This window comes from Carettochelys insculpta, chromosome 1 (assembly GCF_033958435.1).
Source record: "Carettochelys insculpta isolate YL-2023 chromosome 1, ASM3395843v1, whole genome shotgun sequence".
Lineage (NCBI taxonomy): Eukaryota > Metazoa > Chordata > Testudines > Carettochelyidae > Carettochelys > Carettochelys insculpta.
The window spans coordinates 258836294-259124651 of record NC_134137.1 but is presented as its reverse complement, the minus strand read 5'-3'; the positions used below and the strand labels follow the sequence as shown (position 1 = coordinate 259124651).

The following is a 288358-nucleotide window of genomic DNA, read 5'->3' as shown; positions in this document are numbered from 1 at the left end:
AGCTATGTGCACCTTGAAAGCTGCAAAGATCCACAAGTAGGAATTGGTATTGTGAGGAAAGGTGGCCCAAGGGCCAATAGGTTTTTGTAATCTTGAAGTCAGAAAATAGCGAACTATAACTGTAAGTTCATGAGTACTGTCGAAAACAACAGAATAAATACACACAGCATGCACCTGATGCTAATGTGGCTTGCACAGACTTACACTCATGTAACTATATTGGTTTCAGTAGAATCATTTCTGATGTAAATGAAATCAGAATCAGATGAGGTATGTTTTAACCAAAACAAATTACTCTAGTATCTAAAGCCTTTCTGGGCATGTCTACACGGCCCCAGAGCATAGTGCTGTGGCCAGCAGTGATATGCTAATGAGGTTTCTAGAAATTGCAAATGGTTTAGGCACACAAGATTTCGCTCTTGGCAGAGGGGAGTAAAGAGGCCACGTGGACATGCCACCACTGACTAAATCCCCCTCTCTCATCAGTCCCTTATCCCTGAAAAAAATATGCTAATTAGCCATGCAAGCATGCAAATGGAGAAACATTTGTGTTATGCTTCGGGGCCATGTAGACATGGCCTCTACGTAAATTCTAGGGCTACATCTACACTAGAGAGTTTTATAGACAAAACCGAGGTTTTGTAGACCAAACTTGTGGAGCACCTACACACACAATGGGTGCATCTACACTTGGAACTAACTTTTAAGTTAACTTTGAAGTTAGGCACTACTTTGAAGTAGCCAGCAGAGAGTCTATACACATTTTCCCTTACTTCACAGTTAACGTTGAAGTAGGAAACCCAACTTCAAAGTCCTTACTCCATTCCCAGTGCCTGACTTCTAAGTTTAACTTTGAAATATGGTTTGTGTCGACTCTCAACTTTGAAGTTGCTTACTTTGAAGTTGTACTTTGAAGTAAGCAACTTCGAAGTTATTTTTGTAGTGTAGACACAGCCCATGCTTTTTGTTGATAGAAACTGTCAACAAAAAAAGCAGTGTAGGCATTCCTGGGGTGAGGAGGGAGAGCAGGGGACCTTTTGTCAACAGAGTGGATCAAAAGATCGATCTGCTTTTATGTGTAGATGTTATCTTTTGACAGAAGTTTTGTAGGAACAGCTACCCCGACAGTAACTTCTGTAGATAGATGCTTCTAGTGTAGATGTAGCCCAGGAGACTTAGATTTCAAAGGAAGTCATGTGGTTCTCTTTTGCAATATTTCCTGTTTCAGGTACAGTTTTTTGACTACATTTTTAACCCGTTGGTGGCTGTTCACAAAGACTTGTGTCAGTCTAAACTTTACTGTGACAAAACCACACAAGACATATGCATTTATCCTTTGAATAAGTATGTACCATTCCTTGTAGCAGAGAGATCACTTAGCTTTTCAATCTTTTCTTAATCTGTCTTTTTTTGAAGACCCAGTGTTGGAATTACACACATTTGGTGAGAGATGATGGCAACCAAGAAGTCACTGTGTTAGAGGGAGAGAGGAAGATTGTGCTTGGTGATGCCAAAGATTTTTATTTTAGTTGGCACCCTCTGAAATAACAAACTGCTACAATACTCTGATTGTCCACAAAGCATCTGTACTGTAGTAGGATAGAACCACAAACCATCACATATGGCAACCTGTTATCTCAAAACCTCACCACCTGTCACTGTGACTATTGAGAAAGATCGCATATAGTTCATGAAATACTTCAATGTGCAGTGGGTTCAACAGCCAGTGTGGGCCCCAGGGCAAGTTGGGAAGGGGGCTGTCTCCATGACCATGGAAGGGGTGGGCCCCAGGGCACTCAGCCCCTACTACCACCCAGACAATGGCACTGGGCCCCCAGGTTTCCCCTTCCCTCAGTGGTTTTCAGAATGGCGTTGCTGCCATAGTTCAAAGAGGCCCAGAGCTCAGGCGGTGGCCATTGCTCTAGGCCCATATGCAACTGTTTCTCTTTCTGCCCGCTGTCAGTGGGCCTGCCTATGTGTGTCCAGCTGGGATACACACATGCTGTGTAATTGTTGTGTTAGATGGCTTAGCAGTATAGTATTTGCCATTTCTCATTTTCAAAGTGAATTCCTGCCACCAGTGAGCACAGTAAAAGTAAATGGGAAATAAATTGCCTGTAATGTGGGGCCAGATTCTGATACTTTTACTCACAAAGTGTAGGATCTTACTTGTAAACCCACTGAAATCTTGGAGACTACTTGAGAAATAGGGTACAATTCAGTGTAACTATGGGTATCAGAATTTGGCTCTTAAGGGCTACGTCTACACGTGCCCCAAACTTCGAAATGGCCATGCAAATGGCCATTTCAAAGTTTACTAATGAAGCGCTGAAATGCATATTCAGCGCTTCATTAGCATGCGGGCGGCAGCGGTGCCTCAAAATTGACGTGCCTTGCTGCCGCGCGGCGCGTCCAGACGGGGCTCCTTTTCGAAAGGATGCCACCTTCTTCGAAGTCCCCTTATTCCCATGAGCTCATGGGAATAAGGGGACTTCGAAGTAGGCAGGGTCCTTTCGAAAAGGAGCCCCGTCTGGACGCGCCACACGGCGGCAAGGCGCGTCAATTTCGAGGCGCCGCTGCCGCCCGCATGCTAATGAAGCGCTGAATATGCATTTCAGCGCTTCATAAGTAAACTTCGAAATGGCCATTTGCATGGCCATTTTGAAGTTTGGGGCACGTGTAGATGTAGCCCTTAAGAGCCAAATTCTGATACCCATAAATTCTGAGCTCATGGGAATAAGGGGACTTCGAAGAAGGTGGTGTCCTTTTGAAAAGGAGCCCCGTCTGGACGCGCCGCGCGGTGGCAAGGCGCATCAATTTCGAAGCGCCGCTGCTGCCAGCATGCTAATGAAGCACTGAATATGCATTTCAGTGCTTCATTAGTAAACTTCGAAATAGCCATTTGCATGGCCATTTCGAAGTTTGGGGCACGTGTAGACACGGCCAAGATGTGATTGTGCTCCAGTCTTTCCCTGTTTTGGAGGGATAGGCTAGTATTCCTTTAAATTGTTTGTTAACCATCTAGTAGTATTTCCTGTGTTTTTAGAGGCCTCCACAGACCAGTCAGATCAGTTGTGTGTTACGTAGCCCAGGCCTGGTAAGCTGGTGTATAATAAGTAAACATGGTTATCTGGGACTCAGCTGTGTCCGCGGTTTCTCATGTTGTTTTTTTGAATAAAAATTAAAAGTTCTGTTTTCCAACTGAGTTCAGTGGGAGCTAAATACTAGCTGTAATGAGCTCTATGCTGACATGGCTTTAGGCTCAAACATGGCTATATGACACATACACATTCTGTCTCTTTATCCACAGGGGTGTGAGCACCAGATGTCCCAGGCAATGTTCATAAAGATGCATCTTCTGCTACAGATATGGAAAGTCACTTGGAAACCAATGACCCCATATCAAAATAGATGCTCAATTGCTGGGACACATGCGCACAGGTAAACGGATGGTTAGTGGTCAAGAAATTAAAGAATATTCTCCCAGGGTTATTGGAAGAAATATTGAGTCAGGATGATTTAAAGCGTTTCCTGCCCCAAGAGCATAAGGTTGGGGAATAATTTATAGTATTCTAACTGGAAGGGAGAAATACCATGAATCTCAGCTTCCCTATCTTCTTCATGGCCACAATTTATTACAACCACAAGCCTAAATTTATGCTCCTAAATCCATATTTGGGCATCAAAATTGCAAGTAACTTGATCTTCAGAACTGCTAAGTACTTTGAATTTAGTGGGAATTGCAAATGCTTTGGACCTTTTGAAAATCAGTCCACTTACAGTAGGCTCCTAAATCCCATCTTTAGGCACCTAAACTTTTGGCATTTATACTTGAAAATTTGGACTTTTTTCTACATCAGTAAATATTTCTTCTTTCATATCATGCTCCAGATCTTGCTTCCTTCATCTGGAATAACTTTGCATTGTCAGACTTCCACTATCAAATGAATGGCCCCAAGGGGAGGATATCAATGAACATTTGTTTCACCAGTACCACCACCTACAGCATCAACTCTGTCAGGTTGTTTTAACTGGAAAATGCTTTGAATGCCCTGTGGGCTCTCTCACTGAATAGCAATTTAGTAGGCATCACATGCCAGCTGTGAGACTGCAGTCACTTCACTGTGTGTGAATGTGGAGTGACAGTGAAGATATAGACTGGTCTGACAATGGATTCTAATTTATGGAGTAAAAAGCATGTGTAAAAACTATTAATAATGCATGCGACTGCCATGATTTCAACTTCCAAATTGCTGTATGATGATCATTTTGGATTTTCCAAGTAACTACAAATGTTAGTATCAGAGGGGTAGCCGTGTCAGTCTGGATCTGTAACAGCAACGAAGGGTCCTGTGGCACCTTATAGACTAACAGAAAAGTTTTGAGCAAGAGCTTTCGTGAGCACAGACTCACTTCATCAGATGCTGGTCTTGGAAATCTGCAGGGCCAGGTATAAATAAAACAGAGCAAGGGTGGGGATAACAAGGTTAGCTCAGTCAGCAAGGGTGAGGCTTACTACCAGCAGTTGATCTGGAGGTGTGAACACCAAGGGAGCGGAAGCTGCTTCAGTATTTAGCCAGCCATTCACAGTCTTTGTTTAAGCCAGAGCTGAGGGCGTCGAATTTGCAGATGAATTGTAGCTCAGAAATTTCTCTTTGGAGTCTGGTCCTGACATTTCTCTGCTGTAGGATAGCTACTTTTAAGTCTGCTACTGTGTGGCCTGGGAGATTGAAGTGCTCTCCTACGGGTTTTTGTATATTGCCATTCCTGATGTCTGATTTGTGTGCATTTATTCTTTTACGTAGAGACTGTCCAGTTTGTCCGACGTATATAGCAAAAGGGCATTGCTGGCACATGATGGCATAAATTATATTGGTAGATGTGCAGCTGAATGAACCCACGATGGTGTGGCTGATCTGCTTAGGTCCTGTAATGGTGCTGCTGGTGTGGATATGTGGGCAGAGCTGGCAACGAGGTTAACTCTAACCTGAGTTAGAGTGACTGTGGTGCGGTGTATAGTTGCTGGTTAGGATTTTCTTCAGGTTGGCAGGTTGTCTGTGGGCAAGGACTGGTCTGCCTCCCAAGGCCTGTGAAAGTGGGGGATCATTGTCCAGGATGGGTTGTAAATCCCTGATGATGCGCTGTAGAGATTTTAGCTGAGGAGTGTAGGTGATGGCTAGTGGTGTTCTGTTGGTTTCTCTCTTGGGCTTGTCCTGTAGTAAGAGGCTTCGTGGCACACATCTGGCTCTGTTGATCTGTTTTTTCTCTTCCTCAGGTGGGTTTTGCAGTTTCAAGAATGCTTGGTAGAGATCCTGTAGGTGTTTGTCTTTGTCGGAGGGGTTGGAGAAAATATGGTTATATCTTAGTGCTTGGCTGTAGACAACGGATCACGTGGTATGTCTGGGATGGAAGCTGGAGGCATGAAGGTAGGCGTAGCGGTCAGTGGGTTTATGGTACAGGGTGGTATTGATGTGGCCATCGTGTATTTGCACTGTGGTGTCCAGGAAGTGGATCTCCTGTGTGGACTGTTCCAGGCTGAGGTTGATGTTGGGGTGAAAGTTGTTGAAGTCCCAGTGGAATTCCTCCAGAGTCTCCTTCCCATGGGTCCAGATGATGAAGATGTCATCAATGTAGCGTAAGTAGAGATGGGGTGTTAGTGGACGAGAGCTAAGGAAGCGTTGTTCCAGGTCAGCCATGAAAATATTGGCATATTGAGGGGCCATGCGGGTACCCATAGCTGTACCGCTGACTTGAAGGTATATATCTTTGCCAGATCTGAAATAGTTGTGTGTGAGGATAAAGTTACAGAACTCAGCCATCAGATGTGCTGTAGCATCATCAGGGATACTGTTCCGGACAGCATTTATTCCATCTTTGTGTGGGATGTTGGTATAGCGAGCCTCTACATCCATGGTGGCTAGGATAGTGTTTTCTGGTAGGTCATCAATGTATTGCAGTTTTCTCATCAAGTCAGTGGTGTCTCAGAGATAGCTGGGAGTGCTGGTGGCATAGGGTCTGAGGAGAGAGTCCACATAACCAGACAGTCCTTCAGTGAGAGTGCCAATGCCCGAGATGATGGGGTGTCCAGGATTTCCAGGTTTGTGGATCTTGGGTAGTAGGTAGAATAGCCCTGGACGGGGTTCTAGAGGTGTGTTGGTATAAATTTGTTCTTGTGCTTGTGTAGGGAGTGTCCTGAGCAGATGGTGCAGTTTCTTAGTGTATTCCTCGGTGGGATCTGAGGAAAGTAGCCTGTAAAATTTGGTATTGGAGAGCTGTCTGGAAGCCACCTTCTGGTAGTCAGACCTGTTCATGATGTTAGTGTATCTCTATATCCTCACCATCGGCTTTTAAATAATGAGACAATATCTTCCATCATAAACTTCTTCTCTTTGTGATGGTGACTGTGTTAACACTGCAAATATTTTCAATATTTACTTCTTGACAGGCTAACTGCCAGATCTCTTACAGGAATAATTTAGGAATTTAAACAACTTTTTGTGATTATCCAAGTGCTAATGCTGTCCTCAGCACTATACAAGACACATATCTTTTCTGCTGAAATTACTGTTGATGATCCTGATGCTGCAGCCATGTATGTGACTAGTCCTGTGTGTTTGATGGTATCATTTAAGTCCATAAAATTACTCATGCATAGATATTTGCAGTATCAGGGCCAAGGTAAAGAACTCACTGAAGCATTGAGAATTGTTGTGACTTACAATGGCCTATCTTACCACAGAGCTAGTGTTTTGCCTTATATGAGTTTGGTTTTCAGAAGAGATTTAAGGTTGGTGGCATCTTAGAATCCTTAGGCTGGAAGAGACCTCAGGAGGTCATTGAGTCCAGCCCCCTCCCTAAAGCAGGATCAACCCTAACTAAATCATCCCAGCCAGGACTTTGTCAAGCTGGGACTTAAAAACTTTTAGGGATGGAGATTCCACCACCTCTCTCGGTAACGCATTCTAGCGCTTCACCGCTGTCCTGGTGAAATAGTTTTTCTTAAAATCCAACATAAACATCCCCCACTTGCTTTTATATTATTAACGGACTATATCTTAATGATGTAACAGCAGTATGTTTTAAATACAAACCTTACTTGAAAATTCTCTAACACTGTGAATATTGGTAAAACCTCCTATTTAAACATTTAAAAAGGGTCTGGACAACAAATACCAATTAATCAGCAAACCACCACAGGAGTGAGAGAGTCTTTTGGGAGCTTCCAAAAGAACACTAACCTCCTGATTTCTTGTGCTGAAGCATAACTGAAAGATTGTCCCCCTTTCACTTACAAGACATACATTAATGGGTCTGTGATTCCCTTGCTATAATTCATTATGGGCAAATAGAAGAACCTCCACTGAATGTTACTTTTCTGGTGGTGCCAGGTAAAACCCTGCATCATGAATACATCAACACCCTATATCATGTAAACTCTTTGCTTTATTGGTGTGATGTTTTCAAGTTCAGCAGGGGAAGCACAATGTTCAAGTTGGTTCTCAGCAATGTTGCTGTGTCAGACGGGCAAATCGTGTCCATTCTCATATTACTAAGTCCTCCACGTGCATGCTGAACATTCAGTATTGATGACAATCTACCACCACCTACTGGGATTGAGACCCCTGGACTGCCTCACCGCTCAAGAAAAAGGTTTTGGAGTCCTTGTGAGTAGTTCTCTGAAAACATCTACTGAATGTGCAGCTACTGTCAAATGTGAACAGAATGTTGTGACTCATTAAGAAAAGGATAGATAATAAGACAGAAAATGTCCCATTGCCTCTACAGAAATCCTTAGTACACCCACATCTTGAATACTGCATGTAGATGTGGTCCGCTTGCTCAGAAAAGACATATTGGAAAAGATTCAGAAAAGGGCAACAAAATATTTAGGAGATATAAAGAGAGAATAATAAGATTGGGACTGTTCAGTTTGGAAAAAGATGACCAAGTGGGGATATGATAGAGGTCTATAAAATCACAAGTGGTGTTGAGAAAGTGTTATTTACTCTTTATAACACAAGAACTAGGGGTCACCAAACAAAATGAATAGGGAGCAGTTTTCAAATAAACAAAATTAAGTATTTCTCACATAACACACAGTCAGCCTAATTCCTAGCCAGAGTATGTTGCGAAGATCAAGACTATAACAGGGTTCAGCAGAGAAATAAAAACATTCATGGAGGTTAGATCCATCCATGGCTATTAGCCAGCGTGGATAGGAATGGTGTCTCTAGCTTCTACTTCCTAGAGGCTGGAAATGGGTGTCAGGGGATGGATCACTTGATGATGACCTGTTCTGTTCACTCCCTCTGGGGCATCTGGCACTGGTCACTAACAGAAGGCAGGATTCTGGGCTAGATGGGCCTTTGGTCTGACCCAGTATGTTCATGCTTACAATAAGGATAAAGAGCTGCTCAACACTTAGCAAGAGGCAAAGGTAAGTTCCCTATTTCAGGTTCCCTGAAAAGCTGGGGTATTCTTGGCTTACTTGTTGTAGCAGACTTTGCTTCTAAACTCGGTGGAAGGCTTTCAACTTATTTCAGTGGGGATTGGGCCAGGACCATACAGAGTAGCCTAAACAAAGTTCTGAGATGGAAACACCACAGGGAACCTCTGCACAAGCTGTGCTTGATAAACCGATTGGCTTATTATTCACACTTGTGCTCTTTTTCCAGTATTATGGAACTATGTACCTATTCTGGTGCAAATCCAGAAATGGATGTAGTTAATCTGGATTCACACCAGAGCGATTCTAATGTAAATCCACAAATATTTTTTCTTTGAAATAACAACACAAGAACTTGGCCCAGTCTCCATGTTTTTTCTGTCCTTGCTTGTTTAGAGCCTTGAATCTTGATCATAACAAATCCCAACATAAGCAGCAGATGAACCAAAGCCCTGTAATAAAACAGGCTGTCTTCTGATGGAATAATATAAGGTGCTGCAAATAAGTCAAAGCTGAAAGTACAATACAGACTTCTGGAGAAGGAAGCATCTGACTATAAAATCAATATGAAAGAGAAGGAGGCTGTGAGCAGAAGCCAAACCCACTGACTTCCAATGATGAAAACCACAGTGCCAATCCAAGTCAACGCAATAAAGAGTTGCCCAGGACAGAGGAAGTCTTTGGCATATAAGAATGCAAAATTCCTCGCAGATTTTCCCCACTTTCTTTATATAGTTGAGGTTAAAAACATTCAGTATACTTTTGAGCGACATATGAAAGAATCTGTGCAAAATATGATGAATATTGATTGTTTTCCCACTTTAAACAGCATGATGCACTATAGAGGAACAGGAGATGCTTGAGAAGTTTATAAGCAGCCAATATTTACTTTTTATATTTTATCAGAAATACTTGCTCAAATGACCTTTCTTTGTACTTAGCATCATCGTTATTGGAAAAGATCCAGTTAGAGAATAAAGTCCATTTTATGTCAAAAGCAGAGAATGGCCTCCCCTAGAACAAGGATCAATTATTAAATTGATTCTTAAGTGAAAAACTCTTATTTTGAGTGGCCTTGCTTTGCGAACCTGCACCAACCTATCAATGAGGTAGCTTCTCACCCTATGGCATGGTGCCATGTTTGTTTTCAAAAAAGGGACTGGAGCTGGTATAAGAGACAGTCATCCTTCATCAGGGCTCCCAAGCCTTGGAAACTCATGGCTTGATTGGTTCTTGACAGTCCAGATTTGTTAGTCTTCAGGATCTGCTCACTCACTCTCTCTCTCTCTCTCTCTCTCTCTCTTTCTCACCTGTGAGGAGATGGGCAGAGGGTAGAGCTGGGCAGTGGTGGTGTGAGTCTGGTGAAGATTGTGTGGAGAGCTGTGGCACTCTGTACCTCACAGGGGCACTCTGGAACTCTCATCTTCACCACTGTCCTGTAATTATGGTGTGTTTAGGACAAAGCACGAGTTGTGAGGTGTCGTTTTAAAAGTCTTGATCTGTTGAAGATTTACATCCTGTTGGATGGTAGGTGCTGTCATCGCATGTGAAGTTATGAAATATTGCTGCATGTGTTACTGAAATATGGTTACTGAAACAAACTTTCCAGTTGTAACAAAGGACCAGTCAGATGTGTACTGCTGGCTCGTGAAAGGGAATCCACTCTCCCAGTGGCCTCCCAGAGATGTCTCTGAGAGATCATGTATGCAATGGAGAATGATTGACCATTGTGGGCTGCCTGATTCCCATGTCACAGCAAAGACGTTTCCAGCAAGCCAGAAGAAAATATAAAAGAGGGGAAGCGACATCATCAACTGGCCTCTTTCCCCACCTCTTCCCAACACTGGAAAGACAAAATCTCTGAACTGTGGAAGAATAGTCCCAGGTTAGAAGCTGTCCCAGCCAGTGTCTGAAGGAACTGAAATGGGCTTGCACCATTTTTTCAGGGTGAGAAACTGCTTGATTCAAATCCTGTTTAGTTTATAGAACTTGGGCCACAAAATTATTGAAGTCACCACCTTTGATGTCTGTCTGCTACTTATCACATACAGTTTGCCTTTCTATAGTTAATATATTTATTTTGTGTTGTACCTTGATCAGTGTGTTTTGGTTGAGGTTCTTGGCAGGAAATCTCAGCTCAGTTTACAAAGGCCAGTGTGCATCCACTCCATGCCTACAGAATGGTGAAATATTGAATAACTTGAACCGCACAAGGGAACCTTGAGTTGTGTTAGATGATTCAGTGCTGGAATGTAGGGCTGGGGCCTCTCTGTGGTTCATGAGTGACTGGGAGACCATTCATGTAACTCAGCTGGGTGTGCCTCTTCCTCTGGATGTTTACGTCCGGTTTCTGTTGGAGGTTTGTAACATGACCTCAGCACCACAGTATGAAAGCCAGACCAAATTAATAAGATAGAGGGTTCAATGGGCCCACAGTTGAGGTTGTGGCCCAGGAATCCTGTCACAGCAGCTTAATCAGTTTTCTTATTATTAGATTTAAATGTGGGGTAATTTATGTGTCTGTCTGTTGCACATCTCATTTCAAGGTTGCAAAACCTTTTCCCAGTGTTTGGCATACCAGCTCTTTTATTACACCATCGTAAAAATTCATGAAAGATACATTTTCTCTGTTCTTTCCTTATAATTTCAGTGAAAGCTAATCCGTATTTTGGAGCTCAGCAGGATGCACGTTGTTCCCTTGAGAAGTCCTGTTTTACTGTAACACAGGAATGAGGCATTGCAAATCACCATTATTGTATATAGCCATTCTGTGATGTGATATTTATTCTGACAACCAGATTGGTTAGTCTGCTGCCAGGTCCTCCACAGACAGGAGTAAATCTGAGGACAACATAATTCAAGGGAATTAAATAAATCATTGATGTCTGAGCCCCTGTGAAGGTTACTGTTCTACCTGCTTCAAAGTAAAAGCTTATGCGGGCAAGAACAGAACTATTTAGATGAACTGCTGTTAGGAATTTTCTCTTACTGAACAATCAAACATCAGTGTCATAAATAAGGTTAATTCTTTGGTTTCTCCAGAGTTTATGGAGTGAAAGAAGATGATTTTTTCAGAGAAGTTCAGGTAATGTTACCAACTGCATCTGACTTTTTAATTTCTATCAGAAGCTACGCACGTCAGAGGATAAGTAGGGCAGAAGGACTGCATGGCCTTGGAAAGCAGGGTGAATAATACATTAGCATTTTGAGCTCTCTCGCTTCACCAATTATGTTTAGTTCGAGAGCTGACTAGGGAGGCAATCCTGAGCACAGTACCATGAATACCCCCATTCCCAATCCAATTCTTTTTTCTTTCAGAGGAACTATCCTTTTTGATTCTTGGTGTGCTTGAACCCCCGTGGGTAATTCTGATGCAGGTTTATCTAAATAAATCAGAAATATAGTTCACGTTGATTAAGTCCCTGTGGGCATCCTTGCTGTGCAGTTATACCCATAGCAAAACTGTCTCCTTTATGTGTTAGCACTTTTCCTGTAATTTTATGTTGAGTGTTTTGCATTCAGTCTTTGAATGTTCTCCCACATAAAAAGGAAAGGAGAAAAAAAATACAGATGGTTGGTTACATTTATGCACCTAATTATGAGAGAGGAACAGACAGATGAGCTTTTTTTTGGTAACAGAAGCTACTGAATTATTTTCATCAATAATGGCTTTATTTAGTGAAACTACAAACAAAGAATATTGTAATAAAAAGGTGAATGTTTTATCCTCTGCTCTTGTAGTGTGTGTGTGAATATTTACTTCACTGTTGGTAGATTGACTTGGCATATCCTTCATAATTTTCATCCAGTTTACTTTTAAGTACTAAGTAAAAGGTTTATATCATGAACTTTATTCCACAGAACGTTCCTAGTAGTGCATAATTCTGACTTAAAACATTCATTAACAACAACCCTTTCATTTAAAAGGCATCTTCCATCACAGGAACCTAAAGCGTTACTATTTATATTGCAAAGGCTGACTTGCATTATATACATGAAAGGGGGCCAAGTCTTATTAGCTCTATTTTGTAAATGAGGGACTAAATAGCTTGCTCAAGCTCACACAGCAAGTTAATAGGCAAAGCCAGAAGTAGTCCCATATTCTCAGTTTCTGAATGATAGTCTTCTGATCTTCTCTGACGACTAGACCATTCTCTATTATTCTACACTGACAGAAAGAAAGATGAGGATGCGGTGGACAGTATAATATTTTAGGACCTAAGTCAGCAAAACTCTTATTCGGGATTACTTTAAAGCATGTGCCAACATCTATTAGGTTTTGCCTTCATCAATTACCTTTCTAACAAGGTTACTGTGAATGTAAAGCTTGACCCTGTGTGGCCCTCAAAGTACCATAAGATGGGAACTGCAGACTAGCTTTGCTCTGACTTAGTGAAAAGAAAATATAACCTTCACGACCCATTTAAGGCCAGCATTTTCCAAAAATGCTTAGTGATTCTGGGTGTCTTGATTTTTGGAGTTTCTAACTTGAGACACCTTAAAATCCTGATTGTCAGTGGGCAGGTGCGTGTTAAGAAATCGCTAGTTAATCTTGAAAATGTAGGCCTGCGGATAAAGCAGATCCAACAAAGTTTATGCTGTGATAGTGTTTTCTATCAACAGATTTTAAAACAAAGAAGGCCAGGCTCATTATTCCCGCTTTACAGTAGGAAAACTGTTGCATGGAGTTGAAATCACTTGCCCAAAGTCACCCAGACATGGTGGTATAATCCTGGTCTTGTCAGTCGCAGCCCAGTGCCCTATCCCATGATAAATGGTTTTATTTCTTTTATTTTAGTTTGTGTTCAAAACTTTCTGTAATTCATGTATTAAACAATTGGAGAGTATTATAGGCCACATGAAGGTCAGAAACACTGCAGATATTCAGCACTAAGACTAGAAAGAATAGATAGTCCAGTTGGACACTTGGATACTATGTTGAAGGGAGCCAAATACATGTCTAGATAGAAAGATGAACATATGTGTAATGCAAATCAACTGAGTGCCTCTTTACCTTCAGACATAGCCAATCTTAGCTGCTGGGGATATTTACACACTTCTTGGCTTGAAGTGTTTTCCGTCAGGTAAAGGATTTACAGTTGGGTTTAATGGCTCTCGGCACCCCCTCTGTACAAATTGTTTCAGCACCACCAGGGCCAATAATTCATCCATAATTCAGGGCCAAAATCAAAATGGGTGGTTTTTGGAAGTAGATGATCCCATGCAGGCCAAGACTGAGAGGTGCAAAAAGAAGAGAGGATATTTTTAGAAACGGCATTGTGTCATCACTAACTTTAGCTTTAGGGAATGGATCCTTTCAGAAACTGACAAATCAGAACTGTGGAGCTGGATGTGTTGTCAGCTGAGGAGGGTGTGTGGGGTGTATATGTGTGTAAACCATGGTGTAACCCATTGTAAAGGGTTACAGAGGATTCAAAACACACTCTTCCCTTTGTGCTGGGGGAGTTGAGGGCAACTCAATACTCAGTATACTCTGGGAAGGGCAAGATAGATGAGCAATAAATCAAAGCCCATTGAGATAAAATCATTGAAGGCCACTCAATCCTGCCTTAAGCGATAGGCCTGGCTTATGCCAGAACCTACTTACCACCATGGAGCAATGGAAAGTTCTGTCAGATTAATCACTGCTCTCAACAGCCCTCCATGTGTGCTTCAGCTGCCACCATCAATGGGCAGTACAGAACATAGGTGAAGGCTGAGCAGATTATTGTTTTGGAATCAGAACTAATGACAGGTTGAACCTCTCTAACCCCGCACACTCTCATCCAGCAACATCAAAGGTATGGCATGATTTTAGCCAGGCGACCACTTATCCTGAGTGTGGCCAACTTTCCCATGAGCCTATAAAGGTTATTTACAGCCGCCTGTCCTGGCTCTGTGTTCTGTCCTGTTATTTAGCTGTAATTTACCCAAAACATCTCAGAGCCCAGTAAGCAGTGAAAGTGTTGGTAATATACTAGACAATATTCATCTCCTGTTATCCAGCAAATTCTCTCATCCAGCACCTCTTAGGCCACAAGGGTGCTGGACGACAGAGGTCCTACCTGTATCATTTTAGCTTCCTCTCCATTAGCGTCTTCCTCAGCAGGATGGTCTTGACTTCTACGGCATGGCTGGAAGTGCTCTGAGAATTGCACCATTTCCCCTGCCAACACACACCTCCACTCACTGTGTGGCATGGAGAAGCAAGGATGGAAGTTTTGCCTGTTCTCTGGAACTGTCATTGTGCCCAGTCGTCCTTATTATGAGTTCATTTGCAACACTTACAAGGACTGTGATACATTCTTGAATGGCTATTAACATTTAATAAACAAATGTGCATCAGATCAGAAACTAAATCCTAAATCTAGTAGGAATAGGTGGGGGTGATGCATTGTTTGTGTACTAGATTAAAGTGAGAAGGAACTGAGAGAAGGGAGAATCAATAGCTGCCGACAGCTTCAGTAGTGAGCGTAAAATACAAGCAAGGTACAGCTAAGAAATCTATTTAAATCGTCAGACTATAATCACCAGGGGAATAGCTCATGCAGCTTTATATTGACACGCTACACTGCTTAAAGCTTCTGTTCATACTGTATCCTCCTTCAAAGGGCAAAAGCATCACTCGAAATAAGCTTGCTGAAGGAATGTTACATTAAGCTTGGTAAATCGCCATTTGCTGTAAATCCAGGCAGCTGAACTAGTAAGTTTAATTTGCCTCACCAAATAAAGGCAAAATTCTCCTATCTAGTGTTCACTCTGTGTTCGGGGCACATTCAGATATTTGGGGGGAGCTCCTGATGTGGAGCTGCTATAGAATACACAGCAGCAATCAAGTGCTTGGATCAGAGAGGGGAATTTTAAAGTGAAGAGGATAAATTTCATCCTTGGTGAAAATTCAGTTGAATTCTGGGGTGAATTCTGGCCCATTGTTACCTATGGTAAATGCCAGGCATGAGGAATATTTAGCCCGTAAGTTTGAACATATACTAGGGATATGTCTCCATTAGGTGTGTTGGCAAAACTTATATTGCTCAGGCATGTGACTATTCCCACCCTTCTGAGCAACATATGTTTTGCCAGCATAAGTCCTTAAGCACGTGGCACTGTGTCAATGGGGGAGCTTCTTCTGCTGACATAGCTACAGCTGCTTCCTGGAGGTGGATTAATTATGTCAACAAAAGAGCTACGTAAGAGATCTTAGGCCATGTCCACGCTTACAAGTGGACAGGAACACAACTTGCACTGAAGGAGCTCAGGTGATCTAGATGCAGGGCTGGAGTGACAAAGAGGCCGAATCCTTCAGGCCAGGTTTCTAAACTGGCAAAAAGAGAAACTGAGGCAGAACTGCCTGGGCAAGTTAAAAAGGCGGGAGGCCTGATAACTGTGCTAATCAATTTTTTTACTAAATCTCAAACTTTGTCTTGGGCTTCATTTGAAAGGTGGAGAAAGTATTGCTCAATTCTTAATTAAGCTCTTCAGGTTTAGCTTTTCCTAGTGCTGTGCTCACATCAAGCTGAATGCTGCAGGGATATGCACATCTCTTCTCAGCAACCTTGATAAATAGTAGGGTATGTGGGGTTTTTTTTTCTGGCAGCAGATGGTTTTGCTTGCCAGTCATATTTTTCTGCTGTATTTTTAAGATTTCTGTAGATTTAGAGCTTGTCCTTAAGGGAACGGCAGTGTGCTCACACAAATGGCAGAAATCTGGGCACATCAGAAATGGTTTGAAGCGGTCAAGTGACACCAGTGCGCCTAGCAGATGGCTGCCAATCCTCACTCTGTGGGGATGGGAAGTTATTTCAGGCTCCAGTGCAACATACCCTGCTAATCTTTAATCCCAAATCCCACTAGGATGCCTTTGGGTTATCATCTGAGATTGCCACATTCAGCACTAATTTACAATTGAACATCAGAACCAAGTTCATCAATTTATTTTACAGCAGCCATTCAATAACCCATCTGCAGTAAAAGAACGGGTTTGCCATCTGTTGTGAATAGCGTTAGGATCCTCAGGTGAATGTGTTATACAAATGGAAAACACTAATATGTGTCTGCCAGGTCAGAGCTGAATATTATAGGACAAATTTTCTGCTGGTTTCAGTTGGCAGGCCTGTATTTCTACTGTATATGGAAAACTATAATCTAGGTTATGACTGAGCAGAAGAAAGTCCTGAGTATATTGGTTGGTCACCTGACTGAGCTGTGAAAAAGGGTAACACAATCAGAGGTTGAATCAGGTGAGGTATATCCAAGTGAGATACAAGGCACTGGTGAGAAATCATTTGTAATATTGCGTGCAATTCTGCTCCCCCATATAAACAGAAAGAATGAATTCCGATAGAAACAGGTGCAGAGAAAAGCTGCTAGGATGATCAGAGGAATGGAAAACCTACACTGTGAGGGGAGTCTCAAAGATCTTGGCTTGGTTACCCTAACCAAACAAAGGCTAATTGGAGATATGATTGGCCTCTCTAAATTCTAGGGAGGAAAAGCAGTTGAGTGCCAGTGTTGACAGAAGAACAAATGAATATAAGATGGCCATCAACAAGTTTAGGCTTGAAATTAGACTGAGGTGTCTAATCATCATAGAAGAGAAGTTCTGGAACAACCTTCCAAGGAGAGCAGTTGCAACAAAAACCTAAGGCTACATCTACACTTACCAGGGAAGATCTAATGCTTAGGTTAGATCTTCTGGGGCACCGTTTCATGCAAGGGGTAAAATGGTACATTCTGAGGTCACTGTCAACCCCTTAACTGCTGGCGAGCCACAAGGATTAAGGAATGTTAATGGGAGGAGTGCTTCCATCAACATTCTACAGGGAGGACAGGGACCAATGTCGACAGCTGCAAAATCAATTTTAGGTATACAATTGGCATATGTAAAAGTGCTTAGCAGATCTCGACATTCCCGATAAGTGTAGTTGCAGCCTAATTGGCTTCAAGACTGAGCCTGATAAGTTTGATAATCTACAATGGCCTGTGGCCCATCTATGACTGCTACTACAGGTTGAACTTCTCTAATCCAGAGCATTCTCATCTGGTAAACTCTGTAATCTGGTGTGATTTTAGTGATCTGGATGACCACATCATGGGTGTGGCCAAGTTTCCCATGGTCCCATAAAGATTGATTAGTCACCGGTCCTGGTGCAACATGTTCCGTGCTGTTATTGAGCTGTAACTTACCCCTAAATGTCTTCTAAGGCTATGTCTACACTATGAGATAAATTCAAATTTAAGGCAGTTAGCTCCATTATACCAAGTGACGCTCTTCAGTGTAAATACCATTAGGTCGATTTAGGAAGCACTGATATTGATATGGTATCATTGGAACTGGTGGGTGTAGTGTCAAGTTAGAATTTAACAGTTTGAATGAAGGCTAGTGTGGAAGTGCCATGTTTTTTAATCAAATTCGGTAGCCTCCAGAGGCTGACTGGTGCTGCTGCAACTGGATCCCGGCTCCCATCTGCTCACAGGAGCTGGGAAACTTACCCACGCAGCAGCCCTGGTCAGTTTCCTAGCTCCCTCAAACTGCAGGGACCTGGGAACCAGGCATCAGGGTGAGGTTTGGTAAGGGGTGCAGTAGGGCCCAGGGGGAGGGTGCAAGGTACTCAAAATCGATTTTATAAAACCCAGAGTTATGAAATCGAATTTATCTGGTGTGTAGACATAGCCCAAGCATCCAGTAAGGAGTGGGAAGGTGGGTAATGTGCTAGAAAATACCAACCTCAGATTGTCTGGCAAATTATCTTGTCTGGCACCAGTCAGGTCCTGAGGGTGCCAGATGAGAGAGGTTCAATCTGCAGCAAATATTCCCAAAAGCCAGAGGTGGGACTGGTAGATAGTAGGGCCCTGAATTATAAAATATAATTCTTTCCTGCGTGTCTGGCTAGTGGGTCTTGCCCAGATCCTCAGGGTCCAACTCATCACCATATCAGTGGTTGGGGAGGAGCTTTCTCCCATTCAGATAGGCAGAGACATGGCTTCACCTTCTTCCGCCGTATGAAGCAAGGACCACTTACTGATTTAAAGTAAACAGTGGAATCTCTGTAACTTGCAGTATTTCGGTCATGACCTGAGGCCTTCAGTTAACTCAGACAGGGGGTCTATTGTAGGAGTGGGTGGGTTAGATTCTGTGTGTCCTACTGTATGCAGGAGGTCAGACTGGATGATCACTTCAGACCCTTCTGAAGTCTGTCAATTTGTTACCTTTTTGTCCTGCCTAATTATATTTTTACACTTTTTTTACATTTTGACTTGCCAGAGCTCATGCTCCTTTCTATTTTCCTCAGTAGGGTTTGATTTCTACGCTTTAAAGCATTCTTGTTTGTCTCTGGCCTCTTCTTTTACTGTTTAGCCATGATGGCATTTTTGATCTTCTTACTCTTTTATTCGAGGTTTATGTTTAAGTTCAGTCTGCATTATGGTGTTTGAAAATAGTTTCTATGCAGCTTACAGGCATCTCACTCTGGTAACTGTTCTTTCTAATTTCTGATTAACTGGCTTGCTCATTTTTGTGGTGTTCCATTTTTCTGAAGTCAAATGCTATTGTGGTATTGTTTCTATTGCTATTGTGTGCTATTGTTTCTGTGGTATTTTCCCTCACCCCCGATGTTAAATTTTATTACATTATCATCATTGCCACCAAGCAATTCAACTTATTCACCACTTGGATCAAATCCTGTGTTCCGCTTAAGAATAAATCAGGAATTGATTCACATTTCAGGACTCGCTGCTCCTAGAAGCTGTCATTACTGGTGTCTAGAAATAGCATGTCTGCTTCCTGCTCTGTGGCCCATTTACCCAAGTCAATATTGGTCCATTGAAATCCTCCATTATTGGTTTTTGTAGCCTTTTCATTCTCCCTAAGCATTTTATAGTCGGCGTCCCCATCCTGATCTAGTAGGCAGTAGTGTACTCATGCTGCTATAATCTTACTACATAAGGAGGAAATTTCTATCCCTGGAAATCTTTTGGTACTGTTTGGTTCATTTAATGTTTTTACTATATTTGACTTTGTTTTTGTTTACATGTAGTACCAATCTCCCATCAGCACATCCTACTTTGTTGTTCCTCTATGTTTTGTATGCTCTTGTTACAGTATCCCATTGATTATTATCATTCCACAAAGTTTTTGTCATCCTTCTATCACTATTCTCATTTAATACCAGGCATTCAAGTCCATCCATCTATTTATTTAGACTTTTAGCATTGGCATAAAAGCATTTATTAATTTGTTAAATCACATGAAGGCAGGTAAATATTAAGTGAAAGGGACATTTTTGCTGCTTCTCTTCAATGTCTACCTGTACTTTATCAGTTTATTTCTTTCTTTGCTTTAATAAGATATAGATATCCTGTTTAATAAACCCTTCCCTAGGCATGACCATCTTGGTTTTTCCCCAACCCTTTGTTTTAAAAACTTGTACTCTGTGACCTTTTTAATTGTACATGTCAGCTGTCTGGTTCCATTTTGTTTTAGGTGGACCCCATCCTTCCAGTATCGGCTCTTCTTTTCCCTCGCTCCAATAAACCTAAAATTCTCCTTCCTGTACATTCTCAACTATTCAGTATCTCATTTCTGCCTATCTAACTGGCCCTGCATGTGGAACTGGAAGGATTTCAGAGGTCCTGGACTCCAATCTCCTCCTTAGCAGTCTAAATCTGGCTCCAGGAGCTTTCTCTATGTCCTTCATACCACTGCAGCACTTCAGAGCAAGTCTATATAGATACCTCAAGAGGTCCCCAAGCTTTGCATCAGTAAGCAATTCATCCCATGACTAGTAGCAACAACACGTATGCCCACAATAAATAAAGGGAACCTGCTGAGGCTGAGGTCACAAAGATTAATTGGGGACACGGACTGCACTACCTTGAAATGAAACTGCGATTGATTGATTGATTGGTTTACTTGCAGCATCTGTAAGAGGGGGACACACCAGATAATCTTTCAGTTTTACAAACAGTGATCTGAATTTTAAAGTCCGTTTCAAGACTTTTGACTTCAAAAAGCCATTTTGCCAAGTTCTTGTCTGAGGAAGTCTTGGGGGCAGAGAATGCAGTTGTGTTGATTTATACCACTTGGAATCTAACCATTTGGGTCCAGAAATCTGATCCACTACACCAAGGCTAAATTATGGTCCATTCAGTGTTCATACACGATAAATACAGTCTTGCAAAAATGTTGTGCAAGTTGGAGTTGTGGAAACTTGAATTAATTTTACCACTAGGAATACTAAGCCAAGAAGAAATGAGGGGGAAATAGGGTGAGCCTGCCAGATATAACCTACGTTTTGGCTGTGATTTTCAAAGTAGCTTATGGGATGTATTAATGGCAGAGACCTAATATCAACCTATGGCAACTGGAGCTTGAATAACCGAGCTTTCTTCTCTTGGAATGAAACCAGTGGGCCTCCCCCCTTTAAATTAATAGCAAAAAGGAGAGGTAAACAGAGGGAAGATGATGATCATTCAGCACAGAAATGAGATAAAATTAAGAAACCAAAGGACACGTAGAATGTATTCTTAAATTGCCTATAAGTGAATGGTAGGAGATTTGGAGGGTGGGGGCAGGGGGATGACAAGAAACTGGAATTTGTTCATTTATGAGCATAAACTCAGTCGCGTGGCATTAGTGAAACCTGATGGTGTCATTCTCATGATTGGAACAATAAAATCAATTATTATAACCTGTTTAGGTAGCAGGCACAAGGGGGAGTGAAATGGAACTTCGGCAAAAATGTCATTACCTGTTTCTGAGACATGGATAATGTGGAAGAAAATAATCTTGACTGTTTTCAGATTACTGTTCAGAAAGACGAAGCACGAGACATAGTATTAGTTAGTGTTTCCTCAGGGCACTTGAATGATTCCAAAAGCAAGTAAGCAGTTCTGTCACTGACTTCCCTGTAACCATGGATGATTTGTGGTGTGCAGTTTTGGTTCAGACACCTGATTAGCCGGTCCACAAGCATATGGTCTTATTCAGTTTCCCACCAAGTTGGGTACTCCTGGGAGGGTTACACAAACAGCCCTTCCAGTCCTGAATTCCCCTAAATCTGTTCACTCAGAGTTTTTAACTACCAGACAGTCAGTTCTTGTTCATCCCCCATCCCCACAAGGTACAAAACCAGCCCTCCCCCACCAGCATCTGCTTTCTTTGGCACACACGCTCCACATAGGGATCTTACAGGAATCCATTCTTTGCCCACACTATTTCATATTTTTATTAATGACCTTGAAGAAAGCAAAATCATCACTGATAAAGTTTGCGGAAGACGCACAAATTAGGGAGAGGTACATAATGGAGAAGGCAAATCACTGATTCAGAGCAACATGCATTTGTAAGGCGGTAGATCAGATAAGGGCAGCCACAAATGGTGAGTGTGTCGCATGAGTGGCCCTGCTCCATCTCAGTGGGCCACAGCTAGAACCTTCAACAGCTTTGCATTCCAGCTCCGGAAAGGAGGGCGGGGCAATCAGGCGGTACAACTTGATTTTAACAAATGAGGAGGACTTGGTCGAGAATTTGAATGTGGGAGGCTGCTTGGGTGAAAGTGATCAGCAAAATAGAGATGATGGATTTCAGGAAGGCAGATTTTGGTAAACTCAGAGAGCTGGTAGGTAAGATCCCATGGGAGGAAAAACTGAGGGGAAAACCAACTGAGGAGAGTTAGCAGTTTTTCAAAGAGACATTATTAAGGGCCCAAAAACAAGCTATTCCCCTGTGTAGGAAAGATAGTAAATATGGGCAAAGACCGCCTTGGCTTAACAAGGAGATCCTGCATGATCTCAAATGAAAAAAGGAATCCTGTAAAAATGGAAATTAGGACAAATTACAAAGAATGAACATAGGCAAATAACACAGGAATGCAGGAGTAAAATTAGAAAGGCTAAGGCACAAAATGAGCTCCAACTAGCTACAGGCATAAAGAGTAACAAGAAGGCCTTTTACAAATATATTAGAAACAAGAGGAAGACCAAGGACAGGGTAGGGCCATTGCTCAGTGAGGAGGGAGAAACAGTAACGGGGAACTTGGAAATGGCAGAGATGCTTAATGACTTCTTTGTTTCGGTCTTCACAGAGAAGACTGAAGGAATGCCTGCCATAGTGAATGCTGGTGGAAAAGGGATAGAGTTAGTTTTTGAAATAAAAAAAGAACAAGTTAAAAACCATTTGGAAAAATTAGATGTCTGCAAGTCACCAGGGCCTGATGAAATACATCCTAGAATCCTCAAGGAGCTGATAGAAGAGGTAGCTGAGCCATTAGCTTTCATTTTTGGAAAGTCATGGGAGACAGGAGAGATTCCAGAAGACTGGTAGAGGGCAAATATAGTGCCCATCTAGAAAAAGGGGAATAAGAACAACCCAGGAAATTACAGGCCAGTCAGCTTAACTTCTGTGCCAGGAAAGGTAATGGAGCAGGTAGTTAAGGAAGTCATCTGCAAGCACTTGGAAGGTAGTAAAGTGATAGGGAACAGCCAGCATGGTTTTGTAAAAAACAAATCATGTCAAACCAACCTGATAGCTTTTTTTGACACGATAACAAGACTCGTAGATAAGGGAGAAGCAGTGGATGTGGTATACCTAGACTTTAGTAAAGCATTTGATACGGTCTCGCATAATATTCTTATCGACAAACTAGGCAAGTCCAACTTAAATGGGGCTGCAATAAGGTGGGTGCACAACTGGCTGGCTAATCGTACCCAGAGAGTAGTTGTTAATGGTGCTCAATCCTGCTGGAAAAGCATAACAAGTGGGGTTCCGCAGGGGTCTGTTTTGGGACCAGTTCTGTTCAATATCTTCATTAATGATTTGGATATTGGCATAGAAAGTACGCTTATTAAGTTTGCAGATGACACCAAGCTGGGAGGGGTTGCAACTACCTTGGAGGATAGGGTCATAATTCAGAATGATCTAGATAAATTGGAGAAATGGTCTGAAGTAAACAGGATGAAGTTTAATAAAGATAAATGTAAGGTGCTGCACTTAAGAAGGAATAATCTGTTTCACACATACAGAATAGGAAAAGACTGTCTAGGAAGGAGTACAGCAGAAAGGGATCTAGCGGTTCTAGTAGATCACAAGTTAAATATGAGTCAACAGTGTGATGCTGTTGCAAAAAAAGCAAACATGATTCAGGGATGCATTAGCAGGTGTGTTGTGAACAAGACACGAGAAATCATTCTACTGCTCTACTCTGCGCTGGTTAGGCCTCAGCTGGAATATTGTGTCCAGTTCTGGGCACCCTAATTCAAGAAAGATGTGGAGAAATTAGAGAAGGTCCAGAGAAGAGCAACTAGAATGATAAAAGGTCTGGAGAACATGACTTACGAAGAAAGGCTGAAAGAATTGGGCTTGTTTAGCTTGGAAAAAAGATACAAGAAGAAAAAAGAAGATTGAAGGGGGACATGATAGCGGTTTTCAGATATCTTAAAGGGTGTCATAAGGAGGAAGGAGAAAACTTGTTCTTCTTGGCCTCTGAGGAGAGAACAAGAGGCAATGGACTTAAGCTGCAGCAAGGGAAGTTTAGGTTGGACATTAGGAAAACGTTCCTAACTGTCAGGGTGGTCAAGTACTGGAATAAGTTGCCAAGGGAGGTTGTGGAATCTCCCTCGCTGGAGATATTTAAGAACAGATTAGATAGATGTCTATCAGCAATGGTGTAGATAGTGGTCGGTCCTGCCGTCGGGGCAGGGGACTGGAATCGATGGCCTCTCGAGGCCCCTTCCGGTCCTAGTGTTCTATGATTCTATAACTACAAATCAGGCGATACTCATGGCCCAAAAGAGCTGGGAGGAAGTGAGAGGAGCAAGGAAGGGCATGCTCTGGTGCCCAGCATGTGAGTGGTGCATAAAGATGGGGTGTAGGTAGCGAGTCTGTAGGTCTCAGGTGGAGCCCCAGTGGGCTGCATGCAGTCCACGGGCCCTAGTTTGCCCACCACTGGGGTAGCCTCATGCGTGTGGTACCTACGGCTTGTTATTCTGGGAATTTGCTCTCTAACAACTTGCCTTCTTCCAGGTGTGCATGTCACCACATGTCACTTCTGCTGTTTCCACAACTGTTCGACCCACATCATTCCGTGAACCGTTACCTCTCTTCTGGGTATGACCTACCTCAGGTGGTCCTTTCCCCCTTCCAGAGGACTGACAGTCCTCAGTCCTGCCACTTGCCTCAGTGCCCAACTGCAGTCTGGAAATCAGTCACTCTCCTAATTGGCAAATGGCTGCAAAAGGTGAGGGAGAGCTGGGACTTCCCCTACTCTGGGTAATGGCCAAGGGATTCTCTTGACAGTAGCCATCAACAGCATCTCCTTCAACCCCCTCTCTCTGTATTCCTAGTGGTAGCCTCCAGAAGCCCAGTCTATTTAGCCTACTAGAAACCCCTGCCATCCCTTCCTTCTGAAAAAATAAATAAATCACTTCCCTGTAACTGACTTATGAAGCACAGCTGCTTCTGGAGTGAAAAACATTAGCAACATTATCATCTTTATAGGGGCAAAATGCAACATTTTAGTATTGCCAACTGCAGGTGCACAAAAATCAGTGTCAGACTCTCAGAAAGTGAAAGATTTGCTTTAACTATCATGATTTGTAAAGCTACAGATAAGAGGGGTTGAGGGAAGAGGAGCATTATTGCCTTCGGGTTTCTGATTCTTTAGGTGACCTACTTGGGACACTGGTTTTCAAGAATCTTTCCACAGCCATCAGGGCCTGGTCCCCTCTGGCCTCAAAACCTAAGAAATATTTCATATAATTTCCTGATTCTATGCCCCGTAGTTTGAAGGCAAACACAAACATCAGAAGAGCTGCAAGTGCTATCATTTTAAGACAAAGAGTGGAAAAGAATACCGATTCCACTTGATTGTGTTTTGAGGAATAACTAATCACACACTTGAATTTACTTCACTAGCCTTAACTTTTTATCTGTAATTTAAATACAGAGGAAGTTCAGAGGAATGAAACATCAACAGACTGCCAGCTCTTTGACATGTGTAAACTGACATATTTACACTAGCCAAAACTCCAGCTCAGAGATTCCACTTTCAAGTCAACACCATTCCTGCCAGTTCTCCGACAGATGTACCCTGTTGTTAGCCTTAGATTCAGGTAGCTGTGGAGATCCACTACAATTAGAATAGTTCTTTGGGTGCTCAAGTGATTCCAATTGAGAGGAACACAGCAGTAATGTGAAATACAACATCTATCTTTATAAGAATGCACTCAGGGCCAAATCCTATCCCAATGAGTGAGTGGGACTTTTGCCATGAATTTCATTAGGAGCTGGACTGATGCTTAACTCTCAAATACTGGGTTAAAATATTGCATATGTCAATCTTCTGGAATTCCAGGGGGAAGAAACTGAATGACCCCATATTGAAATTTGGCCAGAACGCCACCATTCTAACCCCTCTCTTCCAAATGTTTCAGAAATTCTCATATGACGAGCAGGCACAAAGAATGTTGGTTTTCCTTCTCTCAGGCGAAAGAGAAAGTATGAAGAGCAGGGACCATAAAACTGATTATGCGCAGGGTGATTGCTTTGGTATAGCACATTCTACCAAAAAAAAAAAACACCATTGCTTTTGCTGTAGGGGAAAAATGTAATGATTCTGCTGTTTATTGCAAAAATTCTTGTGACCCGTGACTTTGTATAAAACTGTTTCCATAACTGCTAGTAACATTTAACTCAGTTTAAAGTTGTTCTTAAAATATTTACAACTATGACTGACTCAGTGGCCTTGGTTAATCTATGTAACCTCTCTGTAGCTCACTTTCCATGCTTGTATAATGGGGCTGATGATTGCTGCCGTTCAGGAATGCAATAAAATATTTGTAATGCACTTGGAGAGGAGAGATTAATAGGGAGTGGATGTTAAGTGCTATGTAAATGGCTGTATGTGATAGTCATATTCAAAAGTAATGCTCTGCACTGTGTTGACAATGCCAGCCATCTGACATTGTGATATCTTTCTGAAAGTAAAGTCCAGGATTTGGATTTAGGCAGGAGCTCAGATTTTATGATCTATAAAGACCCCAAGATGCTCCATTAAATTTCACCCTATACCACCTGTATCAAGCCTAACTTCTTGTAGTTAAATGAGAGCATATGTTTTAGAAAGACAGTTAGAAAGCAACTTACTGTCTCATGAGGACAGCAAATCTACCACATCCCTCAATAGCCTGTTGCAATGGCTAACCAATTGTGCTGTTAAAACCTTTCCTCCTTATTTCCAGTTTAAATTTTTCTAGCTTCCAGTTATTGGACTTATTATTTCCTTGTGTGACAGATTAATCTAATAGATCGAACAGTGGGTATACTCTACCTGTCTAGATACAACTTATGGATTTTTTTTTCAGAAGCAAAGCCACTGCTAGATTGATAGCAGCAGACATCCATTTTGGGTAGTGCGTGTGTTTTAAGCTGTTTCATTTCTGTAACAGAGATATTGACCAGTGTGAGGGAGGATCTGTATCAGAAAATATTTTTTTTATATTTTTCATTCTTATGCAGTTGCTGGGAAGCAAGCCAGTTTCCAAGATGATATTCTTGGTCTCCAGGGTTTAGGCTGAGGGCCTGGCAGCAGTTACAGTACACCAAGCACCACTCAAAGGGCAGAAGGAAAAAGGCACAGAACAAAACATGTGTTTTAGAACTTAATTACTATTCTTAAAAGTTATTGACATATTTAGTACACTGAATTTAAAATTACTTTTAACTGGATTGTTAAGTTAAAACTACAAACAGGGAAATAAAACATCTCCCCATTACCATAGTGAAATTATAGTCAAACTGCAAACGTTCACATGGTGTTGTGGTGAAACCCAACTTCATTTTTAGATTAGCATTTAAGCAACTGGTATAGACTAATGCTAGTCATTACTGTAGTGCAGCCACAGTCACTTGGCTTTTATGTGAACCAGCTGAGTTTTGGATTGTTTTGTTCAAATGGCACGTATTAGCAGCAGCAACCACACCACTTTAGGGAATGTTCTTCAGAGATCTCATAAGGGCCAGCAATCATCTTTGCATCATAAGTTGAAATGTGTTTTCGTCTGTAAAGAGCCCTGATCAAAAGTCCACTGACGTCAATGGTAAAATTCCTACTGCCTTTAATAGACTTTGGAGCAGGCTCTGGCCCTAGTTGAGGAAGGTTCTTACACATGTCCCTAACTTCAAGCATGTTTTATGTAATCCCACTGAAGTTAGAGTGTTCAAAGCCTGTAGGGTTACCATATTTGAACTTCTAAAAAAGAGGACACCCCTGAGAGGGAGAGTATCTGTACCAGTAGCTACCAACTCGCATTTTATTAATGTACTATACAGATACAGTCCCTCTCAGCGGGGTCCTCTTTTTTGAACATTCAAATATGGGAATCCTATCAAAGGAATAATTTCAATGCCACTGCAGAATCATGAGATTCTACTGGATTGTAAGGGGGAAAATGGAGTGTCCGCACAGTACAATTCTGCAGAGTCACTGGGCCAATGTTCAGCTGTTTCAAAAAAATTAATAAATTTCTGTTCCTACATAGCAGCTGCCGTATTTAAAGGATAAACTTTGCAATGTTTTTACAAATACTTATGAGGAATGGCTCGTGCTCTTTCCCTACCCCTCTCCTTTCATCATTGGCTCTTTGAAATTCCTTTCCTCTCACATGCTCTCTTTAAAGCACATGAATAGAGTATAGATAATTAGAATTGCTGCTTTGTAACATGCTCCTTGAAAATGTCCTTGGAATTAAGACAATACTAGGCGAATTGTACCAATTAGTATTTACATCAGGGAGTTGATGTTCCACTGACCTTCAAAGTACAGCTTCAGTATGTAGGTAAAACAAATGATTAAATCTTCTACTCTTGGACAATGCAGTTGCCAGCCATTACAAAAAATACTTGCATTTTTATATATTGTTGATTATTGACCCCTCAACCTGATCTTGGAGGAGCGGTAGTTCTGGTAAAATAGTAAGGAAAGTTATTGAAGCATTAACAGTCGTTAGAAGCATCAAAACAAACAATAGACTTGGCTTGAGGTCGGTGATGTATCAAAACAACTGGGGAGACGACTGACATGAATAATTTAGATTGGCCATAATTACATTTCTAACAATCAGAATACCACATATTGGCCGTGTCTACACGTGCCCCAAACTTCAAAATGGTCACACAAATGGCCTTTTCAAAGTTTACTAATGAAACGCTGAAATGCATATTCAGCGCTCCATTAGCATGCGGGCGGCCGCGGCACTTCAAAATTGACGAGGCTCGCCGCCGCACGGCTCGTCCCGACGGGGCTCCTTTTCAAAAGGACCCCGCCTACTTCGAAGCCCCCTTATTCCCATGAACTGATGGGAATAAGGGGACTTCGAAGTAGGCAGGGTCCTTTCGAAAAGGAGCCCCATTGGCACGAGCCGCGCGGCAGCGAGCCTCGTCAATTTCGAAGTGCCGCGGCCGCCCGCATGCTAATGAAGCGCTGAATATGCATTTCAGCACTTTATTAGTAAACTTTGAAAAGGCCATTTGTGTGGCCATTTTCAAGTTTGGGGCTAGTGTAGACATGGCCTATAAAGCTATGTCTACACGTGCACGCTACTTCGAAGTTAACTTCGACGTTAGGCGGCGAGACGTCGAAGTCGCTAACCTCATGAGGGGATCGGAATAGCGCCCTACTTCGACGTTCAACGTCGAAGTAGGGACCGTGTAGACGATCCGCGTCCCGCAACGTCGAAATTGCCAGGTCCTCCATGGCAGCCATCAGCTGGGGGGTTGAGAGATGCTCTCTCTCCAGCCCCTGCGGGGCTCTATGGTCACCGTGGGCAGCAGCCCTTAGCCCAGGGCTTCTGGCTGCTGCTGCGGCAGCTGGGGATCCATGCTGCAGGCACAGGGTCTGCAACCAGTTGTCAGCTCTGTGTATCTTGTGTTGTTTAGTGCAACTGTGTCTGGGAGGGGCCCTTTAAGGGAGCAGCTTGCTGTTGAGTCCGCCCTGTGACCCTGTCTGCAGCTGTGCCTGGCACCCTTATTTCGATGTGTGCTACTTTGGCGTGTAGACGTACCCTCGCAGCGCCTATTTCGATGTGGTGCCGTGCAACGTCGAAGTTGAACATCGACGTTGCCAGCCCTGGAGGACATGTAGACGTTATTCATCGAAATAGCCTATTTCGATGTTGCTACATCGAAATAAGCTAATTCGATGTTGGTTTCACGTGTAGACGTAGCCTAAGTGAAATACAAAAGTGTATAAAAGGTTGTTAAACTCATCTCTAATTGGGATAAGTGGATGGAAGCCTGGACTGTCACCTCCTCTTATGAGATTTATTTTGTTCCATCTCCACTTCCACCAGCTTCCAGTTGGTTGAAAACATTGAGATTGTTTTATCTTGTACCATCTTAAACCTTCACATATAACAAGCAGTCCTGTGGCAACCTGAGACTGACTAACTGATTAGGTCATGTGGTTCCATGGGTGAAACCCACTTCCTCAGATGAGTGGAGCAGAAAAAGAGTCCAAGGCTTCTATAATGGGGAGTGGAGGGAAAAAAATATAGGAGTTCCTGTCACTAGTAGGACCAGTTGTTGAAACAAATTAAGTAGGTTGTGTCCCATTCCTGTGAATATCAAAAGTGGAGAAATTGCCCTTCTAATACATAAGATAGTTAAAATCTCTGTTCAGGCTTAAGTTAAAAGTGTCAGATTTGCAAATGAAGTCCAATTCAGATGTCTGCATCTGTAATCTTGTGGTAAAATTCTTTTGCTGAAGAATGGCTGCTTTTAAATCCATTACTGAATGTCCAGAGAGACTGAAGTGTTCTCTTATAGTTTTCTGTGTAATCCAAACCCTGATGTCAGGTTTATGTCCATTCATCCTTTGGAGCAGAGAATGTTCAGTTTGTCCAATGTACACAGCAGAGGGGTATTGCTGGCACATGATGGCATAGATCACATTCATGTATGTGCAGGTACATGAGTCCCTGATGGTGTGACTGATGTGGTTAGGTCCTGGGATGATGTTGCTTGTATAGATCACACCACACAATTTTTTAGCACAAGGTTACAGGGGGAGACATCTGAATTGGAATTTATTTACAATTTTTTATTCCACTCATCTGAGGAATGTGGTTTTACCCACAAAAGCTCATGCCTAATAAATTTGTTAGTCTTTAGGCACTACAGGATTGCTTGTTATTTGTGAAGCTGACAACTAACACACCTATCCCTCTGAAACCATCTTAAAGCTGTAAGTATGAACAATCCAATGCTGAGGGAAAAGGAGTGTTTTACTCTAGCTATATGTTCGAGTACATTTTAGGCTGCTGCTGATCATATCCTGAACAAACCTTATGGAATTAATATACTCTTTCCTGAATAAGGGGTACATTGAATAACAGGTATATTGGAGATATGTGGTGTTCAGGCATTGTATTTACCTTCACCAGTGAGGAGCTAGGTTGATAGTGATCTTCTTCCATTATCCATGTTTGAAGCCACTGCACCTCCCACCCTCCCCAGACGGATACATGTGTACAAGTTTGCACTTAATTTTCCATAGTCACACAGATAATGGAAATACTTTTTGATTTAAAAAAGAAACTCTGGGGTTAGCAGATTCAGGGACTTTTTTGTGATCAGCAAATGGACAATACACCTGGTCAATGGAGGCACTGATCCTGAGAGTAGTGTTGGAAGGTCCTGGCTGGAATCCGCATTAGGATGCACTCTTATAAACTTGGTAGCTTGTGTACAGGTTCTTTTGTTGTTTTTCAATATGTTTTCTCTGTAATACTTTTTGTTTCAGGAATAAAGTAGGTTTGCAGGAAAAAAAAGCTGTGTGGTAACTTTTTTTTATATCTGCCACAATAGGTCTGCTGCCATTCTGTGAAGAGAAAGCAAGGTCTGCTTGAGCAGGCAGTCTTTGCTGGCAAATACACACTGCAGGCAAAGAACTGTGCAGCTTGACCATACCCTGTCAGAAGGGAGAGAGATGCAGCTTCTGAGGGGATGTACCCTCAGGAGTGAAGCCTGAAAGCTATTGGAACTGCTGTGCCCCTTAACTATTCAGCTGGGTTGGCATCTCACACAGCTTTGGCCCTGCTATCACCCAACACGACAGCAGGTGGTGCCACACCCCCAGCTGAATTACCTGAGTGCTTTACGTAAGCCACTCATGGACCAACCAGGGAGGCTCCAGTCACTTTGCCAGCTCCTGAGCTTTGCCATACTGGAATATAAACTCGGAATTATATCATCTTGTACTGGACAGGGATCTAATGGTGCAAACTCTGTTTCCCATTTGTTATGGGGAAGACATGCACTAGCCTTTGACAGACCCAAGATTCTGTAACACTTACTCAAAAACATAGTGGTTAAGATAAAACATGAAATAGATTTATTAACTACAGAAAGTTAGATCACAGAAGATTACTTGAGAAATAAACAAATTCAATCTAAGTGTTATACGCAACTCAGGATTTGAATCAAGCAGTGTCTATTGACATAGTACAAGCAGTCTGTAGAAGTTTCATGCACAGTCCTCTCTTCCAGTCCTCTCCTCAGTTCAGTCCTTTTCCCGCCAATGTTTCTGGGTGTTGGTTTATAGGGGAATGAGCTCCCTGGTGATGTCACTTCTCCCCTTTAATAACTTCTCAAACAGGGTGGGAACCCCTTCATTCCAGGCAAATTTTCCAGCCCAGTTTGGTAAAAAATGCAAGTTCCAAAATGAAGTACTGTATCATATGGTTCAGTCACATGCTGCTGCATGCTTGATGAATCATGGCAACCACTATCCACAGGCTGTCTGAAGAATCCGGGATGAGGACAAATCTTTTCTGTGATCTGTTGTTTTTGGTGATGGGCTACTAGCTTCTTCATTGTTGCACTTGAAATGCTAGTTGTGTGTTACCCAGTGCAAGCTCTGAAGTAGTGGGTCTGTCCCACGAAAGCTCATCGCCTAATAAATTATTTTCTTAGTCTTTAAAGTGCTACTGGACTGCTTTTTTTGTTTTGAAAATATATAGACTAGTACTGCTATCTCGCTGTCACTATAAGTGCATAGCCTGTATTCATAACTTCAGATAAACTGAAGATAATCATATCTGGCAAATCATAACTTCTCCATAGATGCCTCATGTGATGTATCTTGTACAAAATGTCACATAATAAAGGTACAATGCAATTATACCATTGAACCATAATTTTTTTTATTATGGTGAAATCAGGTTGCATGTCACGCACATTTCCACCCCAGAGAGAGGCAACAGATTGGAAACCTGAGAGCCAGTGTCCTTGCTGAGCTACTGAGAGGAAATACAGGTGTAGTTGTCCTGACTTAACAACGCTCATCTTGCTTTTCTATATTGTATCTGAGTATTAAATAAAAACATCATATCTCTCTCTTACCAATCTTATAGTTAATAATAATAATAATAATAATAATAGTAATAATAATAATAATAATAATAATAATAGCCACAAGAGTAAAAACCCTGTTTACCTGTGATTGGAGAGATCTTGTACCCTAGATTAAGCCCTGGTTACAATGTATTGTGACAATAATGGGACCTGATCCTTGCTTGGGGGTGTTTTTCAGGACTAACATTTGTACAGTGCTTTGAACTTATACCTACACAGATATTTGATATTATTGGCCAGTTGAGTTGAAATACTGAAGAACAACTGATGTCAGTATGCGTCTTACCATTGACTTCAAGGAACTTTGGATCCAATCATCTCTGATTATTTGGACTCAGCAGCATTGTACAGTCGTTCTATTAATTTTCACTTCTTTGGTGATAAACCACGTATAAATGACAGCTTGTGTTTTTGGTTTTTTTTTTTCAAATCATTTTGTATCAGGTCAGTACACTATCACATAATATTAGAGATGATTGCAAAATGCACACCACGATTTCAGAGCTCCTGGCTTTTTAGAATTGGGGAGCTGTTTGGCAGTTCGTTGCTCCTCACCCAGAGAAGATCATTGTGATGCAGAATTTTGGAGAGGAGAAAGTTTTTTCGTGGAGGAGAAGAGACTGAAGAGAAACAGATGGAAGGAGGTTCTAGTCCAGGTTCAAGTTAAAGAGGATCTGGAGAAAAACCCCTGTGCCCCGTAGAATAAATCAATCCTTGAAACGTATAGCTGAAGAGAATTCAGCTGAAAGTAATTTTTCAGTTCTTACCTCTTTGCCTACTGAAAATTATTGATTTATTAGCTTGGAAATTACGTGAACTGTTTTGTTTCTTCTCCCTTTGCAGTCTGCGGCTGCTGTGCTAACAATTATAATGGAATCAGGTGCACTCTCTTGCTCTCGCTCTCAGCGGTCATTTGATAATAGTGGAATGTCTTCAAGTCACCCTATTTGTGAGTTCATTGATGGCTGACCAGCCTCATTCTGCAGCAGTACATCTTATCCCGGTTGCTGGTAGCTGTTGGAGGCAGAAGGGCCAGTTTTTGTCACTTTATTCCTCTGCCTCTCCTCATCTGCACTGCACTGGGACCTCTCAGATTACTCCACCCCCTCATGGATTACCACTCTGCACTTGAGCTGGTCCTGGGTATGTGTTCTCCCAAGTGCTGACACTGATACTGCACCTTTCCAGGTGTGCCTTCAAGCATGTCCTTATATTGCTGCCTCTGCTCCTATCCCCCAACACATACACAATATCACTTACCAAATGTGGGGTCACTTGGGAAATATGTTAGCTACATTACTATCATATAGCTGATTAACTCTTGAATTCAGCCCCACTGAAGCCATTAATGGCCATCCACTGGGTGCACCTGCCTTGGTTTAAAATACTGTAATGAGGACTGGCAAGGTTATTTACTTCTATTTATCAACATGCATTCAGGCTGAAATGGACAACACTCCATGGATCCAAACAATGTTTTGTGCGGCTGTTGTTCTGGGGGTTGTACTGGAGCTGCTGCTGTAGTGCTTGGTCGCTGGTGGCTGAAATTGGGGCAAATCCCTAAGGTAGACCTGGGAGAATGACTGATTTTGAGGTCGTCTCCAGCATTTTGTTTTGAACATGAGGAATCTCAGGTCACTTATTATGGGGAAAAAGCTTGACTGGACTGGATAGAACATTTCAAAGCAGAACGGTATTAAATAGGATCACACGAGAATTTTATTGTAGCACGCTGCATTTATTGAAAGTATGAGTAAGAAGTCAGCATGAAATCCGCATATAACCACTGAATCCTCATAGCACAGCTATCATGTCTGAGAACATTCCTGGTATCCATGCCTGGCAGTTTCAGGCCAGCTTAATTGTGCCTACTTTGCATAGAATAGCCCTTGGATGAAACAGGTATTATGGGATCTATGCACAGCATTTCTAAAGGACAAGAAGCATTCCAAGCTGTGTGGTCAGATTGTTCTCAGTCTCGCTTCAACAGCCTCTTAAAACTGCACAGGGCATTTCTTCTTTCTTTTGTTCTTGCAGCTTACAGCTCGGGGGAAAAGTCATGAGACACAGCAGCACTGTCATCTGATATCCATTACTTGGAATGTTTACAGCCCCCTAAGTACCACATTGATTCTACCGGCACTGTAGTCAGACCCTCTTAATTTATACTGCTCACCAATAGCACCAACCGGAGAAGGGCAGCACAGTGCCACGTCAAGGTCTGGCACATGCCCAAATCCATGGGCCAAAGAGCCAGGGGTGGGGAATGGGGCATGACCAGATGGCTTTGAGTAATGATCAGTTCAGCAGATGGCTTTGAGTAATGATCAATTCAGCCCATGGTGATCCAGGGCATTGTGCCAGCTATGGAGTCATAATGTTACTGACATCCAGCCATCCAGACGAAGGTGCTGCCAGGTCAAACCTGGCACATATGGAGTCTGTTTCTCGGTGGGTCAGTGGACAGGAGACAACCAAGAACTTGAGGATTGGCAGCCCCAGCTCTTGCACTGTGTGGCTAAAAGATGGAGGAGGCTCCTCAGCTCAGGGATATCCAGGATCTCTTTAGAAGGCTGAAGGGGGAGGAACAAGGAGTGGACAGGGGTCCTCCTAGACAGGAGATAAGAACTGGAATCTGCACAAGAAATATCTAAATCTCCCAAGAAATATCTGAATTAGTGCAACTGATGCCCAGAACTCACAGTGTTTTTACAATGGGCAACTGGTCCAAGGACATCCTTTGGTCCATCATATAGGCTACTGAGAAGCTTGAGCCACAGTTTTCAGAGCTGATTGGTTCACAATCCCTTCTGATACAAATCAGGCATGAAACAAGCTCTTGACTTCCTCATGCTGTTCTTATCCTCAAGGCATGCTTGCCTCAGGGCTAGCTGTGGAAGACACATTAGTCAGGTTACTATAAGGGCTTGTAGTTTAGGCTTGTAAAGTTAGACTTCTTTCTTTTAGACTTCTCTTCACCTACATATTCAGAGGGTTGATTTATTATTCAAGAAATCATGCATTTCTCCTGAACTTCTTTAATTTGAACCCGCACTAGAACCTCCTTCCACCTCTTTCTCTTTGTCCTCTTCTCCCCAGTGGAAAGAAAAAAATTCTCCCCTCCAGGATTCTGTATTACAATGATCTTCTATGGCTGAGGGGAAATGAATGGAAATCACTTCTTCAAACTTTCTTGCTTGGAGACTGGGACAAAGAAGAATAAGTTGAGAGGCATTCCACTGTCTTTGCCACAGGGGTGACAGACACTGTTGTAATAGGCCATGCTGGCTCCTTGAGAGCAAAAGCCAAGTGTAGAAATTCTGTTTCAGTTTCAGCCCACGAATAAAACATGCTGGGAGTTACATTTCCAGAGGGCCATATAGAAACTATAGTCAGGGAGAAAGGCCTATTGGCAAGAGGGAAACTGAACGTAGTTTCTTCTGTCGTGAAAAGGAGAGACCTGGAGATGGGAACATTTGGTGATGTCTTTCCCAAAGATAAGTAACTAGGGAAATTTTTGTTTTTGTTTGAACTTTCATTTACCATGAATTGAAGGAATGGAATATGATTTAGCCAGACAATAAGTTAAGCACCACCTTCAAATGGATAGAGAAAATAAGTCTTCATGGTATAACAGCTGGCTTTGTGGTCAGTGCTGACCCTTTGGATACTTTCTTTTCACTTATCCTTTTTGCCAAGGCCAGGATCTCCACTGGCAGTTCAAAGGAAACTTTCCCTAGAAGCTCCTTCCATTCATCTTGGTCAGAGGCAACACTCCTCTTCTTTGTTTTCATTTACAGGCAGGTGTATTCATTTAAGAACTAGATAGACAACGCACACCAATTTTAAGGAACCTAGCTATTAACATCAGATTTGTCATTGATTTACTGCATTTGTTATTGGGCTATAGCCCCAATGGAATCAATGTGCAATGCAGGGTCATCTCCAAAATAGCTTTCTGGGAAAAAATGTATGGTATTAACTAAGTATAGCAGGATGAAAGTTGCAGGGGGAGGAAAGAAGGTAGAATGTTCAGTGTTAAATATTCTTTGGCTCAGACTTAATTATAATTTTTGATTGTTCTTGGAGTAGCCCATTTTCCAGCATGAACATCCTTTCTCTTCAATTCTGGATGAGAAATGAGCTCAGTGCAGAATATGGTATTCTTCATCCTAGACCAGCTGGCATTTGGTTGCTGGTTGTTTTTGTTTTCTGTTTTTGCTTTTTGGGTATAGGCAGAGCCAATGAAAGTAAAGCACTAGCTAGAGCTAGACATAGTTCAGCCTGACATATGTATTATGTAATCTTCCCTATGTACTTTTCCCAGGGCAACTCAACCCTGATCTATAGCATTCAAACTGTGTTCCATCCCCTGTGGTGATATTTGCAGCAAGAGCAGAATTCTTGTCCGAAGGAGGCAGAATTTTTTGTCAGAGAAAATGAGCCGTTGTGGTGCCAGAACAGTCTGAGCTGTCTGAGGCTTACTGATCTGGTGGGTGGCAGCAAGCAGGTGGGGGAAGAGGCATCTCTTCCTCCTGTGAAAAGTCACATCAGCCTTCTTGTAGCCAGGTTAGGAGACCTTGAGCTCACAGGGCTTTTTGATTGAAGTGCCTGATAAGAAGGGATTGATCAGACTGCTGAAAATCTGGTTGGTGAAGGCACGCTCCCTGGCTCTGCATGGCTCCCAGAATCCTCTGGCATTGGTAGCCAGGAGGTTCCAGCTTAGATCCTTCACTGCCTCTGCCCATCTGGTAAATGTGACTGAGAGTGGAGGGGAGAGTGGGTGGCAGGGCCTCAGAAAAGAGTGGGACCATAGCATGAGGCAAAGGTGCTTGGTTTTGTGTGATTAGAATGTAGCCTGCCCAAGGACCATACGGAAACATGGACGGAGGGCTCTGGGTGTAGCCACGTAAGTTTCGGGGGAAAGGCATGCACTGAAGATGCTGTTCCTAGGGATGCTTAAGGTGTTAATCCTACCCTCCTCACAGGCAGGTTTTAAATATAAACTTGATGAAGTGGTCAGATATTATAGAAAAAAGGGCCATGGAAGCCCAACGCCCACTGAAGCCCAGTAGTCTTCCCTTTTATTCCAGTGAGGTTTGGATCTGGCACCCTGAACAGTGTGGTACATTAGAATGTTACATATCCCGCCTTGGGCTAAACTGATGCTGATGGCCAGTCTGGACTAAATGTGAACATGGTGTAGAAAGTATTGAGTTTTTTCCCCCTTTCTTTCTAGGGAGTACTCAGTTGTAGGCGCACAGAACTAAAACTTCTTCCTATCCAAAATTGGTTGCTTGGCTGACGTATAGCTGAATAGAGTTAGAAATAGAAAATTGACTAAGGCTAGGTCTACTTAATGAGATAATATCAATTTTAAGCCATTAGCCTGATTTTACCAAGTGCCTGTTTTCACTGAAAATTCCATTAGATCAATTTATGGAGCACTGAAATCGACATAATATCGATATCATAAAATCCTCATAACCTGATGGGTGTAGCGTTCAGTTTGCATTTAAAATTCCAAATGAAGGGTAGTGAGGATGCGCCATGTCTTTAAATCAAATTGATCAGCCTCCAGACATGTCCCATATGTGCCCCACAGTTCTTCTCTCTGTCCTCTTCCATCTCCACGGCTCTCAGCTGGGCAGGAATTAGGTGACAGGAAGACCGTTTCAATTCGGGTCATGAGAGGCTGAAAAATCTTCTTTCATTCTTTGCTATTAGTGTGGCTGTGGGGTCTGTGGTTCTTTCTCTACCTCTGCTCACTGCCTTTTTTTTCCTGGGATGCCTGACGCCAGCTGCTGCCCCCACAACCTCCCACACCATCTGGCAGAGAGGCTGTGGGTGGGGGTTGTGCTTGTATGATAGAATATGAAACTTCTTTTCAGCCATTTACATTTGGTCCTGACTCCCACAGTCTCCTCCCTTCCCTCCCCAAGAGGCTCCATGCAGTCTGGAACTTTCCCATGCCCAGCTGCATCATGTGACTTGACCCCGAGCCAACAAAAGGACGTGCTGAACATGCTGCCAGGCAGCTTGTGCACGGTGAGGGTCCTGGAGCTGCCTGGGAGATGTCTCCCTCAGCAGCTGAAGATACTTGGGGGGCTGGCAGCTATTCAGACTCGCTCTCCATAATTACCAACTGGACCCCATTACCCATAGGCACGGGAAGCGTCATTGAAAGTTGATCAGGTGGACATCCAGTGTAACACCTGGGTGCACTTAGATGTGCACTTCTAGATTATGGCTTGGGTGCAAGGGTTCACATTATTGCTCTGAGGATCTTCTTTGCCAGGAGGTTTAAATGCAGAGCTAAGACTTTCCTCTGGGCCCTCTGGGCATAGGGACAGTGGTGGGACCTGCCACAAAGTTTCATGGGCTCCCAGTGGCTTAAGAAGGGCCAGAGGCAGGCACAGCACAGCATTGATTACTGTGGATAGGGTGTCCCCTGGGGCACCTGGAGCTCTTTTCGGTCACCAGAAGAGAAAACTTTGTCACGAGAGTCCTCTGAGTGTAAATTTTTACATAGTCTTGATCCAGAGGCCATTGAAGGCAATGTAGTATCTCTACAATTACCACAGTTCACCAAGTAAGGCTTCCAGTGACCAACCAAGCCATAAGTGATTTTATGATCCATTCCATTTTCCATGTCATGCCTGTGTCTACTTACACATACATTTCAGATGTGAATTCTTCTGATGGTCTCCTTTGCCAGGAGGTCCAAATCCAGATGCAGGTGGTGGGTCCTGCCATGGAATGTGGCCAGGATCTTGGGCCTGGATGTAGCCCTGCTGGATCTCCTTCACCTTCACTTGGACTTCCTCCAACTTGCAGCGGGGAGTGGCCTTTTTCTGCCAGGGTGGTGGCCATCTGGCATAGGCTTGGCCATTATGGCACTTCACCTTGGGGTCTTGGAGTACGTCCTCCTCACCCCATAAGTTGTGGAGGGGCTGCACCTTCGGCGCAGTCCAGAAGGGACCCACCTCTTGGTGCTTTGACTGGCTCCTGGGACCCCTCCAGATGATTCTTTGCAGGCCTAGGGAGTCTCGGGCTCCCTCCTGGTGTGCCATGTAGAATGCTGGCCAGAAAGGAATGGGTGGCTGGGCTTGATGGCTTCTTAGTTCTCTTCCAGCTCTATTGTTCTATGATTCTATGGCTCTATGATTCTAAGGGTGCAAGGGTTTTTGCACAGCAGCTCGTAGCTCTGTTGTTCTTGTACCCTTTCTCAGAAATTTGTCATTAGCATGACTGGCCTTTGAGATGAAATTATTGATCTGAGGATCTTCTTTGCCAGGAGGTCTAAATCCAGATCCAAGCCTCCAAAGATCCAGAGCTTTTGCATCCCATTTTGAAAACCTGATGGTTGAGAAACCTGAAATCTTTTTTCTAACCTTGTTTACACACTTTACCACCCCGTCCCTCCCCTCAATTATAAAAAGCACATCTCCTATACATGAAAGGCAGATTCTGCCTGGAAAAAGGGATGTTTGGTTAACACAACAGGGGAATGAGGGAAACGAAATGTAGGAAATGAAATCTGTGAAGATGTCATCAGACATCCACTTGCTGGGCATTTTTTTCCCATGCTGCACCAGTGAAAATACCCAGAATGCTACGGGGCTCAGGGAACTGTGAGATAGGTTCCCACAATACACTGCTGCAACAGTCGATTTTGGTGACTTTTGTGTGGAGCAGCAATAAGTCAATTTTGTGGGAAGCATGTGGGAAGGTGAGGATGCTCAAAATCAAATTTATAAAACTCAGTGTTAATAAATCTATTTGCATAAAGTCAATTTTAGTGTAGATGCAGCCTTAAATACACCTGGGTAAGGAGTTTTCTTTGCTCTGGACTGTGCCTTTGTCCCATCCAGCAGGTGGACAGATGTGAATGGTGACTAAGTAAAACAAAACCATCTGAAAAGCCCTGGGTACAGAGAAGTTGGCTAAGGTGGCCTGCAGGGTATAACTTGGATGAAACAAGACAGAGGAAATCCTGAGACTGAATGTTCAGAATAAAACCCAGATTTAAGTTGTGGAAATCCCCGTTGCTTGAGTGATTTAATGATGATGGAAGAAACTGGTGTCTGGAGCTGTGAGGTCAGGAAACTGGTGTCTGGCCATGAAACTGAGAAAAGCAAAGTATGTTTGAAGTGGCCAATAGAATTTCTTTAGTTTGTCTGTTTAAGTAAGGAGAAAAGTTGTGTGGCTTGTACAGTTTGTTTAAATCTATTTCTTTTGCTATTGTTACTGCACGGAGTGCAGGAATGTGATATATATTCTCATTTTGCACTGGTGTAAAGCAGTTGGATGATCATCAGTTTTAGGTTTCTCTTGCACTGTTAATCTGACCATCAGGGTGTGGTGTGAGGCTCCTAGCTTTATTTACAGCAACGAAGGGTCCTGTGGCACCTTATAGACTAACAGAAAAGTTTTGAGCATGAGCTTTCGTGAGCACAGACTCACTTCATCACATCTGATCCAGACTAACACGGCTACCCCTCCGATACTTAGCTTTATTTAGTGTACGTCCATCTAACTCTCTGTGAGGTAGCTGGTATTCAGCTACATTATGACTTCTTCTGAACATTTTGCTTGTGTGTGTATTAACACTAGGTCTACCTTGAGCCCTTTGTAACAAGAAAATGTTACAAACAACTTTTTAATTTGTTAATCAGCTGTGAAATCCTTCTTGGATGTATTTAGACATACAGCAATGTCCATGCAACGTGCTACCTCTACTGCAGAACAGAACATCAACCGCCTGTCGAATAATCTTCTGTTTTCTCTGGCTATCTTTATATGTTTTCTTCGACTGCTCAGAGATTCTGCAAATTCTGCAATGCCTCTTTCTCCATAGAAATATTTTAACGCAAAACACTATGCAGTTGTGTGAAATACAGGTTTTTTTTTCTTCCTTGTTGCTTGCTTTTTCTATAACAGATTACAGTACCAATAAATAGAAAATCCATATGCAGGACTTAAAATGCTGTCTTGCTACTCAGTGTCCTTCCTGTGTGTTGTAGTCATTAATCTGGTTGAGCAAATATGCACGCCATAAAACATATGTTTCAAATCAGAACATACTGAAATCCACTCAGATGGCTTATATATAGCCATCCTTTAACATACTAGTGATTTAGTTCCCAAAACACAGTAGTAGAACAATTTAAATGGTAGCATTGCAGACAATTATGGGCCAGCAGCCAGACCGTGTTGGCCTGTGGATTCATGAGACCTTTCAAACTTAAGCTAAGTTGGGTCTGATCAGAAGCAAAACCTCCAAGGAACACTCAGATACTGCAGCATGTGATGCTGATGTTTTAGCATGTGTCACCTTCCCCCCTCGTTCAGTATTAACTCGGTGCTTCAGCTTTGTGTAGAGCAGGGTGGTGCTATTGGAGATGCTGTTTTTCTTAGCAAATAAATCTCACTGAAGCTTCCTAGTGAGCACTAGACAAAACTTTTTGGTTGATCTTTTTGGGGGTTTTTTGAGGTGTGGTGGGGAGAGAGGGCAAACACCACAGATCTGGTAATTTCAAATAGACTTGTATCTATTCTACTGAATTGCTCATTTGGATTTTAAAAAGTTTCAATGTAATTTAAATATTGCATTTACAAACCATTGAAACAAAGTCATTTTAAATTAAAATTGTTTTGTTTCAAAGTTCCCATTTTAAAACAAGTCTAGTGCTTAAAGTGGTCAGGTTTGTTCAACGAAACATTTTGTGTGGTAAAAAATGAATTCTTTTTGACCTTTTTGAATTGCCAATTTCTTAAAAATTGGTTTTGTTCCAACCCTGAAATGTATTAGATTTTTGGCTTTTCAAAACTGCCCATGAGCTGAAAAATCCACTACCCAGCTCTATTTCTGACATGAAGGGTTACCATGTGCTTCCAATTAGAGCAGTTCTTTTATTTTATATTAAGGGAAGCCAGACGCAAGAGAGAACGCAATAAGTCTGCATATGAAAAGGCACAATGTGACTCTTTTGTAACCTGCTGCATGCACATTATCTGCAAAATGGTACCACATTCAAACCTTTTCTAAAAAGATGGGTGCAGGCTGCAGAACCAAAATGACATCAGTATAGCTTTTGCTACTGCCCTGTTCTCTCATGAATTACCATTTGCCTGTTGCAATTTTTGGAGGGGCAAAAGAAAGGATGCTAGTCCTTGGGACAAATTCCAATCAGATGATTCCATTGTGTCTTTAACAGGGTATCAGAGAGGTAGCTGTGTTAGTCTGTATCTTCAAAAATAACAAGAAGTCCTGTGGCACCTTATAGACTAACAGATATTTTGGAGCATAAGCTTTCATGGGCAATGACCCACATCTGATGAAGAGGGTTTGTTTCTTGTTATAACGGGGTATTGGCTTTTAACGCCAGAGAAGGTAGCTTGGAAGATCTATTGTCCCATTCTATGAGTAGCAAAACAGTGAAAGTCCAGAAAAATAACTGAAGTTGTCACTGAAAGATAGCCGTGTTAGTCTATATTCTGTCCAAACAAAAAAAAAAATAATAGTCACGTAGCACTTTAAAGACTAACAAAATAATTTATTAGGTGATGAGCTTTTGTGGGACAGACCCACTTCTTCAGATCATAGCCTCACCAGAACAGACTTAATATATAAAGCACAGAGGTCCAAAAATTGTTCTCAAGGTTGACAAATCAGAAAAAATGTTATCAAGGTTGGCAAATCAGAAGAGCAGAGGAGTGGCAGGAGGGGAGTGTGGGGTGGGGAAGTTAAGAGTTAGATTAAACAAAGTATGTAAAAGAGTCCTTAACCTGGGTAACAATTTTTGGACCCTCTGTGTTTTACATATTCAGTCTGTTCTAATATGGCTATGATCTGAAGAAGTGGGTCTGTCCCACGAAAGCTCACCCCCTAATAAATTATTTTGTTAGTCTTTAAAGTGCTACTGGACTGCTTTTTGTTTTGAAGTAGTCACTGGGAGAGACAGAGATTGTTCCAGGGAGCACTTGGTGCCCAAGAGAAGGAAGATATTGGCCACCCCACACTATTGTTCCTTTAAAGGCCTGAGACCAGTAGGTTTGGAGAGTGGATGGGGCAAGGTTACCCTCTCTGGACAAGTATGTATGTGTATTTGGCCTGCGGAGAATCAAGAGACTGATTTCGTTGCTTGAATGGCTGATGCAAAAGGAGGCTCCAAGCCCAGTCAAGAGGAACGTTTGGAGGAAGCTTTCTTTTGAGGATGGTGGGTAGAGGGGAAAAGGAATCTGTGTAGACCAGTAGCTCTTGACCTGTGGTAGGTGAGCCCCTGTGGGTCCATGAAGGTATTGCAGAGGGTCCATGGAAAAAATGAAAGATAAATTAACATGATAATAGAAAATGTTTTAAATAAATTTCAAAGTTACAATGAATTATCATTTTTAAATGAAATCTCTGCCAATAACATAATGGATTGCTGCCCAAAAGTCTATGTTGTAGTTTCCTTTTTCATTTAATTAAGTGCACGTAGTGGCTAGAGTTGGCTTTGATGGGGATCTGGGGATGATTTTGGGTGTGTGCTGGGGGTCCACACCAGTGAAAATGTAGGGAATCGTTGGTGTAGGTAGTTTCCAGGACGGAAATCTGGGAGTAGAGGCCATTCCTGGCCACAAGAGAGTGCTCTTGAGCAGCACTTATTCACGGTACCGTTTGTGAATGAATTATATCAGCACTACATATGTGCAGTTTGGATTTGACGCCATATTCTTATTCTTCATTTGTCTTAAACTACTGTGTAGTGAGGTATGCTGTGTTGAAACATCTTAACAAAAGCAGTGCAAGCAATTCATCTGATGGAGTGTATGGATTTTAATAGCAATTGATGGATATTTGTATGATGTGGATGGAAATACACCAGCTTTGATTGGGCTTCTGGCAATTTCCCAGAATCCCATAAATTGCCTCATGGTTTGCTTCCGCTGAAGTTATAATCTCATCCTTTTGCTTTTCATTAGAGCCACAAATCAGGACAAAAAGGTGCCATTTGGAGGAGCGCCAACTTGTAGATTGTCTGCAAGTTGCAGTTCAGTGGAAGGGTCAAAGGAGAGGGCTGGTGACTCAGCTATCCATATGGATACTGCAGAGAGATGTGCAGCATTCTGTCTGGACTACAGCCTATCTAGACTTGGTATGTGTCCTTTTCCAGAGCGTGACCCACACTTCATTCCAAAGACAGCACCTCCAACAGTGCAGTGACACATCAGAGGGAAGAGTGCCAACTGCAGAGTTGCCAAGATCACACCCTAGAACACCTAATGTTCACCAAGATATCTCCTGTCCACCTACTGAGCAGGCCTGGCCCAGTGAGCATCTGGAACCTGTGAGATTATAGCTCACAGTGACTCTGTCAATAGAGCTTTCTTTTACCCACGTGCTTTTCAAACTGATTCCTTTGGTGACACTTCAGTCTGTCACCCTCCAGCAAGTGATTATCTCCTTTATGGCTGAGTTTGATATCTAGTTGTCTCACAGGCTATGTCTACACAGCAGGCACTATTTCAGGATATGGTAGTATCCCGGAATAGTTGCCCGCACCTAAGAAATGTGCCCGTTGTCTCAAAAGAGTTTTCGAGACACATAGTGCACTATTCTGGCATCCCTCTACTCTTCCTTGCAGGAGGAACACAGAGACGGGTTGAAACAGCACTTTATTTCCACATGTGGCACTGTTTAGACCATGCCACACACTGAAATAGCCTATTTCAAGGTTAGGCTGTTATGTAGACCCAGCCATAGTATCCAGCTGAGAGTTAAAGGCAGGGTAAAATAATTTGTTTGGCTTGTGCACAGATATGTTATGTGGCCTGCTTTGATGGGCTCAATCTTTTGTTTGGACAATCACCTTTTAACATAATGAGAGACAGTTGGGATGAGGTTTTGCCTGGGGACATAATGCACACACTGCGTAGGACCAAAAGTCAGGATTGTCACTAGTTATCATCTCTGCTGCCGTTGTTTCATCTCATTTGTAGAGCTCCAGAAAGATGTCGATCTTGTGGCTGTGAAACTGAGTTGTCACTCAGGGTAACTATGTTAGATTCCCAGCACTGAATCATACATCCTGTGCGACCCTGAGGAACTTGCTTTGATCTGTTTGTGCCTCCATTCCCCACCTCCATTCTTCTACCCTTCATTTCTCTTACCTGTGTAGGCAGTGAGCTCCTGGGGATGGTGAATGATTTTTACTGTGTGTTTACACAATGCCAACCATAATAGGGACTGATCTTAGTGAGGGCCTCTGTGTGCAGCTGTAATGCAGACGTAAGTGTGTCAGCAGGGGCTTAATGACCACAAAAAGGGCTGGGTTCAGCACTTCTAGGCTTCCTCATGGGACATAACTGAGCGACCTCTAGCCTCCACCCATAAACCTGGCATAATGAAAAACACCCTTGGTAACCTTTGCAGGCAGCACTTCTCTACCTACAAGCGTTCAAGACAGTAAACAAATTAATCTTTCTTAGGCGAATGGGAATGTGGTCATAAGCTTAAGAACACACAGCAGCAGAATATGCATGCAAATAAAGAGTAAACTAGCCTGTGTTGTCTTTCCGCAGTCCGCTTCCACCTCCCCATAACTTTGATAGTCCCCTAGCTGTACCACCTCACCCATTCACCAAACTCAACCTGTGCTTTAAATCAGCAAGAGACAGTGTCGTTTTGCAGGCCTCTCTCCCGTTCCAAGGGAGCTGCTATGTCCTAGATAGGTCACTGCCTAACCCAGTCTTTTGATTCAGCCTTACTGAGGGGCTAGGTAGGAAGGATCTCACCAAAAAAAACCTCTGCTCTGCTGCTGTCTCCTGTCTCATGGCTGTGCTTGTCAAAGGACGAAGTAGAGGGATTGTTCCACTCTGATGTTTCTTAACAGGCCTTACGCAGATAGTAAGGGTAGGCCAGAAATGTGGGCTATTTGCACAAATAAAGTTGGGGGTGCCAGGGTGCAATGATGGTGTTTACAAATTGCTGCTACGCAGCTTGTGCCAAAGTAAAACTTCAGCTATTGGAATATATGGTTTAAGTTACCTAGTAGTAATTACTCAGTGTGCTTGACCCAAAGACTGGAGGTATAAACATTATTGATCCATTTGTGTTCTTATAATTTGCATTTGTATCCCTATAGATTTTACTTTATGGTGCTTATCTCAGAACTTTTTTTCTCATTGGATATAGGATGGTTTGGGTATGGTGCTAACCCCTGCTCTTTCTAACCTGGGACGAGGTTCTATGGTGGTGTAAACAAAAGTTAATCAAGTTGTTCTTTATACCAACTAAGAAAATGTCTTCTGCTTTGTCCTTCCTGCATGCTGTACACTGTTCCACAGCTCTCCTTGGATGCATCTATACTAGCCGGCTACATCAAAGTAGCTGGCACAATGTCAAAATAGCACGCGTCACATCTACAAGCGCCATGTGCTATTTCGACATTGAAATCAACGTTAGGCAGTGAGAAGTCGAAATCGCTATTCCTATCCAAAGATGGGAATAGCGCCCTACTTCGATGTTCAACATCGAAGTAGGGCATGTGTAGACGATCCGTATCCCGCTACTTCGAAATCGCGGGGTCCTCCATGGTGGCCATCAGCTGAGGGGTTGAGAGACGCTCTGTCCAGCCCCTGCGGGGCTCTATAGTCACAGCATGCAGCAGCCCTTAGCCCAGGGCTTCTGGCTGCTGCTGCTGCTGCAGCTGGGGGTCCATGCTGCGTGCACAGGGTCTGCAACCAGTTGTCGGCTCTGTGGATCTCGTGCTGTGCAGGCCGCATGTGTCTGGGAGGGGCCCTTTAAGGGAGCGGCTTGGGGCTTTGCTGGCCCCTTATTTCAATGGGGAGCACTTGTGTGTGTGGACGTTCCCCATTTCCTTCTGGGGTGGCTCCTTTCGATGTTCTCCTTTGCTACTTCGACGTTGAACGTCGATGGCACCAGCCCTGGAGGACGTGTAGACAATATGCATCGAAGTAGCCTATTTTGATGTCCTTCCTTCAAAATAGGCTACTTTGACGTAGTGTGCTAGTGTAGATGAAGCCCTTGAAGAGAGAGAGAGACTGGGGAGAGACTCCTACTCCTAGGCTGTGTCTACACAACAGCCAAATTTTGAAAGGATGTCTTTCGAAAGCAAATGTTGTAAGATGACCATTTGAAATTCAGTATCCACACATCCCAATGGGGAGCAAAGGTTTGACCTGACCTTTTGAACTTCCCTCACTGCACTTTTGAAAGAGAGCGTCTACACATCCGAGAGCTCTCTTTCGAAAGAACGGGGGCAGGAAGCACCTCAGGCAGGGTCACATGGAGGACAAGCCCTGCCCGGGTCGCTGCCTGCCATCCCTTTAAAGGGGCCCCACTCCGAGCCTTGGCCTGCACACAGTGAGGACATGCAACCTGTCCCCAAGCATGCAGGAAGAGAGAGAAGAGGAGGCATCCCCGCCCCCCATGGACCCTGAGAAACCCCCTACCCCATCGAGGCTGTGGCCAGTGCACTAGCCACGGTCCTGGCTGCTGTGCATCAGCGGCTCTGGGTGGCCACCCAGCTAACCACCCTTCTGGAGGCTGTCCTCAGGGCGCGATGTCCCCACCTGGTCCCCTGGGTCATCCGCTGCTTGTGGAGCTTCCCAACCAGCAGTGACTGGTGGGACCGGCTGGTGCTGGAGGACTGGGGCAATAACTGGTAGCTACAGAACTTCAGGATAACCAAGGGGACATTCCTGGAGCTGTGCCACTGGCTCAGCCCAGTCCTCCAGCACTGGGACTCCCGCATGAAGTCAGTGATCCTGCTCCAGAAAATGGTGGCCATCGCCCTGTGGAAACTGGCCACCCCGGACAGTCACCGATCTGTCGGCCACCAGTTTGGGGTGGGCAGGGCCACCGTCAGGGCTGTCCTCAATGAGGTAAATCAGGACCGGGTCAACGCACAGCTCATGTGGGGAATGGGAGGCAGGGTGCCCCAGCAAGAGCCACCACTGGGGACCGGTGGGGCATCCCCCGCCAGGGACCAGGGTGGGGAGGGGATGGGCGTGCACGTTGCACCCCAGGCCACACTTATGAGTGTGCCTCACTTGTCCAGCAGGTCATCTGGGCCATCAACAAGGTGCTTCTGGGGCAGCTGAACCATGTCAGGGACCTGGATAACACCATGCGGGGCTTCTAGGAGCTTAACTTCCTGAATTGCTTCTAAGGCCCTGGACGGCACCCACATTGCCATCAGGGCCCCAGAGCACAATCGTGGGGTCTATGTAAACCGCAAGGGCTACCATTCCATGATCCTGCAGGTACTCATCGACATGTCGGGTTCTAGGACATCTGCATGGACTGTTCTAGCCGTGCCCAAGACACCAGGGTGTTCTGGAACTCGGGGCTGGGATGCTGCATGGCCAAGGGGACCTTCATCCCCCAGCGGGAGCTGCCCGTCAGGGACACATAATGTTGCCCTGCATTGTGGCAGCTGAGGCTTACCCTCTGTAGGCCTGGTTCATGAGGACATACGCAGGGCACACCCAGCCACGCCAGGACTTTTTTAATGAGCAGCTGAACCGGGTCCACAATACTGTGAAGCAGGTGTTCGGCCACCTCAAGGGGAAATTTAGGTGCCTCCACACAAGACTGGAAGTAGGTCTGGCCAGTATCCCGGCAGTGGTTGGGGCCTGCTGCCCCCTGCAAAACCTCGTAGAGGCCAAGCAAGAGTCATTGGTGCAGAGGTGGGCTGCTGAGGCAGGGCGTGGTTATGAGCAGCCCTCTGCTGCCCCATTGTATCAGGACCAGCAGGACGGGGTGCAGATCTGGGAGGCCCTGTGCCAAGCCTTCAGGTGGGAGTCACAGTGACCCCGCCCACCCTGCACACACACACATCCCCACCACTACCACACATGAACAGGGGGACACAGGCTAGAACACAAAAATAAACTCTTTACCAAACAAAACTGTGCGCCACCCTACTTTTGAGGCAACTATTTATGGGGAGGGGAGCGTGGAACAGGTAACAGGGACTGGGAGTAAATATTTACAGGGACGGAGTGGCCCCAGGTGGGCTTCCTGAGAGCACCTCTGTGGAGGGGGGCGGTGCTGGCCCTTCAGGGGGCTCGATGATCTGGATCCCTGTTGCCTGCACCCACCCCTTCACACCCGTGTCCAGGGCCCCCATCGGGGCTGGACCGGGGCCAGTGACATGGCCAGGTCAGGGCACAGCTGGGCCAAGGCCCCTGTGTGCTCTCTGGGGTCAGCATGGGAGGAGTAGGGGTTGGGGGGGCACATTATCCTCCTGGCCAGCCCTGGCCAGCAACAAGCGGCCCAGCTGAATGAGGTCAGCTGGGAACAGGTGGGTTGGGATGAGGGCAGGGAGGTTGGGCTCGTGGGGGGGGGTAGGAGGGGGGAAGTTGAAGGGGGAAGGCCAACCAGGGGGCCCGAGGAGGTCGGAGGAGGGGAAGTGGGGGAGTGGCTAGGTAAGGGGCAGATGGGGGACCATGGGGTGCAGGCAGAAGGGACAGCTGAGGGATGGGGTGGCAGCCGGGGCCAGGCGGCCGACCACAGCCTGTGTCAGGGCATCAAGGTTCTCCCCCACCTGGTCCCAGGCCTGCTGCTCCATGGCTAGCTGCTCCCGCAGCTTGCTGGTAAGGTCCTGCAGTGCTGCAGTGTGGGCATCCCAACCCCTGCCAACCCAGGTGGTGCCAGCAGATGGCTCAGCAGCAGGCCCGAGCAGGGACAGCATGGGGTCTGGGCTGCTCCCCTTCGCCCTTGATGGTGGGGCTGGCTCAGCTGCTGGCTGCAGGAGCTGCGGAGACAGAAAGGGAGGGAGGGAGGAAGGGGCCATTAGCCCCAGGCACAGAACCCCGTGTGCCCCCGAAGGGGCCCTGTGATGCCCATATCCCAGGGTTCCTTGTATGGGTGACCAGGCTGTGGGCTCACCCCCCCGCTGTCTCCCGGTCCATCCGTGGCCAGTGGTGCTGTCCTGGCCGTGCCGTGCTGAGTGCTGCACATTATCCCCCTCCACCCCTTGGGCCCAGGAAATGCAGCTGTCCAGGGTCCACAGGCCCTGGGGCAACAGCCATGTGGGAGGGCTACAGCCATCCCGGGCAGGACCAGACACCCCCTTCCCAGGCTCTGGGGTGGCTGCTGTGTGGGCCACCTACCTGTGGGTCCCTCCAGGAAGTCGGGCAAGGCACGGGCAGATGGGGCCTGTCTGGATGACCCAGATGGGATGTCGATGACAAGGGCCTCCTTGCTTGAGCCCTCATCATTGCTGCTAATCTCCAGCCTCTGCAGGCAGCTTGTGCCGTCCACAGGACCAGAATGGTCCTTCCCCTCAGTCCCTGTCTCGGGCTCCTGCTCCGTCTCCAGGTCTGCCGTGTCAAGCAGCACAGCCAGGGTCCTGCCTCCTTGGGCCCAAGGAGGCGGTTCAGGTCCTTGTAGTAGGGGCTCCTTCATCTTGGACCTCACCTGGTCCAGGGTCTGGGTGGGGTGGCCTCGGCTGGTGAGGCCCTTGCCAAGGCACTGGAATGCTGTTGTGGTCCTGTGCTGGACCCCCATCTGGTGCAGGACCTCCTTCCAGGAGGGGGCCCGGTGCTTGGGGGGCTGGCTTTCCTCCTGGGAGGGCTCCCCAGTATCCTTGGGGAAGCCTGGTGTGGACGGGGGCTGGGGGCGCTGGCGATGGTGCCAGGGAGGGCAATAGGCTGGCTGCAGTGTTGTGGGTACCAGCTGGCTGAGCAGCAGCGTGGGCTCCCTGCTGTCTGCGTGCTCTCACCTTCCTGCCTGAGGGTTTCTGGGATCCTGCGTCCTTAAACGCAGCCAGAAGCTGGAGCCATAGAGTTCCACTTGCGCTGTGAGTGATGCCGCCATCTGCCAGCTGATCACCGCCAGGGAGGACTCCCTCTTTTGAGAGAGCAGGCTGTGGAGCGTCTACACTTGCTTTCTTTCGAAATTATCTTTCTAAGGAGGGTGCTCTTCCCACCTTAGGAACGGAGGACCAACTTTGAAGGAAATCCCCCATTCTTTCAAAATTACTTGCGAAAGAGCATGTGTGTAGATGCTCTGCAGGTTCTTTCGAAGGACTGCGGTCTTCCGACCTGGATTTTGAATGTACTTGCTACTGTAGATGCACCCTTAGTGATATTTGTCCCTATTTAAGAAATGGAGAATTTCTGTTTAATCTTTCAAAAGAGAAGCCAGCGTAACCCCATGATGATGATGATGATGATTTTTGGACTCTGCACTATTTTCAAATGACCATTTGATCAATATTTTCTTCATTTACCTAACATGTCAATTCAACTAGTTTTCTTTCAAGTTGTGGGTGCTACTCCTGTATATATAGATGCAAAGAGTTTTGATTCTTGACCGTGTGATCTATTGTTAGACGAATCCTTTCTCAGATATCCCATGACTTTCTTGGAATGTACCTCCCTCCACCTGTCATTTTTGAGTGCAACTTTCACTTCTTTACACCTAAATATTCATCTCTTTGCTATATTTCTTTGTGAGTGGGTTAAGTCTCTTAAAGGAGGCTTAACATTCTCCAGCAAACAGACAAAATCTGAATTTTCCTTACCATCCCTATTGCTAGCTCCCAGTTGGATGCTTTGAGTTGCCCTTGGATCATGCTACGTTTATCATCTTCATTTTCTTCTTTAAAGACACTTTCTCCTTCATCACAGAGGGAAATATGTCAATCTGGGGCAATACTCTGCGCCAATTCTAGCATGGTGGGCATGACCTATGGAATCTATGGACTCCAGTGACGTCACTAGGCATTGGATCAAGTCCTGTACGCGTAAGATGACTACAAAAGCCATTTACTTCAATAAGAATTTTACGCACAGTGGTATTGGGTAAACAGGCTTCTGATCAGCCAGTCATCTTTTAGGCAAAACTCTTTTATGCACCTTGCCACTAGGTGGCAATGCACTGCAACCCCAGATCACAACTATAACAAATCTCCATTGTGATTCTACATAGTGGAGGAAAAGCATGGCAATTTCAGAGATGTATAAATATTTCAACTACACAATGAAAACCTTGTCAGGAGCAGGTGAACTCATTTAAAAGTCTAGCTGATATAATGAATTATTTTTGTTCACTGAATTTTTGGAAGGGTGCCCAATAAAACTCACTGAAAATGTCGGGGAATGTGTGTATTAGCTGTGTCTCCAAATCCTTAATTTTTGTTCTATGCTTTTTTAAAGAATCCTCATTTGTTCCTTAAGTACCCCTATTTCCTTATGGCACATTTTCCCGTTTGACTGGATTTTGCTAAAGATAGGGCCTTTTGTTTGAATCAGATGCTGAAGTAGCTTTGTAAAACAGACTCTGTATAGAAGTATTATGATGTCTTTCAAAGTATAGAAGTACCAAGCAGGAGGTGGAGAAATGGCTTTTCAAAATAATTAAAGAATATTCGTATGTAAATGATGTACAGTTGGGGGCGTGTATGTTTCGGTTTCACTTCGTGAGCTTTCCTCAATTATTAATACACCAAAAGCTACACTGGAAACTATTCAAATATTTATTCACACCATCTCAAAGAAGTGTCTGGAGAGACACTGAAGGAAGCTCTTTCCTATTGTTCTACTTCCTGAAAGTGACTGGTAGACATGTGCGTATTTGATTCAGATTAAATAAATGGTCAAAATCATTCATCTTGTGTCATTCTTTTGACTTCATGGGGTTTACATTAGGACTAGATGTGGTCTAACATGTTTCATGCTGAAAGCAAGTCTGAAAGCAAGTCTGAAAGCAGTCAGCAAAATCTGCATGTGTCTTGGAGGCAAAGACCTATTGCTCTTACTTAATGAATCTATTTTGTCACACAATAAGTGCTTCTGTGTAGCTACTATTCTGTGTGTCAACAAATATATATCCTCCTTTTGTATTGCCAGGCACTGATCTGCAATCTTTAGTGGGCACTCTGTTGTCACCCAGCATGTCTCCTGTGCACTAATCCATTATTTCTTATCACTATTAGTATATATACCGAAACAATTTCTTAAGCAAAAGCTGCTCTAGTATCCTGCCATCAAAACCAATGTTAACAAGCTGCTTTGAATCGGTGTGCACTGCTAAGCTCCACTGCACCTGATCCCTTATGGGGAAGTAATGCAAACGCAGCCTGCTAACAAACTCCTCTGCATTTTGCAGCCTGTGCATGCATGCACGCGTTTCCCAGGAGAAGACAGCAGGCTTGTCTAACGTCAAGCTACTAGAAGAATCCCCTGGTGACAGCTTGCAAAACTGCTCTCATCACATGGATGCCTTTCTTTAACGGCAGCAGAGATCCCAAAGGGACAACCATTTTGAGGCTGCTTCCACAATCCAACAGTGAGAGACTGCCTCTTGATGGATTTGCCAGTGCTGGTTGTGTTCCATTTCCCTTGTTTACTTTACAAAGCTTTTTGTTAAGGATAAAGATATTAGCCAAGGTGCCTTCATCATGACTAATTCGCAACGTGGTGATTTGCATTTTCCAGGCTGAATTTTCTGGTCTGTTAAGGCTATTTTGTGCCACTTCAGCAATGGGTAAATAGCCTGAAGGCTGCTTAACCAGCTAACGAGGAAAATAATTAGTTAAGTAAGTAATATGGGGTGGATTTTGACTCTTTAAGTTCCATAATTGCTAGCACGTGACTCTAGATATCATTTAAAAAGTCTGGGTATTAGTGACATAATTCAGATCTGAAAAGGAACCTGATTTTAAGGGTGTTTAGCTATTCTGCTTTTGGTTCAGTTTGTCCTAAAGTCATGTTCCAGCTGTGAAATTTGGAATCAAAGCTGGATCCAAACTTTTCCATCATTTCAACCCATCCCTAATAATGCTTCTGAAGTTTAAAAGGAAAACAGGAGGAGGGACTAGTCAGACATCTTTATTCAACTGCTTTATCAACTATATCACTATATGGTCATATAGTGCCACCACTGTGCTTATTAAAAGCTGAAACTAGTGCAATCAACTAAAACTTGTCTAATCTAAAAGCATGCTGCCTGTGGAGTTAGTTCATGTTAGCACTTGGGGCATCACTAGAATTCTCTCCGGGGATTAAATTTGCCCTTCAGATTTACATCATTGGTTTAGCCTTATTCTCAGATTTCAAGCTGAGGGATAACTGATTCAGCCTTTGCCACATTATTTCATCCTACAAGACTATTCAAAGAATATGCAAAATGTCTTGTCTCTCACTCTACAGGAAAGCATCTGCCATACAATTACACCATTTTCAGACTGAGGTACCGCAACATCCCCACTGTGGGGTGTCAATGGGAGAAACTCTCCCATTGACTCTTCTTACGTTTCTCATTCTGGTGGAGTACTGGAGTCAAGGAGAGCAAGATCAGTTGATTTCGTGCATCTTTACTTGACCCACTAGATCAATTTACATCATCAATCTTCCTGGAAGTGTAGACAAGAGTCTTAGTATTTCAGTTTACCCCTCTCGAACTGATGTCTCGGTAGTGCCATTCTAACTGAGCTCTTCTACAGCAATTGTGTACTGGGGGGCTGAAAGCACTTTAGAAAAGGAAGGTAGTTTATCCGGAAGGTAGTTTATCAGGAAGAAATAGAACCTCACTTTTTTATTTCCCTGATTAGTTTCCAAGCCTTCATGAGTAAGGGTGCGTCTATGCTTGCACTTCATTTGCAAAACTTTTGTCATTCATGGGTGCTCAGTGGGGTCAACAGCCACTAGAGGCCCGAGGTTAAGGTGGGAGGGGGCCAGGTTCTCCACTTCCTGAAGGTGCAGGGTCTAAGACAGTCAGCCCTTAGTACCACATGGACAGCAGCACGGGGATCCCCCCCCCCAATTTCACAAATGCACAGAGCAGTGGAGCAGCTCTGCTGTGGCATGTCAAAGAGGCCCAGAGCTCCATCCACTGCTGTTGCCAAACCCGGGCCACTCTGAAACACTGGGCCTTGTCAACCCAGCCTTGTAACAAAAAGCTTGGCAGTGGAGACATATTCAAGGCTAAGTATGGCCGAAAAAAAATCCCCTCTCCTGAGAAAAAGGTGTAGTTCTCATACAGCTAATATAGGTCACATAGTAAATCGTGTTAGGCACCCAAGATAAAAAAGAAGCATTTCTTAGGCAAAGTGACTTACTATTCTTGTGGCTACAGAAGTTAACAAACCTGTGCATCCAACTGCAATGTGATTTCCAACACTGTCCGCTGGGGGGTGGCAGGGGCAAGCAGCATGTGGGTGAAGTTTCTATTCTGCACGTAAAGGGCCACATCAGACAAAAAGACTTGTCTTAGGGTAATAATCCAGAGAGGACAGGAAAAATGGTGACTCTGTTCAGTAGCTAAAGTCTAAAATTTCCTGGGCTTGCCTTTCCACCCGTGCATAAATCATTCTAAGACGTTACAAAAATCACCTTTAGGATTTTGTAGTTTGCATGTTAAATCATTTATTTGGTTTTTAAGGTCATCTCCCAGGGGTGGTCCTGAGTGCTTGGAATTGGCCTTTGTTACCCAAAGAATAGGCACCAAATGAGCAGAATAGCCATTCTCTGTGCCATAGGCCAGCGGAACCAAATCTAGGGGGAGAGAAGGTAACAAGAGTCCCGTGTCTTGCTCTGTCCATTGCCTCCCTACTTAAAAGGGTTCGTGTTGTAAGTCTGTGTGCTTGCAGCCCTTTCTGAGGTAAAACTCCCACAGGCTTCAGTGCCGGGTGAAGAAATCTTCTGGTATAAAACAATCATAGGCACTGCTACACATACGCAGCTGCTGCCACAAAGGGTGCACCTGAGTGAAAGGATGGCAGGTGGGGAGGCATAGTTTCATCTGGAGTTTTGCCTGTGTGAAAGCTGCAGATGTGGGTCATTGCCCACTATTCCAATTTCCCTGTCTGGTGTATGCAACGTGCACAGAACACAGCGAAGCCAAAGTAAGTCTGTCCCCCTGCCCCTGAAATGACAATCAAAAGGATTTGATTAACAGTGTGCATAGAATTAACTAGTTGTGGCCACAGTGGGTGTTTAGGAAGGACGAGCCTGCAGGAATAGTGGTGGGTTGGCAATGTGAGGTATTGCAAATGTTAAGGCCTTTTGAAGGAAAGGATGAGAAATCCAGTGCTGCCCTTGAGGGGGAGACAATGAAGGTGCTCTCCCAGGGTGGAGTTGGGCTGATTGGTGGATGAGGACAATCCCTTTGACTGCCATTTTGGAGGATTTGGAGGGGAGCAGTGTAGGTGTCGGACCAAAGAAGGGCAAAGTAACCAAGAAAGGAGATGGCAAGAGCCTGTGCAGTGTCTTAGTCATCAGAAACAAAGAGGAGGGTCAGAAGAAGCAAGATGTAGAGCAAGGTGCCCAGGTAACTTTAATGGGCCATTTAGAAAGGAAAGAGAAAAAAGAGTATTAAATAAGTAGTTTAAAATGATGAATTTTCTGAAAATTAATCAAGATTTCTTTTTATTTACTTTCTGGCTTTTGAGGTATTAGACTGAAACTGCATCACATTTGCAAGCATATATTTATAAACAGAAGCTAAAACCATACATTTTAATGGGAAGGTAAGATTATCAGGCATTTTCTTAACCCCCGGCACTGGAACTTTAAGAAAAACATTAAATATCATAAGACTTGCAATAAAACAGCTGGCAACAGTGACTATAATAATGGTATTTGGAGATATGGAAATAGGAAGGAAGATCAGGGATGTGTGGAGGGATATCTCAGTGATTTCAGCATTGCCCTGGTCAGCCTGGGCTTGTGAGTTCAGCACTTGAGGGGGCCATTCAGAAATCTGGGGCAAATACATTCAAAAAAGGGACGGTGATAGCTGAGGATAGCTTAGTGCAAATTGATAATTTAATTGGTCAATAAAAGACATCCTGATGGATTAATGATTAAATCACAGAATGTTCCTATCATCTTCTCGAGACATGTCACATATGATGCATTCAATAGACACTTATACCTTGTGAGGGTCTGTCTGAGTATCAGAGCTATATCCTATCTTGAAGAGGCCAAAATAAATAAGAAGTCTTGCAAACTTTGACTCTTTCCGCGATTAATAGCAGATTATGCACCCCTAAGGAATCCTGTAAGCAGGGCAGCCAGCAGATTTCAGCAGGCCCTGGGCAGGTGGGAGGGGCGTCTCTGGGCAGCTGCAAGAGGTGGAACCCTGCACAAAGCAACAGGGCTGAGGACGAGCCTACCCAAGCCAGCCCTTCAGCAGTGTGCGCCACCCAGGGCTCTGGGTGCTACCTTTGCAGCTGTAGCCTCCATAGTGGCCAAGCACCATGGGGCCTTTTAAATTGCCAGGCCCCAGGACATCTGTCTTCTTTGTCCCCACTCAACGAGCCCATCTGCAAACTTCATAAATCTCCGGCCTCGTCTACTTCGGCTGGCATCACTGTCAGCCCCGGTGCCAGGGCTGCTGTGTTTCCAAGTGGCTGGCAGTGTAAGGTGCTTGACCTCTGCTCTGCCCCAAGCCCTGCCCCCACCTCGCCTCCACCTGCCCGTGCCCCATGCCACCCCTCCGCTGAACACTCACCAGCTGGACATCTCCCCTCCCCCACGGCTGTCCTACCTCAGGGGAAGGTCCCACTGCTAACTTCCTCATGCACCAAGCCGAATACCTCTGCTGCCCTCCCTGCCCCTCTCCTGCCCAGGGGCTCTGTGCATGCCCTGCCCCTTCCCCAAGGCCTTGCGTCTGGGTAACTCCATTGCATTTCCCTCCACTCTTCACTCTCCCTCAACCTCACTCACATTCACTGCGCTGGGGTGGGGGACTGAGGTGTGTAAGGGGAGCTCTGCCCAGGGATGCAGGCTACAGGAGGAGCCAGAAATGAGCGGTTCCGTGTGCAGGAGAAGGCTCCTGGGACAGGGAGTTGGTCTGGGAGGGGCAGGAAGGCTCCTCCTGGCTCTGGCCAGGGATAAGGGTTTGGGTGCAGGAGAGGACTGGGGGCCGGGGCAGAGAGTTGTGAGGCAGAGGATGGGAGGTGCGGGCTCTGTGAAGGAGGTTGGGCGCAGAGAGGATTCTAGGCTGGGGTAGAAGATTCAGAGTCCTGACAGTACGGACTACAGCTCCCATGTTATCGTTTTAGGGGAAAAGGCAATATGCCAAATTTTGGAGACTCCAAAGTAAGACGCATAAGTGTTCCCACACACTGACCCCAATCCTGCGAACATGGGTCTCGCTGCCAGACTAAGGCTCAAGCCAGTTAGATTTGGTCTGAGTGGGGAAGCTAGAATCTGTCACTCCTGACTCCAGTGCTATGAGGCTGTTGCTTGGCAGGATGAATCCAAAGCTTTGACAAGAGCTCACCTTTTATAAGACTTGCTTTTGGCAGGAGTTTGGATTTTGCTGCATCATGTTGTAACTAGTCACTTTGCAACATAATCACTTTGCAATGTAGGTTAATCTGGAGATCATTTTACATCCGTCTGCTGACACCTTCTACACGCGCCGTGCGCTATTTCAATGTTCAAATCGAAGTAAAGCGGCGAGACGTCGAAATCGCTATTCCCATCAGAAGACGGGAACAGCGTCCTCCTTTGACGTTCAACGTCAAAGTAGGGTGTGGGTAGATGATCCGCATCCCCTTACTTCGAAATAGCGGTGTCCTCCATGGCAGCAATCAGCTGAGGGGTTGAGACGTGCTGGCCAGCCCCTGCAGGGCTCTATGATCTCTGCACTCAGCGGTTCTTAAAGCCGCAGGGACCTGGAAAGCCCGTAGCAGGAAGCTGGCGGCAAGCGTGCGTGCAGCAGCCCTGCCACGAGGTCCCTGCACAGCCAGAGGGACACCATCATGGCGGCCAGCCAGCCACCCGAGCACACCCAGAAGTCCCCCTCCGGGCCATCCCAGGGCTCCCAGGCCTCCAGCCGGCGGGGTAGGAAGTGGGGCCCCTCCTGGACTGACCCTGAACTCCGAGACCTGCTGGGGCTCTGGGGTGAGGAGGAGGTGCTGCACGTCATGGGGAGCAAGCGGCGGAATACGGAGGCGTTCGCCCGGCTGGCTGAGGGCCTGGCTGCCTGGGCTCACCCTGCCCGCACTCCTGACCATGTCAGGAGTAAAGTCAAGGAGTTGCGGAAGGGTTACACCAGGGCCCAGAACTCAGCCAGCTGATCTGGGGCTGCCCCCGCTGTTTGCCCCTATTACTGGGAGCTCAGGGCTATCCTGGGCCCCCGGGGCACCTCCTCCCCCCCAGCCACCCTTGACACCATGGCTGACGAGCCCCAGCTACCCTCGGAGACAGGGTCGGGTCCAGAGGCCAGCCCTGCCCCCCCACGCCTAGATCCGGGACCCTCCGCCCCAGCCACCGAGTGGTCCAGCGAGGAAGGGGAGCTGGTGCTAGACGTCTCGTCCCGCAGCTCCAGCCACGTGTCTGCTGCATGGGGATCTCTGAAGTCTGGCAGTGCACTGTCAGGTACGTACCCCACAGGGCGCAGACCCCTGAGCATGGGGCAGGGGCACCACTTGACTGGGGGGTCCCACACATCCCCACAACACCGCAGTCTGACATGGCCCAGGCAATGCACAGCACAGGGATGGTTCCACAGGCACCAGTGCCCAGCAGCACCTCCACCCATGGACAGTGCCGTGCCCCACCCCCCGGTGGGAGGAGAGAGGGGCGGACCACTGGAGGGGACCACCCACAGGATCACTGCACGCACCAATGGTGCATGGATTCGGGGGGACACAAGCCCTTGGGGGAATGGGGGGTGGGCCAAGGGTCAAGGCTGGGTACTCACGGCCTCCCTTCCCCCCTATTTCTGAAGCCGCACCCTCCGTGGTCCCCAACGGCCCTCCCAGACCACCGGAGCACCACCTCCCGGGGTCACCACCTGCCGCAGTACGGGCCCACCGCCGCCAAGGACACTGCCAAGGACACCGCCGCACCACCACCACCTATATCCCAGAGGTGGCTGCAGCCCTCCGGCGCCAGGCGGACCTCATGGAGCAGAGGCTCCAATTCGAGGAGCGGGAGGCTGCCTGGCGCCGGGAGGCCTGGCGGGAATTTATGGCCACATTAAACCGGGTGGCCAATGCGTTTGAGGAGCTGGTGGACAGTCTTCCTCCCCCTGATGTCATCCGTGCTGCCCTCCCCGCCACCCTGCCTGCTGCTTCCTGCCTGCTGTCCCACCTGCTGTCCCACCCGATGTCCCGCCTGCTGCCCCACCCACCAGCTCCTTAGAGCAAGAGCCACCCGGGGCTGAGGACCCGCTTCGGCCATACCTCCCCGTGCTCCCGGCCCCCAGCCGGCCTCGCCTGGGACCCCGGATGACAGGGGGACTGGCCAGCCGAATGCAGCGGGGCTCGAGCCCGTCCACTCCCGCCCCAGAATGATGGGCGGATGTGGCGTGCCCACATCTCCCCCTTGTACAGAGTTGTCCCCACCCCTGTATATAGTTATTTATAGTTGACCCCCCCCGTAATAGTTTGTAGAGATGTCCCAATTGTATATAGTTATTATTTTCATTGAATCTGTTTTATTTTTGCTAATATTATTTATATGCCAAAAAGAGGCGACATTTTTGTTCTTGTAAAAATAATGATAGTTTTATTTTTCCAAAAACCTGTGTCCCACGTGCTTTTGGTGAAGGTGAGGTGTGGGTGCTGGGGCGGGCTGCAGGGACGGCTGGGGGGGTCACTCACTGGGTCCCCTGGTCAAAGTACTCCCTTAGGGCCTCCCGGACCCGGACCCTGTCCTGGTGGGCCTGGCGGCTCGGGGCGGCGGCTGGCTGGCTGGGGGTAGGCTGTTGCAGCCTCCTGTGCCCAGCCCTGCACGAAGGCCTCCCTCTTGCTTTCCACCAGCTTGTGGAGAGTGCAGCAGGCCCCCACAACCTGGGGGATGTTTGGGAGGCCCAGGTCTGGGCGTGCCAGGAGGCAACGCCAGCGGCCTTTCAGGCGCCCGAAGGCTCGCTCGACCACTTGTCGGGCGTGGTTGAGTCGGGTGTTGTAGCGGTCCTGGCTATCAGAGAGGTGGCCTGTATGGGGCCGCATAAGCCAGGGCTGGAGGGGGCATGCCGCATCCTCCACAAGGCAGAGGGGTACAGTGGTGGTATCCCCCAGAGGGAGATCCCTCTGGGGGCTGTAGGTCCCCGCCTGCAGTCGGTGGCATAGTCCCAAATTCCGGAAAACGCGAGCGTTGTGGGTAGAGCCAGGCCAGCCCACGTAGATGTCCTGGAAGCGGCGACGGCTGTTGACCATGGCCTGAAGGACCACAGAGTGGTAGCCCTTCCGGTTGACGTAGCAGCCACCACTGTGGTCTGGGGCGCGGATGGGGAAGTGGGTCCCATCAAGGGCTCCAAAAAGTTGGGGAATCCCATGGCGGCAAATCCCTTGACGGCCACGTCCAGGTCCCCAACTCGGATGACCCTCTTCAGCAGCAGGGCGTTGAGTGCACGCACCACCTGTGGGGAGGGAACATGAGTGCCTGTGAGGGTTTGCAGAGTGTGACCGCCTTCACCCAGGCCCCTCTCCTCAGCCCCCCTCACCCAGGCCCCCCTCCGCAGCAGGGAGTTCATCCCCAGGCATCCTTTCCTCCATGAGGACAGCCCCGACTGTGGCTTTTCCCTTTCCAAACAGCTGTCCCATGGAGCGGTAGCTGTCTGGAGTGGCCAGCTTCCAGTCAGCTATTGTGACCCTGTTCTCGACGGGGAGGGTGCGCCGCATCTGGGTGTCGTGGTGCCTGAGTGCAGGGGTGAGCCGCTGGCAGAGCTCCAGGAAGGTCTGCCGGCTCATGCGGAAGTTCCGCAGACACTGCTCACCATTCCATTCCCCCATAACCAGGTGCTCCCACCATTTGGTGCTTATTTTTAATTAAGGATGGGGGGAGAGGGGTGGGGTGGGGATCAAGTTAATAGTAGAGGTGCAATTAAGGGCAGGTTACACATGCACCAGAAATTTTGCAAGGTTCATCAATCTCTGGGCTAGCCTCCTTTGGCTGGCACAGCTGTCATTTCGGGACGCCATGCTCCTAAAAGCAACAGTGGTAGGGGAGCTTGACCCCTGCTGCTTTCTTACCCAGCCCCATTTCACTCCCTCCCCTGAGCACACTCCAGTCTTGTTCCTCCCACTTCCTGCAGGCTACTGAACACTGAGCTGAAGCAGGGAGGAAAGCTGCTCTCTTTCTTACTGCACAAAACCTAATGCCCCTGCCCTGCTTCCTTCCCTGTCGCTAGAGGCTCACGCCCCCCTAGCTCTCTCCCTCTCCCGTACTTTGCTCACCTTTACCAGGCTGGATACTGGGGCAGTAGGACATGAGCTGCAGGAAAGCGCTCCCACTAAGGTCAGAAATTAAGGGTTCAGGGAGTGGAAAAGGGCTCTGGGCTGAGGCCCCTGTGCCTAGGGCCACAGGCCTGCTGCTGCCTTCCAGGAGCCATTTAGAGCTAGGTAGAGCCTGTTGCACCTGGGAGACCCCGCTCTACATTTCCATAGCTGACCATAAGTGTAATGGTCCCTTTTGGATCAAATGGTTGATGAAGTAGCAGCCAAGCACTGAGTTCAGTATACCCCCAGCACCCTTTGTCTGTGAGCACTGCAGCCCCCCTACAACTAGGGCACATGCACATCTAGCAGTAGAAGTAGCCGTTCCCCACATAGCGTATTTCAGCAAAATGCTTGTCTGTCCTTCTCCTCATTGCCTTCACTAGACATTCACACTGACCTTAGCCCTTAGGCTTCTGCAAATACCAGTTCATTTATCCATCTGAAGCAGGCACTGTTTAGGAGATTCCCCACGTTCAATTTAGAATGGTCAAGGTTGGCACGTGTGGGTTCTCTTTTTTTTTTTTTTTTTGAAAGAAAGCTATAAATTAAAAGCCAGCCCCCCCTGCACTAACAGGGTTTAGGCACTAAGTCACAGAGAAGTCACTACTACTACTACGATGTAGATCAGTCATTGCTCCCCAAGAACTCTCTAGCAAAGCATCACTTTACCCACATGCGGACACTTGCAAATGGGACCACTCTCAATGGTGCCCTCATTCAAATGTGGAGATCCGTGCCCTCATGCTTACCTTCCACAGCTGCGCTACCCCTGCCCAGCCTGTCTCCTCTATAATCACTGCTGTATCATCAATAACTAAAGCTCTTAGGGCATCTGTGCTATTACATGAAGTTAGAAATAAACTAACCCCCCTACTGGAGCATAAGATTTCCCACACCTTCTAATACTAGTGGAAAATTGAGTACTGTGATCCAAGAACCTGCACCCGCGTGTTAACAGTGCCTGTCATCTTTACTGTTTACACATACAGCTGGGGTGGGGCTACCTATGCAGCTTTGATGTGGACGGCTTTAGGTCATCGGGACTCCAAAAAGCCCATGCCATGCTAGAGCTGCTTGTCTTGCACATGCTGGCACTACTCTCCCTCTCCTCTCTCCCCTGCCCCCAACTTTTTTTTTTTTTTTTTTTTTTTTTTTTTTAAAAAAAAAAAAGAGCTGTTCAGAAAGTAGTGAGTGACTCCCGACCCCCAGAGTGGAAGGCACAAAGGTAGGTTCTAGCAGAGCTGCACTGGTTGCCTCCAGCCCTTGCTCACTGAAAAGCTCTGAAGGCAGATCTCCTACGGCCTGATCTCCAAAGCTCAGGAATGATTTGTCCTAAGGAGCTAGTGTTTGCAGCTGAAGAATCCTTCTCCAACTAGCCAGATGCTAAGACTTGTTTGCGATATGTATGCAGAAGCTTGCCTCCATGTCTGTCATGCTTCTGGCTGATGGTTACCACTCAGAAACAAGGATTATAGCAGTGCTTGTACCTCATCCTGCTCTCTACTGCAGACCCTGTGCTCGACGACTCAACAGGACACAAACACCAAGTTCAAATACAATGACATTTTATTGTGGACACTGTAGTATTATCTGAGCAAAGGAGCAGTCACAACACCTGGGCCCTGCTCAGGCAAAGCCATCTGAAGCCTCAGTTAGTCACATTCCTTCCCTCAGATTTAAACAGGTCAACCAAGAAACAAGCGGAGGGGCAGGTCAGCAGCTGGAGTACATTAATACCGCTAGCACTTCTAAATGCTCCCATTCTGGACCTCCCTCAAGTTCCATCTAAACAGAGCCTCCTGGAGAAGAAGAAGAATAAGAAGTCTCTCGTGCATGTGAAGTGAAAGGTGGGGGGACAGCTGGGGGACAAAAAGCAATTCTGCCTTCCTTCTTTGAAATTCAGTCTTCCCAGCTTTAGGTCCTCAGTCAGCCTTAGATGCTGTTGTGACTTCTGCTTCTTTATCCTCATTTTCTTGGCTTGGTGGTTCCACGGAACCTGCAGACCCCTTACTTGAGGGGATGAAGGGACCCACAATCCAGGACAGAGGTGTGTTCTGCATCATGTAAGCCATCAGCTCATCCACATATTCCTGGGCCCTGCTCACCATCTCCCGGCTCTGGGTCAGGAGGCTGCTGGAGAGATCCTGGAAGGAACCAACGCTTGAGAAGGAGGCACGGAGCTCTTCCATGTTGCGATACACCTGCTGCACCTTATCCTGAAGGCTGGTGGGGAGGCCTTGAATGCTGGATACTAGCACCTGGCAGGCATCCTGCAGCTGCTGGAGAATGCTGCGGGACATGGCCAGAGTCTCAGACTCCATCTGGTGGAGAAACAAACCCAAGGTTTACGTTCACCACAGACACACAAAGATGGGACTTGCTGCCACCTCTTCTGGAGATGTCCTCGTGCTGGGAGCTGTGCTGAAAAGGATAGCAGGGACAGAAACCAGGAGCTCTTTCATGGAAAGAGCATTGGCTTGAGCCATTCTTTCCATAGAAAGGGAAGCTATTTGGCTTTTAGGACTCAGGAAGCCTGTATTACCATTGTTTGCAGCCTGTGACACGAAGAGACATGAGCTGCCTGGAACAGAGCTCGATCAGGGGAGAGCTTAGGGATCTCCTTATCAGTTACATGACTCAAGGTTTGAAGGCTATGCTGAGGTTAAGGGAGGGCAACACTTACAGCTACCCTACCAAGAAGGGAAGTGAAGCCCCTTGGACACAGCATTCACGAGTGACCAATTTGAGATGTATTCGAGGAACACTTATGGGCAACCCTGTTTTCCCTCAAGGTAGGAGGTCACCAGGTATCTGTCTGGCTGAGGAGCTCAGCAGCTACCTTGCAAGGCCCAAAACACTTTTCAGCCTCCGAGCAGAAGGGGAAAGCTATGGACATACCCCTGTCTCTTCCACGTCTGTGATCTCACTGCCTTTTGGCTGCTTTTGACTCCAGTTCAGCCACATCTCCTGGAACTTCTCCCGGGCATCTTGGAGCCTCACACCTTCTTTGATGTATTCAATCTAGAAAGGGATTGAATAAATCTCTCAGTTCCTCTAGCTCTACTGCTTGAGGACACAACTTCAACCTGCAGACATTTTATGTTCTATAAGTCTATCACGCCCTGGTCCGCACAGGATGAAGTGGAAGAGTTCCCTGGCCTGAAAGGCAGGGGAGTAGGGCAAAGGAGTCCAAGCCACCACCAACTCTATTTGCCCAGGCACTGGGCTAGAGTTTACTAGTAGACCGCCTCCTGAAGCGGAGCGAGTCCTTACCAGTCCGATGACCTGACGAAGCTGGGACAGAGCCTCATTGATGCTTTGGCTGGTATGGCTCATCTTGTCTAGGGAATAGCGGTAGGCGCGCTGGCGGAGTTTGGCCGACAGGGAACCCAAACGCACAAAGTAGCTGCGATGCTCTGGCGCTTGTGCTGAAGACGCTGGAGTCCCTTCCATGGATTCAGCAAGTTCAGCTGAAGGCAAGAAGAATCTGAGGGTAAGAGCTTGGGAAAGGAGGACAAGCTATACTCAACTGCCCAATGCTACCCCAAATTCTTGGCGGAATAGCCCTTCAAAAAGCCACGAGATCAACCTCTGCCTTTAAGGCGGCTAATAACTGACCCCAAACAAAGAGGGCTAGGACTGTTTCTGCACACTTGACATGGACTCCAAGATGTAGTCCGAATTCATGCCCATAGTACCTTCGAGCACCACCCTTTCCCCCCACTTGCTCACATCATTTTCAATGGGCATGTAGCCAGGAACTCCCTTGGCCAAGCACGTTACACATGAAAATGCTGCCCATCTGTCAGCCAGTGCAGGCTGAGAGGCTTCTCAGTCTTGTCCAGACAAGTTGGGACCAAAGGGAGTGTTACTTTGCTCTTTGAAACCATAGCCCTGTCCTTTGTGTTCTGACCCAGTTCCTCCTCCGTCATGGGAAGGTAGTGATCCAAGAGCTCTTCTGACTTCCCCAGCACTGCTTCCATTCTGCTCATGGCCAGTTGGCCCATTCTGGATTCTGCTACTGTGCTCATGCTGTCCGTCACTGCTGACTTGGTGGCCTTCATCCCATCCTGCACAGCCTCCTTCGTCATGTCTACCACTCTGCTCATGGCCTCCTTGACATCTGTCAGTCTGGAGGAGACCGACTCCTGTGTGTCGGGCACAGCCTGGAGAGAAGGGTCAAGCAAAGCATTACTGACCAGACATTCAGGGCAATAAACCACATTGGCCCAGGGAGTCGAGTCACTAGAGGATGTTTACCACTTGTCCATCTAGACATGAAGAACTCCCTACCTTGCTCGGGTGACCATATTCCTCCCCCACACCCAGCCTTACGGAACATGGCCATTTTACAAGATGCCCTATTGGAGTCTGAATGTGAGTCACAGGCAGCATTCACTAGCGGGAGACTGGTCACCCTCTTCAAGACAGTCTAGGGAGGCAAGGAGGAAAATGAGCAAGTCAGAAGCAAGGCTGGAGCTTGGAGCCACTCATGACTTTTCAACTGTTATCCCCGAGTCAAAAAGATTCTGTAACGGTGCAAGAGGCTACAGAGCTAGCACACCTAACAGCTAGGTCTCACTTGAGAGAGATGAGCCTGATCAGAAAGGTCACTGGACAGGGAGGGGAGAAGTGGTTTTCAATAGGGTAAGCCAGACATCTTGTGTCTCTGTCGTCAACTGAACGAGTGATGCCTAAGAGGCAATACCTACCTGCTGTTCCTCCTCCCCATGCTCCAGGGATGCCATCTTTGTATCCTTGCCATTAGAATCCATAGTGGAATTAGATGTGCCTGAAGAGAGAGAAGCTTACTTTGCAAGTTGTAACCCTTCCCAAGGGAGATACAGCCCATCAAAGGGAAGAAGATGGTTCTATTCCAGACAACGGCCAATAGGTAGCCCCAACAGCTTAACAAGTGGCTGGTATGTAGAACTTACTCTGTAAAAAGCAGTGGAGCCAAGAATTTTACTAGATAGAAAGGAAGAGCATTTTCTTATCTGTCACATAAGAGTCACCAGAAAAAAGTCTCATTTTTATAAACCCTTTGAAGGCTGTAGATTCTATTGGTTCTAAGTTGCTTTTAAGTGCATGAAAAGCCCATGAGTCTGTCACAGGAGAGAAAGGGCTTAAGACCAACTCCTTCACAATATAAGCACAGCACACAGGCACAGCCCAACATTTCTTAGGAGCATAAACAAAAAAACATGACAAAGAAAGAGTAAAAACAAAAAAGAAAGACAGGAAACCCCCTTCAAAACCTTATTCCCAAGCACAACCCCCAACCTACCCCAGGACTCCAAACACTGCCTTACTTTTCTTCCCCTCTGGCAAGATTTTATACACTCCTGGTGATGTCATTATGAGGGAGTGGTGAAATAATGAGGACTGACAGTTTAGGGAGCCAGTGAAAGAAAGCTTCCACTTCCTTGACCAATAAGAGAATGCAAATCCCTTGGGGACTGCAAAGTTTGGGCCTGAGTTCTTCACCATATCTGATTCCAATTATTCCCACGGGTCTTCTGCTGTCGTCCAGCTGAATTCACTGATAGCACTGCTGTCTTGAAACAGTTGCTAGTTCGTATAGGTAAAATGTTCTAAAGAACTTCTGTGACAAAAAGCTATTGACCTTCATTGCAATTGACCATGGGAAAAGAGAGAGAAAAGGGAAAATATTGAAACTGAACTTCTGGCTTTGTTTTGAAAAATCTTGAAAAAAGAAAAAAAATATATAAACCTTCTGTGGTGGTAAGGTTGCAGAGATCCAGATACCTGCCTCCTCTACACGTTGCTCATAGCTTCAAAGTAAACACTGGCCCACTGTAGCAAAGAGTGGCATTCTACTGACACGTATTTTTTTCCAAAGGGTTAGGACACTAGCCTAGGATTTGAGCTGCTGTCAATTCCATCCTCTTTCACAGAGCTTCTGTGTGACCTTGACCAAGTTGCTTAGCTTCTCAGTGCCTCAGTTTCCCCTGGGGGGTGTTTGGGAGGCCCAGTTCTAGGCGTGCCAGGAGGCAACGCCAGCGGCCTTTCAGGCGCGCGAAGGCTCGCTCGACTCCTTGTTGGGCGTGGTTGAGTCGGGCGTTGCAGCGGTCCTGGCTATCAGAGAGGTGGCGTGTATAGGGCCGCGTAAGCCAGGGCTGGAGGGGGTATGCCGCGTCCCCCACAAGGCAGAGGAGTACAGTGGTGGTATCCCCCAGAGGGATCTCCCTGTGGGGGATGTAGGGCCCCGCCTGCAGTCGGTGGCATAGTCCCGAATTCCGGAAAACGCGGGTGTTGTGGGTAGAGCCAGGCCAGCCCACGTAGATGTCCTGGAAGCGGCCACGGCTGTCGACCACGGCCTGAAGGACCACAGAGTGGTAGCCCTTCCGGTTGACGAAGCAGCCACCACTGTGGTCTGGGGCGCGGATGGGGATGTGGGTCCCATCAAGGACTCCAAAGCACTTGGGGAATCCCATGGCGGCAAATGTCTTGACGGCCGCGTGCAGGTCCCCAGCTCGGATGACCCTCTTCAGCACCAGGGCATTGAGTGCATGCACCACCTGTGGGGAGGGAACATGAGTGCCTGTGAGGGTTTGCAGAATGTGACCGCCTTCACCCAGGCCCCTCTCTCCCAGGCCCCTCTCCTCAGCCCCCCTCACCCAGGCCCCCCTTCCCAGCCCCCTTCCCAGGCCCCCCTCCGCAGCAGGGAGTTCAGCCCCAGGCATCCTTACCTCCATGAGGACAGCCCCGACTGTGGCTTTTCCCACTCCAGACAGCTGTCCCATGGAGCAATAGCTGTCTGGAGCGGCCAGCTTCCAGACAGCCACTGCGACCCTCTTCTCGATGGGGAGGGTGCGCCGCATCCGGGTGTCGTGGTGCCTGAGTGCAGGGGTGAGCCACTGGCAGTGCTCCAGGAAGGTCTGCCGGCTCATGCGGAAGGTCCGCAGCCACTGCTCATCATTCCATTCCCCCATAACCAGGTGCTCCCACCACTCGGTGTGGGAGGAGTAGCTCCAGAGTCGGCGGGGCACACGGCGGGGGAGGGTGAGGAGGGCCCGATGGTCGGGGGTGTCTCCTAGTGCTCCTGGGGAGGGCTTGCATTCCAGAAGCTGCTGGGCGGCTGCCTGGGCAGCATCTAGAAGGGCGCCTGTTCCGCGGGAAGTGACTTGTAGGGCTTCCAGCTCCTGCTGCACGTCCATGTCTGCGGGCTCGAGGTCTGCGAGGCTTGTATCACCAACGCAGGGCTGCTCGTGCGGTGCAGGCCGAGTGTGTCTGGGAGGGGCCCTTTAAGGGAGCGGCTTGCAGCTCCCCCGGAAGGGCTAGTGTGCTCTGTGACCCGGTCCGCGGGCTTTCCTGGCCCCTTCTTTCGAAAGAGGGGACTAGTATGTGTGGACGCTCCGCGTTTCCTTCCGGGGCAGCTCTTTTCGGTGTTCTCCGGGGCTACTTCAATGTTGAACGTCGAAGTTGTCAGCCCTGGAGGACGTATAGACGATAACCGTCGAAGTAGCCTACTTCAACGTTGTGTCCCAGTAGAGATGTAGCCCAGGAAAAGGAGGATGGCCAAGGGAGGGGCCTGTGACGGTGGGGCCAACTTCCGTTCCGCCCTCTGATCACGAATCTGAGCAGAGTTCCTCTGGGCATCGTGCACCAGCTCCACTCCAGCCCCTGTTTTTCTTTTTAGTTGTCCCCCGAATTTATTTGGGGCCCATGTATTTTAGTGGATCCTTCCTCTTGAGGAGGACCTTTAAGTCATGGCTGGGCTCTGCCCGCACACTCCCTGGTCCCCGATAGGAGCACGGGGCTCGGTCAGCTCAGATGGGTGGCTCTGGAGGCTCAGGCGGGCAGGCAGGCAGCTGGCACGGGACTTGGCCAGCTGGGGCTGCACCAGGGTCCCACAAGGGGCCAAGAACAACTATTTGAGCTTATTTTTAATTTTAAATATTTTTATATCAAGTTTCTGTGTTCATTTCAAATTCCAAGTTGGATTTTTTTTAAAGCGGGGGCTGGAAGGTGGGAAAGGACAACTGGGGGGACATGAGGGTTTCTCAAAAATCAAAAGGGGAGCGTGGGGCCAAAAAGTTTGGGAACCACCGTTTTAAGGGAAGGGTGTGAGAAAAGAGTGTTTATCCCTCTGTGTCCCCTTCATTGCTCTCCCTCCAGGTTTCAACTGGGAGAGGAAAAAGTGGTGATACAGTCTCAGGCCCTGCTAACAGGCCAAGCTCCGCCTGCGTGAGATGCTCCTGATAGCAGACTGTGCAGGTGTTCGGACCAGGCGCACGCATGCTCTGCTGGGTTCTTTGGGATTAGGTCCCTCCCAGGAGGTTCAGCCGCACCACATGACCACAGAACCATGGCAGCACAATAGCCACATGCCTGGAGCCCAGTCATGTGATTAGGTCAATGTCAGCTGCCATTTCAAAATAAGCTTTTTCTATTTTTTTTTTTTGGTCCAATGGGGCTGCAAGGAAAAGCTTGAAAACATCCATTGAATGCCAGGGATTTGGTGATGGCTGCCTGTGCTGTCACCCAGACTCCAGCAGCGGGCAATGCAGCATCCATAGCAGGAGAGGTAACCGGCTCTTGTTGGCCCTGATGTGCGCCCACCCATTCACCCTCCCTCACTTTAATAGGGAAAAGGCTGGCTGGGCTCAATGGGATCGGTGGCATACGGCCGTTGACCCCCAAAGCTCAGATTGTGGTCGGTGAATGGGAAGAGTTCCCAAATCCCACCCCCCCTCACCAGGAAAATGAGAAGCCGCTCCTAGTGCATTACATAGATCGGTAATCCTTCCTCTCTCTTCTTGCTATTTATCAGCAGCAATGATATAGGATAAACCTAGACTTTTCTATAGCCATCACTTGGCATCATTTAGCTGAATAGGGCACCTCACACCTCCCCGAGCTACTGAGTCAGGGCCTCTGCAGAAGCAGGCAGCTGCTTATGTGTCTGTTTTTAATGCTCTTATGTTTCCAGGTTTTTTTTCCTGATAATATTGCATCATAGTTTTGTCCATGGCAACGTCTCCATGAGCATCAGAAGATCGGACACTCCTGATAATGGAAAAACTCACAGAAATGTTAAGATGTCTGGATGGGACAACCCAGGCTCCCTGGCTGCTTGCTATTGTGGGGTGGGGGCTTCCCAGAATGGGTCCTACAAGTCTTCTTTTGTTCTATAATTGACAAAGCACATGGTTTTCTTTCCTTTTTTTTTTTATGCCAGGTCTGAAGTTTTCTCATAACTCTGAGGCAACCTGAAGATGTGGTTTGAGAGCTGTGTACAGAACGAGGTGTTTCCCCTTCTTGAAAATGTACCTTTTTAATGTGATTCACAATTGGAAAACATCTTGGCTGATGTAGTGCCTTCCTTAACCAGGGACAGGGGCTGCATTTACTTAACACCTAACTTCAGCACGCTAGCTCAAGCCATCTTGTCTCGTACTGTAGCTCGCGGAGCCTAGGTAACAAGTTGACCACCTAATATCATGATGAAGACATTGCCCCTCACTTGCGTTCGGAATGCAGCTGAGTTTACGCTGGGCTTTCTGATATCTGGCATGTCCAGGACTGGACAGGTGCTGGATTGCCAAATTGTCTGGGACCACTGGATGTCACCACCACGTGCTCCTGCCACTTCACCACCCCCACGCTCCTCCTGCTTTTTCACCACCACACATCTCCAGCTTCACCCCTGTAGCGCTCCCCAACTCCAGCTCCCGCACACCCCAGCTCAACTCCACCCCTGGCTCCTCTGCACCCTAACCCACCCCAATCTTAATCCTCCTTTCCCCCTCCCACAGCCCCTACCCAAGCCCCCTGACTCATGCAAACTTTGAGGGACCCAAGGGTTATGGCAAAGGCAACCCATGCATATCTTGGGAGACTACTGCATGCCACACCATCAAATTTTGTAGCATTAGCTCTTTAAATGGGACTATTTTTGCCAGAGGGCAGACCACCAGGATTTCTGGACCACCAGAGGCTGGATCAAGGGAACTTACTGAATTTAGCTCTATGGGTCCAATGTAAACTCAGCCACCATTCCTAGTCAAGTCAGATGTTCATCTGTTCCCTCACAGGAGACAGGTAAGGAACTGGTAATGCTTATTTTTAGTTAAAGATGGGGGGAGAGAGAGAGAGGGGTCAGGTTAATAGTAGAGATGCTATTAAGGGCAGGTTACGCATGCACCACAAATTTTGCAAGGTTCATCGATCTCTGGGCTAGCCTCCTTTGGCTGGCACAGCTGTCATTTTGGGATTCCATGCTCCTAAAAGCGTCAGCGGTAGGGGTGCTTGAGCCTTGCTGCTTTCTTACCCAGCCCCATTTCACTCCCTCCCCTGAGCACACTCCAGTCTTGTTCCTCCCACTTCCTGCAGGCCACTGAACACTGAGCTGAAGCAGGGAGGAAAGCTGCTCTCTTTCTTACTGCACAAAACCTAATGCCCCTGCCCTGCTTCCTTCCCTGTCGCTAGAGGCTCACGCCCCCCTAGCTCTCTCCCTCTCCCGTACTTTGCTCACCTTTACCAGGCTGGATACTGGGGCAGTAGGACATGAGCTGCAGGAAAGCGCTCCCACTAAGGTCAGAAATTAAGGGTTCAGGGAATGGAAAAGGGCTCTGGGCTGAGGCACAGGGGTGTGGTATAGGGAGGAATAGAGGTGGGGGCTCAGGTAGGGGACTCCCAACCCCACTAATTACACTTCCCTGAAGAGGCTGCAAGGACCCTGTGGCCTGTAAGCCTGAGTAGGCTGTATGCTGCCTGCCTCTCCACCCAGAAGCACTGGCCCTGGAGCTTCCCTTGGTTGCTCTTCCTGGCCCACGGGAGTTTTGGGGAATGGGCAAGTGTACAGAGGCCCCTGTGCCTAGGGCCACAGGCCTGCTGCTGCCTTCCAGGAGCCATTTAGAGCTAGGTAGAGCCTGTTGCCGCTGGGAGACCCCGCTCTACATTTCAACAGCTGACCATAAGTGTAATGGTCCCTTTTGGATCAAATGGTTGATGAAGTAGCAGCCAAGCACTAAGTTCAGTATACCCCCAGCACCCTTTGTCTGTGAGCACTGCAGCCCCCCTCCAACTAGGGCACATGCACATCTAGCAGTAGAAGTAGCCGTTCCCCACATAGCGTATTTCAGCAAAATGCTTGTCTGTCTTTCTCCTCATTGCCTTCACTAGACATTCACACTGACCTTAGCCCTTAGGCTTCTGCAAATACCAGTTCATTTATCCATCTGAAGCAGGCACTGTTTAGGAGATTCCCCACGTTCAATTCAGAATGGTCAAGGTTGGCACGTGTGGGTTCTCTTTTTTTTTTTTTTAAATTAAGAAAGCTCTAAATTAAAAGCCAGCCCCCCCTGCACTAACAGGGTTTAGGCACTAAGTCACTACTACTACTACTACTACTACTACTACGTAGATTAGTCATTGCTCCCCAAGAACTCTCCAGCAAAGCATCACTTTACCCACATGCAGACACTTGCAAATGGGACCACTCTCAATGGTGCCCTCATTCAAATGTGGAGATCTGTGCCCTCATGCTTACCTTCCACAGATGCACTACCCCTGCCCAGCCTGTCTCCTCTATAATCACTGCTGTATCATCAATAACTAAAGCTCCTATGGCATCTGTGCTATTCCATAAATTAGAAATAAACTAACCCCCATACTGGAGCATAAGATTTCCCACACCTTCTAATACCAGTGGAAAATTGAGTACTGTGATCCAAGAACCTGCACCCGTGTGTTAACATTGCCTGTCATCTTTACTGTTTACATATACAGCTGGGGTGGGGCTACCTATGCAGCTTTGATGTGGACGGCTTTAGGACATCGCGACTCCAAAAAGCCCATGCCATGCTAGAGCTGCTTGTATTGCACATGCTGGCAATACTCTCCCTCTCCTCTCTACCCTGCCCCCAACTGATTTTTAAAAAAAGAGCTATTCAGAAAATAGTGAGTGAGTGACTCCCCACCCCCAGAGTGGAAGGCACAAAGGTAGTTTCTAGCAGAGCTGCACTGGTTGCCTCCAGCCCTTGCTCACTGAAAAGCTCTGAAGGCAGATCTCCTACGGCCTGATCTCCGAAGCTCAGGAATGATTTGTCCTAAGGAGCTAGTGGTTGCAGCTGAAGAATCCTTCTCCAACTAGCAAGATGCTAAGACTTGTTTGCGATATGTATGCAGAAGCTTGCCTCCACGTGTGTCATGCTTCTGGCTGATCATTACCACTCAGAAACAAGGATTAGAGCAGGATGAGTTACAAGCACTGCTCTTCTGCAGACCCTGTGCTCGACGACTCAACAGGACACAAACACCAAGTTCAAATACAATGACATTTTATTGTGGACACTGTAGTATTATCTGAGCAAAGGAGCAGTCACAACACCTGGGCCCTGCTCAGGCAAAGCCATCTGAAGCCTCAGTCAGTCACATTCCTTCCCTCAGATTTAAACAGGTCAACCAAGAAACAAGCGGAGGGGCAGGTCAACAGCTGGCATACATTAATACCACTAGCACTTCTAAATGCTCCCATTCTGTACCTCCCTCAAGTTCCATCTAAACAGAGCCTCCTGGAGAAGAAGAAGAAGTCGTCTCTCGTGCATGTGAAGTCAGAGTTGGGTGGACAGCTGGGGGACAAAAAGAATTCTGCCTTCCTTCTTTGAAATTCAGTGTTCCCAGCTTTAGTTCCTCAGTCAGCCTTTGATGCTGTTGCGACTTCTCCTTCTTTATCCTCATTTTCTTGGCTTGGTGGTTCCATGGAACCTGCAGACCCCTTACCTGAGGGGATGAAGGGACCCACAATCCAGGACAGAGGTGCGTTCTGCATCATGTAAGCCATCAGCTCATCCACATATTCCTGGGCCCTGCTCACCATCTCCCGGCTCTGGGTCAGGAGGCTGCTGGAGAGATCCTGGAAGGAACCAACGCTTGAGAAGGAGGCATGGAGCTCTTCCATGTTGCGATACACCTGCTGCACCTTATCCTGAAGGCTGGTGGGGAGGCCTTGAATGCTGGATACTAGCACCTGGCAGGCATCCTGCAGCTGCTGGAGAATGCTGCGGGACATGGCCAGAGTCTCGGACTCCATCTGGTGGAGAAACAAACCCAAGGTTTACGTTCACCACAGACACACAAAGATGGGACTTGCTGCTACCTCTTCTGGAGATTTCCTCATGCTGGAAGCTGTGCTGAAAAAGGATAGCAGGGACAGAAACCAGGAGCTCTTTCATGGAAAGAGCGTTGGCTTTAGCCATTCTTTCCATAGAAAGGGAAGCTATTTGGCTTTTAGGACTCACGAAGCCTGTATTACCATTGTTTGCAGCCTGTGACACTAAGACATAAGCTGCATGGAACAGAGTTCGATGAGGGAGAGCCTAGGGATCTCCTTATCAGTTACATGACTCAAGGTTTGAAGGCTATGCTGAGGTTAAGGGAGGGCAACACTTACAGCTACCCTACCAAGAAGGGAAGTGAAGCCCCTTGGACACAGCATTCACGAGTGACCAATTTGAGATGTATTCGAGGAACACTTATGGGCAACCCTGTTTTCCCCTCAAGGTAGGAGGTCACCAGGTATCTGTCGTCTGGTTGAGGAGCTCAGCAGCTACCTTGCAAGGCCCAAAACACTTTTCAGCCTCCGAGCAGAAGGGCAAAGCTATGGACATATCCTTGTCTCTTCCACGTCTGTGATCTCACTGCCTTTTGGCTGCTTTTGACTCCAGTTCAGCCACATCTCCTGGAACTTCTCCCGGGCATCTTGGAGCCCCACACCTTCTTTGATGTATTCAATCTAGAAAGGGATTGAATTAATATCTCAGTTCCTCTAGCTCTACTGCTTGAGGACACAACTTCAACCTGCAGACATTTTATGTTCTATAAGCCTATCACGCCCTGGTCCACACAAGATGAAGTGGAAGAGTTCCCTGGCCTGAAAGGCAGGGGAGTAGGGCAAAGGAGTCCAAGCCACCAGCAACTCTATTTGCCCAGGCACTGGGCTAGAGTTTACTAGTAGACCGCCTCCTGAAGCGGAGCAAGTCCTTACCAGTCCGATGACCTGACGAAGCTGGGACAGAGCCTCATTGATGCTTTGGCTGGTATGCCTCATCTTGTCTAGGGAATAGCGGTAGGCGCGCTGGCGGAGTTTGGCCGACAGGGAACCCAAACGCACAAAGTAGCTGCGATGCTCCGGTGCTTGTGCTGAAGACGCTGGAGTCCCTTCCATGGATTCAGCAAGTTCAGCTGAAGGCAAGAAGAATCTGAGGGTAAGAGCTTGGGAAAGGAGGACAAGCTATACTCAACTGCCCAATGCTACCCCAAATTCTTGGTGGAATAGCCCTTCAAAAAGCCACGAGACCAACCTCTGCCTTTAAGGTGGCTAATAACTGACCCCAAACAAAGAGGGCTAGGACTGTTTCTGCACACTTGAAATGGACTCCAAGAAGTAGTCCGAATTCATGCCCATAGTACCTTCGAGCAGCACCCTTTCCCCCCACTTGCTCACATCATTTTCAATGGGCATGTAGCCAGGAACTCCCTTGGCCAAGAACGTTACACATGAAAATGCTGCCCATCTGTCAGCCAGTGCAGGCTGATAGGCTTCTCAGTCTTGTCCAGACAAGTTGGGACCAAAGGGAGTGTTACTTTGCTCTTTGAACCCATAGCCCTGTCCTTTGTGTTCTGACCCAGTTCCTCCTCTGTCATGGGAAGGTAGTGATCCAAGAGCTCTTCTGACTTCCCCAGCACTGCTTCCATTCTGCTCATGGCCAGTTGGCCCATTCTGGATTCTGCTACTGTGCTCATGCTGTCCGTCACTGCTGACTTGGTGGCCTTCAGCCCATCCTGCACAGCCTCCTTCGTCCTGTCTACCACTCTGCTCATGGCCTCCTTGACATCTGTCAGTCTGGAGGAGACCGACTCCTGTGTGTCAGGCACAGCCTGGAGAGAAGGGTCAAGCAAGACATTACTGACCAGACATTCAGGGCAATGAACCACATTGGCCCAGGGAGTCGAGTCACTAGAGGATGTTTACCACTTGTCCATCTAGACATTAAGAACTCCCTACCTTGCTAGGGTGACCCTATTCCTCCCCCACACCCAGCCTTACGGAACACGGCCATTTTACAAGATGCCCTATTGGAGTCTGAATGTGAGTGAACTGCCTCGAGTCCTGGCCCGAGGTCAGGAATTGTCCCTTGTTCAGCCCAAGAGGTCGTCAACTCTTCAGTAGAAGATCTGCAGCTTGCTATCAGGCCTTAGACACCTGCCTCCACCTTAAGTGGCGTTCGTAAAATATTGCTCAACATGTCATTGTGGGGACAGACTTACCATCTCAGCAGTCTGCTGAGGAGTTGGTAGAGTCTCCTCCACCTTCTCTACTTCAGCAACAGCCTTAGTCCCTGTTGAGACACAGCATATTTCCATCTGGTTTTTTGGGTTTTGCCACTGCATGAGGTAGAGCATCTGGCTCATCTCTAATGACACCCCTTGGTCTTCCAAGCATTCAGGCTGCCATAGAGTGAATGCAAGCGTCGGTGTACGGCAACTATGACACCATCTAGAGCCTCACTGGGCATGGGGAAGGAAGGGACAAGCCCCTCATTTACTTAGTGCAAACACCTTGTGGGAGAGGGTCTCTCTCCTGCAGGTTAGGGTTTCCTTCCACTTACCCAGGCAAGATTGTTACCACTAGCAGCAGAATGTTCCTGCGCCCCCTTGCTTACTGCACAATTCTTAACCCTCTACTTCCCAGGCTCCTTCTTCATGCAAGAGGTTTTTTTGGGTTTGTATGCAGTAGAGCTGGACTACATGGAAGGATTTCACTCCACATAGTCTTACAGCTTGTAGGATTTTGACCTCATCTTAGTAGCTGTCTGGTACCTTTTGAAGGGCATTCACAAAGCCTCAACTGCAACAGTCGGTTAATTGTTTCCTTCATGCGGATGACATAGCTGGTCACATCAGGCAATAGCTCAACAAGCAGCTCAGAGCCATTTTTAAACTCTTGGCAGTTTTGTTGGCCCACAGGTACTAAGTAGAGGAGGCTGAAACAGCCTGACTGAAAGAGGTTAGAGCATCCCTTGTTGTACAGGGATCCGCTCATTTTGCAGTTGGATCTCCTGCAAAGATTATTGCTCTTGAAAGAAAGTTAGCTGAGCCGGAATCTTTACTTCCTGGCCACAATGAAGGCAACTGCAGGTTCAGCAACAGTCAGTGTCAACAAACCCCTTCCTTATCCTCTAGGTGGATATTTACATCCCTGGGCTTCTGTACCTTTCTACACTACCATCATGCCCACCTCTAATATTGCAGGCCTACATTTCTTAAGCACCTATGGTCAAGTTGTCACACACACACACACACACACACACACACAGCTCTGCAGAGACTTCACTCACCCTGAGGTTCAAATACAGGGGGAACTGACTCGGGGCTGCCGACTGCAACGTTGGTTATGGATGTCGCTCCCTTCTCTGCCAGGTCACACAGAGACTTGACGTAGGGATGGCTCTCCTTGGTGGAGGCATAGGCAGTTGCAGCCAAGTCACAGGCAGCATTCACTAGCGGTAGACTGGTCACCCTCTTCAAGGCAGTCTAGGGAGGCAAGGAGGAAAATGAGCAAGTCAGAAGCAAGGCTGGAGCTTGGAGCCACTCATTACTTTTCAACTGTTATCCCCGAGTCAAAAGGATTCTGTAACGGTGCAAGAGGCTACAGAGCTAGCACACCTAACAGCTATGTCTCACTTGACAGAGATGAGCCTGATCAGAAAGGTCACTGGACAGGGAGGGGAGAAGTGGTTTTAAATAGGGTAAGCCAGACATCTTTTGTCTTTGTCAACTGAACCAGTGATGCCTAAGAGGCAATACCTACCTGCTGTTCCTCCTCCCCATGCTCCAGGGATGCCATCTTTGTATCCTTGCCATTAGAATCCATAGTGGAATTAGATATGCCTGAAGAGAGAGAAGCTTACTTTGCAAGTTGTAACCCTTCCTAAGGGAGCTACAGCCCTTCAAAGGGAACAAGATGGTTCTACTCCAGAAAATGGCCAATTGGTAGCCCCAGCAGCTTAACAAGTGGCTGGTATCTAGAACTTACTCTGTAAAAAGCAGTGGAGCCAAAAATTTTACTATATAGATAACAAAGTGCTCCTCCTTTCTGTCACATAAGAGTCACCAGAAAAAAAAGAGGTCTCATTTTTATAAGCCCTTTGAAGGCTGTAGATTCTATTGGTTCTAAGTTGCTTTTAAGTGTATGAAAAGCACATGAGTCTGTCACAGGAGAGAAAGGGCTTAAGACCAACTCCTTCACAATATAAGCACAGCACACAGCCAAACATTTCTTAGGAGCATAAACAAAAACACATGACCAAGGAAGGGTAAAAACAAAAAAGAAAGACAGGAAACCCCCTTCAAAACCTTATTCCCAAGCACAACCCCCAACCTACCCCAGAACTCCAAACACTGCCTTACTTTTCTTCCCCTCTGGCAAGATTTTATACACTCCTGGTGATGTCATTATGAGGGAGTGGTGAAATAATGAGGACTGACAGTTTAGGGAGCCAGTGAAAGAAAGCTTCCACTTCCTTGACCAATAAGAGAATGCAAATCCCTTGGGGACTGCAAAGTTTGGGCCTGAGTTCTTCACCATATGTGATTCCAATTATTCCCCCGGGTCTTCTGCTGTCGTCCAGCTGATTTCATTGATACCACTGCTGTCTTGAAACAGTTGCTAGTTAGTATAGATCAAATGTTCTAAAGAACTTCTGTGACAAAAAGCTATTGACCTTCATTGCAATTGACCATGGGAAAAGAGAGAGACAAGGGAAAATATTGAAACTGAACTTCTGACTTTGTTTTGAAAAATCTCGAAAAAAGAAAAAAATATATAAACCTTCTCTGGTGGTAAGGTTGCAGAGATCCAGATGCCTGCTTCCTCTGCACGTTGCTCATAGCTTGAAAGTGAAAACTGGCCCACTCTAGCAAAGAGTGGCATTCTACAGACATGTATTTTTTTCCAAAGGGTTAGGACACTAGCCTCGGATTTGAGCTGCTGCTGTCAATTCCATCCTCTCCCACAGAGCTTCTGTGTGACCTTGACCAAGTTGCTTAGCTTCTCAGTGCCTCAGTTTCCCCTCTGACCAGTGGGGATGATAGAGCTACTGTACCTCACAGAAGTGTAGTGAGGTGCTCAGATACTCTGGCAATCAGGACCATATAAGCACCTTAGAGAAGGATACATTTTGTTAGGGAACAAAAGTTGGGTCGGGTAACTGGCATAGCCCTTCCTCACTCCTCTTTCAGCCCCAATTCAGAAAAAAGAAGCGGAACAAGTTCCCTTTCTGTGATGGGCGAGAGACAAGAGTTTTAATTCATCCCTTTGTAACATCACCCACTGTGTGTTGAAGTAAATGACTAAACAAGATACAAGGCAATTGAGAAGCCAGCCTGTATTATGCACGTGCCCTAGGACATACTCTGAAGATCTACGTCTTCTTCCCTCATGACTGCCCATTCTCTGCCCATCTCGAGTGGGGAAGGCAGTAGCAGCCCTTCCACTGCCTACTATCCCATCAGCTACAGAACACGTCTCCCTGCTCAGCCATTCTGCTGATCCCAAAGTTGCCCTTCATGACCTGTCTGCTGTCCCATTTTGGCGAGGCTTAGTCTAGACAGGTTTTGGAAGGAATCTAAATGTGGCAAATGAAGCATGGAGCATTTCTATGGTACAGTAAACGTCTTGCATGTTCTCCTGAAATTTGTTCTTTACTAATCAGTAGGATGAGGTGGATGGTCATCGGGGGCAGGGGAAATGTGTGACTCAGGGCAATAATGCAATGCTTTGGAACTTCAAGAAGGAAATTAATATTGTGAAGGTGCAATTTTTAAAACATCTCTTGAGCGGGTAGACAGCCACAACCGCTATTGTTTCATCCAAAAACTGCTCCCCCATGCAGAACCATCGCTGCCACTCTCTTTGATGTTTCCAGTGCCAATCCAGCCTTGCTGGGTTTTGTTCCCCCTGATCATTGAGGAGCATCTGTTGAAATTGTATTCCAGTGATACTCACTGGTCCAGGAGCCAAACAAGCAACCAGTGTTATGCAAAGGAGCCACCATCATTTGAATTAATTATTGCATGTATTATAGTACTACATTGAGTTTTATACTATCTATGTCATTCACCTCATCAAAAAGTTAATAGCTTAGTGCAAATTGATCATTTAAGCGGTCAATAAAAGACATCCTGATGGATTAATGATTAAACCACAGAATTTTCCTATCATCTTCTCGAGACATGTCAGATATGATGCATTCAATAGACACTTATACCTTGTGAGGGTCTGTCTGAGTATCAGAGCTATATCCTATCTTGAAGAGGCCAAAATAAATAAGAAGTCTTGCAAACTTTGACTCTTTCCGCGATTAATAGCAGTTTATGCACCCCTAAGGAATCCTGTAAGCAGGGCAGCCAGCAGATTTCAGCGGGCCCTGGGCGGGTGGGAGGGGCGTCTCTGGGCAGCTGCAAGAGGTGGAACCCTGCACAAAGCAACAGGGCTGAGGACGAGCCTACCCAAGCCAGCCCTTCAGCAGTGTGCGCCACCCAGGGCTCCGGGTGCTACCTTTGCAGCTGTAGCCTCTATAGTGGCCAAGCACCATGGGGCCTTTTAAATTGCCAGGCCCCAGGACATCTGTCTTCTTTGTCCCCACTCAACGAGCCCATCTGCAAACTTCATAAATCTCCGGCCTCGTCTACTTCGGCTGGCATCACTGTCAGCCCCGGTGCCAGGGCTGCTGTGTTTCCAAGTGGCTGGCAGTGTAAGGTGCTTGACCTCTGCTCTGCCCCAAGCCCTGCCCCCACCTCGCCTCCACCTGCCCGTGCCCCATGCCACCCCTCCGCTGAACACTCACCAGCTGGACATCTCCCCTCCCCCACGGCTGTCCTACGTCAGGGGAAGGTCCCACTGCTAACTTCCTCATGCACCAAGCCGAATACCTCTGCTGCCCTCCCTGCCCCTCTCCTGCCCAGGGGCTCTGTGCATGCCCTGCCCCTTCCCCAAGGCCTTGCGTCTGGGTAACTCCATTGCATTTCCCTCCACTCTTCACTCTCCCTCAACCTCACTCACATTCACTGCGCTGGGGTGGGGGACTGAGGTGTGTAAGGGGAGCTCTGCCCAGGGATGCAGGCTACAGGAGGAGCCAGAAATGAGCGGTTCCGTGTGCAGGAGAAGGCTCCTGGGACAGGGAGTTGGTCTGGGAGGGGCAGGAAGGCTCCTCCTGGCTCTGGCCAGGGATAAGGGTTTGGGTGCAGGAGAGGACTGGGGGCCGGGGCAGAGAGTTGTGAGGCAGAGGATGGGAGGTGCGGGCTCTGTGAAGGAGGTTGGGCGCAGAGAGGATTCTAGGCTGGGGTAGAAGATTCAGAGTCCTGACAGTACGGACTACAGCTCCCATGTTATCGTTTTAGGGGAAAAGGCAATATGCCAAATTTTGGAGACTCCAAAGTAAGACGCATAAGTGTTCCCACACACTGACCCCAATCCTGCGAACATGGGTCTCGCTGCCAGACTAAGGCTCAAGCCAGTTAGATTTGGTCTGAGTGGGGAAGCTAGAATCTGTCACTCCTGACTCCAATGCTATGAGGCTTTTCCTTGGCAGGATGAATCCAAAGCTTTGACAAGAGCTCACCTTCTATAAGACTTGCTTTTGGCAGGAGTTTGGATTTTGCTGCATCATGTTGTAACTAGTCACTTTGCAACATAATCACTTTGCAATGTAGGTTAATCTGGAGATCATTTTACATCCGTCTGCTGACACCTTCTACACGCGCCGTGCGCTATTTCAATGTTCAAATCGAAGTTAAGCGGTGAGACGTCGAAATCGCTATTCCTATCAGAAGACGGGAACAGCGTCCTCCTTCAACGTTCAACGTCAAAGTAGGGTGTGGGTAGATGATCCGCATCCCCTTACTTCGAAATAGCGGTGTCCTCCATGGCAGCAATCAGCTGAGGGTTGAGACGTGCTGGCCAGCCCCTGCAGGGCTCTATGATCTCTGCACTCAGCGGTTCTTAAAGCCGCAGGGACCTGGAAAGCCCGTAGCAGGAACCTAGCGGCAAGCGTGCGTGCAGCAGCCCTGCCACGAGGTCCCTGCACAGCCAGAGGGACACCATCATGGCGGCCAGCCAGCCACCCGAGCACACCCAGAGCTCCTCTTCCGGGCCATCCCAGGGCTCCCAGGCCTCCAGGCGGCCGGGTAGGAAGCGGGGCCCCCCCTCCTGGACTGACCCTGAACTCCGAGACCTGCTGGGGCTCTGGGGTGAGGAGGAGGTGCTTCACGTCATGGGGAGCAAGCGGCGGAATGCAGAGGCGTTTGCCCGGCTGGCTGAGGGCCTGGCTGCCCGGGCTCACCCTGCCCGCGCTCCTGACCATGTCAGGAGTAAAGTCAAGGAGTTGCGGCAGGGTTATGCCAAGGCCCAGGATTCAGCCAGCTGGTCTGGGGCTGCCCCCGCTGCTTGCCCCTATTACTGGGAGCTCAGGGCTATCCTGGGCCCCCGGGGCACCTCCTCCCCCCCAGCCACCCTTGACACCATGACCATCGAGCCCCAGCTACCCTCGGAGACAGGGTCGGGTCCAGAGGCCAGCCCTGCCCCCCCCAAAGCCTAGAGCCGGGACCCTCCGCCCCAGCCACCGAGTGGTCCAGCGAGGAGCAGGAGCTGGTGCTGGACGTCCCGTCCCGCAGCTCCAGCCGCGTGTCTGCTGCATGGGGATCTCTGAAGTCTGGCAGTGCACTGTCAGGTACGTACCCCACAGGGCGCAGACCCCCTGAGCATGGGGCAGGGGCACCACTTGACTGGGGGTCCCACACATCCCCACAACACCGCAGTCTGACATGGCCCAGCCAATCCACAGCACAGGGATGGTGCCACAGCCACCAGTGCAAAGCAGCACCTCCACCCATGGACAGCGCCGTGCCCCACCCCCCGGTGGGAGGAGAGAGGGGCGGACCACTGGAGGGGACCGCCCACAGGATCACTGCACGCACCAATGGGGGATGGATGCGGGGGGACACAGGCCCTTGGGGGGATGGGGTGTGGGCCATGGGTCAAGGCTGGGTACTCACGGCCTCCCATCCCCCCTATTTCTGCAGCCGCACCATCCGTGGTCCCCAACGGCCCTCCCAGACCACCGGAGCACCACCTCCCGGGGTCACCACCTGCCCCAGTACGGGCCCACCGCCGCCGAGGACACCGCCGCACCACCACCACCTATGTCCCGGAGGTGGCTGCAGCCCTACAGCGCCAGGCGGACCTCATGGAGCAGAGGCTCCAATTCGAGAAGCGGCAGGCTGCCTGGCGCCGGGAGGCCTGGCGGGAATTTATGGCCACATTCAACCGGGTGGCCAATGCGTTTGAGGAGCTGGTGGCCAGTCTTCCTCCCCCTGATGTCATCCGTGCTGCCCTCCCCGCCACCCTGCCTGCTGCTTCCTGCCTGCTGTGCCACCTGCTGTCCCGCGCGATGTCCCGCCTGCTGCCCCACCCACCAGCTCCTCAGAGCAAGAGCCACCCGGGACTGAGGACCCGCCTCGGCCATACCTCCCCGTGCTCCCGGCCCCCAGCCGGCCTCGCCTGGGACCCCGGCTGACAGGGGGACTGGCCAGCCGAACGCAGCGGGGCTCGCGCCCGTCCACTCCCGCCCCAGAATGATGGGCGGATGTGGCGTGCCCACATCTCCCCCTTGTACAGAGTTGTCCCCACCCCTGTATATAGTTATTTATAGTTGACCCCCCCTGTAATAGTTTGTAGAGATGTCCCAATTGTATATAGTTATTATTTTCATTGAATCTGTTTTATTTTTGCTAATGTTATTTATATGCCAAAAAGAGGCGACATTTTTGTTCTTGTAAAAATAATGATAGTTTTATTTTTCCAAACACCTGTGTCCCACGTGCTTTTGGTGAAGTTGAGGTGTGGGTGCTGGGGCGGGCTGCAGGGACGGCTGGGGGGGTCACTCACTGGGCCCCCTGGTCAAAGTACTCCCTTAGGGCCTCCCGGACCCGGACCCTGTCCTGGTGGGCCTGGCGGCTCGGGGCGGCGGCTGGCTGGCTGGGGGTAGGCTGTTGCAGCCTCCTGTGCCCAGCCCTGCACGAAGGCCTCCCTCTTGCTTTCCACCAGCTTGTGGAGTGTGCAGTAGGCCCCCACAACCTGGGGAATGTTTGGGAGGCCCAGGTGTGGGCGTGCCAGGAGGCAACGCCAGCGGCCTTTCAGGCGCCCGAACGCTCGCTCGACCACTTGTCGGGCGTGGTTGAGTCGGGCGTTGTAGCGGTCCTGGCTATCAGAGAGGTGGCCTGTATGGGGCCGCATAAGCCAGGGCTGGAGGGGGTATGCCGCATCCTCCATAAGGCAGAGGGGTACGGTGGTAGTATCCCCCAGAGGGAGATCCCTCTGGGGGCTGTAGGTCCCCGCCTGCAGTCAGTGGCATAGTCCCAAATTCCGGAAAACGCGAGCGTTGTGGGTAGAGCCAGGCCAGCCCACGTAGATGTCCTGGAAGCGGCGACGGCTGTCGACCATGGCCTGAAGGACCACAGAGTGGTCGCCCTTCCTGTTGACGTAGCAGCCACCACTGTGGCCTGGGGCGCAGATGGGGAAGTGGGTCCCATCAAGGGCTCCAAAGAGTTGGGGAATCCCATGGCGGCAAATCCCTTGACGGCCGCGTCCAGGTCCCCAACTCGGGTTACCCTCTTCAGCAACAGGGCGTTGAGTGCACGCACCACCTGTGGGGAGGGAACATGAGTGCCTGTGAGGGTTTGCAGAGTGTGACCGCCTTCACCCAGGCCCCTCTCCTCAGGCCCCCTCACCCAGGCCCCCCTCCACAGCAGGGAGTTCAGCCCCAGGCATCCTTTCCTCCATGAGGACAGCCCCGACTGTGGCTTTTCCCACTCCAAACAGCTGTCCCATGGAGCAGTAGCTGTCTGGAGTGGCCAGCTTCCAGTCAGCTATTGTGACCCTCTTCTCGACGGGGAGGGTGCGCCGCATCCGGGTGGCGTGGTGCCTGAGTGCGGGGGTGGGCCACTGGCAGAGCTCCAGGAAGGTCTGCCGGCTCATGCGGAAGTTCCGCAGACACTGCTCACCATTCCGTTCCCCCATAACCAGGTGCTCCCACCACTTGGTGCTTATTTTTAATTAAGGATGGGGGGAGGGCGTGGGGATCAGGTTAATAGTAGAGGTGCTATTAAGGGCAGGTTACACATGCACCAGAAATTTTGCAAGGTTCATCAATCTCTGGGCTAGCCTCCTTTGGCTGGCACAGCTGTCATTTCGGGATGCCATGTTCCTAAAAGCATCAGCGGTAGGGGTGCTTGACCCCTGCTCTTTGTTACCCAGCCCCATTTCACTCCCTCCCCTGAGTACACTCCAGTCTTGTTCCTCCCACTCCCTGCAGGCCACTGAACACTGAGCTGAAGCAGGGAGAAAAGCTGCTCTCTTTCTTACTGCACAAAACCTAATGCCCCTGCTTCCTTCCCTGTCCCTGGAGGCTCATGCCCCCCTAGCTCTCCCTCTCCCATACTTTGCTCACCTTTACCAGGCTGGATATTGGAGCAGTAGGACATGAGCTGCAGGAAAGCGCTCCCACTAGGGCCAGAAATGAGGGGTTAAGGGAGTGGAAAAGGGCTCTGGGCTGAGGCAGGGGGGTGTGGTATAGGGAGGAATAGAGGTGGGGGCTCAGGTAGCAGACTCCCAGCCCCACTAACTACAATTCCAAGATGCTGCTGCAAGGACCCTGTGGCCTGTAAGCCTGAGTAGGTTGTACGCTGCCTGCCTCTCCACCCAGAAGCACTGGCCCTGGAGCTCCCCTTGCTTGCTCTTCCTGGCCCATGGGGGTTTTGGGGAATGGGCAAGTGTACAGAGGCCCCTGTGCCTAGGGCCACAGCCTGCTGCTGCCTTCCAGAGCGAGGTAGAGCCTGTTGCAGCCGGGAGGCCCCGCTCTATATTTCAATAGCTGACCACAAGTGTAAGGGTCCCTTTTTGATGAAGAAGCAGCCAAGCAATGAGTTCGGTATACCTCCAGCACCCTTTTTCTGTGAGCACTGCAGCCCCCTACAACTACAGCACATGCACATCTAGCAGTAGAAGCAGCCTTTCCCCCCACAGCTTGTTTCGGGTGGGGTGGGGAACCCACCGTAGTGTATTTCACCAGAAGCACTTGCATTTCTCCTCATTGCTTTCACTAGACATTCACACTGGCCTTGGCCCTTAGGGTTTTGCACATACCAGTTCATTTATCCATCTGTAGCAGGCACTGTTGAGGAGATTCCCACGGTTCAATTTAGAATGATCAACATTGGCATGTGTGTGTTTTTTTTTTGTTTTTTTTTAAAAAGAAAACTATGAAGAAAAAACCAGCCCCCCTGCACGAACAGGGTTCAGGCACTAAGTCACAGAGAAGTCACTACTACTACTACTACCAGCAAGTAGATCAGTCATTTCTTCCCAAGAACTCTCCAGCAAAGCATCACTTTACCCACATGCAGACACTTGCAAATGGGACCACTCTCAATGGTGCCCTCATTCAAATGTGGAGATTGTATCCTCATGCTACCTTCAGGAGATGCACTACCCCTGCCCAGCCTGTCTCCTCTGTAGTCACTGCTCTATCATCAATAACTAAAGCTCTTATGGCATCTGTGCTATTACATGCAATTAGAAATAAACTAACCCACATACCGGAGCATAATGTTTCCCACACCTTGCAATACTAGTGGACTATTGAGTACTATGATCCAAGAAACTGCACCACACTGTTAACAGTGCCTGTCATCTTTACTGTTTGCACATACAGCTGGGGTGGGGCTACCCATGCAGCTTGGATGTGGATGACTTTTAGGGCCTTGGGATTCCAAAAAGCCCATGCCATGCTCGAGCTGCTTGTCTTGCATATGCTGGCACTACTCTCCCTCTCCTCTCTACCCTGCCCCCAAATTGTTTTTTAAAAAAAAAAGCTCTTCAGAAAATAGTGAGTGGCTCCCCCCCCCGCCCCAGAGTGGAAGGCACAAAGATAGGTTCTAGCAGAGCTGCACTGGTTGCCTCCAGCCCTTGCTCACTGAGAAGATGTGAAGGCAGATCTCCTACGGCCTGATCTCCAAAGCTCAGGAATGATTTGTCCTAAGGAGCTAGTGGTTGCAGCTGAAGAATCCTTCTCCAACTAGCCAGATGCTAAGACTTGTTTACGATATGTATGCAGAAGCTTGCCTCCATGTCTGTCATGCTTCTGGCTGATCGTTACCACTCAGAAACAAGGATTATAGCAGTGCTTGTACCTCATCCTGCTCTCTACTGCAGACCCTGTGCTCGACGACTCAACAGGACACAAACACCAAGTTCAAATACAATGACATTTTATTGTGGACACTGTAGTATTATCTGAGCAAAGGAGCAGTCACAACACCTGGGCCCTGCTCAGGCAAAGCCATCTGAAGCCTCAGTTAGTCACATTCCTTCCCTCAGATTTAAACAGGTCACCCAAGAAACAAGCGGAGGGGCAGGTCAGCAGCTGGAGTACATTAATACCGCTAGCACTTGTAAATGCTCCCATTCTGGACCTCCCTCAAGTTCCATCTAAACAGAGCCTCCCGGAGAAGAAGAAGAAGAAGTCTCTCGTGCCTGTGAAGTCAAAGGTGGGTGGACAGCTGGGGGACAAAAAGAATTCTGCCTTCCTTCTTTGAAATTCAGTCTTCCCAGCTTTAGGTCCTCAGTCAGCCTTAGATGCTGTTGTGACTTCTGCTTCTTTATCCTCATTTTCTTGGCTTGGTGGTTCCACGGAACCTGCAGACCCCTTACCTGAGGGGATGAAGGGACCCACAATCCAGGACAGAGGTGTATTCTGCATCATGTAAGCCATCAGCTCATCCACATATTCCTGGGCCCTGCTCACCATCTCCCGGCTCTGGGTCAGGAGGCTGCTGGAGAGATCCTGGAAGGAACCAACGCTTGAGAAGGAGGCATGGAGCTCTTCCATGTTGCGATACACCTGCTGCACCTTATCCTGAAGGCTGGTGGGGAGGCCTTGAATGCTGGATACTAGCACCTGGCAGGCATCCTGCAGCTGCTGGAGAATGCTGCGGGACATGGCCAGAGTCTCAGACTCCATCTGGTGGAGAAACAAACCCAAGGTTTACGTTCACCACAGACACACAAAGATGGGACTTGCTGCTACCTCTTCTGGAGATTTCCTCGTGCTGGAAGCTGTGCTGAAAAGGATAGCAGGGACAGAAACCAGGAGCTCTTTCATGGAAAGAGCATTGGCTTTAGCCATTCTTTCCATAGAAAGGGAAGCTATTTGGCTTTTAGGACTCAGGAAGCCTGTATTACCATTGTTTGCAGCCTGTGACAATGAGAGACATAAGCTGCATGGAACAGAGCTCGATGAGGGGAGAGCCTAGGGATCTCCTTATCAGTTACATGACTCAAGGTTTGAAGGCTATGCTGAGGTTAAGGGAGGGCAACACTTACAGCTACCCTACCAAGAAGGGAAGTGAAGCCCCTTGGACACAGCATTCACGAGTGACCAATTTGAGATATATTCGAGGAACACTAGTGTGCAACCCTCTCTTCCCTCAAGGTAGCAGGTCACCAGGTATCTGTTTGGTTGAGGAGCTCAGCAGCTACCTTCAAAGGCCCAAAACACTTTTCAGCCTCCGAGCGGAAGGGCAAAGCGATGGACATACCCCTGTCTCTTCCAAGTCTGTGATCTCACTGCCTTTTGGCTGCTTTTGACTCCAGTTCAGCCACATCTCCTGGAACTTCTCCCGGGCATCTTGGAGCCTCACACCTTCTTTGATGTATTCAATCTAGAAAGGGATTGAATAAATCTCTCAGTTCCTCTAGCTCTACTGCTTGAGGACACAATTTCAACCTGCAGACATTTTATGTTCTATAAGCCTATCACGCCCTGGTCCACACAGGATGAAGTGGAAGAGTTGCCTGGCCTGAAAGGCAGGGGAGTAGGGCAAAGGAGTCCAAGCCACCACCAACTCTATTTGCCCAGGCACTGGGCTAGAGTTTACTAGTAGACCACCTCCTGAAGCGGAGCAAGTCCTTACCAGTCCGATGACCTGACGAAGCTGGGACAGAGCCTCATTGATGCTTTGGCTGGAATGCCTCATCTTGTCTAGGGAATAGCGGTAGGCGCGCTGGCGGAGTTTGGCCGACAGGGAACCCAAACGCACAAAGTAGCTGCGATGCTCCGGCGCATGTGCTGAAGACGCTGGAGTCCCTTCCATGGATTCAGCAAGTTCAGCTGAAGGGAAGAAGAATCTGAGGGTAAGAGCTTGGGAAAGGAGGACAAGCTATACTCAACTGCCCAATGCTACCCCAAATTCTTGGCGGAATAACCCTTCAAAAAGCCACGAGATCAACCTCTGCCTTTAAGGCGGCTAATAACTGACCCCAAACCAAGAGGGCTAGGACTGTTTCTGCACACTTGAAAGGGACTCCAAGAAGTAGTCCTAATTCATGTCCATAGTACCTTCGAGCACCACCCTTTCCCCACTTGCTCACATCATTTTGAATGGGCGTGTAGCCAGGAACTCCCTTGGCCAAGAACGTTACACATGAAAATGCTGCCCCCTCTGTCAGCCAGTGCAGGCTGAGAGGCTTCTCAGTCTTGTCCAGACAAGTTGGGACCAAAGGGAGTGTTACTTTGCTCTTTGAACCCATAGCCCTGTCCTTTGTGTTCTGACCCAGTTCCTCCTCTGTCATGGGAAGGTAGTGATCCAAGAGCTCTTCTGACTTCCCCAGCACTGCTTCCATTCTGCTCATGGCCAGTTGGCCCATTCTGGATTCTGCTACTGTGCTCATGCTGTCCGTCACTGCTGACTTGGTGGCCTTCATCCCATCCTGCACAGCCTCCTTCGTCATGTCTACCACTCTGCTCATGGCCTCCTTGACATCTGTCAGTCTGGAGGAGACCGACTCCTGTGTGTCCGGCACAGCCTGGAGAGAAGGGTCAAGCAAGGCATTACTGACCAGACATTCAGGGCAATAAACCACATTGGCCCAGGGAGTCGAGTCACTGGAGGATGTTTACCACTTGTCAATCTAGACAAGAAGAACTCCCTACCTTGCTAGGGTGACCATATTCCTCCCCCACACCCAGCCTTACGGAACATGGCCATTTTACAAGATGCCCTATTGGAGTCTGAATGTGAGTCACAGGCACCATTCACTAGCGGTAGACTGGTCACCGTCTTCAAGACAGTCTAGGGAGGCAAGGAGGAAAATGAGCAAGTCAGAAGCAAGGCTGGAGCTTGGAGCCACTCATGACTTTTCAACTGTTATCCCCGAGTCAAAAGGATTCTGTAATGGTGCAAGAGGCTACAGAGCTAGCACACCTAACAGCTACGTCTCACTTGAGAGAGATGAGCCTGATGAGAAAGGTCACTGGACAGGGAGGGGAGAAGTGGTTTTAAATAGGGTAAGCCAGACATCTTTTGTCTTTGTCAACTGAACCAGTGATGCCTAAGAGGCAATACCTACCTGCTGTTCCTCCTCCCCATGCTCCAGGGATGCCATCGTTGTATCCTTGCCATTGGAATCCATAGTGGAATTAGATATGCCTGAAGAGGGAGAAGCTTACTTTGCAAGTTGTAACCCTTCCTAAGGGAGCTACAGCCCTTCAAAGGGAAGAAGATGGTTCTACTACAGAGAACGGCAAATTAGTAGCTCCAGCAGCTTAACAAGTGGCTGGTATCTAGAACTTACTCTGTAAAAAGCAGTGGAGCCCAAAATTTTACTATATAGATAAGAAAATGCTCCTCCTTTCTGTCACATAAGAGTCACCAGAAAAAAAAAAAGTCTCATTTTTATAAGCCCTTTGAAGGCTGTAGATTCTATTGGTTCTAAGTTGCTTTTAAGTGCATGAAAAGCGCATGAGTCTGTCACAGGAGAGAAAGGGCTTAAGACCAACTCCTTCACAATATAAGCACAGCACACAGTCACAGCCAAACATTTCTTAGGAGCATAAACAAAAAGACATAACAAAGAAAGAGTAAAAACAAAAAAGAAAGACAGGAAACCCCCTTCAAAACCTTATTCCCAAGCACAACCCCCAACCTACCCCAGGACTCCAAACACTGCCTTACTTTTCTTCCCCTCTGGCAAGATTTTATACACTCCTGGTGATGTCATAATGAGGGAGTGGTGAAATAATGAGGACTGACAGTTTAGGGAGCCAGTGAAAGAAAGCTTCCACTTCCTTGACCAATAAGAGAATGCAAATCCCTTGGGGACTGCAAAGTTTGGGCCTGAGTTCTTCACCATATGTGATTCCAATTATTCCCCCGGGTCTTCTGCTGTCGTCCAGCTGAATTCACTGATACCACTGCTGTCTTGAAACAGTTGCTAGTTAGTATAGATCAAATGTTCTAAAGAACTTCTGTGACAAAAAGCTATTGACCTTCATTGCAATTGACCATGGGAAAAGAGAGAGACAAGGGAAAATATTGAAACTGAACTTCTGGCTTTGTTTTGAAAAGTCTTGAAAAAAGAAAAAAATATATAAACCTTCTGTGGTGGTAAGGTTGCAGAGATCCAGATACCTGCCTCCTCTACAAGTTGCTCATAGCTTCAAAGTAAACACTGGCCCACTGTAGCAAAGAGTGGCATTCTACAGACACGTATTTTTTTCCAAAGGGTTAGGACACTAGCCTCGGATTTGAGCTGCTGTCAATTCCATCCTCTTTCACAGAGCTTCTGTGTGACCTTGACCAAGTTGCTTAGCTTCTCAGTGCCTCAGTTTCCCCTGGGGGGTGTTTGGGAGGCCCAGTTCTAGGGGTGCCAGGAGGCAACGCCAGCGGCCTTTCAGGCGCGCGAAGGCTCGCTCGACTCCTTGTTGGGCGTGGTTGAGTCGGGCGTTGCAGCGGTCCTGGCTATCAGAGAGGTGGCGTGTATAGGGCCGCGTAAGCCAGGGCTGGAGGGGGTATGCCGCGTCCCCCACAAGGCAGAGGAGTACAGTGGTGGTATCCCCCAGAGGGATCTCCCTCTGGGGGATGTAGGGCCCCGCCTGCAGTCGGTGGCATAGTCCCGAATTCCGGAAAACGCGGGCGTTGTGGGTAGAGCCAGGCCAGCCCACGTAGATGTCCTGGAAGCGGCCACGGCCTGAAGGACCACAGAGTGGTAGCCCTTCCGGTTGACGTAGCAGCCACCACTGTGGTCTGGGGCGCGGATGGGGATGTGGGTCCCATCCAGGGCTCCAAAGCAGTTGGGGAATCCCATGGCGGCAAATGTCTTGACGGCCGCGTGCAGGTCCCCAGCTCGGATGACCCTCTTCAGCACCAGGGCATTGAGTGCATGCACCACCTGTGGGGAGGGAACATGAGTGCCTGTGAGGGTTTGCAGAGTGTGACCGCCTTCACCCAGGCCCCTCTCCTCAGCCCCCCTCACCCAGGTCCCCCTCCGCAGCAGGGAGTTCAGCCCCAGGCATCCTTACCTCCATGAGGACAGCCCCGACTGTGACTTTTCCCACTCCAGACAGCTGTCCCATGGAGCAATAGCTGTCTGGAGCGGCCAGCTTCCAGACAGCCACTGCAACCCTCTTCTCGATGGGGAGGGTGCGCCGCATCCGGGTGTCGTGGTGCCTGAGTGCAGGGGTGAGCCACTGGCAGTGCTCCAGGAAGGTCTGCCGGCTCATGCGGAAGGTCCGCAGCCACTGCTCATCATTCCATTCCCCCATAACCAGGTGCTCCCACCACTCGGTGTGGGAGGGGTAGCTCCAGAGTCGGCGGGGCACACGGCGCGGGAGGGTGAGGAGGGCCCGATGGTCGGGGGTGTCTCCTAGTGCTCCTGGGGAGGGCTTGCATTCCAGAAGCTGCTGGGCGGCTGCCTGGGCAGCATCTAGAAGGGCGCCTGCCCCGCGGGAAGTGACTTGTAGGGCTTCCAGCTCCTGCTGGACGTCCATTTCTGCGGGCTTGAGGTCTGCGAGCCTTGTATCACCAACGCAGGGCTGCTCGTGCGGTGCAGGCCGAGTGTGTCTGGGAGGGGCCCTTTAAGGGAGCGGCTTGCAGCTCCCCCGGAAGGGCTAGTGTGCTCTGTGACCCGGTCCGCGGGCTTTCCTGGCCCCTTATTTCGAAAGAGGGGACTTGTGTGTGTGGACGCTCCGCGTTTCCTTCCGGGGCAGCTCTTTTCGGTGTTCTCCGGGGCTACTTCAACGTTGAACGTCGAAGTTGTCAGCCCTGGAGGACGTATAGACGATAACCGTCGAAGTAGCCTACTTCAACGTTGTGTCCCAGTAGAGATGTAGCCCAGGAAAAGGAGGCTGGCCAAGGGAGGGGCCTGTGACGGTGGGACCAACTTCCGTTCCGCCCTCTGATCACGAATCTGAGCAGAGTTCCTCTGGGCATCGTGCACCAGGCTCCACTCCAGCCCCTGTTTTTCTTTTTAGTTGTCCCCCGAATTTATTTGGGGCCCATGTATTTTAGTGGATCCTTCCTGTTGAGGAGGACCATTTAGTCATGGCTGGGCTCTGCCCGCACACTCCCTGGTCCCCGATAGGAGCACGGGGCTCGGTCAGCTCAGATGGGTGGCTCTGGAGGCTCAGGCGGGCAGGCAGGCAGCTGGCACGGGACTTGGCCAGCTGGGGCTGCACCAGGGTCCCACAAGGGGCCAAGAACAACTATTTGAGCTCATTTTTAATTTTAAATATTTTTATATCAAGTTTCTGTGTTCATTTCAAATTCCAAGTTGGATTTTTTTTAAAGCGGGGGGCTGGAAGGTGGGAAAGGACAACTGGGGGGACATGAGGGTTTCTCAAAAATCAAAAGGGGAGCGTGGGGCCAAAAAGTTTGGGAACCACCGTTTTAAGGGAAGGGTGTGAGAAAAGAGTGTTTATCCCTCTGTGTCCCCTTCATTGCTCTCCCTCCAGCTTTCAACTGGGAGAGGAAAAAGTGGTGATACAGTCTCAGGCCCTGCTAACAGGCCAAGCTCCGCCTGCGTGAGATGCTCCTGATAGCAGACTGTGCAGGTGTTCGGACCAGGCGCACGCATGCTCTGCTGGGTTCTTTGGGATTAGGTCCCTCCCAGGAGGTTCAGCCGCACCACATGACCACAGAACCATGGCAGCACAATAGCCACATGCCTGGAGCCCAGTCATGTGATTAGGTCAATGTCAGCTGCCATTTCAAAATAAGCTTTTTCTATTTTTTTTTTTGGTCCAATGGGGCTGCAAGGAAAAGCTTTAAAACATCCATTGAATGCCAGAGATTTGGTGATGGATGACTGTGCTGTCACCCAGACTCCAGCAGCGGGCAATGCAGCATCCATAGCAGGAGAGGTAACCGGCTCTTGTTGGCCCTGATGTGCGCCCACCCATTCACCCTCCCTCACTTTAATAGGGAAAAGGCTGGCTGGGCTCAATGGGATCGGTGGCATACGGCCGTTGACCCCCAAAGCTCAGATTGTGGTCGGTGAATGGGAAGAGTTCCCAAATCCCACCCCCCCTCACCAGGAAAATGAGAAGCCGCTCCTAGTGCATTACATAGATCGGTAATCCTTCCTCTCTCTTCTTTCTATTTATCAGCAGCAATGATATAGGATAAACCTAGACTTTTCTATAGCCATCACTTGGCATCACTTAGCTGAATAGGGCACCTCACACCTCCCCGAGCTACTGAGTCAGGGCCTCTGCAGAAGCGGGCAGCTGCTCATGTGTCTGTTTTTAATGCTCTTATGTTTCCAAGTTTTTTTTCTGATAATATTGCATCATAGTTTTGTCCATGGCACCGTCTCCATGAGCATCAGAAGATCGGACACTCCTGATAATGGAAAAAATCACAGAAACGTTAAGATGTCTGGATGGGACAACCCAGGCTCCCTGGCTGCTTGCTATTGTGGGCTGGGGGCTTCCCAGAATGGGTCCTACAAGTCGTCTTTTGTTCTATAATTGACAAAGCACATGGCTTTCTTTCCTTTTTTTTTTATGCCAGGTCTGAAGTTTTCTCATTACTATGAGGCAACCTGAAGATGTGGTTTCAGAGCTGTGTACAGAACGACGTGTTTCCCCTTCTTGAAAATTTACCCTTTTAATGTGATTCACAATTGGAAAACATCTTGGCTGATGTAGTGCCTTCCTTAACCAGGGACAGGGGCTGCATTTACTTAACACCTAACTTCAGCACGCTAGCTCAAGCCATCTTCTCTCGTACTGTAGCTCGCGGAGCCTAGGTAACAAGTTGACCACCTAATATCATGATGAAGACATTGCCCCTCACTTGCGTTCGGAATGCAGCTGAGTTTACGCTGGGCTTTCTGATATCTGGCATGTCCAGGACTGGACAGGTGCTGGATTGCCAAATTGCCTGGGACCACTGGATGTCACCACCACGTGCTCCTGCCACTTCACCACCCCCACGCTCCTCCTGCTTTTTCACCACCACACATCTCCAGCTTCACCCCTGTAGCACTCCCCAACTCCAGCCCCCGCACACCCCAGCTCAACTCCACCCCTGGCTCCTCTGCACCCTAACCCACCCCAATCTTAATCCTTCTTTCCCCCTCCCACAGCCCCTACCCAAGCCCCCTGACTCATGCAAACTTTGAGGGACCCAAGGATTATGTCAAAGGCAACCCATGCATATCTTGGGAGACTACTGCATGCCACACCATCAAATTTTGTAGCATTAGCTCTTTAAATGGGACTATTTTTGCCAGAGGGCAGACCACCAGGATTTCTGGACCACCAGAGGCTGGATCAAGGGAACTTACTGAATTTAGCTCTATGGGTCCAATGTAAACTCAGACACCATTCCTAATCAAGTCAAATGTTCATCTGTTCCCTCACAGGAGACGGGTAAGGAACTGTTAATGCTTATTTTTAATTAAAGCTGGGGGAGAGAGAGAGAGGGGTCAGGTTAATAGTAGAGGTGCTATTAAGGGCAGGTTACGCATGCACCAGAAATTTTGCAAGGTTCATCGATCTCTGGGCTAGCCTCCTTTGGCTGGCACAGCTGTCATTTTGGGATTCCATGCTCCTAAAAGCGTCAGCGGTAGGGGTGCTTGAGCCTTGCTGCTTTCTTACCCAGCCCCATTTCACTCCCTCCCCTGAGCACACTCCAGTCTTGTTCCTCCCACTTCCTGCAGGCCACTGAACACTGAGCTGAAGCAGGGAGGAAAGCTGCTCTCTTTCTTACTGCACAAAACCTAATGCCCCTGCCCTGCTTCCTTCCCTGTGCCTAGAGGCTCACGCCCCCTAGCTCTCTCCCTCTCCCATACTTTGCTCACCTTTACCAGGCTGGATACTGGAGCAGTAGGACATGAGCTGCAGGAAAGCGCTCCCATTAAAGTCAGAAATTAAGGGTTCAGGGAGTGGAAAAGGGCTCTGGGCTGAGGCACAGGGGTGTGGTATCGGGAGGAATAGAGGTGGGGGCTCAGGTAGGGGACTCCCAGCCCCATTAATTACACTTCCCTGAAGAGGCTGCACGGACCCTGTGGCCTGTAAGCCTGAGTAGGCTGTATGCTGCCTGCCTCTCCACCCAGTAGCACTGGCCCTGGAGCTTCCCTTGGTTGCTCTTCCTGGCCCACGGGAGTTTTGGGGAATGGGCAAGTGTACAGAGGCCCCTGTGCCTAGGGCCACAGGCCTGCTGCTGCCTTCCAGGAGCCATTTAGAGCGAGGTAGAGCCTGTTGCAGCTGGGAGACCCCGCTCTACATTTCAATAGCTGACCGTAAGTGTAATGGTCCCTTTTGGATCAAATGGTTGATGAAGTAGCAGCCAAGCACTGAGTTCAGTATACCCCCAGCACCCTTTGTCTGTGAGCACTGCAGCCCCCCTACAACTAGGGCACATGCACATCTAGCAGTAGAAGTAGCCGTTCCCCACATAGCGTATTTCAGCAAAATGCTTGTCTGTCTTTCTCCTCATTGCCTTCACTAGACATTCACACTGACCTTAGCCCTTGGGCTTCTGCAAATACCAGTTCATTTATCCATCTGAAGCAGGCACTGTTTAGGAGATTCCCCACGTTCAATTTAGAATGGCCAAGCTTGGCATGTGGGGGTTCTCTTTTTTTTTTTTTAAAAAGAAACCTATAAATTAAAAGCCAGCCCGCCCGCACTAACAGGGTTTAGGCACTAAGTCACAGAGAAGTCACTACTACTACTACAATGTACACCACTCATCACTCCCCAAGAACTCTCCAGCAAAGCATCACTTGACCCACATGCGGACACTTGCAAATGGGACCACTCTCAGTGGTGCCCTCATTCAAATGTGGAGATCCGTACCCTCATGCTTACCTTCCACAGCTGCGCTACCCCTGCCCAGCCTGTCTCCCCTAGAATCACTGCTGTATCATCAATAACTAAACCTCTTATGGCATCTGTGCTATTCCATAAATTAGAAATAAACTAACCCCCATACTGGAGCATAAGATTTCCCACACCTTTTAATACTAGTGGAAAATTGAGTACTGTAATCCAAGAACCTGCACCCGCGTGTTAACATTGCCTGTCATCTTTACTGTTTACACATACAGCTGGGGTGGGGCTACCTATGCAGCTTTGATGTGGACGGCTTTAGGTCAGAGGGACTCCAAAAAACCCATGCCATGCTAGAGCTGCTTGTATTGCACATGCTGGCACTACTCTCCCTCTCCTCTCTACCCTGCCCCCAACTTGTTTTTAAAAACAGGGGGGAAAAAAAAGAGCTGTTCAGAAAATAGTGAGTGACTCCCCACCCCCAGAGTGGAAGGCACAAAGGTAGGTTCTAGCAGAGCTGCACTGGTTGCCTCCAGCCCTTGCTCACTGAAAAGCTCTGAAGGCAGATCTCCTACGGCCTGATCTCCGAAGCTCAGGAATGATTTGTCCTGAGGAGCTAGTGGTTGCAGCTGAAGAATCCTTCTCCAACTAGCAAGATACTAAGACTTGTTTGCGATATGTATGCAGAAGCTTGCCTCCATGTCTGTCATGCTTCTGGCTGATGGTTACCACTCAGAAACAAGGATTATAGCAGGATGAGTTACAAGCACTGCTCTCTTCTGCAGACCCTGTGCTCGGCGACTCAACAGGACACAAACACCAAGTTCAAATACAATGACATTTTATTGTGGACACTGTAGTATTATCTGAGCAAAGGAGCAGTCACAACACCTGGGCCCTGCTCAGGCAAAGCCATCTGAAGCCTCAGTTAGTCACATTCCTTCCCTCAGATTTAAACAGGTCAACCAAGAAACAAGCGGAGGGGCAGGTCAACAGCTGGCATACATTAATACCACTAGCACTTCTAAATGCTCCCATTCTGGACCTCCCTCAAGTTCCATCTAAACAGAGCCTCCTGGAGAAGAAGAAGAAGGTCTCTCGTGCATGTGAAGTCAAAGGTGGGGGGACAGCTGGGGGACAAAAAGCAATTCTGCCTTCCTTCTTTGAAATTCAGTCTTCCCAGCTTTAGGTCCTCAGTCAGCCTTAGATGCTGTTGTGACTTCTGCTTCTTTATCCTCATTTTCTTGGCTTGGTGGTTCCACGGAACCTGCAGACCCCTTACCTGAGGGGATGAAGGGACCCACAATCCAGGACAGAGGTGTATTCTGCATCATGTAAGCCATCAGCTCATCCACATATTCCTGGGCCCTGCTCACCATCTCCCGGCTCTGGGTCAGGAGGCTGCTGGAGAGATCCTGGAAGGAACCAACGCTTGAGAAGGAGGCACGGAGCTCTTCCATGTTGCGATACACCTGCTGCACCTTATCCTGAAGGCTGGTGGGGAGGCCTTGAATGCTGGATACTAGCACCTGGCAGGCATCCTGCAGCTGCTGGAGAATGCTGCGGGACATGGCCAGAGTCTCAGACTCCATCTGGTGGAGAAACAAACCCAAGGTTTACGTTCACCACAGACACACAAAGATGGGACTTGCTGCTACCTCTTCTGGAGATTTCCTCGTGCTGGAAACTGTGCTGAAAAGGATAGCAGGGACAGAAACCAGGAGCTCGTTCATGGAAAGAGCATTGGCTTTAGCCATTCTTTCCACAGAAAGGGAAGCTATTTGGCTTTTAGGACTCAGGAAGCCTGTATTACCATTGTTTGCAGCCTGTGACACTAAGAGACATAAGATGCCTGGAACAGAGCTCAATCAGGGGAGAGCTTAGGGATCTCCTAATCAGTTAGGTAAGAATGGCCACACTGGGTCAGACCAAAGTTCCATCCAGCCCAGCATCCCATCTGCCGATGGTGGCCAATGCCAGGTGCCCCAGAGAAGGAGAACAGAAGACAATGATCAAGTGATTTATCTCCTGCCATCCATCTCCTGCAGGCCAGGGCACCATACTTCACCCCTGGCTAATAGCCATTTATGGAACTAATCTGCAAAAATTTATCAAGCTCTTTTTTAAACCCTAACAGAGTCCTGGCCTTCACAGCCTCCTCCGGCAAGGAGTTCCACAGGTTGACTCAGCGCTGTGTGAAGAAAAGTTTCCTTTTATTAGTTTTGAACCTACTACCCATCAATTTCATTTGGTGTCCCATAGTTCTTGTATTCTGGGAAAAGGTAAATCATTTTTCTATATTCACTTTCTCCACATCATTCATGATTTTATATACCTCTATCATATCGCCCCTTTTCCAAACTGAAGAGTCCCAGTCTCTAGCCTCTCCCCATATGGGTCCTGTTCCAAGCCCCTAATCATCTTAATCGCCCTTTTCTGAACCTTTTCTAATGCCAATATATCTTTTTTGAGGTGAGGAGACCACATCTGCACGCAGTACTCAAGATGTGGGCGTACCATAGTTTTATATAGGGGAAGCATGATCTCTTTTGTCTTATCATTGGATCCCTTTTTTAATAATGCCTAACATCCTATTTGCTTTACTAACTGCCGCTGCACACTGCGTGGATGTCTTCAGAGAACTATCCACTCTAACTCCAAGACCCCTTTCCTGATCTGTCGTAGCTAAATTTGACCCCATCATGTAGTACGTGTAATTTGGGTTATTTTTTCCAACATGCATTACCTTACACTTACCCACATTAAATTTCATTTGCCATTTTGCTGCCCACTCACTCAGTTTGCTGAGAACTTTTTGTAGTTCTTCACAATCTGTTTTGGTTTTGACTGTCCTGAACAACTTGGTGTCATCTGCAAACTTTGCCACCTCACTGCTTACCTCGTTTTCTAGATCATTGATCAACAAGTTGAACAGGATCGGTCCCAGGACTGACCCCTGGGGAACACCACTAGTTACCCTCCTCCATTGTGAAAATTTACCATTTATTCCAACCCTTTGTTTTCTGTCTTTTAACCAATTCCCGATCCATGAAAGGATCTTTCCTCCTAGCCCATGACTGCCTAATTTACATAAGAGGCCTTTGGTGTGGGACCGTGTCAAAGGCTTTCTGCAAATCTAGGTATATTATGTCCACTGGGTGCCCCTTGTCTGCATGTTTATTAACCCCTTCAAGGACTTCTAATAGATTAGACAGACACGACTTCCCTCTGCAGAAGCCATGCTGACTTTTGCCCAACAATTCGTGCTCTTCTACGTGCCTTGCAATTTTATTCTTTACTAGTGTTTCTACTAGTTTGCCTGGTACTGATGTTAGACTTATCGGTCTATAATTGCCAGGGTCTCCTCTAGAGACTTTTTTAAATATTGGTGTTATATTGGCCGTCTTACAGTCATTTGGTACCAAAGTGGCTTTAAAGGATAGGTTACAAGCCACTGTTATTAACTCCGCAATTTCACATTTGACTTCTTTCAGAACGCTTGGGTGAATACCGTCTGGTCCTGGAGACTTGTTACTATTCAGCTTATCAATTCACTCCAAAACCTCCTCTAATGTCACTTCAATTTGAGAGAGTTCCTCAGCTTTGTCACCCAAAAAGGCTGGCTCAGATTTAGGAACCTCTGTAACATCCTCAGCCGTGAAGACTGAAGCAAAGAAATCATTTAATCGCTCTGCAATGGCACGGTCTTCCTTGGTCGCTCCTTTTATATCTTGATCGTCCAAGGGCCCCACTGCTTTTTTAGCAGCCTTCCTGCTTCTAGTGTATTTAAAAAACATTTTACTATCGTTTTTTGAATTTTTGGCGAGCTGTTCCTCAAAGTCTTTTTGGCTTTTCTTACTACATTATGACACTTAATTTGGGAGGGTTTTTGTTCCTTTCTATTTTCCTCACTAGGATTTGACTTCCACTTTTTAAAAAGCTGCCCTTTTCTCTCTCACTGCCTTTTTAACATGGCTGTTTAGCCATGGTGGTTCTTTGTTAGGTCTCTTACTGTGTTTTTTTATTTGGGGTCTACATTTAAGTTGGGCCTCTAGTATGGTGTCTTTAAACAGTTTCCATGCAGCTTCCACGGATTTTAGTTTAGTTACTCTACCTTTTAGTTTCTGTTTAACTAGCTTCCTCATTTTAGTGTAATTCCCCTTTTTGAAATTAAAGGCCAGAGTGTTTGACTGCTGCGTTGTTCTTCCCAACACAGGAATATTAAATGTTATTATATTGTGGTCACTATTTCCAAGCGGTCCAGTAACAGTTACCTCTTGGACCAGATCCTGTGTTCCAGTCAAGACTAGATCGAGAATTGACTCTCCCCTTGTGGGTTCCTGTACTAGCTGCTCCAAGAAGCAGTCATTTAAGGCATCAAGAAATTTAATCTCTGAATCCCGTCCTGAGGTGACATGCACCCAATCAATATGGGGATAATTGAAATCTCCTATTATTACTGTGTTTTTTATTTTGATAGCATGACTAAAGGTTTGAAGGCTATGCTGAGGTTAAGGGAGGGCAACACTTAGCTACTCTAACAAGAAGGGAAGTGAAGCCCCTTGGACACAGCATTCACGAGTGACCAATTTGAGATGTATTCGAGGAACACTTATGTGCAACCCTGTTTTCCCTCAAGGTAGGAGGGCACCAGGTATCTGTTTGGTTGAGGAGCTCAGCAGCTACCTTGCAAGGCCCAAAACACTTTTCAGCCTCCGAGCAGAAGGACAAAGCTATGGACATACCCCTGTCTCTTCCACGTCTGTGATCTCACCGCCTTTTGGCTGCTTTTGACTCCAGTTCAGCCACATCTCCTGGAACTTCTCCCGGGCATCTTGGAGCCTCACACCTTCTTTGATGTATTCAATCTAGAAAGGGATTGAATACATCTCTCAGTTCCTCTAGCTCTACTGCTTGACACAACTTCAACCTGCAGACATTTTATGTTCTATAAGCCTATCACGCCCTGGTCCACACAGGATGAAGTGGAAGAGTTGCCTGGCCTGAAAGGCAGGGGAGTAGGGCAAAGGAGTCCAAGCCACCAGCAACTCTATTTGCCCAGGCACTGGGCTAGAGTTTACTAGTAGACCGCCTCCTGAAGCGGAGCAAGTCCTTACCAGTCCGATGACCTGACGAAGCTGGGACAGAGCCTCATTGATGCTTTGGCTGGTATGCCTCATCTTGTCTAGGGAATAGCGGTAGGCGCGCTGGCGGAGTTTGGCCGACAGGGAACCCAAACGCACAAAGTAGCTGCGATGCTCCGGCGCTTGTGCTGAAGATGCTGGAGTCCCATCCATGGATTCAGCAAGTTCAGCTGAAGGGAAGAAGAATCTGAAGGTAAGCCTTCCTAAGAGCTTGGGAAAGGAGGACAAGCTATACTCAACTGCCCAATGCTACCCCAAATTCTTGACGGAATAGCCCTTCAAAAAGCCACGAGATCAACCTCTGCCTTTAAGGCGGCTAATAACTGACCCCAAACAAAGAGGGCTAGGACTGTTTCTGCACACTTGAAATGGACTCCAAGAAGTAGTCCGAATTCATGCCCATAGTACCTTCGAGCACCACCCTTTCCCCACTTGCTCACATCATTTTCAATGGGCATGTAGCCAGGAACTCCCTTGGCCAAGAATGTTACACATGAAAATGCTGCCCATCTGTCAGCCAGTGCAGGCTGAGAGGCTTCTCAGTCTTGTCCAGACAAGTTTGGACCAAAGGGAGTGTTACTTTGCTCTTTGAAACCATAGCCCTGTCCTTTGTGTTCTGACCCAGTTCCTCCTCCGTCATGGGAAGGTAGTGATCCAAGAGCTCTTCTGACTTCCCCAGCACTGCTTCCATTCTGCTCATGGCCAGTTGGCCCATTCTGGATTCTGCTACTGTGCTCATGCTGTCTGTCACTGCTGACTTGGTGGCCTTCAGACCATCCTGCACAGCCTCCTTCGTCATGTCTACCACTCTGCTCATGGCCTCCTTGACATCTGTCAGTCTGGAGGAGACCGACTCCTGTGTGTCAGGCACAGCCTGGAGAGAAGGGTCAAGCAAGGCATTACTGACCAGACATTCAGGGCAATAAGCCACATTGGCCCAGGGAGTCGAGTCACTGGAGGATGTTTACCACTTGTCCATCTAGAGATGGAGAACTCCCTACCTTGCTCAGGTGACCATATTCCTCCCCCACACCCAGCCTTACGGAACATGGCCATTTTACAAGATGCCCTATTGGAGTCTTAATGTGAGTGAACTGCCTTGAGTCCTGGCCTGAGGTCAGGAATTGTCCCTTGTTCAGCCCAAGAGGTCGTCAACTCTTCAGTAGAAGATCTGCAGCTCGCTATCAGGCCTTAGACACCTGCCTCCACCTTCAGTGGCATTCGTAAAATATTGCTCAACATGTCATTGTGGGGACAGACTTACCATCTCAGCAGTCTGCTGAGGAGTTGGTAGAGTCTCCTCCACCTTCTCTACTTCAGCAACAGCCTTAGTCCCTGTTGAGAGACAGCATATTTCCATCTGGTTTTTTGGGTTTTGCCTGACTGAAAGAGGTTAGAGCATCCCTTGTTGTACAGGGATCTGCTCATTTTGCAGTTGGATCTCCTGCAAGGATTATTGCTCTTGAAAGAAAGTTAGCTGAGCCCTAATCTTTACTTCCTGGCCACAATGAAGGCAACTGCAGGTTCAGCAACAGTCAGTGTCAACAAACCCCTTCCTTATCCTCTAGGTGGATATTTACATCCCTGGGCTTCTCTACCTTTCTACACTACCATCATTCCCACCTCTAATATTGCAGGCCTACATTTCTTAAGCACCTATGGTCAAGTTGTCACACACACACACACACCTCTGCAGAGACTTCACTCACCCTGAGGTTCAAATACAGGGGGAACTGACTCTGGGCTGCCGACTGCAACGTTGGTTATGGATGTCGCTCCCTTCTCTGCCAGGTCACACAGAGACTTGACGTACGGATGGCTCTCCTTGGTGGAGGCATAGGCAGTTGCAGCCAAGCCACAGGCAGCATTCACTAGCGGTAGACTGGTCACCCTCTTCAAGACAGTCTAGGGAGGCAAGGAGGAAAATGAGCAAGTCAGAAGCAAGGCTGTAGCTTGGAGCCACTCATTACTTTTCAACTGTTATCCCCGAGTCCAAAGGATTCTGTAATGGTGCAAGAGGCTACAGAGCTAGCACACCTAACAGCTACGTCTCACTTGAGAGAGATGAGCCTGATCAGAAAGGTCACTGGACAGGGAGGGGAGAAGGGGTTTTAAATAGGGTAAGCCAGACATCTTTTGTCTTTGTCAACTGAACCAGTGATGCGTAAGAGGCAATACCTACCTGCTGTTCCTCCTCCCCATGCTCCAGGGATGCCATCTTTGTATCCTTGCCATTAGAATCCATAGTGGAATTAGATATGCCTGAAGAGAGAGAAGCTTACTTTGCAAGTTGTAACTCTTCCTAAGGGAGCTACAGCCCTTCAAAGGGAAGAAGATGGTTCTACTACAGAGAACAGCCAATTGGTAGCCCCAACAGCTTAACAAGTGGCTGGTATGTAGAACTTACTCTGTAAAAAGCAGTGGAGCCAAGAATTTTACTAGATAAGAAAATGCTCCTCCTTTCTATCTGTCACATAAGAGTCACCAGAAAAAAAAAAAAGTCTCATTTTTATAAGCCCTTTGAAGGCTGTAGATTCTATTGGTTCTAAGTTGCTTTTAAGTGCATGAAAAGCACATGAGTCTGTCACAGGAGAGAAAGGGCTTAAAACCAACTCCTTCACAATATAAGCACAGCACACAGGCACAGCCAAACATTTCTTAGGAGCATAAACAAAAAGACATGACCAAGGAAGTGTAAAAACAAAAAAGAAAGACAGGAAACCCCCTTCAAAACCTTATTCGCAAACACAACCCCCAACCTACCCAAGACTCCAAACACTGCCTTACTTTTCTTCCCCTCTGGCAAGATTTTATACACTCCTGGTGATGTCATTGTGAGGGAGTGGTGAAATAATGAGGACTGACAGTTTAGGGAGCCAGTGAAAGAAAGCTTCCACTTCCTTGACCAATAAGAGAATGCAAATCCCTTGGGGACTGCAAAGTTTGGGCCTGAGTTCTTCACCATATGTGATTCCAATTATTCCCCCGGGTCTTCTGCTGTCGTCCAGCTGAATTCATTGATACCACTGCTGTCTTGAAACAGTTGCTAGTTAGTATAGATCAAATGTTCTAAAGAACTTCTGTGACAAAAAGCTATTGACCTTCATTGCAATTGACCATGGGAAAAGAGAGAGACAAGGGAAAATATTGAAACTGAACTTCTGGCTTTGTTTTGAAAAATCTCGAAAAAAGAAAAAAATATATAAACCTTCTCTGGTGGTAAGGTTGCAGAGATCCAGATGCCTGCTTCCTCTGCACGTTGCTCATAGCTTGAAAGTGAAAACTGGCCCACTCTAGCAAAGAGTGGCATTCTACAGACATGTATTTTTTTCCAAAGGGTTAGGACACTAGCCTAGGATTTGAGCTGCTGCTGTCAATTCCATCCTCTCCCACAGAGCTTGTGTGTGACCTTGACCAAGTTGCTTAGCTTCTCAGTGCCTCAGTTTCCTCTCTGACCAGTGGGGATGATAGAGCTACTGTACCTCATAGAAGTGTAGTGAGGTGCTCAGATACTCTGGCAATCAGGACCATATAAGCACCTTAGAGAAGGATACATTTTGTTAGGGAACAAAAGTTGGGTCGGGTAACTGGCATAGCCCTTCCTCACTCCTCTTTCAGCCCCAATTCAGAAAAAAGAAGCGGAACAAGTTCCCTTTCTATGATGGGCGAGAGACAAGAGTTTTAATTCATCCCTTTGTAACATCACCCACTGTGTGTTGAAGTAAATGACTAAACAAGATACAAGGCAATTGAGAAGCCAGCCTGTATTATGCATGTGTCCTAGGACATACTCTGAAGATCTACATCTTCTTCCCTCGTGACTGCCCATTCTCTGCCCATCTCGAGTGGGGAAGGCAGTAGCAGCCCTTCCACTGCCTACTATCCCATCAGCTACAGAACACGTCTCCCTACTCAGCCATTCTGCTGATCCCAAAGTTACCCTTCATGACCTGTCTGCTGTCCCATTTTGGCGAGGCTTAGTCTAGACAGGTTTTGGAAGGAATATAAATGTGGCAAATGAAGCAGGGAGCATTTCTATGGTACAGTAAACGTCTTGCATGTTGTCCTGAAATTTGTTCTTTACTAATCAGTAGGATGAGGTGGATGGTCATCGGGGGCAGGGGAAATGTGTGAATCAGGGCAATAATGCAATGCTTTGGAACTTCAAGAAGGAAATTAATATTGTGAAGGTGCAATTTTTAAAACATCTCTTGAGGGGGTAGACAGCCACAACCGCTATTGTTTCATCCAAAAACTGCTCCCCCATGCAGAACCATCGCTGCCACTCTCTTTGATGTTTCCAGTGCCAATCCAGCCTTGCTGGGTTTTGTTCCCCCTGATCATTGAGGAGCATCTGTTGAAATTGTATTCCAGTGATACTCAGTGGTCCAGGAGCCAAACTAGCAACCAGTGTTATGCAAAGGAGCCACCATCATTTGAATTAATTATTGCATGTATTATAGTACTACATTGAGTTTTATACTATCTATGTCATTCACCTCATCAAAAAGTTAATAGCTTAGTGCAAATTGATAATTTAATTGGTCAACAAAAGACATCCTGATGGATCAATGATTAAACCACAGAATTTTCCTATCATCTTCTCGAGACATGTCAGATATGATGCATTCAATAGACACTTATACCTTGTGAGGGTCTGTCTGAGTATCAGAGCTATATCCTATCTTGAAGAGGCCAAAATAAATAAGAAGTCTTGCAAACTTTGACTCTTTCCGCGATTAATAGCAGTTTATGCACCCCTAAGGAATCCTGTAAGCAGGGCAGCCAGCAGATTTCAGCGGGCCCTGGGCAGGTGGGAGGGGCATCTCTGGGCAGCTGCAAGAGGTGGAGCCCTGCACAAAGCAACAGGGCTGAGGACGAGCCTACCCAAGCCAGCCCTTCAGCAGTGTGCGCCACCCAGGGCTCCGGGTGCTACCTTTGCAGCTGTAGCCTCTATAGTGGCCAAGCACCATGGGGCCTTTTAAATTGCCAGGCCCCAGGACATCTGTCTTCTTTGTCCCCACTCAACGAGCCCATCTGCAAACTTCATAAATCTCCGGCCTCGTCTACTTCGGCTGGCATCACTGTCAGCCCCGGTGCCAGGGCTGCTGTGTTTCCAAGTGGCTGGCAGTGTAAGGTGCTTGACCTCTGCTCTGCCCCAAGCCCTGCCCCCACCTAGCCTCCACCTGCCCGTGCCCCATGCCACCCCTCCGCTGAACACTCACCAGCTGGACATCTCCCCTCCCCCACGGCTGTCCTACGTCAGGGGAAGGTCCCACTGCTAACTTCCTCATGCACCAAGCCGAATACCTCTGCTGCCCTCCCTGCCCCTCTCCTGCCCAGGGGCTCTGTGCATGCCCTGCCCCTTCCCCAAGGCCTTGCGTCTGGGTAACTCCATTGCATTTCCCTCCACTCTTCACTCTCCCTCAACCTCACTCACATTCACTGCGCTGGGGTGGGGGACTGAGGTGTGTAAGGGGAGCTCTGCCCAGGGATGCAGGCTACAGGAGGAGCCAGAAATGAGCGGTTCCGTGTGCAGGAGAAGGCTCCTGGGACAGGGAGTTGGTCTGGGAGGGGCAGGAAGGCTCCTCCTGGCTCTGGCCAGGGATAAGGGTTTGGGTGCAGGAGAGGACTGGGGGCCGGGGCAGAGAGTTGTGAGGCAGAGGATGGGAGGTGCGGGCTCTGTGAAGGAGGTTGGGCGCAGAGAGGATTCTAGGCTGGGGTAGAAGATTCAGAGTCCTGACAGTACGGACTACAGCTCCCATGTTATCGTTTTAGGGGAAAAGGCAATATGCCAAATTTTGGAGACTCCAAAGTAAGACGCATAAGTGTTCCCACACACTGACCCTAATCCTGCGAACATGGGTCTCGCTGCCAGACTAAGGCTCAAGCCAGTTAGATTTGGTCTGAGTGGGGAAGCTAGAATCTGTCACTCCTGACTCCAATGCTATGAGGCTTTTGCTTGGCAGGATGAATCCAAAGCTTTGACAAGAGCTCACCTTCTATAAGACTTGCTTTTGGCAGGAGTTTGGATTTTGCTGCATCATGTTGTAACTAGTCACTTTGCAACATAATCACTTTGCAATGTAGGTTAATCTGGAGATCATTTTACATCCGTCTGCTGACACCTTCTACACGCGCCGTGCGCTATTTCAATGTTCAAATCGAAGTTAAGCGGTGAGACGTCGAAATCGCTATTCCTATCAGAAGACGGGAACAGCGTCCTCCTTCGACGTTCAACGTCAAAGTAGGGTGTGGGTAGAAGATCCGCATCCCCTTACTTCGAAATAGCGGTGTCCTCCATGGCAGCAATCAGCTGAGGGGTTGAGACGTGCTGGCCAGCCCCTGCAGGGCTCTATGATCTCTGCACTCAGCGGTTCTTAAAGCCGCAGGGACCTGGAAAGCCCGTAGCAGGAAGCTGACAGCATGCATACGTGCAGCAGCCCCGCCACGAGGTCCCTGCACAGCCAGAGGGACACCATCATGGCGGCCAGCCAGCCACCCGAGCACACCCAGAACTCCCCCTCCGGGCCATCCCAGGGCTCCCAGGCCTCCAGCCGGCGGGGTAGGAAGCGGGGCCCCTCCTGGACTCACCCTGAACTCCGAGACCTGCTGGGGCTCTGGGGTGAGGAGGAGGTGCTGCACGTCATGGGGAGCAAGCGGCGGAATACGGAGGCGTTCGCCCGGCTGGCTGAGGGCCTGGCTGCCTGGGCTCACCCTGCCCGCACTCCTGACCATGTCAGGAGTAAAGTCAAGGAGTTGCGGCAGGGTTACACCAGGGCCCAGAACTCAGCCAGCTGATCTGGGGCTGCCCCCGCTGCTTGCCCCTATTACTGGGAGCTCAGGGCTATCCTGGGCCCCCGGGGCACCTCCTCCCCCCCAGCCACCCTTGACACCATGGCTGACGAGCCCCAGCTACCCTCGGAGACAGGGTCGGGTCCAGAGGCCAGCCCTGCCCCCCCACGCCTAGATCCGGGACCCTCCGCCCCAGCCACCGAGTGGTCCAGCGAGGAAGGGGAGCTGTTGCTAGACGTCCCGTCCCGCAGCTCCAGCCACGTGTCTGCTGCATGGGGATCTCTGAAGTCTGGCAGTGCACTGTCAGGTACGTACCCCACAGGGCGCAGACCCCTGAGCATGGGGCAGGGGCACCACTTGACTGGGGGTCCCACACATCCCCACAACACCGCAGTCTGACATGGCCCAGGCAATGCACAGCACAGGGATCGTTCCACAGGCACCAGTGCCCAGCAGCACCTCCACCCATGGACAGTGCCGTGCCCCACCCCCCGGTGGGAGGAGAGAGGGGCGGACCACTGGAGGGGACCACCCACAGGATCACTGCACGCACCAATGGTGCATGGATTCGGGGGAACACAAGCCCTTGGGGGGATGGGGGGTGGGCCAAGGGTCAAGGCTGGGTACTCACGGCCTCCCTTCCCCCCTATTTCTGAAGCCGCACCCTCCGTGGTCCCCAACGGCCCTCCTAGACCACCGGAGCACCACCTCCCGGGGTCACCACCTGCCGCAGTACGGGCCCACCGCCGCCAAGGACACTGCCAAGGACACCGCCGCACCACCACCACCTATATCCCAGAGGTGGCTGCAGCCCTCCGGCGCCAGGCGGACCTCATGGAGCAGAGGCTCCAATTCGAGGAGCGGGAGGCTGCCTGGCGCCGGGAGGCCTGGCGGGAATTTATGGCCACATTCAACCGGGTGGCCAATGCGTTTGAGGAGCTGGTGGACAGTCTTCCTCCCCTTGATGTCATCCGTGCTGCCCTCCCCGCCACCCTGCCTGCTGCTTCCTGCCTGCTGTCCCACCTGCTGTCCCGCCCGATGTCCCGCCTGCTGCCCCACCCACCAGCTCCTTAGAGCAAGAGCCACCCGGGGCTGAGGACCCGCCTCGGCCATACCTCCCCGTGCTCCCGGCCCCCAGCCGGCCTCGCCTAGGACCCCGGATGACAGGGGGACTGGCCAGCCGAATGCAGCGGGGCTCGAGCCCGTCCACTCCCGCCCCAGAATGATGGGCGGATGTGGCGTGCCCACATCTCCCCCTTGTACAGAGTTGTCCCCACCCCTGTATATAGTTATTTATAGTTGACCCCCCCCGTAATAGTTTGTAGAGATGTCCCAATTGTATATAGTTATTATTTTCATTGAATCTGTTTTATTTTTGCTAATATTATTTATATGCCAAAAAGAGGCGACATTTTTGTTCTTGTAAAAATAATGATAGTTTTATTTTTCCAAAAACCTGTGTCCCATGCGCTTTTGGTGAAGGTGAGGTGTGGGTGCTGGGGCGGGCTGCAGGGACGGCTGGGGGGGTCACTCACTGGGTCCCCTGGTCAAAGTACTCCCTTAGGGCCTCCCGGACCCGGACCCTGTCCTGGTGGGCCTGGCGGCTCGGGGCGGCGGCTGGCTGGCTGGGGGTAGGCTGTTGCAGCCTCCTGTGCCCAGCCCTGCACGAAGGCCTCCCTCTTGCTTTCCACCAGCTTGTGGAGAGTGCAGCAGGCCCCCACAACCTGGGGGATGTTTGGGAGGCCCAGGTCTGGGCGTGCCAGGAGGCAACGCCAGCGGCCTTTCAGGCGCCCGAAGGCTCGCTCGACCACTTGTCGGGCGTGGTTGAGTCGGGTGTTGTAGCGGTCCTGGCTATCAGAGAGGTGGCCTGTATGGGGCCGCATAAGCCAGGGCTGGAGGGGGCATGCCGCATCCTCCACAAGGCAGAGGGGTACGGTGGTGGTATCCCCCAGAGGGAGATAAAACGAGGTGTTTCCCCTTTTTGAAAATGTACCTTTTAAATGTGATTCACAATTGCAAAACATCTTGGCTGATGTAGTGCCTTCCTTAACCAGGGACAGGGGCTGCATTTACTTAACACCTAACTTCAGCACGCGAGCTCAAGCCATCTTCTCTCTTACTGTAGCTCGCGGAGCCTAGGTAACAAGTTGACCACCTAATATCATGATGAAGACATTGCCCCTCACTTGCATTCGGAATGCAGCTGAGTTTACGCTGGGCTTTCTGATATCTGGCATGTCCAGGACTGGACAGGTGCTGGATTGCCAAATTGCCTGGGACCACTGGATGTCACCACCACGTGCTCCTGCCACTTCACCACCCCCACGGTCCTCCTGCTTTTTCACCACCACACATCGCCAGCTTCACCCCTGAAGCACTCCCCAACTCCAGCCCCTGCACACCCCAGCTCAACTCCACCCCTGGCTCCTCTGCACCCTAACCCACCCCAATCTTAATCCTCCTTTCCCCCTCCCACAGCCCCTACCCAAGCCCCCTGACTCATGCAAACTTTGAGGGACCCAAGGGTTATGTCAAAGGCAACCCATGCATATCTTGGGAGACTACTGCATGCCACACCATCAAATTTTGTAGCATTAGCTCTTTAAATGGGACTATTTTTGCCAGAGGGCAGACCACCAGGAGTTCTGGACCACCTGAGGCACAGGGGTGTGGTATAGGGAGGAATAGAGGTGGGGGCTCAGGTAGGGGACTCCCAGCCCCATTAATTACACTTCCCTGAAGAGGCTGCAAGGACCCTGTGGCCTGTAAGCCTGAGTAGGCTGTATGCTGCCTGCCTCTCCATCCAGAAGCACTGGCCCTGGAGCTTCCCTTGGTTGCTCTTCCTGGCCCACGGGAGTTTTGGGGAATGGGCAAGTGTACAGAGGCCCCTGTGCCTAGGGCCACAGGCCTGCTGCTGCCTTCCAGGAGCCATTTAGAGCTAGGTAGAGCCTGTTGCAGCTGGGAGACCCCGCTCTACATTTCAATAGCTGACCATAAGTGTAATGCTCCCTTTTGGATCAAATGGTTGATGAGGTAGCAGCCAAGCACTGAGTTCAGTATACCCCCAGCACCCTTTGTCTGTGAGCACTGCAGCCCCCCTACAACTAGGGCACATGCACATCTAGCAGTAGAAGTAGCCTTTCCCCACATAGCGTATTTCAGCAAAATGCTTGTCCTTCTCCTCATTGCCTTCACTAGACATTCACACTGACCTTAGCCCTTAGGCTTCTGCAAATACCAGTTCATTTATCCATCTGAAGCAGGCACTGTTTAGGAGATTCCCCACGTTCAATTTAGAATGGTCAAGGTTGGCACGTGTGGGTTCTCTTTTCTTTTTTTTGAAAGAAAGCTATAAATTAAAAGCCAGCCCCCCCTGCACTAACAGGGTTTAGGCACTAAGTCACTACTACTACTACGATGTAGATCAGTCATTGCTCCCCAAGAACTTTCCAGCAAAGCATCACTTTACCCACATGCGGACACTTGCAAATGGGACCACTCTCAATGGTGTCCTCATTCAAATGTGGAGATCCGTGCCCTCATGCTTACCTTCCACAGCTGCGCTACCCCTGCCCAGCCTGTCTCCTCTATAATCACTGCTGTATCATCAATAACTAAAGCTCTTAGGGCATCTGTGCTATTACATGAAGTTAGAAATAAACTAACCCCCCTACTGGAGCATAAGATTTCCCACACCTTCTAATACTAGTGGAAAATTGAGTACTGTGATCCAAGAACCTGCACCCGCGTGTTAACAGTGCCTGTCATCTTTACTGTTTACACATACAGCTGGGGTGGGGCTACCTATGCAGCTTTGATGTGGACGGCTTTAGGTCATCGGGACTCCAAAAAGCCCATGCCATGCTAGAGCTGCTTGTCTTGCACATGCTGGCACTACTCTCCCTCTCCTCTCTCCCCTGCCCCCAACTTTTATTTTAAAAAAAAAAAAAAAAAAAAGCTGTTCAGAAAGTAGTGAGTGACTCCCCACCCCCAGAGTGGAAGGCACAAAGGTAGGTTCTAGCAGAGCTGCACTGGTTGCCTCCAGCCCTTGCTCACTGAAAAGCTCTGAAGGCAGATCTCCTACGGCCTGATCTCCAAAGCTCAGGAATGATTTGTCCTAAGGAGCTAGTGGTTGCAGCTGAAGAATCCTTCTCCAACTAGCAAGATGCTAAGACTTGTTTGCGATATGTATGCAGAAGCTTGCCTCCATGTCTGTCATGCTTCTGGCTGATGGTTACCACTCAGAAACAAGGATTATAGCAGGATGAGTTACAAGCACTGCTCTCTACTGCAGACCCTGTGCTCGACGACTCAAGAGGACACAAACACCAAGTTCAAATACAATGACATTTTATTGTGGACACTGTAGTATTATCTGAGCAAAGGAGCAGTCACAACACCTGGGCCCTGCTCAGGCAAAGCCATCTGAAGCCTCAGTTAGTCACATTCCTTCCCTCAGATTTAAACAGGTCAACCAAGAAACAAGCGGACGGGCAGGTCAACAGCTGGAGTACATTAATACCACTAGCACTTCTAAATGCTCCCATTCTGTACCTCCCTCAAGCTCCATCTAAACAGAGCCTCCTGGAGAAGAAGTCGTCGTCTCTCGTGCATGCGAAGTCGAAGGTGGGTGGACAGCTGGGGGACAAAAAGAATTCTGCCTTCCTTCTTTGAAATTCAGTGTTCCCAGCTTTAGGTCCTCAGTCAGCCTTAGATGCTGTTGTGACTTCTGCTTCTTTATCCTCATTTTCTTGGCTTGGTGGTTCCACGGAACCTGCAGACCCCTTACCTGAGGGGATGAAGGGACCCACAATCCAGGACAGAGGTGTATTCTGCATCATGTAAGCCATCAGCTCATCCACATATTCCTGGGCCCTGCTCACCATCTCCCGGCTCTGGGCCAGGAGGCTGCTGGAGAGATCCTGGAAGGAACCAACAGTTGAGAAGGAGGCACGGAGCTCTTCCATGTTGCGATACACCTGCTGCACCTTATCCTGAAGGCTGGGGGGGAGGCCTTGAATGCTGGCTACTAGCACCTAGCAGGCATCCTGCAGCTGCTGGAGAATGCTGCGGGACATGGCCAGAGTCTCAGACTCCATCTGGTGGAGAAACAAACCCAAGGTTTACGTTCACCACAGACACACAAAGATGGGACTTGCTGCTACCTCTTCTGGAGATTTCCTCGTGCTGGAAGCTGTGCTGAAAAGGATAGCAGGGACAGAAACCAGGAGCTCTTTCATGGAAAGAGCATTGGCTTTAGCCATTCTTTCCATAGAAAGGGAAGCTATTTGGCTTTTAGGACTCAGGAAGCCTGTATTACCATTGTTTGCAGCCTGTGACAATGAGAGACATAAGCTGCATGGAACAGAGCTCGATGAGGGGGGAGCCTAGGGATCTCCTAGTCAGTTACATGACTAAAGGCTTGAAGGCTATGCTGAGGTAAAGGGAGGGCAACACTTACAGCTACCCTACCAAGAAGGGAAGTGAAGCCCCTTGGACACAGCATTCACGAGTGACCAATTTGAGATGTAGTCGAGGAACACTTCTGTGCAACCCTGTTTTCCCTCAAGGTAGCAGGGCACCAGGTATCTGTTTGGTTGAGGAGCTCAGCAGCTACCTTGCAAGACCCAAAACACTTTTCAGCCTCCGAGCAGAAGGGCAAAGCTATGGACATACCCCTGTCTCTTCCAAGTCTGTGATCTCACTGCCTTTTGGCTGCTTTTGACTCCAGTTCAGCCACATCTCCTGGAACTTCTCCCGGGCATCTTGGAGCCTCACACCTTGTTTGATGTATTCAATCTAGAAAGGGATTGAATAAATCTCTCAGTTCCTCTAGCTCTACTGCTTGAGGACACAACTTCAACCTGCAGACATTTTATGTTCTATAAGCCTATCACGCCCTGGTCCACACAGGATGAAGTGGAAGAGTTCCCTGGCCTGAAAGGCAGGGGAGTAGGGCAAAGGAGTCCAAGCCCCCAGCAACTCTATTTGCCCAGGCACTGGGCTAGAGTTTACTAGTAGACCGCCTCCTGAAGCGGAGCAAGTCCTTACCAGTCCGATGACCTGACGAAGCTGGGACAGAGCCTCATTGATGCTTTGGCTGGTATGCCTCATCTTGTCTAGGGAATAGCGGTAGGCGCGCTGGCGGAGTTTGGCCGTCAGGGAACCCAAACGCACAAAGTAGCTGCGATGCTCCGGCGCTTGTGCTGAAGACGCTGGAGTCCCTTCCATGGATTCAGCAAGTTCAGCTGAAGGGAAGAAGAATCTGAGGGTAAGAGCTTGGGAAAGGAGGACAAGCTACACTCAACTGCCCAATGCTACCCCAAATTCTTGGCGGAATAGCCCTTCAAAAAGCCACGAGATCAACCTCTGCCTTTAAGGCGGCTAATAACTGACCCCAAACAAAGAGGGCTAGGACTGTTTCTGCACACTTGAAATGGACTCCAAGAAGTAGTCCGAATTCATGCCCATAGTACCTTCGAGCACCACCCTTTCCCCACTTGCTCACATCATTTTCAATGGGCATGTAGCCAGGAACTCCCTTGGCCAAGAACGTTACACATGAAAATGCTGCCCATCTGTCAGCCAGTGCAGGCTGAGAGGCTTCTCAGTCTTGTCCAGACAAGTTTGGACCAAAGGGAGTGTTACTTTGCTCTTTGAAACCATAGCCCTGTCCTTTGTGTTCTGACCCAGTTCCTCCTCCGTCATGGGAAGGTAGTGATCCAAGAGCTCTTCTGACTTCCCCAGCACTGCTTCCATTCCGCTCATGGCCAGTTGGCCCATTCTGGATTCTGCTACTGTGCTCATGCTGTCTGTCACTGCTGACTTGGTGGCCTTCAGCCCATCCTGCACAGCCTCCTTCGTCATGTCTACCACTCTGCTCATGGCCTCCTTGACATCTGTCAGTCTGGAGGAGACCGACTCCTGTGTGTCGGGCACAGCCTGGAGAGAAGGGTCAAGCAAGGCATTACTGACCAGACATTCAGGGCAATAAACCACATTGGCTCAGGGAGTCGAGTCACTGGAGGATGTTTACCACTTGTCCATCTAGACATTAAGAACTCCCTACCTTGCTAGGGTGACCATATTCCTCCCCCACACCCAGCCTTACGGAACATGGCCATTTTACAAGATGCCCTATTGGAGTCTGAATGTGAGTCACAGGCAGCATTCACTAGCGGTAGACTGGTCACCCTCTTCAAGACGGTCTAGGGAGGCAAGGAGGAAAATGAGCAAGTCAGAAGCAAGGCTGTAGCTTGGAGCCACTCATTACTTTTCAACTGTTATCCCCTCGTCAAAAGGATTCTGTAACGGTGCAAGAGGCTACAGAGCTAGCACACCTAACAGCTATGTCTCACTTGAGAGAGATGAGCCTGATCAGAAAGCTCACTGGACAGGGAGGGGAGAAGTGGTTTTAAATAGGGTAAGCCAGACATCTTGTGTCTTTGTCAACTGAACCAGTGATGCCTAAGAGGCAATACCTACCTGCTGTTCCTCCTCCCCATGCTCCAGGGATGCCATCTTTGTATCCTTGCCATTAGAATCCATAGTGGAATTAGATATGCCTGAAGAGAAAGAAGCTTACTTTGCAAGTTGTAACCCTTCCTAAGGAAGCTACAGCCCTTCAAAGGGAAGAAGATGGTTCTACTCCAGAGAACAGCCAATTGGTAGCCCCAGCAGCTTAACAAGTGGCTGGTATCTAGCACTTACTCTGTAAAAAGCAGTGGAGCCAAAAATTTTACTATATAGATAAGAAAATGCTCCTCCTTTCTGTCACATAAGAGTCACTAGAAAAAAACAAGTCTCATTTTTATAAGCCCTTTGAAGGCTGTAGATTCTATTGGTTCTAAGTTGCTTTTAAGTGCATGAAAAGCACATGAGTCTGTCACAGGAGAGAAAGGGCTTAAGACCAGCTCCTTCACAATATAAGCACAGCACACAGCCAAACATTTCTTAGGAGCATAAACAAAAAGACATGACCGAGGAAAAGTAAAAACAAAAAAGAAAGACAGGAAACCCCCTTCAAAACCTTATTCCCAAGCACAACCCCCAACCTACCCCAGGACTCCAAACACTGCCTTACTTTTCTTCCCCTCTGGCAAGATTTTATACACTCCTGGTGATGTCATTATGAGGGAGTGGTGAAATAATGAGGACTGACAGTTTAGGGAGCCAGTGAAAGAAAGCTTCCACTTCCTTGACCAATAAGAGAATGCAAATCCCTTGGGGACTGCAAAGTTTGGGCATGAGTTCTTCACCATATGTGATTCCAATTATTCCCCCGGGGTCTTCTGCTGTCGTCCAGCTGAATTCACTGATACCACTGCTGTCTTGAAACAGTTGCTAGTTAGTATAGATCAAATGTTCTAAAGAACTTCAGTGACAAAAAGCTATTGACCTTCATTGCAATTGACCATGGGGAAAGAGAGAGACAAGGGAAAATATTGAAACTGAACTTCTGGCTTTGTTTTGAAAAATCTCGAAAAAAGAAAAAAATATATAAACCTTCTCTGGTGGTAAGGTTGCAGAGATCCTGATGCCTGCTTCCTCTATACGTTGCTCATAGCTTCAAAGTAAACACTGGCACGCTGTAGCAATGAGTGGCATTCTACAGACATGTATTTTTTTCCAAAGGGTTAGGACACTAACCTCGGATTTGAGCTGCTGCTGTCAATTCCATCCTCTTCCACAGAGCTTCTGTGTGACCTTGACCAAATCACTTAGCTTCTCAGTGCCTCAGTTTCCCCTCTGACCAGTGGGGATGATAGAGCTACTGTACCTCATAGAAGTGTAGTGAGGTGCTCAGATACTCTGGCAATCAGGACCATATAATCACCTTAGAGAAGGATACATTTTGTTAGGGAACAAAAGTTGGGTCGGGTAACTGGCATAGCCCTTCCTCACTCCTCTTTCAGCTCCAATTCAGAAAAGAGAAGCGGAACAAGTTCCCTTTCTGTGATGGGCGAGAGACAAGAGTTTTAATTAATCCCTTTGTAACATCACCCACTGTGTGTTGAAGTAAATGACTAAACAAGATACAAGGCAATTGAGAAGCCAGCCTGTATTATGCACGTGCCCTAGGACATACTCTGAAGATCTACGTCTTCTTCCCTCATGACTGCCCATTCTCTGCCCATCTCGAGTGGGGAAGGCAGTAGCAGCCCTTCCACTGCCTACTATCCCATCAGCTACAGAACACGTCTCCCTACTCAGCCATTCTGCTGATCCCAAAGTTGCCCTTCATGACCTGTCTGCTGTCCCATTTTGGCGAGGCTTAGTCTAGACAGGTTTTGGAAGGAATCTAAATGTGGCAAATGAAGCAGGGAGCATTTCTATGGTACAGTAAACGTCTTGCATGTTGTCCTGAAATTTGTTCTTTACTAATCAGTAGGATGAGGTGGATGGTCATCGGGGGCAGGGGAAATGTGTGAATCAGGGCAATAATGCAATGCTTTGGAACTTCAAGAAGGAAATTAATATTGTGAAGGTGCAATTTTTAAAACATCTCTTGAGGGGGTAGACAGCCACAACCGCTATTGTTTCATCCAAAAACTGCTCCCCCATGCAGAACCATCGCTGCCACTCTCTTTGATGTTTCCAGTGCCAATCCAGCCTTGCTGGGTTTTGTTCCCCCTGATCATTGAGGAGCATCTGTTGAAATTGTATTCCAGTGATACTCAGTGGTCCAGGAGCCAAACTAGCAACCAGTGTTATGCAAAGGAGCCACCATCATTTGAATTAATTATTGCATGTATTATAGTACTACATTGAGTTTTATACTATCTATGTCATTCACCTCATCAGTACCGTGTGCTGCTGTGAGTGCAGGGGACTGGACTGGATGATCTCTAAAGGTCCCTTCCAGCTCTATGAGATAGGTATGTCTCCATATGTGTCAGTGTAGATGGGATCAAACTAGAGAACATACAGAAGGTCACATATCTAGGGAGCAACATGGTGTATGATCTATACTGAAAGAAGGAAATAGCGACGAGAATAGCAAGAACAAGTTTGAAGGCAATGGATGAGATCTCAAAAAGTGATTAGCTGAGAAGCAAAGCTGAGCATCTCGAAAATGTGTATTCAGCAGCCCATTGTACAGATGTCAGACATATGTGATGACAAAAGATTTGAAGAAAAGGATACTGGTGCTCAAGAGGAGTCATTATAAAAAAATCCTGGGAATAGGATGGATGCAGAAGATCACAAATGATGAATTATATTGTATGATACAGCTGAAAGAGAACCTACTGCAGATGATTATACAGCAGAAATTACAGCTGTTTGGGCATATCTGTAGAATGGACAATGAATGAAAAGTCAAGTCCCTGGTATTCAGCATAATGGATGGTTCAAATAGAAGAGGCAGACCTCACAGAGAATGGGTAGATGATAGAGTGAATTGGTGCAGAGCTAGTCTACAGAAACTAAGTCGCTCCATACTGGACAGGGGAAGATGGAAGGAAATAGCGAGGGATGCATCGGACACTAATGGGTGCTGAGCCCATGGTTGTTGATGATGATGATGATAATGATGAACAGTGCTTATCCACTAGGGATGAGAGAAGCTCAGCAACTCTTTTCAGACCATGGAAGCATTAGAGAAGTTTGGTCACTCTTACTTGTTATATTATTTGTATGAGAGTAGAACTGAGGGTGTGGCTACACACTATGTAGCACAACAGATCCACACTGGTGGAGCTTGGGCTCAGACACTGTATAGCAGCATTTAAGACATGCAGCTTGGGCTTGAAAGCTTTCTTGTAGAACACGTGTGTGAGCCTGTTGACCCAGGCTAGGAGGCTTGCTACTGAAGGATGTGTCTAAGCCACAAGTGAGTTGGGCTAGGTGTAGTACAAACATTTACTATGTTTCTTTTCCACATTGCTTACCGTCTGAATGGGCAAGGCAGACAAAGAACAGGGGTAAAGGAAATGGTGTTATTCCTTGTTTACAGATAAGAAAACTAAAGCACAGAGAGTGATCCTGATCCAACATCCACTGAAGCATATGGAAGCATAAATTATTCTGCTAGTCTTTAAAGTGCTACTGGACTGCTTTTTTGTTTTGATGGTGTATAGACTAGCACGGCTTTCTTTCTATTACTGTGAAGCATACGGGAGTCTTTCCATTAATTTCAGCAGCTTGGGATCAGGCTATTGATGACTTGTATCGGGCTCAGAGGAGTTCTGTGACGATCTGAGAGCTGAACTCAGATGTACTTAGTCCCAGTCTAGTGTCAGAGGTATGAAGCCCTCCTTCTGCCTCATTCTCCACAGTGTCCCCTATGTGTCTGGATAAAGGGGTGGTGCGGGGGAAGGATTATTTCTGAAAAGCATTTGAACATGCCTTCCAACAATGAGCTTCAGTGCAGGAGGGTTTCATTAGCTGCAGTGGTATTGTAAGCACAGACCTTTAGGGATTTTGGAAGTGTTTCCTTGAACACTACAGAAATTTGCAACTGAAGCCATCCATGCACATTTCATCAATGTAATTAAAAACACCTTATTTAGTTCTTGGAAATGCACAGCTGGAACAATCACCTATTTAAAACATTGCTGTTTTATGCTTCGGGGTTCAAGTGAACCAAGTGGATGGGGTTTGTGATCATGTGTGAAAAGTGCAACCCATAGCGCACTCCTTCCACAGCTGGAACTGATGTAGTACCTCTAAATAAAATCCAGGTGATCGCTTAACAGACATCAGCTAGAGCTGGAGGTTCCTTTATGTGGCCAAGAACAAGTCTATTCAATCCACATGCAAGGTCTGTGGTGATAAGGATCAGAGGCTTGGAAAGTTCATTGCAGCTGTGAGGCACTTTTCGAAGGCTGATGTGCCTTACTGACTTGTCTCTGGAGTGAGGCACCGATATTAACTATTGACTGTTCAAAATGCCTTTCACCAAGTTGCAGAACTTATAACATACGCTCTGGCCAAGATTTTCCCAAAGTAACTAGTGATTTGGGGTGCCCAGCTGGAGACCAGGTTTTTGGTCAATGGGAGCTCAGCTTTTTCTGGTTAAAGTTGACCACTCCAAACCTCTGGTTGTTCTAGAAAATCTTGGCTTCCTATACAGCTACAGCTGAATTTCTAGTAGGTTTTTACCACTGACTTTTATGCAGTAGGATCAGTCCTGTAACATCACATTTAATCTATAGAAACCACTATCCCCCCTATTTTGTGAAATCTTTATTTATGTTCTCAGTGTTCTTTATGTTACATTGTCAAGTGTCAAGATGGCTGCCTGAATGCTTTTGGATACTCTTGGCTCTACAGGCCTCCATTCTGGTTAGGGTTGCCAGGTGTCTGGCTTTTTGACTGGAACACCTGATTGAAAAGTGATCCTGATAGTTCCAGTCACCAGTGCTGAGGAGGCCCTTAAAAGTCTGGTTGTCAGCACAATGGGACTAAGGCTGACTCCCTGCCTGCCTGGTCTCTGCACAGCTCTCAGAAGACAGGCAGGCAATCAGCGAAGCTCTGGGTGCTGCTCCCGCCTGTATTGTTGGCTCCTCAGTGTCCATTGTCCAGGGACCTCTGTGAACTGATGTTCGTGGTCATGGACATCTGGCCAGGAGCTGCACAGGCATGCTGGTGACTGCTGAGAGCTGTGCAGAGCCAGGACAGGCAGACAGCTTACCACAGCCCTGCTGTGCTGCTGACCAGGGCATGATTGCTAGCTCTGACCATCTGAACCCACAGCCCTCACCCCACACCTCAACCCACTACCCCAGTCCTGAGCCCCCTCAAACTCCTGATCCCTGGCCTCATCTCAGAGGCCACGCCTTGATCCCTTGCCCTAGCCCTGAAACCATTCATGCACCCCAAATCCCTCATCCCCCTCCTGAACTCCAGCTCTGTGCCCAGTCTGAACACTGAACGCCTCATTTCTGGCTCAGTCCTGGAAGCTGCACCCCGAGTCAGAGCCCTCATCCCTTCCTGTACCCCAAGCTCATGCCCCAGCCCAGTGAAATTGAGTGAGGCTGAGGGAGAGGGAGAGATGGTGAGAGGAAGAATGCAGTGAGTGGGGACAGGGCCTCGGAGAAGGGGGCAGGGCAGGTGTGGGCTTCAGGGAGTGTGGTTTGGTGAGATGCGAAAGCTGGCAACCCTAGCGAGCTGTGGGTGAGCCTGAGAGTGCTTAAGCCAGTATTTGACTGTTTTCTCTCTGGTGTGCTCAAGCTCCAAGCCACCACATTCTAAGAAAACAAAAATGTTCTTGACTCTCACAGTTCCTCCACTGGTCACAGCCCCTGACCCCTACCCCATCAGCTCCCACCCTGTTTATTCAAAGGACACAAAAACATAAACAGATGATGTTTTCAGCAGCACGGGAAATTTAAAACTATTATCAGCTTCTTAACATTTATTTCTGCTCTTATTCCCTGAGGAGTCGTCAGACAAACTTAAGGAACAAATTGATGGGTAATTAACAGATGAACTGACACATCCAAGGAGATTCATGCAGAAACCTTTGGTGCACATACACACACAGAGAGATGCCATACAATCATGTACACGTTGGTGAGGTTGCCACAGCATTTCCTATACTCCTAAGCTCTAAAAAGAGACATTAGTTAAATGATTCCTGGCAAGATTACTACAGGGTGAATCTCTCTAGTCTGGCACTCTTGGGACCTGACTGGTGCTGAAAGAGGAATTTGCCTGGCCACAGAAGGTCAGTATTGTCTAGCAGCATTGCCACTAGCAGCATTGCACTTCCACTGCTTACGGGGCTCTTAGAAGACCTTTGGGGTAAATTACAGTGAAACAACGGCACAGAACACTGAGAGCCAGGATGAGTGGCTGTGAACAAACTTTATGGGACCACGGGAAACTTGGCCACACCAATGATAAATGGTTGTCCAGCTGACTAAAATCATGCCAGATTACAGATGTTGCCAGACAACAGAGTACTGGATTAGAGAGGTTCACCATGTTTCTGTAACATCAGGAGGAATGAATGAAATCAATAAAATCAAGGTGCTTATGTGCTGAGGCTTTTGTTGCCAAAGACAACAATAGGCAGCATAATGCAACGCAGGCTACAGCTGGTCAGAAAATTTTCATCTAGAGTTTTCCAACTGAAATTTTCTTTTCTTACAAAACCAAAGGTTTTTTGAGGAAATCTTATTGATTTGAACAATGTTTTTTAAACCCCCACCACATGACCAAATTGTGGGGATCTACTTAAAAAATCCATGTTCTTTTTTAAAGGGAGTAGAACAAAATTTTGAGGTGTTTATTTCAGAAAAACCTCTTATTTTTGAAGTTCCTTTAAAACTCTGTGTTTAATATATAATGGTAAAAATCAAAACAGAATATTTAGACTGGTCCAAAAAAAATTTCATTTGTGGGAGAGAAGGACTTTTCACAGAAATGTTCTTATTAGGTTTTGTAAACCTTTTTGGGCCAGATTCTCAGCTGTTGAAAGTCAGCAGAGTCAAGGGACTACATTAACTTTTCACAGCAAGGGACCTGGCTCTCAAATGCCACAATAATTGCAGGTCCAGACCACATGCCAATGTCCTGTTGGGGGAGTGGGGAAGTGGGAAAGAGAGAAAGAGTTAGAAACTTGTGACACTTTGAGCCACTGTTTTGCTACCATACAGCCTATGGGAAATAAATGCAGTGTGCATATGACTGGGATCACGAAAAGAGAAACCAAATCCAAAGATAACCATTGACTTCACTGGGCTTTGGATCAGAGGCTTAGTGAGTTTTTGGCTACGTCTACACGTGTCCCAAACTTCGAAATGGCCACACAAATGGCCATTTCGAAGTTTACTAATGAAGCGCTGAAATGCATATTCAGCGCTTCATTAGCATGCGGGCGGCCGCGGCACTTCGAAATTGACATGCCTCACCACCCCACGGCTCGTCCCGACAGGGCTCCTTTTCTAAAGGACGCCGCCTACTTCGAAGTCCCCTTATTCCCATGAGCTGATGGGAATAAGGGGACTTCGAAGTAGGCGGGGTCCTTTTGAAAAGGAGCCCCATCTGGACGAGACGTGCGGCGGCAAGGCGCATCAATTTCAAAGTGCTGCGGCCGCCTGCATGCTAATAAAGTGCTGAATATGCATTTCAGCGCTTCATTAGTAAACTTCGAAATGGCCATTTGTGTGGCCATTTCGAAGTTTGGGGCACGTGCAGACACGGCCTTTGAGTGTAAAAAAGATGAAGTATTGATTTGAGTTGCGGGATGCAATGCATAGGCAGGTGCAGGAGTTAACAGAAGGCCCTAGGGGAGAGGAGGAGGAAAAGTGGCAGAATCAGAAACTAGCTAAATAGCAAACAAAAGGAGATACCCAACTGGAAATTAAGATAAGTCCTGGAGCAAAGAAATATTCACACACAATAAGGAGTGTGCTGGCACCCGGGATGGAGGGTATGCAGGCTGGAAGCGTAGACTGTAAGTGTTAGAACTGCTAGAATAAATGTCCTGTGAGTATGATATATGTACATGCATGTGTCTGGACAGTCCCACACACTGATACACATGTTAAAAATTCTAGATGAGCCACTTCAAGGGTTGAGAAAATAAACCAATCACTATGACCATTCAATCCTCAGTTTTAGTTTGAGATTGCCCATTACAAGTGTCACTTAGTACCAGCCGTGTTGATATTTTTTGGCATGGGCATTGGTGCCTTTGGAATTTATAACTAATTCTCTTTGTGATGGTCCCCATTACAAAACCTTTCTATTCCTCTGTCCCTAGTTCTATCATTCCAGTGCTGATTATTTTCAGGGGATTCATGCCACATCCACCATATTTTTGTGTATAAATGTCAGAATTTATATTAGTATTTAAGTGGTTTCTTTTCTTGAAGAATTTTGTGTAGTGATCTCTCCCTCTTTTGTCTGCGAATAACTACTTTTTTACCATGGCCATTGCTTCTGATATCTTCCCTGTTGTGCTTATTAACTTTTTAGATGTGCATGTCCTAAGTCTACCTCTAAAGAACTATTGTCTTTAAATGAAAGTGCTGTAAACTTCATGCCGACTGCAAGACTGGAATAAAGTGAGAGGAAATAAGGCAGCGCAAAACCATTTTTTTCTTAAAGAAACTCGTATATATGTTAATATTTGAGGAGCATTTTCACCTCTATTTTGCTCTTTTCAGGCATCTCGACTATTTGCTTTTGGGCTAGTATTAAGCATATTTGTGGCACAGTAAACATGTGCTTTGCCAGTATTTCTAATAATATCTGGTGATTTCCATGTGCCCTTGAACTCCGCTCTGCAGATGATGGGCATATGTTGGAGTCTATTCAGGATGGATGAAGTCGATTGTGGAAGAGGGTATATAAACTTCTGCTCAAAACTTGAGCTTTAATCCAAGCTAACCTTTACTGGAGTGTAACCTTTAACTGGAGGTGGGTGTTCCAGCTCTTACAAACCTTATATGGAAGTTTTCAGCTACCTTAACAAAGGATCATGTGTGGAGCTGGAAATGTGTGCTGCTGACTCACTCTGGCAGCCATACCATGAGCTGGAGGTCGTGAGACCTCATAAAGGTGTAGATGCATGAGTGTCATTTTGAAGCAATATAGAGGAAAGGAAGCCCTAAAAAATCCCTCTGAGTAAATAGCTCAGGGTAGAACCCTAAGGGCTAATACTGAGTCTTATAAGCACAGTCTGGTCTTAGGCCTTTGATACAGGTTGAACCTCTCTAGTCTGGCACCCTCAGGATCTGACTGGTGTGGAACAAGAGATTTTGCTGGACCACAGGTGATTAATTATCTAGCAGCATTACCAACACCTCCACTGCTTAGTTGGCTCTTAGAAGACATTTAGGGGTAAATTAGAGCTAAATAACAGCACAGAACACTGAGAGCCAGGACCAGTGGCTGTAAACAAAGAAATAAAACCTCATGAGGTTTTTACAATGCAGTTTTCTACATAAATTGCTGCTAATCTGGGATAAAATGGGTGGAAATTATAAGATTCATTGTATTCCTGTCTCTGCCAGGGCAGGTCACTTAACCTATCTATGCCCTTGTTTTCCTGTCGATAAATAGTTTACAGTGATACTTGCCTACTTCACAGGAATGTCATGAGGCCTCATTCATTCATCTGCCTAATGTGCTTTGGAATTCTTCAATGGATGAGATACAGAAATTAAATGTAAACAGTCCGAGGTTTTATCTGATGCATACTCTAAAGTTGAAGGGACAGAGTTGTAGTAATTCTGAGCAAATGAACCTAAGGAAAATCAATAGAGGCCCTTAATGCCTTTGAAAACTGGGATGAGGATGAAATATAACTCACTGGTTAAGTTCCTTTTGGTCATCATCTTATAAGTGGCTGGACCAGACAGGGAAAAAATGACATTTACAAGTACCAGCTAACACAGTTACTTTCAACTCATGTAGTAGAGTCCCATGCTTTTGGGTGTGAAAGTCCACAGTCCTATGTCTTCAGTGATAAGATGAGTGTGTAGTGTTGCTAGAGCTCTATAATACATTTCAGAATTTAGCGATGATTATGGGACCTTTTTATTCCAAAATATATTATGGACAATGTATTTATCTTATCTAATTTCTCAAGTTTTCAAGACAAAATATGAGCCATCCTGTTCTTTTTTAAAAAAAAAAACAAACAACAAAAAAACCCTGTACATTTGTAGCTTGTCATGTAAAAAGAGCATGAAGCCAAGGTTATAGCTGTGTTGTTAGAAAATTGTTTAAAATTATTTAGGGATCGTTGTTTCACATAGTCAGCATAAGCTAATTTTAAATCACTGAGGCTGGGTGTACACGAGCCCCTTCCTTTGGGAAGGGGCATGTTAATGAGTGGGTTTGAAAGATGCTGATGAGGCACTATGAATATGCAGCGCCTCATTAGCATAACGGCAGCCATGGCCATTCGAAAGTGCGGCTTTCGAATCATGCACCACCCATGGAGACAGGGACCTTCTGAAAGGCCCCCCGCCCCAGTTTTCAAAAGCTCCTTCCTAACACCAGATAGGAAGAAGTGGCTTTCAAAAACTGGGAGGGGTCCTTTCCGAAGGTCCCCATCTCCACGGGCAGAGTGCGATTTGAAAGCTGCACTTTTGAATCTCTGTGGCTGCCATTATGCTAATGAGATGCTGCGTATGCATGGCAGTGCCTCATTAGCATCTTTTGAACACACTCATTAACATGCCCCTTCCTAAAGAAAGAGGCTCATGTAAACACGGTGAATGAGCCAGAAGCATCATTTCCACTTTGGAATTAAAACTGTTACACCATAAGCCTGCCTTTCAGTGCAACTGGCGTTAATAATAATATTTGCATTTTGTTTGGATTTGATTTTTGTATAAATGTATTTTTACACAGAAAACTGTCATGTATTTTAATATCTTTCTAACTGTGTGTTTAGTTGAACAATCAGCATGAACGTTCTCTGTTAGTAAATTATAAGGTTTTGGTGGAAAATCCTAAACTATTTGTTCAGGCCAAATTGACGTTGAAAAGAGGTAGGTTGAAGCCACAAATTGATCCTCTCTAATCTGGAACAGTCTGGGCCAGCAAACTCCGTAATCCAGCATGATTTTAGTTAGCTGTATGATGACCACTATCAGGGGTGTGGCCAAGTTTCCTGTGGTCCCGTAAAGTTTGTTTATAACCCCAGTCCTGGTTCTCAGTGTTCTGTTGCTGTTATTTAGATGTAATATACCCCTAACTGTCTTCTAAGAGCCCAGTAAGCAGTGGAAGTGTTGGTAATGTGCTCAAACATATTGACCTCCCATCATCTGGCAAACTCTCTCATCCAAGATGCAGTGACCATCCATCTCATTTTGGCCAGGACAGACCCATATTTAAGGCAAATGGCCCAACTTTTTGTTTTGTTTTGTTTTGTTTTTTTAAAAGCAAATTGTCCTGAATTTTCAGCTCCAGCACGCTCCTTGCTGGGCAGCCATGGTAAGTGCAGCTGGAGCAGTCTCCTGTTTGCAGCTGGCAGGGGAATGCCAGGCAGGTGGCAGTCAGCAGGTGATGGTGTCAGGAACGACTCAGTGGTGCACACACACACACACACACACACACAGAGCCAGTCTGAGGAGAAGCAGCCTGAGTGCAATGGAGGGTTAGTGTGTGTGTAGGGTGTACCACCCCCTCCCCATGTGCACGTTAAAGCAGCATTTCCCAAAAGGGGGGGGGGGTGGAGTCTGCCAGTGCAGCCCCCTTTTCTCACATAGCCAGTAAGAGCTGCAGGGTGGGGGACCCAGCTCCATATCTGGCAGAACCCTCAGAGAGCAGAGGCTGCAGAGGAGTTCTCCTGGCACACAGACCCGAATTACCACATCCCTGTCCCCTGAGCTATCTCCTGCCCACATACAATCTCTAGCTGTGCCTGCCTGCCCACAGCCCCTAGCTAATCCTTCCCTGCTCCCTGATCTACCCTCTGGATGCATATTGCCCCAAGCTACCCTTTGCCAGTCCCCTGTTCTGTCTCCTTCCTGCATCCTAAGCTAGCTGCCTATATGTACACAGCACCTAGCTACCCCTCCCTGAGCCCTAAGCTGCCCGCACATAGCCCCTAGCTAGTTCCTGTCCTCACAGCCCCTGGCCACTCCTCTTTCAATGGCCCGAACTACCCTTCCCTGCAGCCCAAGCTGTTTTCATACCTGGTGAGCTGAGCCTCCCCCACCACACAACACAGCCAAGCCAGGCTGGGCGGCTGCTGGTGCAAATGGGGTGGAGATGGTGCTGCCTCCCTGGTCCTGCCAAGTGGAGCTGGCTTGAGCCTGCTGGGCCCTGCCCCAAAACAGGGGTCATACTACATGTATACCTGAGCTCTACCGCAACCCAGCCCAGAACCTCATTGTCCCCCTCCTTCACTGGGCACTGGAGCTTTTGAAGCATGTGAGGAGCAGGGCCTATCATAGGCCTATCATACGTCATTCCCTGCTTTTGATGGCCCTCAGTGTAATACAATTTTTTAAAAAGACTGATACATGAAAACAAAATAAGGTTCCAAAAAGAGGGAGACAGACCTGGAGTACTTTTTTTTTAATTTTTTTTTTTAATTTATTTAACAAATGCTTTTCTAGCCTATCAAAAAATATTAACACATCTAAATCTGAGTCCCCCTTTGAGCGTGAGGGGAAAGTCAAATGGTGCTTCACACTTCCCCTCCCCTCAGATTGGCCCTGGTTGGCAGAGGGTACTGCATACTTCTGATCAATTGCCATTGAACTCACTTGAATCTGAGCAATTTTATGAGGTGTCCCGTATTCATCATAGAGAAATATGGTCATTCTAGTCTGGCACCAGTCAGGTCCTGAGGCTGCCAGATGAGACAACCTTTATTAGATAAAATACAACACTACTGACCAAGTCAATTAGTTGAATCTGTTAATTAGCCACTAACTGAAAGTACATAGCTAGCAGCTGATTGGTTGCATTCAGGGTTTTGCCTTCCTTGGGGCATTTCTACAGGGGACAGACCACACTCCAGTTTGGGTGTAAAGTGTAGTGTGTATCAGCATGTCATGCACTAAAAGGCGGGTGGGACACCACAGATGCCCACTAAAATTCACTAGTGCAGGATGGCTTTGTCCCATTTCCAGTACTGGATTTCTTTTAAAAAGTTCAGGAAAAGGCAAAAGCTTGTTCTAAATGTTGGTGTGTGGGGAAGGAGAGAAGTCTGATAGCCAAAGGCCCTGGAAGGAAGCAATGGGATGCTGGGAGGCATACAGGGAGAGTGGGGGAGTCCACAGAAAGCATGGGGGCAGGCCAAAGGGGACAGATGTCTGATGAGGACTGGCTGCCTTCAGCCCCGCCTCTTCCACCTGAGGCCCCACCTCTTCCAGGAGTGCAGCGCTTCCCCCACCTCACTTTGCCCAGGGGTCTGGCAAGTTGGTTGACTCCTTTGAATACCAAAGTGGCATTCTGGCTCCCCAGAAGAGTGCAGGAATGTAGCCAAAGGACCCATGTACTGCCCAGTTCAAACTGCAGTAAGTCAGAGATAACTTTCAGTGTGTGACAGCATGGTCCACATTGACAGTTGGCTCACTGAAGGCTGGTCAGAAGTTCTGGGATAGAACCAGTTCACATAACAATAGCTCTGTACTTGAACCAGAAGACCATTCTTTCCTAATGAAATGTTGCTTCAAAGTTTGTGGTTTAGTAATATGTTAGTGGCTAAAGTTTCAAAATCCGCATGCAATGCAGTGTCTCCCCTGTGATAGAATACTCTAATATGTACCCAGGGCCTCTGTATGGGTATGTACTCACTTGGACATCAGATCATGGTGAATGGTCAACAGCCTTCTAAAATAATAACAAATGCTGCTTTAATAACTGTAATGCTGGTGGAAGGGGCTAACCTGACAACCCAGGAGCCTGAAGTCCCATTCTACCCATAGAGCCATTCTGTGGTGTGATTACACTACAGATGACTTCTCCACACTAGTTCATCAAGCTGCCTTAAACCCACATTGGAAAGGAAGTACACGGGGGAGGATAGCTATCTCCAAGTCCACTCAGCCACTGGTGCTACTAAGATAGCCAACAAAGAGCTTGATTAATCCTTGGTGCAACCCCACTGAAGTCAGTGGACTTACACCAGAGATGAATTTAGTCCAAGGCAGGGCTTGTAAAACATGTAAACTGCTTCTGTGATATGGACCTCTGTCCACTAGAATCAAGACTGAACTCAATTCCCATCAGCCACCATCCCAGGGAGTTAGTGATGCCATGTAGCGAGGGGCTGAGTTTCAAGCCTCTTAATGGCTATATAGGTACTGCCTGCAGTGGCACACGGAATGGAAATAAAACACATACCACCAATGCATCTAAAATAACACTGTTTTTATTCTAGATTTACTTTTTCAAAGAAAATAAGTCAGCTACACCAAGCTGCTGTCAAGGAGTACCATTGAAATAAAGCCTCTATATCTTTACAAATGTTTTTTTTCCATATTGAAAGTTATGTGAATATGTTGTGCCATTACAGAAAGAGAGACGAAACAGAAGATCTATACATACATATCCTTTAGGATCTTTTCCCCTTGAAAGATAAGAATTGCAGTAATTTATTTGACAGGAATGTTTTTAGTCTAGTTGATGGGGCAGTTACAGTGTGAGACTGATTTTTTATTTGATGTCCAGCTGTTTTGCCGTGCCCAAGTGGCACATCACAAGTGTAGAGCTAGTTTACCTGGCCCATGGAGGATTCCCTGTGTGGCTCAGGCTAAGCATAAAGGCTCTACATCGCCAATGTAGGGGATGGTCCTAGGAAAATGGGACATGGCTTAGGCATCCTTATGCCCTGGTGATCTTTAGTTGCCACAGGAAATAGCCTGAATGGCCCATGGGAGGAAATATCAAGCTGTTTGGAATAATTTCCTGTTCTTCATACCCATCTGAAACTAGCTCAGCTACAGCTTAGAAGCTATCCTATATGTCTGAACACACCTGAACACAATTTCTGTGGCAATTCTTGGGGAAATTCCAGTTATTTCAGGAAAATCTCTTTTCTTTTTTTTCTCACAGGGTAAGATAATTTACCTTACCTACAAAGGAAATCAGTTGGGGTCCTAAAACAGCATCTGGCCCCCTCCTTTAACTCTTATTGAACTCCGTGCTAACAACAGTTGTTGCCAGTGAGAAGGCCCTGGAGGCTGAATTCCAATTACACCTGATATTTGGGAATAGTCACTTCTGGGATGAAATCCTGGCTCCAGGGACGTCTAGGGCAACCATGCTGAACACAGTGGCTTCAACTCATTCCTTACATAGTGTGATAAGGAATGCACAGAGCTTTATCAATCAATTTAATGCAGGCCACCAAAGAGCTAGATCCCTGTAACACTTTTGATCACCTTTAAATTCTTATAATTACTAATGGTAAAAGGCTCCAAATTCCCTTATAGATGCTATTGGTTCCATTGGCCACCTACATGTTTTGGTGAACTATCTGTGATTCACATCAGTAATATCCATTTGGTCAGCCCAATGCCTGAACAGTTTTTTCAGACAAAATTCACTATGAGTTTGCCTGACGTAAAAATTAAGGGCCAGGTTTTTAAGTGTGTTTAGGTGCCTAACTCCTATACATAGGCATTTAAATATCTAAATGGAAACTGAATGAGCCCTTGAGGATCTGTTTTAATGGGAAAACAGATTATAAGTGGCTTCTGGAAGAAAATGAACATGCAAGGGTTCAGTGCAGAGAGCACTAATTTTATCTTTATTTTATATTGTTCTTGCATATTATTCTATGGGCATGGGCCCTCATTTTCTTGAATGTCAAAATGCATACAGCTACATATAATTTAGTACAACATGTGTGCCAAGGTGTCCAATGCCAACAAACATATACCCCCAAATTTTTGGAAAGATTCTCTTGATACAGATCTCAACTTCCTGGCTGCCCCCTTGCCCGCATTTCTGTAATAATTGCACCATCTCCAAGAGGTGGCCATTCCCAACTTGGAAAAAGTTTGTATGCTGATCCAAATCTTGTAGTATGGGCATCTCTACCTCCTTTTTGTCAGTTTGTGACATCAATTCATTGCAAACAACTATGCTGAGCTAATGAGGAAAGTACTTTATGGGGGAAGTGCCAAAAAAGGGAAGGGAAATGTTATTCAAAAAGAAAAATTGGCAGTAAGAATGGAGGTAAAGGTATTAAATTACTATCTCTTGCTGAAAGACCAGTAGATCTGGCTTCACTTTTTATTTGGGTCTCTCAACACTGTCATTTTGTGTCTCATTTGAGGAACTGTAGGAAAAGGAGGCTTCTACAGAACAAAAAAAAATAAATTGCAACACCTTGAGAAGCCATAAAGTAGACTGAACTGCTCATTAAACAGAGGAAAAACAACAGTGTTCTTAACTAAAAACAAAACAGAAAAAAGCCCAAATCACAAAATAGTGCCATTTTTTTTACTATTTAAAATAGTTTCCAACTTTGTTCTTCACACGTGTTGCTACTTTTGTTGGAAGGTCACTAGTCTGTCATGAGTAAGACATGTTTGCTCAGCAGACTGTTCATTGTGAAGGGATTTCATGACTTCCCCATAAACATATGTTAAAAAGAAAGACAACTTTTAAAGGGGCATAGACAAGTTCAGATCAGACTTAAATGTTTCATTAGCTGACAAAAGCCAGTTTTGTGTGTGTGTGAGACTTTTAATCTGCTGTTCTAATCTGAAAGCGTAGTCTGCTCTTAGAGCCTCATGACATCCCGCATTATTTCTAACTTCAGATAAAATTTCCTCACTGCACAACTAAACCAATCTGATTCCACACATCCCTCTTCCCATCGCCAAGTCAGCAGTCGTAGTCTGAAAGGTAACAGTAAGGTGTGTTCTTTCAGGCTTATGTGACATTGTTAAAGATTATTGGAGGAACTTCGGTTCCGAACCTGACAACACTTTCTCATGCCTATTAAGTTAATCACATGCATGTTTGCAAGATCAGTGCCTTAGCTAGCCAATGTTTATTCCTGAGCCAGAATAGACTCTAGCGCACTCTCCCATAACTGTGTTAGCCCTGCATAGCTAAAAGGAGTATTAAAAAAAAAGGCAAAAATTGATTGTTGTCACTGAAATTAGCAACGTAACTGACGCATTTTCAGAAGATCTGGTGAATGGGAAGGTATCAATTTATCTGTGGCTCTTCTTCTGATCAGAATCATGCTTTGAAGATTCTGTTTGGTTTGCAACTGAAACATGTGCATGAGTGTGAGAACCAAAAAGAAGAAAGTTACTCCAAATTCAACAGTTTAACTTCACTGTCTCAAAGACAATGAATTTTGGAAAATAAACAGTGCATATGGGTCTTTAAAGTATATTTGCCTATGAATTCCTTCAAAGTTAATCAGAGAGATTTGTTACTAACAATGTTTAAAAGAAAGTGAACTTGACAGTCTCTTTAAGTCATTCCTGATTTAAGAAAACTGATTTAGGACTCATTTCCTGTTCACATGAAAACAAAGGGCTTATTCTACTATGTTGTCCCTTATGTGGTCATTTGAACCTGTGCAAAGTGCTAACAAATCATATATCACTACTTGCCTACCCCTGTGCTATCATTCACCATCCATTTTTCATTCTCTTTACTCAGATGTAAATGGCTACACAAGATGCCAAGCAGTGGAAAATAAAACTCTGGATAGAAGAGGGATGTTCATGAAATGAAACAAATTGCTCAAATTCTTATTTGTGAGTCTACTCAATTGCCTGGGGCTCTGCATTTTGTTAATCTGGGTTCCATTCCTAGCTTCCTAAAAGGGTGCAATGTAACTGCTAAGAGAGAAGCACAATGTGGAAATTCTTAACAACCTCCTAATTCGAGCTCCGATATGTATTTGTTTCCATCTCCTTCCTCTTCCCCTTCAAGAGGGCCCTAGACATGCAGCCAACAGGTGAATAAAGCAGAAAGAAATCAAAGAGCATTGATTTCCCACCCCCATCCGCACACAAATGTCTGTTTTCTGGGATGGAATGCTCATTGTGCCTTCAGAAAAGATGTTTATGCTCTACTCCCCACCCACTATTGCAGGTCTGAGAGGCCTGGGACAAACAACCATATTTATGTCCTTCAGACCCATTGAAATTCACCCAACTCTTGTTGAAATCTCTACCGGCATGCAATATTTTCCTAGATTAAATACATACCTAATACTAGTATTGAGGCACTAGTATTGAGCTGGAAAAATAATACAAGAAAAGATGAGTCATAATAAAAAGCAATTGTGTAAAAATTTAGAGCTAGCAAAAGGTGCCAGATTAACAATTTTGGAGAGTACAATAAAGCAGTCTCCCAGGTGATTCAATCCTTGGCACCTCTGAGGATGTCAGTTGTTGCTGGACTGAGCCTCATTTCCCACTGAGCAGCTGTCAGAAGATAATGATTTTCAGTCCTTACCAGTCTAGGCTGAATTGGAGCCAGCAACCAAGAAGCTGTCTCATTACCAATCCCTTGAGTCATCCAGTCCTTTGGAATGTGTCTCTGATGCTGGACAGAAATGATGTAGAGCAGACGCTACCGCTCTAAACCATCTGAATAAAATAGACAGGAATCTGCCCCATATACTCAAAAAGGGATGAAGAGATTCTTTTTTAAATAAAGCTTTGACCGTATTTTATTTTAATATGACCTGACTTCCTCCTTTCTCGCCCCAAACTACTCTACAACGGTTCTCTACTTCTCTACTTTGTTACAATTCTTTTAGCTGCTGATTTTGGTGAGCATCTTGTTAATTGCCTGCTTGACATGGGTGGTGGAGCTCCGTCTCCGAGTCTTGCCCTGGATCATCTTACGACGCCGTACCTCACGGCAAAGCTCGTAGAAGGCCTCCATGATGTTGCCTTCACCTGTGCAAGCGGAGCATTCGTAAAACGCACATGCCAGTTCTGTGGCCAGCTTTTCTCCTTCCTCTGTGCTGACTTGCCTGGAGTGGTCCAGGTCTGCTTTGTTCCCCACTAGGATCAGAGTAACATTCTTGGGTTTTTTCACTTCATCCAGCAAGTTCTTAAGTGGCAGCACGTCCTCAAAGCTGCCCCTGTCAGTGATGTCATAGACTAGCACAAAGCCTTCACCCCATCGTACGTGTCCTTCCTTCTGAATAGCATCCTCCTGTTTGAAAAGGAGTTTAAGGGTGAGATTATTAACTGGCTGAATACAGTTTGTAGAACTAATACCAGGTCTTCAGGTAGACATCCGCTGCTTAGGCTCATGTCTCATTGACTAAGTGGGGTTCAGACACATTTACACCTGGGCCAAGTGGATGTAAAAACACAACTTTTCTGATTTTACACCTGTGACAAAGTCAGGTCAGAGGGCTGCAGTAGAAAAGGCAGACCTAGGAGGGGAAAAGGCCCATTCCCCCATTAACTAGGGAACTAACTTACTGCAGGTCAATCAGAATCAGCTGAAAAGGAGTTGTCCCATGCAGATCAGGATCAGCCAAGACAAGGCTACCCTCACCCCATCAGGGTCAGCCAATCCCATTTCAGGGCTGCCTGAGATCTTTTTACACCCTGCCTCTGAGGTGAAAAGGAAGGGAGGAGAAGAGAGAGGCCTAGACCGATCCAGCAGCTACTATGCTAAGAGACAATAGGGGAGTGAGGAGCTTCAGGGACAGAGGCTGGGTTCCTACCCCAAGGGAAGGTGATGCACGTAAACCCCCGCCTAGGGGAAGGCTGATTGCTCAAACATGGCAAACAGGGGCGCTTTACCCAAGACCCATCCTGCCAAAGTGGGGGAGAAGTGCAGGGGCTAGCTAGGGGAAGAAGACCTCCTGCCACACACACACACTGCGAAGGTGGAGATGACTGCCCAGGGTGCAAGGCAGTGGAGGATCTGTAGCTGTGAGTGGAATAATATTGTTGTATGCCCCCATAATAGATTCTGGGGAAAAGTCTGGCGGCTTCAGATAGGTTTCTGGTGGTTTCCAGTGCGAGCCCCTGCTGGTGTTTAGTAAGAGTGAATGGTGGCTGTGGTGAGGCAGAATCAATGGTGTTTGTTTTGGTGGGTGTAACAAGTTATACATGTCCTGGCTGTGCGTGGCTGATCATAATGTATGATCAGCTGCTGTAGGCAGTAGCTGTTCAACCCCTATATTCAGGTACTGCAATGATGACTTTCAGTCAGGGCTTAGCTTCACTGGGTCTCTCTGGGACACTTCACAACCCTTGGGGGTCCTCATGGCTTGCTTAGAGCGCTATTGCTAGACTGTCTTTCTGCTCTGGATAGTGGAACCCGACAAGTAATAACCTACTAGAGCAGGGCTCTGCCACCAAAATAGTGAGAAGAGACATTGTTTTCAAATTCAGTTACAAAATCAATACTTTAAGAGCCGCAATGCATGTGAATACAAGACTGTCCTTAACAAATAATGTCAAACTGTGCTTTTTATCACCCCTATTTTAAGAACAGCATGCACACGCAGGCTACGTCTACACTAGCACACTATGTCGAAGTAGCCTATTTCGAGGTAAAAACATCGAAACAGGCTTCTTGGACGTACATCGTCTACACGTCCCCCAGGGCTGGTGTCATTGACGTTCACTGTTGAAGTAGCGACGGAGATCGTCGAAAGGAGCCGCCCCGGAAGGAAACACAGAGCACCCACACACACAAGTGCTCCCCATCGAAATAAGGGGCCAGCAAAGCCCCAAGCCACTCCCTTAAAGGGCCCCTCCCAGACACACTCGCCCTGCCCAGCACAAGATCCACAGAGCCGACAACCAGTTGCAGACCCCGTGCACACAGCATGGACCCCCAGCTGCAGCAGCAACAGCAGCCAGAAGCCCTGGCTAAGGTCTGCTGCATGTGGCGACCATAGAGCCCCGCAGGGGCTGGACAGAGTGGCTCTCAACCCCTCAGCTGATGGCTGCCATGGAGGACCCCAGACTTTACCGCCCTTCATACCCTCACCATCCCCAGGCTTTACCCCCCGCAGTCCCCAAATCTGCCCTGTATCCCCAGGCTTTACCCCCCCTTCATACCCCCATCAACCCCAGGCTTTACCCACCTCATCCCCCAAATCTGCCCCCTATCCCCAGGCTTTACTCCCTCATCCAGCAAACCTGCCCTCATCCCCAGGATTGAACCACAGCCTCCCTCCCTTGCCCCCAGGCTTAACTCCTCAGAGCGTCAACCTCTCCTCGCCAGCCCCAGGCTTAACCCACCTCAGTGTGCACAGTTCTGCAGTGGCTGCAGCCACCACCTCCTCCTGCTGCTCTCCACCACCCCCTCCTCCTTCTTGGTGATGTTCTGCGGCTCCAGCAGGGGCAGGCTTGGCTGCCCTCCCCCCAGCTCTCCTGCCAGCTTAGACTTCTGCCCACATGGGGCAGCTCCCTGCCCAGGTGGCTTTCACTCCCAGGCTCTCTGCCACAGCTGAAGGCCGAGCAGCTCCAGCTGCTGCCACTTAAACAAAAACACTAAAGTCAGTTGGCTCAATGGCTGGCAACCAAATTTAGATTTTTGTTTAAGCGGTAGCAGCCTCCGGAGCCACAAGAGGAGTCAACGGTAGTAGATCTCAGAGCCACAAGTGGTTCCTTAAAGAGCCGCATGCAGCTCCGGTGCCACAGGTTGACGGTCCCTCTACTAGGGAAATCAGGTAATGTGATCTGGGCCACGGAGGCCAGTGTTACCATAGATTACATTGCACTGATTTCATCCAGAGCCTGCATCCTACAGCCTTATGTGGGAGGCTTGTCGTGCAGAGAGACAGTTGCACCAGCTGATTAAGTGCAATACCCTGGTGCACCTGCTGAAGGTCCTTACCCAGACTTCATTACAAATAAGGCATGCAAAAATAACAGGTTCTCCAGAGGGTCATCCCCTGTCTCCACCCATTCTTCCATTTATACATGGATCTGTGTGAAGCACCTGGTTCTGGCAGCAGGGGCTCGAGTTCATCTTCATCACTGGAAGCATCGTGCATTTGCATTCCTCACACCTTTTTCTCTTGCTTGTTTGTGCATGAGAATCAAATCCTCTTGACTCTTCTCACTCACCTGGCCAGCAGTGTCTAGTATCTCCATGGAAACCACTTCATCATCGATAGTTGCCTGATGACGATAGGTAGACTCTGAAAATAATGAAGAGGTTAAAATCTAAATGCAGATTACTGAGTAGAATCTTCCGCATGTTATCATTCTATCACATGACTTGAAGTAGTGTATTGATGCGACCTAAAATTTCCCCTGTATCTGATTTCAAGCTTTCTCATCCATAGGCTCGGCCTACCTCTTCTCACTGCTAAGACCTACCATTTCTCCCCATGTAACACCCCATAACCTTCTTTTACACTAAATATCAGAACTATGGCTGTCCACAGACATAGCCTTTGTTCTGTGGGATCTCTGCAATTACCACAAAAAGACTCAACAATTTAAAAAGGTAGCCAGCCTGTTGTTCCAGTAATATTCACAAGTGTTAGTACCTGGGATAGATAGCAAAGCCACTTCTGAGATGGAATGCTTTAAAAATGGGCATAACTTTCAAAAACTAAAACAGGTTTCAATGTCTATGGTCCTATTTTTACATCAGGTCTGAATTTGTTCCAAATTGTTTATCCAAATTGGAACATGGAATTGAGGCAAACACAGTTATTCTTTTTTAAAAAAATGCTTTTGTTATTTCAGTTTATTTTTAAGAGGGAAAAGGGCTTAACTGCATTAAATACCTGTCAAACAATCAGCATGAGGTTTTTCCAAAAGATTTTCTTATAAGATCAAACTATCCAATAATGCTAAAATGAGAGGCAGGATTCCATATTTCCATCTATTTTAAAAGTTCTCAGTTACAGTAGTTGCTGGAATATATATTATTATTACCACTGGATAGAATGCTAAAAGCACATACGTGGTACAAGATGGATTTGCAGCAGCCATGAATTTGGTGCAAGATCTTGTAATTAAAAGAGGAATCCTGAGTTCACTTAGGCTAGTTCTTGGAACTGTATTTAGCTTGATTATAACCTCTTCCTAGAACACTTGATATGCCCCTCAAATTGCTGCTTGTTCGAACAGATATTATCCTATTTACTAGTATATGTATGGAGGTTGGAGTCTGGTGCTTTTTAAGTGGTCGCCATCTTGGATTTGTGCCTTGCTGAAAGCCCAGCAAGAGACCCTTTTAAATCCATGCTGTGACAGCACATTTTTTTACTAATTTGGAGGGAAGAGTGACTGCCTGAAACACCAATGCCACTTCTTTGAGGTCTCCAATTCAAAAAGTGACCGTGCCTGTCATCGCTTAGCTTGAAATCTGATCCACTCAGAGCTGTAAGTGGTGTGGCTGCAGACCAGGGATCTGCTCAAGCTGCCTGCTAAGCATAGCCCTTACATTGTAATAGAATTACAGAACAGCGAGGTTTATTTTCAGAATGTTTCTTTGAAGCATGCTGAAATCATCCCTTTCCTTTTTTCTAGCAGAGTCTTAAAGCGACATGTATGATTTAAAAGAATTGCCAAGGGGAGTCAAATAGACACCCTCTCCATGGCACAGGAAAATAAGGGTATATTTGTTGCCTCTAAAGTTTCAGAAATAGGAAACTAAATAATTAGGGACATGAGGGCACTTGCTATTTCTTAATGAGTAGCTAACACTTAAGTGTGATAACTTTTGACCTACAACTTGGAAAAGGATCCATGCTAACATTCAGATATTACTTTTTCCAGCTAACAGATGGCCTACATCAGAAGTCAAATGCACATGGTATAAAACTGTAGCCAGCAATTCTAAATGCTTTTCATTGTCAGAGATTTACATTTTATTTGGTGCAAATCTCTTCAATGGGAATGGGAGGATGTGCTCAAGGAAACTTATTTATTGAACCAGAACTTCTGAAAGGTTTTATATTCTGTGACTGTCTCCCTTCTCTGCTGAAGGATGCCATCTCTCCAGAAAAATGTGCTTGAACTCTCACATTACTTTCCCTCACCCAAAATGCTCCCCATCACCCAAAAACTAAATTGTCCTCTTCACCTCCATTGGTTTGTGTGGAGCAGATGCCAAAATATGGACAAATGGGCAGGACCCTCCATCAATCAATCAGGCAGGTGGAAACCAAATGGTAAGTGCCTTTGTCTTCAGTTTTTATTGGTTTAAAATTTCCCAAGAACTTATGGGTGCTTGTAGTGAAAATGGGCAAAACTTTGTGCAAAAATTAACTTTCCAGTTTTCTGCATCATATCAGGGTTAATAATGGGGATGCAAGAACAGGGGTGTGGCTGCCAGGGAAGGGAGCAATAAATAGAGAAAAGTAAAGCCAGGAGTGAAGAGGTGGAAGAGATGAGGGAGCCACCTCCTCATGTTGTCTTCTCCATCTTTTCCAGGTCTGGTTCCACTCTGAGAAAAGAGTCAGCAATTCAATTAGCTGTTAGCCCTCAAAACAGGAGTTCAGTCGGATTTATGTAGGGCAAATACCTGGTTTTGGCCTTCTACCCAGGGTGAATTTTATCTTGGATGTATAGCACTGATACGGGTAAGAGATGTGTGAAATATTGATATAGGTTGAACCTCCCTAATCTGGCACACTCTCATCTGACAACATCCGTAATCTGGCATGATTTTATTCAGCCAGATGACCACTTAGCATGGTTGTGGTCAAGCCTCTTGTGGTCCCATAAAGTTTGTTTCTAACCACCAGCTCTCAGTGTTCTGTGCTGTTATTGAGAGGTAATTTACCCCTAAACTTCTTGTCAGAGCCCAGTAAGCAGTGAAATTATTGATAATGCTACTAGACAATATTGACCTCCTGTGGTCTGGAAAATTCTCTCATTCAGCACTGGTCAGGTCCTGAGATTGCTGGACAAGAGAGGTTCAACCTGTAGTTGTTTAAGGTAAAGATGTATGAGGTTTGTAGATTTGGGAGAATTCAAACAATATTTAGCATTATCTAGATGTATATGAAAAATCAAAAAGCTATTATTAGTCTAAAACAGTTGGGTCTGAATTTTGACTCAGCAGGTGGGATCTTCTAAAAAATCCAGTGAATTAAAGACTGAGGCTAGAAGCCATGACATGTTGACTTGACTTTGCATTTCTGTAATACTTCCCACAGAACCGTAGCTTGTTTTGCAGTAGCGCAATACCACTGCCCCTCTTCACTGTACATATGGAGACAGTGCCACAAAGAAGCTAGTAAAATGGTTTGACTGGGAGTTGACATGGGCTAGTTCAGAAGTTCTCAAATTGTGGTGAGTGAATCACCAGTGGTCCCTGTGTTCCATTCAGAGAATCACTGGTGGTCTGTGCAGGTATGGATTTACTAATTAGGTCCGTGGACCCTGGAGAAGGTATACATGTAAAGTGAGTTGGTGGCCATGGTGAGGGGAGGGGGGACGGCAGTGGGTGGAAAGAGGGGATAGGTGGAATTTCAGGATGTGCAGGGCCACAACAGCCAGAAAAAGAGGTGACTTTCTCCAGCTCCAGGGCTGCACCTGCTGGGGAGTGATGGCCCTCCTTCCCAGCCCAGCTTGGGGGCTGCTGTGGCAGGGGAGAGCCCCCTTCCTTCTCAGCCCCAGCTTGGAAGCTGCTGAGAGGGGGTGTGGGAGAGAAAAACAGACCCACTCATTTCCAGTCCAGCTCATTACCTACCAGGGTGGAGAAAAGAGAGACTTCCCTTCTCCTTCCCAGCCCTCATTTGGTTGCTGTTGCAGAAAAGAAGACACAGAACCCCCTGAATAACTGCTACAATGTAATGGGAATCACTGGCCCAGACCAGTGAGTTCCACTGTATTTGGGGAGAGGTATGGAAAATATTAAGTCAAGTCTTTATCTGGTATAGCTCTGGCTCTTCAGAGAATTCCCATTAACCCGTGAATAGGAAGCAGCACCAAGTGTGGTGGGGCTGCTAGTAGGCATGTTGTATGACAAAATTCTTATTTGCAAGTTGTCCTACTATACCACATACATAAGAAAGGTAAGAATATGTAGATTAAAATATGAGTTACTTGCACTTATCTGTAGAAGAAAAAAGTTTATTGTTATTAAAGGTGTTGTATATGTAGTGCTTTTATCCAAACCGATTTACAATAGCTGGCAAACGGCACAAATATTTGGAAATATCATTGTGGTCCACTGAGACACTCAGCAATATTCAAGTGGTCTATGAAAAAAGTTTGAGAACTCTGATTTAGTTGATGAGGCATAGATCTAACAGAGGACAGCTGCCTTCTAATTATGGTCATGATATGGACTTTGCAGGTCTTTGCAGGGCAACTTCTTCAGGCTTGGCTTCCCTGCCTGTACCACACACTAGGGGATCAGGTAATCATTCAATACTGTAATTATATGGCTAACTCATATTAGATGCAAGGAAAATTGTATAATTTTATTCTTCTGTCCATACATGCTTGAATTACTAGAATTTTGCTGGCTCCTCAGGAGCCAGTCAGCTGTGGTCAGAGCTGCGGTAACCTAATAAACATCAGAAATATCAAAACAGGGGCATAAAATTTACCGCTTGACCCCCATGTCACATTTCATAAAATATATTTTGAAAAATATGGGGTTGCTGACCATATTGCTTTGGATCTATACTTCTGATGGTTTTACTTTGTATAACAGTGCATTCTGCAGCCCTTTTATTTAATAATACACACTTAACTCTTGCAAGAGTCATCATGTGAAAAATGAAAGCTCATCCTTTAAACATTTAGACCATACCAAGGCTTCTAAGAAGCATTTCTGAAGTAACATTAATTTGTTTATTTTTTTAGCCTACAGTATATTGTCACAATAATTCAGTCCCCATTAACTAATCAACTTCTAAATTCCCACACATGGAAAATCATTTATAAAGAGAAGCCAAAAAAAACCCCAAACAAACAAAAAACCGACTGAAAGTTTCTCCTGGGCTTATTTGTTCTATCCTGTTAATAAGTGCATCACAGAATCACTGTATTCTTCTCAACAGTGGGTTAATAGTCATTATGAAAAAAATACTTTTTTAAATTATAGAGAGAAAATGCTGAAGTACATGATCCACTGAATGCAAATCTGAATGTCCTCCAAACCCTGAGGTGATCAATCTAATAACATCTCTGTGCGGTGTCTGTAAAATATTCAAGGGAGATTTGGGTTGTATTTACTTGACCAATAAGTACATTCTTTTGTCCTGAATAAAACTTAATTGGTCAATGCATTTGTTACAGAGAACATATTTCAATTCTGGGGGAAATTTTTTCCTCTGAGATCCACTTTGTAGCTCTTGGACCACATGCTCAGTTTGCATAAATAGTCTTTAATGGCAGTAGACCAACTTAGGGTCTGGTCTCTTAAATGTCTTGCTTACTACAAGTTCCATGCATATGGGGAGAGCACAAAATGAGGGTAAATCATAGTCTTACATCTCTGAAAAGAGATGTTTTCTTTATGCTTTTAGTAACTTATTTATTGTAGGAATAGGCAACCCAGGTTGAATGAGATAAACACCTAGACAAATTTATGCCCTGACTTGAACATTAGCCAGGTCTGTTGAGCACAGATTGGCTCAAATTCCTTTCTCATCCAGAGCTTTGGCTCATGTCCATCTCTAGTTTCAGTGTTCAAAAAAGACAGCCTAACTGGGAGGTGAAGTATAGAAATAGTGTGAGAAAGTTTGTGTGTTTGGTATTTTGCCCTCCCATGGAACCTAGAAACTCTGGAGATCTAGAGAAAAAGCCTCTTCTGTGAAACTTTCAGACCAGTCTGTAGAGCAATCAGATGCAGATAAGAGGAAATGAGATGCAAGAATGTGAATTTTTGATTACTTAATTGCACTGAACTTTAAAATCATCATTTAAAAACTTCATTTTCCTTCTAATGAAGAAATACGCATAGGAGACTACTTTGCCATAAAAATCCATGCAACTCTATGGAGGTCCCTGGGATTTCATGGGAAATACGCCCGCAGAATCAGTCTCCATCTCATTTGAGAACAGTAATGTTCCACATCCCATATGTTTGTCTCTAAGGCTACACTAGAAGCATCCGTCTACAGAAGTTACCGTTGGAAGAGATGTTCTGACAAAACTTCTGTTGACAGATCGCATCTACAAGTAAAAGCAGATTGATCTTTTGAGCCACTTTGTTGACAAAAGAGCCCCCAGGAGTGTCTGCACAGCTTTTTTGTTGATAGTTTCTGTCAACAAAATGCATTTTGTGTGTGGATGCTCCATAAGTTTTGTCAACAAAACCCTCTAGTGTAGACATAGCATCTTAGTGTAAAGTTTACGATACCAACTGCAACATTAAGCTACTCATTTCAGCAGAAATGTGGGTCTAGAATATAGGGGAGTTGCAGATGTATTTTACAAATATTTTGTGCCAACTGTCTGAGCAGCAGTCTCTGTCCCTAACCAGGGCCTTGCTAAGGCCAGGCAAGGAGATACACAATGATATCAGAAAGTCCACAGGATTTCCTAGGCTATGTCAGTAATTAATGATTTTTTTTAAATTTTAACATTTCATGTTTAACTCTCTCTCATTCCAGTCCAAGCAGAGTCTCTAATCCTCAGTGGGAATTACGTCCATGACAAGCTTCATGTTCAGCTCATAATTTTGCTCACAATTTATTATTTTTTCATCGCTTTTTTGAGGCACAGAGCAAGCATGGGGAATTTTAGTCCATCCAGCAAATGTTTCAGAAAATGACCAGGAATAAATAGGGCTAACCAATTTGCAATTATAACTACTATGGGAATAGCTTGTGCCCAGTTTCATACTTCCTGCTGTATTCCATTTATTTAAAGGTGTTTTAGGATACTGCATATATTTAAAGGCTGCTATGAAACAGGCACTGCCTTCAGGAATGCTACATATTGAGACTAATATTAAAGAAAGTATAAAAGTTAAATAAATGATGCACGCATTGTTCCAAGATTCTTCCTTTGCTGTTCTTCATGGTGGCCTCTCTCTTTTGAGTCTGCATGGCAAAGGACAATGTCATTTAAAAAGTTCTGGGCCATGCCCATCTGCTTCCAATGGATACTTCAGAGAAACCAGAAATGTTTTCACAGCCCATTTCTGATAATACATTTTATATAAATTCCCACCATAGAGGAGTATGATGGGAGGCAACAGAAGATATCTGAAATGTGTATGAAGTCAAGTTAATGTTTCTTTGTGAGTGGAAAATTTAGTCTGGGAGAGGTGCCTACCATGAAGTCCAAGGAAATGGTGTAGAGTCCCATCCTGTTTAACACTGTTGATCCAGAAGGAATGAGTAACATTAATAAAATTCACAGGTAGTGCCAAGGGGCAGATTGCAGCTGGCCCAGCATAAGGCTCCATTCCACTACATCATCAAGCACAGTAGTAGTAGTAGGCATCCTTCAGTCTGCATAGACTATGGATTGCGCCCTTTAAACTTTCAATTGAGGGCTTCATTTACAGCGTCTATGGTGACTATGAAGACCCACATGAGAGTGACAGTCCTTGCTGCATCTCTTGCAGATGTAGTGGGTGTCTGGCAAGTCCTTATTGTGCTTTCTGTGCGCTCGCTTCTCCTCTGCTGGCTGTCTGATCTTCATCTCGCCCTTCTGAAGGCCCTTGCGTAACCCCTGCCCCCATCTGCTGTGGTCGTCTGCTAGTTCTTCCCAGTTGTCCAGCTCGATGTCTACCTCTCTGAGGTCTCTCTTGCAGACATCTTTGTAGCTCAACTGGGGGTGTCCAGGAGGTCTCTTGCCAGAGGCTAGCTCACCATACAGGATGTCTTTTGGAATTCTTCCATCATTCATCCTGTGGACGTGGCCAAGCCAGCGGAGCCGACGCTGCCTGAGAAGGGTGTGCATGGTTGGGATTCCAGCTTGCTCGAGGACGGCGGTGTTGGTCACTCTGTACGTCCATGATATTCCAAGGATGTGCCTGAGGCAACGCAAGTGGAAGACGTAACTACTAGTCCTTTAGGTTCTCTTGCATGTCGTGTACTATCAAGTAAGGATTTTTAGTCTCCCTCCACCTCCCCCATGTGTAAAATATGCAGCATCTGAGGCATTCTCTTGAGACACAGATCTCTTATACTCGTCTAAATTGGCTCCCATCAGCTCATGGGAATAAGAGGACTTCAAAGTAGGCGGGGTCCTTTCGAAAAGGAACCCCGTCGGGATGAGCCGCACGGCGGCGAGCCGCGTCAATTTCGAAGCGCCGCTGCCGCCCGCATGCTAATGAAGCGCTGAATATGCATTTCAGCGCTTCATTAGTAAACTTCGAAATGGCCATTTGCATGGCCATTTCGAAGTTTGGGGCACGTGTAGACACAGCCTATATGTTTTCACAGTTTCCAAAATGCAGTGCACTGCACTAAAACAGTCAGAAAAATGCTAGGCATCAAGCTGACATGGGGCACTTTACCAGCTTTAGTAGTTAGACCCTTTTAAATTGTGAGGTCTGAAAAGTTTCCATCCAAGAATCTTAAAAAGAGCTGTCTGAGGTGTTCACTTAGACCCCCCTCCTCAAAGAAGTCTAGAGAAGTTTTAATGAGTTAACATTTACAAAGTTTTAAAGGTCAGTGCCTGAAATGTGAAAAGCAATGCAAATCTGTATTTTGAGCAAGAATCTACCAGTGCAATAGCGAAAAACAAGGAGGGATATTTTGCTTCTCCTTTCCAAATAACACAAACTCTTCTGTTTATAGCATTTACCTAACTCTAGTGTATTGTTTGACTGTGATGAAGGGGGAAAAGGTGCCCATGGAGAAGCCAGGGACAGGGGATAATGGTAAAGAATATAGAGTTTAAATTTTAATCATCTTATGTTGTTATTTAAGTTTTCTTGATGCAACAAATAGAGGTTTGGTCTACACTAGACCTTACAGTTGACTGCAGATATGCAAATCTAGCTATGGCAATTGCATAGCTAGAATCAATGTATCTGCAGCCAACTGTAAGGACTGCCCTTACTGAGAGAGGTGAATGGGAGCATTTCTCCCATCAACCTCCCTTACTCCTTGTGATAGGAGGAGTAAGAGGGTTGACTGCTAACCCCAGAGAGGCTGATTTTGCACATCTTTACCAGACGCATGAAATCGAACTCTGGAAGATCATCCCTGAACAGGTCGATCTCTTGGTAAGTATAGACAAGACCTAATAGAATTAGTGACTGTATTGTTTGGGATTATTAGCTCTCTTAGAGCAATTTATTAGCAGTATACCTACCTGCGTAGGCAACCCATTACTCTGGGAGATGGCAGCCAGGTCAACAGAAGAACTCATCTGTTGATCTAACACTGTCTAAACTAGGAATTAGGTTGATATATCTATGTCTTGCTGGGGAATGGATTTTTCACACACAGCTGTTCTGGACCAGAATATTGTCTGTAAATATGTAGCCCAAAACTACACTGGTCTTTGTTGTGCTTAGCATGGTGACAAGTATCAGAGAGGCAGCTGTGTTAGTCTGTATCTTCAAGAACAACAAAAAGTTCTGTGGCACCTTGTAAACTAACAGTTGTGTGTGTGTGTGTATTGGTCGTATTGGTCAAACTGGACAGTCTCTACATAAAGAATAAAGGGACACAAATCAGATATCAGGAACGGTAACAAAGAAAAGCCTGTCAGAGAATGCTTCAGTCTCCTTGAAAACTCAGTAATACATTTAAAAGTAGCCATCCTGCACAAAAAAAACTTCAAAAACAGACTCAAAAGAGTAATTGCAGAGCTTCAATTCATTTGCAAATTTGATACCATCACCCAAGGATTGAACAGCGACTGAGAGTGGCTGGCCAATTACAACAGCAGTTTCTCCTCTATTGATGTTCACACCTCTACATTAGCTATTGATAATGGGCTGCAGCCTCCCTTACTGAATTGACCTGGTTTCTCCTCTCTTGATGTTCACAACTCCACATTTGCTGCTGATAATGGCTACGTCTACACTAGCCCCAAACTTCGAAATGGCCACGCAAATGGCCATTTCGAAGTTTACTAATGAAGCGCTGAAATGCATATTCAGCGCTTCATTAGCATGTGGGCGGCCGCGGCACTTCAAAATTGACGCGCCTCGCCGCCGTGCGGCTCGTCCCAATGGGGCTTCTTTTCGAAAGGACCCCGACTACTTCGAAGTCCCCTTATTCCCATGAGCTGATGGGAATAAGGGGACTTCGAAGTAGCCGGGGTCCTTTCGAAAAGAAGCCCCATTGGGACGAGCCGCACGGCGGCGAGGTGCGTCAATTTTGAAGTGCCGCGGCCTCCCGCATGCTAATGAAGCGCTGAATATGCATTTCAGCGCTTCATTAGTAAACTTCGAAATGGCCATTTGCGTGGCCATTTCAAAGTTTGGGGCTAGTGTAGACATGGCCAATAGGCCACATCCTCTGTGACTGAACTGATCGTGTCAACTCTGGCCCCCCCCCTCCGTCTTGACTGGAACTCCCTCCTTTTCGTGAGACTATAAATTTAGACACTCCTCTGGAACACCCACTCAGGCATTTGATGAAGCAGGTCTTTGCTCACAAAATTTCTCTTTTTAAGGTGTCACAGGACTTCTTCTTGTCTTTGGTATGCTGTCACTCTGCAACCTTGCTTGGTGTCTCTCTATCACAGTGGGTCTTAATGTTTTAATATTTCTGATATCTCCCTAGGATTGTCAGCCCTCCGAGATTGGCCTGGAATCTCCAGGAATTAAGGATTAATCTTTTAATATTAGGCTATATAAATCCACCCATCCAAAACTGGCAACCCTATGTTTCTTCTTTGCTTTGGATTTCTCCTTCTCCCACCAGAGGCATTTTCCCTGAGTGAATCTCATTTTATTTTTCTCATACTCCCAACTGCCTTGTATGTTGTTTTTCTTAAATTACTAATATTTGCAGCCACTATCAATGTAGGCCGTTATCACAGCAGTCATGTCACAGCATACTCTGAGGAAGATTCATACATTTCCGACTATGATCCCGTCTTATCAACTCTGGTGAACAGAATTCATACCTTTCAAAGTCAATAGGTGAAATTCTGGCAAAACTCAAATTGACCTCAAAGGGAGCCATGATTTTGCTCACTGAGACCACTCCTGAATAACTGCTCACCAATGCCACTTACAGATCATGATATGGTCTCTTGGGCGAAACAGATCCCTATTTTAGAGAGCCAATACAAGATGTATGCACATCTGCAGGGCTTACATAGGACTCAGGGCCTCTGCATACATATGACTAATTCTCTTCCGAAGAAGCTATTGTCTGGCAGGCATGATGTACTTGTTATTCTGCTGTCATGGCAACAGGCACTGGCAGGGCTGCCCCAAAGGGTCATCCTGAAGTTGTGCCCTTGCAAACACTTCTGCCTGCCTGTTATAAGCTACAGTGCTGCACCTATGCTAGGCCAGTGAGGTGGCAATCAAATGCTCATGCTACCATTGCCTAGCAATCAGAAAGCATCAGATTTAGTGTTACTTAGGACTTGGGGTGGTCCTAGCCACAGAGGTGAATTTCACCCTGCACATGTGGTTTGATGGATTTTTGTTTTAAATATATAACTAGGGCAAAAATAAAATGGAGAGCAAATATTTCCAGTTCTATGTCAACATACACCACAGAGGAGTGTTGTTGATAATTGATGGTTGTGAAGCACTTTTAGATTGTTGGTTAAAATGTATGATAGATGTGCCTAGTGTCTTTAGATGTTTCTAAAAACGTATTCTCTTGTTTACAGGAAATTGTGGTCTTATTATAGAAACAGATGTATGGTAAAAGCATCCTGGTCCTCAACTCCTGCTGCTCCCACCCCTTCTCCTTACTTATATCCTAACTAGAGAAAAGCCTGAGCTGAAACACCAAATTCATACGCCTGAAACTTTGGAACAACTGTGGATCTGGATTTAGCTCTTGAAGTTTGCAGCTTTGGCCTATCGTTACTTTTCTCTGTGCCTTCTGTGTCATCTGTGGGCGTACATAGCACAATATTTTTGATTTAATATGAACAGAGGTTGATATACCTCATCTCCTTGGGCATAAAAGCAACTAGAAGAGCCCTGAAAATCCATGGACTGCCACAGATACCCTAGTCTGTGGATTTGGATAACTGCAGACCATGTTTGAGGCTCACATGTGGATACAGGTATTGTATTGCACAGGGGTTGGGCAGTTAGCCTCCATGGCTTGGTACCTTTAAAAACATAGCAAACACCTAGCAAGAAAATGATAGAAAGATGTGTTGAATTAAGCAATAATGATCAAGATGTAGGGCAACCAAGAGATACCTGTTGGTTAATACTCACTAGGTAATGGACTCTGCTGATATTATGATTCCTATTAAGCTGAGAATTGAAAAATAACAACTATAATTGCACGCACTTTATTAAGGATGATACAGTTGTGCAGGTCACAGCTCAGAACAACTGCATCTCTTCTCCTCCTCTATGGTCCAGCAAAGGTGTCCACTCTTAGGCTTTTGGCATAATATCCATGTCCTGTGTGACATGTTTGTCTCCCTCCTGACTGGGATATTTCCAGGCTGATAGCTCCTTGGCTACAATAAGAATTCCACAGCAAAATCAGGCTTCTTAAGCTGGCTGTGCTACTTTTCTCCTCAAAGACAGTGCATGGTGTAATTGCAACAGCTGCTACCTCACACAGCCTTTTTAAGCAAGCACATTTATCCCTAAGGTAAAAGCATTAAAGTTAAAATATATTAAAAACAATAAAAGAACCTACAGACATGCTAATAAGCATACCAAAGATCAACCTCACTGTAACATGACAATCCTTCAATCTCCATCAAGGGGTTAGCCCATGATTATATCTTTGCTACTCTTTTTTTGCTCAGAACAAGAACACAGACTGGGTCAGATGCTTCCAATCCTTCCTAGGAAAGCTTGGGGGTGCTCCTTGGACAGAACGTCATGTCCATTAGTTGGTTTAGGGAAAAAGTCCAGAATACGTTTTAATGCAAGCTATTTGTCTGTTGGTGTGTAGTAGGCATGAGGCTTACTGGTTAACCAGCCCTTGCCAGTTATCTCCGGAGGCGGCAGCCAGCTGTGCTGGGTCAGAGCAGCCTCAGCTGCTGAGCAGCAGCACCTAAGTTAAAACTGTTAACCAGCTAAGCACTATTGTTTAATTCATGGTTTCCCAAACTGGAGGGTGTGCCCCCCCAGGATGGGGGCATGAAGAAATTCCAGGGGGGTGTGAGGCAACCCAGCCCCCCCCCCCCCCATTTCCCTCACCCAAAGAAAAAGCTGGCACTTGCTTCCGGCTTTCAGCCCCTGCCATTTCATGTGGGCAACCTGGTGCAGCCGCTATAAAAAGCAGGCAGCCAGCGAAGGTCCACAGGGAGCTAGCTGCCTCCTGCAAAGGTGAGTGTGGGTTGCAGGGGAGGAGGAGGATGGGATTAGATGAGGGGCTGGCTTTGGGGGAGGGAAGTTGCTCAGGCAGGCAGCTCACAGGCAGCTGGGGCGGACAGACCGTGGTAAAAAAGGAGGTTGGAGGGGGCGTGAGGGTGTCTCAAAAATCAAAAGGCGGGGCATGATACGAAAAAGTTTGGGAACCACTGGTTTAATTGGTGAACTGTTTTAACAGAGACACTAGTGTGAACCAGTATGAGAACCTCACTGTAGGCAGTGTTGGCGGCTCTCTGGAGGTGTTACAACTTGAGTGAATGTGCCAGACCACTCCCAGCTGGTTTTAGTTCCTAGAGGGTTAGGATCCCCCTCCATTATGAAATTATAAGCACCATCCATGCACCAAAGTGATAAAATAACTTTATTCAATATGCTTTAGCTTAATTTGATATGGTTTGTCCAGGATATTGCAGGAAATTGCCCAAGGTATCACACAGAAATAATATCCTGTGTAATAGCCCCAGTGTTGCAAGTCTCACTTTAAATGGGAGTTCCATGCACCAGGGGTCCACAGCAAAGCCATCCTATTTCTCATGCTCCCTCTTCATGCGGCTGGCATCTGACCATTACAACCTGGGACCCGGAGATGACATAATACACTACACCCTGAGGTACCATTGGAGACTCTCATTTTTGTCTTGAAGTTTAAAGACATACTGAATCCCATACATTCTTTTTCATCTAAAATGTATCATCCTTTCCAGGCATTAGAGGTGGATTAGGAATTTTTTGCTCTTTTTTATATACTCTGTGGGACCCTATTGAATTTCCAGAGCCTTGGAAACTTTGATGTAAGTCCTGCTAGAAATGGAATTGCCAAGGGAAAACCAGCTTCCGGCATGGGAGAGTTAATGGATCCCACTGAATCTGAGATACAAAATCATCTGGAAATGTTTTGTTGTTTGGTCATGTGTTGGTTTCTTGTTTGCAGCTTCAGTGTTTCTGGCAAAATCTCTTGTTGCTTAGTAGCCGGGTGGTATGCATCTGTTTTAGTTCTATGTTTTGAAAAGTCTCTTGACAAACATGCTTATCTTCAATGCATGGTAAATATGTCATACTGATGCAGTTTATTTTGCTTTAAAGATAGAAACAGATTGATATAATTCTTCAGGAGAACAGAACAAAGCAAACCTCTCTCTGTAAAAAACCCTAGTAAACCCAGCTATGCAGTATGTAATTAAATTCCTATATGCTTTAACCCAGTGAAGGATGACCATGACTATAAGGATAGATGCAGCATTATTTTTAGAGAATGCATATGTGTGGGCTTATTTCTTCAATCTAACTGCTTCCACCAGAGACCCCCATCACCAGTGAATGTCCAATTGATGGCATTTGTGAATTTTGGCATTTGTGGTCTCTTCCATCTGAACATCTCGGAATGCTTGCCTTCAAAACTGCTGTATCAGATAGTTATCTCCAAAGTTAGATGATTATGTAGAATTTCATAAATCAAAGGAGTGTCAGCCCTGGAAACTGAATACCTTTCGAGGAACGATGGTTAGGAAGATGTCAGAGGACCATCAGAGGGAAGGTGATCTTGGTGGCCACTTCTTGTGAAGTCCAATACAAGTCACCTACCACAGTTGTTCATATCTGAAGATAGTTTACTTTTGTATGCCTTAATATGAAGATGCCCAGCTTCAGACATCTAGGACTTGATTTTCAGCAATGCTAAGTATGCAAAAGATGTAATTAGCACTTCTGAAAAATCAGGCCCCAGGGTCCAAATTTTCAAAGATCTGTCATTTAGGGTACTTTGCCATTTGGAAGCTAGATCTGAGCACTTTGAGCCCAATTCTGGGAAGTGCCTAACACTAGCACAACTGTGATTGAAGTCAATGAGAACTCTGTGTGCTCAGAACCTGTAATCAAGACCTGGGCATTTAAAGGTGGTCACCAAAAATAGACACTCCCAAAACAAGAGGCCCTATTTTTTTTAAACTGGGGACCAAATACTGTTCAAGAAATGTTCAAAAGCATTTTGGTGATGTGACACTAACTCATTTAGATGGCTAGAAAGTCATTGCAATTTGGAAAGCCTGTGTTAGGCACTTTGGCTCCTTATACAACAAATAAAGAGAGTTAGGCACCTTTCAGTGTGTTCACAAAAGCTAGAAGAGAGCAGCCTAAGCTGGCAAATGCAGACCTCAGGCAATATATGCCGAGCTCTGCCTATCTCTTTCAAGAGATAAGCACCCAAGTCCAGGTGGGTGCAAGGTGGTGTCTAGTTCTGCTAGAAATTCTAAGCCTCCTATACTCTTTTGAGCCAGGATGCTTCTGCTATTTCAGCAGGAAGCCAGGGGATGGAATGGTCATTTGGAGCACAGAGCGAGTAAGCACAAAAATGAGAATGACTGTGATGCCTGGTGATCAGAGCACTCATCCAAGTTGTGGGAGACCCAGGATTTAGCTCTCTGCTCCAAAGACTCTTTTTGTTATTTATCTACAGTGCAACAGGGGAAACAAAGGTACCTCCAGATCAGAATATCCCAAAAACCAAGGGTCAGGTAACTTAACTGAGAGGTGGCAGACTCCTGCCCATATCTTGACTCCCTGTTAGGTGGGGAGGAAGTACATGAACTGGGGGTCTCACATCTCCCAAGGGGGAAAATATGAGGAAGGTCATCCTCTCCTGAGCTTGCCCCCAACTGGTTTCAGTGAGCTCACCTAAGGGGGCCTGACCCAGTAGGGAGCCTCTGATCACACCTGTCAGATAGATGTTCAGCCTGAGGGGCTTAGGTGGGAAATGGGTGTTTGGACACCACTGGGGAGGCAGCAGCAAGGCTACTCAGAGGCATAAGAATAGAATTACTGCAGAAAGAGAGACACCGAGGGCATTTAGGCATCTGCAGCATTTCACCAGAAGTTCTGTGCATTGGAATGGTCCCAAGTAATTTGCACAGCTTCCACAGGAAATAACTGTTCACAGGATTGCTCCTCCATTGTCCTTGTTGACAACTCTTCCCGAGCTCTTTTGCCCTCCACAAACAATGGGCAGTTACTCCTCAGCAGACACCTAACATCTTTATTGCCCTGGGTCAAATCCTAGCTCCACAGAAATCAAGGGCAAAGTACCCAATAACATTAACAGAGGCAGGTTTTAACCCCATGTACCATCTAGCTTTTTCCTGACTCTATTTATACCTCTTGACCGTGCCATTCAGTTGGCTGTGGATTCTAGCCAGAGATTTACCTCAGAGAAGCTTTAACATCCTATCTAAAGGATGAATGAGGCCTTGGAATCTGTACCTACAGCATTCTGTAAGTATTCAGAATAAAATGTAACCTACCTAGAGTGGGGTCGTATTCCCAGATGAACCGTTTGGTCAGGAAGCGCACGACGAGAGCTGGGGGGACAAAAACATCTTACATGAAGTTTTAAAGCTCCTGATGCATTCACGTCAGAAGGGAGGGTCTTTTACTTGTAGGCTCATTACAGAACTCTTGATCCCTGGGGTGACAGTGCAGAGGTTTCATAGAATAGATATGAACTAATATATCCATTTCCAACACCTGCGAGTGTTGGCAATGGAAGTTTTCAGTCTACATGTAGATCTGGATCTGAACTGTACAAACAGCAGCCCCTTCCTTATACTAGAACAAACCCAACTCTTGAATTTGACCTTTCCACCGGGGTCTGTGTTCAATATCCAGATCCTAATTTGAATGTAGTCTTGAGCCCAGGTCTGTTGGTAGTTCAAGTTGGCAGCACCACACAACTTTAGTGTCAATAGAACATAGGCCTTTGGAGTTGTATTGTAAAGGAACTGACAAATTTTAAAAGATGCCTGACAGCCCTGGAAGCCGAATTCCTTGGCTTACTTACAAAATGTTTAAAGCAAAGGCAGTGACAAAGCACACTCCCATCATGCCTGTGGGCTCACTCCTTCTGGGACCAGCCATAAGAGCAAGTTCTTATTTTAGTGGTCAGTGTTTTGTTTTTGTGCTGAGAATGCCAACAAAAGTACCAGGTGGGAACAGGCCTGAGATTCACAAGCAGCTACACATGGACTACCGAAGAACCATCAGATCGTAACTCAGTAGCAGTCCTGTCTGGCTCTAAGCCTGCATCTTCCCAGCAAAGAAGGAAAAGAGAAAGCTGTTGGGCTTGATCTTCCTTTGTCCTGCTCCTGGTGCAGCCACTGAAAAGCAGTTGCAAAAAAAGCTATCATTCCAGCTCTGGAGTGTTTTACATTCTCTTTGCACAAATGTAAAAGGATGGTAAATCAGGTTCTTTGTTGGCATTTATTCTTGGAGAGTACTGGGATACTGCAGTGCTGGTTGCCAATACTTTTAGTATCCTCACTTTCTCATCAACTGCTGGGAACGGGCCTCATCTAGCCTGACTGAAATGGACTTGTTAGTACTAGCTCTCCTCATAGTAATGTAACCCCCTCCCCCACCTTTGTGTGAGTGTATATCGCTGGCTGTCAAGTTTCCACTTCATGCATCTGACAAGGTGGCCTCCAGTCCACAAAAGCTTATGACCAAATAAATGTGTTAGTCTTTAAGGTGCCACTGGATGCCTCATTGTTTTTCGCTGAAGCAGCCTAACATGGCTACTCCTCTGAGACTGGCTGCCAATACTGGAGCATGAGCGTGTGTAAACAGATCAACAGATTCTGCATTTCCTTAACGACTCGTTTCCCTCATTTTTAAACCAAACTTTGCTACAATCCTTGTTCTCTAGTACAGTAAAAATGATGGGCTGGAATTTTGTTTTTAAATTCATTACTAATTAATATCCAACAGAGCTTTGTGTAGCTCTAATTTCCCCCCACAGTCCTATTCAGGCAGTTGAATATATTTGGGGGGTAAAGTCAGTTTAGTTTTCATTTTAGCTAACTTGTATTATATTAGAAGAAACACAAGTGACAAAGTCCCAAGTCATTTTTAATGAGGACACACTCTTGTAGAAATTACCCAGGCAAAACCCCCATTGGTGAAATTCACCTCTGTTCAGCAGAAAAGTAACAAACCCTTCTCCTGGCCTTAAGTGGGTTACAGCAGTGGTTTTCAAACAGTGTGCTGTGCCACACTGGTGTGCTGTGAGATCTGTCCAAGTGTGCTGTGAAATTTCCTCAATTTCTCCTTGCTGTTACTTTTTGCAGAGCCACCGTGGTGGAAAATGGTGACCCTTCAGGATCCTGTTCGTGCCAGGAGCCAGCTGAAATGCTGCTTCCCAGCCTGAATGAACTGGCAGGGACCCCACCCCACTACCTGCTGGGGCAAGGGAAATGGAGGGTGGGAGGGAGCCTGCTGGAGGTGTGACGTGGTTTAAAAGCCGTGTCCTGATTCCAATGTGCTGGCTGGGAGGGATCCTGCTTTCAGTGGTTACTCATTTACTCAATGTCCCTAGCATAGCGTTGAGCAGATTTTGAAAATGTGTTTGTGCTCACTGTCTAAGGCAGTGTTTTCTCAGGTGGATTTGAAACATTAATACGTTTGATCCTTGTTTACCTTGTTGTATGCACTACTGTGTTGCAAACCTCTCTAGTTAAGCTGTAACCACAGTAAATGTAAGTAAATGTGACGTTTATGAGCACTCGATTCGGCAGAAGAAAGTGGGTGTGCCATGGAGTTGTTTGTTTCTTTGAAGTGTGCTGTGTTACTGAAAAGGTTGGGAACTGCTAGTCTATAGTCTGTGTGCACAGGGATAGATTTCATGCCCTGCACATCACACTGAATTCTAAATTCCAGTAGCTGATGTACTATTCTTCTGAGTTCGCAGGAGTAGGAAATCATCCAATATATACATCCAACACTTTTCATGGATGGGGTGTGACTGCGGACAAAGCTTCTCCTGCACCTCTGTAGATATTTTTCTTCAGCATGGTGAAGTAGCTTTGAATAGGTTTAATTAGGTTTCCTTACTTATCTGCTGCCTTGATAGCATATATGTTTAAGATAGGGAAATACTCAGTTAACATGGTATTCCAAGTTCATCTGCTTATGTCCAGGGGTATCCTTGATAATTATCTTTGTTCTGAGTATGTAACCCCAGAGGCACCAAGACCACTGACAAGGGTGAGTGATGACTCTGCTCTACAGCCTTGGCTGAGAGTCAGCAGGCTTTTAGCTAACGTGGTAGAACACAGGGCTTTAGCCCTAAGGTCGTAGGTTTGTTCCCTTCTGTGATGACCTGGGTAAAGTTATCCTGTTGTGTCAGTAGTGAATTAAGTCTCATTGCAAGTTAATTAAATGCAGACTATCTGTCTGTATTTAACACTGAGTAAGGAGAATTGCATCTGAGTAGAATTAATCTGTGTTTGAGGGAAAACACCAGCTCTGTGCACCATTTAAATCCCACTTTAGCTCTTAAAATAGGGCTTGTGCAAAAATATACACAAAACTTTACTACTAAGTATACTCCATCAGATAATATTGCAGTTAAAATGTGACAGCAATCCCTACATTAATTTTTTCCACAGTTCCTTGTAACTTCTCAGAAAAACACACCAAAGAAGGGCCTGACTGATGAATATTGACAGTGCACTTATCGGGGTCCCAAGATTTTAAAAAAAGATTAGCTGTCTTTGGTTCCCATTTTGAAATGCCATAGAGGGTCCCAGAATCAGGCCCTTTAATGCATTTCAAGTTGGGTATCTAGAAAGCCTGAGACACTCTAAAGCCGTGTCTACACGTGCACGCTACTTCGAAGTAGCAGCACTAACTTCGAAATAGCGCCCGTCACGGCTACACGTGTTGGGCGCTATTTCGATGTTAACATCAACGTTAGGCGGCAAGACGTCGAAGCCGCTAACCCCATGAGGGGGTGGGAATAGCGCCCTACTTCGAAGTTGAACGTCGAAGTAGGACACGTGTAGACGATCCGCGTCCTGCAACATCGAAATAGCAGGATCCGCCATGGTGGCCATCAGCTGAGGGGTTGAGAGACGCGCTCTCTCCAGCCCCTGTGGGGCTCTATGGTCACCGTGTGCAGCAGCCCTTAGCCCAGGGCTTCTGGCTGCTGCTGCGGCAGCTGGGGATCCATACTGCATGCACAGGGTCTGCAACCAGTTGTCGGCTCTGTGGATCTTGTGTTGTTTAGTGCAACTGTGTCTGGGAGGGGCCCTTTAAGGGAGCGGCTTGATGTTGAGTCCACCCTGTGACCCTGTCTGCAGCTGTGCCTGGCACCCTTATTTCGATGTGTGCTACTTTGGCGTGTAGACATTCCCTCGCAGCACCTATTTTGATGTGGTGCTGCGCAACATCGATGTTGAACGTCAACGTTGGCAGCCCTGGAGGACGTGTAGACGTTATTCATCGAAATAAGCTACTTCGATGTAGGCTTCACGTGTAGACGTAGCTAAAATCAGTAGTTCCTTCTTTTGAAAATCTTGGCCGAGGTCTTTTAATATTATAAAGCAAAACAAAAATCTGATCAATAGTTTGTTTTTTCTCTTGGTGTGTGAACATTTCTCACCAATACTCTCCAGAAACAATTTATCCTCTTTGTTTTGTCTTCTTGACATTTTGCATATCCTGATATAACATTTCGCTATTTCTACAACAAATTCAATTAGTGAAATCATAATTATATACATGCATCCTGCAAAGAATATATTAGTGCATCAGATGAGTTAGTTTCAATTTAGGAACCAAAAGCATAATGTTTATATAGTATATGATCATCCCTAATTTTGTCTATTTCTCTGTTTTTAAATCTGTGATGATTTCCGGCCAGTTGGTATGACATTCAAGCAATTTTGAAACAAAAGAATAGTTTGAATCCACAGTTCTAGAAGTGACAATTCTAGCCTACCTACCAACACCACACTATTAAATCCTTTTTCCTGAATGAAATACACATTTGCAGAGCGGGACAGAAACCCTGTTGTTTTAGTTCTGAAAAATGCTGGCCTCATCCTTTGAACTAGAAGTAAAGCTATGCAGGCTGCTAGCCAAAGCAATCTTTAGGTCCTTTCTAAACCTGCAACCTACCAATATAGGGCAACACATACACAATTTCTGATCCTACTCATAAAAGATATTGTTGGAACACAGCCAAAAATTTTTAATAACTTCGCTTAATTACAAACTATTTTCTGTAAATACAGGCAGACCGTGAGGTTTCTAAGAACACCTAACTAAACATAAAAAATTGGGTAGGTAGTAGTATAAGACATTCCTGAGGGAGATGAGAACATTGGACAAAAGTCATTTCAAATTGGGGTAATGTCTGGATTTTTTTTTAAAGCAGCAGTTAGAACATTTCTGAAACGTGTGAGGAAAATTAATCAACTTTGGATCAGACTGGATATGACAATTTTCAGGCCAAACTAATTTTCCTAGACAAAGGTTTACAGAATTGAATAGGGTTTTATGATGGAAACAAGTTTCAAACTTAACTCCACAAAGATTGTATTTTAAAATGTGATCACAAATGCTGAAATTAAGATTTAGGCTCTATCTTAAGTTCTCAAAACACCTGATAATTGACTACTTCATTTCCTAGACCTGGGTCTAAACTTAAAAAGTTATCATGGTAGAACAATATGAGTAAGTGTATGTTTCTTTCTTGTATTTGCATTTCTATGCTAATAAAAGGTCTAATGCAGATGCTATTACGTCAGTATAGGGTGTTTTATGGTTGTACTGCTTTTTTTCATTTTGCAGAACTGGAATAAGCTATGCTGATATTATAAACACTTTTGTACCAGTATAACTGCACCAGTGTTATGGCATGTTGGCCACTTAACCCTGCTGCCACAATTAAAGAAGCAAAACTCTTAAGTGTAGGCAAGGTCTAACCCTTGAGTTTGAATTAACTACTAGTTTGGATTTTGTATAGAAAATTTATAATGCACTGGGAAAATAATATATGGACAGGATTTTCCTGACAAGAATCCAGAAGCATCCTAACAATCTTTCTTTCAGAGCAAGGGATTCAACATGTTTTGTGTTACACTCTCTAGTACGTAATGACTACGTCTACACGGGCAGCCTCTGTCGACAAAACTGTCGACAAAACCTCCCGAGCATCTACATGGTTCAAGTGCTCGGTTGAGAGTTTGTCGACAACACGCAGCTGTTTAGCTGTCAGTGTTATACCTCTCCCTGATCAGGGTCTGGGTCTACACTGACATATCCAGCCGGCAGCTTCATGCTAGTAAGCAATCTCGCAATTACAAATGGCTGCTCCTTAGAATATTCCTCTGTCTCATTAGTATAATCGCGTGAGACCTCGCTGCTGGCAGAGGGTGCTGCCAGCAGTAAACAAGCTGTGTAGGTGTTCCTCTGCTGGCAAAAACCCCCTCTGTCACCAGCTCCTTATGCCTAAGAGGCTGCCTGTGTAGACATAGCCAATGAGAGTAGGCTCACACTCAGTCATCATGGATCCCCAACTAACAGTCTGTGATTGGTCACAATCAATCCTGCCTGAAATCAAAACACAATGTGAAAAGTTGCTGTGAAGTTTCCACAGCTATTCAGAAATTGGTATATATTCCATCGGCCAATGAAAGATTTTGTTGGTATAGAAAATGTCATGCAACAGGCCAAACAAGTTTTATCATAAGTTAGTGAACTCTAAAGGGGACAAATTGCAATGCATCTCTTTATTTCACAAGTAGTATTCCAAACAGCTCTGTTAAAGACCTTCTCAGTAGTTACACCTTCTTGTACAGAGCACTGTACAAACAAACACATAATTCTGGCCAAAGGAAAAACCTAGATGTGACCTGAATTATGAGGGCACTAGCACAGAGCTGTATCCTTGGTGAGTACACCTGGGATGCATAATCATAGATGGCTAGCAGCAGCATTTCCCCACTTATTTGTATAACCTCAGAAGAGGCACAGAGATGTGGCCTGTGTAATACTGTGCAACGAGAGAAGAACAGGGTAACAGCACTAAGCACTGCTGTTTATTCAGCTGAGTAGAGGAGTTCTTGCTGATGTGGCATACAATTATTGCGCTATATTAAACCTCTGAGAAAAGCTGAAAGTCCCAGGTGTGATTTACATTACAGTGGAAACTTTTCTTACCTAATTCTTGCAATCCTACACTAAAAATATTTAGAGCCTAATACGTGGCTTATGGTCACAGTCTCTGAAAGGGGGACAGCTATCACCAGCAAAGGCTGTGATGCTGCTGTGTTGTAAAATCTTGTGACAGAGCCCATGCCTTGAGGTGGACTTGCTCACAAAGAGAAAGGATGAAGGTCAAGGAAATCCATTCCCTTGTTTTTCCATTTAAACAAATTTCATTTTTAAACTTACAACGTAAACTGAAATACCTTAAGAAGAGGGCAAGGGAAATTAAGGTGGAGGAAGAAGACAGTCACGCATCAGAGTCTCAGAAGAAGGACTGAAAGGGGTGACAAAGTGGAGTTTGGGAAAGAAAGGTGGGGAAACAGCCACTTGCAAGGAACAGAGAGAGAGCAACTGTCTGGAATAGATTTCAAAGTTAAACAAGGTGCGGCTGGTGAAGAGAACATAAGTCACAAGACAAGGAGAGAAGAATTCAACGTCACCACTACGAAGGAAAGAAAAAAGGAGAAAGGAAAGAGATAGGATTTGGTGAGCTCAAGGGAACTGAAAATTAAAAGATAAATATGAGTTCTGGGGCTGAGATAGAAAGCGGGGTAAATTATTTTGAATTTGTCTCCAGAAAGGCCTCTGAGTCTATAGAAGTAACATATAGAACACAGGACAGAACAGAATACAAGGTGGGGAGAAATCCAGCAGTTGTAGACCTGACTATGAACGGATCCGAGTGGATATTACCCACCTGTCTTTCCCAGGGCCCCATTGCTCCCCCAAAGCTGCCTCTCTTCACACTGTAATGCTTGATTGAGTTTTTTCCTGTTGCTTTATTTTCCAATGCCTGTATCTTAAGTTTACTGAACTCTCAGCAGGAAAGACAGGATCTACCATCTACTGATGATGATGATGATGATGATCATGGTAAAACAGACTGGTGTCACCTTATGCCCTGAACCATGAGCTTTGCTTAGGTAAGATAAACATCCAATAATCAAACCCTTTGTGAGAAATCCAGCCACAGGATGTGATGTAAATTGCAATTGTGAATGGAAAAACTAATATTGTCAGTTACACGTTACCGGTGCCAGCATTGCTAAAGCATCTATCAGTGTAGGATCTAACCGGGCTCCCTTTTGCATATTTGGAAAAACATCAGTAACTCCTAGAAAAGGAACCAAAATCTCCTGCTCTTCTCTTCAGATTGAAGCCATGTATGAGAAGTCATAACAAATTGCTATGGGGCCAGTTCCAAAGGCTTGCAGAAAGAGATGCTGCTTGCAATACCTCTTGAAGGTTGCAGGCAGTGGTGAATTAACCACTGGGGCTGTGCCCAGAGGTCCCAGCCAACTGGGAAGGCTAGGGGCAAATGGGCATCCCTGCACCCTGCTCAGCGCTTCTGCCAGGCAGTGCAGTTCGAGGCTTACCCCACTCACCTGGTGCACCAGCTGGGGAGCGAGGCAAACTCCCATGCCACAACTCAACTCCCTGGCAGGAGTGCTGGGTGGGAGGTGGAGTGGCAAGTGGAAGAACTGGGAGAGGCACACACTTGCTGTGGCTCAGGGCCCCATAAAGCCCTAATCTGCCTGTGTTTGCAGGACTCTGGCTTGTCCTGATCTCTGATATCAGTGTGTTCCATAGAACGAGCTCTGCCATAAAGGACACCGGGGCCTTCTCCCCAAAGCACATTATTGCTTGGGAAGTGCTGCTTCTTTCAGACCTGGCAGGCAGGACAAGTCAGGCAGATCAGAATTTGGTTTCTCTTTTGCAGCCCTGACACTGACAAAAAGCAATCATGTTGCCACATTCAACTGATTTGAAGTCATTTGCACTGTGCAGGGTTTAAGTGAGGAGAGACTCGGTCCCCTCACTGTCAATCACTCATGCTCAAGCCTTCTGCCAAGTTATTCTTGGAAAAGAAATGTGAGTGTGTGTCATCCCCAGTGCAGCTCCGCTGAAGGCAATGAAGTTATGCCCGGAATTAATTTGATAGTTGGGATGAGATTTGCAAAACCAGCTTGGGGATTCAGTCACGTAACGAATTAATTTCCCTGGGAGTCATGTGACAGTCCCCTCCTCAGTATTAAAAACCAACATCCATATCTTTTGGATCATTGTATTAACTTACCCAGTTCAATCTTTGGTTGAATTTACTGACATATAAATGCTTTGGCTTCTGCTCAATTTACAATGTGCCTGAGTACAGGCCTTCATGAATTTATTAGCTTGCCAGCTAATACAAGCTGGGCTTTAGTTGGACAGAGAAAATCAGGGTTTTTTGTTTTGTATTTAAATAAAGGCTATAGAGTTTAAAGTTACACTAAGAAAAATAAAATGTCTCCCCAGTGAAATCAGGGATGAATACAATTCTTTTATACAAGCGTTTGAAGCCACAAAGATGGCCTAAAGGTAATCACATTATTTAAAACATGAGCAAATCTGCTGTTATAACAATATGTCATCCTGAAAGTGTATTTGGTAAGAGAAGCCAATGCAGCTAAAACAGAAGGTATGGTTTGTAACCTGAACTGCATATTCAAAAAATAATTATTTACTTTGAGTCCATTTCTTGTTTTTGTTTTTTTCTCCTTTTAGCGGACCCTGTGTATCTAAATTTCATCTCACAGCACAAGAGAAGCCTGGTAACATGGCAGCTCTACAGTATTGTGGAGTGCAATTTGATTTGCGAAGGGCTCTACATCTGACCCAAAACTGAGGATGGAGTGTTTTAAACGAGTACATAGATGCATTTTCTTTGTTTCTAAAATTGCAGCTCCTTCAGGAGAAATCGCTGTATGAACTTCAAGTACAAAGAATCATATTCTCGTCTCAGTTATACCAGTATGGAGTAAATACACCTGGTCCAGCATTCACAACTCTCGGCTGTCTTTGTCTGTCTTTGCCCAACTCAAAGCTAGCCTTAGAGATCAGTGGTGACTGCAAACACTAAGGCTTATGGGTGTCACCCTTCCATATTCACCACTCCCCTCGCCTCTGAATAAATACCCTCCTGCAGAGCCAGGCACCCCAGCATGGTGAGTCACCACAGCCACCACTGCAGGAGCCACAATGGGGACGTGCCAGAGCTGTGGCAAGTGGCAGGAGGCTGGTGCTGCTGGGAGCGGGGGAAGGGGCTCAAGGCAGGAGCCAGGGTGGGGCCTGAGCTGTGGCAGGGCCTAAGATAGCAGCTGTGGTGGGGCCTGACGCAGCAGCCACAGGAGTTGCTGCCACTGCCACTATGAGTTTGTCCCACCAAGTGGTGGGGTGTGTGCACATAGCGGGCAGAGGGCACTTGTGTGGCTCTGAGAAACCACATTTGAAGGCTCCAAGATGTATTGGATGCCCTGGAACCAAGAAAACATTTTCAAAGGGGGGAGGTGTAGCTCTGTGGTTTGAGCATTGACCTTGTGAGCCTAGGATTGTGAGCTCAATTCTTAAGAAGGCCATTTGGAGGCTTGGGGTGAATAGATTAAAAAAAATCTGCCAGGGATGGTGCTTGGTTCTGCTGTGAGTGCAGGGGACTGGACTCAATGACTTCTCAGGGTCCCTTCCAGTTCTATGAGATGTGTGTATCTCTGTATTTCAACCTCTTTCATGACATACATTGTGATTAATCCCACTGGCTGTGTCTACACTACAAAAATTACTTCAAAGTACAACTTTGAAGAAAGTAAGTTCAAAGTAGAGTGTCTACACACACCCTACTTTGAAGTTAAACTTTGAAGTAGGACACTAGTCCATTCCCAGGAATGGGGTAAGGACTTCGAAGTTGGAGAAAACTTCAAGGTAAGGGGAAATGTGTGTATACTCTCTGCTGGCTACTTCGATGTAGTGCTTAATTCAAAGCTAACCTCAAAGTTCCTAGTGTTAGACACACCCACTGTGTTTAGCAGTTGAAGTAAGCTATAAGGGGACTTGAATAGGTTTATGGCTCAGCATCAGAGAAAACAAAGGAAAACATTATCAATATCAAAACTGAAACTATTATATTGTCTCATTTTTCCCCATCCAGGATATTTTACTCATTGTCTTGAACTGTGAATACTCCATGGCTTGAGGCTGTCTCCACTTCTGTACTTTTGCAATGACAGCCCAACAAGGCCTTCAGCTCTTATTGAGGCTATGACAATACACCTGGCATAAATAATAAAAATAGTAAATACAAATAGAGTGGGATCAGCCTGCTACGTGCTAAGAGCCGCTGTATTGCCCTTTACTTTCAGTAGATTGTATGGCTTAGGGGTACTGTAGGCTGGTTACACAAACCAAAGATTTTTTTCTCCCTGACCACAGCCAGCTGTACAGGCCCACAGCCCTTTCCTCTTGCATCTCTGTCCAGCCTGGAAAGAGGACACACCCCTCCTTTAAATCCCGACCAAACTGTCTGACAGGAAGGCAGCGCTTAACCTTCTCATGGCTGTATTCACCCTGTCCCTGTCACCCAAGCAATTTGTCCAACCCGAACGGTTTGGCCTATGATTCTATTAGAGCTCAAAAGAATCTAGAGATGAGCTCAGACCCAGACTTTACAATGATTCAGCCACACTGTGAAAGGAAGTAGAGGGATTGGCATTCTAACCTCATACCTCAATCTGAATTCCACAGTTGTTCCTTAGTTCTATAGGAGACCATCAATATCTCACACCCCAGTTTGGACATATTTGAAGTACAGATTTTAGGCTTGTATCGTGGGCCCATCTTTAGCCTAACAAAACTGGACATGGGGCATACTTGGATGGGACAACATCAGGGAATGCCTGGTGAGCAGCAGAATGTCAGCAATTCAGTTGGTAGCTCTCCCACAGAGTCAAAGGGGGAGCCATGCTCTAGCAGGGTGTTAGGGGAGACAGATGAAATATAATGCTATGGCTCTCATTGTTTGTTCATTAATAAGACTAGGGCAGCCTTGGTAAGGTCTGAGTGTTCTTCCTTTTGCCCTGGCCCAATTCCAACCTGGGTATCTTTGCATGCTTATTTGAACATTTCCCTGTATGGTCAGGCTGGTATGATAGTCTGCTTTGCTGTCAGTTCTAAAATGGTGAGCAGTGGTTTTGTGTAATGCTAAACGGTGGTTTTGCTTCATGCTGGATGTTGTTGTATTTTAATGCTGGATGAAAGGGCTGATGTGAAAAATCAGTTTGTAAAATGCTTTGTGGTCCCTTCTAGGTCTATGATTCTTGGACACAAAATCTCCCAGGTGCACTTATGCCACTTACATCCCTCCTCCTGCTCAGTGTCATGCTAAAGCCTCAGTGTCACTGTAGGTCAGAAATGGGGCTTTTCATTTGCACCATTCTTTCTGAATGAAGTTGTTATCTGGCAACATGCCATAGCAGTGCTGCTCTGCTGGTTCCATCAGTATCTGCAGAATGTAAGCTTCCTTGAAGGCCTGTCCTTCAAGGGATGGAGAGTCCTTATGTTCCATTAAAATCAACTGGAGCATGAATGTTTCAAGGCTGCAAAAGGAACCATCTCAATAGTTCTTGATGCAGTACAGTATTACTGAGTCTGTAGATAGGTGGATGATAACACATGAACCATGAGTCACACGAACTCCAACTGCTCCCATTCGTCTCAGTGAGGTATTGACTTTGAAACCTACTGAGGACAATGTAAAGATCAACACTGCTACATAATTAACTGTTTATGTTAGTAGAAACCAGCAGCTGTTTTGGACTGTGGCCAGAGCTTCAGCAGAATACCACTGCTTCTGCTCCCTAATCTGGCCTTAACTGTTCCGGTATTCCATCCTCTATACATTCACTAGCCTCTTATGCAAGTTTGAAGCAAGTTAGAACTAATCCACACTCAAATCTTTTCTGAGGTTTAGAAATGGTTAATTTTTGTGTTTAGTTTTTCACATACCCATTGCCTCCTGCTTTTAGCTGCAATTGGACAGGGAAGAAAGAAATGGGCAGGCCTCCCTTGCTGCAGTCAGAGCCCAACTGTAAGCAGGAAGTGCTGGAAAGTCTTGGAAAAGCATCTGTCTTCCAAGTTTTCCAGCACTATGACAGGCCAAAAAGGCTTAGATAAACATCAGGGTATTAACTTCTAGAACTACTGCTCATGATCCCACACATCTCTGCAATGTTCACACAATAAACTCAGGGGGGACATATGATGGGGGAAGGCATTTTTAGGGTAAAAATGAATGTACTGAAATCTGGCTTTATGGGTTTTCTGTGATTTCCCTCCCTCTTCTATAAGTCTTCCCCAAAAAGAGATTCTTCACAAACACTGGCACCATTCCTTATCTTGCACAGAGTATGTGTTTGGTGGGAGAGTTTCAGGCATCAATCATTTCTGATTACAGAATTGGTTCATTTCATATCACAGTCCCTGATCTAACTGGAGGCAGGTTATGTAAATGTTTGCTTCGTGTGATGTCTTTGATCTGATGGGCTGACAGCACACTATATGTGACTTGCAACTGGGCGAATAGGGACTCAAAGCAATGAATGGAGAGAAAAGCAAAAGAACAAAAACAGGAGAATACGACATAGGCCACAATGGTCTTCAGATGGCTGTCAGTACTTATTGCCAATTTAGAGTCTTAAAACAACTTCTAACACCCTCTGGAAAACTGTGATACAGGCTCTGCTTGCAGCTCACATCCTTGATCTTTTATAGCTCTTTCTCTTATTTATTATTAAAACATCCACTCTTGCTGCTTTTTAACTACCTATGGCAGGAAGGATAGATCAGTGGTTTGAGCATTGGCCTGCTAAACCCAGAGTTGTGAACTCAATCCTGAAGGGGGTGCAATTTAGGGATCTGGGGCTAATAGAAGAAAAAAAGAGAGGGGGTGGTGCTTGGTCTTGCTGCGAGGGCAGGGGACTGGACTCAATGATCTTTTAAGCTCCCTTCCAGCTCTATGAGGTGTGTATCTCCATATATTATTAAACAATCATTTGTTTGTAATAATGTACACAATAAACAACTTTAATGTCACATACACAGGCTTAGGGGACTCAGCAATTTAATTTCCATGCAAGCATCCATGGTCAAAAAGGAGAGGAGGAATACAGAAAGGATGTGATCACCAGTAAAAGCAAAATAGCTTTGAAATACTATGGGCCATGTAGCTCTTTGTGTGTGTGTGTGTGTGTGTGTGTGTGTGTGTGTGTGTGCACGCATGCATGTTCGCACACGCCAGAGCTGTGAGGTTTATAAAAGATTGGCATAACACCCTCTGCACAGAATAAAAGTGGAAGATGTGGAAGATGTAAGATGTGTAAGATGTGTCCAGCTCTTCAGAGGACAAAGTGTGCATTATCTACAAGACTTCTACGCAGAATGAAACAGGACAGTGACTAGTGCAACGGAAGGCCAGGAAGTTGAAGGAAGGTTAGACAAGCTGAAGGCACACATGCAAAGTTGCAGCATTGGTGTCGATGCTTGGGAGAACCTTGCCTCGGACTGTCCCCAGTAGAAAGCTGTAATCTGGGAGGGGATGGCACAATTTGAGAGGTCCTGCCACAGTGCATATGAGGAGCGGAGAAGGAGAAATGAGCAGCAAAAACTGCCTTGTACACCTCCACCGGCTACTAATACCTGCCCCTTCTGTGATAAAACCTGCAGCTCCAGAAATGGGCTGGTCAGCAATCAATGGACTCACAAATAGGAGGGCGACATGAAGATGTCCTACTCGTTATCAAGTGACCGCCAAGAAGGAGGAAGAGAGTAAAATGAAGAATTTTTATCATCTGATGACCCTCTTTCGAAAACTGTGACAGCTATTTCATGGAGCAGTTGGAAGCAGCTGGATGGTGGGAGATAGAGTATCCAACAATCAGTGAATTGAGACTTAATGTTTTTGTTACAATCTGATATCTGATTGGTGACCTACACTGAAGGAGATTTGTGGTTTTCACCTAGTCCCAACTGACCAGGTGTTCATCTCTGAAAAGAACTCAAATTGGCATAGAGTCTGAGTTATCCCTTCCCCCACCTAGAGGCACTTCTTACCCATCAGAGCCAGGGCATACTGGTGGAAAGCGATGTGGTGAAATTTACACCCCCTGTGCTGTGAAGTGATGGAGGTCTTAAGGCTCCAGGTCTATGCATCTGGCACTATATTCTGATAACAGTGCTAAATGTGCTTAATTTTTTCCCCCATAGACTATCATCTCAGCCCTCTGTCCGCAAGCACCACTTTATAGCACTAATTTTATGTGAATAGCAAAGTGAGTACTACCACTAGCATCATGTTTGAGATCTGGACACACTACCCTGGGAAAAGAGTGAAGAGTAAGCTTTTAAATGGGGTGTAGAAAATAAGCAGGATCTAAATTTAAAATGTAAAATGGACCACAAGCTAAATATGAGTCAACAGTGCATTGCTGTTGCCAAAAATCAAACATGATTCTGGGATGCATTAATAGGAGTGTTGAGAGAAAGGCACAAGAAGTCATTTTTCTGCTCCACTCAGTGCTGATTAGACCTCAGTTGGAGTATTGTGTCCAGTTCTGGCATCACATTTGAAAAAAGATATAGAGAAATTGGAGAAGGTCCAGAGAAGAGCAACAAGTATGATTAAAGGTCTAGAGAACATGAGCTATGAGGGAAGACTGAAAGAACTGGGCTTGTTTAGCTTAGAAAAGAAAAAACTTAGATAGAGGGACATGATAACGGTTTTCAAGTACCTAAAAGAGGGATACAAGCAGGAAGGAGAAAAATTGCTCTCCTTGCCCTCTGAGGATAGGATAAGAAGCAATGGGCTTGGACTGCAGCAAGGGAGGTTTAGGTAGGACATTAGGAAAAAGTTCCTAACTGTCAGGGTGGTTTAATGCTAGAATAAATTGCCTAGGGAGGTTGTAGAATCTCCATCACTGGAGATATTTAAGAGCACATTAGACAGACATCTATTGGGGATGGTCTACATGGTGCTTGGTCCTGCCATGAGGGCAGGGGACTGGACTTAATGACTTCCTGAGGTTTCTTCCAAGTGTAGTATTCTATGGTTCTATGATTCTAAGATGTTAAATAAAATCCCCAGTAAGAGACAATGAATGCTGTGAAATCACTGGCTTATAACTTTGAACACGACTGCCAGGAGACCAGGATCTGCTCCCTTAGAATTTATTAGAGTTCAGGATGTACTCTCCAGCTGTGAGATACTGCAGTTCACACTCCATGGTCAAATTCTGGTACCTTTACTCATGCTGAGCAGCACATTATTGGGACCACTTGCATAGGAAGATGCTAATCAGCTTGAGGAAGAGCAGCTGAACCAAGACTGTTAAAATCAGAGATGTACAAGTCATCTAGTCCACACAGGCAGGATTAACAGATTCTTTGGAGCATAAGCTTTCATCGGAAAAGAGGCATCTGACGAAGCGGGTCTTTGCCCATGAAAGCTTATGCTCCAAAATAGCTGTGAGTCTATAAGGTACCACAGGACTTATTGTAGTTTTTGAAGATACAGAGTAACACGACTACCCCTCTGATACAGCCAGTATTGTTCTTCTCATTGTCTCCTTTCATGGTTTGTCCAGTTTAGTTATATATCATCTGAGCAATGGGATTTCATCTTTCCTTTGGGTTGAAACCTTTACAAAACAAGCTCCTGTCTTGCTGAATAGAGAATAAAGGTCCCTTTGTGCCTATCTTGCATGATGATTTTTTGAAAATCTGGTAAAATAGGGATATGGATTGAACCTCTCAAGTCTGGCACCCTCAAGATCTGATCAGTTCTGAATGAGAGAATTTCCTGCTCCATAGAAGGTCTAGCAGTATTATCAACTATTCAACTGCTTACTGGGCTCTTAGAAGCCATTTAGGGGTAAATGACAGCTAAATAATGGCACACAACACCTAACAGCCAAATAAAGGCTATGGGAACCTAGCCCAGGGCAAGGCCCAGGAATGGCAAGACATGAAAAGTCCACTCATTTAAATGAGGAAGTGTGTGGCTGAGAGGGGTCCATGTGACACAGTTATAGATTACACTCCCATCCTTGGCTGCATGAAATGCAACTCTTCTTTATAATCCTAGGACATGCTCATTTTAGGAGATGTAGTGCAGGCAAGGGAGTAAGGGGTAGCAGTGCATTCCCTATAACCTGCTACCTGTTCCACTGTAAAAAGCACCAGTAAGTGAAAATGTTGTAAGCAGATAGAAAATAGCTAGAAGACAGGACATAAATTCTTGGAAAGAAAACTTCAGCAAATGGGATCAGAGGATTTCATGTGCCTCAGAGATTGTTCTTAGAGGTGGAAGTTTTTTTGTCAAACACTTAAGCTGTTCAACAATGGGAAGTCTCCTGTCATTGATTGCTCTTGGCCATGAATTTATGGGCTGATGGATTCAGCACAAAAACCAATCTTCTGTTGTTGCCTAATCTCAAGCCCATTGAAGTCAATGGGAGCCTTTTCTTTGACTACAGAGAACTCTGGATCCAGCCTTTGTTGGGGGCTGTACATAAGTGGTCAGGAATGCAGAGTGGTCTCTAAAGGTGCCATCCCTCCTCCACCCAGACCTAAAGAAAAAGAAAGTGAGATGAAGCAGCTGGGGCTTGTAGAACAGTTAAATTCCTGCATTGCAGGAAGATTTTGGATTTTTCAATTTTCTGATCTCACCTCTGTACCCCACATGAATTATTAAAACTATTCTAACCTCCTTATTAAATACTGATTTTAAGACAGACCTGGCCTTGCAATTCAAGGGTCTTAGGTCTTATCTAAACTGGAAAGTGTGTGAATGTAGGGTGTGACTATAAAGCGTAACAGCTGTTTTGGAAGAGCTAATGAAAAATAGTTGTTCTGGTTAATGTGCCTGTGTCAATAAACCTTTAGAATCTCAAGCCATAGACCTTGGAAATGCACAGACAGTGCCTGATGTCGGTGGGAGTGTTATCAGACCTTAAAATTGCAACGTGGATTCCGATTTCAGTACTGGGTGTTCAAAATCAACAGTTCAAATGCTAGGCAAGTCTCAGACGTCTTGAGCTCAGAAAGGAATCCCCACCCCCACCCAGTCGCTGATGCCTGACATTGCACAACATCAGCTACATTGCAAGGAGAAGGGGAAAAGTTACTGTCACCAGAGATAAGGTGACAGAGCAGCAGGATCATTATGCTCTGTTCTGGCAACTGCTCTGTAAAATGCTGGTGTGACTAGTCCCTTCTCTCACCTGATCTTCTAAAATGGTATTTTATGTTTGGCCTATTCTGGTGAAACATGTCACTCATGCTGTTTACCTTTCCTTTCTACTCCCTTCTCATTAACCCATTCCCCAGGCATCATCAATTAATTCCAACAAATCTTTTGTTCGAGCTACACTAATTGCTGAAGACAATGTGTATCTAAATTTAAAAAAGCATCGCCTACACAGAAACACAAGTTAACGATACTTAGCCTATAAAGCAATCTCACATTCCAGACACTGTTCCACTGATGCTTACTTATTTCATCAAGCTGATTGGTGGTTTCTCTGTAGTAGCTAAAAGACTGCCTAATTAATGGCAGATGGACACTTTGTAATCAGCAGATGACTAACGAATCCTCAAAGGCAGTCTGCATTGCTGGGTTGCTTGCCAAACAGGTCAAGGTAAAATACAGCTATCGTACAATAGAGCCCTGTGCGGGAATTGAGTAGAGCACTGCGGCAGGACTGGGATCTCATTGGTCCTTGATCAGGACTTGACGCCATAGTAAGTAAAGTGAGTGGAAGTGGGATTCACTAGTAGTCTAGCAGAGGGCTCTATTTTATAGGCCAAAATGAGAATGGGAATAAAGAAACAGCAGTGAAAAAACATTCATACAGTTAAAAAAAACTAACTGTAACTATTGTACATCTAATTGTAACTATTGTACATTGCCATTCATCTTTGGACAGGTTGATGTTTTCTCTATTGAAACTTTTTTTTTAATGAAAAATAGCTTTTTTTAAAATGAACATATGTATTTTTTCAACAAAAAAAAACCATGCTGAAGAAAAGAAAACAGGGGTTTCACTTATCGGCATTCCTCTCGTCTTTCTCCATATATTTCTCCCTTGGGGGAAAAAAAATGAAAACAATGGTTTGGAAAAGTTTGGGAGTTATTACTTTTGTCTGGGTGGAATTTAAATTTGTTTAACCAAAAACTTTGTGGTGTGGGGGAGGAACATGCTGCAATATTTTGAGAAACTTACTGTTTTTGTCCAGCTTTAATTAATAGCATCACTGTACAGGTAGCCTCTCTCTTCAATCAAATAGATGTACATAGAAAGTAAAGTGGTTGTATCAATAAGATAAGCATCATCCCATTTCCCAATGTTCCTCACTTCCCAATAGATCTGTGTGAATCTTTCTTAACTGTGATATTGTAAACAGGCTCAAATCCAACCATATAACAAACCAGAGGAACATGTCCTAATGTCCCATTTAAGATCTATTTTGAGGAGTTAAGTGGTACAAAGACCTTATGACACCCCCTCTGTAAATGGGTAAATTTCACACTTAGGACATGCATCTGACAAAGTGGGTCTTTGCCCACGAAAGCTAATGCTCCAAAAAATCTGTTGATTTATAAGGTGCCGCAGGATTTCTCATTGGTTTTGAGGATACAAACTAACACGACTACCCCTTTGATACACTTAGGACTGATATCTGCAAAACACACACACTCACACACCCCACTGCAGTTTACACAATCATCTGAGAACACAGTGGGTCCTCTTTTAATCCATGGCACAGATTTGCATTTTGGGCTAGCTCTCAAAAATTTGTTTTTCTGTAAAGATGTCCAGAAGACAAAAATAACTATTTTTGTATTAACTTTTTTCCTTCAGTTGGACAGTGTACGTGTAAATGTAAGACAGGGAATTTCAAGACATGGGGTAAATTTAAGAAACTTACATAATGTCAGGGTGAATAATGTACAAGGAAAGTATTTTTCAAGGAAAGAGAGTGACTGTTTCAATAGCTGCTCCATCACAGATGTTAGACGAAAGTGTTTGCTCTTTTTATTTCTACATCACTCTTGGAGAGGAACAGTAACTACAATACTGATTATATGAAGATGAGTTGAAATGGATTTAGGAAGCTGTTTTTCTACAGACTTGTCAGAGATGGTATTTTGTTATATAACGTATACTTGATCAGCCTATAAGGTCGACATCAGCTACATGGTGGATTATTTGTGTCAAGTATAATGAAATATGTAAATTGTTGTAACCTATTTACATACTAAACCCTGTATTTCTCTTCATTGTGAGTAGTTTTTCATATATTTTCTTTCTCTTCAGCTACGGTTACACTACAGCATTCTGTTGACAGAAGTCACTGTCGGAAGAGATTTCTGGACAAAACTTCTTTCAACAGAGTGTGGTCACACAGAAAAGCCAATCGAAGGAGCGCTCCGCTCTGTTGACAGAGTGGCTGGGCTACCCAGCCTCTCTCTTGACCAAACAAGCACCTGGAAGCACAGCAGACGGGTCTGCCCAATGTCCTGGATGCCCTGTCTGTTGAGAGAAGCCCCTCTCCAAAACATCTACACAGCTTTTTTGTCAATAGACCCTGTTGATGAAGGTCACTCTTCCTCATCTGGAAGAGGCAGAAGGATGTCGGCAGAAGTGCTGACTTCTGTTGACAAAATGCTTTTTGTGTGTGGACGTTCCACCAGTTTTGCCAACAAAACTTGGGTTTTGTTGGCAAAACTTGCTAGTGTAACCATAACCTTCATGTTTTGTGAAGCAATAGTTCTTTGGATGGCATAAGTGTAAACTCATTCACAATCCAAAGAAACCATAAAGCTAAGGGCTAAATTCATTTTTGAAGGATATAATTGTGTTCATTTAGTTTCATATTGTTGGTAATATTTTACACAGTGATAGTGTAACATTTGGAAGATGAACTTTTAAAAGAACAAAATGTGACTGGACACTTTAGCAGCCCAATAGATTATATTGGGAAATCCTTCAAAGGTCAGTGACGGAGAAACAGTTTTGCAAGGCCAAGTTTTTGGGAGCTTAGCTTCCATGTAAACATGCGAGCATGGGATCAAGCCTTTTTGAAGTCAAAGCTTCCATTTATGTCAGTGGGGATGAGGGGGGCACTCAAGGCCAGATTTTTTAAAAGTCTTGATATGGGGCCGAGGTGAAAGAAGATGTTGAGAAATAGAAAGCTGGATGAATGGATCAATTTCTCCAACGTCCCCTCTCTCTTCCAAGAGGAAAGCCAAAAACCTGGGTGTAAACAAGACAGAAGTTTTGGGTCTGCATTTTGCAGCTTCAACCCATCTCCAATTAGGATGTGCAAGGAATAGATAGAATTGATCTTATAAGACAATCCCAACATATGTGGACTGGAGTGTGAAGGTGAAGTGTTCAGCTACAGCTGAGGAGCATATACTCCAAGTTGAGTTCTGTGTGGAACAAAGATAGTCGAAGTGGATAATATCCTCCTAGGCATTCTTCAGTCTGCATAGACTATGGATTGCGCCCTTCGTAACTCCATTTAAGATCGTCATTTGCAGCGTTGACTGTGACTGTGGAGGCCCACACGAGAGTGACAGTCCTTGCTACATCTGCTGCATATGTAGTGGGTGTCTGGCAGGTCCTTGCTGTCCTTTCTACGGGCTCGCTTCTCCTCTGCCAGCTGTCTGATCTTCATGTCCCCTTCTGAAGGCCCTTATGTAGTTCCTGCTTCCAGCTACTGCTGTCATCTGCCAGCTGTTCCCAACTATCTGGGTCGATGTCTACCTCCTTGAGGTCCCTCTTACAGATGTCTTTGTAGCGTAACTGAGGGCATCCAGGAGGTCTTTTGCAAGAGGCTAGCTCGCCATATAGGATGTCTTTTGGAATCCTTCCATCATTCATCCTGTGGATGTGGCCAAGCCAGCAGAGCCACCACTGCCTGAGGAGGGTATGCGTGGTTGGAATTCCAGCTTGCTCGAGGACAGCGTTGTTGGGCACTCTGTCCTTCCATGATATCCCAAGAATGCTCCTGAGGCAGCGCAAGTGGAAGACATTCAGCCTCTTTTCCTGACAGGTGTACAAGGTCCAAGACTCGCTGCCATAGAGGAGGGTGCTAAGGATGCAGGCCCTGTAGACTTGCATTTTGGTGTGAGTGTATAGCTTGTTGTTGTTCCACACTCTCTTGCTAAGTCTGAACAGAGTTATGGCTGCTTTTCCGATCCTCCTGTTTAGCTCAGTCTCCAGCGACAGGGTGTCCGTGATGGTGGACCCGAGGTAAATGAATTCATGGACGACTTCTAACATATAGTTGTCAATGCTGATTGATAGAGGTTCAGCAATGTCGTGACCAAGTACGTTTGTCTTCTCTAGGCTGATGGTAAGCCTGAAGTCCTTGCATGCTTTGGAGAACTGATCCAGCAGTTTTTGAAGCTGGCCTTCTGTGTGCGTCACTACAGCAGTGTCATCTGCGAACAGCACGTCTCTAATGAGCACTTCCCGCACCTTAGACTTAGCCTTCAGCCTTGCAAGATTAAACAGTTTCACGTCAGATCTTGTGTGCAAAAAGATGCCCTCTGTTGAGGATCCAAAGGCTGCTTCAGGAGGATTGCGAAGAAGATCCCGAACAATGTCGGAGCAAGGATGCATCCTTGTTTGACTCCACTCCTGATGCTGAAAATATCTGATGATATGGGCTACGTCTACACGTGAAGCCTACATCGAAGTAGCATATTTCGATGTGGCGACATCGAAATAGGCTATTTCGATGAATAACGTCTACACGTCCTCCAGGGCTGGCAATGTCGATGTTCAACATCGACGTTGCGCAGCACCACATCGAAATAGGCGCAGCGAGGGAACGTCTACACACCACAGTAGCACACATGGAAATAAGGGTGCCAGGCACAGCTGCAGACAGGGTCACAGGGCGGACTCAACAGCCAGCTGCTCCCTTAAAGGGCCCCTGCCAGACACACTTGCACTAAACACCACAAGATCCACAGAGCCGACAACGAGTTGCAGACCCTGTGCCTGCAGCATGGATCCCCAGCTGCCGCAGCAGCAGCCAGAAGCCCTGGGCTAAGGGCTGCTGCCCACGGTGACCATAGAGCCCCGCAGGGGCTGGAGAGAGAGCATCTCTCAACCCCCCAGCTGATGGCCGCCATGGAGGACCCGGCAATTTCGACGTTGCGGGACGCGGATCATCTACACAGTCCCTACTTCGACGTTGAACGTCGAAGTAGGGCGCTATTCCGATCCCCTCATGAGGTTAGCGACTTCGACGTCTCGCCGCCTAATGTCGAAGTTAACTTCGAAATAGCGCCCGACGCGTGTAGCCGCGACGGGCGCTATTTTGAAGTTAGTGCCGCTACTTCAAAGTAGCGTGCACGTGTAGACACAACTATGCTGTCATATTGGATGGTTCCTCTTGTGTCTTCATGGAAAGACTGGATCATCTTGAGTAGCCATGGTGGACAGCCTATCTTATGGAGCAATTTAAACAGTCCATCCCTACTGACTGAGTCGAAAGCCTTGGTCAGGTCGATGAAAGCGACATAGAGTGGCTTCCTCTGCTCCCTGCATTTCTCCTGCAGCTGCCTCAGGGAGAAGATCATATCAATGATAGATCTCTCAGTGCAGAATCCGCACTGGGATTCAGGATACGCCCTGTCAGCAAGCTTCCTCAGTCTGCCGAGGATGACACGAGCGAACAATTCACCAGTGATACTTAGGAGGGAGATTCCACGGTAATTGTGGCAGTCACTTCTGTCTCCTTTGTTCTTATACAAAGTTACAATGTTGGCATCCCACATATCCTGTGGAACCTCTCCCTCTCTCCAGGACAGGCACAGCAGCTCATGTAGGGGTTCCAGGAGTGTGTCTAAGGCACACTTGATTACCTCTGGTGGTATACCATCCTGGCCTGGGGCCTTTCCTACTGCAGTGCTGTCAATAGCTTTCTTCAATTCAGCCACAGTTGGTTCCTGGTCCAGCTCATCCATGACTGACAGGAGCTTGACGACATTGAGGGCTGTATCAACCACAATGCTCTCGCACAAGTATAGCTTGAAGTAGTGCTCGACCCATCGCTCCATCTGTTTGGCTTTGTCAGTGATGACTTCATCAGATTTAGATTTCAGAGGTGCTGTCTTGTTCTGGATGGGTCCCATTGCCTTCTTTATGCCCTCGTACATTCCCCTGAGATTACCAGAGTCAGCACAGGTCTGGATACTGCTGCAGAGCTTAAGCCAGTAGTTGTTGGCACAGCGCCTAGCTGTCTGCTGTACTATTTTTCTGGCTACTCTGAGTGCTTGCTGGGTACTCTGTCTCGGTGAGCGTTTATACTCCAGAAGTGCAGCGTGCTTCTTTTCAATGAGTGAAATCATCTCATGGGAGTTAGCTTTGAACCAGTCATTTGTGTTTCCAGCTCTTCGTCCATACACTGACAAGGACGTATTGTAGATTGTGTCCCTCAGATGCTGCCATCTGGATGTTGCATCAGCACTCCCAGGGCTGATTCTCCTCAAGGGTCTCTCTGAACATTTCGGCTTTTTCTGAGTTTGCCGTCTTTCTCACAGCAATGCGGGGCCTTCCAGTTGGTTTAGAATGGTGCAGCTTCTTGGGTCTCAGCTTGAGCTTGGAGCAGACTAGCGAATGATCTGTATGGCAGTCGGCACTATGGTAGCTGCATGTCAGGAGGATGTTTTTGAGGTTGTCGTGTCTGGTGATGACCAAGTCTAATTGGTGCCAGTGTTTCGAGCGTGGGTGTCTCCATGACACTCTGTGCTGTGGGTTGGTTTGGAAAAATGTGTTTGTGATGCACAGATTGTGGTATGTGCAAAGTTCGAGGAGACGCTGTCCATTGTCATTCATTTTTCCCACACCGAAGTGACCTAGGCAAGAGGGCCATGAGTCATGATCAGCTCCAACTCTTGCATTGAAGTCAGCCAAAAGGTACAATTGGTCATGAGCAGGTATTTGCACTATGGCAGCACTGAGCTCGTCATAGAACTTGTCCTGTGCTTGTGATGTGGTGTTCAGGTGGACGGGACTGGCACACGTTTGAAGTTTGACCTGAAGAAGTCTTTCTGATCTGCCCATGACTAGTTCAACCATTTGCAGACGAGTGTTTCGAATGTCAAAGCCGACACCGTGCTCCCTGGGTTCTTCTTGGGCTTTGCCCTGCCAGAAAAAGGTGTAGTCCTTTTCCTTTAGGGATCCTGAAGCTGCAAGTCGCGTCTCCTGCAAAGTGGCGATGTCAGCTTGGAGCCTCTTCAGCTCCTCGTTGATGACAGCGGTCTTTCGGGTGTCACTGATGTCCTGAAGATCTTCAGTCAAACCGGTCAACAAGGTCCATACATTCCAACAAGCAAGCTTGCAACTTTGATGATTTCCTTTTCTTAATAATTTTCTTGTTGGTTTGTCTGGTGCTCATTTCCGTCACTTGTCAGGTTTGGGAACCTTAAGCCTCATGCACCCAGTGAGGCAAGTGAACTGTGGCGCGACAGTACCCTACTGGCCGGGGGCTGCCCAGCTTCAGGCAGGTGGTGACTGTCCAATGAGATGCGATGATCTCACCCACCATTGGAAGCAAACCTGGCGCTCATTCTCTACGCCAGTCGAGCAAGAGCTTGGTTCGACGCTGTTAAGCAATGCTGGAGTACCTCTCCAGGCACAAGCCTGGGCAATTTTTATGGAGACCCTGGGCTGCCCAGACACCAGGCTCCCCATCTAGGCTTTACTGATATAGTCCAAAGGAAAGTATAACCTCTACATGTGGTACCAGCTCAGCTGCAGGAGTTGCTGGGACAGTGCCAGAAGTTGACACAGAACTGCCTGAGGACTCCCCTCCAGATTTTCTGTCAGGGTTTACTCTCTTAGCCTTACTCCTTCCCAGGATAACCCACAAGGCAGTGGGGCGTCTTCCTCCGCCTTCACAGGAGTTGTCGATTTGCAGCACCACACCCCCTGGTCCACCATTGAGACTGTGCATTAGAAGGGAGAATGAACAAGTCCCTTCATAAGGTTGGTATGTGAGACAGACCAGACCCCCCTCACTGTGTTTCACCTGCGAGCTGACGCAGTTGCCCGGGGGATGGCGTCTCTGTAACGCACAACAGCTGCTCGGAGCCAACAGTGAGAGTTGAGTGGTGGGTGAGGATCAGTGCTTCCGTCCACCTGAAAAGGCACAGCTGCTGGAGAGTCAAAGGTACTATCTCTACCCCAGACGCCCCATATCCCCCGTGGGATAATATAGGTGCAACAAAAACTGCCTGTGTCCTTCCCTGATCCTAGGGCACTCTATAAAGGACCATTCCCCAGGCACATGTTAGAACAAATGCAAATGACCAACCATATTAGTGATTAATACAGTATCCTGGACTAACTTCATTTCTTCCAGCCCTGCTAATATCAGGGAAAAAGCTGGCATCTGTTCTGGCTTTATGCTACCAGAAAATATCTCTTGCTCTGGGTGATCCCTCTCGGTATTTTTTGTTGTGGGTTGGGTTGGGCTTTTGGCCAGCTGTGTGACCGTATTCTGCTGGCAGTACATCAAAAAGTGCTTGCCCTGCATCTTCAGGCCCCAGGACTCCAGCCCGATTTCAATAGATTCTAGTCTTTGTTGTTAATCATAATAGCCTTGTAAATGGGATTAGCAGATGGACTATGCAGTATGTATCTGAGCTAACTCCCTTTCCTCATTAATAATAATAGAATGTGACTGTCTGATTTCTGCCTGCCCTAGTCTAGAATTAGCTACCAATGTGTAGGTGGTAGGCTCGGTTAATTGCACTTGATTTTTAAAGATACATTTTATTGTATGTAGTGTCATCAGTCAGAGGGGCTCTGCTCAGAACTTGGCATGGAACAGGAGCTGCAGTTCCAAAGCACAATAATCATATTTTGCCCTTAGTAACACCCAAATAACACTTTATATTGAGTTGCAGGAGAAACTAGCCCTTGCTACAGCTTTGCAGCCACACTCTTACCTCTGGCGGACCAGACAAATCTGGCTCCCTGCCAGAGCAGTGGTTAAATAGATCAAGAGAAGAAAGGGCACTGGCAGGTGTAAAGATCCCATCATCGTAACTCTTGACGTTATGTGGTGATTCAGTGTTACCTCAGCTTGTGGAGATGGGACGTAGCATGGGCATGAGAAAGGGAACAAGACTGTGTCTACACAGCATCTGCTCACACAGCTGTCTAGCCAACATGTGCTTCTGCATGCTAAGATGTGAGGGTCTTCAGTTCTTCCCCACCCCCGTTTATACTAAGGTATGAAATTTGTATAACTGTAAAAATAATAAGAAGTCCTGTGGCACCTTATAGATTAACAGATTATTTTGGAGCATAAGCTTTTGTGGGCAAAGACCCACTTCATCAGATGCATGAGTGGGAGTGGGGGTTCAGAGGAGTATTTAAAGAGGGGGTCCCAGTAAAAGGGAGGGTGAGAGCTGACAAGGTGTATTCAGTCAGGGTGGAAGTGGTCCATTATCAGTAGTACACATCAAGAGAGGAGAAAAAACAAGTCAGATCACTCAGGAGGGATGTGGCCCATTGTCAGATTCTTATGTGGAGGTGTGAACTTCCATTGCAGAGAAACTGCTTTTGTAAGGGGCCAGCCACTCCCAGTCTCTGTTCAATCCTTGGTTTATGGAGTCAAATTTGCAAATGAATTGCAGCTCAGAGATTTCTCTCCATTTTATTTTTGAATTTTTTTTTGTTGTAGGACTCATGAAGAAACTTGCACACATACAGACAGACATCATCTTCCTCTCCAAATGCAAACAAAAGGACATTATACCAAGAGGACTGAAGGTGAAAAAACCCACTGAAATTAACACACTAAACATATTATAGTGCGAGATTGTGCCACACACTCTCTAAGAAACTGAGGAACCACCTGATCAGCATCCTGTACACCAAACAGGAAAACATCGAAAAAGAGCTCTCAGATCTGGAGACCCTCATAAAAAACCACCTTCCACACAAACCTCCACACGGCTGGACTTTACTAAAACAAGACAGGAGATTTACAATGCACATTTCTCTTCTCTACAGAAGAAAAAGGACTGTAAACTATCTAAACTCCTGCTTTTCACATGGGGCCACAATAAGGGGTACCCTTAACTCACCCAGCAATATTGTCAATCTATCCAACTACACATACAGCCTGGCAGAAGCATCTGCCCTTTCTTGGAGACTCTCTTTCTGCCCCACCACGCTCACAAACCAGATACAGTTTTGTGGTGATCTGGAAGCCTAGTTTCGCCATCTGCAACTCAGGGAATATTTTCAACACGACACTGAACAGCGCACTGACCCGCAGGGACCCTCCCACCTGTGGTACAAGAAAAAGAATTCTTCATGGACTCCCCCCGATGGTCAAAATGACAAAGTGGACATATACATAGAATGCTTCTGCCGACATGCACAGTCAGAAATTGTGGAAAAGTGGCATCACTTATCCCATAACTTCAGCCGTGCAGAATGCAATGCCATCAACAGCCTCAGAAACAACTCTGACATTGTCACCCAAGAGGCCATCAAAGGAGGTGCTGTTGTCATCATGAATAGGACAGGCTACCGAAAGGAGGCTGCCAGGCAACTCTCCAATACCACATTCTACAAGCCACTATCCCAGGATCCCACTGAGGAGTACACAAAGAAACTACAGCATCTGCTCAAGACCCTCCCTATAAAAATACAGAAACTGATCTACACAGACACACCCCTTGAACCCAGACCAGGTTTATTCTACCTTCTACCCAAGATCCATAAACCTGGGAATCCCAGATGCCCCATCATCTCAGGCATTGGCACCCTCACCACAGGATTGTCTGGATATGTGGACTCTCTACTTAGACCCTATGCTACCAGCAGTCCCAGCTTTCTTTGAGATACAACTGACTTCCTCAGGAAACTACAGTTCGTTGGTGACCTTTCTGAAAACACCATCATGGCCACCATGGATGTAGAGGCCCTTTACACCAATATCCCGCATGAAGATGGACTCCAAGGTGTTAGGAATATTATCCCTGGTAGGACCAAAGCACAAATGGTGGCGGAGCTTTGTGACTTTGTCCTCACCCACAACTATTTCAGATTTGAGGACAATTTATACCTTCAAATCAGTGGCACTGCTATGGGCACCCGCCTGGCCCCACAGTATGCCAACATTTAATGGCTGACCTGGAACAACACTTCCTCAGTTCCCATCCCCTAGCGCCCCTCCTGTACCTGTGCTACATTGATGACATCTTCGTCATCTGTACCCATGGGAAGGAGACTCTGGAAGAGTTCCACCATGATTTCAACAGTTTCCACCCCACCATCAACATTATCTTAGACCAGTCCGCACAAGAGATCCACTTCCTTGACACTACTGTGCAGATAAGCAATGGTCACATAAATATCACTTTATACCCAAAACCCACAGACCGCTATGCTTATTTACATGCCTCCAGCTTCCATCCAGGGCATACCACACGATCCTTTGTATACAGCCAGGCACTAAGTTACAAACCTATTTGATCCGATCCATCAGACAGAGACAAACATCTACAAGACCTTTACCAAGCTTTCCTCAAACTACAATAACCATCTAAGGAAGTGAAGAAACAGATTGACGGAGCCAGACGGGTACCTAGAAGCCACCTGCTACAAGACAGGCCTTGCAAGGAAAATATGAGAACACCACATACAACCCCCAGCTAAAGCCTCTCCAACGCATCATCAGGGATCTGCAACCCATCCTGGACAATGATCCTTCACTCTCACAGACCTTAGGAGGCAGGCCTGTCCTTGCCTACAGACACCCTGCCAACCTTAAACAAATCCTCACCAGCAATTATAGACCACAACACAGTAACTCTAAACCTGGAACCAATCCCTGCAACAAGCCTCAGCACCAACTCTGCTCACGTATCTACACCAGTGATATCGTCACAGGACCTAACATCAACCATATCATCATGGGCTCCTTTACCTGCACATCTACTAATATAATATACACCACCATGTGCCAGCAATGCCCCACTACAATTTACATTGGCCAAACTGGACAATCTCTATGTAAAAGAATAAATGTACATAAATTAGACATCAGGAATGGCAACATACACAAACCTGTAGGAGAACATTTCAATCTCCCTGGACACTCAGTAACAGATTTAAAAGTAGCAGTCCTACAACAAAAAAATTTCAAAAATAAAATGGAGAGAGAAATCTCTGAGCTGCAATTCATTTGCAAATTTGACTCGATCAACCAAGGATTAAACAGAGACTGGGAGTGGCTGGCCCCTTACAAAAACAGTTTCTCTGTGCTGTAAGCTCACACCTCCACATTGGAATCTGACAATGGGCCACATCCCCCCTGAGTGACCTGAGTTGTTTTTTCTCTTCTCTTGGGCTGTGTCTACACTAGCCCCAAACTTCGAAATTGCCATGCAAATACATATTCAGCACTTCATTAGTATGTGGGCAGCTGCGGCACTTCGAAATTGACGCACCTCACCGCCGCGCGGCTTGTCCTGACAGGGCTCCTTTTTGAAAGGACCCCGCCTACTTTGAAGTCCCCTTATTCCCATATGCTCATAGGAATAAGGGGACTTCAAAGTAGGCGGGGTCCTTTCGAAAAGGAGCCCCGTCGGGACGAGCTGCGCGGCGGTGAGGTGCATCAATTTCGAAGTACCGCAGCTGTCCGCATGCTAATGAAGCGCTGAATATGTATTTCAGCGTTTCATTAGTTAACTTCAAAATGGCCATTTGCATGGCCATTTCGAAGTTTGAGGCTAGTGTAGACACGGCCTTGATGTGTACTACCAATAATGGACCATTTCTACCCTGACTGGATAGACCTTGTCAGCTCTGGCCCTCCCTTTTACTGGGACCCCCCCTCTTTAAATACTCCTCTGAACCCTGCCATCCACACACTCATGCATCTGATGAAGCGGGTCATTGCCCACGAAAACTTATGCTCCAAAATATCTGTTAGTCTATAAGGTGCCACAGGACTTCTTGTTCTTGAAGATACAGACTAACACAGCTACCTCTCCAATACTTGTAAAAATAATGCAGTCTGACCTTCTGAGGGCTTGCACCCTGAAAACTTAGAAGTGCCCTGTGACATTTCTTCCATTTTAGAAGAGTAATATTTAAAACACAGATGTTATGAAGAACTTAGCAGGTCCCCTGTATAATTTAACAATTGAGATGGCAGAGGCTATGTGCTGGAGAGGAAGTTAATACCTCTTTTCCCTTCCCTCTCTGTGTAATGTGATAGAGGCAGCTTGGGGTTGTTCCTGTTCTTCTCAAAGCTTGGTTACTTTTATTTGTCTATGGGCCATGGGGGATTTGCTAGAGGGGGAAGTTAGCTTCATAGCAAAACTAACTCTTCAAGCTCTGCTTCTCAGTAAGTCTCTCACTTTTCCCATCACCTGTTGGAAACAGGTGATGGAGTGGGGGAAGAGTGGGAGCACAAGAAAAAATAATTGAGAAGCTGAGTTTGTAGCTCCACACAGGGATGCATCTTCTCTGTCTGATGATCCTCCTGAGTTCTAGGTGCAGCTTCTCATGTATGGTAGGTGGGAGGTGACAGTAAGGGGGGAAGAGGGCTAGCCAAGGTACACAAGAGCTACAGAGCAGCACTGGGGACTAAAGACTAGCAGTGCCAAAAGATTAGCAGGGAGCCTCTCACACTCAAGATAGGAGTTCTTCTTACAGCTAAATAGTATTTTCCTGTGAACTCAGCTGCAGATAGTAACGATGCAACATGGGCAATACAAGGCACTAATCCTGAAGCTGGCGAACCTCTATGCAGTCCCAATGGTTTGCAAACAGGCATCTCGGGCATTGCAATACAGGGGCCTAATTACTTAGTTAATAAGTGCCTTAGATCCCAGGAGCATTTATTTGGATGGAGGTAGACAAGAGACACCTACTGACTCATCACACAACTGTTGTCAGCCAATTGTGAGCCTGTGGGGTTTTTTTTATTATATCATTTGTGACAAAAACTAATGCTGACTTCATGCCCGCACTAAGCAAGGTATGTTTTAACAAAAATTAAATGGGCTGGGATAAGTTAAACTAAGATCTCGCTAAAGAAGCACTGCACATTCATCTTCTTTGAGCTTTGTTATAATTTTAGGAAAATTATTACTGGTGTCTCAGTATTATAGGTCCCAGAAAACCTCCATTGCTTGGGTACAATAGACAAGGGTTAGGGAAATAACCAATTATTATAATGAAAATGTACTGAATGGCCCATTTTTCTTATCTATTTACTAAATGCTGAACGGTAGCCTGAGTGGTTTTACTTTAAATAACTATAATTGAGTTTTAAAAGATTCAGAAAAGGGCAGTAAAGAATGTTAGCTGTGTAGCAGATGTTGCATTGTAAAGGTTAGAGATAATTAAGCAGGGATGGGGAGCTGAAGAGGATATGAAATTATAAAGGGCAAAGAGAGATCCAGTCAGTTCCTACTTTTTAACCAGTCATGTAATGTGAGAACACAGGCTCATTAGGTAAAATTAACAATAACCGGTATGTATAATTTTAGAGAGGTATAAAAGGAAGTGTCATTTTCCTGTGGGTTGCTTATACAGAAGGTCAGAGCACTGAATTCTCTAATTTGTTAGAAGACCTAGAAAATTTTATGATGCACAAGAACATTTGTAATGACATAAGCTAGGACAAGGGGCATTTTTAGAAGACAAGGTCTGAATTACATCAGGAGCTGAACTCTGTCAGACCTGGATTGTCTAATCTCCTTTGGCAAGGATTTCTGTATCTGGGAACCTCCCCCCCACCCCGCCCCGGCCCCACCAGGCCCATTTCTTAGCACCTAATTACTTAGTTGATATGTGCCTCAGATCTTGGGAGAATTTTCTGGAATGGTAGACAACAGATTTATTACAGACTGAGTCTGAGACAGGCACCTAACATTTGGATGATCATTTAAATTAGAAATCAAACTGAAAAATCTCAGGCTTCTTAAGAAATTATTGCCACTTTTTCTTGTGGGTTAACATGCAAAGATATGCAAAAACATTCTCTTACAGCATATCTCATGGTTACTGCTTCCAAGCTCGGTTGAACACAGGAAAATACAGAGGTACACAACATGTTTCCATGTGGGAGAGCAGCTATAAAACATGACAACAAACACAAGTTCTCTCAGCTGAGAATCCCCTATTCAACCTGTCAAGTATCGGAGGGGTAGTCGTGTTAGTCTGGGTCTGTAACAGCAACGAAGGGTCCTGTGGCACCTTATAGACTAACAGAAAAGTTTTGAGCATGAGCTTTCGTGAGCACAGACTCACTTCTTCAGATGACGAAGTGAGTCTGTGCTCACGAAAGCTCATGCTCAAAACTTTTCTGTTAGTCTATAAGGTGCCACAGGACCCTTCGTTGCAATTCAACCTGATCTCCCTAAACAGTTAGCAAGTATGAGAGGCAAATGGAAGTAACTGGCGGAGCTTGACAGTTTGTTTTGTCTTTCTGGAATAACAGGGAATAATGTTTGTGATCTGTGTTTAAAAATGTGAAAAGTGCTACACATCCAGGGTCATATGCCAATGTATATAAGAAGTGCAGTTGGAGGTGACTGCTACAATTGGTGGGAGGCCAGAAAAGTGGCATTGTTAAAGCCAAATTAAAACAGGGGTCATTTAAGTCTGTGTCCTTTGGAAAAAATAGAAAGCATTTAATCCAGAGAAAGATCAGTTGTCATGTGGAAACCTAAATTCTGTCCCACAATGTGAGCAGGAGGAATGTTATTCCGGAACTATGTGCAAATCTCAATGTAACTTTAACTGGAGTCACCCATGTGGCATCTGACTTGCTGCAGAGCTACCAGTGGTGTTAGTGGGAACCCTGTGAGCAAATGTGAACTAAACATGACCGTCTTTTTAGCTCTACCAGACTCTACCAAAGCTCAGGCCACCTTATTGACTTCACTGAAAATATTCTGTGTAGATCCAGCTCAAGGTCCCAAAAGGTGAAAGGCTAGTAATTTTTTAATTCCATCCCCAACCACTGAGTGAGAACATGCAGTGGCCGAATAACTGAAAGCTCAATTAAACAGTCAAGCTTCGTTATGCTGCACAACTTCCCTGTGGTTTTATTGCTCCCTAGAAACATAATTCCTATAGCAGTGTCTGTGGGAAATTGCACTAAAACTGTCTCTTGCAATGTATTAATTATGATCTGTCAGGAACATTTTGACTGGAAGCAGCCCGCATCACAATGAGTGTATTTTTGGCTGTTAAAAGGATATTAAAACACGAACAAAAAGTATTGGTTAATAGTTATCATTAAGTGCGTGTGGTTTTAAAGGAAGAATTCAAAAACCTCTACAGGGACTATTCTTTTTGAGCTTGAAATTGCAAGGCCTATCTTGCTAAAATTAAATTCCCTAAAACAAAGACGCTTTTTGTACATGGCTATGAAGTTTGGGTTGTTTCTTGGCTTAACGATTTAATATCTAGAGACATGCATTCACTCACACAGCAACATGGCCTTCTCTCAGGCAATTAAGCTTCTGATTTTCATGGCTGTATACTGATTCAGGATGAATGAGTCAGATGTTTACTGAGGAGATGATACACAAGACATCTGATGCATTGCAAACAATGTGGGTTCTGAAGCACTTGTATGCCATAAAATACCAGAATAAGCATGCCACAGTCCTTTATGCGTAATGTAAACAATGTGTTCAGTACTAATACAAGCCCAAAATACAGTTTCACTCATGACATGACGAGAAATCTCTGAGAAAGCCAAAGAAACCAGGGAATGAACTTAGTCACACACATGACCTCACTTATTATCACAGTCCAGAATCCCAGCATCTCAAAATGTGTATCAAATGTTGGGCCTAACTCATTCTGCCTGGTAGCAGGGGCCTGGACATGGGGCAAGTGTTCTTCTATAGAGAGGCACAGACCTCTTGGGATTTCTAGCAGCAGAGCGTCTTTACTTTCTGCCAGTGATTCCCTGATACTTCTTCTGAGTGCATCTGCCAAGAGGATGTGCAGAATCAGTGTTTCTCCTGATAATGCTGTCCACGCCACCACCACAGCTAGTGCCATTTGCTCTGGGCTGTGGAAGCCCATCTGCTGGTTCCTCTATCCCTTGTACATACACTCTCTCCCAACCACTCTGCTTGGCAGGCTTTCTTCCCCAAAGCCACTGTGCTCAGGTTTACGTCTACAAAGGCAGAATAAACTGGGAGTAAACATGACATTTTAGATAAACTTCAAGTTTTAATTATGCTGCCCCTGTGAGGCAGGTGATGTGATAATGATTTCCAGGTGATACAGACCACCTGATTCTTCTCCCAAAGACCTGTTCCACACTGGATTCACTCCATTTATTTCAATGATGTGACTCCTCATTTATATCAGTGTTTGTGAGAGAACAGTTAAGCCCTAGCTGGCACAAAAGCAATTTGCTGCTGGTAGCAATCCTGTCACTCTGCTTAGGTTCACCATTTACCACCAGTGTTCCCTGTAAGCTGTGTGGTTGGGTGGCCAATGAGGAGAGTTTCAAATGCCACCCAGCTGATTAGAGCACCCACGGCACCAACAGCCAGCAGCGTATGCCTCTACTGATGATGCACCTCTGTACATACCTCAGTGCCCATAACAAATCTTATTCCAAAAATGGATAGAAAACAATTAGTGACCATTTCTCACTGTGACATTCAGGCATGAAGTATCTGTTCCTCCTCATGGATTTGATTGTGTGGGAAATGGGTGACACAAATTCTGAGATATGTGATGGAAAACATGAAACAGGACTGCAACGCCGACTAGCCTTGTAGAAGCTGGTCCTTAGGTGTACAAGCAGTTGACCCACAGCTGGTTAACATTTCAGGAATCCAGGAAAAAGGGCTACTTGTGTGTGTGTGTGTGTGTGTGTGTGTGTGTGTGTTTAAAAAATAGACTATGAAAATAGAACCGACTGTGAAATATGGGAAACTTTTGTCCGAGACATTAAGTATCTCTGAGTGAGAGAAAGAAAGTGCAACCTCTAAACAAAGTTAATAAGAAAAGGAAAGGGGAGAAAATAAGGTAGGGGGTAGTTGAAATGGCAAACTTATAAAATTACTCTAGATGATGAATCTTGGTATAGGTAGGCAAGCTCTCCATTCCCCTGCTTTTTCCTTATCATGAGCCATAGAGGGAAAATATTTTGAAAAATGAGAGAGAATGTTTAACCAGATTCAGTCTGTGAGGAAACTTCTACAACTTTAATTTGCACACCACCATCTTTGCTTATTGTTACAGTGCTGTAGGCTTGCACAAGCAAGAGTAATGAATCAAGTGACTGGAAAGCTCCTGATAAAAAGAACATACATGCTCTTGTACCCATGACATTAAACAGAAACATTTACTGCAAGAGCTCAGCATCAATATCTGTGACACTGCATTAATTGTGGTATATGCTGGTAATTCCCAACCCATACAATATACCCTGAGCAAAGGCAGAGTAGGTCAGACAGTGAACAAGAGTAACATACTGTAAAGTTATTTCCATCATTCAGCTATCCTAATATACATATAATTCTTGTCCATCTAGCAACATCTGTCTGGGGAAAGGGAAATATACAAATTGTAAAAGCATCACACTTATTCATTGATTGAAGGCTAGACTGTGACTTGGATTACATTCTTGTTCAGGATGTAAGAGTTCCAATTACACTCCTATAACAGCTCACTATAGTGCAGGTAAAAGTGAGGAAATCTACTTATATGCTTGATCTCTGTTCAGAGGCAGGTGGGAGCGAAGGGCTGCGTATGAGTGGAACTTTGGGTCTCTTCCACTTATAAGCTAGAGTAGCAGAGTCAGCGCTTGTCTGCAGTAGTTTTTTTTTTTCTTCCAGATATCTCCACCCATAGCATTCACATAGCCAAGAAGGGTAATTCAGAATAAGAGGGCTTTTCCCTTGAAATAATTACCCCAGCTCTGCAAACAACTTTTACTAACTCCTCTCCCCACACCCAGGTTGAAAAGGTATGTGTGTGTGCAAAGCACAGCTATGATCAGCTCATGTGAAGGCCCCTTTTGCAATGCTATGGCTGTGAACTGTGGCTGTAAAGGAGAATGCTCCATTACGCCATGCTGCGGTGGAGTGAATGCAATTTTCCAACATTGCTTTTTTAGACATTAGAATATCAAAATAAGTAACATAAAAAAGACCCTGCAGTGTAGACATAACCTCACTAATTTGATACCCACTTACACCAGCATTAAATCACTATCCCTCCATCAGAGCAAGAAAGAAGTAGAAGTGGCAATATGATTCTCATGTACTATTAGACAGACTACTCCTACTACACTATCAGACAGACTACTTTTTATGCGCTGACATTTGATTAGGACTGTGCTTAAAGCCACAAGCTAGACATTCGACATTTGTGTCTCTCCAGCACTGCGGTCTCTAGGCTCTTTATACCCATCATCAATCTGAAAGCTCCAATAGTTGTAGCCTGTTTTGTTGTTTTATAATTTTAATAAAAAACTTGCTGTCTAACAGAGACCCCAATTTCCTGTTATTGGAAAGGTTAGTAAACAAATAAGTATCCTACTGTCAATTTGAGTACATGGAATTGGGAGGAGGTGACAGGATATGGACCCTAGGCTGCAGACAGGAAGCTTAAAACCTTGAAGCAGCAACGCAAGCAAATCAGCAGATCTTGCCTCCTTTGCCTGGGGACTAGAAACAGCGTTGTGCCAGTGCTGGTGAAAAGCCCAGTGTACAGTCACACAGCACTCCATGTGTCCGGATGCACTTATTCTGCTCTGCTGCACTTCCCTGCGCGCGCCTACTACTTCCTCTGCCTGCTGTGCCCCTCTCCTTCCCACGTTCTTGAATGTCTGGGTGCCCAGTTAAACACTGCCAGCACTTATGTAAAACAAAGATCTTCAGCTAAGCCCCAAGGCAGGAGCCAAACTTACCCATTCTCAACACCATCATAAACCCTACTTTCCCCCTTTTAAGACTCAGACAGAGCTTCTTTTCCATGTCTTGGTAATGGCTGTTGAAGGCGTTATAGTCTCTGGTAACTTTCACTGCACGGCACCCATGTATTTTTTTCTTTGCCTTTTACAATCTTGAGTCTGAACCATCAAAGTTCTTTTCTAAGATTCAGATTTGGGTTCTGTCAATCTGCTTCCTACTAATGCTTTGCAAATACAGTGAGTACCTCCCACACTTACAATCTACACCCAGTGGTTGGAAATTAATACTGGAAAAACCATGACATGCTGGGTTTGGATAAGTTGCATAAGTTGGTGCAATTCTATTGACTTTCATGGAGTTACTAATACTTACACCAGTGGTATATTTGGCCTCTTGTTGGGATAAACACCCTTATTTTGCATCTTTTGCCAGCCCTATTTTGGGTCTTCTGTTCCCTCCTTACCTGCAGCAGCAACCCCTCTGCCTAATTCTCTCTCTCTTAGGCCTGCCAATGCAGGGGGGCAAAGGATGGCAATTGCCCCTGGGCCCAGCATTTTAAAGGGATACAGAGCTCCACAGCACCACTGTAGACTAAGTTCTGAGCCCCATTGAATTGCTGTGCACTGCTTTGTGAGTGGTTCAGAAGGAGAAACTGCAGGAGTGGGGAGGACAGGGCTGCCTGCCTCAAGCCCTGCCCCTTCTGCCCTTGGCCCCATCCCTTCTTGGGGTGGAGAGCTGGGTCCCCCTCCTACTTTGCCCCTGAGTCCGTGGCACCAACTGCTCTCTCTCCCCCATTTGGTACACTAGTCTCTTGCAGATGAAATAGACTGCTCCTTCTTCTCGGGCTCTCAAGCCATACCATTAGCCCCACAAAGTAATCACCAGTAGCTCTCCAGCCTTTCTACTCTATGAGAAACAAACAAAACAAAACAAAACCTCTTGGAATGAGTGGAAAAATGTAATTCACAAGCACAGTTAAAGGAGATTGTAAATGAAGCACCAGGCCATTCACATTTGTATCTCTTTCAATCTTTTGTAGCCTTTCATTTGTGAACCAAATTCCCAAAGCCCTGTCACCACTAGCATTCATTTTCATTTAGGATGTCCCAAACACGAAGGTTAAAAACAAACCTTCTTTTTCTGAAAGATCTGAGTACCAGAAAAAAAAAAAAAACGTTTTGGGACACCTAGTGTAAATTGGCAGGGCCCCATAGAAACCAATGGTTTAGGTCATCTGATGATCTAGCCTTTTGTGTGTGTGCGGGGGGGGGGGGGGGGTGCACAATTTTTTTGAGAGAGAGAGAGACATTTTTTACCTTCAGATAATTCGAAAGGCACATGAGTAACCTAAAAATGGCTCAGCTTCCATTTCTCAGAGTTTTCCAAAGGAGTTCGCCTTTTGGTTGAATGTAGGCATAAGAAAAGTCAGTCTCAAAATTTTGTGGTGTGTGAATTTTTAAGATATGAAGGACTTAAAATAGGAGTTCAGCAAAGCTTTTGATACAGTCTCCCACAACATCCTTGTCCTTAAGATAAGGAAATATGGATTGGATCCTTGGGCTATAAGATGGATAGAAAGCTGGCTTGATGGTCAGGCCCAAAGGGTAGTGGTCAATGGCTCAATATCTGGATGGCGGTCGGTTTCAAGCGGAGTGTCACAAGGCTCAGTTCTGGGGCCGGTGTTATTCAACATCTTTATTAATGACCTGGATGAGGGACTGGATTGCATCCTCAGCAAGTTTGCGGATGACACAAAACTAGGGGAGAGGTAGATTTGTTGAAGGGTAGAGAGAGAATCCAGAGTGACCTGGCTAAATTGGAGGACTGGGCCAAAAGAAATCTGATGCAATTCAACAAGAAGTGTAGAGTCCTACACCCGGGGCGAAAGAATCCCAAGCATTGTTACAGGCTGGGGACTGACTGGCTCAGCAGAAGTATGATGGAAAGGGACCTAGGGGTTATGGTGGATGAAAGGCTGGATATGAGTAAACAGTGTGCCCTTGTAGCCAAGAAGGCTAACGACATACTAGGGTGCATTAGGAGGAGCATTTTGAGCAGATCTAGAGAAGTAGTTATTCCCCTCTATTTGGCACTGGTGAGGCTACATCAAGAATATTGTGTTCAGTTTTGGGCCCCCCCCCCAGTGTAAAAAGGATGTGGATTTGCTGGAGCAGGTTCAGCAGAGGGCAACAAAAATGATTAAGGGGCTGGAGCACAAGACCTATGAGGATAGGCTGAGGGATTTGAGCTTGTTTAGTTTACAGAAGAGAAGACTGAGGGGTGATTTAATAGCAGCCTTCAACTTCCTGAAGGGGAGCTCTAAAGAGGAGGGCGAGAAACTGTTCTCACTGGTGTCAGATAGTGGAACAAAGAGTTATGGTCTGAAGTTGAAGAGGAAGAGGTGTAGGTTAGATATTAGGAAAAACTACTTCAGCAGGAGGGTGGTGAAGCATTGGAATGCATTGCCTAGAGAGGTGGTGGATTCTCCATCCCTTGAGGTTTTTAAGTCCTGGCTTGACAAAGTCCTGACTGGGATGACTTAGTGCAGGTTGATCCTGCTTGAAGCCAGGGGCTGGACTAGGTGACCTCCTGAGGTCCATTCCAGCCCTATGATTCTGTGAGTTCACTAGAACAGAGGCCACTTACTGTTATACTCAATGTTTATGATAGTTGTGAGTTCATGACTCTCGCCAAGCCCAGGAAATGTGTGTCTTAAACTTCTCATGTTAGGGGAGGTTAGTGTTGCCTCAAGGAAGCAATTACAGTCTCAAGGTCTGTCATGGTACAATGGAGGCAAACTTTTTTTACGACCACATTCTTTAGCCTATTTGGGGCTCTCATAAACCAGACAGTGAATTTACTGTTGCTGAAAGGTTCTGGGTAGACAGTACTGGAACCCAAAGCTCTCTGTTTATCCACCGATGAGGTACTGTGTGTACAATGACCCTGCCCCCACTTTTTCCCATTCCCTTGTATCCCTGCTGAATTGGTGGGGCAGGAGGGAGTATCAACACTAAGCTTGCTTTTCTTGTGATTTTAGCTTGAGGATCACTTGAGTGTTGCTCCTAGCTCAGGGGTTGGCAGGGTCTTTAAGGAGTCATTGGCAGCTCCGGCTGCTGCTGCTGCTGCCGCTGCTGACTGCTCTGTGGCTCCCTGCCCTGCCGCTGCTGAAACAATACAACTAAATTCAAGTGGTTTAACAGCCGGCAGGGTGGCAGGAGGGATCAGGATGTTAAACCAACTGAATTTAGTCATATTGTTTCAGCAGCGGCAGGGCAGGGAGCCACAATGACCCCGCTTGGGTCCCAGGGAGAGCGGTGTGGCCCTGGAGGGAGTATTAGAGGGGACGGTTCTGGGTCCTCCCTCCCTCTCCCACCTGCATCTTCCACATTGGTCAGCTCCGGCTAGCTCCCTCCCTCCCTCCCTCTGCCCAGTGCAGTTCAGCAGCCGGGCTGCATGCCGGGTAAGGCAGGCAGATCCGGAGGAGGGAAGCGGGGAAGAATGGGTGCAGGAGGATGGAGGGGGAATTGCCGCTTCTGGGTCTCTCAAAGGGGACTCCCATGCAGACACTGCCACCCCCTCTCCCTGCCTCTGCTGTGGGCAACAAGCGTCCCCATCCCACCCCACCCAGCAAGGCCCAGCTGCATAGCTCCCAGGAGCGCATGGTGGCTTGAGTGCGGAGGAAGCTCATGTCCCAATCTGCTGCCTCCAGTGCCTGGCTGAGCTGAGCACCTGAGCCCCAGCCAGCAGAGCACAGCTAAACTGGATAGCTCTTACAGCAGGGCAGGGTACCCCCCTTCCCCACACCCCATGAGCTGGCTCAGTGTGGCTCAGGCAGCCTCCCCAGCTGCCACTCCTGCTGTCTGGCTCCTCGAAGGATGGCTCCAGCCTGTTGCAGCTGCTGCAGCTAAATCACAGCACCCTGGTCCCTTCTCCTGCCTGACTCCCTGCCCCACCATGACAGAAAACATCCTGGGCAAGTTTTCAGCAAACTTTTCTGCCTTCTGTCGGCCCCAAGGAGCCCTGTCTCCCAGTGGGGACAGGAACTGAGCCCCTCTGCCTGCCATCACTTGTAAAGAGTGAGGAAATAGAATACGTAAGAAGTTTGTGAACGCCCGCCCTGCAGTAAACATATTTTGGATTACAAATCATTGTGTGTGCGTTGTTCTCCAAATAGGGGTTACAAAAAGTGTCGTTCGACATCATTTATTAAGGACTGTCTCATATTCACACTCATTGCAGCTCTTGACATACTGATTTTGTGACTAAATTTGAAAAAATGGCTCTTCTCGGTATTTTGGTTGCAGACCCCTGCCCTTGCTCAATGCTGTTTCTCTCTCTCTCTCACACACACACACACACATCGCCAGATTGAGTTAAATGGGGCTTTATTTTAATCTCAAACTAACTGGTCCCTCAGGGGTTATGGGTTGAAGACTGAATGCTGGTGGTGCTTAACATAGTGAGAATGCAGCCACAGGCTGCAGCATGAGGTAACACAGCTTGTCAGATGCTAAGCCAATCACTCTATGGCTATGTCTATACTAGAGCATAAAGCCGATTTTAAGGCAGTTACCTTGATTTTACAATGTCACCGGTTAATTTTAGGGAGTGCTAAAGTTGACATTCTTACAGCGACCGTGAGAGTCAGTGTAATGCCACATTCAAATTTAAAAGGTCACAATAATGCTAGTGTGGAAATAGTGTTTCTTTAAACTGATTTTACTGGCCTCCAGAGGTGTCCCACATGTATCCTGCAATGCCCCACAGTTGTCTGTTCTGACTGCTTTCATCTCCACTGAGCTCCAGGTGCACAGGAAGTAGGTAACAGGAAACCCAGGAATTTGAATTCATCTTCTTTCTGACTGGGGTGGATAGCACACCTCAGGGGCACACCTCACGGAACCATCCACTGCATCCATAACTATCATGTCTCTAGCCATCTAATCTCGCCATCTTGACATCATAAGTACTCAGGGTTCTTCTGATCTGAGCTCTCAGGAGAGCTCCAGCATGGACCCATAACAAGCTCCTGGATCTCATTGCTGTTTGGGGAGAGGAGTCAGTGGTGGGCAGACTTTCAGTCTGCAAGTGAAATGTGGAGATTTACATAAAGTTTTCATGGGGTATGATCACACCAGGTTACTCCTGAGATGCTCAGCAATGCTGGGAGAAAGTGAAGGAGCTCTGGCAGAGCTGTCATAAAGTCAGGAAGCCAACAGGCAATCTGGGTTGTCTCCCAAGGTATGCCAGTACTGCAAACAGTCTCTTCAAGAAGCCCTACTGAGAAGCCAGGTGGGACCTGAGAGGAGATAAGCCAAAAGCAGGAGAAGGAGGCGGAGACCAATGAAGAGGAGGATGGCAACAGTGATCAGCAGTGGCCCACTGAAGCTGATCCTGCCAGCCTGGAGCTCTTCACCCTTGAGCCGGACCCCTCATCATCGACACCTGAGCCTCCAGGGACCAGCTTTTCTGGTGACTCTGTTTTTAGAATGCCACAAATGAGTTGCAGCTGGGGTTAGGTATATGTTTACTTCTGTGGAGCACATTTTTTCAACTGCTACAAGCAGGTTGCGGGTCAGGTGCGGTGAATCTCTGCCCCTCAGAACAGTTTGCTAATACTCCTGAGATGGGGCACTTATCCTTTTTTGAGATCTCTATGAAGATTTCCGCCAGGTACTCTTTTATTTTTCACATGAGGTTTTTGGTGAGGCCTGACTTATTGTGGCTTCCACGATAGAACATCTTGCCATGCCTGGCAACCAGTGAGTAATCTGGTAGCATGGCACCACAGAGCATTCTGGCAAATTTTCCAGCCTTGTGCTCCTTTAAATGGCCTTTTCCCTGTGCAGGATTGATCAGGAGCCACCAAGAAAGTTTTTTTTCTCCACGCTTTGCATTTCACAGGGATCACAGCCCAGCCAGCCTGCCATGCATCCAGTGGAATCAAACTTTCCCCTTTCCCCTGACCCTCACCACACAGCTGCCAGGCTCTGCAGACCCTGCTCCTGGACACCAGCATGTCCAGCATGGGTTTTCCCTGCTTTAAACATCCTTTTCTCTACACAGGATTGATCAGGAGCTGCTGGTTGCCACAGGCTACCAAAACTATGTGGTCCAACCGTTGTATGCTGGTTTCATGTTTCCAGAAATGGCACTCCACTGTGCGCAAAGCATCCAGGGCAGCCAGCATTTCTCAATTCCTGGGCTCCATTTCTTTAGTTTCATCAACCACTGCATCCTCTTCCTCTGCATCCATCTCATCCTCCCACTGCCTTTGTCTAAATAAATACTCCACCACACTCCATGAAGTGGCCATAACGCACTGTGCAATGGCTAGAAGTTGAGGCTGCATGCTAGTGCCAGGCAGCAGTGTGAGCCAGAGGCAGGCTTTGGAAAACGGCAGGAAAAAATGGCATGAAGTCAGCCGGCCATGTGTTTCCCAGCAGGTGTGGGAGTGGGTGTGATGCATTTTTTCCCATAAGCCACTGGCACGAAAACCCAGAATGCAATAGGGCAAAAGGCACTGTGGGATAGGTACTTGCTCATGCAGTCAGACATAGGTAAGGCAATGGAGAAAAGATGTCAACTTTCTGAACATTTGTGGACAATCAACTTCAACTTTATTATAAAATCTAGTGTTAAAAAGTTGACTTTATTAAATTTGACTATTTTGTAGTGTAGACATAGGCTATGCTCCTAATCAAACTCATTGTGTGACTCCTGTGAAACAACTTTCACTGTGTTGCTGTTCACACTGAAGTCAGGTTAGCTCAAGTGGAGTAACTGAACTGCACTAATGCACGCTAGCTGATGCATGGCAAACATACCCTCAGAGTGAGAAGACACATCAGTCTCCATGTCCTCTCCTGAGTCTGGGCTAAATCAGTGTGCCAGGATTCCAGTGCAAGCCAGTTGTGGAGGTGCTTCTGTGAGACAATGATTTGTCTCTAAGGAGCAGGACTGAAATCATTGGCTCAGATACAAATGTGGCCAAGAAGCCATCAAATGAAAAATGACTTTGACCCAAAACAGTTTGGACTAGATTTGAACCAGTGCCTTCACAGTGAAAGGCTCTGTAACCCCACTACTAATAAACCAGTGATCCAGACCACTGCCAGTGGTTAGCCTGTAGCAAAACTTTTCAGTTCACCTTTGACAGGAAGCCCAATGTGGGAAAGAGTAAAATAAGCCCATGTCTGTTCCCATCAGAAACACCCTTCCCCAAAGAAATAGAATTTGTGCACACTGGGGTATGTCTGTCAACGCCCTTGCATGTAGCAGCTTCCCTGTTGAGGCTGGACAAGAACACACTGAAAATTTCTGACCCAGCAGCAAAATATTCCAAACAGCTGTGCAACATTGTTCTGTGTAGATGAGCTAGATAAGCAGCTCCTAGAGGCATAAGTGATATTGAAAATTCCATAATGAAACCTATTTCAGAGCGAGTTCTATGAAAGACAGCAATATTTTAAGCAACCGAAGTCCCATTTCACACTCCAGTTTTACAACAGTGAAACCCCACTGTAACTGCTGATTCTCCCTGCATGCTGGCTTATACTGCTGTAACATCATTTGCTTCAGTGGAACTGCTTCTGATTTACACCAGTGCAACACAGATGATCATTAGGCCCATAAGCGATATAACACCTCCGTTCCGCCTGCTGATCTTCCATTGATGTATAATGGGAATTCTGCTCATGGAATGGAGAGAGCATGTGGCCTAGCATGTTTTTACACTTACAAATTAAGATGGATGTTTGAAGAACGTACCTCATTTCTACTAGCTCAATTCATTTTGAAAACTATATATTCTATTTCAGATCGCTACCTAATTTATAGCTGAGGGAAAGGAAAATGGAAAAAGTCAATCCATCATATTTGGATAATTAATAATCTGTTCAAAAGGTAAATGGAATTTAGAATGTTATTTCCATCTAACCTAACTGTGGCATGCAATAAAGAGGAGTATTTTATAAGCAGACCAAATATAATGGGAATAGGTCTGTTTAAAATATGATTTTATGGGGCTTGGGGTCCATACAAAAGAAATTAAGGTGAAAGTGGAGAGAGGGTATATTGCAGCACTTAGAAAGCATGTATAACATAAATGGTTCTAGTATGCCGTGTCTCTCGTATTCATTGAGATCTGCTTAGAAGGCCAGGTCTTACTCAAGCAAAATTGGCATTGACATTAATTGGAGTTCTGCTTGAATAAGGACTGAGGAATTTGGCCTACCCTAAATGTAGATGTAACAAAACACTGTATAGGTTGGTGGTATGAAGGTCCTGAATTGTTTTGGGGCATTACCATATGAAAACTGTAGGCCAAGGTATTATGAACCTTCATTGTTTTCATGAAGTTGAGAAAATTAATCTCTGTGCAAACAGGCAACCAAACAAATAAGCACAATTTACATCCTCTTTAAACCCTCAGGGTAGTGCATAAGCTTTGTGCTGATCCTCTTCACAAGGGTAACTTTTAAACTAGGAGATGTTTCACGTGTTGGCTATACCCAAACTTCTCTCCAAAATCTGTAGCATTCTAGGGAAATTCTTGAATGCATATTTTTACCAGTTATAAATCTACATTAAAAGAACATTGTTACAATTAAAAAGTTCCTCAAAAGTAGGGAATGCCAGCACTGATAGCTTTGGTGCAACCATCATTCAGTTCCCTTGTGCACAGGCATTATGGCAGCTCTTAGTTACATAATTGCATGAGATTTGTTTTCTGCAGGATTCCTGTCTCATTCAATGCATCTGTCCCTTACCCATTCTTGGCTCTTGGTCCCAATCCCTTTCTCCTTGGCTACGTCTACACGTGAAGCCTACATCGAAGTAGCTTATTTCGATGTTGCGACATCAAAATAGCCTATTTCGATGAATAGCGTCTACACGTCCTCCAGGGCCGGCAACGTCGATGTTCAACTTCGACGTTGCTCAGCCCAACATCGAAATAGGCGCAGCGAGGGAACGTCTACACGTCAAAGTAGCACACATCGAAATAGGGATGCCAGGCACAGCTGCAGACAGGGTCAACGGGCGGACTAGCGCTTCCGGGGCAACAGCTAGCCGCTCCCTTAAAGGGCCCCTCCCACATACACTCAGCCTGCACAGCACGCGGTCTGAGGAGCCATAGGCACACTGACCCCGGGCACCGCAGTCATGGACCCCCAGCAGCAGCAGCAGCAGCAGCAGCAGCAGCTAGAGGTCCACCCAGCCCTCCCGGCAGGAGCAGGGCTTGCCCTGGCTCATGCCATGTGGGAGGCAGCTGAGTACCTCCTTGCCCCAGGGGAGGAGATGCCCCCAGGGCAGCAGGGCTCAGCCCCTACCCCTGCAGCACCTCGCTCCACCCCCCGCCTCACACGCCGGCGGCTGTGGAGCTACCCCACCAGCACCGACTGGTGGGAGCGGCTGGTGCTTGGGGAGTGGGACGACGACCACTGGCTCAGGAACTTCAGGATGACCCGCCAGACATTCCTGGAGCTGTGCCAGTGGCTCACCCCCGCACTCAGGCACCGGGACACTGCCATGCGGCCTGCCCTCACGGTGCAGAAACGGGTCGGCATCGCTGTCTGGAAGCTGGCCACTCCGGACAGCTACCGATCCGTGGGGCAGCAGTTTGGTGTCGGAAAGGCCACCGTCGGGGCTGTCTTCATGGAGGTAACAGAACCCACAGGGGGAGGGCAGGGCAGGGCAGGGGGGCCAGAGCAGGGCAGGGGGGCCAGGGCAGAGCAGAGGGGCCAGGGCAGGGCAGGGGGGCCAGAGCAGGGCAGGGGGGCCAGGGCAGAGCAGGGGGGCCAGGGCAGGGCAGGGCAGAGCAGGGCAGGCCAGGCCAGGGCAGGGGGGCCAGGGCAGAGCAGGGGGGCCAGGGCAGGGCAGGGCAGAGCAGGGCAGGGCAGGCCAGGGCAGGCCAGGGCAGGGCAGGGGGGCCAGGGCAGGGCAGGGCAGAGCAGGGCAGGGCAGGCCAGGGCAGGCCAGGGCAGGGGGGCCAGGGCAGAGCAGGGGGACCAGGGCAGGGCCACGCACACCCTGCTCACCCCTCATTGGGGCTGTCCCATGTGCTTTCTCTGCAGGTCATGCGTGCCACCAACGCCATGCTCCTGCACAGGCTCATGAGGCTGGGGGACCCACATGCCACGGTCACCGCCTTTGCCACCCTGGGCTTCCCCAACTGCTTCGGGGCTCTGGATGGGACTCACATCCCCATCCGCGCCCCGCATCACAGTGGAGGACGATACCTCAATTGGAAGGGCTACCATTCTGTCGTCCTGCAGGCCTTGGTGGACAGCCGGGGACGTTTCCAGGACATTTATGTGGGCTGGCCTGGCAGTACCCACGACGCCCGGGTTTTTCGGAACTCAGGCCTGTGCCGCCGGCTGGAGGCGGGGACCTACATCCCCCAGCGGGAGATCCCTCTGGGGGACACCACCATGCCCTTTTGCGTCATCGCAGATGCGGCATACCCCCTCTGGCCATGGCTCATGCACCCCTACACAGGCCATCTCTCCACTAGCCAGGAGCGCTACAACAAGCGCCTGAACTGTGCGCGCCAGGTGGTGGAGCGCTCATTTGGCCACCTCAAGGGACGCTGGAGATGTCTCCTGACCCGCCTGGATGCGGGCCCCAACATCCCCCAGATTGTGGGTGCCTGCTGCACCCTGCACAACCTCGTGGAGAGCAAGGGGGAGACCTTTCTGCAGGGCTGGGCCGCGGAGGCCGGCAGGGCACACGTCCAGCCACCTGCTGCCCCCAGTCAGCAGGTGGACCCAGAGGGGACCCGGGTCCGGGAGGCCCTGCGGGCCTACTTCGACCAACAGGCCGCGGGGTGAACTCTGCCCAGGCCCCCTACTGCCCGCCCCTTCCTCCCCCACACTCCTGCCCCAACGCCCACACCATGGAGCACCCCACCGCCCCCCCCTCCCATTTGTCCTGGACAAATGACAGCACGAACTTGTGGGTGAACGTAATTTTTTTTTTTCTGGCCGAACCTTTTCGTTGGGGTGTAAATAAATATGTGAAGCACAAACAGAAAACTAAGTACAAACATTCAACCAAAGCAATATGTACACAAATAAAACAAACCAAAGAAACAACTGTGTGGCATACATAATAAAAAGAAAACCAGGGAGGAGAAAGGGGAGAACTATTTACATGGGGGGGACGGGGCAAACGGAGGCACCAAAAAAACAGGGTCCAACCATATACAACAAGGGGGGGCCACGTCCCGGGCCTCTCGCCCCTATAGCCCGGCACTGGGCGTGCCCAGCCGGGAGCCCCGCCATGCCTGCAGTCTGGTCTGCGGCTGGGTGGGAGCGGGCTGGCCTGGAAGGTATCGGTGCCGGCGAGTCTCAGGTGGCTCTAGGGGTCCCTCGGCACTCTGGCCCTCGCGGGTGGGTGGTGGGGCGACAGCGGACGGGCCGGCGACGGCCGGAGCAGCTGGTGGTGGGGCTGCAGGAGCGGGCAGGGCGGGCGATGGCTCGGCCGGCGCGGCATGGGGGGCCAGGTAGTCCACGAGCCGGTTAAATGTCTGCATATAGGCCCCCCATGCCTCCTGGCGCCAGGCCAGCGCCCGCTCCTGCAGCTGGAGGTGCTGCTCCAAGACCTCCAGCTGTTGGCGAAGGATGGCCAGCAGCTGGGGGTCCGTCGCCGTCAGCGGTAGTAGGCGCGGGGTCCGCCGTCTAGCCCTCCGCTGGGCCGGTCGTTCCTCGGCCGAGGGGCTGCCCTGGAGCGGTGGTCCCGGAGGGCTCTCCAGGACAACTGAGGCCTCGCCGGCGCTCTCTTCCGGTCCTTCTGATGGTGCAGGTGCAGGACACAGGAGAGGAGGGGGGAAAGAAGAATGGAGACAGGCGTTAGTGTGGGCCCTGAGCCGTGGCCTCTGTACCCCCTGCCCTGTGCTGCAGGTTCCCCATCCCCGTCCCCGGGAGATGCTGCTGTGATGGATGGGGTTCAGGGGTCCCCCTGCCCTGCACCCCGTCCCCTGGTGGGAGCGACTTTCACTTCACCCCGCAGGGTCTGAGAGCAGGAGAGGTTTCTTAGGCCACAGATGGCCAGTTTCTGGCAGGAGTGACAGCACCAGCTGTCGGAAGAGACAGTCCTTCCAACCCGTCGTGGGGAGAAGACCCCAAGGGGGGCCCCTCTGGGATGCAGCTTTCCCCCTCCTCTGGCTGGCTGCCTACCAGCTCTCCCTTCCCCTAGCCTCTACCTGTGGCCCCCGCCCTCGCCCCCCAATTCCAAGCCAGCTCGGCTCCTCCCTCCTGTTTGCTCAGGGCAGAGGTGTCACCTGCCAGCTGTAGCGCCAGGATCCTCCTTTGGCCCTGGGAGCTCTTCGGCTCTTGTGGCTCATATGTAGCCTGAGTCTCCCTTTGGCACTCCCCCCACTCCATCACATGCTGCTGCTGCAGGGTGTCCCACCCACTCCGCCCAGGGGCCCCTCGAGGTTCCGCTCCCCCCTGGCCCGGGGATGGGGCATGGCACTGTCATGCAAGGTGGGGGGGGAAGGGGCTGATGGCTGCAGTGCTGTGAGGGCCATGGCCCTGGTGTCCTTGGGGCCATGGCCATGTGAGCGTGTGGGGGGCCCTGGACACATCTCTGTTACTCCCGCCCCTCAAGCCCAGGGGTGTCCACCAGAGAGGGGTACCTACCTGTGGGTCTGCTCCCACGGTCCGGAGATCCCCGGGGGTTGTAGGCCCTGCTGCTGCTCCGGGATGGCAGGAGGAGGATCTGCAGGCTGGATTCTGCGGAGGAGGAGCCCCCCTCCTCCTCCTCCTCCTCCTCCTGCCGCGATGTCCCGGGGATGGCCTCCGGGGGGGGCCCCCGGGGTGCGGGGCTTGCCTCCAGGGCGGACTCCGGCTGCAGGGCCTGCTGGGGCTCGTCAGCCGAGGTGTCAAGGGTGGCCGGAGGGGAGGAGGTGTGCCGGGAGCCCAGGATGTCCCTGAGCTCCCTGTAAAAGGGCCAAGTGATGGGGGCGGCCCCAGATCGGCTGGCCGCATCCTGGGCCCGGGCATAACCCTGCCGCAGCTCCTTCACCTTACTCCTCACATGATCCGGAGTGCGGGCAGGGTGACCCCAGGCAGCCAGGCCATCGGCCAGCCGAGCAAACGCATCCGCATTCCACCTCTTGCTCCCCATTACCTGGAGCACCTCCTCCTCGCTCCAGAGCCCCAGCAGGTCCCGCAGCTCGGCCTCCGTCCAGGAGGGGCCCCGCTGCCGCTTCCCAGACTGGCTGGCCCTCTGGCTGGGCTGGCTGCCCTGGCTCCCCTTGGGGGGGTCCCCTGGGGGCGCTGGGGGGGCTGCTGGCTTGCCATCGCCGCTGGCTGGGTGGCTGAGGGCTGTGCAGGCTAGCCGCGTGTGCAGGCTGCAGCCTGCACGTTGCCTCAGCTTCCTGCAGAGTCAGGGAGGGGGAGGGGACCTTTAAGGGGCCGCTCCACGCGGCCACCAGTGAGCTGAGGGGCTGGAGAGAGCGTCTCTCAACCCCCCAGCTGATGGCCGCCATGGAGGACCAGGCAATTTCGACGTTGTGGGACGCGGATCGTCTACACTGTCCCTACTTCGACGTTGAACGTCGAAGTAGGGCACTATTCCTATCTCCTCATGGGGTTAGCAACTTCGACGTCTCGCCGCCTAACGTCGAAGTTAACTTCGAAATAGCGCCCGACGCGTGTAGCCGCGACGGGCGCTATTTCGAAGTTAGTGCCACTACTTCGAAGTAGCGTGCACGTGTAGACACAGCTCTTGTCTGCCAAGTCTTAGGCTACATCTACACTAGCCTGGAAGATTGACCCGACCAGGGTCAATCTTCTGGGGTTCAATTTCACACATCTAGTAGGGATGCACAAAATCAACCTCTCGGTGGTTGCAGTTGACCCCTATACTGCTCATGAGACATGAGGAGTAAGGGAAGTTGATGGGAGAAACTTTACTGTTGACCTTGTTCAGTAGGGACAGCCAAGTTAGCCAAGCATAAATAGGTTGATTCTAGCTATAAAATTGCTGTAGCTAGAATTGAATTTCTGTGATTGATTTTGATTTACTTTGCCTAATGTAGACATAGGCAGTCTCCTTCTCTAGACTGGCTGTCTTCTATTTCAGCCCAGGCACTGTCTCTTCCAGGAGTTGTGGGGTGTTCCTGCACCTCTCTCAGCGCAGCATGGCCCAAGAGCAGCATAAGCTTCTGATCTCGGGCTGCACTACTGTGGGGAAGGGGGGGTGCCCCCACATTTAACAAAAGTGGTGTAGCACCTCTGAAGGAAGAGGAAAATGGGGGCAGAGCAGGGGCAAGGAGGGAGTAAGTAGGACAGGGGCATGTGGCTGGAGCCCTCCTTGTTATCACCCTCACCACTTGCTGCTGATCACAGGAGTGAAGCTGTCATGGAATAAGAGGGAAGGTCTTCTCATGGATCAGTGTCAGGAAAATTTTGCAGATGATAAAAATCTGCTTAAGATGTAGTCCAAAGCAGGTGGCAAAGCATTATAAAGGGATGCCATAAAACTGGATGACTGGACAATAAAATACCACATCAGATTCAATGTTGATATGTGCAAAGTAATGAATTTTGTAAAACATAATTCCAACTTTATGTATAAAATGATGGGGTATAACTTAGGAGTTGCCACTCACAAAAGAAATGTTGTAGTCATTGTGGACAGTTCTCTGAAAATATTGACTCAGTGTTCAGCAACAGTCGTAAAAGCTAATATGATGTTGGAAGTCATTAGGAAAGGGGGAAATAAAACAGAAAATATGATACTGCTTCCATATAAATCCATGGCACACCCGTACCTTGAGTACTGCATGTAGATCTGCTCCTCTCATCTCAAAAAAAAATATATTGGAAGGGGAAAAGATAGAGGAAAAGGGTAACAAAAATGATCAGGTGTATGGAACAGCTGTCATAGGAGGAGAGATTAATAAGACTGAGATGTTTCAGCTCCTAAAAGAGACAATAAAATGGAGAGAAGATAAAGGTCTATAAAATCATGACTGGTTTGGGGAAAGAATATATAGAAGTGTTATCTACTCCTTGTCCTAACATGGGAATTAGCAGTTGCCAAATGAAATTAATGCATGGCAGATTTAAAACAAACAAAAGGAAGTACATGTTGAACCTCTCTAATCCAGAATTCTCTTGAATAGCAACACCTGTAATCCATCATAATTTTAGTTAGCAGGACAACCACTTATCATGGGTGTGGCCTGGTTTCCTGTGGTCCCATAAAGTTTGTTTACAGCCACCAGTCCTGGCTGTCCCTGTTCTGTTCTATTATTTACCTGTAATTTACCCCGACATGTTTTCTAAGAGTACAGTAAGCAATGGAAGTGTTGGTAATGTGCTGGACAATATTGACATCTTGTGGTCCAGCAAATTCTGTCTTTTGACACCCGTCAGGTCCCAAAAGGTACCATTCGACAGAGTATCGGAGGGGTAGCCGTATTAGTCTGGATCTGTAACAGCAACGAAGGGTCCTGTGGCACCTTATAGACTAACAGAAAAGTTTTGAGCATGAGCTTTCGTGAGCACAGACTCACTTCATCAGATGCTCATTCGACAGAGGTTCAACATATATTTCTTCATACAACACACAATCAGCCTGTGGAACTGCCAGACGATGTTGTGAAGGCCAATAATGTAACAAGGTTCAAAAGACAATTAGGCAAATTCATGGAGGGAGGTCCATCAACAGCTTTTAGTCAGGGTGTATAAGCATCCAAAAACATGCTCTCAAGCGTACCTGGCCTCTGTTTGCCAAAATCTGGTAATGGGCAACAGGGGGATGGATCACTTGATGCTTACCTGTTCTGTTCCTTCCCTTTGAAACACCTTGCACTGGCCGCTGGTGGGAGACAGGGTTCTGGCCTAAATGGACCATTGGTCTGACCCAGTATGGCCATTCTTATGGAACTGCCTTCCAAGGGGAGCAGTGGGGCAAAACACCTAACCATCTTCCAAATTAAGCATGATAAGTACATGCAATTGATGGTATAATGGGACTGCCCTCAAAGGCCTGCATCTAATCTGTGACCGCTAACAGAAATATCTCCAGCTGTCAGTGATGGGACACGAGACAGAGAGAGCTCTGAAGCACTAATGAGAATTTTTTCCCAGGCATCTGACTGGTACGCTCAGGGGCTAACTGATATTTGGGGCTGGAAAGGAATTTTCTGCTGGGTGAGATTGGCAGACATCCTGAGGGTGTTCCTCTGCAGCATGGGCACAGGTCACTTGCAGATTTAAACTAGAGCAAATGGTGGTTTCTCTGTAACATTAAGTCTTTAAACCGTGATTCAAGGATTTCAGTAACTCAGCTAGAGGTCAGGGGTCTATTATAGGAGTGGGTGGGTAAACTTCTTTGCAATGTGCAGGAGGTCAGACTAGATGGTCATGATGGTCCCTTCTGGCCTTAAAGTCTATGGCTACATCTACACTACAGCAACCTGTTGACAGAAGTTACTGTTGGAAGATATCTTCTGACAAAACTTCTGTTGACATTGTGGTCACACACAAAAGCAGATCGCTTTATTAATCTACTATGTTGACAGAGAGTGGCCAGACTGTCCAGCCACTCTCTTGACAGAACAGACAACCAGAAGCATGGCAGACAGGGCTGCCTGGTGACCCGGAAGCCCTGTCTGTTGAGTCTGTCAAGAAAGGCATTCTGCCTTATGGAAGAGAAGCAGAAGGCTGTCAACAAAAATGCCAAACTTAGTAGAACACGTTTTTAGTGTGGACGCTCTGTGAGTTTTATCAACCAAACCAGTTTTGTAGGCAAAACTCTCTAGTGAAGACCTAGCTTATGAGTCTACATAAATGATAGGCTTTTCACCATCAAAATCAAAATCTCATATAAAATAGTAGAAAATCCAGTTACAACATGTGTGTATTAGGCTAACTAGTATCCAAGCAGAAACTCAGTCCTGTGGTAAGTATCTTAGTTCTGGTGATGAGTAATTTCCTCTACAGAGCTTTGATATTTTGAGCAGACATACAGTGAGCCACATTCTGCTGCCTGATAAACCCAAGCAACCCCATTGATGTCTTTCAGGGGACTAAGTGAAGGTAGGATTTGACTCAGGATTTAAATCTCAGTCGGCACATTAATTTTTAAGAGCATATTGAATTTATTCCACACACCTCCAGATGCAGACTTCTTGTATTCATTTTATTAGTCATTGCCACAATACCTCCTACCACCACAAAATTCAGGGTAATGACAGCAGCATTTGGCGCATGAAGAAACACAGATGTCTGGATATGGGTTCTACTGTAAAGTCTAACCTGGGCTGCTTCTCTTTCTCTGCTTTCTTATTTAACTCCTCTGCTCTCACTGCCCCAGGAATGGGTTACAGGAACATCCCATTCTTCTTGGTCAATAGCTTCCTCGGGCGGGCGGGCAGGCAGGCAGGCAACCTTTTTTTGAGACTAGAACTTGGACAATGTCCTGCACAGCTCCCAACAAACACCAGTGCCTTCAAAGCACATTGTAACATCAAACAAGGTTGGATAAAAACACAAGAAATGAATTTTGCAGAATGAACTTCTGAGGGTTTCATTACTGGCTCCAGAAGATTTTCTTTTTTCTGGAGATGTGTCAAAATATAGTTCAGCCTTCTTAATACATATATAACACATCCTTTCCATAAGCCTATATTTAAACCCTCCTCTGGAACCCACCCCCCGCCCCCATGCATCTGACAAAGCCGGTCTTTGACCACGAAAGCGTATGCTCCAAAATGTCTGTTTGTCTATAAGTTGCCACAGGACTTCTTGTTGTTTTTAAAGATACAGGCTAACTCAGCTACCCCCTGATACTTAACAGATACACTGATTTTTACAAAACTCATATCCCAAGGCATATGCAAAATATTTAATTTTCAGGTGCCCCTGCACAGCTGTATGTGCTTATGTGCCTGAGGGAGGCCCTGACAAGCTCTACTTGTTCCTCTCTGGCCTTTTTTCACAGCTGCTGTCTCCTGTCCCAGGCAGAGCTTCCCCCTGTCCTTCCTTCCTCTCCAACAAATGCTCCTCTTGGCTAGCACCAGCTGACTGTTAGTGAGGGCTCCCAGCTGCCAGCCTGGAAGAGAGGAGCCCTAAGAAGAACACAAGAATGGCCATACGGGGTCAGACCAAAGATCTATTTAGCCCAGCACAGTGTTTCCCAACAGTGGCCAACGACAGGCACCCTGGAGGGCATGAACAGAACAGGAAATCACTAAGTGATCCATCCCCTGTTACCCATTGCCAGCTTCTGACAAATGGAGGCTAGAGGCACATACACATCCTGGCTAATAGCCACTGATGGAGCGATCCTTCACGAATGTATCTAATTCATTTTTGAACCCTGATAAAGTCCTTGTGTTCACAACATACTCTGGCAAGGAGTTTCACAGGCTGACTGTGCATTGTGTGAAGAGCTCTCAGCCTAGGCAGCTCCAGCTCCAGAGAAGCCCCAGAGTCCCAGCGGAAGCTTACAACAGGCATGGGGGTGGGAGAGAAGGAAGCAGTGCAGGATGGGGTAGGGAAGCCCTGAGCCCCAGGCCCCTATCAGAAGTTGCATGGCCATGGGAGGGAAGACCCAGACCCCTGGTAGAAACCATGCAGGGGAAGCAACAGAGCAACAGCACCCAGGGAGTACAAGGCCCCTTGCAGAGGCCATTTGGAAGGCTAGGTAGCACCTGGACCCCAGCAGAAGTCCTGTCCAAATTGTAAGGACAGCCCTGCTCATATGCGTCACATATCTAAATATTTTAAAAATCCATAAAGATTAAATTTCCGCAGAGATTCCAGTATGTGGTTTAGCTGACCTCTGGTGATATCTAATGACAGAATTTACACATCCCCCGTGTCTCATCCTACTACCGTCCTCTAAACTTTTAGGATTCTAATCATGCTCTTTGAAGCAATTCAGAGCAGCATCTGACACTTGATGAACACAGATAAAGTAAAACATACTCTGTGTACAAAGCGAAAGCTGATTGTAAGGCCTTGTCTCAAAGGAGGGGGAGTCTTTACACAACTACAGGGACTTGGGGATTTTCTTTTCCTTCTCCATCTAAGTTTTGTTTTTATAAACAGTTGAAGCTTGAACATGACAGGAAATGTTTCAGTCCACATCAGACAAAATGTTCATTGAACCCAAAATGAACTTTTTTTTCCCTTTTCAGAGTGGTCAGCAAACCAAACAAATCACTTATTTTCCCAGCTATATGAGGCACTTCAAGGGAGGGGCAGAAAGGCAGCAAAGCCGTGGCTATACATGACCATGGAGTTGACCACTCTCTTGTCGGGGGGGAAAGAGATGCTACACTGTATCTCTTAAAGAGATGTAGTGGTGCATACTGTCCCCACCCCCACCCCCGACCCTGCACATACTGGGGATCTGCTGGAAGCGCTTAGTTTTGTGAGGCAGAGTACCTTGGGTGTTCTCACTGGTGTACCGTTACATTATTCCTACACCCCCAAATGACACGGTGGTTTCAGTATTTACCATGCTGTCTGAATATCACATAGACATAAGATCTGAGCAGATAGCTAGCACCTTGGTATGAAGACATTTCATTTCCATCATCTATATACAATGTTAGAGTTGTACAAGAATGGGAACAGTTTATTCAAATGATCTAGAACACATTTGGTACTTTGTCTTTAACTTCCAGCAATGCCTTACTCACTGGGATCTTAGTTCTAAAGTTTCAAAAAATAAGAAATGTACACAAATTGCCTACTTGAATTTAGGATGCAAAGCAGGAACCTCAAAGAGAGAGCATGTGAGAGAGCGAAACAAAAATCCAGCCACAACCTGGAATCCCGCTATATACAAAATTTAAAGATGGCAAGCTTGTAAAAACAGTTGGGGTACGTCCACACTGCAGCCTTATTTCAAAATAAACTATTCCAGAACAGCTATCACAAAACAGCTTATTTTGAAATAACACTGCAACACACAAAAATACATTTCAAAATAGCACTTAACTATTTCAAAATATAGCATCTACCCACACAGACCCTATTTCAAAACAGAGACAATGGACCCACTATGCTTATTTTGAAATTGGAGCTATTCTTCATAGAATGAGGTTTACCAGTTTTGAAATAAGCCAACCTCTATTTTGAAATTATTACAAAATAAAGGTTGCGTTGCATAGATGCTAGGACAGTTATTTCTAAATAACATCTGTTATTTTGAAATAACTTCGCTGTGTAGACCTACCCTTAGACAGCATAATGACCCCAACTTCTTCTAGAGGTAGGCTACTGTGCAAGTAGCAGAGGGGATCTAAGAAGATCTGAATTAATAATGTGCAGGTGGCCATTACTGTACAAACAACATAAATGGACCTATGCTGTGTGCAGATATGATGCTATACCTGAAGCAGGCCTGGGTGCACTAAGGCTCCTAACAGAGCTGCAAAAGCTACACAACAAAGTGGTACTCCCTGAACAGAACTGTCAGTTTCCCTCCTTGCACGTCTTCACTACCCTCTGGATCAACATGGCTGTAATCAACTCAGCAGGAGTCAAATTACGCCTCTAGTATAGATGCAATAAATCAACCACTGACTGCTTTCCCATTGACTTCTGTATTCCAACTCAATAAGAAGTGCAAGAGGAGTCAATGGGAGAGCATCTCCAGCTGACCTACCATAATGGAGACACCACAGTGGAAGATGTCAACTTCAATCACATTATTCACACAGCTGAAGTCGCATAACTTAGATCAATCTCCTGTGGAAGTTTAGAGCAGCCCTTCAGCACCTACTGCAGTCCTCCAATGCCATTCTGAAACAGCAGGCTCAGGGTTATAGAAGTCATAGAGTCATAGAATCATAGGGCTGGAAGGGACCTCAGGAGGTCATCAACTCCATCCCCCTGCTTCAAGCAGGATCAACCCCATCTAAATCATCCCAGCCAGGACCTTGTTAAGCCAGGACTTAAAAAGTTCTAGGGATGGAGAATCCACCACCTCTCTAGGCAATGCATTCCAGTGTTTCACCACCCTCCTGGTGAAGTAGTTTTTCCTAATACCCAACCTACACCTCTCCCTCTTTAACTTCAGATCATTGCTCCTTTTTCTGCTATCTGACACCACTGAGAACAGTTTTGCACCATTTCTCTTTAGAGCTCCCCTTCAGGAAGTTGAAGGCTGCTATTAAATCACCCCTCAGTCTTCTCTTCTGTAAGCTAAACAAGCTCAAATTCCTCAGCCTATCCTTATAGGTCACATGCTCCAGCCCTTTAATAATTTCTGTTGCCCTCCACTGAACCTGCTCCAGCACATCCACATCTTTTTTATACTGGGGGCCTAAAACTAGATGCAATATTCCAGATATGGTCTCACCAGTGCCCAATAGAGGGGAGCAACCACTTCTCTAGATCTGCTCAAAATGCTCCTCCTAATGCACCCTAATATGTCATTAGCCTTCTTGGCTACAAGGGCACACTGTTTACTCTTATCCAGCCTTTCATCCACCATAACCCCTAGGTCCATTTCTGCTGTACAGCTGCTTAGCCAGTCTGTTCCCGGCCTATAACAATGCTTGGGATTCTTCTGCACCAAGTGCAGGACTCTACACTTCTCCATGTTGAACCGCACCACATTTCTTTTGGCCCAATCCTCCAATGTATAGAAGCTCTGAGAGATAGCCATGTTAGACTGTATCTTCAACAACAAGAAGAAGTCCCATGGCACCTTATAGACTAACAAATATTTTAGAGCATAATTTATTCAATTTATTCAGGTCAATCTGGATCCTATCTCTACCCTCCAACCTCTCCCCCTAGCTTTGTGTCATCTGCAAACTTGCTGAGGGTGCAATCCAGTCCCTCATTCAGGTCATTAATAAAGATGTTTAACAGCACCAGCCCTAAAACTGAGCCTTGCAGCACTCTGCTTGAAACCGACCATCATCCAGATATTGAGCCATTGACCACTACCCACTGGGCCAGACCATCAAGCCAACTTTCTATCCATTTTATAGTCCATGGATCCAATCCATACTTCCTTAACTCATGGGCAAAAATGTTGTGGGAGACTGTATCCAAAGCTTTGCTGAAGTCAAGGTATATCACATTCACCAAGTTCCCCATGTCCACAGAGCCTGTTACCTAATCACAGAAGCTAATCAGATTGGTCAGGCATGACTTGCCCTTGGTGAATCCATGTTGACTACTCTTGATCATTTTCCCCTCTTCTAAGTGCTCCAAAATGGATTCCTTGAGGATCTCCTCCATTATTTTCCTAGGGACTGAGGTAAGGCTGGACCATACTTCCCTAGATTTTCCTTCTTTCCTTTTTTTAAGATGGACACTATGTTTGCCTTTTTCCAGTCATCTGGGATCTCTACCGATCTCTAAGGGTCTTCAAAGATAATGGCCAAAGGCTCAGCAATGACATCTGTCAATTCCCTCAGTACCCTTGGGTGCATTAAATCCAGACCCATGGGTCTGTATACATCTAGTTTTGATAGATAGCTCACATCTCATTCCTGCCCCACAGATGGCTGCCCTCCACCTTCCCATACTGCATTGTCTAGGACCATAATATGGGAGCTGTCTTTGTCCGTGAAGATGGAGGCAAAAAAAGCATTGAGTACTTCAGCTTTTCTTACTTCATCTGCCACTAGGTTACCTCTCTCATCCAGTAATGGCCCCACACCTTCTCTGATATCCTGCTTATTGTTAACATGCCTGTAGAAACCTTTCTTGTTACCCTTCACAGCCCTTGCCAGCTGCAGTTCCAATTGTGCTTTCGCTTTCCTGATTACTCCCTGGCATTCTCCAGTCATATGTTTATACTCCTCCTTAGTCAACTGTCCACGTTGCCACTTTTTGTATGCATCTTTTTTGAGTTTAAGCTGACTAAGGATTTCCCTGTTAAGCCAATCTGGTTGCCTACATGTTTGCATTTCTTACTATGCAGCAGGATGGTTTGTTCCTATGCTTTCAGTAAGACTTCTTTAAAATACTGCCAGTTCTCCTGAACTCTTTTCCCCTTAATCTTCATTTCCAAAGGGATCCTGCTCATCATTTCTCTCATGGAGTCGATGTCTGCTCTTCTGAAATCAAGGGTCTGTATGTTACTGCTCACCCTTCTTCCTTTTGTCAGGATCCTGAAATCTACTGTCTCATGGTTGCTGCAGCCCACGTTTCCACCCACTTCTATTTCTTCTACTAGTTCTTCCCTGTTTGTGAGCAGCAGGTCAAGTTGTGCACAGCCCCTGGTCGGTTCCTTCAGCACTTGTACCAGGAAGTTATCCCCAACATTCTCCAAAAACTTCCTGGATTGTCTGTGCGCTGCTGTATTGGTCTCCCAACAAATATCTGGATGATTAAAGTCTCCCATGAGGACCAGGGCCTGTGATTTGGAAGCTTCACTTAGCTGTCTTAAGAAATCCTCATCTATCTCATCTCCCTGATCTGGCGGTCTATAGCAGACACTAACTACAACATCACCTCTGTTCACCTCTGTTACGTCTGACTCTAAGCTTAACCCAAAGACACTCAGCTGGATTTTCTCCCTCCTTATACTGGAGCTCTGAGCAATCATACTGCTACCTCATATAGAGCTCAACTCCTCCTCTTTTTCTGCTGTCTGTACTGTTCTGGCACACAGATTGGTTATCAGAACAGCTCTGACAAGCACCTAAAAATTATGTTTCTGGAAAACAGTTTCCAAGTTCTTATATGTAATTCTGAAAGCAGAGCCATTGGCTTGAGTTCAAAAATAGAAAAGCTGATCAATTACAGTAAATAGATGCTAATGTGGGCATTTTAACCATTCAGTTTCAGTTGAATGTCACAGCCCGTTAGACTGATGACTTCTCAGTGCTCACGTAGATAAATGTGTTACATTAACTCAACTTAGTGGATATTTGACATATGCATAATGGGCCAAAGCATGAGCTCCTCACTCAGTCTTTCATTAATCTTTACCGAGGCAAAAATTCCATTACAATCTAGAGGCATTTCACCAAGTAATAAACTCAGGTGTGGCTCAAAGACATTTCTTGCACTGGAGGGCAAAGGCAGTGTTAAGTGCACTGTTCTTGCCCAAGAACAGGTGGTTTCAAAGGACACCATCAACGTAGTCTTAAAAAATAATTTGTAGTCAACAGCGTTACACCTTAAAATCTCAAAGATGAGCAGTAGGAGGCAGATGTGCATGAAGAGAAGCTTTGCCTCCTGTTACAATGTGAACAAAGGAGAAACCTAAGTCCTGTAAGCACTTCGTGATGCTGCACATGCAATTAAGACCTGAAAAACTGCTGAAGTATTCTGTAATTACTTAGTTTCGATGTCTGTTCCACCTAATCTAGTGTGTTTTCACACCTAATTCTCTTCAGCAACATATTATTATGAAAATCATCCAGGGATATCCTTATCTGCATATTCATGTATTAAACATAATAATAACAATAGTGCACAAAGCCTTTTGGTGCCTATTTATTGTTAACGTAGCAGCTCTATTGACCTGATTATCATCCTGAGCTGTACCATCACGCTATAATATTAATTAATCTACATTGTCAGAAATAATTCACCAGGATTAAGCACTAGATCGGGGTTGTCAAGATATAGCCCATGGCTGGATATGGCCTCCCAAGCCTTTTAATCTGGCATCCGGATGGACTCTATGGCTGCAGTGCCTCCACCCCCAGTGAAATCATTCAGCTCCTATTGGCCAGAAGCTGGCCAATGGCAGTTGAGAGATTTTGCTGGGGCAGAGGCCAATGCAGCACAAAATGTCATGGGCCAATGCAGCGCAAGATTGCCTGGTTTCTGGCCAATAGGAGCTGAGAGATTTTGCAGGGGATAGGGCAACAAATGAAGCCCTCTCCCCACCCCCGTGCAGAGAACCACATTGAGTAGCTGGTGAGCTAGGGTGACTAGCAGGCAGGGAAGTCTATGTGAGAGTGCTGCTGGCCAGGAGCTGCTTAGGTATGCATTTCCCAGCCAGAGCCTGCCTCTGGCACCCCACCCCAACTCCCTCAGACCCAGCACCCCTCCTAAACCCATCCCCCAGGCCAGAATCCTCTCCTGCATTCATACCCCCTCCTGGACCCTGCTCCCCAATACCCTGTCCCAGGTCACAACCCCATCTTTCACCCAAACTCCCTCTCAGACCCCACATCCCCTCCTGCACCCCAGTCACCTGCCCCAAGCTCCCTTCTGCACCTAACCTCCATCCCAGACCCAGAAGCCCCTTCATAGTAAAATGCAGCCCCAGACCACTTACCACAATCTTGTCATGGCCCCACATCAAAAATTACTGCCCACCTCCCAATAGGTGGTTTCATCTGACCTCACTGGACTATAATAAGTGGGTTGTTTACATATTCCTGTATGTGTAGGAAAAATGAAACATGGTCCTAAATTAAGCTTTAAATAAACTCTTTCTCTCATGCGGAAAGCAACTGTAATACTATATGTTCTCAATTAACATATTTTAATGCCCTTCCATGGAAAAATAGATACCTTCATTTGTAAGTGATTCTTTGGGAAAAAAAAAGTTTTCACTTCTTAAAATTCTGCTGCTACTTAGCTGTGAATTTCCATCATCTGACAAGGTATGATGGGGCAAGTAGGGTGGTTTCATTTTTCACTTCTGACACAGCCCCTTCTTGTAACTAAGCTGCACTCCACAGCACAAACAAAAGATTTTTGGAAGATGAATGGTCCTTATTATGTGCTTTACAACTCAAGGAGGTTGGGGGTGGTATGCTTTTTCTTCTCATTTTTTAGACCAGCGTTGAAAACACTTTTCAAGGGAAGAGTTTGAATAACTATCATTCATCACAACAACAGATCTAGTCCTTCAGAAAGAGGACTGCACAGTAGGTAGTGTTGCTTGAATTTCAAAATTAGTTTATGGCCTTTCAAAAATGAGAAGTTCGGGGTAACAATCCTACAAGGTTAAAACTGTGAAACAAAATAAGGAGTCATCAGGGTAATGAGTGAACATTTATTTAAGCTGCATCCTCCTGCAGTGTACTCCTGGGGCATGCTTAGCAGAAGCAGAACAATATGTAAGCAAAGAAAAAAAATCTTGCATTCCCAATGTACAGCAAACTCATGCTCAGCTGAGCAAGTAGTGTAGTATTGGGCCCCATTTTCTTTAAATGGGGAAAGCTCACTAATAGCCATTATAAAAGAACAAATCTCACATATTCTCTTATTTCACATGTGCCCAATAACCTAATTCTGGGCTTAATTCCACACTCTTTCACCAGTTTGATGGCCAGCAGAGCCAGTAAAATCCTGGCAGTATAAGAGTCCCAGAACAGAAAATTAGAACCTCCTCTGTCTCTGCTTTGTCTGTCACCACACAGTAACATGGGGGGTCTGCTCCTACAGTGATAAAAGCAGGCATATAACCCACATGACAAAAGATGTGATGGACTGGGCCCTCAACCTCAAAACATCGACCTATTAGTGATAAATTAACCACACAAATTAGAAACTCAATGTTTTTTCAGCCCCAAATATTCTCAAATTCCAAACCACTTCATATTCTTACAATCCATGCTTCTGTCAGGATTTAAGTCCCTACTTACTGTCTTTGGTATGCCGACTCTGGAAGCTGGGATTTGCATGACAGCTATACAAGCAGGAAAATAGAAGAGATCAATTTCTCTCAAAAGATGTTCCATACTTCCTGGAGTCTGTCAGCTGTGATCACAAGAACAGGTTCTCCTGTGGTATTTTATTGCTCTGTTTCTTGCTAAAGTGTAGAGGAATATGCAAAACTTTAAAAAAATTAACTGAACTTCTCTATAGGTCACCAGGAAAACCCCAATAAAAAACACATAAAAAACCCATCACCCAATTTGGAGTCAATATAGTTGAAATTCTAGTACAAAAGTTCAGGTTAGTTCTTAATTTCTCAAATTCCTTGCTGCAGGTACTTCATTTGTAAAAGCAGCCAGTTAACGACAAATATTTCAAGTATTAGAGATTTGCAGTTTATTGCAGCAGCTATAATCTTCATGTCTTTCAAGGGAAATATTTTAGGAGATACCTTACATATATTTTCCTCTGTCAACATAAGTGTTGGTATATTGGCTAATAAAGTATAAGAGCAGGGCATAAATTACTTAGCACTGTTATTAATCAGTATGACGGAAAGGAAAAAAACAAAATTAAATTAAGGGTAGATCTACACAGCAAAGTTATTTCAAAATAAATATTCTAGTGGCTATACATGGCACCCGCTATTTCAAAATAATTTCCAAATAGCAGTTGGCTGATTTTGAAATTGGTAAACCCCATTCTACGAGGAATAGTGCATATTTTGAAATACCTATTTCAAAATAGGTACTGTTAAGAAACGGAATAGAGCCTATTTTGAAATAAGCCATAGAAACAGGCTATATGTGTGTAGACGCTGTATTTCAGAATGCATTTTTGTGTGGAACAGTGTTGTTTCAAAATAAGCTATTCTAGGATAGCTTTTCTGGAATAGCTCATTTCAAAATAAGGCTTCTGTGTAGGCATAAGAGTTTAGATTTAAAAGTATTATGAGAGTTCTGAATATGTTTTCTAGGCCCATTCTTAATGATATGTAGATAATGAAATGCAGGGGGATTGGTAACAAGATATGGAGTTTTTCCTCTCAAGGGCAGTCCCTTCTCACTGACCAGTACATGGAAGTCTCAAGTCACCAATATCTGTTAGTCTATAAGGTGACACAAGACTTATTGTTGTTCTTGAAGGTACAGACTAATACGGCCACCTCTCTGACACTGTCTGATGGTTGCTCAGTGTCTTACATAAAGTGAGTTGTTCAGAAAACTCCAAGTAGATATGAGAAGTAGGCTGGAACCACAGCCTCAGATCTGAACTTTATAGGCCAAATGTCCATTACTTGTCCATTTCAATCTCATCTGTTGCTCCAAAGTTGCTCTAAGCTGGTGCAATTAGTCAGGAAGGGTTTCAAGCATGGGATCCCTAGTTTATGAGAAAAGAGACACAGACAAAGCATCTCTATACTCCAGAGAGCTGGAAAGATCCTTAGATCCCTTGGCAGCTGGCAGCGCTCTGGGTGTTCTAATCTGCTCCAGGAGACTGTTGTGACCCTGAGATGGCTAAGAATCTACTGGCTGTCACCTTCAGAGTTTGAAGCCCATCTCCTCATCTTAACTTTCCTTGGGTTCATGATGTTTTGATTCAGCCCCTTGCAAAGACCGGTTTGAGAGACAAATTCTGACCCAGGGTACCAGGTTAGTTCCCCTCTCTGCAATAGCAAATCATACCACTGAACAAAAAAGCACAAGTTGGATGCTTCAACAGAATCCAAGACTTCCATTGGCACAAAGACTAAGCTAGTCTGTCATTAGTACAGAAGTTCCATCCAAGGCTAGTAGCAGTTGCTGCATGGGGCATTTTGGTTTGGCATTTCTCATACACGTACGTATGTTGTGTATGAAGACTTCTCTCTCCAAGCCTGTCAGTTCAGCAGCTGTCGCTGCCACTAATGACATATATGATTGGGCATTTGATTACGCTTAGGTTATGAAGTACAAACCACCACTGATGCTGTTGATGACATCTGAGCATGCTTGACATTTACTCAGAAATATGACCTGGATTCAGGAAGGTATTTAATTTAAATAGGCAGCTCTTATGTGAAAATATAATGCCATTTAAATCAGAGCATCTGGGGAAATCAAGTAGAGTTTGTAATAGATTACTTTAAATGCCCAATACTGTGATTAAAGATGGTGTCGCCAGGACGGCTTTGGCTCCCTCAATCATGGAATGCTGTTCCATGAAGGACTGATAAACAGGGATGAAATACACCTTTCCAGGAATGCGAAGGATATATTTAGATTGAGACTGGCTTTAAACTAGGTTCAATGGGGACAGGTAACTAAAAAACCTGGAGACCTGGGAGTTGGGTTGGAAATGGGAGGGATCCTGCCCTATAATAGCAGAGGAAAAAAGAGGGAGCAGGCGGAACTGTGGGGCAAAAGCAAAGCTGTACTTTAGATGCCTATATACAAATGCAAGAATCATGGGTAATAAGCAGGAAGAACTTTAAGTCCTAATAAACAAACATAACTATGATATAATTGGTATCACAGAAATTTAGTGGGATAATACACGATTGGAATATTGGTATAGAAGGGTAGAACTTACTCAGGAAGGATAGGCATGGTAAACATGGAGGAGGTGTTGCCTTATATATCAAAAATGTGCACCCCTGGACTGAGGTGGAGACGGATGCAGGAGACAGACACGTTGAGAGTCTCTGGGTTAAGTTAATAGGTGTAACAAACATGGGTGATGTCACGATAGGGGTCTACTACAGACTACCTAGCCAAGTAGAAGAGGTGGATGAGATTTTCTCTAAACAATGAACAAAATTTATCCAAAACACAGGACTTGGTGGTGATGGGGGATTTCAATTATCTAGACATATGTTGGGAAAATAGCACAGCAAGGCACAGAATACCCAAAAAGTTTTTGGACTGCATGGATGGCAATTTTTTATTTCAGAACGTGGAAAACGCGACTGGGGGGGAAGCAGTTCTAGATTTGATTTTAACAAATAGGGAGGAACTCACTGAGAATTTGAAAGCTGAAGTTAGATTGGAAGAAAGCGACCATGACATCATAGAGGTCATGATTCCAAGCAACAGTGATAGGGAGAACAGCAAAATGGAGACAATGAATTTCAGGAAAGCAAATTTTGGTAAACTCAGAGAGCTGGTAGATAAGGTCCCATGGGAAGCAAGATTGAGATTAAAAACAACTGAGGAGAATTGGCAGTTTTTCAAAGTGGCATTATTAAGGGCCCAAAAGCAAACTATACTGCTGCATAGGAAAGCTAGAAAGAATGGTTAAAGACCACCTTGGCTTAGCCAGAAGGTCTTGCATGACCTCAAAATCAAAAAGAAGTCATATAAAAAGTGGAAAGTAGGAGAAATTGCAAAAGATGTATATAAGCAAACAACATGTGTACAGAGGGGCAAGATTAGAAAGGCCAAGGCACAGAACAAGCTCAAATTAGCTAGAGACACAGAGGGTAATACGTCATTCTATGAATATATTAGAAGCAAGAGGAAGACCAAGGACAGGGTAGGCCCACTACTCAGTGAAGAGGGAGAAACAATATTAGGAAACTTGGAAATGGCAGAGTGCTTAATGACTCCTTTGTTTCAGTCTTTACCAAGAAGGCCAATGCAGAACTGCCTAACATAATGCATGGTAGTGAGAAGGAGGTAGGTTTAGAGGATAAAATACATAAAGAACAAGTTAAAAATTACTTGGAAAAATTAGATGTCTTCAAGTCATCAGGGCCTGATGAAATGCATCCTAGACTACTTAAGGAGATGATAGAGGAGGTTTCTGAGCCTTTAGTGATCATCTTTGAAAAGTCCTGGAAGTCGGGAGAGATTCCAGAAGACTGGAAAAGAGCAAACATAGTGTCTATATATAAAAAGGGAAAAAAAGAACAACCCAGGAAACGACAGACGAGTCAGTTTAACTGCTGTGCCAGAAAAGATAATGCAGCATATAACTAAAGAATTCATCTGCAAACATGGATGGATGGAAATAAGGTGATCGGTAACAGCCAGCATGGCTTTGTAAAGAACAAATCATGCCACACCAATCTGATAGCTTTTTTTGACAGGATAACTAGTCTTGTGGATAAGGGAGAGGCCGTGGATGTGGTGTACCTAGACTTTAGTAAGGCATTTGACATGGTCTCTCATGATCTTCTTATCAATAAACTAAGCAAATCCAACTTCGATGGGGCCACTATAAGGTGGGTGCATAATCGGCTGGATAACCATTCTCAGAGAGTAGTTATTAATGGTTTGCAGTCACACAGGAAGGGCATAACAAGTGGGGTTCTGCAGGGATCTGTTTTGAGACCAGTTCTGTTCAATATCTTCATCAACGATTTAGATATTGGCATAGAGAGTATGCTTATTTGCAGATGATACCAAGCTGGAGGGGTTGCAACTGCTTTGAAGGATAGGCTCATAATTCAGAATTATCTGGCGAAACTGGACAAATGATCTGAGGTAAACAGGATGAAGTTTAATAAGGACAAATGGAAAGTACTCCACTTAGGAAGAAACAATCAGCTTCACACATATAGAATGGGAAGTGACTGTCTAGGAAGGAGTACTGAGGAAAGGGACTTCGGAGTCATAGTGGACAACAAACTAAATATGAGTCAACAGTGTGATGCTGTTGCCAAAAAGCAAACATGATTCTGGGATGTATTAACAGAAGTGTTGTAAGCAAGGCATGAGAAGTCATTCTTCCACTTTACTCAGCACTCATTAGGCTTCAGCTTGCATATCATGTCCAGTTCTGGGTACCACATTTCAAGAAAGATGTGAGAGAAGAGCAACAAGAATGATTAAAGTCTAGAGAACATGAGCTATGAGGAAGACTGAAAGAACTGGGCTTATTTAGTTTAGAAAAGCGAAGACTTAGAGGGGACATGATAGCAGTTTTCAAGTGCCTCAAAGAGGGTTACAAGGCGGAGGGAGAAAAATTGTTCTCCTTGGCCTCTGAGGCTAGGACAAGGACCAATGGGCTTAAATTACAGCCAGAGAGGTTTAGATTAGACATTAGGAAAAACTTCCTTACTGTCAGGGTGGTTAAACACTGGAATAAGTTACCTAGGGAGGCTGTGGAATCTCCATCATTGGAGATATTTAAGAGCAGGTTAGATAGACACCTATGGGGGATGATCTAGATGGTGTTTGGTCCTGCAAAGAGGGCAGGGCACTGGACTCAATGACCTCTTGAGGTCCCTTCCTGTTCTAGAGTTCTATGTTCTACAAATAAGTTTCTCACAATTTACTATTTTTATGAAGATCCCACAAGTGTCTGAATATAGAAGTCAATGAGACCGCTCAAAGTTAAGCACACATGTGCTAGTGTCTTGTTGAGTCAAGTCTGCAACAATACACTGTATATATCCTGCATATATGATAGTGTAGCTGTTTGGATGAAATAAAGGAGATGGTAATTAATGCTGATTCATCCAAATATTTTGGGCAATCCCATCAATTATGATGCCTAAATATACATTTAATTTAGATTTAGTTAGACTGTTATGTCACCTTAATAGCATGTTTTAAAATAATCTGTCATAAACTCTGCTTGACTCTCTCAGCTGTTCTGGTTTAAATGGCATTTCATATTTACATGAGAGCTGCCTATTTGAATTAAACATAAACATATTTGAGATCCATGACTAAACCCATAGCTACACTACAGATTTCTTAACAGCGTTAAGAGGTGTGATTCCTGTCTGACACAGCTGTTCTGGCAAGAAGCTCCTGCTGTAGGTGCAGGTGTACTGGCAAAGCTATGCTTTTACTGTTATAACTTGTTCTTGGGGCTGTCTTGCTGCGATAGCTCTGTTCACACTAGGGGTGCTTCGCCAGTATAGGGTACTGGTACGCCTATGCCAGTTAAAGCTTCCAAGTATAGATATGGCACAATTCAACTTTTACTATTATTTATTGTTTGTACTGAAGTGACTTCTATAGGCCCCTCATGTGTAAGTACTTTGATGGACTGGACTAAAGTGCTAGGCACTTCACAGGATCACGTGTCCCTAATGCATAGAACAAAGGCTTTTAAAATTTCTTTTTGCCTTTATGTTCCTTTCATGTCACTCCCTGATGAATGATGTGGCCAAAGTTCCCCTCCTGTGTTCTAAATAGTGTCCTACACTCAAGAGCACAGGCAGTTTGATCCCAGGGCCTCACTGGATGCTTTATTGCATCTGTCTTTGCCTTTTGCTTGCCCAGTGTGTGACTCTGGTGAATGAGCACATTAATCCCAGGAGTAGCCTTGAAGAATGAAATAATGGGATGACAATGTGAAATCCATCTTTTCTATTCCATTGTTCATTCTCTGGTTTTCACTTAGATGGGCTGTCTATTCCCTTTCCTCAGCCCTGTCTATGTAGCTGTGAGTGTGCATTATGACATGGGCAAATTTCAGGCAATTAGATAATAAACAGCATTTTTCAAACCTGTTGTTTGAGCAAATCAACGTGGCAAAGTTCTCACTACATTGGAGAATCCTGGAGTATTTTTGCCTCAGTGCAGAAGTGTGTGTAACATGGACTGAGATACACACACACACACACACACACACACACACACACACACACAGAGATGCCCACTTAATAAACAAACTTTTCAAATACCGCTAAAAAGAAAACTAAAATGTAAAAGTTTTGGGGGCGATTATGGGCTGTACATTCATAAATGACCAAATATCATCTATATTTGACTTATCTTCATTTCTGTGTCTTGCATATCAGCTGCCTCATGTATCCTTTTTAGGTAATTTTTTCCCTCATATAACAGCTCAGAATAGGGTGACCACCTGTCCTGCATCGGCCCAGACAGCCCTGTGTTTGGGGTGCCAGGAAGGTGTCCTGATTTATTTTTAAAAAGGGGATAATTGACCGCATATTTGCAGCTGCCACCTGGCTCCCAGCTCCCCAGCCATAGGGAGCTGAGAGCCTCACTGTTGTGCCTGGCCCTGATCTCGGCTCCCCATGGCTAGGCAGCGCTGAAGCCCAACCGGTGCAGATGCCACCTGGCTCCCAGCTCCCCATGAGCGGGAGCCAGACCAGCACAACTGTTGCCCTGTTCCTGGCTTTGGGGATGCCAGGAGCTGCAGCTGCCCCCCACCCCCAGCCAGGGAGCATGCCCCTCCAGCAGCGTGGTAGCCGTCACAGGGCAACTGCCGCCTGACTGGCAGGGTGACCATCTATCCCATTTTGGTCAGGACACCTAACGTCATCCCCCTGTCTTCTATCTGGCCTGGGGCAGTATGGTCATCTTAGGTGAGACGCAAATAAGTTTGGACAACTTCTGCTGAGCAGATCACTGCAACAGATTGGGACCATGAACCAAGGCAGCCCTTCTAACTCCCCCAGTGCATCCACACTTGCATTCTTCTTTCAAAAGAGGCATGCAAATGAGGTAAATAAATGCAAATTAGGTATAAATTTGTATATTTGGTACCTGATTTGCATGTTCCAATTTCGAAAGAGCTTCTTTCGAAAGAAGAAAGCCAATGTAGATGCTGCTCTTTTGAAAGTAAGCCCATCTTTGAAAGAATCCTTCTTCCCTTTATTTAAGGGGAAGAAGGATTCTTTCGAAGATGGGGTTTACTTTCAAAAGAGCAGCGTCTACACTGGTTTTCTTCTTTCAAAAGAAGCTCTTTTGAAATTAGAATATGTAAGTGAGGTGCCAAATATGTAAATTTTGGCATAAATTTACATATTTGGCACCTCACTTACATATTCTAATTTCAAAAGAGCTTCTTTTGAAAGAAGAAAACCAGTGTAGACGCTGCTCTTTTGAAAGTAAACCCCATCTTCGAAAGAATCCTTCTTCCCCTTAAATAAAGGGAAGAAGGATTCTTTCAAAGATGGGCTTACTTTCAAAAGAGCAGCATCTACATTGGCTTTCTTCTTTCGAAAGAAGCTCTTTCGAAATTGGAACATGCAAATCAGGTACCAAATATACAAATTTATGCCTAATTTGCATTTTCCAATTTGCCTTATTTGCATACTTTCGAAAGAGGAATACAAGTGTAGACGCACCCCCACAGTTGGTTCCAAGGAAGAATAAGGGTGATGTGAGGACATTTCAATTCCCCACATTAATATATAAAAGTAATCTTGTTGCAAGCCCAGCTATAAGCTAAATTCTCTGTTGGCCATTTTGTTTTGATTTCAAATATGTTTTAATTTGTATTGCAATACAAATTTTAAAAAATGAAGTTGTAATTTCAAAATGAAAAGTGGCAAAATTGCATTCCAAAAAAGTCAGGAGTGGTTTTGATGGTTTCAGAACTCTACCCGTTTCCCACCAACTTCTTCCAAAGCAGAATGTCAGAAAAATCATCCTGATTTCATGAAGCATTTCAGTTCTGACAGAACTGCGCATTCTGAAGGAATATGGTTCCCTCAAAGCTCCTCTCTCCAACTTTACCTAACATGTCTAATAGTTAAGAGTTGTACTCCAGAGCTGTGGCCACCTTAGCCCCCACTTTCAGATGAGGCATAGTAATGAGGCACTTTGGCAGATGCTAATGAGGTACCGCAGCACCTCATTAGCATAATGGTGGCTGCATGTGATTTGAAAGTGCTGCTTTTGTAACACATGCCAACTGTGTAGCCAGGGGCCTTTTGAAACGACCCCCTGATTTCGAAAGCCCCTTCCCAAAACCACATGGGAAGAAGGGGCTTTCAAAATCAGGGGGTCATTTTGAAAGGGCCCCAGTTGCATGGGCAGCGTGCATTCTGAAAGCAACACTTTTGAAGCATGCACGGCTGCCATTATGCTAATGCACTGCTGCATATTCATGGCAGCGCCTCATTAGCATCTGCCAAAGTGCCTCATTACCATGTCCCCTCAAAAGTAAGGGGCTAATGTGGCCACAGCCTGGGATACAAGACTGATGTCTTCTTATTCCAGGTCATCTATTGACTTACTCGGTGACCTTGGGTATATTGCTGCAATTTTTGTTCCTCGGTTTCCCCATCATCAAAGTGAGTACAATAAGGGGTTTGCAAAACTAAATTGGTATCAGTAAAGCTTTTTGAGTTTTTCTGATAAAATGTCCTACACACTACCATAGAATTGAAAATGAGTAATATAGTTTGAACCTCTCTTGTTGGGCACCCACAGGACCTGACTGGGGCTGGATAAGAGAATTTGCTGGACCATGAGAGGTCAATATTGTCTAGCAGCATTACCAACTCTTCCACTGCTTATTGGGCTCTTAGAAGACATTTGGGGTATATTAGAGCTAAATAACAGCACAGAACACTGAGAGCCAGGACTAGTGGCTTAAAGAAAACTTATGGGGCCACCAGAAACTTGGCCATGCCTATGGTAAGTGGTCATCCGGCTAAATAAATCATGCTGGATTATGGAGTTTGCTGGATGAGAGAGTTCCAGATTAGAGAGGTTCAGCCTGTAGTAATATTATATAGGTTATGACCCAGCACGTTTGACTCTGAGAGACATCATAAGCAACTTAAGGATAGCTTTGTTATAACATAAAAATAGGACTACTTTTTTCTCTCACTCTTGAGGTGATTACTGCGCCTAGTTTGAAGATTTTAGAAAGGACTCCTAGTTTGGGGGCACATAGTCTATTCTAGTCCACGCTGCTTCATATGCTGCATTCATCACTGTAGTGCCTGTGTGGGCACCTTCCAATGGTTCTCTCAGCAAGAAGAGTAACATCTGTCACTGTGTTTGTTCTCACCTCTGCTCTCCACAGCACAAGTGCATGCAATGGGGCTTTTTGGTTTGGAATATGATTTGTTCTCATTACCATATGCAACAGCCACAATGCACTCTTATTTCTGAATTTATCGAAGAGAAGCGGAGCAGAAAGGAAACTGACGAGTGCCTCTTCAGATGCAATGGCATTAGTTGTGTTATTTATAACCTGAAATTCATTTTTTCATTTTCTCCTTGAGAAAGGTTGAACGAACCACGAACCACTTAGGAAAGGACAATGGACTGTGTCTCTCTTTAGATACCACCAAACCATGGCAAGCGATGACATATCCACAGCATGAATCGGTAATCTCGTTACTCAGCTCTCTTTTGTACTGCTCCTGTTGCCTGCTGTTTCTAGGCATTGAAATGGCTGCTGGAATCAGTGAAAAGTGAGTCATCATCAGCGTGTAATAAAGGTAAAGAATATTTTTAAACCTGTATTTATGCCCTAGAATGAAGGAAGTGATGCAGAATAAATCTGTCCTCAGGTTTGCCTCTTTTCCAAAAAAGATGTATCTCTTTGGGAGCAGAGACCATAGCCTCCACAGTCCCCTGGGCAAAGTGTGGGGGGCGGCTCTGTGCCCCTGGAAGGGGTGGAGCCTCATGCAAATGGGGTGGGGCTGGGGAAGCCAGCCCTCAGCACTGCCCGTAATGCATCACTCGGCCTCCCCATGCTGCGGACTACATGGAGCATGCAGTGCCATGCTCCCATAGCAATTTAAAGGGCCTGGAGCTCTGACTGTCGCTAGTGCCTTCACTTTGCTCCCCTTTTGCCCCCCTGTTGGAGGACCTTCTGACTGAGGACATAAGTAGGTATAACTCCAGGGAAGACAAGGAGGTGCAGTTGCTTATGGTAGCAGTGAATCTGACCACAAATTATTCCAACCTTCCTTGTGTCCGTGAAGTCCTCCTTAGATCCCACTAAAGACTTGACTCCCTCTCCACTCACTCTTTATGCATCTCCTTCCACAAACAACTGTAAACTGACTCACCCACTCTCTGCTCCTGATTCTGTCCTTTCTGTTGACCCATCCCCCTGCCCCAGCTCCCCAGCTAGTTCTGTCCTAGACCTCAACCTCCACATGGTCCAGCTTCCTCATTAGTTCCCAGCCCAACTGAGTAGGGTGATTAGTAGAGGACTTACTTCAGACACATGTCCCTACCCAAATAAACGCTCGCAAATCTCACTGTCTAGCACAGGAATTTAACGCTAAAATCAGCCAATTTTCAGCCATCATCAGGAATTCGGATGAAAGAGAAAATGATCGGAACTTACATCAAATTAAGTTGAACACAATTGTGCTTTCAGATTTAAGGTTCAAATAACTTCTTTACTCTCCTGGCCACCTTAGCCTGTAATGTTTTTAGTCTTGCCTAAGCATACAGTTTGTTGAGAATATATATTTTATTTACATTTGCTCTTTTTGACCACAAACTTACATCTGGTGAGCAAGGAAGATGCACCTTCCAACAGAGAGTGGATCAGGAAGAATTAATGTAAACAACCTTAATACAGTTATTGTAAATGAGAAGAGGACATACTGTTACACTCAAGCTGAAAGCAGAAATGTGAAAACACCAGGAGAATAGCTACATTTTTGGAATTTCCCAGTTGGATAAAAGCAAGACAAAGAGCCCTCAAAAATCTCAAGAAAGAACCTGATTTCCATCCTTTGAAGCTTTTGCTTATAAGACTTGAGTATTGTTTATGATTGTCTTAGCTCCAAGAGTTATATGTCAGTGTGATAATTTTATCTTAATCAAAAATAAGACTACATTTTCTGCTTTCAGGGTCATGGAGCTAATTTGAAAAAGTGACCAGAGTGTATCATAAAGGGTCAAAAAGCCAGAAGGTAAAAATAATTTATTTAAACAATAAAACTTAATGGTTTATAATTAATCCCTTGATTGGGGATGTATTCTGATTCAGGATTTTTGAAAGCATGGAACTGGCAATACTGGGTTCTAAAGATAAGCACAGAACAGCGTCAGACTGCCAGCATTTTTGCCGCTCACCTATAATATATTTCAACACCAACAACAAAAATCAAGATGCTATCTGGCCATAAAATCCATCTGCATAGTTATTTATAAACTAGCAATACCAATGTGTCTTGTAGAGTATGAAGGGGTTTCTACCAGCAAGTCCCATTTATTTTTGAGAGGGAGCAGCTGGAACACAAATGAAGTTTTGTAGGATTTCACAAAAAGAAACCCTGGGCTCTTTGCTCAGAGCCAGAGAGATGACACACTTAGGCTGTGTCTACACTATAAAAATAACTTTGAAGTTGCTTACTTCGAAAAACAACTTTGAAGTAACAGACTTCAAAGTTGAACATCTACACACACCCTACTTCAAAGTTAAACTTTGGAGCAGGGCGCTACTCCATTCCCTGTAATGGAGTAAGGACTTCGAAGTTGGGCTCTCTTACTTCGAAGTTAGCTTCGAAGTAAGGGAAAATGTGTGTAGACTCTCAGCTTTCTACTTTGAAGTAAACTTCAAAGTTACTTCCTAGTGTAGACACACCCTATTAATGTCATAAGGAATTTCTGGAAAGACAAAATTGCCAGGGAGTTTCTTTATGGCTGACACATGCCCTATATCATTTCACATTCTCCTGGCACTTCTCATTGTTGTCCAAAATCAACTTGAGGAGTAAAAGTGTGAGGCACGGAAAGATGATACTGAAAAGCGAGATGAGAAAAGAAATGCTTAAAGAAGAAAAGAAGACATTTCAGAACAGAATGTTATCAAAATTGTCATGATTTTCTTAAGCTTGTTGTGCTGTGCTAAGAGAGCGTACAATTGTAGTACTCATTAAGTAGTTATTTAATGACCAGATCCTCCACTGTGCAAATTTATGTAGCTTCGTTAACTTCACAAGAGCGATCCCAGCTGAGTATTTGGCCCTTTATTTGTTAAGATCCAAGAGTGTGTCATAAACACTGCAAAAACAAAGTAAGAGACACTGTCTGTGGATCAGGAAGCTACAATTACTACATCTCAGTGAGGACCAGATCCTGCAGACCACTTGCTACAGCAGGGGTTCTCAAGCTTTTTCTTTCTGAGACCGCCAAAATTCTATAATAGCTCCATGGCCCATCTGTGCCATGAGACCTGGTTTTCTGCATGTAGAAGCTGGAGCTGACAGTAGGGAACAGTAAGCAGGGTAGTTTCTCAAGGGCCCATGAAGCTATACTTCTTAACCTTCTCTCCCATGTGGTAGAACTTACCCCCATGCAGTGGGGCTTTGGATCTCTGCGTTGCGCCCCAGTGAGTCTAATATTGGCCCTGCTTGGTGGCCCCCTGAAACCTCTTCATTACTCCCTTGGGCTCCTGGTTTGAGAACCACTGGGCTATAGCACATCGAGTGAAGTGAATCAGTAAAGATTTGGGAGTTCCACGAAGTATAGGGGACTTGCAAGATCAGGCCAAATCTTGAGACACATTTCAGAAACTGCTGAGAAAAAGGAAGAAAAGGCAAAAAGTATTTGAGAAACAGGTGAAAAGTAAGAGAGAAGCTAAGAAACATATGCCTTGTCTGAATAGATGGATGAGGAATAAAGCACAGAACTGACACCGATTATCTTTTCACACACTCTGGCTTAAATCACAGGTGACTCCACTGAGCTGTAGATGTAGTATAAGTGAGCCTCAGTGTCTCCTCTCCTTGCCTTCTCGGGAACGTACAATACAAACAGAACTATAGGGCTGCTCAAGATCACCTTATTTTCATTACTCTTTTACAGATTCTGTTTCCCAGCAACTTAAAAGTCACACAAGTCTCTCAGGAAATCTTATAGGAAGGAACACCCAAGAGCTGCAAACACACTCTTTGCCTTCACAGATCTCATTTCCATCTCCTTTCATTTTTCACAAATAACAAGCAATCCCTGTAGCACCTTGGAGACTAAGAAATCTATCACTGACTGTGGATGATAAAGCCTTTTAATAATCTGGACATGTGCAGTAGGGATCAGTGCCATTCTGCACTGGCAGAGAGACAGGTTAAGCCCCTCATGCAGTAGAGCATGTAAGCACACGCTTGACTTTAAGTAACTGAGTCGGCAGGGATAAGAACAGAACTTAGACTTACTGATTCCCAGTTTATTACCCTCACACCAAAATCATCCATTTTTGTCATCCTTAAATGGTATCCCCAGAGACAGCTGAATTCCAGTGAGTGTGATGTGAGCAGTAAGCTGTGAAACACGTGGATTCTTATTCGTCTTGCTCTGTGTTAGAGCTGTTTCATACAGTCATAGGGATGGGGCCACACATTACTGAACATAGGATGAGATGTAAACAAATGGACAATGATGCCACCAGCCAGGACAGCTGAAGTGCCAGGGGACTGGAAGGAAGGAAATGTCACTGATTATCAGTGCTTCTCCTGCCCTGGATCCCATGGCCAAGCCAGTCAGAGGAAAATTGTTTTCCGCCCCGTCATAGCAGCCCAGTTTTGACCCTAAGGCTCACAGTTTGTGTACCTGACTAGAATTATATGTGCTATGTGCATACAGTAGAACAAATTCATCCTTTATGTAATTCCCCTGAGGAGCAAGTCCAGCCCCCACAAAGGGAAATCCTAGTCCCCCTGAAGCCAATAGCAAATCTCCCATTGACTTCAGTGGGGCTAGGAGGCAGCTGAAAATGAGGGACTCTAACTGGTTATCTATGGCTAGCTACCACCTGGTGGCTGAAAGCCAAAGCTCATTCTTAAAAATGGGATGGTTCCACAATCCTGCCTGGCTCAGAAAACATACACAAAGAAAATGCTGGAAGCACTTGTATTTGAGCCGCAAACAGAGTAAATATGGCCCAGATTTTTTTCAAAAAGAGAGGCAGCTTTTGGGAGGCTCTGTTTTTAGGGGCCCAACTTGACACCCAGGGCCGGATTTGCAGAGATGACGCGTGCCCACAACTCCATCTGAAGCCCTGGGAGCTCTGGGTGCTCATCAATTCTGAAGTAAGGCCCAAGTTGTCTCAGATCGGGCTCAGACTCAGACTGCTAGTGAGCACCTGGCTTGAGAGCACTTCCTCCTCTCCCAGTAGCTCTGCCTCCATGTTGCATAGACAATTCCCAGTCCATTTCTCCCCTCCACATGGTACTGGCCATTTTTTAAAAACCTCCAGTCTGGCCTCATTACTGTGACATAATGGAATGTGCAAGGGGCTCTGTCAAGTAACTGCCTCCTGGTGAAACCTTTATCTGGTGCTGTGTGGCTTCAGAAAGCAAGGCTTAAAGGGGGGCTGTTAAAAAACACATGCAAGCATTCCCCTTGGGATTTCAAGCGGCCCAAAGCCCAAGCAGTAACCTACTCCTCTTCCAAAAACAGCCCTGAGGGAAAGAACAAAATGAAAAGCACAGCTAGCTAGATGAAAACTCTTGCTAATTTAACCCTTTGAATTACTCACTGCCAGGGGTACTGGCCATTGTAAGGTGCAGTGAGTTGTTTGCAAAATAACCTCCAGCATGGGAAATCACATACAGATCTATTCTCTTCAGAGAGACTTCATCGCTAAACATTGTAACTTGGGACCTGATTCAAAATAGGCTGAACTTAAAGAACACGAGTAGGTCTACTGAAGTCAATGAGCTCAGAAAGTCAGTGAGACTAGGCATGCCCTAGATTTAGACACAAATTTAAAAGTAAACATGCCTAAGGACTGCCCTGAATTCACCATTCACAGAAAGTGACATAACGGGAGTACGGACTGGACCATGACTGGATAGAGTTCTGTAATATGTTTAGAGAAAGATGCAGTAATTAAATTGGGATAGGAATTGGGGTCTGGGGCTATTTATTTCCAGTTTCCCCTAGCCTCTCCTGGCCTTTTACTGTTATAGCATGTAATGTAGTGGTATCCTAGCAACTGTTGGGTGTTTAAGTAATATTCTGAGCATATACAACATTACCTGTGTAGATAGCTAAGCACTTTATGAACATGGCAAGATATAATTATCCCCATTTTACAGTTGGGAAAATTGAGGCAGGAAAACTAATTGACTTGCCTGATGTCACAAACAGATCTGGAAAGAAAACCCAGTCCTGAACTCTGTTAGGCAGCACTTCCACCCAATATATGACAACATTTACCAGTCCCCTGAAATTCTAAGTTTGCAGGCCCCATACACCTGGCCTTTACCTTGGTGCTGCCAGAATGTGTATTTATGCAGCTGTTTCCTGTTTGCTTAGCTGTAACAATCACACTTTCATGTTTACCCACTTAACATCAGTGCTAAAGACACTAAAATATAAACTCCAGGCTGGAGTGTTACCTAACACTTGCTAGTGTGACAAGTGGCAGGGTGGTGTGTCTCTAGAGCCCATAGTAAGGAGGAAGCTTCCTTATTCCAAAGCACTGAATCGATGTGATGGCTAGCAAGAACTGAATGCATCTAGCTCAGTCATGTCAAACATGCAGCCCCCAGGCCACATGCGGCCCCCATCGAATTTTTCGGTGGCCCTGGGGCTGAAAGCCAGCTGGGGCATGGAGCCCCACTGGCAGCTCCAGCCCTGGGGACCCAGCCGGGGCTGGGGAAACCCTGGCAGCACCTGAGAAAATATTGTAAAATATATCTAAAACATAATCTAACAATAATAAATTGTTAAGACTTTCAGATGTAAGTACACTTTCTTTGGTTGCCCTGAAAGCTACCAGTTTTCATCTGTGTGGCCCTCAGTAGGCTGAGTTTGACATGCCTGAATTCTAACTAGACCTAGGCTCTGTTAGGTTGCTTCTTACAGATTAAACTGATCCTAATTATTTCCCAAGTTACAGTAACAATTATATTTTATACCTCTAGAGCATCATCCATCTTAGCACCGCAGAAAATTCTGTGAGACAGGGAACGAGTGCAATCCCCATTTTACAGAGAGGAAACCGAAACAATGAGGGTGCCAAAGCAGAATTCTAAAAGCGGGAAGAGGCAAATTTAACAGATGGCCTCGTTAGTGGGAGAATGAATAGATGTGTTAATCTTGGCCACATTCCAGCAGATACCTTCTCTGCTGCCCGCCTGCATTCTCTTGGAAGTTCAGATGGATATAGGATTTTTCAAGAGTAAACAAGACATGACCCAAACCTTCATTCAGAAGTCAAGCCGAACCTTTTACAGTCTCAAAAATGTCTGGCTAATTTTGTTTATCATTTTTGTTATGAACTCTGTACTCCCTAATTCCATTTCAACCATAAGCAGGAAGCGCCAGAAACCTTGTCAGAAGGGTGCTCTTGTGAGCTTTCCAGCCTAATTTGGCAGCCCAAAGAGATGTCCAACTACTCTAGATAAACATCTGAACTTTTGGCTGTTTATTTGAATCAGGTTCATGTTTTACTGCTAAAATCTCTCCTGGTAGGAAAATGAGAATTTCATAACAAAATTAGATGCAAAATATTCAGGGGTTTTGCATTTTTATTTTGTTCCCATAATTGACTTCGATGTCTCTCCCACTATCAGCTATCCACTTCCTGAGGTTGAAATTTGCTTTCATGTAGCAGTGTTGCATAAAGTCAGATCGCCACTTAGCTTTCACTTTGAGGTTCACAAGGTACAGGGACCTTTAAACCAAGATGAATGTCACTCTGGCTTATGTCTACACTAGAGGGTGTTGTTAACAAAATTCATGGAGTGTCTACACTAAAGATGCCTTCGGTTGAAAGTAAATCAACAGAATGCAGCTCTTTTGTAGACAGACTTGTGCCTCTCCCCCACGAGGCAGAAGGCTTTTGTTGACAGCAAGCAAGTGTGGACACATCAGGGGGGCCTTTTGTTGACAGAAAGGGCTTTCAGGACACAAGGCAGCCCTATTTGCTGAAGTTCCCGTTGTTCATTTTGTCGAGAAAGCAGCTGGGCAGTCTGGACGCTCTGTTGACCAAGTGCATTGCTTTTTTGATCCTTTTTGCAGTCTTGCTGTGATCTGTCAACAGAAGTTTTGTCAGAAGATATCTTCTGACAGCAATGAAGGGTCCTGTGGCACCTTACAGACTAACAGAAAAGTTTTGAGCATGAGCTTTCATGAGCACAGACTCACTTCATCGGATGCTGGTCGACAGATCGCTTTAGTGTAGACATGGCCTCTGAGACTAGAATAGCAGACTTAAGTAAATGAGGCAAAAGAGACTTTGCCCAGTGATGGAAAGATCACATGACAACATATTTACCCACAGCAGGGAATGTTTAGCAATTATTGGCGCTTATTATTTAAAGCCTCCAAACTGGGGCTTGCAGAGAAGGTTAGAAGAATCCCCTGTTCACTCCCCTGTCTCACATAGGGTAAAGATTATGGCCTTTAGCAAGTCAAGGAAAGAGCTGTTCAGCCCTGCATCAACAGAAGGAGGGTAAAGTGCACAGTGTCAGCTGGGTGGAAGATTAATGAGTGCTGAGGGGAGAGGGGCTCCTTTCTATTGTTTTGGTTTGCTCCAAATGGTGTGGAGTGTTTCTTTACTTGGAAACCAAAAAGCACCAAACCTACCACTGAGGAAAAGCAGAAGGGAATTAGAGAGGGTGACACTGGAAAGGTCAGAGCCCAGTACAGTGTATGATAAATAACAAATATCTACATGGGGGGTGTATGACTAAGAGAATGAAAGAGTTGAGCCTATGGAAAGCAGTCATGAGAATCTCTGAAGCTTTCATATGTGTGTGTACAATAGTAGGAGATGGTAGCAAAATATGCATAAATGCCCAGAAACCATCTAAGTGTCTTGTTATCTCAGATGAATCATGTGTACCAGCAATATTCTGCATTGTCTACCCTGTTACAGCCCCCCAAACCAAAGGCACACATGCGCTATACTTTTGAAAATCCATTTCTATAATGTCTGATATGCTTGTGGTTGTCACTGCAGCAGTGGTTTGTCTTGCTATGGCTATTCTAAAAAAAATTTGACTTGCCTACAGCATTTCATATATGATAATGGATTTTTTTCCTCTGTTTTCGTCCTTATTTTCACCAATCACACTCCTCCTTTTGTGGTGCCTGACGACTTTTGGTGGATCTTCTGTGTGGTACCAATTTTCTTTGATGTGGCTGAGGCAGTGTAAAGTTGCCAGTGCACAGTTACGAGCTGTGACATTACCCAATGTGGGATTTAAGGGAAGGATGTATCCTCTTTCTAGAAGCTGAGAAAGACAAGGATAAAACCTCTGGGGTCTGCAGCTCTGGCTAGCCAGGGGAATTGTTTTGTTTTATGTTACTCTTCAGTAAAGCTATAGAGAGTTTTCAGCTGTGGATTCATCCAATCAAAGTGTTCTGTGTGAAGATGTTGATTTTGCTACAATCTCTTTTCTGAAAAAGGAAAAATTAAAATCAAGTATTTTGAAAAGGTCACAATGTTCTCTTTTGATTTATCAGAACATTGAGTTTTTCCTTTGAAATTGTATATTATATTGTGTAAGACAAATAAATAAAATAAAAATAAGTCAAAATGAAAACAAATCATTTCAATTGACCCAAACCAGAATTCTTCAGAAATTCAAGGGAAATTTTGAAGTGTTGAGCTTCAGAATTAAAATACAGTAAAAGCCCTGTTATCCAGCACTCAGATGACTGGCATATTCAGTTAACCAGCAGACCTGGCTCCGTCACCAGTGGCCCGGTCAGGGCCAGCTACTGCTATTGCCAAGGGGCTGGCTGGCTGGCTTGCTGGAGATGGGTGCCGTGGGGCTGGCTGCCTGGCCAGGGGGCAGACCAGGGCTGCTGCCAGCCCCAGCTCCAATAACTGGCACATTTCATTATCCAACATCCCCCATTCCCTGAGGATGCTGGATAATAAAGCTTGTACTGCACACGTCTAAATGTGAGAATCTTCCACAAAATGGAAATTCCACAGCTCTACTTGTGAGCCTGTATTTAATGAAAAGTGTCCTGCAGTGGGCTAGCTCCTTTCTGTGTGATAGAGGTGGCATGCCAGCGCTGTAAACTGGTAGGCTTAACAGACTGTCAGCTTCTGAGGCTGGATGATTTGTAATTGCTACTAATGCTTTCATGAATCGTCAATGCAAAAGTTCTGGTAGAAGAAAATCCTGTGCAAGGAAAGACTAATGTAAAAGGTATGGCTATGATCTGAAGAAGTGGGTCTGTCCCACGAAAGCTCATCACCTAATAAATTATTTTGTTGGTCTTTAAAGTGCACTGGACTGCTTTTTTGTTTTGATAGGATATAGACTAGCACAGCTCCCTCTCTGTTACTAAAACTCTGGGTTATCACTATCATTTCTAAAAACTAGTATTTATTCCTTAAATTGCAGTCCTGTCATTGTGGTAATGGCTTTTTATAACAAATCCTACACAGTGGCCTGTGTGCCCCCAATACATTATATGAGCAGTTGTATATGCTGAACGAGCTGATAGTTTCTCATGTGGAGATGTCATAAAACTAGCACTCCATGCCTTTTCTTCTTGTTTAATCATCAACATCTGCTCCAGAATAAGGCAAAGCAAATTCAGTGGCATTTAGGATCCATGTAGTGCAGCTGTGTTTTTTTTTTCTTTGAAGTGTAGGGGTTTGATTTTTAAATGCTGCAATAAAAGTCAAGGGAGATTTGCTTGTCGTTGAGGACAGAGCTGCACTGAACATGAAATGTCTTCAGAGATTAAGTGTTTTTTGTTCATTTCAGTGTTTGTGATGAGCTCCTTCTGGGTTGGATGTGTTTCCTTCTTCACTTGGATTCAGTCTAATTAGGGCAAAGAGCTCAATTTTGAGACAAATGAACAAAAATAAAAGCTGTTTTATCAAGATGCAGATGATTCTCAGTATAGAAATGCTGCTTCATACTAGGAATATAAACATGATACTTAATGTTCTTGTATGGGTCAGGGCTGGACTAAATGGGGGATGGGAATGGAGATTTTCAAGAGTTTCCGTCACCTGGAAAGGGAAGCCCATGCACTAAAGTGCCACATAATCCTTGTGCTTAGATGATCAGTGAGACCTCTCTACCAAAGCAAGTGAAACACCAGCATGTTCACTTAGAATCATAGTCTCCTAGGGCTGGAAGGAATCTCAGAAGGTCATTGAGTTCAGCCTCCTGCCTAAAGCAGGATCAGACCCAACTAAATCATCACAGCCAGGATTTTGTCAAGCCAGGACTTAAAAACCTCTAGGGACAGAGATTCTACCTCCTCTCTAGGTAATGCATTCCAGTGCTTCACCATCATCCTGGTGAAATAATTTTTCCTAATATCCAACCTGTACCTCTCCTCCTGTAACTTCAGACCATTGCTCCTTGTTCTGCCATCCGTCACTACCGAAAACAGCCTTTCTTCATCCTCTAGAGCCCCACTTTAGGAAGTTGAAGGATTCTATCAAAACACCTCTCGCTCTTTACTTAGTCCTGAGGTGAACAGATTCATGGTCTGAGCTGCTGCTTAAAACATCACAAGTGCTCCATATTGCCAAATTCCAAAGCCTCCTCCACCCCAGAGTCCAGATCCTGGTACATCCAAAGATGACTGGTAAAACTTCCTAACACACTTTCAAAAATTGTACTGCCTGCCTTATTTCATCACTCTAACAAGGCCACCATGTATCAGGAGGATGGATCTCACTCCACTTCATGGTTTCCTTCCCACATGTCTGGGGCTGATCTAAGAATTCTGCTTCAAGCGAGTGAATTAAAGATACATTCCCACTAGATATGCTGGATGGGCCAAACTTGTGATCAAACTATGATTCTCCACTGGGTGCATGAGGCTTTAGTCACACATTATGTACCAGCCCTAACGAGAGACAGACAAATGCTCTGTACAAGTAGAAGCTAAATACAGTTAAGGATGACCTATATTTGGCTTTCCTCAATAGATCAGTATTTCATGTGGTGTATTGGCGTACTGCAATGCTATTCTCCACAAATCTCTCTTGTATCCTATCTAGACTTCTACCGTGTGCCATGTTCCTGCAATATAATAACGTTTCAGCTGCTTCTGCTGTCCCATCCTAGGGACCAATGTAGTGGTTCCTGGTCTCCCATTACCGGGTTTGCTGACTGCCTCTCTGTGCGCTACAGGCACAGGAGGATGCACAGCCAAGTGATGGTGAAGGGGGAAGGACAAATCCTGAGGAGAGGGAGCTTCTGAGAACGAGGCCCCTGGTGTGACAGGAAAGGTGAGTGGAGGGGAGAAAGCAGTGGCTGAAGAAAGTGAAACAGGAAGGCAAGCCCACAGATCCTGGAGGAGGGTGCATGGAAAGGCAAGGCCTGTCTTTGTGTTACTTAGTTGAGCCTTTCACAATATAGCTCTCAGCTGGGTCTTTGGAAACAACCACAACAAAAGCCATCATAAGAGGACAGATGGAGAAACAGAAGGGATTCTAGAATCTTTATCCTTGTAACTCAATAACCTCTGGCCTCACTGTTCCAAAAAGTTTCTGTGGTCCTTAATGCAGAACCTGTAGAGAGAATGGTATGGTATATTTGATTCATTTACCACACAGGAAGTAGTACAAGCCTGTAGTTCACTCCTGTGTCCTTGATGTTGGAAGGTGAAGAGGAACAGCTAGAACTCCTATGGCTTGCGGCAATGTGGGGGAAATTAATTAGAATAGTAATTCTGAACTAGCTCTCTCTGAGTATAAATTTATTCCAGAATAAGAATGTTCACGTGAAAGTAATTTCATATTGGCTACTGTGCTCTGAATTTACTCCCCATGGTAATCTAGAATGACTTCCCTGTATAGAGAAGCCCTAAATGAACGGCAGTGGAGTTTTGTGTCTGGTGGTCACTTCAGGGCTGTCCCTTTAACACACTGGAGAAGAGTTAGTCAAACTGAATACTTGTTTTGGGGATTATATCTTATTTGTTTTCTATTTACAACATTTGTTCAGGAAGGTTAGAAAATCTTAATTCGCTGATGTCAGTAGCTATACCACAGGGAGCTGTTAACTCTGTAAGCAACTTTGCTGCCACGCATGGGAAACATACCAGATATGTCTATGGGTTAATCAATGTCATTGTGTAGCGTGAGACTGTTGTCTTACAAGCAGCCTGGACGTGAGAACAGTAAAGTAAAAATTTAGCTGTTGGGATCTGTACCCCAGATAAGAGAGGGTTGTGAGTGCTTTCAGAGCCTAGGGAAAGTTTAAAAAAAGGCCCCAGGGGCATAGAGTGACTGTCTTGTTTGTTAACAGCTTATGAGGATACTAGTAGGTTCTGAAGCATCTTTAAGAGGCACTGTCTTTCAGCCTTTTTAAGGGACTCATGCACTATATGTGACCCAGAACCTGAGAGGGGGTCCCATTTCAAGTCAATGGTTGGTGAGAGTACTTAGAACTTTTCACAAGGCCTGCAGCTGGTAGGACAGACAGCTGCTGTGGGCCCCAGGGCAAGGTGGGAGAGAGGCCTGCCTTCTTGTCCTAGAAGGAGTGGGCCCAAGAGTGGAAGGGGTGGGGCCAAGATCCCAACCACAGCACTGTTCCCACCTGCTCCCTCACAGCCTCGCACAGCCAGACCAGCGCTGCCATGGGATTTCAAAGGGGCCCAGATCTCCAGCTGCCACTGCTACTTTGGCAGCAGCTGACACTCTGGGACCCTTTGAAATTCTGGGCCCTGGGGCACCTGACTCCTTTGTTTCCCCCACCCCATCAGTGGGCCTGCCTGAAGTACCTTGGAAGACCCAGGATCCAAGTTACTTCTACTACACAATTAATTCTTGCCTCCAGCAAAAAGGTAGCAATAGTATCAACACACACTTTTGTAGTTTTATTCTAGTAAACCCCAATATACCTAAGCAATTTGACAGATGTTCTTATATGTATACATTCAAACAGTATATACAGGAATCACGAACATTCAGCCACATCTGAAGTGGAATGGGACTACTGGCTACTAGCAAAATCCAATAAAACACAAAACTTTAGGACAAGAAGAGAAGAATACCACTTCCCATCAAAGTTGCAGGGGGAACCTGAGTTGGGAGCATTTGGCCCAGGACACTGCAGAAAGGAAGATTTCCCAAAACACCCAAGGACCTAAGAAGTCTCATTTTCAAGAATGACTTGGGCACATAGAAGTGTAAGTCTTGACTTTCAATGAGACTTATGCTCCTTAGTCACTTAAATACTTTGGACTTTTTTTTTCTTTAAAAATCCCATAAATAGTCACATCTTTTGCATTCTGAGTTAACTGAAATGTGACAGCCTCCAAACAGTTGCTCATCATTCATTGATGTCCCACTGGCATCTCAACCAGCTCATGGCTTCACAGTACAAATATGTGAAATGAAGGGCCCTGCCACAAAAAGTCTTCAAACAAGGTGATGAGATAAGCAAAGAAGAAGTGATAGGGAGAATATGAATGCATCTTAATAATTATGACAAGCTTCTCTCTTTATAAAGAGATATAACCTGTATAATTCTGAAAATGCACCACCTTCAGGACATCAGTAGGCATCCTTCAGTCTGCATAGACTATGGATCGCGCCCTTTATAGTTTCAATTGAGGACTTCATTTACAGAATCTACTGTGACTATGAAGACCCACATGAGAGTGACAGTCCTTGCTGCATCTCTTGCAGATGTGGTGGGTGTCTGGCAAGTCCTTAGTGTGCTTTCTGTGCGCTTGCTTCTCCTCTGCTAGCTGTCTGATCCTCATCTTGCCCTTCTGAAGGCCCTTGTGTAAGCCCTGCCTCCATCTGCTGCGGTCGTCTGCTAGTTCTTCCCAGTTGTCCAGCTCGATGTCTGCCTCTCTGAGGTCTCTCTTGCAGACATCTTTGTAGTGCAACTGGGGGAATCCGGGAGGTCTTTTGCCAGAGGCTAGCTCACAATACAGGATGTCTTTTGGAATCCTTCCATCATTCATCCTGTGGATGTGGCCAAGCCAGCGGAGCCGACGCTGCCTGAGGAGGGTGTGCATGGTGGGGATTCCAGCTTGCTTGAGGACAGCGGTGTTGGTCACTCTGTCCTTCCATGATATTCCAAGGATGCGCCTGAGGCAGCGCAAGTGGAAGACGTTCAGCCTCTTTTCCTGGCGGGCATACAGGTCCAAGTCTCGCTGCCATAATGCTGAGGATGCAGGCTCTGTAGACTTGCATTTTGGTGTGAGTGTACAGATTGTTGTTATTCCACACTCTCTTGCTGAGTCTGGACAGAGTTGTGGCCGCTTTTCTGATCCTCCTATTTAGCTCAGTGTCCAACGACAGGGTGTCAGTGATGGTGGACCCGAGGTAAACGAACTCGTGGACGACCTCTAATGTATAGTTGTCAATGCTGATTGAAAGGGATTCAGCAACATCCTGACTGAGTACGTTTGTCTTCTTTAGGCTGATGGTAAGCCCAAAGTCCTTGCACACTTTGGAGAACTGATCCAGCAGTTTTTGAAGCTGGTCTTCTGCATGAGACACTACAGCAGCATTGTCTGTGAACAGCATGTCTCTGATGAGGACTTCCCGCACCTTAGACTTAGCTTTCAGCCTTGCAAGATTAAACAGTTTCCCATCAGATCTTATGTGCAGCAAGATGCCCTCTGTTGAAGATCCAAAGGCATGCTTCAGGAGGAGTGCGGAGAAGATCCCAAACAATGTTGGAGCAAGCACGCATCCTTGTTTGACGCCGCTCCTGATTCTGAAAGCATCCGATGATGCACCGTCATATTGGATGGTTCCTCTCATGTCTTCATGGAATGACTGGATCATCTTGCGTAACCATGGAGGACAGCCTATCTTGTGGAGCAGTTTGAACAGACCATCCCTGATTCTGATGAGAAGAGCTAGCTGAGGTAAAACAGATATTTGCTTATTATTTATTCACCATTTAACCTCTGTACTGAGACTTTTGCTGCTTGATGTGAACACGTACCACTGGATTGAAGCCAAAAGTTTCTCTGATTTATGGCAGAGAATATGTAGGTTGTTCTCCGAATATGTAGATTGTTCACCGCCTGCTCCAGTTTTACTCGCTTACAGAAGTGAAGCACAGTGTCTCTTGATTTTATTTCAAGGCTTGTGCTAGCCAGTGTTTTTAGCCCAACTCCAAAAGAGAGAATCAACAAGCCCAGGTTTTGTTTAGGAAAAGAGTTTGAGCCTTTGTGGTTGGGAAGAAAAGCTTGAAAACAGGAAGTGTGACCTTAAGCACAGAAACCAGAAGGGGAAGAAAAAGATCTCCCAAATGTAGTGTATATATTAAAATATCATTGTCTTTAAGCAAATCTCATGGGGTGGAAGGGAGAATCCTGACTCATAAGGTTTGAATGCTTGAGGCTGGTTCTGCTAGAAGTAGTTTGCATGAAAAGGAAATCAATGCACTGAGCTTCATCTGTGCTGGGATGCCTTGTTTCCAGTGTAACTTAATTAGCACTAAAGTCTTGATCTTGCAAAAGGCTGAATACCTTTACAAGCTTACACATGAATAGTACCAGTAACTTCAGCAGGGCTAGTCATGTGCGTACATTTATGAATGTGCCTAAATTTGCAGACTTGAGTCCCAAGATGTTATTCAAAGGAAATTAGCTGAATAATTCATAGTCTGTATTATGCAGCTTTTTCATTCAAGGATGTTGAACACTTAACAGAGGTTAATTTAAGCCTTTTCTCTGTACTTCACTGGATCGTGATATTCTAGAATGCTTGTTTTACAGATGACCTTAAAACCCCTGAATGGTGGTGGTTTTCTCAAGACCACATGAGAAATCTGTTGCAGACTTAAGAATGAAGCTCAGAAATTCTGGGTCCTAATTTGCTGCTGTCAGCACTAGATCGTATTGGCTCATTCCAGCACTTCAAGTTTGTGGATGCTGTTTAATGTAGCCTTGTTTCGGCACTTTCATCCAGTTCTATTGTTTTAAGGTTACATAATCCAACTGTTTTAAAAATAACTATGTGAAGACTATTTCACTTTAGAAGTGGATAAACTATAGACTTTCAACAATTGTCCATACACTGTGTGCACAGATATTTCATATGCACACAAACGACAGTAAAACACCATCTTTCCCATGTACAATCACTGTAGATTCGCAACATTACCACAAACAGCCACATACTGGCACTTAAGCCTATGTGACTTTTATCTATGGAATGTCAGATCCTGACTCTTCCAGCCTCTTTGTATTGACAAGGACACTATTTGTGTTATGCCCACAGCTGTTGTGTCTATTTTATCACATTTAATGTCCCTGAAGCAAACAAAATAGCAAAAGGGGAAAACAATATATTTTGCCACTTTTTCAAATTTATTGTTTAATAAACCACTTCTCATATGCACTGGGAAAATTCTCTTCCTTATCATTATGCAGTATTTGAAAACACATAGACAAGACTACCAAACCAATTTTTAATTGCTTTTATTTTTTTGTACTACCATTTATGGAATTATATTTAAAGGGTTTAGAAAATCCACTCACCTAGAGGGAATGGGAAGTTTGGTCTTTTAGGGGTTAAACATTGATTAAAGAACTTTAGTTTTAATTTCAAAGAGAGGGAAGATGCATCTTGCCCTTATGTCAGTGAAAATGACCTTCCAAACCTAGATGGAGCATGACTGAGACTGTGTTGCCTCTGAACCTGCAGGCACACAGCTCTGGCACTCCTGCTGCTGTTGCTCACAACTTGGAGAGGCCTCACGGTGAAAGCAGTGAGTCGCTGGTTAGTATTGCTCAGGTATTAGTGAGTGAAACTGTCAGAAGTCATGTCACTTAGATCCTGCTGATTGCAAGGCTATGAGGAGCAGCAGAAAGGGAGGCTGATATGAAAGTCCTCCCTGGGAGAGGCACTCAATCTTGAAAATGGCAGAGGGGCAGAAAAATCTTTGCCCTTTGTCCTTCAGCACTAGGCGATGGGGGAAAGGTAGAGTAGCAGGAACATGCCACTGCAACCCTCAAGTACAGTACAAAGACCCTGCAGCTGGAGATGTGACTTCCATCTCCAGGAGGTGTACACCTGCTGGCACACTATGGCTACGTCTACACGTGAAGCCTACATCGAAGTAGCCTATTTTGATGTGGCAACATCGAAATAGGCTATTTCGATGAATAACGTCTACACGTCCTCCAGGGCTGGCAACGTCGATGTTCAACATCGACGTTGCGCAGCACCACATCGAAATAGGAGCTGCGAGGGAACGTCTACACGCCACAGTAGCACACATCGAAATAAGGGTGCCAGGCACAGCTGCAGACAGGGTCACAGGGCGGACTCAACAGCAAGCCGCTCCCTTAAAGGGCCCCTCCCAGACACAGTTGCACTAAACAACACAAGATCCACAGAGCCGACAACTAGTTGCAGACCCTGTGCATGCAGCATGGATCCCCAGCTGCAGCAGCAGCAGCCAGACGCCCTGGGCTAAGGGCTGCTGCACACGGTGACCATAGAGCCCCGCAGGGGCTGGAGAGAGAGCGTCTCTCAACCCCTCAGCTGATGGCTGCCATGGCGGACCCCGCTATTTCGATGTTGCGGGACGTGCAACGACTACACGGTCCCTACTTCGACGTTGCGTCGAAGTAGGGCGCTATTCCCATCCCCTCATGGGGTTAGCGGCTTCGATGTCTTGCCGCCTAATGTCGATGTTAACATCAAAATAGCGCCCAACACGTGTAGCCATGACGGGCGCTATTTCGAAGTTAGTGCCGCTACTTCGAAGTAGTGTGCGCGTGTAGACACGGCTTATAATAGCAGTGTAGTGACCAGCCACCTGAGTACTTACCTAGGGATTGTACCTGGACAGCTATCTCACACTGACAGGACTACACTTCTGCTTTCACCTGCTAGTCTGATCAAAGTTGGAGTATGTCTATCTGAGTGGACTCTGCCAGCTGCAGTGCCAGGGTAAACCCAAGAAACCCTAGAGAAAGTGGATAAAGCAGCTCAGTCCCCACCCTGGAAGGGAGACAAGAAAATGAGAGTTCACTCTTTTTTCCAGCAGCATCACATTTATCAGGCACCTGCTTTCCAGGGGCGCAGAGCAAACTGTAGGTATGTCTACACTGCAATTACACCCATGCCAGCTAACTCTGGCTCCAGCTAAGGGGCTGTTTACCTGTAGTATAGATGTTTATGCTTGGAAATCAGCCTTAGATCAGGGACCCTCCTGCCTTGCAGGGTCATAGAACCTTGGCTGCAACCCAAATATCTATGCTGCAATTATACAGCCCCTTAACCAGAACCCGAATCAGCTGGCACAGGCCAGCCACAGGACAGTTAGTCGTATCCTCTGAAGTCTTCCGTCACTACTGAGAACAGCCTCTCTCCATCCTCTTTAGAGCCCCCTTTCAGGAAGTTGTAGGCTGCTATCAAATCACCCTCACTCTTCTCTTCTGCAAACTTAATCAAGTCACTTCTCCTTTCTGTGATTCAGTTTCCCTATTTGTAAAGCGGGGATAATTATACTGACCTCATTTGTGAAGTTCTTTGAGATCTAGGGATGGTATCTGCTCTAGATTTTGCTATTGTTGTTTGTGAGACTTTCCTCTGAGTGCCTGTCCAGTGGAAAATTAAGGTTATGCCTATACCACACATCTTTTAGCAGTCAGAGCTAAAAGTCAGGGTGTGTGAATACTGTCAACAATTTTGCCAACACAATACTTCTGACCCCCCACAAGCGGCTTTCACTTTGTCAGCAAGGAAGAGCTCCTGCCAACAAAGCAACTTTCACACTCGACATGACAAAACTTTTATTGTTTGCCTGTACGGGGAAGGGGGTTAAGCACCCATGAATGACAAAAGTTTTGTCAATCTATTGCAAATGTAGACAAACCTTAAGTTCTGAGTTAACCTCTTGTTTACTAGTAATCAAGTACCACAACTGCCTCCATTCAGGTAGCATTACACTTGTTTTCATTTTACCAGTTGTGGTAATACAGCTATGTGTGACTAGCTAGCTTGCATTATTTGCAACAGTTACAGCAGACACCGGCTTATAGGTTAACTAACCATCACTGGGGCTGTAAAAGCCCACTTAGATACTTTGCAGTACATCTCTGAGCTCTGCATTATTTCGGTAGGCAACTCAATAGCCCTGCTTCATTTCCAGTTTCTAACCTATGCAGTCATTTGCCTCTGCGTCAAGTGAGTGTAAAAATTACATCAGGTATAAATAACTATTCAAGATGTAAGCCAGTCAAGAAGCAGACCAACAATTGCTACATACACTGGCCTACAACTGGAAGAGTTTTGTCCCACATACCAGCTACTCTAGGCAACAGAAAAAATGATTAACTATGTGGTTGTCATGAAGAGTGGCACTTGCTTATAAATAGAATTCTGCTAGGTTTTCAGTTCCACATGCTTAAGGGCCTGAGTAAACAAAGGTTGAGTTTAATTAAGATATTGCAGCACATGCGATCTTGGGGCTACATTCCTACCTGTGCCTTTGCCCCCCCTGGGTTTCACTTAGCAATGGCCAAACAAAAGCTTGAGTCTAGATACACTCCCTGAGGCATATATTATTATCCAAAATTTACCTGAATCTCCTGAGTCTGCAGTTTTGAACTATAAAACTTGCTGGGAGTAGGATTGTTGGTAATTCTCATTTTGGGCCATGGAAAAAATACCATTAGATCAATCACTCTCAAGACTGCAACACTCTTGTTTCCAGTCTGAAGTAGAGAGACTATAAATGGTTTGAACTGGGAGCTTGGCTCATAGGAAGAGCACATTGTTCAGGCCTGTTATTTTAAATGACTCAGTTTGCTGTTCTCCAGGTTCAGGTACAGTTGAGCCTGAGCTGCAAAATTTTGCTTCTCCACACTCTCTGTTTCGCTCGCCCCGCTTTGTGTTTTATCAGAACATGCTTCCAAATTAAAATAGTAACATATCGTGCACATTATGCACTGGCTTAAATGACCACATAGTGATTAATTGGATCCATGAAAGGGCTAATATCTCAGCCTTAGAAAATAAAGGTGGTTTTGTTTCTAGTTACATCTGAAGTGTTGACAGGAATCTGGAAAGTGACCAGCACTGAAATCGTGGGCAAAGAATTTAGATTATTTTTCTTTCTCAGGAGCCTTTAGGGAGTCCTGTGAAGATACATCCCTAAGACTAATTTAATGCACAATAAAACCAGCTAGATCTGCAGCTACATTATATAAATGTATGTAACATATTCACTATATGAAATCTTGCCAGTACAGCTTCTCAATGCCTTCCTTGGGCACTGCATCTCAGCCTTTGCACTAAAAAGAAAACCTTTCAACAACAAACAAAAAAAGATCATTCTGAGGCCATAAGAAAATGGAACTCTGTGTGTCTGTCCAAAAAAAATGGGGTGGGGGAGGCGTTAAGTTTGGGGAATATAACTGTTTTGGAATGGTTTCTATGTAGGCCACTGGACTGACTGGAAAAACATATGAAACTCTGATAGTCCCTAAGAGGCCTGGGGATAAGAAGAGGTCTTATTAGGAAGGCTTTACTTTCTTACCAGCATGCCACTTTCTCAGTACATGTTGTCTGTATAACCCTCATGTTGTTCAAAAGTTGGAGCCTGTACTCCAGTCTCCTTTGGGACTACGCCAAATGCAGCGAGTATGAAGTCACCTTCAGAACAGCCAAAAAAGCAAGATCTATTTGGATTTAGGATTTTTTTTTTGACTGAAAAGAGAGAAATCTCATCATGGTGTTCAGTTTATTTTTAGTGCTGGGGAAAGGTGCTGGCTGACTTGAAAGTCCTGCAGACTGGAGGGCTCTGTTTATCCAAACAGCATGAGTAGTCAATGGAATCTTCCTCTGACAGCCTCCATTAATGCTGTCTTGGGCTGCATCTATGCTATGAGATAAATTCAAATTTAAAGCAGTTGACTCGATATTACCACGTGACTGTCTTCACTGTAAACACCATTAGATCGATTTAGGGAGCACTAATCTCCATATTACAATATCGTCAGTACCTGTTGGGTATAGTGTCAAGCTCACATTCAAAAGGTCGAATAAAGAAGTGCTGTGAGTGCATCTACCCATTACAGATAGCCCCTGCAGGGAGTTCATGGTTCTATCTCTATACTTGGTAGTTTTTTCTGTGCTGCCTGGTACCAGCTGCTGTCCTGCCGCACCACGTGTCAGCAAGACTGTTTTGGGGGTTGTGTTTGCCTAACACGTCGAGAAACTTCTCAGCGGTTTACATTTGTGCGAGCGAGCTCCCTCCCCCCGAGGCGCTACATAGTCAGGGTCTTTCACCCACTCAGCCACATCATGTGGGTAGCTCCTGACCCTATAAAAGGATGTGCCTGCCATTTGGTGCTGACCATGCTGCCAGGCAGCACCATGTCCTGGCTTGCATGTGGTTAGGGCTCCAAGGGTGGGAAAGAATTTTGGGGTCTTGCAACCACTGGGGGGAAGTTTTCCCCAGTGGCTAAGATATTTGTGGGGACTACTTCAATTGGTCCTCCCCACCAAAAATATTTTTAGGGCCTTTCTGCCACCAGGGTAAAGTCTACTCCAGCAGCTAAGATATTGAGGGCTTGATGCCACCCGGGGGAAGTCTCCCCTGGTGGGGAAAGAATTTCAGGGGCTAGGAGCCACCGGGGAGGAGTCTCCCCGCAGCGGATAACATACTTAGGAGATCGCTGTTGCTGAGGCAGAACTCTCCTCCAGTGGCTAAGACAGTCAGGGGGACCACTTCAACTATTTAATGCTTCCACCAGCTCTGCAGCTGCAGACCAACCCCCCACACACACAAAAAAGAAAATCTTGGTGGGCTTGCTGTCCATTGCAGACACCTGCTGCTTTGATATTTCTGCTATAAAAATCTTTTTTCCTAACATTTCCTATGGGTCTTCATGCTTTGACCCCCCAAAAACACAGGGGGGAGGGCCAGTTGAGATTCCTGCTTCCTTTATAGATTCAGCATATGAGATTTCACTGCCATCTCCCATGTTGGCAATGTCTGTGAAGTGAAGAGGGAAGGCAAAGATCTTTTTTCCTAGACTTTTCTATCCTCTTTCTTCTAACTTTGTGAATACAGTCTGTCCCTATGTCATTTTCAGGGATCGGATGCAATCACAGGAGGGGGGACAGTCAGTGATGGCCATTTGAGAACACAGCCTGTGCACAGAAGCCTTGTAGTGCACTGAAAAGCCAAAGATCCTCCCCTCAGCAACTCTCTTTCTTCAAAAACTTTCCTATTTTCTCTTTCTTCAAACTTTTCCTGGTCCATGTGTTATTTTCAGAGATCGGATTCAATCAAAGGAGTGGAGGATGGTCAGTGGACGGCCAGTTGAGAATTAAGTTACAGAAGAAAGAGATTTTTGTTAACTTTTTTACCATCTCTGTGGCTGCACTACTTTTCCTTCCTTTCACTGGGAATAAAGGACATTTGCTTACCACGGGTGGGGAATGAGGTAAATGCAATGTGGAAAGATGATGTCCAAGGCCAGGAGCATACCCAGAATGCTACAAGGCTGAGGAAACTGTGGGATAGGTTCCCACAATGCACTACTGCAACAGTCAATGTTTGCCAGTTGAGTGTGGCAGCAATAAGTTGACTTGGTGAGGAGCAAGTGGATAGGTGAGAGTAGTCAAAAATCGAATTTATAAATTCCAGAGTGACAAAACTGATATTAATAAATTTGACTTTATCTCATAGTATAGATGCAGCATTGGAGGGGGAACACCTCTGGTGTGCTGGAGACTGGATTAGCCTCCAAGCCACGCGGTGGGGTAGTCTGTGGTGGGATTAAATTTTCAAAAGCAGCTAAGTGAATTACGCTTCTAAGTGTCATTTTCAGAAGTGACTTAGGCATTTAGGGCTTGTCCCAGCAGGGCCGACAGCCACCATCGGCCCTGGGGCAAGGTGCGAGTGGGGGCTGTCTCTGTGCCCCAGATGGGGCAGAGCCTAAGACAGTTAGCCTGTAGCACCACACAGATCATAATGCTGTCCCCACACCCCAACTCATGCGGAGGGGCAGCGCTGCCGTAGCAGTTCAAAGGGGCCCTGTGCAAGTGCTCCCTTTGTCCCCTGTCTATACTACAGCTTAAGTTGATGGGACATGGTCACTCGGGGTGCAAAAAAGGCGCACACACACCCCACCAAGCAATGCAGATTATATCAGCCAAGGCTGTACCCATGGAGTGAACTTCAGTTTTGGGTCAACTGAAACATTTCACGAGTTTGTGTTTGAATTCATTGATTTGTCTTGTTCAGGGGGAAAAAAGAAAACCAGCCAAAATCCCCCAAACTTGAAATGTTTTGTTTCATTTTTAAATAAAACGCTTTGATTTCTTTACATTCAAAATTACTTTGCTTCACAAGTTACTTCAATTTCTTTTCAAATACTAAATCTTTTTAAAAATTCAAACAAGGCACTTAATTTGAACAGAAAGTAATGTGCCTTTTCATTTCACGAAAAGAAATCCTTTAGTTTTGACTTGAAACATTTCCCTCCACACCCCTCTTTTATGATGTCCAGCAAACTAAAATTTGCTATTTGCACAGCTTTAATTAAAGTGGGTAGTGCCAGCTCCACCAATAATGCTGAAGACTGAAGATTAGTGTGACACACAGACAGTAATCGCCACTAAAAATAAAATATGGGAATCACATAGATTTTTATGTATCCAAAGGGCAAGTAACACATTTTGTGGTTGCTGTTAGTTTCTCCTGTTCCAAAACAAACCTGGTGCCCTGTGATTTGAATCCTTGTGGGACCTCTGGCCATGACCAATTTTTTGGTCACATCTGAGTTGTCATCTGGCTGACTGGGGTTTTTTGTTGTTATTAACTTCATCAAATCTGGTTTTACACATCAGTTTGAATCACTGTAACAAATCTGTACCCTTTTTGGATTCCTTTGGGAGTTCAGAGAACTAAATGAGGAAGATTTATATTCAGTGTCTGAACAGTTTCAACAAACGTACAACAAAATTTCAAGAGATGTCTGTGAGGAGATTGTCTGTGGAATGTATACATTCCACCAATTTTAAATCAGACTGCAAGCCAAAAGAACTGCTTCAAGAAATATTCAATCTCAGCCCGTCAACTGTATTTCCTAATATCACAATTTCATTATGCATTATGTATTTTTGTCAGTCTCCCTGAATCAGTGGCTTCAGGTGTATGCACATTCGACGTGTTAAAAGAAGTAAAGAACTATCATTGTTGCATAAGGGAACAAGAGCATTTGAATGGATTCACATGTCTTAACATTAACAGTGATGTTGCATGTAAATTAGATTTTTCTTCAATTATAAATGAGTTTGCAAACAGCAAAGCCAGAAAAGTATTCCTAAAATGAAGAGTTTTGCTTGCAGCAGACACTCACAATTAAAGATACAGTTTTAATATATATGCTGTTGGTATAATGACTTAATTGTTAATAAATAAATGTCTCAAGTGTTCACTTCCATATATTCTTTGGTTTTCATATGACCCTGTGGACGAAAAGTTAGATACTTCGGAGCCCTGGAGCTGAGCAGGGACCTCTACACTTGAAGTGGCCTGGTCCTTTGTCATTCTTTGAGAGGGTATACCAGTGTTGTGATAAAAAACACTACCAGCTGAATATATGAACAGTACAAATCTCTAAACAGATCACCTTTTCCTGGATCATTTAATGCCCTCACAGTAGCATTTGTGAAATGGGACCAGAAATATGGTACCCTTGCTGAATGAGAATCCACATACAGGAGTGAAACTGGAAGTATATATTTTCTGTTTCTGTGATGACTGGCTGTGTCTTCATAAGTCTTTGCTTCTAAAAGCTGAGGGTATTAAGTGCATATTAAGTTTCCCTATTATACTGAAGTCTAAAATATATCCCCCTAGAAGCTAATTACAGATAACTATTTGAATCAGATTGCTTACTGAGGAAAATGGTCTTGGAACTCTGAATCAGGAGATCTGGGCTTTCAGCTCCATGAATTTTTGTGATATATAGTTTCCACTTCACACCTTTGATGATATGGTCACACTAGACTTTGAGCATTCCACAGCTCATTACTGGAAACTGAACTGAATTCTGATGATAGGAGTTCTAGGTTCTGTGTGTTAGCAGGATCACTCCTATGGAAAGTATCTTAAAATAAAAAGTTAGATTGTAATAAGTTGAGGATAACATCACATTAAAACAAACCTCTGAATGGTACTACAGTAGACAGATTAACAAAGGTTGTTTTGTTTTGTTCTTCTTAGTCAGTGATGTAATATGTATTGAATTGTTTGGAGTTCAAACTCTTTGGGGAACCTTCCACAAAATCACAAAAGACTATGTCTGACTTCCTACCTGCCCACTGGTCAGCCCACATCCGTGATAGTATCAGTGCTAGGGCAACCATATCTCCCTGTCCCAAATATGGGACAGGGAGATATGCTGAGGGAGGGGCAGATCCTCCTGCCTCCACCAAGCTCCAGGGAGCTGGGAAGGAGGTGGCAGCCATCGGTGTTCCTCAAGCAGCCCCAGGGAAGCGGCACAGCTGTGGCAGCCATGTCTTCCCCGGCCAACAGCTGCAGCAGAAAAGGTCAGCAGGTGAGGCAGGGGGGCCCAAATATCAGACAATGAGTCTCTTTTAAAAATAAGTAGGGATGCCTTTTTGGCATCCCAAATACAGGACTGTCCCACCAAATACAGGACAGATGGTCACCCACGAAAGACAGAGAGTGGCACTGAACCCAAAAAACAAGTGACTGTTCTTTTCTTTCCATGGATCTGCCTGCACACCCAAAATTTTTCCATTTACTTCAACAGGCTTTGGGTCAGACTCCAGATATTTGTCAATCCCTTTCAACTGTGGAATATTGCTGAGAAAAATGTAAACTAGCCTTCCAGAGAAGCAGCTGAAAATAGCATCTGTCTGGTGGAAAGAATCTCCTAGTGCGTTACAGAAAATCTATCACAGAAAACGAACAAAAAAAGCAAAACAAATCAAATCAAAACAAAACCAAAAACAAACAAACACTCTCTTGATTGCCCTAAAGAAATAGGACTATGCACACCTGTTCAAAGTCAAATAGAAATTACTTGAACTTTACTTTTTTCAGCCCTTTGGCAGAATGACTTTTTTAAACTGCACCTTTTGAAATCCCCCAATGCTACACCTGTCCAAGGAACAGCTTCATTCAGCCAAGAACTTTCTACCAGATCATAAGTTCTATAAACGAATATGGCAGCAACAAAATAGTTGCAATGACCAGCAATGGTTCACTTCTGTTTGAAAATATCTGTCACTCAAAAAGGTCTCCTCTTTGCTCACTACAGTTTGTATCTGGTGAATTTCAGGAAGCAAAGAAAGATGCAAAAATTTGGTCCTGCTTGTGTTTAAACTCACTCATTACTCTACCCATCAGTATTGTACTTTCCCATATCCTATGCCTTCAGCTTTATAAATAAAGAGGTGAACTTTCCCTCTGGCTCCAAAGACTTATCCAAACTTGTTCCCTTTCTGGAATTTAGCTTTATTGGCAATTGAAATCATAACAATATGGACTTCAGACTTTCTCCCCAAGCTTGGCCATTCCTGGAGTTTCCCCTGTGAGACCATTTCTGTCTGAGCACTTAGGACTTGTGCTTCAGGACAATTCCATCTCACAGACTGTGTAAAACTAATGAGATCCATTTACCAGCATGAGTCTTTACTAGTGCTTTATCTTTACCAAGGTTTTCAGCTGCTGAGCTTAGGCTGAGTGTAAAGAACAGTTTGCATCTGTCTCTCATTTCAGAACCGCAGTTTATCAATTCTTACTCATGCAAACGGGTCTTAGCTGTGCAAGTAATTCCATTGATTTCAGGGATGCTACCCATGGGAATCAGGGTTTGCATGACAGTTTTACAAAGTGTAGATACAGCAAAAGCAAAACCTTAATGGAATTATATCATGAACTTACATGTATTAAAGTTGAATGCATTTCTTTCAACTTCATCTTACAGAAACGATCTTTAATAGTTTGGTGTTCAGAGAATATCAAATTTACAAATGTTATGGTCACATTGTAGAATTGGTGACATCCTTGTAAAGGAGCAGAAAAAAATGGTTCTGCCTGGACAGGGCTTAACGCCTCCATCAGCCCATGGGAGTTCTACCTTTGTCCTTCTCTCTCCTCTCTGCAAAAACAGCTCTCCCAAAATGAAGGAGTGATGATGAGCAGATTATAGCTATGGAGTGAAATGATGACCATTTCTATGTATCTGAAGAATGTAATCTCCACAAGGGAAAGGAAATTGTTCAGTGTGAGATCCCAGGGGATGTGGCCATGAGTAAAGAATTGAAATTAAACAAAGGGAAAAGTGAGATCAGGAAACATTCATACTGAGGTGTATTCAATTAATTGGTTTTTAAAGTCCCAAAGCATCATCCTGTGTGCTGATTCCCTACATAATACAGGGCATGGAATTCCTGTAAGGGAGAAAAGTAGTAATTATGGAAATAGTCTTTGAAGAATAATAGATGCTCTATAAGTAACTTAAAAAAGAATGGTCAGAATATGTGAGAGTACCAATATACAATCCTGCACTATCTCTCTAGGGATAGATTAAATGGCATCATATCACTTCCATTTCTCACTTCCTCTGTCTAAGGCTGAACTGTAACTGGCCTTGAGCTGGGCACACAGCCATAGCCCTACTTCATCTGGGCAGTCTGCCCAGATGACTGTGTCTGAAAGGGAGCATTGGTGGCACCCTTGTGAAGGGGAGCAAAGACCAGTTCTGCCCAGCCTCAGTGTGAACTCTCCTTGAGGCGCAGTGCTTCCATCAGCACAACAGACTCTCACCTCTGTCTTTCTCTCTCTGCCCTGCTCAAAGAAGCTTTTAGCATACATGGCTTGTCCCGGCAGCACTTATCCTATCTTGAAGAAGCAAGGAGACAAATAGATCCATAGCGGTCATTATTTGTTAGACACCAGCTCTATGGGAGGTGGAATAGTGACACAGTTCTTGCCCTACTTATATGGTCTCCATCATGTTAGTGTCTGAGATGCTCCAAATATTTATATAATTATGCTTACGACACTCCGTGAGGCAAAACTGTCCTGTTTTAAAGCTGGGGAACTGAAGTGCAGAGGCTGAGAGGCACAGCTTCTTTGAGTGAGACAAAAATCAGACTCTTCTCTCCTGGGTTGCAATCCAGTGCCTTTCCCTAAAGAACTTCTAATCAGAGGTTATGAAGTATACATCTATGTTCCAGACCTACACTAGGTTATATAGTGGCTTTCCACCCTACGGTTCATCTTAGTAAGGTCTACGCCCTTTGGTGTATTAATCAGCTAGGTTGTTGTGCTGGTCTGTCCCTTGAGGTCTGAGGGTGCTTTTGAGATAAGCATTTTTGGAATGACTATTGCAAAATCATTACTCCCCCATAAGAAATATATTTTTAAATAAATCAATATGCTATATAGCCAAGAAAAATTGCATCTAATAGCCTATATGCCTAAAGTGCCAAAAATAACCAAGTAATCATAGATGTCTAGAAATTACACTGCTAGCTCATTTCTCTTTACACATGAAGTTTACCTGCCCCCCCCACCCCCACCCCCCCGGTACCATAAAGATCCCCTCTTAATCCTCTCTGCCTCCTACCCCCACAGGACAAAACATTCTTATCACGTATCAGCAGTACAGGGTATAAAGAGAAAAATGCCACAACAAAATCCAGCTTCAAGATGCTTAATCATGACTGTATTTGCTAAAAGCCTTGTACTGAGAACCCAATAGTCATCACTATTTTTCCAACCTTTTGTATGGCACAAATGTCAGAAGCCTCTTTGAAAGTCTAAAAGTAGCATCAGAACATTAATGGATTACTTCCATCTAGCCTTGAAAATCACACACTCCCCTGTACCCCTTTGTCCTCTACACAGCAAGTCATCTTCCCCATAGTAGCAGTAAGAGAATGATGTTAAGGTACCCAAAACAATACTTGCTCAGATTGTTTCTGCTTCCACTGCTGAAAAATTATGTGACTCAAACATGCTACCATGAAACTCTTAAAGGTCTACTATTAAGGCTCATAATGTAAACCTTCTGGTGGAAAAGAACAGGCTTGTGGGGAGGATAAACTCCTCTAAACTCAGTCCAAACATTGATAAATAGCAGGAACATGCAAACTGCAATGCATTGTCATTGCATCAATTCAGTTAATGAGGAAATACAGTACTCCACGTACACCTAGTGCTGGTGGTTGTTTGATACGCAGTAAATCTACTAACTCCCTAAGAAGGAGCTGTTCCCTCCAAAGTTTTTTTAGCCTACTGTACCTTGTGAGTGAAATTATCCTTGTAAATGGATGTTTATTGAGCTTTTACTTCAAAACACGCCCAGTAGTAGACTCCATCCGCCTGTTAATCTGTGGCCCTTATTATATAGGAGGTCAGACTGCACAATCATAATGATTCTTTCTTGACTTAAAAAGTCAATGAATCTATAAAGCATGCTTGTTTTCCCAAACAGAAGGGAAATAGAAGGAACTGGTGATTTTTACCTCATGGCACAGAGATTCCACAATGAGGATAACTATACAAAGCTGGTTAATGTCCATACTGCACAAGTATTCCCAAAGTCCTGGCTGAACTGCCACAGGACTCTCCCAGCATGCACTGGGCTCTGTGTAAAACCATGTTAATGTATCTTGTAGTGCTTAAAAACCCTGATCAAAGATCACATCACCATGGTGCCAGGGACGGTACAGATAAATAATGGGAAAAACAGTTCCTTCCCCAGAGAGTTTGCAATCTAGGTTGTATGTCTACACTAAGGCATAGTCTCTATAGGAAAGGGGAGAAAGTGTCCCAGAGATATTACACAAGTAACATTGCATTATATGTAGATACTGGGGGCAGATAGTCTGAAGAGGATTGTGAGCCCCCTTATTATATTTTTGGACAGTGGCTCTTAGGAGCATTCACCTGGGATGAAGGGGCTCACCACCTGGTCTCTGATTTCTGTCTGTGTACCTGTTCTATGGAGAATTTATGGTAGCTAGGCATTTGTCAGGGGCCAAATGTGAACTACCTTACTTAGGTAACAATTGCATTCATTTCAATGGGAGTGCCCCAGATGTATGGAGGGTTGTCAAGATTTTGCCAACATCAATATTCCTCAAACAGTTCTCTTCCCCCACCCCCGCCCTCAGCCATTCCAAATTATTGGTTGCTTTGTTCCTCTCAATCTGAAAAATTGAGCCTGGACCAATTTTGAAGATGGGTGCTTTTTGAGTCTTTCCAGAACGGTTCTCCTTCAGACCAGGAGGACATGTGTGCATATTTTTCACCCATTATAGGTTCAAGAACTGGTGACTTTCTGCTCAGTTTCCAGTGTCTTCCTCAATGGTCTGTCTATCCTAGCTAATGTACAGTCAGAGCACAAGATTTGGTACAGCCACGTAGCCAAGAACAATTCTTTAGTCAAGGTACCATCAGCAGATCATGGAGTTGTTTTTAAAAGCCAATAAAAGGTTTAAAATATGGCAGGTTGACTACCTTGGATTGTGTCATATTTTGCTGCTTTTCCTTCTACTTCTACAGCAACTCCTTACTGGTATCAGGACTGCTTCCAGTGTCACATCTCTATCCAAGTTGGAAGCACACTCTGCTTCTGATTTAGACTTTTTAACAATAAAACAAAACTTACTAATAGGCTTAAATCATAGGATTAGGTCTCAATAAGAATGGCATCTCCTTGTTAATGTTACAAAAGCTGTCAATCCTCATGTCACAGGGAATAAGTTAATTGTCCTTTGGAGTGAAGAAGAGCTCATCTTCAGCACCCATGATGGCCTGGGGAAAGATTGTGATGTGTCTGTAGCACAGTGCTGGGAGGCAGGTGATCTGGCTTCTAATACCAGCTTGGGAAGAGTTTCCTAGACCAGAACCTCAGTCAGTGCACGTAGTTTCACTGACATGACTTTTCTTCCCTCACTCCCCTTCCACCTCTCGTGAATTACAGTGGTCCCAGCAGCTGTCCATCAAACTTTTCTTAATTTAAAATAAAATTTCAGGAGATGTGTGTGGAAAGGAATCTGTCAGAAATGGACTAAGGGGACAAATGCATCCAGAAGCTCACCAGTGCAAAATTGTCTAACGTAGGAATTGATTCTGGCATGCCGCTAATGCCAGAATGCAGCAACCATTACAGTACAGTCAGGGGTTAAGTAATAGTTTCTGGAATCAGATAGCTTATTGCAGAACTCTGCTAACACAGCATTTTCTTTGGCACTGTGCTCTGGTGCCCCACTTTTGTGGGGTTGTGGGTTTTTTTAAAAATCTACCCAGGAGTGAAAGACTACACATTCTTCTGGGACGATGCCCAAGTATATTTTTGTCGATAGGCTGCAGCACTCTTCCAGTAAACAAATAAAGAATCCATTTTGCTTTTTTGGCTTTCACTTGTTCCCACATGTTACTGCACTGAATAGATATTTTTCAGGTTCACTCCGAAAGTTTCTAAACCCACCTCCAATGTACATCTGCTGCTTGGGTTCACCACCACCCCAGAACCCTGGGCATCTGGCTTCAGGGATTATAAGGAGAAGGATTTTGCCAAGAGGAATAAGCATGAAACTGGGCATGAGGAGCTTGCAAATAGGGTCCTGACAGTCTCACAGGCTACATCTACACTGAAAAGTTTTTTTTCAAAACAGCCAGGGCTCTTTCAAAAATTCCCACTTTGCATCTACACCCAAACTGAATTCACTTGATAGTAAGTTGGAAGAATGCAGCACTTTTTCCGGTGACCCTCGTTTGCTCCGGGATGAGGAAGAGCTCCTTTTTCCAAAAGATTCTTTCAGGAAAAAATGTGTGTAGACTTCCCAGGGCCCCCTTTTTTCAAAAAAGCAGTCATCCATGGTGCCAGATGTTATGGTCTATGGTGTTTCCTGGCCCACTCTTTTGATAGAGCAGCTGGGGTGTGTCCACTCTCTATTGAAAGAGCAGATTGATTTTTCAATCTGCTTTTTTGTGTGTGGTCTCTCTCTTTTGAAAGAAGTTTACTTTGGAAGAGACTCTCACAAAGAACTTCTTTTGAAGGACCACTGTAGTGTAGACATAGCCACTGTGTGGCCCGGAACAAGTTAGGCACGCTCTCCTATTGCTCCAGTTTTCACTTCTGTAAAGCAAGGACAACTCCACTAATTGACCTGCCTCACAGTTCCCCTAGTGGGGAATTAATTGGAAATGCAACCCCCATGAAAACATCAAATATGTTCATCATTTTCTAGGGCAGCAAATCCTGTGCTCTCTGAACTAGTTTTCTTTCAGCTCGAAAAGTTTTGTGCATCATTATATAAACATTTCCATCTATGTAATATAGTTTCTGCATACTCTTGCATGGAAGCAACTTTCTCACTTGTGAGCATCAAGGACTTCATGGTCTCTTGAAACCAGATGCATCGGGTCTTTGCCCACAAAAGCTCATGCTCCAAAATATCTGTTAGTGTATAAGGTGCCACAGGACTTCTTCTTGTTCTCGAAGCTACAGACTAACATGGCCACCTCTCTGATAAGTGTAGAAATGTTTTTAATGTGGCTTTGGCTCTTTGAGACTTCATTACTCATACTCCTTCACACCTTTGTGAGAGCCTTGAATTAAAAAAGTATAGGCAAGAATAGGAAGTATTGCTGAACACATCCTATTAAATGTTATGTAGATCTATTAATATGATCTATGTAGATCAGATTAAAGGGCCCTGATCCTATTGCCAGTAACATCAGTGGGAAAACTCCCATTGGCTTCACTGATGCATGACGGAAACCTTAAACTCCCAAAGTGTGCTGTCCCAGTGAATGTTACTTCTTCTGCAAAAAAAATCTTTATGGTTACCACAGCTTTGTTCATTCCAAAACCCCTATCAAGAACTGGTAGGGGAATATTTCCAGGACATTACAATGTACTTCTGTAATTTTGCAAATGTTTTGCTTTAAAGTAGAGTAAAGCCGATGAAGTGTTAAACCAGATTGGAACATAATGTCTGGTTACGTCTTGGTAAACAAGGATAAGCCAAAAAAGAGAAAAAAACAGTAACATTGTTTTGGGATGATTCTCTGGAAATCATAACATTCTAATTTATTGCCACATGTATTTCTGTCTTCATATAAATCTGGTCCACTCCAGTGTCTTGAGTCATGTTCTGGCTTTTAGAACTTGGCTTAACTTCTCACTGTCTGGCTTAGTCAAGTCTAGTACTGTACAGTCAGAAGAACCAGGATCTCATGAACTACATATCATAAGACGGACACATATCTTCATGGAAAATTATATGGACACTCTCAGGAATCTCTGTCATGAAAAAGCCACTAAGGCAGCATCTCATAGATCAGAATACTAGGACTGGAAGGGACCTTGAGAGGTCATCGAGTCCAGCCCCCTGCACTCATGGCAGGACCAAGTACTGTCTAGACCACCCCGATAGACATTTATCTAACCTGTTCCTAAATATCTCCAGAGATGGAGAAACATCCTAACACTCCAGAGATGGAGATTACATTATGACCCTGGGCCTCTCTACATGTTGTTCGCTGGGGACCATTTTGTCTTTCATCCTGCTTAGAACGGATCAACAATAATATTCTCAGTATTGCTCCCACTCAGTGAAGCTGTCCTGAAATTAGCACACTGGGGAACAATTGCCAGAGCAGTGTGTAGTTGTGTAGTGAGTTGCATAGTGAAAGCCACAAGGAGAAGACCACATGTGAAAATGGTACCACCCACCTGCTACATGTTCTTATGAAGGACCCTGCTGATTGCTTTTGACTGAATGTTTAAATATTTATGAAAGTTACAAAACCTCATATGAAGAGAAATATTTTGTCTGTGTGGAGGGGAAATTAATTTTGCTGGAAAAAGACTTCTGTGAGATGGGACCCTGAGAAGGGAAATTCCTTGGCATTATTCTCAATCCCAACAGAGCATCATGCTAGGCAATTATAACCATAAACAGAATTTGACTACAAACGAAAAGTGAAAATAACTGCCTTTATTTCACTGTTCAAACTGACTTGCAAAACTTACATAGGATAATGGTAGAAAGTTAAAGGCAGATTTATTGCAGCACTTAGCAGAAACACAGATAAGGCAATTTAAATCTTTATCATGTTTTTATCTTAAAAGCACCCTCTGTGCTAGGTTAGGTAAATAGATGTGATTCAAGTTGTGTTGCCTATGTGATAGGATCACTGAAACTGTCTCACTCCATGTACATTCCCCCTATGTAGTCTGGTGGACCTGAGCTATTTTGCTGAAATTGTCCTGGCACGGTATCTTTGGAATAAGCAGTATATTTGGTTCCAAGTGAATTAAACAATAATAATGTTTATGAGCCTGATCCTCAGTGGCTGTGAACTGATATAGATTTCCATGGAACTGCATTCTTTTCCACAGCTGATCATCTACCCCTATGTGCTTAAATCACACACTGTAACTTCATGTTTCTCACACTTCAACCAAACAGCAACAATATAGTACCTGTGGGGGCCAGCCTTATAGTTTGCAAGGTTCCATACTGTCACAGGAAGTAAATTAGGCTAAGAGATGGCCTTGCCTTCTGGTTCCATTGCCTGAAACATATAGTGTGCGTCCACAACTTGCATTCCTCTTTCGAAAGAGGTATGCAAAGGAGACAAATTGAACATGCAAATGAAGTATAAATTTGTATATATTTGCACCTTATTTGCATAGTCTAATTTCGAAAGAGCTTCTTTCGAAAGAAGAACTCCAGTGTAGACACTGCTCTTTCGAAAGTAAACCCCATCTTCGAAAGAATCCTTCTTCCCATTAAATAAATATTAGAATATGAATATGCCAAATACACAAATTTATACCTCATCTGCATTTTCGATTTACTTCATTTGCATACCTCTTTTGAAAGAGGAATGCAAGTGTAGATGCACCCACACTGAAATGACCCTAAAGCTGTCAAGTGAATGCAAGACTACAAAGCTACTCAAGGAAGCTTGGGCACCTTATGTCTACAAATGCACCATTGTACTGCTCTAAATGCAATTTGTGCATCTCCTGTAAACTTTCTGATGTCAGACTCTCCAGCATCATTGAGAAAACCAAGCCTGGAATGAATAGGTCAGTGGGAAAGGTGGGTGTTTAAACTTTTGTTTTCTACTGAGGTTGTCACATCCTGCTGGATATTTGTTTCATTTCAGCAGACCAGTCAAGTTGACTGATGAATTTTGTGTGTATCTCACTAAAGGGTTCAGTTGTTCCCTAGGCAATGAAGTTGATAGAAGGTCTGTGACTCCTCATCTAACTTGCTCATTTATTAATTTCAAGAGGAAGACAGGAGGAGGGATTGTCTATGTACAACAGACACCAGCTGTTTCTCCTCCACCCTTTGTGGGGGGGGAGGGGCACAAAATAGTGATGATATAAATATAGTCAGTTGTTGCTTTATCCTCAGAACAGAGCAAAGTTGGGTCATCCAAATAGTTACCCTGACCTGACTGGGTCCTCTTTAGAATCCTGTGAAAACTGCTGTGATATTGCACAACTGGTTGTTTGTTCCACATCACTTTCAGGGGTTGATCCTGGGAGTAGCTGAGTGCGAGAAATCCCCATTGGAATTGATAGGAACTGCAGTGTTCAGTACTGCTCAGGACAAGCGCATTACTCTACCTGGTCTCTAACATCCTTTTGTACAATTAACTTAAAAAAAACTCATAAGCACCATACCGTTATCTGAGTGAGCTATATGGAGATAAATTAAACACGGATAGTCCATTTCTATCCCCATGGAAATCAATGGGAGTCTTTGCATTGACTTTAAAAACTAGGCTTGATGTCACTTCTATTGTTATACTAGTCCTATTATTTTGCAGAACCTAGAGTCTCAAAAATTGTATGGAAACCTAAATTGAAAACTAAGTGCCTGATTACAGTCTCTCAGTCACCAGCTTTACACCCATAACTCCACTGGTTTCTATGATGCTCTGCATGAGTCACACTGTTAACACATAAAATCATAGTAAGGCCCATCTGGCTTTTTGCATTCGCAAACAGCTTGTTTTGAAAATACTGAACAAAGTGAGGAAAAAGCCTCTCGATAAAAGGCCAAAGAAAAACAAACAAACATACCTGACTTCCCCACGCCAGCTCTACCAAAGATTGCCAGCTTCACTTCCGCACTCTTAGCCATGGTGGGAAAATGGAACGATGGACAATTTACTGGCTGGCCCAAAGTTGAGCAGAGAGATGGTTCCCAAATGCCGTGTTCAGCTTCACCACATCATTATGACTTCTGTACGGAACTTGAAAGTGGAGTAAAACAGTGAGTATGCAGAACTCAGATTCTTCCTAACGACGTCTGCATTTAAAGCATACACTCATGCCCTCAAACACTGAGGTGGCACTACTGAAATGTTTAGTGTTTGTCACCAATTGTGGAGACTATATATCACATTAGTCTTTTAGCTCAACTGTTGAGACTTGTCCCTGTGAAACTCTGTTGAACAAAGGTTCTTACTCAATAATCTTCAGTGCTCAACTTGTAATGCCATATAAGGTTCACTAGTACTATTTTTAAAGCCAACTGGGATAGCTTATATGATGTAACTACTTTTGGTCAAACTAATTTTAATGAATTTTATTTTACAGAATATATTTGAAAGCCAAAAGCATTCATTAATCTGTTTGCAGATAGTTGAACTCCCTGTCCCCTTCCCAAACCCTCAATTGCTCATCAGCAGTTATTTAGAACTGTTGACGACTATTTGCGTCTTGCCCAGTCCACTAAACAAAGTTTTTACATAAAGTTCCTTTTGTAAGCTGACTCAGCTCAGATGAAAATACTCAGAAAAACACAAGGCTAGAAAGGGACACAGAAGTTTCTGTTTATATAACATAAAGACCACATACAAAATTTTCCTACTACCTCTACTGCCCTGCTGTATGACCTTGAGTGTGCTACATCACCTCTCTGTGCCTCAATTTTCCCATCTGTGAACTTAAGGATAAATAAATTTACCTTCTTCTGTAAAATGTTTTGAGATCCATTGGTGAAACCACTGTAAATGATTAGTATTGTACCACTACCATTTATTGTGGGTAATTCATCCCTCCAATTACATCATACTCTACAGCATGTTTCACAAAAAATAAAATTAAAAAAAAATCTATGGCTACATCTACACTGCAGCGATCTGTCAGCAGAAGTTACTATCAGAAGAGATTTCCTGACAAAACTTCTGACAACAGATGCAGCCATACACTAGAGCCAAGCATGAGGACACTCTGCTCTGTCGACAGAGTGGCCAGACTGCCCAGCTGCTCACTTGACAAAACAGGCATCCAGAAGCACAGCAGTCAAGGCTGCCCATTGTCCTGGATGCCCTGTCTGTTGAGAGAAGCTCCCCTTCCCCGCCGGGCATCCACAGATCTTTTTTGTCAACAGGACCTGTCAACAAAAGGTGCTTTTCCTCATCTGGGAGAGGCATACTGTTGACAAAACATATTCTGTGTGTGGATGTTCCTCCAGTTTTGTTGACAGACACTGAGGTTTGTCAACAAAATTCTCTAGTATAGACATAGGCTATTTGTGAGAAAGACTTGCCAATATTCCAATATTTCTATAGAAAGATGTAAGATTATTTTAATCCAAAATACTGATGATATTAATTGTTACATTACCAATGCCCACCTGAGAGCAATCTCACATTTCAAACAGCTTTTTGAAATAAAATACTGTTTTATTAAATTTTCTCCAGTATACAATATGTTATGTGCATCTTGTCCAATGAACTTTATTTAGAGAGGGATATGACTATATATATATATCATGGAGTTGGAAGGTACCTCAGGAGGTCATGGAGTCCAGTTCCCTATCCTCTTGGCAGGACCAAGCACCATCCCCTTCTCCCTAATCTATTTTGCCCCAGCTCCCTAAGTGGGCCCCTCAGGGACTGAGCTCACAATCCTTGGTTTAACAGGCCGATGCTCAAGCCAGTGAACTATCCCTCCTCCCTAGCCCTCCTTCTTCTGGCTTATTTGGCAGAAGGGTAAACAGCACATCATATTCATCTTGTATAAGCATTCAGGAGAGTGACAGGATTTTCACTCCAAGGAACACATACAATTTCTAACCCAATGAAATCACAGTTGCATGCTTTGTCAACACCTAGTCATGTAAAATCTTTTGTAGTAAGACTTATTTTTCTTCCTCTGGTTCTGCTTGGGGAAGAAAGGCATAAATATGATACAGCCAACACATTCCTCTCACTTTCAGCTTTATATAGGAAATCAAAAATGCTACAGTGTGCTAGCAGAAGAGAGTACTTACATCAATCTGTATTACAAAATCCCTCATTTTAGGGGCTTGGTTTGAGGTTTCTGATACACAGAACTGCTGACAAATCTAAAAACCTTCTTGCAGCTTGGGGTAGATTCTCACCTCATGTGAACTGAACTAGTTCTGACATCAATGGAGCTATATCACCTTACAGTGAGAATCTGATCTTTACTGTTTAAAAGATGGACACATTTCTGGATGACTATAAAAGCACACTGCATATCGGAGTCTCAGGAATCCCTTTTCTATATATACATCCTATCCACCTCTAAAATATACGGTCGAGATTCCAATCTGGACTTCAACTTTGTCAATTTGATTTTGCCTGATTTACCCGCCAGCAACGGAGTTCCAGATCTGACCCCCCCACCATTTCTAGCTCAGAAGAGAGAACACAAGACAGTGTTGCCATAAAACAAACTCGAAGACTGATCCACTACTGTGTGTGCCCTGGCTCCAAAAGAAATCCAGTATCTATTTTCCTGTTCCAACCTCACTGGGAAAAGTATGAATGCTGGTTTGTCACCGAGAACGCCTTTAAAACCCAATGAGCAAAGATTCCCTTTTCAGTTAGGTCCAGGCATTAAAACAAATACATAAGTACATACACTGGTTTAAGTCAGCCACAAAAACCTGCCGTCCCCGCGTTCATAAGCAAATACTGGCTTACATATTCCTTTCTCGGCCTATTTTCCGCAGGTCTCTGCACCCAGGCACATAGATCTGCAGCGCGACCTAACGGGATACTTTGATCTCACTGGGCTTCTGACCCTCAGCCCCTCCTGCCGGCATCTGCTTGGCTTTCCACGGGCGATGATCCCACCAGGACTCCCCCTGGAATCCGTCCAGACCGCGCTGCTCCTCTGATGAGCACACAGTGCAACAGGTAGGACTGGGCGTCCCTCGGGGGACAGCTGGAGGAAGCCTCCCTCTCTGCTGGGCAGAGGAACAAGCTGGCAGTGTGCTGCGGGGGGGGGAGGGGGCAGAAGTAGAGGTGCCTCTCCCCTCCCCCCCCCCCGCGCAGCTAATACCTTCCCATTCACAAGTCTGAGCTGGTCCCAGGAAACCCACCCTCTTTTACCCCGCCTGCCCCGCTGCGGACACCGACAAGGAGAGAAGCCGCTTGTTTGCTGCTGGGAAGCGGAGAGGCGGCGGCTGGATCTCGGGGTCCCTCTCTAGCCGCCGCAGGAGCCCCAGGCCATCGGCACGCTACCCCCCACCCCAGCCGGATGCCTATTCGTGCATCCAACTCACCTCTCCGCAGCAGGAAAGCAGCAGCGGGAGGCAGCCCTAGGCGCCGGCCAGCTCCGCGTGCTGGGGGATCAGAGCGGGCGCCCGATCTCAGCCATCCCGAGTCCTTTCTCGCCCTACGTCCAGCCCCTCTGCCGCAGAATGCACAGACTTCGCGCAGCCCCGGGGCCGGCGTCCTTAGCCTGCCGGCTCCGGCAGCTCCCGGGAAGCTCTCTGGCGCCCCCTGCAGGTGCTCCGGCGCTGGGACTGCAGCAAGCCCAGCTGAGCAGGCAGCTGGACCGGAACGGAAAGGGCAGGGGAAAGGTTGTGAGGATGAGGTGGTTTGCTATAAAGCAGGGGGGCGGCCAAATGGAGACAGCTCCCGCTTCTGAATGGCTGGCATCCCGTCGCTCCTACCAGAGCCAGTGAAAGAAAGATGCTGGCTTGATCCGAACAAGTTCTGGCACGCCAGAAAATGGTGAGGGGCTATGCCTAGGCTAGCAATGAGAGCTGTGACTCACCCCAGGGGCAAGAGAAAAGAAGTGCTGTGGATGACTGTAGCAGCCAAGAAAGGGGAACGATGGGAAGGGTTTCTGCCTTAGAAACTTAATCCAGAGACTTTACATGTACATGATTGTATATTTATGCCAGGGCAAAAATCGGTTGCACTTGCATGGACTGAAGCCATGGGAGTTAGATTAAAGCCTTCAGAAGGACCAGGAGCTGGAGCCAGATCTTAAAGAGAAAAGACTATAACCACGCCATGTTTCTAGATAAGGGGTTTCGAGTAGTGTTAAAGTTTGAGCACTCTAAGGCTCTGACTTACAAGATGATTGAGGTAAGTAGGAGCTGGGAGTTCTCAGAACCTATGTAGCACTCCAGCCTGACTCTCTACAGTTTTTCCCTTTCAATGAGCCTAAGGACCACAACTATCCAATTCAAGAAAAAAGCATGTGCAGTAAAGGGCTGAATTTCACAGAGCCTGATCCTACAAGTGCTTGCTACTAGGTGCAGTGCTTACTACCAGGAGCAGCCCCTTTAAAGTGAATGGTTTAAATCCTGTCCATAAACATGCACTCTTGTAATCAATGGGTTTATTCATGTGGATAATGGGTCTAAGTAAAGTTAGTCATAAGTGGTTACAAGATCATTCCTAATGGGGCTAAGCAAAGCAGTAAGTACAGTATTTGATAGTAAGCTTTTGTAAATCTGGCCCAGGGTTCCATCTATACTAAATCATATGACTTGATTTGCTACCTATTAGATACCTTGAGCCAAATTCTGATCTGGTATCAAACAGATGGAATTACACCAGGGAGGAATCTCACCTCTTAAGTTTTAGCTGTATCCAATTTAAAAATATTGAGACCAGAACCCTTCTTTACAAGCTGAGCCACTGACTTTCTTTGTGGTACTGGGCAAGTCACTTGCATTCTCTTAGCCTTTGTCGTTCCCCACTGCTAAATGAAGATAATGACACCCGCTAAGAATATTTTTCTAAGATGCAAGACATTAAGATTGATGAGCAGCAGGGCTGAACTCACTCTCTCCCAGCCCTACAGTTACTCCATTAGAAGACCACCTACCTTTGGTGCAGGTAGGGAAACTACACCATGACTGTCATCCTCCTCCTCCTCCTCCTCCTGTAACATGGGTGAATTTTTTGTATAAATGAAAAGGGGGCTTTTAAGATTTTACCCAGTCAGCTGTTAATTATCCAGTCATTCCAAGCTGTGCAAATGTCAACACTATAGGGGTGTGGAAAGAAAGAAAGAAGGAAAGAAAAACTCTTACAAAATGAACTAGGAAATTGATCTCAAAGCGTTTGGATGTTAGTTTTTTTCACCCTGTTTATTCAGTGTCATTCCTCTGTGCTGTGTCGAGTTCTAGAAACATGGACTAGTGAGGGAACTAGCTTTTGCATGTCCCCTCTAGCTGAAATATAAAGCAGTATTCAGGCTGTTACAGCCACCTTTTGTAGGCTGTAAACAATATCTCACGTCTGTGTAAGTTTCCTCTATTAATCCCAAAATGTTTTACGAAGGAGGTAAGTGTCATTCAATCCCAGAGGTTAGAGGAAAAATTGAGGCAAAGAGATTTATTCAAGGGACATCTTTTAGGCTAAGGCCAAAGCTCAGAAGAGACTCCAGGTGTATAAACCAAAAGATAAAGGTTCTCTTCACTGGATCGCATCTATCTCCCACTTTACTCATTTCTCCAGTGACATAGGGATACTGTAGTAACAGCAGGAAACCAGAGTAAAAGGCCCTCAAAAAGCAGTGAGTCTCACTCCTGTGTTCTGGTTCCAACACATTGCTAATGCAAATAAGTGAGAAAAATGGCAGTGAAGGCAATCATCCCCCTCTACTTAGTGAGCAGAAGTTAAATAAAAATTAACTTCACATTTAACTCCTCCACAGTGAGCCACGTCTCTCTCATGTGGAAGAATAAGAGCACAAAAGAGAATTAGAAGGATGAGGTTTGCAGGGCCTAATCCTGAGAGGGACTGAGCATCTGCAACACTCCTATGTACAATGGGAGCAGCAGCCACTCATCTTCTCTTAAGGCTCAGCTCTTAAAATAGCTCTGCTGCTTATCACAGAAAGGCAAATAATTCCAGGGCACCTTTTAAAGCTGTGTCACCGTTTATATTTACATGTGAAAATAACTGCTGAGGCTTTAAACCTTTTCTCAACATTTGGTTTACATAATTGAGATAAACTGGCTTTTCCATTCTCTGTGCGAATAACCGCTACATTTCTCTTCTACATATGGGGATGTAGCTGTCAGTTTCAAAGGCTGGTATTTGGCTTTGGCATCTGAGTAATTAACACTGCAGGGGGTCATTGAGTCAGATGCTATGGCTATGACAGACTGATGGGCAATTTCTTGACCACTGAAAGCTTTTTTGTAGCTGTGCAAGCTACAGTAGTAAGGTTAATTAAAGTTCATGCTCCTGGTCATAAACTGAGACCAGGAAGGAATTTCTTTCACTCATGAACAGTGCTGCATGGACTATGTACAAGATGAGCAGAAGTCCTTGTTTCCTTGCCATCGTCTGAGGGTGGAGGTGTTGGCCAATGCCAGAAACAGGAAGCCAGGCTTACCATGCCGATCCAGTGTAGCACAATCTGTGTTTGATTGTGTGTGAAATCCTGAACCCACTGGAATCAGTGGGAACTTTACAGTTGATTTCACCTTTGGAGCATGTCTCCTTTCTTCCCTTCTCAGGTAACGTTGCACCTAATGGCTTTTGAACATGGGATTTAGGCTCCTATGTCACCCAATCGATAGCTCCAGGCAAGTAAGCAACCCTAGACAAAGTACACATAAAGTCAGGCATGAAGATTTTTGTGCGTCGACGCTAGGAGGGCATGGACTAAACCCCAGGTGAGATTGCAGGGTAATTCTGCAGTGGAGGAGGTGTATCTAAAATGTTACCCAAAATGTATATCTAATGGAAGTGAAAATAGTAGTTACAGCATGAGGGGGGAATGGGGATTTGGAATTACCTGCTGTGATGGAGCATGGATGATGTGCCAGGAAGCATTGGTTGGAAACAGAGATGCAGCAGCCAGGACTTCATCTGGGCTCTGAACACAGCAGTCGTGGCAGCAGTGGGGTTGTTCCAAATGATAGGGGGGTGGTGCGGAGACTCAAGCTCGATCTCTTCAGTGCAGAGGGATTTATTGGCGTGAACACATAAGCTGTGGCTAGATTATGGGGTTTTGTTGACAAAATGTTTATTTTGTTGATAAAACCCATGGAGCGTCCAGATTGTGAAGCACGTTCTGCCAACAGTAAGTCAAGAGAACACAGTGCTTTTGTCAACAGCTGTACCCTGCTTGCCATGAAGAAGAATGCCTCCATTGACAGATAGCCGTCGAAAAAACACCAGTCTGGACATTCTAGGTGGGGCTTTTGATGACAGAAAAGGCCTCTGGGATGCCGGGCAAGTGCCCCAGAGGACACCCTGTCCACAGCAAGCAGCACTCTCTGGTGCCTGGTTCCAGCCATTCTTAAAACCACAGAGAACCTGGGGAACTCCGTGGCAGGAAGCTGAGAGCGTGCAAACAGCAGAGATACCATCTGCAGTCCCCATGCCCTCACAGCTGCACTCTGGTGAGAGCATTTCTAGACAACAGAATGCCAGGCACCCTGAGACCCACCTGGACCCTTGAGGGAGCAGACTGAGGGGTTCCAGGATCCACCCCAGGGCTCCAAGCAGGCCCCCTCCTGGAGTGGGGCCAATGTCTAGGCCCTTTTGGACCTGTGCGGAGAGGAGGAAACCCTCAAGGACCCCAAGCCCAGGCAGTGGAACACTGAAATATACAGCTGGAAGGCCACCACCCTGGTTGAACAGGGCCACCACCACTGCAGCAGGGAGCAGGTCTGGGCCAAAGTAAAGGTGCTTCACCTGGACTACATCCAGGCCCAGGATGCTCCCCCAACTGCACCTATTATTGGGAGTTCCACAGCATCCTGTGGGGGGGACACATCCCCTCCATGCCGCAGCATTGATACAGTGCTCGAGCCCCCCGTCACCATTGTGGGAGCTCCTGCAGTAGGAGAAGGAGAAGGAGGAGAAGCCATCCCAATGGCAAGCCACAGTAGGGCCAGAGCCAGAGCCCGAGCCCAACAGTCTTGTTCTGGTGTTGGAAATGGTCCCCAGAAGCCAGGCCGTCTCCAAGGCATCCTCAGAGCTGGATAAGGGTCCCTCCAGTGAGTACCCCACACATTACACATCCCAAGGAGCCGGGGCGGGGGTAGAAAGCATGTGCTGCGAGCAGAGATCTGCCACCCCGGGCAGGAACTTGTGCTGCTGTCCCAGCACATGGAGCCACGTGCAGCTGGAGTGTGTGCCATGCTGCTAAGTGGACCCAGCAGACAGCTCCTGGACACAGGTGGCATCCTGCTGCTCACAGGAGGCCAGATAAGCACCAAGTGCCTCCCAGCACCTGCCATGGGTAGAAGCAGGTGAGCCACAAGGGTGCTGGCCTGACCCCAAACACATCGAGGAACGTGGCACCTGGCACACAGACGTACCTGCAGGTATGAGGCAGCACCCGCTCCCACGGGCAGTTCTGTGTGCTGCAGGTGTGTGAGTGGGCCCCAGATAGGGTCAGGCTGCTCCCGGCTCACCCTCCTCCCATGAGGGGATCCCCTCTGTGGCCAGAACCCCCACTTGCCTGCTAGCCTGCTGCCAAGAGCGGCAGTGGTCAGGGCCTGCTGTGCAGACCACACATAGCTTTGATTCTGGGATATCCCTGTCCCTTGGCCAGGGGGTGTTGGTAGTTGCTCATGGTGAGATATACAGCCTTAGGGGTTGTGTTACATGAACGACTTCTCTCCTTGTCTTCCTTACAGCTGGGCCCTCGCTGACTGAGGGCCAAGGCACCCCCCACGTCGCCGCCAGGCTGAGCCCACAGCTGGAGGAGGTGCAGTGCGACCACAATGCCACCCTCTGGGCAATGCAGGCGATGTTGGAGTGCCAGCTCAGGGCCAACGTGGAATGTTGGTCATGGACCTCAGACCATCTCATATCCCACGTTGACACCATCACTGGTGTCTGGTGGGGCATGATGACCCAGATGCCCCTGACCCCCCACCACCCTGCACCTGCTGGCCCTCCCAGGGTGTGTCCTGGCCCCTGAATCATGCCTTGAGGTGGCTAAAGGTGTACTTAGCCTGCATCCTGGCCCTGCTGAGGTGGGCGTTGAACTGTTCCTGACTGAGGTCCAGCTGACTAGTGTAGAGTTTCATCAGTCAGGGCATGAGTGGGGAGGACTGTGCTGATGGCCATCACAACCTGCAGGGGGAAGTAACAAAACACATGTCAGGGACTGAGGGAGGGAGTATCTTGGCCCCAAGAGGGCCTGCGGCCCCCTCCTGGCCCCTCCAGCTTTTTGGCAGCGCCCCATGGGGCCACGCCCTAGCAGTAGGGCTGTGTGGGGGTGGGATGGCACAGTCTACTGGGCACAGGGCTTCCTCCCCATCCCAGTCCCACCCCTTGCACCCCTGACCCTGCTACCCATGGATCCCCCTTTGGTCGGACACCCCTCCCCCATGCAGGGACTGCAGCCTGAGAGTGTGTTACCTCCATGAGGAGAGCCCTGATGGTAGACTTCCACACTTCGAAATGATTGCCCATCAAGCAGCAGTTGTCCGGGATGGTGAGCTTCCAGAGGGTGACTGCAACCCCTTCTTCCATGGGGATGGTGGGACACAGCTGGTTGTCATGACTTGGGAGGGTGGGGGTGAGCCAGGCGCAGAGCTCCAGGAAGGAAACTTTTCACATTCGAACATTCTGGAGCTACTGCTGGTCATCCCACTGCCCCATGACCAGTGAGTCCCGGTGCCGTCCCTCCGGAGCCACCTGTGCATTGGGGGAGGGGGGTGCAGGTGTGAACGTCCTGCATCCATGGCAACGTCCTCAGTGGTGGTCTCAGGATCACCCTCCATGACGAAGAGGCGGACGGTTTTCAGGAAATTCAGCAGCTGCTGCAGCCTCTCAGTGTAGGGCCACTGCAAGTACGGGGGCAGCTCCAGCAACATGGCTCCCAGGGACCAGCCGTGTCACCCACCTAGATGTGAAGCCCTGTGCTAGCTGTGCTGTCCCTTGAGGAGGCAGGCATGCCCACAGCAGAGGCAGGAAATGGGCATCCAGCAGGGGAGGGTGTTGTCCCTTTAAAGGTGCATCTTGCCAGGGCTCTCAAAAGGACTGGTGACCTGAGACCCCATCTGACGGGGTTCCAGGTGGCCATTTTGCCGACAAAGCAGGTGGGCACCCCAGCCACTCTCTGTCACCAGAGCGGAGAAGCAATGGTATGTGATTGGGCTGTAGGCTACGACGGACGATGGAGCAGCATCTTTCAATGGGTGGATGGCTTTCAGCCAGTGTTTCCTGTAATCTGAGCGCTTGGGTAGCCTCCCTCCCAGGAGAGGTTCAAATGCCGCTCATCTGATTGGCAGAGCTCCCACAGCCTCCCACAGCCGGCAGTGTGTGTTTCTATTGGTGATGCACACCTGCATGTGCCTCGGTGCACACAACAAAATTTGTTCCGCACCTGGGTATTAAGAAATAGAGGGAACATTGCTTTTAGTGTCTGCAGCCTGTGGGCAGATCCTTCCCTGGGTAGCACAGAAATGCAGAGTTAAACTGGGGTGTCCTCCATTATAAAAACATACCGGCAAAAGCAGGAGTCCTCCAGGCAGGCTGGGTGTACAGATTCTCAACTCCCTTTCGCTGCAGTGTTAATCAACAGCAGCATACGCCTGGAGCGCTCTTTGCTGCTGAGTGCCGCACTCATTCTACCTAGGTGGTGTCCCTGAGCAGCACACTGAGCCCGTTTGGGGAAACTGGACAGTTTTCTCTCTCTCTTTCTCAGTGCTGTGGGGATGCACAGATGGTGGTAGAGCTGCTGCTGAACACTGTTTGGGTTAATGTCTAAACACAGATATTTGTGGCAATTACATAAGTTACTCCAGGAAATGCTGAGATTGTTTCCTTCGTTTATTTTACAAACCATCTTCCAAATGTTTCTGAGTTGGCTCGAGGCACATGACATAAATCTATTAAGATCGGCTAATCTAGCTCAGTGAAATATAGTGTTATCTTTGTCATTACATTATAGATGAGCTTTGCTTGTAGTTTGAGTTGTAGTCACTATGAAGTACTGCTGTTTGACTTAATGTTATGTTATCCCATCTTTTCCCTTGAGGCTTATGTTATACACTGTTCTTCGATGGTATGATTCTTGAGCGTTTCCTTGTGATTTACAACATCTCTTGTTCTCAAGACTTTTCCCACTATTAAAATAATCCAGTACATATATTGTTTTAAAGGCAAACAGTATCATTTTTATTAATAGTAGGTATTTAGTTCCAGGGTAATAATTAAGGTCCAGATGCTGCAAATACTTTCAACACAACACTGACCAGCACACCGTTACACAGACACCCTCCCAGCAGCACAAGAAGAATACCTCCACATGGACTCCTCCTGAGGGTAGAAATAACAGTCTGGACCTATACATAGAATGCTTCTGCCGACGTGCACAGGCAGAAATTGTGGAGAAACAGCATCACTTGCCTCACAACCTCAGTCGTGCGGAACACAATGCCATCCACAGCCTCAGAAACAACTCTGACATTATAACCAAAGAGGCAGATAAAGGAGGAGCTACTGTCATCATGAACAGGTCTGAATACCAGAGGGTGGCTTCCAGACAAGTCTCCAATACCAGATTTTACAGGCTACTTTCCTCAGATCCCACCGAGGAATACACTAAGAAACTACACCATCTGCTCAGGACACTCCCTGCACAAGCACAAGGACAGATTTATACCAACACACCACTAGAGCCCCATCCGGGGCTATTCTACCTACTACCCAAGATCCACAAACCTGGAAATCCTGGACGCCCCATCATCTCGGGCATTGGCACTCTCACTGAAGGACTGTCTGGTTATGTGGACTCTCTCCTCAGACCCTATGCCACCAGCACTCCCAGCTATCTCCGAGACACCACTGACTTCCTGAGAAAACTGCAATACATTGATGACCTACCAGAAAACACTATCCTAGCCACCATGGATATAGAGGCTCTCTATACCAACATCCCACACAAAGATGGAATAAATGCTGTCTGGAACAGTATCCCTGATGATGCTACAGCACATCTGATGGCTGAGCTCTGTAACTTTATCCTCACACACAACTATTTCAGATTGGGTGACGATATATACCTTCAAATCAGTGGCACAGCTACGGGTACCCACATGGCCCCTCAATATGCCAATATTTTCATGGCTGACTTGGAACAGCACTTCCTTAGCTCTCATCAACTAACACCCCATCTCTACTTATTCTACATTGATGACATCTTCATCATCTGGACCATGGGAAGGAGACTGGAGGAATTCCACTGGGACTTCAACAACTTTCACCCCACCATCAACCTCAGCCTGGAACAGTCTACACAGGAGATCCACTTCCTGGACACCACAGTGCTAATACTCAATGGCCACATCAATACCACCCTGTACCGTAAACCCACTGACCACTACGCCTACCTTCATGCCTCCAGCTTCCATCCCAGACACACCACGCGATCCATTGTCTACAGCCAAGCACTAAGATATAACCATATTTGCCCCAACCCCTCCGACAGAGACAAACACCTACAGGATCTCTACCAAGCATTCTTGAAACTGCAAAACCCACCTGAGGAAGTGAAAAAACAGATCAACAGAGCCAGACGTGTGCCACGAAGCCTCTTACTACAGGACAAGCCCAAGAGAGAAACCAACAGAACACCACTAGCCATCACCTACAGTCCTCAGCTAAAACCTCTACAGCGCATCATCAGGGATTTACAACCCATCCTGGACAATGATCCCCCACTTTCACAGGCCTTGGGAGGCAGACCAGTCCTTGCCCACAGACAACCTGCCAACCTGAAGCAAATCCTAACCAGCAACTATACAATGGACCACAGTCACTCTAACTCAGGGACCCATCCATACAACAAACCTCGTTGCCAGCTCTGCCCACATATCTACACCAGAAACACCATTACAGGACCTAAGCAGATCAGCCACACCATCGTGGGTTCATTCAGCTGCACATCTACCAATATAATTTATGCCATCATGTGCCAGCAATGCCCCTCTGCTATATACATCGGACAAACTGGACAGTCTCTACGTAAAAGAATAAATGCACCCAAATCAGATATCAGAAATGGCAATATACAAAAACCCGTAGGAGAGCACTTCAATCTCCCGGGCCACACAGTAGCAGACTTAAAAGTAGCTATCCTACAGCAAAGAAATTTCAAGACCAGACTCCAAAGAGAAATTGCTGAGCTACAATTCATCTGCAAATTTGACACCCTCACCTCAGGATTAAACAAAGACTGTGAATGGCTGGCTAAATACAAAAGCAGCTTCCCCTCACTTGGTGTTCACACCTCCAGATCAGCTGCTGGTAGTAAGCCTCATCCTTCCTGACTGAGCTAACCTTGTTATCCCCAGCCTTGCTCTGGCTTATTTATACCTGGCCCTGCAGATTTCCAAGACCAGCATCTGATGAAGTGAGTCTTTGCTCATGAAAACTCACGCTCAAAACTTTTCTGTTAGTCTATAAGGTGCCACAGGACCCTTCATTGATGTTACAGATCCAGACTAACATGGCTACCCCTCTGATACATGCTGCAAATAGTAACATACATGCCTAACATTTTACCTGCCAGGTGAGTAGCCACAAAGAGTTCAATGGAGTATTCTTGTGTTGAGTTAAGCATGTTTTAAGTGTTTGTCCATTCTAAGCCTAAATACCATTAGAAGATTAACAATATGGTACCTTTGTGTCTCTAAAGCCAATAGAAATGCAGGACTGCATAGGCCCAGACACTGTATGATGGTGATTAAAAGAAACCTCAGTATTTAAAGTTGCTCCACTTTATGGTACAACAAAGAGTCATAGTGTAATACTGCAATACAGTACATATTTAACCTCCCTTGGCTGGCACCCTCAGGATCTGACAGGTGCTGGATGAGACAATTTGCTGGACCATGGGAGGTCAATATTATCTTGCAGCATTACCAACACTGCCACTGCTTATTGGGCTCTCAGAAGACATTCAGGGTAACTTACAGCTAAATAACAGCACAGAACACTGAGAGCCTGGACTGGTGGTGGTAAACAAACTTTATGGGACCATGTGAAATGTGGCCACAGCCATGGCAAGTGGTCATCTGGCTAACTAAAATCGTGCTAGACTGGATGTTGCCAGACCAGAAAGTGCTAAACTAGAGAGGTTCAACCTGGAGTGTCAAGATTTGGGGCTTGGCTAAACTGAGAGCTAATGAGCAGCAGGTGGTGAGGTAAATCTATGCTATAGACATGTTTGGGTGGACTTGGTGGTCGTGCAGTACAAGTTCCAGGTGAGGCTGGCTAGCATGTTGTAGATTGACACCACAGATTGCTGCAAACTAACTCCTCATTTAGACATACCATGCAGGCCTCCACGTTCTGGCATTGTCATCGCCATGGGTCAACTCATGCACCTGAGTGGGTCAAAATGCAGAATCTGAGCCTTGATATGTTAGTCTATTCAGCTTCTGAAAATATTTAAATGGAACATCAAAAACAAATATAAAATGCAAATTTTCTTAAATGTATTATTCAGAACACTCACACAATTACCCTTGTATGTTTTAGTGTCGTGAGCACCAGCAGAGAGCTTAATTTTCAGTGTGAATCTTGTACACACACACACACACACACACACACACACAAAAAAATCAATCTCTTGCCTATGTTGCTCCGAAATGCCAGGAGGTTATCTAATCAGGGATATTCTAGTAGTGGGGTGTCTGCAAATGCAAAGACATAGCTCATTTCAATCTGCCCTGAATAACGGGCAATAAACAGAGTAGTTTCTAAATAGTGGCTCAGTCAAAACTTGGTTCTTTTTTCTTTTCTCCTTTCTTCATTGTGGGTGTGAGAGGGAATGGGGGTGCTCAATGTTCCTTGTAAACTGTCTGCTTGTGTGACCACTCAGGTGAGTTTCAAATGCTGCCCAGCTGATTGGCAGAGTGCCCACAGCTAGATTTTTGTATCTACTGGTTGTGTGCATTTGCACATACATCTGTGCACATGAAAACTTATCCCACACCTGGATGGAAAAAATCTTCTCATGGATGGAAGACATTAGAGGGAACATGGGTAGGGTCAGCTTGTAGTGGGGCGAATGCTCACTACTGCAAGGAGAGGATAATGTAGGCTGTAGGGAGCATGCGCAGCTCCCCCCAGCCAATGCATGAAGGGTTCCCAGGGGAAGCCAATCACAGGGTGGCTTTCTGGAGCAGCCTAGTATAGAAGAAGCTGCTCCAGCAGAAATGGGTCAGTTAGGTCCTAGCTGGGGAAGGACTGGCTCCCAGATAGAGCAAGCACCTCATCCAGAGCAGTGCTGGACAAGCTAAGGGAGCTAGGGAGAGGCTCCAGCCTGATGCCTGCCAGACTGCTGGCCCCAAAAGAGAGGTCCAGAGGATGCAAGGGGGCTATAGAGGAAGTGGTCCAGGGAGCAAGGCATGAAGGGGAGAGAGGAAGAGGAAGGACAAGTTGCTACCAGAGGGCCTCTGGGCTGGGACTCAGAGTAGTGGCGGGGTCTGAGTCCCTGCCCTTCCCTCTTGTACCACAGCTAGCCATGCATCAGAGTGGCCCCAATGGACTTTAGTCTGCCCCTGAGGTGAGGGGCTAGAGCATAGGGTGGGTGCCCTGAACTGAACCAGGACTGCTGAGTCCCCTGGAAGGGGGCAAGAGACTAGCAGAGTGAGCACTGCCAGAGGGCAGTGTCCTGAAGAGGATGCCACAAGGTAGAAAGCTACATGTGTTCATAGAGATGAGTGTGTGGAGAAAGCAAGCAGCAGCCAACACACCAGCTGGAGGGAGGCACTGCACTGGAGGTGGAGCAAGCTAATTCTGTCATCAACCAGCAGGACGCACTGTGACGGTGAGTTGGTCCTGTTACACTGCCTTTTTCCTGGTGTAGCTTACTTCGCCCTCTGGGTCAGTTCAGCTGCCTTAGCTAGGGCTTGGATCACAAGGATAGGTGCCACTTACTGCATGTCCATTAATTTAAAACTGATGTACATACTTGTGCACATAAGAGCGAAGCAGCGAGAATTGAATGAATCATACTTAAACTCCTCCTATAAACATAACCAGTTCAATTAGATTCTTTTTCCTGAGGAATCCCAAGAGTTACAGAAAGGTAACATGTTAAATAATTAGAAAAACTACCTACTATGCGCTACTAATCTAGTTAGTATTAATAAAAAAATATGATGTTTATAGCACAGGATCCTTAATAAATCAGTAGTGGGGGCACTATTTCCTGTTGTCGGAGCCCATGAGTGGCCTCCCAGGAGTGATTCAGTTGTCGCCCGTCCGATTCGTAGAGCACCCACAGCAGGAGCATGTGTTTGCCCTGTTGGTGCACATAAGAACATGTATTCCATCTGTGGGTGGAAATATTAAAGGGAACACTAGTAGGGGGTTTGTTTGTCTCTTTCTTGCCTACATTTCAGTAACTTATGGTACATCCAACTAAGCTCTGAAGTAGGCAGAGAATTAATAACATTTGTAACCAATGTGCAACAATAGACTCTTACCAGGAGCGCACAATTTAGCACCCGCTGTCTTAATTCCTTGCGGATATATCCCTGTGTCTTGACAGCACTGGTGCTTTTTCAAAGGCAATCATTACTAGTTCATTTTCTGTTCACATTAACTAACGCTAGTTATGCTTTCTTCGACAGAATTATGACGGCACCCTCTGGGGCCATGGGCATCTGACTGGAATTTATTATTCTTAACATCCTCACATTTTTTGGAGGAACCGGTCACTGATGGCAAGAACATCTGGAATTCAGTATCACTTGTCCTTTTCCTGTTACCTCCTGCTATTTAATCAAGGCCTTTGGGGGTAGGGGGAGGAGGCAAGGAAGAGTTGCTACCAGCATTAATCCCTTCAATTTCCTTGAGAGTATAGTAGAGCTCTGGCAAATATTTAGTCAGACTTCATAGGAAAGGTGCACTACAAATAGTTTGTAAAGATTAATAATGAACAAATGTTTTTAATAAACGGTTTATCAATTGTAATAACCAACGGCTTAATAACTTTCTTGTAATTGTGGCTAATGACCAACTGTAACACCTTATGCAAATGTGCATGTAACTATGTATAACATACTGCTCATGATTATAAAAGACTAATAAATGTTATTAAATTTACAAATGTACCCTTAATGTAAAATGACAGATTAAGTAAATGCAGAGTGAAAATGGTTAAAGGAGTGTGCTTTCAGGATCAACATTATATAGAAAATTAAGGATAACCCCAAAGGACTGTAGGCTTCTTGTAGATGGAGCACTGTCCATAAAACTGTCTGGATGTCCTATCAAGTGTGTCACTTATTGCAACACTAATAATCCACTCATGCATCTCATGAAGCGGGTCTTTGCCCACGAAAGCTTATGCTCTGAAAAATCTGTTAGTCTATAAGGTGCCACAGGACTTCTTGTTGTTTTTGAAGATACAGACCAAATCGGCTATGCCTCTGATACGAACCCTGCAGTGATATTCCATAGCAAATACATTTTGTAATCTGTTGGTGTTGTGCCCTAACAATATGCCTGTAGTGGAGCATCTGCCTCCACACTGGCCAATGAAGGGTTTATGGGGCCCTTGGTAGGCTGTGAGAAAACCAGCCAGTAGGAGTGGGGCTGCAGGGAGCAGCTAAGCAGAGCTGGGCATATGGGAAGAACTTCAGAGGCAGTTGCTCCCTGGAACTTGAGGACAGAGGACTGCCCACCTTGCCAGAGTAAGAGAGCTAGCACCTTGGACAGAGCAGTGCTCAGCAGGATGAGGAAGGAGAGCACAAGCTCCCAGCTGGCTGGTGGCAAACAAGGCCCTGAAACAAGCGGGGCAGATGGTGCTGGAGCTTCAGGGAAGTGACCCAGAAGGAAGTAGACTTAGAGATTGGAGGGGATACACTGCATAGCTGGCACCTACAGGCTCCCTGAGTCCAGGTCCCCCTCTCACTTCTGCTTGATGCTAAGGAAGGGGCTGGACTGTTAGACTGCAGTACACTGCCCTGAAAGAGGGGAACACAGAGTGTGGCACAGGTAAGAGCTGTTTCCTGAAGAAGACACTCCGGTCCTTGGTATGACATGGGTTCAGGAACAGAGGTACTGGCAGGCAAGACACGACCACACGAAGGTGTAATGCTAATCCCCTCATGCCAGGCAGCAGGAGGCACCGCAGTGGTGACTCACACCACATCACAATGCCCGTATCAAGAAAACAATCAAAATCAAACTACTGCTGATGGAGGTGGTTGCTGGGTTTGGCTTACAAATATTATCCCCAGTATTTAAAATTATTAGATCATTATCTAATAATACCCATCAGAGAGGTGGCCATGTTAGTCTGTAGCTTCGAGAACAGCAAGAAGTCTGGTGGCACCTTATAGACTAACAGACATTTTGGAGCATAAGCTTCTGTGGGCAAAGACCCACTTCGCCTAGGTTACTAAAACTGAAAGTGATTTGTAAAATTGTTACAGTGGGTATCAAGAATTGCTTCTGCTTCTGTGTCTAACCGTTTGTATCTTTCTCTTAACACAGCCTTGGCAAAACACATCTTTCTTTGGCCTCACCACATCTAAATGAGAACAAAGTTAATTCAACAGACTTTTATTGTAGGCATGGTTGGTAGTGGTGACTAGAGTTAGTCATTCAATGTTTCCCTTGATAAAAACCTGTTTTCAGTTATTTATAGCTTTGTCAAACTGTAATAATCTCCGCTGAAAGTTTCCATGAAGCTTCTTTGCCAGTAGTGGCAGCCACCTTTGTGGAAGAAGCCTTCTGAGTGTTACTTTTACCCTCTTGCTTGTTCTCCTGGCCCTTTCTTTTGGCTGAGGGGGCTCCCTCCATGGTACTGACCGATATTGTAATGGAGTCCCTTCCTGTGCCTTCTGCCTTCACCACACTGAGGGCACTGATGACACTGTTAATGGTGGTTGCCGTGGGAGCAGCTGGGGGAGAAACCCAAAGTAGGGGCAACATGATTGTCTAGGGAGTCCCCCCCACCTTGGTATTCCTCCCATTTCCCCCCCCCCCGGATGAAGCAGCTGGAGCTGAAACTTTGCATGGAGTGACTGACTTGTGCTTCACCACTGAGGCACAGTCAGGGGGACAAGAATGATAAATAGAAGGGTGGGGACATGGACATCAGATGCTAACTACTCCTCCCTGCTGAACCACGTATGGTAGGAGAAGGGCCCAAACAGATTAGTGTCACAAGAGAAGGTGGGGGGTCACAGCCAGCAGTTTGGGTGAAACAGGCTCCTTTGGCTTTGGTAGGTTGAAGGGACCTGGGGGGGTGCTATAAATGGGATCAAACAAAAATGGTGCAGAGAGGCTCACAAGCCTAGAGATGTGTGAGTGCAGCAGGCCAAGTAGAACCAGGAGGGACACAGGATGCAAGGAACAAACAGCAAGAGATAGGGAATAAACAGAACAATGAGGGTCCTGGCCAAGCTATGAAAGGTCAGCAAGCCAAGCAAGAAAGGGCTTAGGTGGGACAGGGGAGGCAAGCAGACAAACAAGGTGGTAGTAGGTGAGGCAGTTGTCAAACATTAAGGATGGAACCTCAGGTGGACTATCAGAAGCAGGTAACAAATTGCCTCAGTTCCTCATTTGTAATCCTGGTTTAATTATTTCACCTGTTCTCAGAAGGGTATTATGAACATAAATCCATGAATGTTTTTCAAAGAATTTAGATGCTATAGAAATGCCTAGCATTCCCAGGAAGAAGCTAGTTTTGTATGTGAGGAATTGTACCCAGGTCAGTCCCAGGATATTAGCAAGACAAGGTGGATGAAGTAATATCTTTCATTTGACTCACTTCTGTTGGTGAAAGGGATAAGCATTTGAGATCCACAACACTCTTCTTCAGGTCTGAAAATTTATTCAGGGTATCAGCTCTAAATACAAGGTGGAAAAGATTGTTTAGGATGAGTAGATAGCACATATTTCAAAGATCCATTCCAGGTGCAGTGGCCTTCTAACGCTCAGTCATAGAAAAGAAAGAGAGGAAACAACTACCAAAAATATCTCATGGTGCCTGGCCTCCCTCCTTGCCAGGCCAAGGCAACTCCTCACCACCAGACATTGGTCCAACAAAAGATATTTGCTCACCCATCTTGTCACAGGAAGAAACCAGTAATTTTCTATTTAGTGCAAGGTCTCAAAGTTGTGCTGTAAATAAGGCCCAAGGCTTAATTTT

General features: G+C 45.9%; 6 protein-coding genes across 7 annotated transcripts; all 6 read right to left on the bottom strand.

Moving 5' to 3' along the window:
- Positions 1–64977: 64977 nt before the first annotated feature.
- Positions 64978–67830, bottom strand: LOC142015654 (perilipin-3-like). Its single transcript, XM_074999411.1, has 6 exons — positions 67768–67830; positions 66969–67221; positions 66329–66525; positions 65954–66076; positions 65266–65376; positions 64978–65199 (listed from the first exon to the last, which is right to left on the bottom strand). Exons 1-6 carry the CDS (start codon positions 67828–67830, stop codon positions 64978–64980), a joined length of 969 nt encoding a protein of 322 aa, XP_074855512.1.
- A 7886-nt stretch (positions 67831–75716) lies between these two features.
- On the bottom strand, positions 75717–79958 carry LOC142007188 (perilipin-3-like). The gene is made up of 8 exons (XM_074983748.1): positions 79896–79958; positions 79423–79618; positions 79280–79291; positions 78353–78423; positions 77710–77962; positions 77070–77266; positions 76710–76817; positions 75717–76115 (listed from the first exon to the last, which is right to left on the bottom strand). The coding sequence occupies exons 1-8, from the start codon at positions 79956–79958 to the stop codon at positions 75717–75719; spliced, it is 1299 nt and encodes a 432-aa protein (XP_074839849.1).
- Positions 79959–89763: 9805 nt separating this feature from the next.
- Positions 89764–92585, bottom strand: LOC142015600 (perilipin-3-like). The gene is made up of 6 exons (XM_074999280.1): positions 92550–92585; positions 92166–92272; positions 91754–92034; positions 91115–91311; positions 90740–90862; positions 89764–90162 (listed from the first exon to the last, which is right to left on the bottom strand). Exons 1-6 carry the CDS (start codon positions 92583–92585, stop codon positions 89764–89766), a joined length of 1143 nt encoding a protein of 380 aa, XP_074855381.1.
- A 7866-nt stretch (positions 92586–100451) lies between these two features.
- Positions 100452–106647, bottom strand: LOC142007187 (perilipin-3-like). The gene is made up of 8 exons (XM_074983746.1): positions 106585–106647; positions 106112–106307; positions 105983–105994; positions 105667–105737; positions 105024–105276; positions 104376–104572; positions 104004–104126; positions 100452–100850 (listed from the first exon to the last, which is right to left on the bottom strand). Exons 1-8 carry the CDS (start codon positions 106645–106647, stop codon positions 100452–100454), a joined length of 1314 nt encoding a protein of 437 aa, XP_074839847.1.
- Positions 106648–115897: 9250 nt separating this feature from the next.
- On the bottom strand, positions 115898–118745 carry LOC142015557 (perilipin-3-like). Its single transcript, XM_074999147.1, is given in 6 exon segments — positions 115898–116296; positions 116874–116996; positions 117249–117445; positions 117887–118167; positions 118299–118405; positions 118683–118745. Coding segments are annotated over 6 exon segments (1170 nt in total).
- A 14238-nt stretch (positions 118746–132983) lies between these two features.
- RERG (RAS like estrogen regulated growth inhibitor) lies at positions 132984–271642 on the bottom strand. 2 transcript variants are annotated; one of them, XM_074983744.1, is made up of 5 exons: positions 271521–271642; positions 268058–268230; positions 157256–157312; positions 140657–140730; positions 132984–137768 (listed from the first exon to the last, which is right to left on the bottom strand). In XM_074983744.1, the coding sequence occupies exons 2-5, from the start codon at positions 268116–268118 to the stop codon at positions 137361–137363; spliced, it is 600 nt and encodes a 199-aa protein (XP_074839845.1). In that variant the 5' UTR covers positions 268119–268230; positions 271521–271642; the 3' UTR covers positions 132984–137360. The 2 variants fall into 2 exon arrangements, with proteins under 2 accessions (XP_074839845.1, XP_074839846.1); XM_074983745.1 differs by lacking the exon at positions 157256–157312.
- Between the last annotated feature and the right edge of the window lie 16716 nt (positions 271643–288358).

Excerpts from the sequence above, each read along its gene's own strand:
- LOC142015654 (XM_074999411.1), bottom strand. The coding sequence starts at position 67,830 with ATGGATTCTAATGGCAAGGATACAAAGATGGCATCCCTGGAGCATGGG. Across the intron at positions 66,077-66,328 it reads TTCGTCAGGTCATCGGACTG|ATTGAATACATCAAAGAAGG; the intron begins GTAAGGACTCGC and ends ATCCCTTTCTAG. Across the intron at positions 65,200-65,265 it reads CCACCAGCCTTCAGGATAAG|GATCTCTCCAGCAGCCTCCT; the intron begins GTGCAGCAGGTG and ends GGTTCCTTCCAG.
- LOC142007188 (XM_074983748.1), bottom strand. The coding sequence starts at position 79,958 with ATGGATTCTAATGGCAAGGATACAAAGATGGCATCCCTGGAGCATGGG. Across the intron at positions 77,267-77,709 it reads CATGACAGAGGAGGAACTGG|CTGAACTTGCTGAATCCATG; the intron begins GTCAGAACACAA and ends TCTTGCCTTCAG. Across the intron at positions 76,818-77,069 it reads TTCGTCAGGTCATCGGACTG|ATTGAATACATCAAAGAAGG; the intron begins GTAAGGACTTGC and ends ATCCCTTTCTAG.
- LOC142015600 (XM_074999280.1), bottom strand. The coding sequence starts at position 92,585 with ATGGCATCCCTGGAGCATGGGGAGGAGGAACAGCAG. Across the intron at positions 92,273-92,549 it reads ATGGGGAGGAGGAACAGCAG|ACTGTCTTGAAGACGGTGAC; the intron begins GTAGGTATTGCC and ends TTGCCTCCCTAG. Across the intron at positions 91,312-91,753 it reads CATGACAGAGGAGGAACTGG|CTGAACTTGCTGAATCCATG; the intron begins GTCAGAACACAA and ends TCTTCCCTTCAG.
- LOC142007187 (XM_074983746.1), bottom strand. The coding sequence starts at position 106,647 with ATGGATTCTAATGGCAAGGATACAAAGATGGCATCCCTGGAGCATGGG. Across the intron at positions 104,573-105,023 it reads CATGACGGAGGAGGAACTGG|CTGAACTTGCTGAATCCATG; the intron begins GTCAGAACACAA and ends TCTTCCCTTCAG. Across the intron at positions 104,127-104,375 it reads TTCGTCAGGTCATCGGACTG|ATTGAATACATCAAAGAAGG; the intron begins GTAAGGACTTGC and ends ATCCCTTTCTAG.
- RERG (XM_074983744.1), bottom strand. The coding sequence starts at position 268,118 with ATGGCTAAGAGTGCGGAAGTGAAGCTGGCAATCTTTGGTAGAGCTGGC. Across the intron at positions 157,313-268,057 it reads AGCTGGCGTGGGGAAGTCAG|CTCTCGTCGTGCGCTTCCTG; the intron begins GTATGTTTGTTT and ends TTGTCCCCCCAG. Across the intron at positions 140,731-157,255 it reads GGAATACGACCCCACTCTAG|AGTCTACCTATCGTCATCAG; the intron begins GTAGGTTACATT and ends CATTATTTTCAG.